The following is a 288,358-nucleotide window of genomic DNA, read 5'->3' as shown; positions in this document are numbered from 1 at the left end:
CTAAACAGAGCTGATAAAGCTAAAGCCTGGATTTTAACAAATGCGTTTTTAGATGAGAAGTAATATGTTTCCCCTGATTTATTTGGCAACATAACACTTAGGTCAGGTGCATAACCACAACAGACATCGAGAAGGACACATTTTCAAATGAATTTCCGTTTTTGTGTCAATCTGTATCTGCTGTTCTGTGACAGAACCTTATGTTTGATCCTTACTTTTTTGAATAAACCTTGACTTGGGTAACCAGATGTGATGTGAATATGCAACATGGGCTCATTAGAAAAATGTGTATTTACCTACAATTCACTAGCCTGATGTCGTCATACTCATATTCTAGTCAGAATATGAGTCTGATACTGCTCCACTGGGCTGTGATTAAGGGCCGTGTTTCAACCGAACCAGAAAAGAAAAAGCCTCTGCACTCAATTGGATAGACCTACAACCAATCAGAGCAACAGAGTAAGTGACGTATATTCTTCATTCATCTTTCCGGTCGACAAATGCCTTGATCGCGGTTCGCTGTTCCTCTTTTAAAATTAATGCGTTGTTGATATTTTCTATAAATATATTCTATAGTGCATCATATGTAAACTAATACATTTGACGTTTTCATCACATAACCAGCTCCATATCTATAGCTTTTCTGACATAGTAAACTTGCTCGATAGTTCAACTGGTACAGCACTGCACTTGCAATGCGAAGCACCCGTGTACAAATCCTATGAAACACGAGTCATAATAAAAGAAACTTGTAAAAGCAAGCTAATATGGCACGGCTGCATCAGCAAATGCGTTTTTATCAACACTACTGGTTAGGTTTCGTGTAGGGTTTAGTGTAGTTGGTATGTTTTGTTTTTTTTTCAAACACGTTAGAAAATGAACCTTTTACCACCACATCCCATACATCTCAACTGCCGCAGTACGTACAACAACCAATGTAATAAAACTTTGAAACACGTTATTGCACATTTAACGCACATTTAGCACCAGTCGTGCAGATTTCACTTTCAAATTGTCGAGAAACATGAAGCAACGTAATATCATTTTGCAGAAATGTCCTCACATGTACAGTTTCCAGTTAGCCTGGATTGTAATTGCAAAGAGTGAGATTTATCACAAATAAATTTCCTCCTTGAATTACAATAAAACATTCATTAATTTACTATTGATCTGAAGTTCTCACATATGGTGCTGTTCTTTGCACGCCTGAACTCGATGCTGTTTGCTAGGTTCTCACAAACATCAGAGACATCCAGCTGGACATGACAGCTCCTGTTCCATTCACAGATTTAAGATTGCCTTCCTTTGAAAACACCAATCGGCTTTAAAACCCATTCAAAAATGGTGCAGTACACTCAAGCTATAAAACACATCCACTTTCTTCAGCCGAAGCAAACTGAACAAATTTTCTCAACTAAATCGTATCTGATATTTAGTAGACCCAGTGTGTGGTTGATTCCATTGACAAACATTCTCAGGGGTATAATGAAAAACTTTTTTGTAATCCATGTAACCAACATCCACTGTAATCATAGGTATTTGCATCTAACGTGTGATTCTACCATACATTTTTGTACATTTGCATTGACATTGAAACATACATAATCAACGTATTGGCAGCATATATAGCACGTCTTTTACACTTTAAGCAGTTCAGAGAAGAAAAATTGTTTATTTTTTGAATATATGAATAATAGTAAAATGGAAATAAACAAATATAACATTGAAATTTTACAGAAAGTAAAAACCAAGTAGAAACATCCTAAACAAAGTTCATTTTTGAAATGCAAGTCACTGTGCCCTCTGAATGATACAATTTTCAACTTCTCGGAGGAATATTTATGTCAGACTATTTTGTTGATTCATATTTTAGCCGTTAACTTATTTCAGGTAACAGCTTGGATAAAAACAGATGAAAGGCATCTATCATAAGCATCATGTTCCCTGGTGCAGTAGGTAAAATCCACGATGAAATCCACCTCTTTGTATGTGAGCCTGGTATGCCATAGTGCTGATCCCTGGAGAGGTAGCTCTTTTGAATACATATTGATATGACTGAGCTCCTAAGACACAGCGGGACAGCCTAAGGCCACTTCCTGTTTATTACACATGTACTCTGTGCGTGAGCCGGGGGTGTGGAGCCGTAGAGCCTCGGGAGGGGGCAAAGACTCGACACTTTATCTCCTGCTGTGCCAGGCTAAAGCAGCATGTACTGCCACGTGGGGCAAGCACTTTTCTGAGCCCACTGAACATGCTCTGAAAGCGCTTGCATAAGAAAAGAGCGAAGCCATTTGAAAAAGCAATCAGGGATAAAGATGAATCATCTTCTGAAGGTTTCTTAGATCACTTAGAGTTCATAACAATTCAATGTTCACTCTACAACCACAGCGTTTGTGTGCAAACGAGAGGAAATCAGGGTGACCAGGTGGCACGGATAATGTGCGCATGCTTAAGTGTGTGCGAGAAGTCATCGAATGCATCCGTGATCATTGTGAAAGTCCTTCAGAATTAATGCAAACGAGCTTTCGAGAGACTGAAGGGAAGTCGGAAAAGAAAAGGGGGAGGGGGGCAATTAAAGAATGCCCAAAGCAACAATATCGAGGACAAAGCTTTTCTTCTATCTAATTATAATCTACGGCAGACACCTGCCCTTTCACCCTGTGTTCTCCACCTCCTGGTACTCAAGCGAGGCAGTGAAACGCTCTTGGCCGTTTTGCCCACTGAGACGACTTCACAGATGGAGTCAAACTGCAGCTCAGGAGGCAGAGGAAGGCAGTACTTCATCTGAAAGGAGGACAGTGAAACCCCGGCCAGTTTTAATGTTGGTCTGTATTTGAATGGTGGCACGATTGTGACGCTGAACTCATAAAATCAGCTATAAAAAGCAGACCAGTTGATATATCAGTTAAAGAGATGCTCCAGCCAAAAATGAAAATTCTCTCATCATTTACTCACCATCAAGCCAACCAAGATGCACATGACTTACTTTCTGGAGAACACAAATAGACATTTTTAGAAAAATATTCTATATATCTCTCTGACTCCATATAATGCAATAATGTGCAAAACTACATATTTTAAAAAATTAACTAGTTTTAGGTTGCCTATAAATACTAGTCGACATCCATCTGTATGTATGGCTATTTTTGCATTGAAATACTTTTTTAATATATACCGTTTAGTGTATGCATGTTAGCTTTAGTTTTAATTTAGACAGTTTGTTTAGTTAAAACCTGTTGAAAAAAGGCTCCTAATGCAGATGCAACTTTCTTCCTGAGAGACTTTTACAGTACCATGCAAACAGACTAAAAGCTAAAACTAGTTAAAAAAATAAAATAAAATAAAAAGCATAATTAAAATATCTATAACCCTTGAGAAAAATGATTTAGCATACTTTTAAACAGAGTACTTTCTATGGAAATAATATACTTGAAAAGAATGTTTTTAAACAGCTATTTAAATGAAAATTAATTTAGTTTCAATGTGTATTAAAATGCAATTAGTTTAACTTTATAATAAATTACTTTTCATGTGCTTTAATATGTTAGTCAACACTTCTTTTTAAAGCATAAAAACAGATTATTTAAACAATGATATAACTTTTAATTTTACATTATAATGTGCACTTTTTAAAAGTATCCCCAAGTGTATTAAGAAACATAGTCATGAAAGTGTACTCTCTTTAAGTCTCCATGAAATCAAAATGATTTTTTTTATTATGTTTTTGCCTTTTAGCATGAATACGTTAGCCATACTGTTATCTAATTATCTAATTCTGCACAGAATGCTATTTTTCAAAGCGGTATGGAGGAGATTAAGAAGAGAAACGGTTAGAGATTAGGAGGAAACTGCGGCTTTACCGAGCTCATCGGCTCTGGCCAAGCTGTGATATAAACTAAACGCTACTGGCTATTTTCAAAAAGGGGAGGAGCCATTCGATATGTCCTGCCCTGTCTTCCTGTTTCAGTGGAAAATTTTGTCAACAATTTCAAGGTGTGTTTCAAGGCTCTTCAGTGTGCCTTTAATATTATATCATCAGCAAGTACAGTTTTTTAAATATACTTTTAATATTTGAAGTACACATTCAATACAATTAAGCAAACCTCTTTTTATTTTAAAATTTTAAGTATAACATAAAGAAAAGAGGAAACGGTGCATCTCATAACTTTCACAAACATAGAAATATCCAATCAAACTTAGCTTAGAAAAGTACATTTGACTCACGGAGCCCTGACTCAGAGTTCATTAAACGAGAGATGATCTCCCTCTACCTCACTCCAGAGGAATTCTTATAGGTGGAACACTGTGGAGGAGTCGGTGGTAATGGCACGGAAGTTCATAAAAGAGAGGCCAGGTACTGGAGATTGGTTTTAAATCACTGGCCAAGTTGCTCAGCTCCGAAGGGAGACAAGTTTAGCTAATGAAGCCTGACAGCCCATTCCAGAGCAGCTCCGCACAGGAGAAGATTCCGCCCGGATGCGGATGCAGTCGCCAACGCCCCCGGCTCGGCTTCGCTCAACGAGCACAGGGAATGGAAGAACTTTAGAGAAACTAACTGCTGCCCATTTCCTGCTTATTTAACACCCAATCTCAATTCAAAGCCTGTAATAGCAACACGACTCTGAAACATCAAACACACTCGCTTCCCGATCTTCCTCTCCCCACTTTCACTCATTCAATAACTGCCTCTCGCTCTAATTCAATCCTGCTCTCAGGTGGCACAATTAGTTCCTACAACCAGGGCTTGAGGCTTCATCCCTGCAATGAAAATTCAGCACTAACAACCCATCACTTGTACCAGGGGCACAGAGTGATACCGTACATGCTGGCATTAGCATACTGACTAATAGCTGTTCTTAGGGAGATTAGGATAGGGAGGGGAACGTTACACTGTACATATGGAAACGTACTGGCCTGAGTGAAAGCAAATGGATTAATCAACGCACTACAGACTCTAGAGATAGCAGAGTATTTTCAACATAACCTTTCTATAGTTGTAATTTGTAGAGGATTAACACTAAAGACTAGTTAATCTTTGATACTAATGAATGGCGCCTTTAAGGTTAATTGTGTGGATCATTGTGCGACTCCTCTAGTTTTACACGCAACAATGAAATCTCACAAGGGAGGAGAAAGTACTAACGGAGCAAGATTTACGGATTCCTTTTCACAACCTCTGGGAGAATCACGCCAGCAGGACATTTTAGACAGAGGAACCAAGCGGAAAATGCTTGTGAACCTGGCCCTTAAACATATTTCACTGCCTTACTAAAATGAAGAGAGAAAGTGGTGGACTTTGAGTTGAAGGGTGCTGTTAATTTACAGCACATGGCAAAAACAGAGAAGTGAGGATGGAAAGAAGGCAAGAGAGAAAGGCAAAGCTCTGAGTTTAATACGATTCCCAGCTCCCTAATAATCCCCGGCCTCCCCCCTGGAGTGGACTTCCACTAACCCCTCCACTGCTCTCCTCTGTTTCATATTCTTCCAAGATGATCTGGAACTAATGTGCTGTTTATTTTTCCCAGAAGATAGCGTCTGGGCTGCTCAGCTCACGCAACCTGTCTTTATCCACCCACAGGTGGATGGAGAGAGAGAAAATGACATGGGGAGATGGAAAAGGAATAGGATTTAGATGGATACTTGTGTTGCTTGTTGGATTTAAATATTTTTAGATCATCGCTGTCCCCTATAAAGTTATATGTGAGTGAAGGTGCTGAAATCAGTGTCTTGCAAAAGTTAATGATGATAATACGTCAGTTTCTGATGACACCTTTTGCTCGGCCAGTTTTTGAGCTGAAAGAAAATATCTAGTGTACGTGATTGAATTTGCAGAATGTTTAAGCAATACATTTCCTCAGAGATCAGCCTCAAACAAATCTTATGCAAAACCTTTCTGAATTCAAAATGCTGAATTTCTGAATATATATATTATAGAAATTCTATATAAGCAGAAACTAATATAGGGCTTTCTTGAGTTTTTCTAAATGTATTCTTTGTATTCATGTTGGTTTCATACAGTTTTGAAAACTCATACCATTTTTAAGAAGTTTCAATATAATAATGAATGTCATGTGGTATACATTTTCCTTACAACCTGAATACATGCATGTACATCTTAATCATTATTTGGAAACTTTTTCAAATATATTTTCCAGGTGCATTTTATTTATTTTTTACAAATATCATGAATAAATAAACATCATAAAAAGACCAGATTATCTCATGTTTAAAGAGGCCTACTGACATTGACATGGTCTGCAGAGGTCATCTTAATGATATCATGATTTCCTGTGTTATGTTTTTTGGTTGCACCGTTCAGACATGAAACCCTAGATGTCTCAGGCTGATATATAGCAATCATTTACTACATAGCACAAGCTGATTGGCCTCTGCTGAATCTGTTGCCAATTAGATTTCTAGCTCAACATTTAATAGTCCGGTTCAGTGTTCGCTGTAAGCTGGACGTGCAGTGCGCTATAAGAGTTCATCTAAACCCTCCACCTCCCCCAGCTCCACCCGTCTAGATCTGCTATGGGAAGTATGTATGCCTATTGATGCAGCAGCATCACATCTTACATGCTCACAGCAGTGTGTCTGTGTATCTACTGGCATTTAGTCTACCAAGACAAGATACATTAACAGTGTCATATCCATTAACATGGTAAAAATATTCAGAGTGTTGTCGTGATTTCATTTTTTCTAAGAAATAATAAGTAGTTATGGCTATCTACTCAATAAACTTTACTTTTCAAGAATGTCATTATATGAGGACAGTTGTATAACCCTGACATTTTTGGCTCCCCAGGAAAAATATCAAAACCAATTTTAATTCAGAAATTAAAATGCTTATCATAGCAGTGGAGTTTTCAAGCATTGCATGTATGAATGTCTTTTATTTTAAATGAATAGATTCTGACAGAAAAATGCATCATGGCATTGACCCACACACTCATAAAACGCACAAGCTATTTTAGCTCTGGTTCACTTTCGTTACACACGTTCCTTATACGTGGCGAGTGATAAAATGAGTCCCAAAATCAATATGAAAGACTTGTCATCTGACAGGAAACAATAATAAAACCTGCACAGAGAATATGCAAAACGACAGGTGACAGGACAGTCAGACCTACTGTGTCATCTGTGTCAACGCCATGTTACTTCCAGTCTTCTATCGAATGAATAGATGATGGGTACACATGATGATTTGAGCTCCGACACAAACCCCTTTACTGTTGTTGGACAAAAAGACAAGCCAAGATGATTTCCAACAGGCCGGCCCAGTCAGTTCCAATAAAGCCTGACAGCAGCTGTCAGACACTCTAATGCATGCTCTTTCAACACTCTCCTAGTGATAAAACATCGCCTCAGATTGTGTACCCTGATAAAAGTTCCCTCCGCTCACCCTGTAGGAACACAAGGAGATCTTTGATGTAGAGACACCAGGGATGCTGCGTTCCCAAGTTACTATGGGCGTCTGAGAAAGCAATGTACTGGCCTTTTCTCTCCTTGAAGATTTGTAAATAAAATATCAAGGCATGGAGAATCCTGAAACAATCCCTCTTCAACTGCAGCGGCGTGCACCGGGGTGTACGGCACAGCTCGGGAAAGGGAGGTGGGCAGCAGACGCGTGATTGAACTCCAGAGGTGCTGGGCATGGATGTTAATAAGATGGGAGTGGGAGCGTTTTCTTCTCTGCCCTCCGCACGGCAGCCTTGATACCGGCCCCGACCGGGCCCCGTTCGCGCTGGGGAAAGGTACTCGGACTAATCTGCTTCATTTTCTGCCTCTTTAACCGAGACCAATGTATTTAAACGGTTGCTCCTTTGACAGATGCTCAGTTCAAATTATTCCTAACTGGAAATTTGCTGGAGCAAAATTAAATATCCTTCAGGCCAGGCCGCCTTAAGAGAACGCTCAACATCAAAAGGGCGAACACTTCAAAAACTAAAACTAATGACCCCAGCCCACCTCCAGGGAGTGTCGTTCCAGCCTCAGATCCTGGCCAGCTAAGATTTCAGTCTTTAAATGAAGATTTTAACTGTTCCCTTGACTCTGGTCTTTAACACAGAATACAGAATAAGAAACTGACACGACATTTTACCACTTTCTTTCAGTCCCAGAACAGAAACAAGGTTCTAATCTGATGCATCTATTCATGACTGATTTTCACTATGTCAATCCAATCATTATCACCTCTGCACACCCAAGGTGTGGAATCGCACCGGCAGGGCAAAGCTCTAGGTTTGCCATGGGTGACAACCATCCCAAAGCACGTTAAACTTTCGAAACCCCTCTAAAAATGAGGCTCCATCTCCACCGTGAGGCCAGAAAAAGCAGAGCAGAGAGAGAGGGTGCACGTGAGAAGCGGAAAGAAGGGTTACAACAGCTGGCAACATTCATCTCAGCTCCCTGATCAGAGCCGACAGGAGTCATTAAGTCATAAAAACTACAGAAACTCCCACTCTCCAGATGAGCAAAAGGAGAAGAGAACAGCCACTCGGAGAAGAGAGGGAGGTCCATGTCGACCCCTCTTTTCCCAGCGAGACTGAGGGAGAGCCTTGTACTGGAGGTTCAGGGTATTGAGGATGACATATCGAAAGCACAGGTGAATTATGCATCTGGACAAAGCTGAAAAATACAAAACATCAAGTATCATAACAGCCGTCATGGTCTTAGGATGGACGGGCTGTTTTGAAAGAAACAAAATCTTTGTTCTTAGATAATCAGCATAACACGGGCTGGAGCCGGTTGCACCAGTTCTGCGTAAGTTACAACTCAGCCTAGTTTTGACATAAAGGAGCATTACAGCAAGTTTATGCGCTACACATTTTTGCAGCCCTTTAACTTAGTTAACTTGACTCTACATATAAACAAAATATTTACAGAAGGGTGGAATAAAATTAGCAGACTGACTGAATTGCATCAATAAACTATTGTTTAAACAAACAGACTTTAATCCTTTAGACATACTGTACAGTATATGTTGTTGACATTTACACTCGATTACATTTTAAGAGAGAGAACATTGTGAATAAATTATTTTCCCTGTTCACAAGGATCCGAGAAAACGACTAAAAATGCTGTATTATGCATACTAGGCCAGTTGTTGGCGATGTAACTATAAAGAAACACTACGTGCATTTAGACTGAACACGTATATGCATGCGCATGACATCACCGTTTTTCACTAATTCACATTTTTGTAGTTTACACAGTGCCGATAACAGTATCGGTTTCAAAAACTTGCACTTTGAAACCAGTTTTCAAAAGTTTGCATTTTCAGGCCCCCAAAACGCCATTGTCGTGTAAATGAACGGCCGAAACGCATACATAGTTTTTCGTTTTAAGGTGAAAACGGTGTCATGCATTGCAAACCGCCCGTTAGTTAGAAACTAGCTAGTTATTAAGCTTCTAGTGTAACTTTACGTTAAACTCTACCTTGGAGACGAGCGATTTCTAACCATATTGTTTTAAAATGTTAATTTATAAGACAAAAAAAAGTTAAAAGGCTACATTTTCTGCGGTCCTTGAAAAACAGTGATTAATCACATCAGATATTCAGAAAAGCTCCAAAATGCCTTTCACATTCGCTTGAATGATAATAATCCATAAATATTTCAAAGTATGAATCCAAGGCAAGCATTAAGATAACATGTGTGGCACAGCACGCCAGAACCGCCTCTGAACTCGCTATAAAGACCGACGTATGCATATTAGTAAGATGTTGAAATATTGAGAGTGAAATGAACCGACAGTGAATGGTGTGCCATGCTTTTTTAAAATCTGATCAACGAGGTGTTTCGGTCTCTTGTGAAAGGCAGTATTTCGTTTCTTCAGGCAGTGGGGTTAAACAAAAAGCAAATGTTAAGCCCCGATCCTCTGAAGTTGTTCCTGGCTTTGAAAACCAATACCCAACTCCTCTCACCCAGACTAACCCACCATTTTACAAGTCAAATCAAATGCCTTCTCAAATCAGAACACATCATTTGTGACATTTATGCCAGTTTTTTCTTGTTGTAGCATCATGGATAAAGACAGTTCATGAAGACAAAATAGTTCATCCACTGAAAATCTAATTCCACACCTTGTGTCTTTTGAGTAAATGGGCAAAAAACACCAAATGTTAAGCTTTCCAAGTGCTAGTGCCCTAGGAACATGGTGAGAAACAGACAAAGCGTGCCAGGAACTGCTTCTGACCGTTCAAACCCTCACTGTGAATTTTCCACATGTGTCATCCACATACCACTCTTCTTTGTGCAAGGCGATGTCAGGCATGAAAGAGCTTTGATAGATTTAAGACTTACTCACTGCTTAAACAGGGCATGAGCCACAGTTCTAACCAGGATTTAGACAGCAAACTTCTGCCTCTTAAAATCTTACTTTGAGCCAGCAATTCACATGAAATATTGTCCTCAAAAATGTTGGGGGGAAAATTTCAAGAGACACATTTAAAATATTAATAATAATAATAAAAAACTGACTTTAAAATGAAATAATTCAGAGTATGTTATGCTTCAAAGCTACATTTTAAATTTATATTATTACTTAATATTAATTCATTTATACTATTATATATTAATACTGTCTCTCTCTATATATATATATATATTGACTTCTAAAACCACTTTTTGACTATTCAATGATATTCTCGCCTGGCACAATAATGTAATAATTTAATTATCTTTCTTGAATAATATATTCAAAACATATTTGGGGCTTTTCTCACCAAATGCAAATATGTGTGATTAATTGCAAGCAATTTGATTACTTAATCAGCATGTGATTAATTAGATAAAATATGTTAATCTTGTAAATAATAAACTGTTTTAAATATTCATTATTTATCTTATGTATATATAGTTTAAGTGCAAATTTGATATTGTCAAAATATATAACAAATATAATTCATACACAAGTTCAAAATTCAGTGACACAAATAAAATATATCAATATTATGTTTTTTGCTATAATACGCTTATGTACGTCTACAGAGGCGAGCAAGAATTTTTTTTCTTCCCTGGTGGAATGTGAAGAGAACAGCGGAAAGGATGGATGTAAACCTGTGAGTGTTGACCCGGAACGGTCTTCTCTTGCCCTGAAAGCACGGCAAAGGTCCACCGTCAGAAGAATAAACTCTCAGTCCTGTTAGCCGCTCCGCTGCATGGATTTAATTTTCACCATCTGTTGCCTTCATGCCTCCATGCTTTCCATTTCTGCCGCACATTCTTCACAAATTCAGTAGCTTCCTTCTTCTACATTTGTAAATGTTGTTGACTGTGGAAAAGGTCCATGTTTACTTTGAATCCCTGGCCATTTCAAGGCCTCCTCTAATCACCCACAGCTGTTCACTTCTCCTTTGCTTTCCTTGGCCCATCTCTTCAAACACAGACTATATTTTCAATGTAAATTATAGATTTGTGACAGACTAAATAAAAAGTCAGATTGTTATTGGAAGCAACATGTCCTACAGTAATAATGATATTTCATGTTTTTCGGGACATTTTTTTCCCTGGCATCTGTCCAAAATACAATGGCAGCTTTATTTGAATGTTGTGCACCGCTCTGAGAAGTATTGTGGTGAACACTCAGGGCAGATAGCAAAGATGTTATCTCTCTCTCTCACTCTCTCTACTATAAAGCTATTGACCTCTGTAGCCCCGCCCCTTTTCAGTGCTGCGCTCGTTGTGTTCCATCTTCCAGTTTGTGTTTCCACAGCATGAAGATAAGATCTTATGGATTTATGAATTAACTGCTCATTTTAAAATTTGTTATGACATCTGCTTCAAACATTACAATGCGCGCGCGTGATTAAATCCATTTTCATTAAATCCACTTCACAAGCTAATTACTCTTCGACAGCGATGACATAAATATACAGAGCTACCGCAAAAACGGTGACTATAAACGGAGATATTAAACAGTTACAGTGTCTTTTTCATAATTCAAAATGAGTTAATTATCTGTTCAACAATACACAATAGGCCTATATGAAACGCTTTCCGGAGATTATGGCAACCGACTAAAAAAAATGTATGGGTAAATGGTAACATAAATTTCTGACTTCACTTATAAAATGACAAAGTTTTTTTTCATAGTAAATTCCAAATAAAATTAGAGACCAGGCAAATGTATGAAGAACTTTCCTGTGTTTCCACAAAAACAGTTGATCACAATCGTGATTAATCGAATAATCACGATTGTGTATATATATGTGTATATGTATATATATATATATATATATATATATATATATATATATATATATATATATATATATATATATATATATGTGTGTGTATGTATATATATATATATATATATTATACACACATATATACACATATATACAGTGAGGAAAATAAGTATTTGAACACCCTGCTATTTTGCAAGTTCTCCCACTTGGAAATCATGGAGGGGTCTGAAATTGTCATTGTAGGTGCAACTATTTATTTGTATGATACAGCTGCAAATAAGTATTTGAACACCTGTCTATCAGCTAGAATTCTGACCCTCAAAGACCTGTTAGTCTGCCTTTAAAATGTCCACCTCCACTCCATTTATTATCCTAAATTAGATGCACCTGTTTGAGGTCGTTAGCTGCATAAAGACACCTGTCCACCCCATACAATCAGTAAGAATCCAACTACTAACATGGCCAAGACCAAAGAGCTGTCCAAAGACACTAGAGACAAAATTGTATACCTCTACAAGGCTGGAAAGGGCTACGGGGAAATTGCCAAGCAGCTTGGTGAAAAAAGGTCCACTGTTGGAGCAATCATTAGAAAATGGAAGAAGCTAAACATGACTGTCAATCTCCATCGGACTGGGGCTCCATGCAAGATCTCACCTCGTGGGGTCTCAATGATCCTAAGAAAGGTGAGAAATCAGCCCAGAACTACACGAGAGGAGCTGGTCAATGACCTGAAAAGAGCTGGGACCACCGTTTCCAAGGTTACTGTTGGTAATACACTAAGACGTCATGGTTTGAAATCATGCATGGCACGGAAGGTTCCCCTGCTTAAACCAGCACATGTCAAGGCCCGTCTTAAGTTTGCCAATGACCATTTGGATGATCCAGAGGAGTCATGGGAGAAAGTCATGTGGTCAGATGAGACCAAAATAGAACTTTTTGGTCATAATTCCACTAAACGTGTTTGGAGGAAGAAGAATGATGAGTACCATCCCAAGAACACCATCCCTACTGTGAAGCATGGGGGTGGTAGTATCATGCTTTGGGGGTGTTTTTCTGCACATGGGACAGGGCGACTGCACTGTATTAAGGAGAGGATGACCGGGGCCATGTATTGCGAGATTGTGGGGAACAACCTCCTTCCCTCAGTTAGAGCATTGAAGATGGGTCGAGGCTGGGTCTTCCAACATGACAATGACCCGAAGCACACAGCCAGGATAACCAAGGAGTGGCTCTGTAAGAAGCATATCAAGGTTCTGGCGTGGCCTAGCCAGTCTCCAGACCTAAACCCAATAGAGAATCTTTGGAGGGAGCTCAAACTCCGTGTTTCTCAGCGACAGCCCAGAAACCTGACTGATCTAGAGAAGATCTGTGTGGAGGAGTGGGCCAAAATCCCTCCTGCAGTGTGTGCAAACCTGGTGAAAAACTACGAGAAACGTTTGACCTCTGTAATTGCAAACAAAGGCTACTGTACCAAATATTAACATTGATTTTATCAGGTGTTCAAATACTTATTTGCAGCTGTATCATACAAATAAATAGTTAAAAAATCATACATTGTGATTTCTGGATTTTTTTTTTTTAGATTATGTCTCTCACAGTGGACATGCACCTACGATGACAATTTCAGACCCCTCCATGGTTTCTAAGTGGGAGAACTTGCAAAATAGCAGGGTGTTCAAATACTTATTTTCCTCACTGTACATATATATATACATACATGCATACATACATACATACATATATATTATACATACATACATGTATATATTATACATACATACACATATATATATATATATATATATATATATACATATATATTTATTAACTTAGGTTAGATTCGATTAATCTCGATTAATCGATTTGATAGCACTAATACTTTTTTTAATCAAATCTGCAGTATTCTGTTTTTGCTTGATTTGTATTTTAGACTTCTGCATAAGTTTAACCTTTCATATGTAGAAAGTTGTTAGAGAAGGACAGAGCAAACAGACCAAAGAAATGAGTAAGAGAGAGAGAGACAGAGATTGAAAGAACGAGAGTAAAACGTGTAAAGAATCGTCTGTTCTTCTTCCTGCCTGAGGACCTCATCTGCTCTCACCTGCTCTGTTTGGCAGCAAGTGGAAAAGCAAATTTTACACAGTCTGGGACACAAATTGGCATTCTGAACCACAGTGATTCCTTGAGTGTAATCTAATTAAAGCACACAGCCAGTGGGGTAGTGGCGAGAAAAAAATATCAGTGCATTAAAAAGTTCAATGGATAGAGAGACATAAAAGTGTCTGGCACTCTTCTCCAAAGCCATCATCAAGTTCACTATCTGTAACTTTACAGCTCTTACCAGGAATGACAAGCAGTGGATAGTCAGGTACATCAAGGCAACAAGAAACTCAGACCAAAAATCGTCAAGAATATAGAGGGTCTGTACAGTTATTGCATTGCGATTTCTGTAACCGTACACCCATTTACAGCACTGCTGGTTACAAATTCATCCAACATGAAACTTCCAGTGTTATTTAATTGCCTTTAAAAGTCACATAACACTTTAAACAAGCACAGGGTGGTTTTCCATCATTCAAGAAAAAGGGATGCATAAAATCCTTTCTCCAGCTTTGAGAGCCATTGAAACTCTATAACTTGATGCAACATCTTGAGTTGAGGGAGGATCAGTTGAGTTTCACGCTAATCCATGACATTATCCTCAGAGATCTGAAATATGAGCGTAACGTGTCTTTTTGAGAGAGGGGGAAGATGATCTCAGCTGCGCTAAGGTTTAATGTTATTACACTTAAAATACTTTAGTTCATCCAGTGATAACATTTACCACAGAAACAGATGAACAAAACACCCTCAGGTTGATTCATCCAAACCTGGGGACACTGAGCTGTGCAAAGAATACTTTAGCATAATGTACTGAAGGTTAGTCAGGCAACATGATTAAAGTTGATTTAATTATTTTTAAATTTTCACAGTGCATGACATTATGGTTAGTTAAAAAAGAATAAAAGCCTAATTCATTCTGTTCATCATATAAATCGATCGAGTCTCTTCAGGAAAATTTGGACTAAACCACTCAATTCATATGGATTATTTTTACAATTTCTTTATTAATTTTTTGAAGCGTGAAAGTGGTAGTTGCTTAGCGGTCAACGGAGGGACAGAAATCTCTCAGATTTCATCAAAAAGATCTTCATTTGTGTTCCGAAGATGAACGAAAGTCTCACAGATTTGGAACGACATGAGTTTGAGTAACTAATGACAGAATTTTCATTTTTGGGTGAACTATCCCTTTAAAGGAGTTCATAAAACATAATTTTTAAAAAGACCTTATGTTCTGCAATGATCATCTAGTGCCTGTTTTTCCTCAATTGAATCTGTTTTAATTGCAGTTTCTGTAGTTAGGGCAAGACAGACCATGTATGAAACACACAGCCCAAGAACCACTAGTAGCCTATTATAGCCATTAGCCATGCTTAATTATTTACTGCTCTGGAAGGTTTAAATGTGCCTTTCAACCTGAGATAGCCTGAGAGGGCCTTCAGGCCAGGTACTACACATCACAGCGGGGTGCTCTTAATTTTATACCGCCTGTAAGCTAATTCAAAACAAAATCCCACTGCAGCCCATATCCCAGTGAGTGAGAAATTGAGAACCAGTTGGCACACATCGTAAGCACACAGATGCCAGCCACATCCATTTGTGTGTGTAACGTGTAACGCATTGGCCTTCCAGCCCTAATCACCAGGGATGATGTGATCATGGGCAATAACACAAGATCCCCACAACATAATCAAAGCCCCCTCTTGGGTTTTTCACTATTTCTCACCCATATAAGTTTCATCTAGGGGCATTAAATTTAACAATGCCCAGTTCTTGAAGCCCTATAGAATAGAATTCAACCAATGTCACATAGAGCTGCATGATTAATCGTTAAAAGATTGCGATCTCGATTCAAACACCCACGCAATCTCATTCTCCCTCTCCTTCCGCTGAGCCAGAGAGAGCAGTCGTCATGTCACAGTAGGGTTTGCACGACTTCTGTTTTAACTAGCAAGTCATCTAGAAAAATAATGGAATGTGGAATGTTTTCCTCAAAAACCTTCATTTCTTTTTGACTGAAGAAAGAAAGACATGGGGGGTGAGTAAATTAAGTGAACTAATCCTTTAAACGTGGTTGTTGGTATCTAATGGATGAACTCGTTTATTTTATTACGTGCTGTCAATCGTGGTAAAACTTCACAGTTTTATGGATAACGCCATGCTCATAATTAAGCAGAGCTTTAATCTTCTGACTGAACAAAACATTTCAGGATTCACTCTTGTAAGCAGTTGCTGCTGTAAATCCCAAAATGTGACTGTGAACACTCAACGCAGCCATAATAAACACCTTTCCTAATTAGACCTACACTGCATAAACCTAATTTAGTGATAAATAACATCATTGGGAAAAAGTTCATACATAGTTACGTTTATTATTAATTGGTAAATTCTTGGTTATTTATCGGTAAATTAATCAAAGGATTAATTAACCATTCAGAAATAAAAGCACTAAATTAATGGGGAAGGGGGAAAAAAATCTTGAATTATTCGATTAATCGGAAAATAATCTATAGATTAATCGATTGAATCATTTGTTCCAGTCCTAGTTTGAACAGGACAATTCGAGACTCACACCTGTAATAAATGCAGTTGTCAATCCCAAAAACTGACAGTGTGAACGTCGCTCTAGTTGTCCAGTCCAGGTCCGTTAACACAGCGCGTGTTTTCCAAGAATGTGATTGTGAGTCCTGAAAATTTACGGGTGTGAGTTTGGTTATGGAATGCGGTGTCACTCCCGTAAATGACCGAACTGTCTGTGAACGTAACCATATTTAATAACTTAACCATATTAAGGACTCAAATACAGGACTGGCAACCGTATTATGTTGCTGTGGCCTATGTCAGAAAAGCCACACATATAGAGCTGGTTATGTGATGCAAACATCAAAATGTATTAGTATAGAAATCACACTTTATGGTAATACCGAATTGAAGTCATAACACACTATTATGCAAAGAATTGTGCTGTAATAATAATTTCATAAATCATAACATTTGTGTGAAAAGGAATAATTGTTGGTGTTTTGCTGCCACTAGTCTGTGTTTAAACCGAACTGTATAGGGACGTTTTTGGTGTGGTAGAGGCACGTTTTTCCAATGAGCCTGTTTCCTAATGAAATTAAATTCAGGTTCACTATATGTTTTCAGGATTTACTTTATTTTTAGTTATGTTTCAGGTTCTTGAATTTAATATTTTTATTATTATTATTAGGCCTACATCACTTACATGAAGGACAGGATCTCACTAAGGTAAAAAAAAATAAAAAATGCTTGCTTCATAAAGCGAGGCAAGGCCAATCTACTGCCATGCCAAAGAGGACAAAAAGAGGGCCTGTGGGACTTTTATAACAATAGCAATACATCACTGCTCCAATTAGCCCTATTACATGCTCAATTAAGCTGTTCACATGCATCATCTGTGCCAAATATCCGTCAACACATGTACTTTGATAAAACAGCACATAATGACTTTTAAAACATTACATTAGTGCACATTATGGCAGCATTCAGTACGACAATATTTATGGCAGTGTCACGGTGCTTTTCAGTGACAATAAAAAGATCCAGAATTCTCTGCTTTGTTTTGCCTCAAGGCAACATTACAGGTCTTTGACATAAGTATACAATAATCAAGACTTTGAAAAATAAGATTGATAACCATTTAACATCCACCCAAGGATATGATTCACGATGGAATCTTAGATATCAATACATCAGCCTTCCATTTGCATACTGTATAAAATCTAACCCTGATTTGCATAGGCGTACACATCGCTCACTCTTATGATGGAAAAAGTGACATATTCTTAATTCAAGAAGCATCCCCCACTCTGCTAATATGTCATGGTGCATTCCCAAGGACCCGAACGAGACAGAATGGATCTGAGCGTAGATATGGCCGCTGGGTTTCCCTCCTTCCCATTCTTTTTACTTCCCACTCGGCTTTGGGTTTTTATTAATTTTATTTAATTATCCTAAAAAAGCCCTTTTTACACCATAGCAGCGCCGCCGCCACTCCACTCCCCAAGTATGAGCTATGTAATTTAATAAAGCTCCATTAAAGCGAGGATTTGATTAAAAAATTAAGCTGCCACGATCACCCCTTCCCCCCACCCCAACTTAGGATGAGATCCAATATTTCACATTATGAATATGTCGAGCAGAAATTATCACCGCAGGACAAATTAATAAATTTCACGGGACCTCAGCGATGACACGCGTCCCCATGCGGAGGAGACGAATGTATAGAAAGTTAAAGAAAAGGAAATCTAAGTGTGAACTTCTTCCTTTATCTCAGGTGTTCCGCCTTTTTTCCGCTCTTGTCTTTCCCATCATGCTCCATGTTCAAATCTCCTCTCATAATTCCCCATTTTCCACTTCCTCCCTCACCATGGGACGACTGACTGAGTCCGAATCAAATTACTCAAATGGAAGTCAATTTTTACCTATTTGCCATGTATGACGACACTGCCCTGCAATTTCACGAGGACCTGAGTAAAGTCCGTGCTGCAACTTTTCCGGCTTAGCTTTGGAAAAGCGTTCCTGTTGCCTATTGTATATACATAGTGTAGCGACCCTTTGAAATCTCATCTGCCCCGCTGTCCAGGCAGAACAAGCACGCTGTGTGTACGCACAAAGACTCGCTGATAAAGAAAACGTGCGAGCTGTCAATTGCCATCGGTCACGAGCGAGACGGTGGGATTTTGTAAGAGAGAAGAAAAAAGAAAAAAAAGCATAAACACAGTGCAGTTTAAAGTTAAATGCCATTTTTGGCATTACAGTTTTGGAGGAGAAACATAATCTGAGCAATTAATGCCTGAAAATTATAGCCTGGATCTAGTAGTGGTTTGAAGCATAAGTTATTGATTTTGAAATGAAAACCTGTACTCTTCAAGGTTAAATCCAGTCTACCCTCATTACGGCTCTGTCCTTGAGAGGGCCCACATTAGGGGCCGCAGCGAGGAGGAGAGAGGGGCTGCTTTAATGAAGGTGAATTTAATGGGATTTAATGTAGCTGGGGGCAATGGAGCAGTAGAGATAGGGTTTTAACAAAGAGCCGGGGAGCAGGGGTACAACCCAGAGAGCAGCCATTTTCCATTCTTTTTATTTATTTCGCCATTCAGCCAGATGGGATGAAAGCACACCATGTCTTAGTTGTAAGTGGGTCCCGCGAGTCAGCACTTACTCTTTGCTCTGGAGTCAAGCCGGTAAAAAAGAAACCCGGCTTTTCCACCCCTGTCATCTACACAGCCTATTGTACAGACCAATATAACATGATACGATTTTTTTTATTTTTTTTAAAGGATCCGAATCTGTTCCACACACCTAACCCCTTTACCCTGAGCCGAGTATCTAATGATACATTCCAAAATTCTTCTTGAAGAATGCATTTAAATAATTTACGAGTCACTGATGTGAATAGACACACTCATTTTGCAAACGCTCAGCACGCCTTGGCTCCGTAAGAGCTGTGGAATAATTGTTTTTATTGTACGACCAAGTTTACTTTTCATTCCAGACGATCCATTGTCTGCTGCAGCATGGCGTAACCACTGCCTTCTTTTTTTTTCTTTTTATGTCAGACAGTGGTTATGTCGCTCATACAGAATCAACCAGTGTTGTTTTAGTATCATTGAAATATTATAGTTTCTTAATATTTTGAATTAGACATTATTTTTATATTTTCATTTTCATACAAGTTAAAGTTTTTATAATTTTGAGAGTTTTTTCTATTTTTTTTTATTTTGTATTTTTAGTTTTTTTAAATATGTGTATATAGTTTTTATTAACTTTTAGTTTTAGTTGAATTAGCTTTACTTATTTTAGTACTTCAACAAAATAAATAAATAAATTAATTATTGCTTTGGCAACTAGTTGAAATAAAATAAGCATTATTATTATTATTATTATTATATTTCAGTTTATTTTTATATAAAAATAAATAAATAAAGTTTCCAAAAGTGTTCTTTTGTAGCGATGCCATAGAAGAACCTTTTTAGTTCCCCCAAGAACCTTTCAGTCAACAATTCTTAAAAGAACCATTTTTTCTTATAAAGAACATCTTTATTGCTTTATAGTTGATTTATTAAATTAAGAACCTTTTGTGCATTAGAAAGATTCCATGAATGTTAAAAGTTTTTCTCATGGAACCATTGATGCCAATAAAGAACCTTTATTTGAAAGAGTTTTTTTTTTTTTTTATGGTTTCAGTTTTAGTTAACGATAATAACCCTGGATTGTACTCGTGCCTCCGGCTGCCTTTCGCAAAAGAGACTCCAGACAAGCGGCGATTCAAGGAGTTGTCAACTTTCAAACCTGCTTCCATTATTAATTATGTGTAGCTTGCATAACAACTGTTGAGGCCCCATCGGATGAGTCAAGCTGCACACTATATCGCTGAGGTCACATCTCTCTCGGCCGTGCCCTCCGCTTCTCATGTGCTTGATGAAAACAATGTGTGCTCTCTGCAAATAACTTTAAACAGCCCGCTTCTACGGTAATGCCCCATAAATATGCCCAAATCTCGAAAAGCAAAAATAATTACTTTCATACCTTGTTCTGAGGCCGTTGCACAGATTCATTTCTCTTCCCAACAGCACACACTTTTCTTTTCTAGCCTCACAAATCAGCCTCCTCCGAATGCAGGGTTGGGGTGCTTTAAAGAGCACAAACAACACATTAATTAGAACTGTCAGCGCAATGAAATTGCTCATAGATTTCTCTGTAAGGTTTCTGTAAAGTTTCATAATAATAATAATAATAATACCAGGCTTACAAGTAACCCATTACACATCACTTGGATTTTTACTCGTATGCCTGGCAGACAGTCTAGTCTAAAAATGAATTACAGCTCATCGCCAACTTATTTTACTCACTTTCCCTTTGAGGAAAAACTCCTGAGATGAGTTCATCCAACGTGCTTATGTTGAATAATACCTCTCCGCATTTTAATCAGCAAAACACGCTGTTGATGCATCACTTCACGTGCGTTCTATGAATCTCAGAGGAGCCGCTCAAAAATTTTGAAGAAAACAAGTACTCTGTTGCTAAGAGGTCAAACTCCGGGTATATAATTAAAGACATACACCTAGCGCAGTGGTGGGTACGTGAAAGGCATAATTAATGTACAGGCATGCGCTTCCAACTCACTGATCCTCTGCCAAGTTCAGCATGTGTGGACATGATGCTCCAGCCAAGGGCACTGGCATAATGATGGACGGAGCAAAGACATCCTCCAAGACTCACCTTGCCCTTTAAACATTTGCCGAGCAACAGGGATCTCCGCACGACAGGGAAACCCCAAGTGTCAAAGGTCACCAAGCATCTCAAATGTGAATAGAGTAGGAATGGAATTCGAGCCCCTGCGCAATTCAAAACCATTTACCTTCACTCTTAAAAATAAAGGTTCTTTATTGGCATCTACGGTTCCATGAAGAACCTTTACCATCCATGGAAGCTTTCCGATATTAGAGGTTCTTTATAGTGGGGAAAAAGTTATTTTGTTTATTAAAATGCTAGAGATTCTTCTATAGCATCACTGCAAAAAAAGAAAGAAAAGAAAACACACAGACACCTTTGGAATCTTTTTTTTATTTTATTTTTTTTATTAATAATTTATAAAATAATAGTTCAATTTAATTAAAAACTGGAACACAAATTCTAACATAAAACAAGATAGAAGAACTTTGTCTTACAAATAAAAAATTTAATTTCAGTTAAAATCACAGCTATTAAGTTAAAACAGGCCTATAAAATAACTGAATATATAAAATAAAGAGAAATAAGACAATGAAACTTTCATTACATGAAAGTACTTTTGACCCCGAGCCCCCTTCTCGCAAACCTGAGCAATCCCCTCAAAAAGCAAAGTCAACATTAATTGTAAGGAAATTAGGAAACCTTGTCAAACCCGGTTAATCTTTTATCCTTACTAAACGACGGTGATCACAATAAAACAAGCTGCATTGTTCGCACATCTGCATTTTCCATTTAATCCTTGACTTTCATTGGAGCTGTCTGTAATCCCTCAAACATGACTAATGGGAAACATTAAGTACAAGTTCAGGAACAAGTGGTTTTAATTAAAAGCTGCTTCATAGAGGCCTTGAATGGCTGGAGTTTTTTTTTTTTTATAATTCTTCAGAGGGGCCAGCATGTGTTTTCCCTTTTATTAGCAGTTATGGACATACTCGGTCCACACAAGGTTTTGCACATTGTCTGCAGAAACTTAAAAGCCAAGCATTGCTATCTAAACCATATTTCCTTAGCGACTAAAAAGTGAAGAATGACTGAAGGGGAAAGTTGATGTAAATGCTGGTGCAAATGGAATGAAGATGGAGCCGAGTTCAAATAGCCATATTTAGAAAAGAGAACATCTTGTGGGTGAAGACTAAACAAATGGTTAAAACATGCTGAGTGGCACATCGGATGGATATGGGAGTAAAAAAGAAATAAAACAACAAAAAAAAAAATTATTTTACTGCTTCCGACAGAGGGAATAGTTAGATCTCTGCTGGAATCTTCATGGGAAACATTCATGACCTTGTGCTGACAGCAGTTTGTTCCACCCACATGTAGTGAACTCAAGTTTATAAGAGTTAATGAACACTACTGCCATAGCAGTTTTCAGTGTGAGTGTGTGACACTTTGACCCCACATTATAAAAGCATGGTAGTCTGCATATGGGTGTAATCACACAACCAGATCATGGCCTATACTACGTGTCATGGCCTTAAAATCCCACAGATTGCATATGAAAGAGGATCGCCTTTAACTTTAATCACTGGGGATGCCGTTTGATTGGACTGGATTTGGCTATGAAACTATTTTAGTGGATAACAGCATTATATTTTGTGTTGCAACTGTGATTCTACAGGCCATTTTTATTGTAAATACTTTATACATATACTTTAAGTAAGGAGATTTTGAATAGTAAAACAAAACATAGGCTAAATAAAACGGGTAACATAATCAGTTACGTAATCAGATTACTTTTTTTCCCAAGTAACGACATCATATCTGAGTTACTGTTTTAAATAAGTAATGCAAGTTTCTTTGTTTTCCCATTTATTGACTGACAGTTCTCTTGTCCCCATATTGAGAGAAATCGTGAGTAAGTTCAGAAGCGTTGTGTGCTGTGTGAACATGACGGTTATTGTAGTTCTAGACTAAGGTGGGCCAGATTTACTAACAACTTTTGGCGTTAAAAAACTACTGTCAGGATTTACTAAAGACACGCAGTGAAAAATTAGAGCTGAACAGGTGTGGACAGTTATTTTTGCGGCTGACCTTATTGCATATGCAGTTGTGAGAGTTGCCCTTTCAGACGCAAAACTTATGGGAGGAGAGTATTTAAAAGAATCACACGAGGTGATTTACTTAGGTTTGCGCCAGTCAATTTACCAGTATTTGCACCATTATTTAACGCCCATTTTATTATTCAAAGTTATTTTAAAAAAGCCTGTCTTAAACCACACAGTAATTTGCGCTGCTCTTGGTAGATTGCGTTGGTCATTATGGAAATGATCCGGCTGCGTCTGTGTTCATTAATGTGCGCGTCTTCAGTAGATCAAGACTTGCGCTCTCACGCTAATTTGCCGTTTAGTAAATCTGGCCCTAAATGTGAGCACAAAAACAGATTCAGTTCAGTATTCCTCAAAATGAAAAAAAAAAAGAAAAAAAAAACTGTGAAATGCAAACTCAGAATATTATGCAAATCTGCAATAATTATATATGTTGAATAAAACAAATAAATTTATGAACCAATGTTTTTTTTCAACCATACTAATGAGCAAAAATTACTTTAGATAAACATCACATTTGTTCAATTATTATTTTTATTGCTAAGTAAGAGTCTAGAACTTTTTTTCCACATCTTCCTATTCCAGATTGGCAGCACAACTGTAAGCTTGGTTTGAGCTGCGCCCTCTACTGTACAGGCGTGAATTCGCATGTCCTTCAGCCTGAGGCTTATTCATTTAACTTTTGGAGGAAAATTTTCATTTTCCAAAAATTGAACTTTTTTCATTTGTCATAAATTTTCCTAACAAGAAAGCCCAGTCCAGGTGAGAAAAAGTAACGAAAAAGTAACGTAGCGGATTACTTTCTAGTGGGGCTGCACGATTAATATTTGGCAAAGGCTGTGATTATTTTATGCGCAGCTTCTCAGTGAAGTATGGCTCTGTGATCAGTAGTAAATGCTGCTCCATCTGAAAGCCAGAGGACACTCTCACGCAGAAACTCCAAATATGTCACACAAGTCATTCCAGGAAATCCCTATGGGCATCATACTATTGCTGTAGCTGAACAAACAGAACGTTTTGATTGATTAAACATGACTAATAAACACACAACTGCGACAATATATGGTTTATCCAACCCGATCTCAAGGCAATTCGTACGTATTTTACGAGGTGGCTAATTCGTATGAATTCATACGACCGTACTCCAACGAATTCATAAGATTTTTTCTAAATCGTACATATTTTACGAGTTGCCCAATTTGTATGAATTCGCAAGAATGACCTACCCCTGACCCCGCCCCTAAACCTACCCATCACTGGGGTTTAGACAAATCAAATTCGTACGAATTAGCCACCTCGTACTCACCCGTACGAATTTGTACGAATTGGTCGTGATAGCGTTGGTTTATCTGAGTTGTTCAAGCCTTCTAGGGTATTTTCATGATAATAAAGAATATTTAGACTTCAATGCTAAGCGACATAGCCTTTTTCACAGTATTGAATACTATTCTGTGTAAGAAGCCACATCATCTCACAGACGGATGTTTTCAGTTTGGAGTAAAAACATGTTATTAAATGTTGTCTTTTGTTGGACAAGAGGTTTCAAATTTTTTTCAAATGCACATAAGCGACTCAAACTCGCAATGCTTTCAGATGGAGCACAGAGCCGTGCTTCACTGACAAGCTGCGCATTAAAAAAAATACAAAAAAATCGCAGCTTTTGCGATTTCATAATCGCACTAAGCCAAATTTGTTTAAGTGCGATTTCATGTTAACTGCGATTTATCGTGCAGCCCTACTTTTTATAAAAAGCAGTAATGCAATTAGTTATTTTTAGGGAGTAACGAAATACTGTAACACATTACTTTTAAAAGTAACTTTCCCCAACACTGAATATTATAATAACATATTTTTGTTATTTTAATTATATTAGATACAATCAGTGTTTTAATACATTTATTTAATTGATTTTTATTACTATCTTTTGCAGTGAAAGAAGTGTAGAGAGAACAGAGCGGATATTTTCTTTCTCCATTTTCAGCAATTTAAAAACTAGATCCATGAACCTTCACTTTGCACTATCCATCAAATCATCTATGGCTGTACTTGTGGCTAATTCTACAAAATCACTTCTGAAAGTCTCACGTAATCAAATGTAATCACTTTGATCACATGTTATTTCTTAAAATTTCCAGTCATCATATCAATCCATTGATGTACGCAGGGCCTTTTCTTCATGCAGGTCATGGCTTTGCACTGGAATACTGTCCATACTATGCTTTTGTCCATCTGCCCGGAATCTTCCCCTTGTGTCTGCTTAGAAATGGCGGACAGCGCTGAGCGCTCAGCATGCTCGTCTGCATCTGAAGATGTCTGGAAAAGCCATTGGTCCGAGCCCATTTTTGGAGTGTGCGCTCTGAACTGCCTCCCGGACTTGGCGGTGTCCGTGACAGGTCCTCTCCTGGTGAGCTTGCTCCCATGATGAATGGCCACCTTTCTATTCTTTATTGCTCCACTAAATCATACAACTGCCATGTGTTTATAACCCATTTTTGCTGCTTTTTTTATCCCTCCTCCATTTTTTGGAATTAAACTACAGACGTCTCGTTTTTTTTCTAACGAGGAACATGCATACTTTTTGCATGAAGTTTGCAGTCTTCTAATGCACTTATGCAGATTCTCTTCTACAAACATCCAATAAGTACGTGCCCACATTCACTTTCATGGTAAGGTGCGGTCGGAATTGTCTGTGGATATTAGTGGGCCTCAAAACACGATCCGTCTGAAAAATCTGCAACTTCATTACTGAAATGGTAGCAAATGGAAGTCACAAAAACCATTAAGTCCCTTCAACTAAAAGTCTTGATGCTCTAACTAATAAAGTGAATATTTGGAGTGGTTCAATTTTGTTGATAATTCAATTGTGCAGAGCTTAATGACTAGATGGTGCAATGCATCATCGTCCTGTATACCACAAAGTAATTCACATTCTACACCTCCTGGTCATGTATTTTTATGCTCAGATTTTTTCCCATTAGCAAACTGCCTCAGTAATGATACAGTGCATTATTTCAGCTATTGCTTTTGCAGAATTAACTGAGGTCTGTATAAAATATGTAGCATGGATATGATGCATCTCCATAGAGGATGTAATCATACTCTCTACTGCCTTATTACCTCAAGTTCTGCTCATTCCAATTGTTTGCATGAACCTGAGCTTTGTGAATAGTACGTATACATAAATATGTTACTTTCATTTTTGCAGAATTCTATAGAATTCTAAGCCTGTATTTACCTAAAAGCATAACTTCATTTGACTCCACCAAACAAACGATTTGAAAAAGTAAGAGTTTTCAAATGCTAGGCTGCTATATTAAGCACCAGAGATATAATTTATGTTTGGTTAATAGCCCTAGCCGCATTACAGGCAAGGTTGTGACAGCACTGAGCAACAGCCAAGTCCGATTTTGCTGCTCTCTACACTTTACCTTTCCAAACTGCACAGGCACTGACTCTGAAATACAGCTGCTCTCGCACATCAATCATTCTTCAGTCCACACATGCAGACAGGTAGAGCTGCCTCGAGTGCACCTGTGAGGAGTAAATTCTGGTGCACTGACAGAGCCTTACACTGGCTGGACGCATTCAGATTTAAGACAGGTGAGCCACTTATTTTAGTCACTTAATGCATAGAAGAGAGCACTGCAATCTGAACCTTTTCTTGTAATGGTAAGACATGCTTTCATGCTGTTCCTTCATAAGAAGGTGCATGTGGTTTTAGGTCTGGCATTTGGTCTGTGAATGCTCTTCAAAAATCTAAGTGAGGTATTGATGAATGCTCTGTACTTTGTCTCCACCTAGCGATGAAATGCACAAACAATTTCTGGTCAGGGTTCATTACTTTTAAAAATTAAAATTAAAATAAAATGCATGATTATTCAGGATTAAATAAATAAATAGCATAAATAAATTAAAATTTCAAGCCAATATCCTAGAATTCAAACTGTTCTGAAATAATTTAAGTGCGAAGCAGCGATAACTTGGGGACTATGGCACACTCCTCAGCTGTGCTGTGACTGACAGGTTTTTATGAGCTATCAATCATCTAAAGCGTGGTCTGTGTGTGTTGTTGTGTGCTGAGGGAGGTCTGACCCACGGCCTAGCGTGACATTTAGAGAAGGAGCGATGCTCACCATGGAAATCCTATTACGGCAAAGCATGATGGATCTTTCTATTTTATTTTATTTTCTAAAAATGTAATGTGCAGCCTGACATATAATTTGTAATAATTTGTCAAAATAAAATGACTACGTTCTATCCTACTCCAATTTATTTTTATTTTATAATCTTTTCCGTTTTAAATGGCTCTTTTTGGTTATTGAGCTGAACAGTGTACTATTGTAGTGTAATATTGTACACATTTCAGTAATAAATTATCTGTAAGCTATCATCAAATGAGAATTATTATCATTTTGCAAAGGGATTTAATAGAAATATTGTTATTAAAAATATATATTATATAGAGCACAATATTTAAAACACACAATTAAGGAAATTTAATAAGAATGTCTTGCAATTTTGGATAGCACAGACCACCACACCTTTCAGAAATCACTGCTTTATAACTCAAGAAAATTACCCATGGGACCTGCATTTTACTATGGTCATTAAGCCTTGACCCAAATTTTTTGAAATTTGAACCAAGCTCGTTTATTTTTCAAAAATATTTCACACACACACACACTCACATGCACACAAGTACCTTCCCTCTTTACTTAATATAGACATAAATTGTATATTATTAATATTATAAAAAATTTTTTACTTAATATAGTAATAAAAAGATTATTACTAACACTGATGAATAAACAGTAGGCCTATAAGGTAAGGCAGTCCCAAACTAGTTAGGACATTTAAGTAGCTTTTTTAAGCGTGCCTTATAAAAAAAAAAACATTACTGGTGTGCATCCTGAGACAAAACATTGACAACAACATATTTTAAGATATGTCAGTACAAGTTGCTAACAGCTCAAACATGCATTTTAGTCTGGGACTAGCTTAAGTCTTGTCTGTGAAACCGGAGGATAGAGAATTGGTGTACGTCTGACAGGGCAGGAAAGTTTGTTTTTTCTGAGGTGAGAGACTTTTATTTCGTAATAATCTACAAAAATAATGTTATAATAATGTCAATGATGACATAGCCTGACAAAATCTAATTTGACAGCAGATACTGAATCAGGACTACACTTAAACTGCGTCTGACAGAAGAGTCAACAGCGTTCACGCACGTCTTTCAAAAGATTCGCATCAGAAAAACATTTAGAATCACATTTGTTGTTGTTGTTTCTTTGACTGCACACTGATATAACTACTTTCTCTTTCTGGTTGTCAAATGTCTGTGATACATATTCATAATTAATGTGATGAACTACACCTCTGCTCTGACACTTCACATATATGGGCATGTGATCTACCAGCGTCAGCTGTGCCACTTCACTGCCATTCACAAGAAGAAGAAGAAAAGAACCAAACAATATAACAAGCAAACATAATACTACAAACTTAATGATGCAACATATCACGGAGCATGTACATTCGATGACCAATCATTCGACAGCTGCTTCATATTGATGAGATATGATCCAACATTAATATGGACATGTGTAGCATTAGATGGGGAAAAAATAAAACAAATAAAACAAAAGATTAACAAACCGTTTCGATGTGAAGTGGCAGCAACCAGTGTCTGCTTATTATTAGTGATTTTGTGCTTGTTTTTTTAATTATTATTCTTTTTTCAAGAAGTCACTAAAAATTGCTGAAAATAAAGTGGCTAAATTTATGTCTTAAGAGTTTTGAGGACAATAAATTCACCATTTTTAATCCAGTGCATTTGTCATGATGAGATGGTCGCTTGGTTCTGAAATAACTTGCATTATGGTGTTGGAGGACTTTTTTGAAAGGAACAAAAACAATGTTTTTGGCAGAACATAGAAAACTGGAACACAATTCCTTTCAAAAGGGTGTGTATGGATTCCCTACACTCTTAAACATGTTTTTATATACAGTACTGTGCAGAAGTCTTAGGCATGTTAATATCCCCCCACCCCACCCCCCACCCCCAAAAAAAAAAGTTTTACAATCTTTCTAAAGTCAGTTATTTATATCTTTTGCTGTAGTGTGTCAGTAGGAAATATCAGTTTACATTTCCAAACATTCTTTTTGCCATTAATTGTAATAATCCAGTGAGATTTGTGTATGCACAAAGAATCTGACAACAGCCTGGATGATCTGATCTCACCATCATCGAGTCCATCTGTGATTACATGAAGAAACAGAAAAAACTGAGACAAACTAAATCCAGAAGAACTGCGGGAACGTCTCCGAGACGCTTGAAGAAACCATTTTTTTTTGTGTGTGTGGGGGGGGACTGTATATGGTTACACATAGAATATCCATGGAATCCACCACAAGAGGTTTTACACACAAAGAAAAAATGGTTCTTTTAAGAGCTGTTTACTGAAAGGTTGGTCTGGGAACTAAAAATTGTACATCACAGCGAAAACCCCTTTTGGAACCTTTTTTTTTTTTTTTAATAGTGTAGACTATGTTATGTGTGTATGCCACAAACTTCCAAAACCAGGGGTTGCTTATTTGGGGCTTCTTTTTTTTTTTTTTTTCTCAGATCAGTTCACTTATTTTCTAGCAAAACCTGGCAACACCAGCAGCAACTATTAAACAAGACCAATATGTGTCAGAATAAATCCAAAACCAATGGTCCCATTTAGAAGAATGATAAATATAAACAAAAACTTACTGCACATTTAAATATCCAAATACTTTTGAGGGGCACTGCATAGTTTTCTTATTGATTTAGTTGATAGCTAGGCCTAATACAATTATGGTGAAAGAGCTCAAGTTGATCTTATTTTATCACCAGCAATGTGATCCAATTTTAATGTGGCACAAGAGAAGGAATGTAACTCAATAACATGTTATCATGCTGCCTTTGATCAATAGCACCATTGACCTGATAGCAAATGTACCAAAAGGGCAAAGTTTGAAAATAAAAGCTACTGGCTTCTTTTCTCTTGAAGAAAGAAGATGGGCATCGGGCCACCAAAACACTATGCGCACTTAACAAGTTCACACTACGCCTGCGATCCTGCTGTCGGCCTCTGTTCTACTCATGGTAAGGTGCGTCTTTTAAACTCAAAGCAAATAAACCAACAACACTATGCTGATACATATGAGCTTGATATTATTTCCCACTGAAAAGTGAGTCATGTTTACCTGATCCAGAACCCTCCCCTTTATGATTCCCTCTACACTGATAAGAGAACAGCAAACACATAGACATTTGGCAAAATCTCAGCCTGTCTATCAGTATAGCTCTGATGAGTCTTGGACATTAATTACTGTTTCCTCAGTAAATCAAAGCGCTCCACTTCAGTCCCGGATGCGGGCGACGTATGGCTGAACAACGATCTCTGGGAGACATCTATGCGATTCCAACATTTGAAGTCCATTTACAAGGAAGGGCAAAGTAATAGATCCAAGAGCACTATGATATGCTGAGGCTGAAGTGCTTACAAGCTCGGATGGACTCTAAAAACCGCTGAGTGAAACGCTAGTGAGCTTTACAGTGTGCTGTTGATTCTCAGATACAGGCCGAGTCCAGACTTTACCATGAAGATCTCTGGGACTTCACTCGACCTGAGCGTAACCGACTATGGAATAACCCTGGACCCTACATTCACCATGCTAGAGTTTGACGGTCTTCGTGTTCTCCCTGTACAAACAGGTACGTCTAACCTTTGGTCTGCTGACTCGTTACCCAGTTATTGACGCAAAATAACAGTGTCATGAATTTCTGAAGACAAGCCTTGTTCTATGCTTGGAGACCCTGTTGAAAAGGCCAGCTGTGCTAGTTAATGCTGGTTAGTGCTGGTGAACCAGTTTAACCATGTAAACCTGCATGGTCTTTCTAATGAATCAAGGAAGTCTAGCTGGTTTAGTTAGTTGGGTCCATGATAAAGTAAAGGAAATATCTTTAGAAAAGTCTTTAGAAATGTAATTTTTGTATTCCTGTTGGTTTCATATGGTCTTGAAAAACCTTTGTACCAATTTTAATGTATTTTGAATTACATTTTTTCAAGGTAAAATGTATCTATTATATAAATATCATGGATTATTAATGAATATCATATCAATAAAGCTTTTGGCCATCACGTGACATTTTCATACCTGAACTAATCTTGCCTTGACATGTTAAAAAGTTCAAATATTGTATTCATATTTTATTAAAAGGAGTATTGACCTTGACATACAGTCATGAGGGTCTTCAAGGGTTCTCTCTAGGATTCATCATTTTATGTACCACATGACTTTGAATTTTTTGAAATAATAATATAAAAAAAACTAGAATATAATTATTTTAATGAGGCATTTTCTTCATTATGATATCAGGACATTTGCCCTGACATTCTTGAAATTAAATGTAAAAAAAATAATAAAAAAAACATAAGTGTCCTGTCATTGACCTATCCTGGTGCACCGTATCCCATTCTCGCGACCATCTTCCAAAACACAATTTATCCTGTTGACCAGCAAAGTTGGCCTTTTCAGCAGGGGAGACTTGTTTGAATATGATTGATATTGCATTTGAGTTGCATATACACTACATGCACGGCTGACTTAAAACATAAACACAAAGATAAATGTTTAAAAGCGGTCTGTCAGCAGTTTGTATGCATGTCTGCTGCCAATGAACATGGAGAACTGTAATGCAAGCCAAGTAGAGCATGTGTTTAACCATTCTCATTTTTAAACTCTTCCATACTTGAGTGTTTAGGCCATTTGCTCACAGAGCAGGGCACTAAAAGTAACTTCACAATGACATTAGGTCCTATAGCATGAGATGCTGCTATTTCAATTACTATCTGGCCATAAGAGGACTTTTCAAAAGCCTGTACACACACCACTTCAACCTGTTCCTGCTTTCCATTATAATCTCATTTTCTATAATCATTAGAAGCGCTGCTGATTCAGATATACTGGATCCATCTTACCAAAGCACACATGCGTGGGTGCCAGAAGCGTTGCAGACTCTTAATATAATATAACTGGCCTTTGAACCCAGAGGCGTTCTGTATGTTAGAGGATATTACCTCTCTGAGTGGGTTTAAAGTGCAGGTTATTATTTGCATACATTAGGCTTTATTCCTGCATCGCCTAAGTGAAGATGTGACGTTCACTGGCTTGGGATGCAAACTGGTGGCAATCAAATACAGAGCCCGATTTAATGCAACACATGAGGGAATTGAATTAAATTTTAGCTAACACTGCGAAATTACCTAGGAAATAGATGTAGACGGAGTCTTTTCACTGACCCGTTTAATTAAATGGAGTTTCTCTTTCGCAAAGTAATAAGTACAGACACTCTGACTCGGAGCGGATGACCCACTGGGTTATTGGACACATTTCCTCCGCTGATTAAAAATTGCAATCATTTACATCAGGTGTCTGTACAAGGGGACTGCCAATTATCTCAATCTCAGTCTCAAATGTGGAAAAAAACTAAATGCAATATTGTTAACTTCAACCAAAAATATAGTTATGAAGCTAAAGTTCAGTGTTATTGTCACTATGAAAATCACACAGTTTTTTTTTTTTTTTATCTCTTCTCTGATTATGTGTTTAATAGCACGAGTGCGGGACAACGTCACTCACATGAGATCCACCAATAGCAAACCACAAGCATCCAATCAATTTCCCATGGACCCACACATTTTTTCATGTTTGAGAAGCAATTTATCTCAGATATATGTCACAATACATACAATACGCAAGACAATCGCAACTTTGGTTTCATCAACTTTAAGTAAAATTAAAATGAAATGTACATCAATAATGAATATTTCATTTGCATAAAAAAAAGGTTAAAGACCCCTGCGTTACATGAAGAAATACACAGACAAGATTAATCTGTATAGATTTGCCTTTGAGTAAAGAGCTCTAGGTGATAATTACTGATAATACACAGACAAACTCGATTAGACGGTCAAATTTAGACCACTGGATCCATTCAGTTTTCCACTTCACAGAAATTGCTACAGAAAGCCTCCAACAACCAGAATACACTATTTAGCCATTTAGCTGATAGAAAATGTGTGCAAAGTGTTTAAAAGTATTAAATATATTAAAGGGATAGTTTTCCCCAAAATGAAAATTCTGTCATTAATTACTCTCCCTCATGTCATTCCAAACCCTGTTCTAAAGACTGTTGTTCATCTTCGAAGCACAAATGAAGAAGACTTTCTGTCCCTCCGTTGACAGCTGTGCAACTACCACTTCAAAAAGTTCATAAAGAGATTGTAAAACTAATCCATGTGAATGGAGTTCAGTCCACATTTTCTGAAGAGACTCAGTCGCTTACAATGAACAGCTTTAATTCAGATTTAATTGAACTTTTATTCAAACATAAACATTGATCAGCGAACATAAGCAGAAGCTCAACTGAACCTGCTTGACGTTTGAGAACAAACCTCATTGGTTCTTGCTGAAGCTCAAACGTGCTGCATAACACGAGAACAAACCTCATTGGTTCTCGCGTGTCAAGCGAACATGCTTGAGCTTCGTTTATTACAACTGATGTTTGACTTGATGAATGTTTATATGTGAATAAAAGCCAATCTGTTCATCATATAAAGCGAAAATTCAGCTTTACCATCACATTTTTAAATATATTAAAACAGAAAACAGTTATTTTCAATTGTTATAATATTTCATAGTATTACTGTTTTTACAAACAAATGCAGCCTCGGTAAGCTTCGACTTCTTTCAAAAAATGTACAGAACCCAAACTTTTGAATGGTACATGTAGTTAAGATGATATTTCATACATCAAAATCTGTTTTCTCCACTCTTTTTCCAACTAAGATCCACTAATACCAGGCCATGCAGCTCCATCAGTCGCAGTGCCTGCACCGCAGCAGAGCAGCATGAATCTCTGTGCTATCTGTGCAGACAGAGCAACAGGAAAACATTATGGTGCTTCCAGCTGTGATGGCTGCAAGGGCTTCTTTAGAAGGAGTGTGCGCAAGAACCATGCCTACACATGCAGGTGAGAATTCACCTTCAGATTCATAACTGTCCGCTTTACACACTCACCATTCATTTTTAATTCATCTCTAAACCTGCTAGTGTAGTAACCGATAGAAGGGTTAAAAAATTCACTTTTGAGGTGAATTAAGATTTCAGATACTGTTTGTTATCTGTAACTTATTGAGAGCACAATGAAAGCCAGTGTGGATCACATAGACATTGGCTGTGACCCAGGCATTCACTGAATTTAAAGGGGTGGTTGAATATGATTTCACTTTTCTAACTCAAGTTAGTGTGTAATGTTCGGCAAAGTTACAACGCTCAAAGTTCAAAACAAAGGCAGATATTTTATTTTAAAGAAATTGCTTTTTAAGGACTACAACAAACTGCTGGTAGGGACTACACAACATTCCTCCCGGGTTAGTTACATCATGAACCCTAAAATTTACATAAACCCCACCCCCGGGAACGCAATTTGTAGATTATCAAGACAGAATATGCTAATCAATGACTAGAAGATAACTACACATAAGCTACCTAAATTCACCAACTAACCATTCAGAAATGTTGTCTACATGTTGTCACTTCTTCTTGAGTCTCTCCATCTTTCTGACTTCGGTTTGAACATAAAAGGCTAAAAGTTTTTCACTGCATGTCTATGTGAGGTAAAAGTACACAAGCTGCTGTTGTTCCGCCCTCTGTGCTGGGAGCAGCAGCTCATTTGCATTTAAAGAGACAGACACAAAAACGGTGCGTTTTTGACTTTAAAATGCTATATAAAAATATCTGTGGGGTATTTTGAGCTAAAACTTCACACACACACTCTGAGGACATCAAAGAGTTATTTTACATCTTGTGAAAAGGGCATTATACCACCCCTTTAAAGGTACACTATGGCCCTCCTACTGCTCATTTTCATTAAACTTTTACTAGTCCTAGGTTTAAGAGAACCAGTTTAGATGGAAAGGATCTCAAGCTGACTAGCTGAAGATGTTACTGTACCATTAATAAACAACAAGGTACTTCCTTAAAAAAAATACCAACAACCTAGAATCATAATGAAATGACCCTTCACAATGATGCTTTACAACAAACTCTGTTAGAGAATATGGCAATTTATCAGTTTGAGAAAATGCCGTACAGTACTAACCTGTTGAGTAATAGAAATGTCATCTCCTCGTCGCTTTTACAACATTTCAAATCCCTCAGTTCTCGCCGAGCCATTGTTGATTCTCGTTTTATTTCGAGCTCTGTCATTCTCTCTTTGCCAGCAGACTCTCCTCTGTTCGGCGTTTGTTTAAAACAGGTGATTTCCCGAAGGTTTAAGAATTAGCGTGCTTCATCATGTCAACCTTTCTCGCTGGTTGTGACAACTATGCAACTCCCACACCATACAAGCGTCAAAGTAGCCTGAGCAACTTCTTTCCGAGGAGACACATACGCGAGTGACGCATGTACGCAATTTCCCCACGAAAACCATCCCGTGAGGTCGATAAAATAAACAATTATAATAGGCTTAGCATAGTGAATCAGAAAACACAATTAAAAAAAAATACTGATGATGTATTGACTCCTTATTTAAATGTTGTTAATTTTGTAAATGTTACATGTTGTAGGCTAAACAAAAATGTTACATGTTGTAGGCTACCTTTATAAGGAACAGAATTCATAATTTAAGAAAGCAGAATTAAAATCAATCAATAAAAATATTATTAGCATTTTCTCATTCACAAAATATAATTTACAATAATACAGATAGCATTTTTGTAGTATTTTCAGAAACATTGTATTATACATAATATACATTAAATGAATATTGAAATACAACCAATACAAATGGGGGTAACACTTACAATAAGGTTTAATTTGTTATTTTTTGTTAACTCCATTAGTTAACATGTACTGAACAATCCTTCAACAACATATATTACTATTAGTTTATTTTAATTTAAACATGTGCTAATATATTTTTAATATGTAAAAAAAAAAAAAAAAACTGTGGCCCAGTTTCACAGACAGGGCTTAGATTGAGTTTCCAGGATTAGGCCTTAGGTCAATTTTTTGGACATTTAAGTAGCTTTTATAAACATTTCTTAGAAACATTACTGTTGTGCACCAAACAATAATTGTAATATTGTAATATTTACAATTGTAATTGTAATACTTTAATATTTTAAGATGTGTCAGTGCAAGTTGCTTTCAGTTAAACAGCTCAATAATGCATTTTAGTCTGAGACTATCTTAAGTCTCATCTGTGAAACTAGGGGATAATTTGTTAACATTGTGCACTACATGTACAAATGATCAATTGTATTTTTAACATTAACAAAGATTAATAAAAGTTGTTTTTGTTTTTGTTTTTTTTAAATACATTGCTCTCTGTTTAGCTCACAAATAAGACCTTATTTTAACGTTACTGAAGTGTATATTATATACATTTTCTCTATATATGCAATCCTATACAACAGAAGTTGATGTCAGAGCTTATAACGCAAATGTTATTTCACAACTCCACAGGAGTTGACTGACACATATTGTCTATGTCTTATATTAAAAAAACACCTTCATCAGAAGCTGGAAGAGCATGACCTGAAGTGTTTCATTGGATCTCTTCAAATGTGAGAATTATAGTAGTCTATGTATTTCTGTCTTTCTTTGTTTGAAGGTTCAGCAGGCAGTGTGTGGTGGACAAAGACAAAAGAAACCAATGTCGATATTGCAGACTTCGAAAGTGTTTCAGAGCCGGCATGAGGAAAGAAGGTAAAAGTATGAGAAAAGTCAATTTCATTTTAGTTTATGATGCAGAGTTTAAAGGCTTTCTTCAAGGTCACAGATCTGGACTAGGCCTACATATAAACTAATTGAGTTTTTGGACTTATCCCAATACTTATGAATGTCTGCATACCTCTGTGAATTCAAGATATTGAACAACTGGGTGAGCTCAAACTATTACAATAAGGCAATTCCCAAAACCATCATATAAATTTTAATATACTGTCAAGGTGAAAAGCAAAGAAACAATATAAAAGTATCTGGGCCACTGATTAAAATCTTTAGAAAGGTATTGTTCTGCTCCGTGCATGAGCCTAAGACATCTTGTTAAAGTTTCACAGTGATGGCTAATGTCCTTTGTCCTTTTCATTTATTGGAATAGAGAATGTACTGTCCGAAGGATGAAGCTGCATCCATTTAAAAAAAGTAACACAGCTCCAGAGATACAGTAACGTTGAGTGATCTACCTGATGGTATCTGAAAAGATCTAATAAATAGTACTTACTACTCTTTTTGTTTTGGGCAGGGCTGTTCTTCAGATTAATATTGAAAAAAGGTATATAGTTAACTGTATAAACACAATACCTGCCCTTGTAAAAAGTGCACTGTATCATAGTTTTAAAAAAGTAATTATTACAGAAATCACATGCTTTAAAATAATATATTTAAGTGCAATCTGAATGTAATGTTTTCATACACTCAATTGCATGTTAAGTGCAATAAAATGAAATGTATTCAATTATATTAAATGCGATTAAATAATATTAAATGCAAAGTTCTTTTCCGGTGTTACACTGTGACAGTAACTGTGACAGAACTGTGACAGAATAGTCAAAATTTAGCAAATGCTAATTTAAAAGTTCAACTTTTAAATTAGCATTTGCTAAATTTTGACTATTTCTATTTAAAGTGCATGGTCTGGCTCCATTGTTATCTGTTTTCTATAAGGAAACACTGGTAAATTGCTATCATCATTTTTCACTGATCTTGGCTTGTGTCTCTTAGCTGTTCAGAATGAGCGCGACCGTATCAGCTGTCGTAGAGAAGGCCAAGCCATGGGCACTCTCACCATTGATGTGCTGATGCAGGCAGAGGCTTTCACTCAGGTGAGCTTTCTGATCAACTTACTTTCAAAACATTCACATTTGTGAACAATATTCCTTTCTTTCAAAACACACTTTAATACCTTACAATACCTTATATGTATTGAATAAAATGATAAAACCTAACCACAATTTAAGAGAGACAACGAGCATGAAAATAAGCTAAAACTACTAAAAATCAAGATATTTCTTATTTGAATTCACTTCTCAACAACTGTCTTGATGTAACATTGGTTAAAAAGAGTATGAACACTGAAGACCATTCATCTCCTAAAACGTCTGGAAATCTGAAGTTTAATTTTGAATTTTTAAATTAATTTAATTTTAATTTACAGAAACGAGGAGTGTTCACAGATTAAAATAAGATTTGAAAACAAAACTAGAACTAGAGTGCCTGAGTTGAGGCAACTAGAGTTGAGTCAAAGGCCCTGTTTACACCTGGTATTAAGATGTGTTTTGGTCGATCAGATCACAAGTAGATGAAAAGACACATACCTGGTGTTTTAATCCATCTCTTTTATCCACTTTCAACCACTTCTGTCCTGATTTCTTTGAGGGGAGGGTCTATGTGCGGGTATGGGCTTTTTCAGATCTTTCGATCCAATGGACGAAATAAGCTCACGTAATTTACATATAAACACGACCAGACACAACAGAAAAACACACGGAGAGCATCAGCTTTCGTTTCTACTCTGACAGCCGTAAGACCACACTGCATACATTGAGTGTGTGTTAGAAGTGTGTGTTAGATGAGTGTGTGTTAGAAAGCAGGAATGGTGAGAGAACATTGTGCTTGATACGTTTTTCATCTTCAAACCAAACCAACAAAGTTTAAATCCCATCTGGCTAGAGCGCTTCCCATAAGGTTTATGCATTAGGTCAGTAGGCGGAGAGTAGACAGTCTTTTGTGGCTATTTAACACATTCGACCACATGTCTACACTACAAAAGCACTTCAGTTGAATGCGTTTTCCACTACCTCTGGGAGTGGTCGAAAGTGGACAAGCTCAAAACGTTTTAGACCCCGTTTACACCTGTATTTATTTATCGTCCACTTGTGATCCAATCGACCCAAACGCATCTTAATACCAGGTGTATACCAGGCCAAAAAGGTTGAGAACCACTTATTTACCTCATACATTTTGCTTCTTGAGTTGTTTCAGCTTCAGTTTATGGTTTTATCAACTAACTGTACTTATTCTGCTGTCTACAGAACCCCTCCCAGAATGTCATGAGGGACATCAACAGCAAGAAGATCGCCTGCGTGGGTGATGTGTGTGAGTCCATGAAACAGCAGCTCCTCCTCCTAGTGGAGTGGGCCAAGCGTATCCCTGAATTCTGTGAGCTATCGGTGGATGACAGGGTAGGCCTGTTCCCAACTTGTTTGATCATGAGCTATCACTTCTTGTATATGGCAGGCACCAAGTGTCTTGTATGTTGATGTGTGTGTGCAGGTGGCGCTGTTGAGGGCTCACTCTGCAGAGCACCTTATCTTAGGGGTGGCACGACGTTCACTTCCCTACAATGACATCATCCTGCTGGGTGAGTGTGTGTGTGTGTGTGTGTGTGTGTGTGTGTGTGTGTTTTTTAAGTGTTTTTTGCTAGTTTCAGCCCGATGCAGTTATCATTTTCACATCCTGCGCCATTGTTTAAATACCAAATGTATTTGCACCCATCTGTGCACCCATTGATGTGCTGGTCTGAAAACGAGGTGTGATCAGGCACATTGTTGGCGCGTTGCTATTTTGAGGCAACTGAAATAGACTGCGCAATTGACCAACAAAATCCTGGTCTAAAGTCAATGGCACAGTATTTTTTGGTGTATTTAAAGGGCGCGTTAGTAATATGCGCCTATAGGCGGGTCCACAATGCACGTACACTCTGCTTATTACACACACAGGGAGGCACAGCAGCATATAAACATGCCAAATATTAAAAATAAAAGTATTACAATGTAAAAGATTAATATTGTGTGCATAAAGATATGGTGGAATCCGGCTTGTCCCGTAGCTTTAACCTCGCGCACAAGCAGATCCATTTCCTCGCTAGAGAATCGTTCAGTTTTTCCACTTGCATTCCGCCATGTAAATAGCGAATCCGACAAAGCCGCGAGCGCAACTGGCTTTTAAAGGGAATTGGAGATGAGACTCTGATTGGTTTATTGCACGTTACACCCAAAACACACTCATTACTCATTAAGAGAATAGGGACAACCCTTTTAGACCATTTTTCCCATCCTTAAACTAGCAAAAGTGGATTTGGACACACCCTAAGTGCACTTGCGCCATGCACTTTATACCATACGCTTAGATCGTTAAAATAGGGCCCTGCATGTGTGTGTGTGTGTGTGTGTGTGTGTGTGTGTGTGTGTGGTCACTTGTAAATGTGCCATTCATACTGTGTATATTGGGAAAAGGGTTAGTTATAATCAATACATTTTCAGTACCAGAGCTATTTCTGAAATATACACCTATGTGCTTTAATGACAACATAGGAATATACATTTTTTAAAAGGTACAGAGCTCACAAGGTAATGCATTTGAATTACCCAAAAATGGCTAGCTTGTACATGAGCATGATTTGTCATTATACTGTGTTTGTACAGGAAACGACTTCATCATACCTTTTAGAGGCACCGAGCAGGAGATGTCCAAGGTAGCAGCTCGTATCTTGGAAGAGCTGGTGAGACCTCTGAAAGAGCTGAACATCACAGACACAGAATTTGTCTGTCTCAAAACCATTGTCTTCTTCGCCCCAGGTTAGTCAGGGATCATCGCTCTGTTCCCAGTCAAACACACTGTCTGTGCCAGGAGCTTCTGTGCTTGTTCCTGGCACTGATTTGTTGTACTGACATCTTTGGTTTCATGATGTTTTATGAGAATCTATTAATATCTGAGACATGCTGGTGTGGATTGTTGAGTTCTAGACTTTCCTGCCTGGAGGTCTGATTATAACAGTTGAGCCAGGTTGGTCAGTAAGAATTGCTTTGTTTAATTTACTTTGGTTTGAGCAGAGGTTGCCCATTTTTTATCTTCATGTGTTTAACATGAAAATCTAAAAACCTGCATTTTTAAAGTCCCCATGTAGTCAATCTTTTTACCCCTTAAAACTCATCTTTGATCACCAAAATGACATATTTAAGCATTTTTTCCTTGAAAACAAAATTCCTTTGTGCCTTAAAATAGCTTGAATGTAACTCTACACCCTTGCCTCATTTAGCATATGCGGTTCTATGAATATGCAAATTTGCCCCACCTCCACTCACTCACACCAGCTCAGAGATCCACTCGTTGAAGTTGATGTGATTGGTTACAAGGTAGTTTGTGATGTCAGAAACACCAGCGATTTCAAACCGCATTTTTTGCAGTTTTAAGGAGAAAATATTTAGCAATGGTATTGACTTTGCACATGGTCTGTCTTAAACCATATTAAAAACACCATATAAACAACATTAAAAACTTGATTTTCACCACAGGGGGACTTTAAAGATATACTGTATTACAGGTATTTTCTCTTCTTTTTCTGGTCACACTTTATATTACAGTAGGTTTCTTTACTCTGTACTTAAACATTTTTTTTAGATACAGTGAACTTATTGTGTTCTTGTTGTATTGCAAGGTTAGCGGTGGTATGGGTAGGTTTAAGAGTGGGTTATTGGGTAAGGGAAGGGTCAATAGTGTAATTATAGATTAACATACAGTAGATTATAGATGTAATTATGTGCAGGTATTTTTAAATATAAGTACAATGTAAAAACATGTACACAATAAGTACACTGTACCAAATGATTAATTTAAATGTTAGTACATAGTAGTTAAAGACACTTAATATAAAGTGGGGCCTGTTTTCCTTTCTCTACTCAAAAGTATTTTAAACAAAACACATTTTCTTAAAAAAAATATATATATTCTAATAGGGCGTCTGTTTGCACTAAATGCAAATATCCAGCAAAGGCTATTTACACTAGCTCTGCCCACCATAAGCATCCATTTATGATTTTAATAAATATAATCATATTCACTGAATATGTTGTTATTGCATACTCTTTCGCAGTGTACTACAATATGCTAAGGTGCAAATAGTATTTGCTACTGTATATAAATAGAATCTAACAATATTTACACTTGGTGCAAAGAAAATATTGCTATTTTGAACGATGTAAAGTTTTTGTGCCAACATTTTGAGAAGATTATTAAAGACCAGATAACTCTGAACGGATGTTCTATTAGCATTACTGGAAGAACATTTGTTCATAACTTTGAGAGAACCTTGCCAGATCATTCTGAGAACATTCCCTGTTAGCTAGGAAACAACTGCATAAAAGAGTTGGACAGAATTCAGAACAGAAGTTTTGGCTTCCTTTCAATTCATGAGTTGGAATGCATGATTTTTGCACCTTAAACCAGTTCCAGCCATTCGTCCAAAGGCTTTAACTATCTGTCTATATTTGTTGCTCATAACAAAAGACATTTTCACAGAAATACCAACACTGCACATAAAAAAATCTGTTATCCATTCCATGCTCTAAACATTTTGTTTAACACAAAACATCTCTCAATGAGCTTTGTTTTGCAACCGATCTGTGTTTCAGATTGCCCTGGACTGCAGTGCGCTCAGGCAGTGCGCAGACTGCGATTCCAGGCCCAGGTGCTGCTGGATGAGTCCACTAGTGAGCAGCGAGGGCGGTTTGGGGAGCTGTTGTTGTTGCTGACCACACTTCAGAGCGTGGCCTGGCAGATGGTGGAGCAGCTGCAGCTCATGCGTCTCTTGGGCAAAGCCAATGTGGACAGCCTGTTGATGGAGATGCTCCTGGGAGAAGAAGCAACCAGAGGACCTGAAGCACTGCCGGCCTCAGGTACAAAACCAATGGGCTTTGTCCCGAAGGAAAGAACAATCATAAGTGAGATCTCTTTAATATCTAAATTATATCTTCTAGCCAGCAGTGAGAATAAATGGAGAGCAAATTAAGACACTTGCTGAAGTCTCAAGCATCCCAGATCTGACAAAAGTACACCAGGAATCTCAGATTTGTCTCCATTGAGAGATTATCATGATATCAAAGACTGCAGTTACAAATCAAAGATCTCATTTCTCATCAAATTCTTGTGCTTAATTGTATTGAATGCACTGTATGTAGTGTACTTCAAATCTTAAATGTCTATTTTTTCAAACTTATTGTACATGCATATAATATAATATTAATGAAATAAAAGGCCACTTAAGTGTACTTAGAGTAAACCTGCCTGACTGTTTCTTAACACACTTATTCAATAGTACATTTAAAGTTAATATATTTAAAATGTACTAAGTTCATGATTGCAAATGTGTAAATACAAATATATTTAAAAAGTCACATACAAGTTTCAATGGAAATGACATTCAAGTATATTTTAGTTTTACTATAAATACATTGCACATTTCCAAGACAATATAATTATCAAATTCCATATAAAGATTTAGCACACTAAATTTCAGCTGATTGCATTTAATATAAATTTAAACTACTATAATACATGTTCTTTTGATTGCAATTAACATGCAATTAAGTGTCCGAAAACATTAGCCTGTTCACACTTAAATATATTCATTTAAGAATATGTATTATTTCCATATTAAGTACTCTTTTTGAAAATATGCCACTTCTAGCTCTATACTCATATTCTATGTCAAAAATGGTCTCTTCTATGTTTATTTCTCCCAAGGAATTTTAGGAGAAACATGAGACCAAAAAAATCAATCAAAAGTCTAAGATATCTGAGAATTTCATAAACTCAACTGAACAGTAAAGTGTTCCTCTAGGGTTGCCATACTGCTGATTTGGGATCTGTATATAATCTCTTGGATTTAGGTGAGCAGAGCTTGTCCTGAGACATTATGGAGAGAGTTACTGTAAACTTTTTCCAGCATAAACTTCATTGAACTCAGAGCTGGTTAAGATTCCATAGGAGATCTCAGTCCAGAGTCCATCTGTCTCAGTCTAAGCTCTCGGGCTAAAGATAAGACTCACCATTAGCGCTCTGAGGGAGTTGAGGCTCTTTCTGACTTACCTGCAGTTAAAGGCACAATATGTAACTTTTTTGCTTTAAAAATAGCAAAAATCACTATATCTATGTTATATATTTTTTTTAGTTGTGTACTTACATTATCCCGACTGTTTCCAACAACTTTCAAACCAGGAGAAATTTGTAATTTAATTTGAAGACACGTCCCGTTTCTTTATTTCCGTTTTGTCGCCGTCAATGGCGTCATATCCGCGTTGTCCCTGGTTTCCGCTCGTACTGCCATAGCAACCAGAGCTATGAACTAGAGCCCTCTGATAGTAACCAAAGCGACAGACGTGGACAAATGTGTAGTTCGCAATGTCCATTTGCACGCTGTTGTTGTTTCGTTCAAACATTATGGACCATGGGAAGCAGACTTTGGATAAAAAAGGAGAACTAAAACGAGAATCAATATCAGCGCGGTGTTTTCGAGATGCCGAGAGCTCCCATAGACAGTATATAAACGAGAGCTCCACGTCCGAGACTCGACCGCTTCTACATGTACTTTGTTAAAACAGGTGAGCACATTTACATAAAACTAATCAATGTTATATAGTTCAACAATGATGAAATGTTAGAATATGATCTGTATGTTATTCTAATGTTGATCTAGCTTACTGCTAGTCTCATACAGACAGACTAACACATACATTTCAACACATTTAAATGCAGTTTAGTGTGCTAGTGTAATGTTAGACGCTGCGTTACCTCACAAGTTTAATTTGTCTAATAAACTGACCTGTGAGTAGTAATTCTGCGTGTAGTTCGGTAGAATGAAATGTCCATATTCCTTTTATATCTGCGGGACTTGCGTCGCTTGTGGAGCTGATAGCTGTCTCTTAGCAATCCCGAACTGCTTTATATCACAGTCATGATAAAAACATCGATGTATTCAGTCATCCATAAACATTAGATCGGTCGGCTTGACGTTGACCACAAGATCCATAATTCTTAGCAAATGTTGCGTCATCAATCTACGCCTTTGTTATTGTAAATAGGTTAGCGACCCCTAGTGGCGAAAAATTCCATACTGTCCGTTTAAAGTATGAATGTGTTGGAAATGGAATAAAACAGTAACTTTTCTGTCTTTCTGTAGAGTCTAATCCTGAGCCACTTATATTCAGCACAGCTACAGAGTCTGTCCTCTCCAGAGGAATACTGACGGAGCATATCCCAATGCATAACTTCACATCGGTGATCCTTCCTGTACCCTCTTGTGAGTATAGCAAGCTCGGGTAGTCCAGCTGTCAATCTTATACAGTTTAAAGGGATAGTTCACCCTAAAATCTAAATTCTGAGATCATTTAGCATCTCAGCATCATGTCATTCCAAACCTGGATGGATTTTTGTACCTCTGGAACACAAAAGAACATATTTTGCACAATGTCCATGCTGCACTTTTCCATACAATAACAGCAGTGATCAGGAGCTGCTTACTGTTAAAAAAAAAATAATAATAATAATAATATATATATAATATATTTCGTTCTACTTTAAAAAATCATGTTTAATTCAATGTGTTTCAAGCTGGGTTTTTTTTTTTATTTATATATAATTGTGAAATTCACAAAGTTAGATTTATTTACTATATTTGCCAATATATGGGGCCAGTATACTGTTAATATGAAGGAATTATCCATATGGACTTTTTATAGGCGTTTTAGCTGTATTTTGATTGTGTTTTAGTTAAAGGAAATGTCTGTAAATCTAATGGATAATGTCCTAGCGGGAAATTACCAGTGCAGGGCCTAAAAGAAAAAAATAACTTTTTTGCCAAGAAAATTTACCGGCCATAAATATTTTTTACCGGTTTTGTTTTTGAAAAAACAGGTTGCAATAACACCAGAATTTTAATACTCTCTATTCCAATTGCCATACCACAGCTAAAACTACTAGCCTAAATAATATATAATTTAAAGACAAGTGAACAGTAATACAATAACAGAAAATCAAGTTACAAGCAATAGCAGAAGTAAATACAATAGAATACAAATTAAATGCAGTGCTTTATACTTTTTTTCAAGTACTGTAGGTCTAACAATAGTTTTCAGGTACAGAAATTAAATAAAGAAATCAAATGTAAAATAATACTGCATATGTCAGGAAGTAGAAGCGGATTCAGTAGCGAGTGAAAAGAAGTAGTGAATGAATGGGTCAGAATCCGAGGAGATGGAAGGTAACAGAGGCACAAGGCAGCGCAGGGACGCAATGGGCAAAACCGATCCTCCGTGGGTCACCGCAGGAACGACCAGGCAGTCAGGGACACAACTCCAAACAGAAGACCAGGACCAGGACCAGGACCAGGACCAGGACCAGGACCAGGACCAGGACCAGGACCAGGACCAGGACCAGGACCAGGACCAGGACCAGGACCAGGACCAGGACCAGGACCAGGACCAGGACCACAAGAGAAACCAAACAATCTGACAACACAGGACGGAATACACAGATATTAAATAGCTGAGCTGACGAGCCGCAGCTGGCGCTAATGAGCTGATCAGCACAATCAGCAGACACACCCACAAGGACACACACACACACACACACACACACACACACACACACACACACACACACACACACAGGGAGAGAGAATGAGTCAATGAATCCATGAACCATGACAGCAAAGTCTTCACTGTATAAATGAAACAATATACAATATTTCACATACATTTTAGGCCTTGTACCTTTTCCATTTTTCTACTGATTTTTTCTTACAGTGCATAAACTTAGTGAATATGACTTGTGAGCAACATTACAAGTATTTTGAAGTCATTCTGTATAATAGCTCTGTGCGATCACAGAATCTTTGTTTTCAGAAAAGTATAAGACTTGAACAGCTGGAATCTGGCACTATATATTTCCCATAAATAAATATAGTCTCTGATCAAAATAAGTGATGGAACGTTGATTTATAGGCATGATAGAAAATGCATGTTTTAATGTTACTTCATTACTTATGAATTGCATTATTAATGTGACTTTTGTCTGCAGCAGGTCTGTCTGAAGATCCCCTGATACCCACACACACTGGGCCTGAGGTCTTCACACATGGACAAGCAGCAGACATGCCAACTGTACACACATGCCTTTAACCACATGTATAAATCCAGACATGACTAACTTTATACACTTAAAGGGATAGTTCACCAAAAATGAAAATTCTGTCATCATTTACTCTCCCTCAAGTTGTTCCAAATCTGTATGAGTTTCTTTCTTCTGCTGAACACAAAATAAGATCTGTTGAAGAATATGGGTAACCAAACTATGGAAGTCAATGGGGACCAGAAACTGTAAATGATGACAAAATGTTAATTTTTGGGTGAACCATCCCTTTAAGACCTTTACCTCTGATACACATGTGCATTGCACACAGAAACTAAAATTGGGGACGGGGAGTCATTGTATTTTACATATAACGAGAACTGCTTAATAATTGTGTTAAAATCTAACAGTGTTAAATTTTTAATGTGAGTGAAAAATTAACAGACAATAAAAAGCCTCCAAGCTGTATTTTGTATTGAGATCACTGGTAAATGATTGTCTAATTTATTGGAAAGTGACATGGCAGGGCGCGTACATAAACATTACAATTCAACAACTCTCATGGGTTCATGGTTCAATCAGATAACAGATATCAAACACATGAGAGTTGGTCTGTCTGGTTGGTTTCCACTTCAAAATATAAGTTTTGTTTTTTGTTTTCTAGACCTAAACATCTATGTTGTGTTATAATATCATGTACATTTCTCTCACTTGTTTTAAAAGAAGAAAAAAAGTTTTTTCACTTTTGCTTAGACTTACGTTTAGTGAATATCAAGACTATTTTTATCATATAATTTACTATGTATAGTAATGAAACTGAATTGAAATTTGAATTTACATTTTTAAACATGAAATATAACGACGAAGTTAGAAAAACAGCAAGCTTAAAAATATCAGACCAATACTTGTACAAAAATATTCACCAGAGGGCGCCAAATGCTTACTATTTTCAAAAGCTTTTCCCATGACAGGATGGGTGATTGTTATGCTTTCATGTCTTATTATTTTTAAAATTGTATTATTTGTTATTTTTTTCCACGAATATACAATTAAAACAAGTAGTCACAATTTAACAAATTATGAAGTGAGTTTAACCCATACAAAAAAAAAACTTTACCTACAAAAACTGTACAAGGAGAATAAAACTAATCTGAACATGTGACTACCTTTAAGTAGTTTTAGATAAGTAATTTCAGATCATCACAGAGAAGGTGCATTTTACCATAATTTTTACCATCACTTCACTTCTTAAATTGCCTGTGTATGAAGTTACGGGTTATTTAAGAGCAAATCTCTGGATTTCTCCGTTCCTCAGTAGGTTAGAAACAAGTTAAAGTTGTGTTGGTCAGGATTTCAGGTGGGATAATCTGACTCATCAGCAGCTTAGTGGGCGGCTATACATCAATAAAGAGATGGAACAAGAAATATTTGGCAACCCCCTGGCAACAGTAGCCACAACGTAAGGATCTGTCCAAATAAGTAAGAACTACACTTGTTAACAGTTATTCAATAGGACCTTCTTTGTCAAACCAATGATTTCATAAACACACAGACACACACTTGCAAAACTAATCATAGCTAATGGATGAGTAATTCTTTCATTGTGCCAAGTTTAATAAAAAAAAGAATGTCCTTACCTTACCTCCCCATGCAGCTATAAAAAAAACTGCCACCATTTTACTATGGTGTTTCCATAGGCATTGTGAATTAGATGCATTTATGCAATAATAGAATGATAAATCATGACAGGAAAACACGTCCGTGAATTCCCTGAAAACACATTTTATCACAGCAGTAAGTAGGTCACATATTTTGTCAGTGAGCAGTAATAACCTGTTGAGAGCATGTTTGTAATCCAGTTCAGATTCAGATATAATTATTCATTTCATGCTTTTAAGAGCCCTCTAAAAAAATCAGATCTACAATAAGATAAAAAAATATTTGCTTTTAACATACAATAAATATAACGTAATTAGGTAGCACTTTAGAATACTGTCCAAGACAGCAACATAGTGTCGGACCAGATTCGGCCCACATCTGGAACGCGTGGAATCCTCATGTACCGGATGCGGCCTGGATCTGTCCCGACACTATGTTGCTGTCTGGGGTTCCATCATTAAAGGGGTCGTATAATGCCCCTTTTTACAATATGTAAAATAAGTCTCTGTTGTCCCCAGAGTGTGTATGCGAAGTTTTAGCTCAAAATACCCCACAGATAATTTTGTACAGCATGTTAAAGTTGTCCCTTTTTGAGTGTCAGTAAAAAGTGTCCCTTTAAATGCAAATGAGCTGCTGCTCCCGGCACAGAGGGCGGAGCTTGTGTGTTAGCAGCTCTGATTACTTCACGCAGACACACACTAAAATGTCAGAAACTGTTCTGCCTTTTATGTTTAAACTGGAGTCGGACAATGATGGAGAGACACAAGAAGAAGTGACAACATGTACTGTAGAATGCAACAGGATGTTTCTGAATGGTTAGTTGATAAATGTATGTTGCTGATGTGGAGTTAACTATCTTCAAGTCATTGATTAGCATATTCTGTCATAATAATCTATAAATCGCTCGTGTGGGAACTGTTGTAAGATCCATACAGAGTGACATGCTATTGCATTTGTGTTACGTACTGTATTGCATGTGAAAAGACGGATGCGACAGCTTGAGCAGACTCACAAATGTGCTCTACTACAACAACTCTTCCTCTTCTCAATATGGACTGCGTGTTCCCGGGGGTTTATGTAAATTTTAGGGTTGGTGATGTCACTAACCCGGGAGGAATGTCGGGGTAGTCCCTACCAGCTGTAGTCCTTAAAAACAATGTAAAACTATAGTGGATTTAACATTAAAATTTAACACCTAATGTTAAAATGTAACCTTCTTCCTTTAAATATTTAGAATTAAAAAAATTAAAAGAGCAGATTCATGTCTATCCTTAGCCTGGCAAGCCAGACCTACATCAAGATGTTAGGTCTGGCAACTCACCATTGTCAGGGCTCAATCCAAGGGGCGGGATAAACGGCTGTCTTTCAAATTCGCTCTGCATGCAGTAGGACAGCGCTACAACCAACCAGAGCATTTTCCCAACAGCGGAGCTAGTTGATAGATTAAAATTTCGCCGTATCCAGTTGGCAAAACTACGAACACATCTTCCTGTTTTAGGAATGACTTCAGTGCCGTGCTTTGTTCTTTTCTCAAAGAAAAGCTGAACTCCAAGTCCTCCAGAGTCACGGACAAAGCCAAAAATTTGGAATTCGGAAGACTGCTGTTTGCCAGCAGCAGCTCTTCTTTGTTTTCAAGTAGCAGGGAATTCATTCGTCATTATGTAAAGCCCGCCCACCGACTCTATACACGATTTGATTGGCCTGACTAGAGTTTGTTTTTTCCAGCTCGAAAGTCAACGGAGAGTTGCTAGACTACCCTGGCTGCAAAATAAATTTTGCTGCCGCTAGGGTGCATCTAGATTTCTAGGCTAGTCTATCCTTGTATTTTTGTTTAAACTGGTCGAGGTTGAAATGGGATTTAGAAAATAATTAGTAATGCAATACTTTTTAAATAGGGTAATTGGTACAGTATTGTAATTACACTTTTTTAGAGTAACTTACTTAACTTAAAGGTATAGCGGAGGATTTTTTTACTTCCGGGTGGAATGCCTATACTATTGGTCCTCCTAATTGTCAATCATTCTGGTGAATCAATCAAACTTTTCAAAAAGTGGAGAGGGCGGGTCTTATCTAAAATTCGGAAAGATCCTCCACTATACCTTTAACACTGGTCAGAATGCATGGCTGTGAAGACTCATTTTTAGGCCATGATTTTTCCATTGGCTTTTGGGTTACTGTAGAAAAGACTGTAGAACTGTGACAAACAAAAGTGTATGCTTCTCAAGTTTTGTTCACCATAAAAACATGTAACATTTAATCATCACAAACTTTTATGAATTTTGAAACCTAAATACAATTGCCAGAAATAAAAAGCTCAACAGTCTATAAATAAACTACACCGCACGGTCACATAACTTCAACGTCACTACCATTAAGCTTCTGACTACTCTAACAACCCTTACTTTCTGTGAAAGTTTGAGTTAGAATAGTTTGCAAGAGCACCATTATAAACTCAACAATGCTGTAAAAGCCGACTAGTGAGTGATGAGTTTAATGTCCCCGACAACCTCTGTAGTCCCATTTAGCCACTTGTTAGCAACAGACTTTTACAAGACAAGTAAAAGCTTTACATAACCACAATGGGGTATTACTAATAAATGTAATGTTTTAGAATAAAAAAGTGAAAATATCTCGAGCTTGTGTCAACCGCAGACCTTATTTCAGGCATTTAACCAAAAGCCCATTAAAAAAAAAAACATTGACTTGTTTCTGGGTTTTGACTTACAAATATATGTCATCTCTGCAGCGCTCAATGGAGAAAGAAGCTTTTTTAACCCAAGTGATGTAGTTACAGCATATATAAGCAGGGGATAACTTGACCATGCTTACCTGCCAAATCTTGACCCATTGGTTGTTACCAATTTCTTTCACAAATCAAGCCTGTCATGAGTAAATATTCCCTTTTTTGCTGTAACAATCCAAACTATCTAATATGACACCTTATATCACCCAGTATCACTCTCTGCACGCCCTGCCATCACTTTTGAGTACAACAGCAAAATAAAAAGTGTTTCTCCGTTTACTGTAAAGGTTTATTCTGTTTTTTGCTAAGGATGAACCACAGGTTTCATTCAAGGAGATAGAGACCTCTTTCTTCAAGGCTGTACAGGGCTGCTGACTGGTGTTGAAGAGACGTTCAACATTCTCCAAGAACTTTGGGAGCTCCACTTATTTCCAGCTGGCTGCCTTTCACATCCCTTTCTCTGGGCTTTTCCATGCTGCTTCAGTCCTGTCTTTGCTGTCGTCAGAAAACAGGGTGAATAAATGACAAACCGCACACTCCCCATTAGCACAGACCAGGTCTTTCAGCATGCTGTTGGACTTATTGACCCGAAGTCTTGCTTCTGTTAAACCTGTAAAACCAGGTTTCTTGTTTTTCGGATGTTGCTGTAACTATTGGCAGAGCCTGTGAGTTTTTACTGGAAGGATAACTTGATTTCGCCACTACATTTGGCAAGTCAGTGACATTATTTATTAGTTTTAATATTAATTTCATGTTGATATCTAAAAGTAAAAAAGAAGTACACTTTTCTTAAAACACACAGGTGCACTTTTAAAATGATGTTAAATGTCAACAATGTCTCCGTCAATGTTAAGGTGTGTTATGTCTGTTTACCAGTGGGTTTTGTAGATTAAAGACTGTTTCTGTGAATTACTCGTCTTTGTGCGCTTAATAACCACACATAACATTGATCTTTTTTGTCATGCTTTGAAGTACACTTATTTTTTCACTTACAAAATCTCAACAATGAGAAAAAACTGGCAATGACCATGATGATGATGACACAGTCAGAAATTGGTCATAGTGGGAACTGGTTTCAGTGCCTTAAAAAAGAGTCAGGTAAAGGGTGAATGGGTGAGTAGATTGATAAGAGTTTGAGTGGTTTCCCATTATATCAGCTAAGGTGTTTATGTTTTAATATTCCTTTTTCCTTTATTCCTATTCGGGGTGGTGGTCCCTCTTTTCAAGAAGGGGGACCGGAGGGTGTGCTCCAACTATAGGGGGATCACACTTCTCAGCCTCCCTGGGAAAGTCTATGCCAGGGTACTGGAGAGGAGAAACAGTGTGGTTTTCGTCCCGGTCGTGGAACACTGGACCAGCTCTATACCCTCTACAGCAGGGATGGGCAACTTCGGTCCTGGAGAGCCACTGTCCTACAGAGTTTAGCTCCAACCCTGAAAAAATCACCAGCCTGTAATTTTCTAGTAATCCTGAGGACCTTGATTAGCTTGTTCAGGTGTGTTTGATTAGGGTTGAAGCTAAACTCTGTAGGACAGTGGCCCTCCAGGACCGAAGTTGCCCATCCCTGCTCTACAGGGTGCTGGAGGGCTCATGGGAGTTTGCCCAACCAATCCACATGTGCTTTGTGGATTTGGAGAAGGCATTCGACTGTGTCCCTCGCGGCATCTTGTGGAGGGTGCTCTGGGAGTATGGGGTTCGGGGCCCTTTGCTAAGGGCTATCCGGTCCCTGTACGACCGGAGCAGGAGCTTGGTTCGCATTGCCGGCAGTAAGTCAGACTTGTTCCCGGTGCATGTTGGACTCCGGCAGGGCTGCCCTTTGTCGCCGGTTCTGTTCATAATTTTTATGGACAGAATTTCTAGGCGCAGCCAGGGGCCGGAGGGGGTCAGGTTTGGGGACCACACGATTTCATCTCTGCTCTTTGCGGATGATGTTGTCGTGCTGGCCTCATCAAACCAGGACCTCCAGCATGCACTGGGACGGTTTGCAGCCGAGTGTGAAATGGCTGGGATGAGAATCAGCACCTCCAAATCCGAGGCCATGGTTCTCAGTCGGAAAAGGGTGGTTTGCCCGCTTCAGGTTGGTGGAGAGCTCCTGCCTCAAGTGGAGGAGTTCAAGTATCTTGGGGTCTTGTTCACGAGTGAGGGAAGGATGGATCGGGAGATTGACAGGCGGATCGGTGCAGCTTCTGCAGTAATGCGGTCCCTGTACCGGTCTGTCGTGGTGAAGAAGGAGCTAAGCCGCAAGGCGAAGCTCTCGATTTACCGGTCAATCTACGTTCCTACTCTCACCTATGGTCATGAGCTGTGGGTCATGACCGAAAGGACAAGATCCCGGATACAAGCGGCCGAAATGAGCTTTCTCCGCAGGGTGGCTGGGCGATCCCTTAGAGATAGGGTGAGAAGCTCGGTCACTCGGGAGGAGCTCAGAGTAGAGCCGCTGCTCCTCCACATCGAGAGGGGTCAATTGAGGTGGCTCGGGCATCTTTTCCGGATGCCTCCTGGATGCCTTCCCGGGAAGGTGTTCCGGGCATGTCCCACCGGGAGGAGACCCCGGGGAAGACCTAGGACACGCTGGAGAGACTATGTCTCCCGGCTGGCCTGGGAACGCCTTGGTGTCCCCCCGGAAGAGCTGGAGGAAGTGTCTAGGGAGAGGGAAGTCTGGGCATCCCTGCTTAGACTGCTGCTCCCGCGACCCGGTCCCGGATAAGCGGTAGAAGATGGATGGATGGATGGATGGATGGATATTCCTTTTTAATTTACTGTAAAAAAAAAATATATATATATATATATATATATATATTTTCACTATAGCTTTAGGGAACATTCAGTAAATGAAATACTTCCTCATTCTGCTCCTATAACAGATTTTACAGCGATTGTGCAAATAACAGTTCGACTAACCCTGTGATTCATTACATTCCAGTCACTGTAGCTCAATCTGAGTGTATTAAAAGCCAGTTTCCATAAGTTTGTCTAAGCGTGCAATTCCAGCACAGTAGCCAAAAACTGTTGGAGAATAAATATGCTCATATGCTTCAGATAAACAAAAGGGCAGAAAACAGCTGTACACGTTTAAGAACAACAAGAGTGGCAATGATGAATCAAAATGAACAAAAGCAAACTGATGCATAGACTGTAATCCAAATTCTCTCATTTCTCAATAAATAAAGCATGTGGAAAACTGCAAACCACAACCCATCTTCAAAATCGTACTGCTATCCAGAACAGATGTTATCCATATCTGGTGTACTGCATATTTGCAGTACTGTACAGGTGTCTGCAGTTGGATCATGACATAAAGATTTACAGTAGCTTAAATCCAGTGACTGTTCAGAGATATCAGAATAAAAAAAAAGAAAAATCACTTTTGCCTCAAATCCCTCCTATAATCTTTTCCAGTGAAATGCAGCTGAATACATGTGGTGGTTCATGGGTAGTTGTTGAGTACATTGTTTTTACGTGTAATAGGTGTTTTATATATAGGCTATATATATATATATATATATATATATATATACATTCGGAAAAAATTGCAAACGATCCATGAATCGTGATGCATCGATATATTGTCCCAGCCCTATTAGAAACTATGACAACTAAGGAAACAGAAATTAAAAACCGGAAACAATGAAAAACAAACTAAACAACCATTGCTCCGTCTGAAATGGAATACTTACTATATATTATGAGAAAAACAGTATGCCAAAAGAATATGTCCGAATACACAGTATTTGAAAAACAGTAGGTGAAAATTCTGGGAATGACCTACTACTGCCACCAAGATTCTGAAGTGCGCTTTTGATGGACACTTTACTATCCCATGAGGCCACAGGAGAGGATTTGTGAATGGCAGTGAAGCGACGCAACTGACGCTGGAATGTGATAATGGCAAAATGGTGGATGTAGAATGTCCGGATTACATTCATACTACACATATTTATACTATATAATACATACTTTTTAATGGTCACAAAGTAAATTCAAATTCAAATTACCTACTCCGACAGTACAGACGCATATATTAAAACACTAAACTGAAACTAGACTACGTTACATTACATGTTACATGACTTCTGTTGAAAGATTAAAAGTGCTGACAGATATTGCAGTCATCTTGGACCTACCGACACCTAGTGTAATACTAGCAGTCTGTCATGATTCATTTATTGAAAGTGTCCAATAACAGGGTTACTGAGTTAAAAGTGAGAAGCAAAAGTACTATAAAAGTACTAAATATATTCAGCTGGTCAGGTGATCTCTACATGGCAGCCCCCATGAGGAGCTCAGAGATTCACTCTTTGACAATCACAAGTTGTCGTGATTGGTTAGGCCTACGAGGTAGTTTGTGATGTCCAAAAAGGTTCTATAAGCACCTGAAAGAACCCTTTAAGATTCTATTTAGAACTTTTGGGTGTATGATGCTACTTTTTTTTGAGTATGTGTGGTTTCAGTTGTTCCTACATTCTTTCTACAATGAATTTAGAATAAATGTTAGTAAGAAACTTATTGATGAATCATAATTTGTTCATGAAAATGTTCATACAAGAAAAAGTTGTGTGGGAAACGGAAACCCTTATATTGTTTGGGCGTGGTTTATGCAAATGATTAAGCTTTGGCATGCAGTCACTCATTTAGAATGAGTGTAACTTTTTACAACAACAATGAAACATCGCTGGACTGTGACACTATTTTTTTCTGGAAACAAACTTTGTTACATTATTTTCCTGTTATCTCAGTAAAGCTGCTTTGAAACAATCTGTATTGTAAAAAGCACTGTATAAATAAATGTGACTTGACATGACATGTGACTAGAATACTCTAAATTCATAACATTGGAATGAGGTTAAGAACAAATTCAGGTGCATACTATTATGTTGTGAAATAGGCTGAATGTTTTTCTCCCATACAAATATTAAATCATGCAATGATACGTGAACGAGACCCAATGTTTATTAGATTTTTCATCATGCATTACCTTTCTAAAATGTGACAAAATCCATATTGTTCTCCAAAATTGAGGTTTGGCCATATTTTTCTTCAGAAACGACTGCTGGCACTTGTGTTGTGTTTGCACTTACTTTAGCCAAAACCAAAAAGCTTAACATCACTACCCACTGCAAAGCCTGCTTTCGGTTGAATACGTCTAAGAATAGTGTTTTGGTGCTATACAGACTTTATGTGAGGGCATCAAAACTAGAGCCCAAATGTCAAGACAACACTGTGGTTGAGCACAGTGGGAAAATTATTGTGTCTCTGTCTGTAATTCTTTAATCAAAGAAAAGTTGTTGGTTAAAAGCTCAAAATATCAACGCAAATATGACGACACAACCATGAAAATATAGTGATCACAGATGGGAGGAGATGCTGATTTACTAGCCAAGAACGAGAGAAGTGGGGAGAAGTAAAGTGCAGGCCTGTCACTTGAAGCCAAGCATCTCAAAGCCTCAGAAGCCATGGTGGAATTGGCGCCTGTCATAAGCATTCCCAGGTGCCATGGAAAGACAAGGACCAGAGCACACAGACAAAGACAGAATGGTCAGCCTGTAGCCTGGCCTGATTTTCATTAAACTCTGCTGATCCATGTCATAAACAGCTCTGCTCTGGAGATATTCTCCACACAGACACTGTGCCCACAATAACACAACCATCACAAAGTCAGCTTCGAGTCTTCAAAAATAAAATACAGTTCCCTTTCTCCATCTAATTAATGTAGCTGCAATTACCCAACAGCAATGGTATGTGATGACAAGCAAAAGGACCAGCAGAGCAGTACATTTAAACCACACAGTTATTCCTAATTTTTTCGCCCACTTAAGATATGCCACTTTAAAAACAGCAGCGAGAGCACAAAACAAAAGCACCTCCCATCTGCCCATATGTTTATAATGGAGTTGCAGGCTGTCAGCTGTTTTTGCTCTGTCATAAATTACAGCAGCCTCCACTGTGCAAATTAATTTATGAATTTGTGACAGGAAACCAGGCTTATTTAATGAAGCATTTGCACAGACGCTAAAGCTAATATTGGCCTCAAACTTCTTAAAAGGTCATTGCTACTCTTAATAATAGATAAATAGGCCTAAATAACAATCAAGCCAAAAATGGGTTGAAATAAGGAAACATATTAGTACTAATTACTAACTCAGCCTATGCCGGTTTCTGTGATGTGTTTGCAGATTGATGTTGCATTCTGTAGATTTTAAGCAAGCATTAGCAACTTGGGCATCACTATTCTTTCAACAAATCTTTCCATCTTGTGTTCCCTTGTGAAAAAGAAGTACACTTTAGCATACTTTTAAAAAGAGCAGAACTTAAGTACATCTTTATATGTAATTTCATAAGTCTTTGAAATAAGGTTAAAGGGACATTGTGTAAGAATTTCTCCCATCTAGTGGTGATAATGTATTTTGCATTCAAAAAAATAGTGCTCTTCAGCGCCTCGCTTTTTCAAATGCGTGTTGCATCTACGGTAGCCGTTATGTACCAAAAAGCTATGACAGGATGTTCTAATAGCACTTCGAGTTTTCCTTCGGGTGAACAGGTTTGTTATTTCAAACAAACTGCAACTTGACACAACGACACAGTATGAACAGTATGAATTATTGACTGTGAAAAACGTCGTCACCACTTTTGAATAAGAAACAATAACAAGACTATAAAACTCGTCAAAACTCAGCGAATCACACAAGCGTAGCCTATCAGTGAGAACACTCGTTCAAACAGCGCGCACACTCACTTCACATCACATTTTTTGACTTTATTGATTCTGCTTTTATTCGTAATGCAATGGACCGGTCAACGGGACATAAATTAATCCTTTAGTTTAAAGAAAAGGGTTATTGGGCTGTTTACAGTGTCATATACAATAAAAGAGGCGGCACAGCGACAGGAAATAGAAATGAACACAAAAAAACTGCCTAGTGCTAACCTTACACAACGCTGGCAGTGGACTTGTGATCATAGCTCTGGGTTTTTTGGGGGGTTTTTAGCAGCTGCGGACAAATTCTTTCGACGCACACACAATATTACGTAACACTCTGCGCATATGTTTTAAAAACATAATCTAACATATAAATTCACACTTTTTAAATAGCCCACTTAAAGTGTTAATTACAAATAAATGACAAAATGCTAAAAATGAATAAATGTTAATGAACAAACATATGCGTTGCATTTACAATTCTGTGAAAACAGGGAGTGCTGCACCCCACTTCCCGCGGCCCTGTATTATATAATAAAGTACACAACCAAGCAATGAAAAAAAGCTTGTAATTAAGAACGTAACATTGACTTGCCTGTCGAGAAGAAAGCAGGCAACTTCAGCGTCTCTTTTGAAAGCTTTCTCCTGCATTAGCTCTGTCCACCTGGAAAAAGCTATTCCGACATTAACCCTTGTTTTTTTTTGTAATCTCCGTTCACGTTTCCTTTTACGGTCTATTTTGGACTTTTTCGACGACGAGGACTCCTTATCCTGTGACTCAGCATATGTATGGACTCCTCCATTATAAATAACCGTACAGTGCAGCCTTTTAAACTTGCCGGGGCAGTGACAAGTGCCTCTCACTGCTCTGCTCCTCTGCTTCTGCTGGTTTCAGTCATGTGACGCTGGCTCTGAATGAAAACACGTTGTGGAAACGCGTTGGGCTAGTACTTTTTGTCCCTCTCTGCTATTATAGTTTTTCAAGATGGCGGAACGCCTCGGTTACGACTGTAACCTCGGTTCCCTGAAGAGGGAACGAGCGTTGCGTCGAGAATGGCGCTATGGGGAACGCTTTGCGTGATGACGTCTTGAAGCACATGTAAAATCAGTCCAATGGTGTGGCGGAACGTCAGAGGCGGGGGACGTCACGTACCAGGAAGCTATAAAAGCCGGCCTGAAACAGAAAACGAAAGCTTCGTATAGTCTGAAGTCGGGCTGACAGGCATGAAGGAGATATGGCAGGGCGACGCAACGCTCGTTCCCTCTTCAGGGAACCGAGGTTACAGTCGTAACCGAGGCGTTCCCTGAAGAGGGAACGAGCGTTGCGTCGAGAATGACGCTATGGGGAACGTCTATACCAACGCCTCCATAGCTACAAGTGTCTGTCCCGTGTGAAATCTGGTGAGCAGCACTAGGAAGACAAAACATGAGACCCTGGAGCAGAGTCTAGATCCAGAGAGTAGAACCTGACGAAAGTGTGCGGTGAGGACCAGCCTGCCGCATCACAGACGTCCTGTAACGATACTCCTGATATAAGGGCCTTAGAGGCCGCCATACTCCTTGTAGAATGGGACCGGACAGCCATAGGAGAAGGCTGCCCAGCCGCCTCATAAGCAAGTGAGATAGCCTCGACCACCCACTTGCTCATCCTCTGCTTAGACACTGGACCTCCCTTGTTAGGAGACCCAAAGCACACAAATAATTGATCACTTTTACGCCACAGGGCAGCTCTGTGGACATACGCGTCTAACGCCCGCACAGGGCAAAGCAAATTATTAGCCTCCTGGTCAGCATTTTGAAAGGGAGGAGGACAGAAGGCCTGCAGAACAATAGGTCTGACCACATTAGTGGGGACCTTGGGGATATAACCCGGTCTTGGATGAAGAAACGCTTTAACCATACCCGGAGCAAACTCTAAGCATGACGGAGCAACCGACAATGCTTGAAGATCCCCTATCCTCTTGAGAGAAGAAATAGCGAGAAGGAAAAGAGCTTTCAGAGTTAAAAACTTCTCAGGAACCTCCTCAATGGGCTCAAAGGGGGCCAGGGAAAGGCCTTGCAGCGCAACGGACAAATCCCAAGGTGGCACCCTAGAGCGAACTGCAGGCCTCAGCCTCCAAGTGCCACGAAGGAAACGAGATACCAAGGGGTCTTTCCCCACAGACATTCCACCCAAAGGAATGTGGTAAGCACCTATGGCCGCCACATAAACCTTTAAGGTGGACGGGGTCAGACCTGCAGTGAACCGGTCCTGCAGGAACTCCAGAACTGTACCAATTGGGCAGTTGACTGGATCCAACCAACGGTCACTACACCAAGAAGTGAAGACTCTCCACTTCAGGGCATAAAGTTTCCTCGTGGAGGGAGCTCTGGACTGTAGAATGGTCTCAACAACCTCAGTTGAGAGACCTGACTCTATGAGCTGGGCCCCCTCAGAGGCCAAGCCCACAGGTACCACAGTTCTGGGCGGGGGTGAAATATCGAGCCCTCCGCCTGGGACAGAAGGTCCCTCCTGACGGGTAGCTCCAGAGGAGGCCCGTCGAGGAGCGACACAAGATCGGGAAACCATACTCTGCCCGGCCAGCGTGGGGCTATAAGAAGCAGGCAAACCCGGTCCCTGCGAACTCTCTCCAGAACTCCCGGGAGCAGAGCAACTGGGGGAAAAGCGTACAGACGTAGCCTCGGCCACGTCTGCACCATAGCATCCAGTCCCAGAGGAGCTGGATGCGTGAGGGAGAACCAAAGTGGACAGTGAGACGTCTCTCGAGACGCAAACAGATCCACTTGAGCTTGGCCAAACTCCCTCCATATCAGCTCCACCACCTCGGGGTGGAGCCTCCATTCCCCGGGCCTCGGCCCCTGTCTCGACAGAGTGTCTGCTCCTATATTCTGGACCCCGGGGATGTAAGCTGCCCTGAGTGACAGTAACTTCCCCTGGGACCACAAGAGGATATGGCGTGCCAAGTTGGATAACGGGCGCGAGCGCAAACCCCCTTGGTGGTTGATATAGGCGACTACCGACGTGTTGTCCGTGTGTACTAACACATGGTGTCCCCTGAGATCTGTGATAAAGCTCCTCAGAGCCCGGAAGACAGCTAACATCTCTAGGCGATTGATATGCCAGGAACGATGATGGTCTTCCCACAGACCTTGAGATGAGCGACCCTCCAGGATCGCTCCCCAACCCGTGAGGGAAGCATCCGTCGTTAGCAGTTTGCGACGACAAGGAGCTCCCAACACTGGGCCCTGGGACAGGAACCAAGGTTTCTTCCACATAACCAGGGCACGTAAGCATCGCCGCGTGACCTTGATTGTGCGAAATGGGTTGCCCCTCGGGGAAAACCCCCTGGTCCTGAGCCACCACTGCAGGGGCCTCATGTGCAGTAGTCCAAAAGGTATCACGTTGGAAGCTGCTGCCATGAGACCCAACAGTCTCTGGAACTGTTTGACAGTGAGTAGCTGGCCTAGCTTTACACTTTTCACAGCTGCAAGGATGGACTCTATACGTGGCGGTGACAGGCGCGCCTGCATCGACACTGAGTCCTAAACCACGCCTAAAAAAGTGGTCCTCTGGAGTGGAGAAAGCACACTCTTCTTGGCGTTCAGCCGTAACCCCAGCTCTTTCATGTGGGCGAGAACAACATCTCGATGTTGAACCGCCAACTGATGCGACTGAGCTAAAATCAACCAATCGTCGATGTAGTTCATGATGCGAATACCCTGGAGGCGCAGCGGCGCCAGAGCTGCATCCATGCATTTGGTGAAAGTGCGGGGTGATAAAGCTAGGCCGAATGGAAGAACACGATATTGGTATGCTTTGCCCCCGAAAGCAAACCTCAGGAACTTCCAATGACACGGACGGATGGAAATATGGAAATATGCGTCCTTGAGATCTATCGTGACAAACCAGTCCTCGGACCTGATCTGTGGCACGATCTGTCTCAATGTTAACATTTTGAACTTGAGCTGCATGACTGAATCGTTCAGAACTCGAAGATCTAAAATGGGACGCAATCCCCCGTCCTTTTTCGGAACAATGAAGTACCGGCTGTAAAACCCGGTTTCCCTGTCGGAGGGAGGTACATATTCTATGGCCCCTTTCTCTAACAGAGTGTTCACTTCCTGTTCCATGACCAGAACCTGCTCGGGGCCCACCACTGTGGGCAGGACCCCCATAAACCGAGGTGGGCGTTTTTTGAATTGTATCTGATACCCTTTTTCCACGGTCTGCAGGACCCAACGAGAAACATTTGACAGTAGCTTCCACGCTGTCAAAGATTCTACTAGAGGTACCAGCCTCTCGAGACTGGTTTCTGGATTTTGTTGTTGTTGAGCAGTCAATTCGTCGCCCTGTAACGGCGCACCGGCAGGGAACGATCGAACAGACTGCTCTAACACCCTCCTCGGAGGGGGCGGGCATCCCGAGGCCACTACGTTTCCGGGTGGTCCTTGAGATATGTGCTCGCCGGAGACCGCTGCGCCCTGTAACACCGGAGGCGGCAGGGTTAGCAGAATGGTCCCCTGAGGGTACCGAAGAGAGACGGGCACCGTAAAAAGAGGTGTTAACCGCTCTGCTTCGGGGGGGACTACCCTCATTAGTCCTGAGCCCTCGGACGTCAGGATTTCTTCCCAGCAGCCTTCTTGGCGGTAATAACGGTCCGCAGATCCGCTTTACCCCTCGAGGACTGCTGGGTTTGAGCGCGCCCTCCGTGTCCCCGAGATTTTTGTGGGGGAGCACGGGAGGACACGCTCTGTTTCTGAGTGGCACGGTGCTCAGCGCTCTTTCTAGAGGAGTGAGGCTGCTCCCGCTCAGCAGCCTCATAGAAAGAACGGCGGGGGAGAAGTTTCTGGAGAGCAGCAGCTTGCTTAGCGGCTTCTTGTGATTTTGCTACCGCAACACTAACTGCATCACCAAACAGACCAACAGTGGAGACCGGAGCATCTAAGAGAACATGCTTTTCTTTATCCTTGATATCACTTAGATTGAGCCACAGATGCCTCTCAGTGGCCACCAGGGCTGCCATAGACCGCCCGATAGATTTAGCGGTCTCCTTGGTGGCCCTGAGAGACAAATCTGTGGCTCTGCGAAGTTCGGCCACAGTGTCAGGTCCAATTCCCCCGCCCTCCTCCAAATCCCCCAATAATTCAGCCTGATAGGCTTGTAAAATGGACATCGTATGCAGACACGCTGCAGCTTGACCAGCGGCTGCATACGATTTATGAACCAGGGAAGATGTTACTTTAACTGGCTTAGAGGGAAGTGTAGGAGCTTTCAGAGAAGATGCCGTTGCTGGAGAGAGATAGCCCGCAAGCGTCTCTTCCACCTTCGGCATCTCCCCATAACCATACTCTTTATATTTAGATATTGCGGAGTAGTGAGATGTTTGTGGTGTATAAACTCTGTGAGACACTGGTTTCGCCCACGATCTCGACACCTCGGTGTGGAGATCGGGGAAAAACGGCAGGCTCCTGCGCTGGGGCTGCGCACGAGATGGCAGGAAGCGTTCGTCGAGCTTACTTTTCGAATGAACGTCCTGCCTATCTTCTGGCCACTCAATAGACAGTCTGTCAACAGCTCTAGTAATGACATCGAGCAGTTCCTCAAACGCATGAGACTGAGGTGGCGAATCCTCAGACTCAGCTTCAATACTCACAACATCCAACTCCTCAGAGCTGGATAGTTGCAGTACTGGTGCCTCTATCGGGGGGGAAGAAACCGCCGCGCGTGCTTCCACACCCTGATGAGAGGCACTGGATCTGTCAGTAAGAGGCTGAGATAAGGCAGAGCCCGTCTCAACATCCACTGACAGATCCATTTGCGAACCCCAGGTCTGAGATCGCCGCCGAGCCTCAGCCGCGGCGGGACCCGAGCCCTGGGGAACGTGGTCGGGATTGAACCGAGCCAAGCGGGATCGGAGCGTCCGCAATGGAAGCGCACAGCAATGCACACAGTCACCACCCTCGAGTGCTGACTGGGCATGCTCCTCTCCCAAACAAACAACACAAAGAGTGTGAGTATCACCTCCCGTTATATAACGCGGGCACGGATGAACACACACTCTAAACTGCTGCTTGCTCGTCATACTGAATATATATATATATAGACAGACAACACCAAATAACAAGGACAGATTTCAACACAGAGCGCGACTGAAGACTCAGAAAGCTTTCGTTTTCTGTTTCAGGCCGGCTTTTATAGCTTCCTGGTACGTGACGTCACCCGCCTCTGACGTTCCGCCACACCATTGGACTGATTTTACATGTGCTTCAAGACGTCATCACGCAAAGCGTTCCCCATAGCGTCATTCTCGACGCAACGCGAGTTCCCTTGAAAGGGAACTATATGTAAGCCTCCGTGGACCTACCCGTCCCATGTATAAAGATAATAAATTCTTCGTTTACGAGGATAAGTCCGTTAATTAGCAGAGGTATTTGTACTCCATTGAGGACATATTTATGAATAAAAATATTCATTTTAGATAATAAAATACCTACAAAGTTACACATTGTCCCTTTAAAGGTGACATATTATGCCCTTTTTCACAAGATGTATTATAAATCTTTGGTTTCCCCAGAATGTGTCTGTGAAATTTCAGCTCAAAATACTATCCAGATAATTTATTATAGATTGTCAAAGTTGCCCCTTTTTGGGTGTGAGCAAAAACGCGCCGTTTTTGTGTGTGTCCCTTTAAATGCAAATGAGCTGCTTTTCCCCACCTCAGTTCAGATGATGGCCGATCCTTTTACACGAGCTACGGATAATCCAGCAATTTCACTCATCTGAAATCTCACAAATAACCAGTAGCGGAGTGCAGGAGAGACTCAGGAAGAGGTTGCAACTTTTAGACACACCTGGACGTTTCTGAATGGTTAGTGGATACATTTATGTAGTTGTTGTGGAGTTACATTGATTCATTTCATTGACTTGCATGTAGGCTACCTCATGTTTAACTTTTACACAAGTTGACACAGTTCCCTGAGGTCTTTATAAGACAGCTGTGACATTTTTTGGTCAAATAGTGTTCAGTGCTCGTCTGTGCAGCCGACGACAGAGCAATTTGCATGCTTTGCTCGAACTTTTGCCATTGAGTTAGAACTGGTTACACTGTTGTTGCTTTTGAAAACCAAATGGCGGCTCCGTGGTGCAAATATAGGGGTGGTAATATTATAACAAGATCCGCTTCCTACTTCAGAACGGACCCAGACAGCAACATAGTGTCGGCCCAGATCCGGCCCACATCTGGACCGTGTGAAATCCACATGAACCAGATTTGGGCCAGATCTGGGCTGATACTATGTTGCTGTCTGGGGAGCGAAATATGATCGGCTTATTTTTTTAAATGATTGCAGAGAAAGTTACTGGGTTGTCACTTTTAATTTTTTCTGTGTTGGTAGATGCACTGGGAACCCAATTATAGCACTTAAAAACGGAAAAAGTAAGATTTTCATGATATGTCCCCTTTAAAGTCTTAATGTGACATATACGCATATATAATAATAATTTGATATAGGCTATCCTTTAATATAATACTTTAATATAATGGATCTACAAGTCATGTATTTAAATATATTTGTAATTGCACATTTGTCATGATAAAGTTAAAATATATGGACTTTAAATGTAAAAATAAAAACCGTTTACACAATACCGTTTTCAGCTAAAAACGGACATTTAAAATTTATTTGTATGTGTTATGACCATATTGGGGGCCTGAAAATGCATTTCAACGTTTTTGAAAATGATACTGTTATGGTCTCTGCGAATTTGTGAAAATGGTGACGTTACTGCGTAATGGTGGCCTGTTACTGTATGTGTTCAATCTATAGGTGCATAGATTTTCTTTACAGAGTAACATAGCCAACTACTGGCCTGGCACCATCATTTTTACTCGTTTTCACAGATTCGTGTGAACAGGAATCATTTTGAACTTTTCCATTTTTAGTACATCATTGTCGTGTAAACGTACACTGTCAACACATCAAAATTAGAGTTCTTCTTTAAGGCAGCGGCTGGCACAACAAAAGATTATTAAAAATACAAAGATTTAAAATGTACTCTGAAGTAAGGCCCACATTAAAACACTTTTTATAGAAAATAATAGTAGTTTTCATCTCATGTGAGTGTACACCATTCAGATGACTCTTCATAAAAAAACACAATTCATTTCTTAAATTGTAAAACTTTTTAAATTAGAACCAAACTGCTGAATGCACCTTTGAATTTGGTGATGAAAAGACGAGGCAGATTCATCAAAGCCTATGTTTAAAACTTCTGGATTTAAACAAAGCCCATTTCTGTTTGCAGTCTTTATAATAAGATGTTCAGCAACAAAGCACAATAGTATGCTGAGCCAGCGATTGGTCATAAAAACAAAGTCTGACATCTTGATGTACATTAGGCCTCTCAGTAGTGTTTCAACAGTAAAGTCTTAGAAGCCTTTGTATAATAACAATCTGTTGTTAACCAAATATGGTTATGACATTATGAATCAGAGACTGAAAGTCTGTGTGATTAACTTGTAATGCATAATGACTTTCAGTTGTGGTCACAGTTTATCATCTTAATTAAATCCCTTGTCATGCCATTCCCTTAATGTACAGTACATCACACATCATTATCAGTTCTTGTATATGATAGCTACAAGTGGCTTTATCTAATTATATAGGTGTGATATTCTTACTTTATTGTTTGCCTTCTATCCATACTATGAATCACCCTCAATTAAGGGTTCTTTATTGGTATCTGTAGGTCTATGAAGAATCTTTAAAGCGATCCTATTATGCTTTTTTACATGTTCAACTTTTATATGTTTAACGAGCTGGAAAAACCAAACTCTAGTCAGGCCAATCACATCGTGTATAGAGTCGGTGGGCGGGCTTAACATAATGACGGCAGAGTTGTGACGGTTCCACGTGAATTCCCTGCTACTTGAAAACAAAGAAGAGCTGCTGCTGGCAAACAGCGGTCTATCGAATCGGCTTTGGCCGCGACTCTGGAGGACTTGGAGTTCAGCTTTTCTTTGAGAAAAGAACAAAGAACGGCACTGAAGTCATTCTTAAAATAGGAAGACGTGTTCGGAGTTTTGCCGACCGGATACGGCAAAAGTTTAATCTATCAACTAGCTCCGCTGGTGGGAAAACGCTCTTGTTGTAGCGCTATCCTATTGAGTGCAGAGGGAATTTGAAAGACAACCGTTTATCCCGCCCCTCGGATTGAGCCCTACCAATGGTGTGTTCCCAGACGCAACATCTTGATGTGGGTGTGGCTTGTCAGGCTACATTCCTGCCCAAGGTATACGCAAAATAAATGGACGAGGTCTGATTGAGTTGCATTAGTAGTGTGTTGAAACGCGTGGTTATGGTAAGGGGTGTTACATTTCCCAAATGTTTAAAGTGGTTGACCAATCACAATGCACACTCGTCCAGCCGACCAATTGGAGCAGATTGTGCTTTTCGGAAAGATGGGCTACATAGAGATCTTCATAGAGTTTCTTCTTGAAACCATTGATGTCTTTATTTTTAATTGTTATTATATTATATATTATTATATTATAAAATGTTCTTCAAAATTGGTTCTTTTAAGAACTGTTTACTGAAAGGTTCTATAGGGAACCCAAAATGGTTCTTCTGTGGCATCACTGTAAAAACCTCTTTTAGAGAAGTGTTTTTGTGCAATGAAACTGGCAATACAGGCATTATAGCACATAACTCCAAATTTCACAGGGTCTGGGCAACTATCACAGCCTCCTCAGAATGCCTCGAGTTGTCATTGTCAATGTTGTTTTACAGGAGAAGCTCTTTGGACTTCCCTTTTGACTATGTTTATGGATGGCTCCCTGAATTAGTAGTATGTCTTTCTGCCGATGTTTGTCCAGAGGAAATCTAGGATCTGGGGCACTATAAATTACAAAAATGGAGCAGGGTTATTTAGGGCACATGTGCAGCTGTGTTTGATTTGACAGAGCCAGAATGTGTGTCCAGCCTTGTCTTTATTGTCTAACTAGATCATTCACAATACCAGTATTTGCATGGCATGAATCTCTCTTATAATGAACGATGGAGCATCCCAGTACAATGCCAAATCTGTGTAGCTTTCTCTCAAGCTTATTGTACAATTCGGACACTGATCTTTCAGTGTAGAAAATCTGAAGATGAATAACCTCCCTGCAACCCCCAGCTCACATTTTCACCCTGAACCGCACACTCACACATGGAGCCTGGCTCTCGACGCTGAGATTTGATTGAAAATAAGGAGCAAACGGGCAAGTCTTGGCAGCCCTTGTACTTTGGCTTGAATTGAGGCCTCTAGCGCACCTGATTACATACAGAGCGACCCCAGAGGGAGAAATGTGCACAAGCAGTGAGGCCACAGGCAGGAGAGTACTTTTCCACTCATCTGATATAACTGTGTCTGCTTGATTCTGAAAGACCACTTCTAATATTAAGCAATAACATTACATAATGTAGAATAATCCAGTTAAATACAGAAGCTTTTTTCTCCCAAATGGCATTTGCAAAGTACATCAAATCTGTCATTTCTTTCTCGTGTCACATTTGTATTGCTGCCTCTGCCCAGCAGCTCGTGAAAGCTTGTTTTAGAGCTCAAACAGTGAATTGTGAGCCAGTTTCGGAGGGTTACATTTTAGATGTATTCTAGTACAGAATTACCTGTTTCCATTATTTTTACATTATCCGGAACTGGAAAGAAAATCTGAAAGTCTTATTTAACATTATTATTGATATTAATAAATGCTCTAAAAATGTTGCTCATTGTAAGTCATAACAGACAGTATTGGCTGGCATCTGTGACAATACACAGATGAGCCAAAACACTGTGACCACCTGCCTAACATTCTGTTGGTCCTCCGCGTGCTGCCAAAACAGCACCGACCCGTCAATGCATGGACTCTACAAGACCCCTGAAGATGTCCTGTGGTCTCTGACACCAAGACAGCACATCCTTCAAGTCCTCTATGCTGCGAGATGGAGCCGCCGCAGATCAAACTTGCTGGTCCAGCACATCCCACAGATGCTCAATTGGATTGAGATCTGGGGAATTCGGAGGCCAGGCCAACACCTTGAACTCTTCATCATGTTCCTCAAACCATTCTTGAACAATGTGTGCAGTGTGGCAGGGTGCATTATCCTGCTTAAAGAGATCACTTTCACCAGGGAACATCATTGTCATGAAAGGGTGTACCTGGTCTGCATCAATGTTTAGATAGGGGCACGTGTCAAATTTACATCCACATGAATGGCCGGACCCAGGGTTTCCCAGCAGAACATTGCCCAGAGCATCACACTCCCTCCGCCGTCCCACAGTGCAACCTGGTGACTTCCCCAGGCAAATGGCACACATACATGGCCATCCACGTCATGTAAAAGAAAATGGGACTCATCAGACTAGGCATCCTTCTTCCTACGCAGCTACAGAGCAAAGTTTTGTGGCACATTCCTCCCATTGCCATTATTAAAAAAAAAATTGACATGTACCACAGTAACCTTCTGTTGGCTCGGACCAGATGGGATAGCCTTCATCGATGAGCCTTTGCTCCACAACGGAGACAGAAGATGGTGCCAGATGTGTTTATGCAACACTAGAGTCTTTGGTGTGTGATCCGAAAGTAGCACCGGTTCAATTACCCGGATGAACGGACTTATAAATGGCACTAATTGACCATTAAAAATAAAGTATTTCAGAGATCTGGGATCAGTGATAATAAGTGATGTAAACATATCCACCTTTTTTTTCTCATAATTAAGTTTATTTAACAAAGTTTGTGAGGAGCACGTTCAGGTCGACTCACTCTTGACTGGTTCCTATCCCAGTCAAAGGGGGGTAGTCAGGTACGGACTTTGGAGCCCTCCCCCGGACAGCATGCCAAATAAGCATAATTTACTATATCTGATTTAATGAACGTGTAAACTCGGGAACTATAAGAGCGGGTGCCTAGCCATTTGTAAATTTAATGTGTCTGGCTACAGGTGTCATTCGCCTCCTCGTTATGCTGCTTGATACTGCAAACTGGTATTTCTTACCATATTATTTGAATGTATTGTCTTAATTATAAACTCAATGTTAATAAAACTTTTAAAACAAGCAACTTAACACAGGAGGAATATACCTTACCTCATTATGGATTGATTTTAAATATTGTGTTGGACAATTGTGGCTCTTCAAGTCATAAAAGTTGTGAACCACTGGTTTAGAGGAAGAAAAGCTGCTGTGTAGCCTTGTGGTTAAAGCTCAATTTGTACTTTCTAAAGTACAGTTAATGTAAAGGAACCAATTTGTTCTTTATAAGTATACCCTAATGTTTTGTAGCGCACATGAGTTTTGAATTCTCATGTACTGGAGTGTGTTGGTACTCATTCAAGTTTCAGAAAAATACTTGTTGTTGAGCAAGAAGAAAAATCTCACAGCACTTTCTGAGACTGAACAAGAGTGACATCATCTGTCATCTAGCACAACAGCTCAGTGTGTAGCTGTCAATCTGAGTACAGAAGCTGTCGACCGATGATCCCTGTTCTGTAAATAACCATTAACAAATACTACAACTCACAGCAGCGCACATTTATTTATGTCTTCAATACTGTGCTGTGGTTTATATAGGCTAAGTCAGTAGCTAAAGTGACTAACAGCCACGGATTGGGACTTCCTTAGTCAATACTACAGTATAGCTGTGGTTCATTGTGTTTCAGTTAAGGGATTGCAAAGATTTGGCAGCATTTGTTGGAACTTCCTAAGAATGATTTTGATTTAAAAAAGGAAGAACAAAACACAGTTCAAAAAACAAAAAAGAGGAAGAACACGTCTTGTCTCTCCACACATGTCCTTCTCTCTTGTAGAGGAACGTGTTTACAACAGAACCTTGCCAGATGAGTCTGTACACACTGATGTGAAACCCAAAGTCCTTGATACTTTTGTGAACAGGTATTGGCTCTTTTACCAAAGGAGAAAAATGTACAATATGTGAAAAGTATATCTCTTTTGCTTTTGTCAGACCACGCAATACAATTTTTAACTCCAAACTTTCAAAATGACATTGAAAATATAGGAGCCATTACTCAAAGATTTTTAAATTACTCAAAGATGTTTAAACAAACAAACTGTAGGTCAGTATACTGCATGAAAAAAGTAAAAGACAACAGTAATGTGTCAGGATGCTATAAGATGCTCTGTACAAGAGCCAGAAAAAGGCTTAAACTGCAGGATTCTTCCAAGTACAATGCTCTCTTCAGAGGACCAGAGGAGATAACCATGACTTACTGTTGTCAGGGGAAACATGTGTAAATCAAAATAACTCTGTAAGAACAAAATGGTCAGGGTGATACAGGGGCAAAACTGTAGTTGAAAACATCCCCCCCCCCCCCCCCCCCCCCCCCATTTACTGTAGTTGAGCGCTTTCTTACCTATTTCAAACTAAAATCTTTATGAACGCACAAAATAGGCCCCTGCTTTATTTCTTATTCAGAAAATTATTTTTATAGATATTTTTATAGTTATTTTTTAATGTCCTTTGTTATAGGCATTGGTTCTGAAATAAAGTAACATCCAAATAATTCTAACATTAAAAAAAAAAAATTCATTCATTTTTAATTATAGACTAAAAGCTGGACTTAAATTGTTTACTGAAATGGAAATACTGATTTAGAATCTTTTTGTATTTTATTATATTATTTTTTTATTTTATTTTATTTTATTTTATTTTATTTATGAACAATAAATTGTTTCTCCTTACTAAACATGATGTTCTCTGTGTTTAAATTAATATTTCAAAGAGACAATGTTAAATTCATCATGAAAGGCGTAATTGATTTACACATGAGGGATTCATCAATATATTTGAAATAAATCAATAAAATAATACAAAATCTTTCTAAATTTTGGTTGTTTATCATTTTCTTAACTAACTTTTTTAAATTTATTTATTGATTTTTTTGCAAAAAGGTAAAACTAAGATTATAACTGTAAGTAGTAAAACACCAAAAGCAAGTTCAAACCTGCAACATTTTGGTGACCAGCTTGGGTTCATTTTCATCAAAATGAATATCAACACATAAAAAGTGTCAATAGAATAGAATAGAATAGAATAGAAGAGAATAGAATAGAAGCTTTTTTGGTCATGTGATATGACACTCATAGACTGACTTAAAATCAAGTGTAGCATCAGTTCTACCAGAAAGACTCGGGAGAATTAATACTGTAACAATGACATTTATTTAGGAGCTCAGCAAGCAATCAGGTTCTTTGGCGTAGGCCCCGTTCGTAACTCGCATTCAGAGGGTACTGAATCTGCGAGTCCCGCCTGAAGACGAAGGCGGGGGCGCCGCTCACCCCCCGGCGGAGTAGGGAAAGGGGCCATCTGGTGGTGGTGGGGTGGATGGAGGAAAAGACATCTGAAGTCTTCAGGATGGAAGGGATAGCCTGACTGATGGTGTTGAGGTTGATAGAGGGAGGACCCAGCTTGGTTGAGTAGAGGAGTTGGAGGAAAGATCCCATCTTGGTGGAGGCGGGGAGGATGGAGGTACTGGAGTGACAGCATCTGCAAACTCAGACATGTGTAAGCGCTGCCCTTTTAAGCTACAGTAAATGATATGATTGGATAGATGAGGAGGTAATTAATGACGCGAACGATTGAGTCTTCCTGGCAGAACTTGCGCTAGCTTCATTTCTGGCAGGTCACGTTAGTCAACTCGCATCAGCTGACTCTCAGCTGATCTACATCTACCTATAGGAATACGACGCCTATCACCGTATACATATATAAACTCCTTCAGTATTATCAGCAGCTGTCGCGTTTCTCAGGAGCTAATTACCCTCCTCCATCCCCAGCTCCTCCTCTCGTCCAGTCAGGATTTGGCATTCTGATTCCCCTTGAATCAGAATAAATTCTTGAATTATGTTGTACTTTAAAATCGTGATTAAAGATATCTGCAATACATTCATGTTGGTTCTGTTCTGTTTACCCTAAGGGGGGTTACTGCTGCTCGCCCTGCCCTTATACATGCTAGACTGCATGGATGCGCAGGGAGTTCTTGCCCAGAACAGAACAGAACCACACCGCCAATCCAAACGGTATGCTAATTGTCAATCATATTTGACGATAGTGGTCCTGACAGAAATGTAGATGGCAGCATTCAATATTTACATTTTGGGTGACAAACAACAAAGAAACCTCAGAGAAAAGTGACATCTATTGGAATGGATGCTGTGTCTAAACGAGTTAGAGAGACGTGAGGGATGTGGACTTCTGGAGAACTGTTTCTCTGTAAGTTGCTTCTTTGCAGCTGAAAATGGCAGTTCCAAGAATGGGGATTTTGGCTGGAACTGGAGCTGCTGCCCCCTCCTCTTTCAGCATACGTCAGCGGCTGGCCTCAATGACTCGCTGCCCATGTCAGACTGGTGTTTTTCCTCCTGGGAAATAAAAATATGAATCAACAAAGTTGGGGCACTTGAACTCTTTAAAGAGCCAGACCCTGCGACGACCAACATGTGTGCACAGACGTCACAACAAACCAGCTATATAGTTAATTTATAGTTCAGTGGAACAACAAACAGCTCAAGTTGTACCTCTTATAGTCATCTGTTTCTTGTAGTCTTCTAACTATATGCTGTTGAACAAATAAAGCATTCACATCCTACATGGTTAGAATAAGTCAATTATAGCTTAAGGGAATATAAAACCCTTTGACTGAATTTGATTAAAAACATTCCACGTATGGAGTTGAGTTAAACTGACATTGGGAGACAACTTGTTATAGTCTTTGTAAAAGCGGTGATGTTTTAGTCTCAGTAGGGGGAAAGCAAAGTGGAAACAAGCGAGTATCATGTCGTGGGCTTGTCTTTGTTCCTTAATTCCAGCACAAAAGGCCTGGAGAGACTGAGCCTCTTGTGGGGTGAGTAAACTCGCCTCACTACCAGTCTTGTCCTTTCAGTCTGGGAGAGAAACCTTTCCCAGAACCTTTCCGATCAGACTCAGGGGACACTGTAATACGCATGTGCTAAAGTTGTACAACTCAACCATACATTGTAAGCTTATCAAAAATATAACAGGGACTCATTACCTAAACCGACTGGCATTTGTGTTGGCAAGATTGGCCACCCTATACAAAGACTACGTCACAACTGCACAGTCAGTGTTATGAGAAAGTTTCCCTATGATTCCGTTTTAATGACGATCATAACTGTTCTTGGAATACAGTCCCTCTGATGATAAGAGGGTATTTCCAATGAGTCACACTTTGATGTGTACATAGAAGTGTTGTTGTAACATCATTTATTAAGGGTGAGAAATATTAGTAGACATGTTGTGGTTTCTGTCTGGGTTATGTATTAGTCAAGTGTCTTACCGTTTTTTTTTTTTTTTTTAGAAAATGTTTTTTTAATGTACTGTGCTGTGATAATGAGATATTTGACAAATGTTTGATCAATGTTTGAGATGTTTGACCAACCGATCAATCAACGAAACAATCGATCAGTGAATGAATAAATGAATTAATAAATTATTATTAAACAATGAAAATGCTAAAATGCTATTTATCCCTTCTAATATTTGATCAAAAACTAGTATTTTGAAAGTTCAAAATGTGTTGTGGAAAAATGCTTCCAAGCTCAAAGTTCAGAGAAAGAAGAAGCTGCTAAAATGTGCACGGGTGATTTTTCCCACCAGTTATTTTAACTTTAAATACAGTATGTGTCAATTGTGTTCAAATGTTTAATGTTCGTGCGAAGATTTTTATGAAGACAAAAAATGATGGTATAATGCATTGGATTTTTTTTAATAAATGTAGTAGTGTGTGTGTTTTTAGATGCTAATAATGGATCTTTTATGAGATTTGCAGTACTGCAGCAAATCAGACATTTTGCTCAAACCACACTTTTACCGTAAACATTTTAACAGTAAACATAACACAAAACACAAAGTTAAAACGGGTCCTGTTGGTACTGAGAACCATCTCCATCAAACAGTTCAGTGTTAACTCATCTCAAAGTCTTTCTGCAGAGTCGTTCTGGGTTATGCGATATCCATTAAATGAAATTTGTAAGGATGCGATGTTCTCTGAAAGGACATTTATATGGTTTTCTCTGTTTAATGGACGAACTTTATTTTGTACACTGACAGCAACGTTCCTTCAAACACTGCAGTGGGCCTGAAAAGAGGCTGTGCTCTGGAGGGACGAGGTGGTATCAGAGCCTTTCAGAGCCCATCCTGCAGACGCCAACATAATCTTCTGAGACTCTCATGAGCATATGGTGGCAATAAAAGACTTGACATCCATCAAACAGCACCTCACAAACAGCCACCACACCATCAATGGTCCAAAACGTCGCTGAGATTCAGCATGTTGTTTTAAAAATGTGTATATCAGCAGTACTGTGGGACTCTGTGCATTAGCAACGTGGTAAAATGCTAAACAGGAATAGAAATCTTAAACTGTAACATATGTCTTGTCTTCCCACCATGAAAGAGTGTCATTTTGGGGAGAAAATGAGCACATTAAACTGTAAACCAAAAAACAGCATTGTGGTTAAATTGGTCCTGAACCATCGGCTCGTATTCCATATCCATCAGTCTTTGCATCATAAACGGTTTCTCCTCACTAAACAATTAAAAGCATTAAATGCATAATTTATTTACACATGAGGAATTTGATATAACCATATTTATCTTAATTATCTTTTGATATTACTCATCTGGGAATAGGGAATAGAAACATGTTGTACATTTATTAGTTCGGTGTGTATTAATCTGAATGCAATCTTTGCATAGTTTGGGGAAATTACATTAAATTAGTTCAAAACATTGAATGTTGTGTTCATTAAAGCTATTTCATTCTATTCTAAAGATTCCAAAAAATCTCCTACAATAGGTTTACATGCATCCAACGTCAAAAATCACCTTAATTTTCTCATAATATACATTGCAGCAATACCTCTTTTCTCACAGTGTCTGAAACGGTTCGATAAAGGATTCAGTCTCTCTAAACCCTAAATCTAAACTCTAAATCCTACTCTCCAGTGATTGGTCAGATGGCTCAGTCTATTGTAATTGGTCTACCGCTTACAACGTGAGCCGTGAGCATACTGATTATATAATGTATCTGGAACATATGTGTGCATATTTTTGGTTTTATCAGTGTGAACAAATATGTGTATATTAGTGATGGTGTTCCCAGATCTCAGGTGATTTACTGCAGCTCTTCTACACACCAGATACACACCATTTCCTTTGCTTCTGTTATTGGAGGGCCCTGTGTGTCTCTTAAGGCCCCTCACCTTTGACCGCTGTTATAGCATGATCCTTAAATCCTGTCTGTATGACATGCAGAAATACAAGGATGTACCTTAACCTTTCTGTACTTTAGAAGTGGCATCTGGATATCATGATGGTTCAAAGACTGTAAATGACCACCAGGCCTAGGTAGTTTTTCTGCATCTTATTTTTAGGAAAAATCAGTGCAATTCTGTAAAACGTGTTAAGAAGAGCTGAAGTTCCCACACATTTCCCTGTGGAAATCAGAGACAAAGAACTGTGTATAGCTGATTTTTTTTTCTTTTTTTTCTTTATAGTCCTTGAGGAAACTGAATGTAACAGATAATATTGTATTATTTGGACTAGTTTACTGACTTTTATTTTTGGTCATGGAAAACCTGTAAATAAATAAAACTAATTTTTTTTCAAAATGATGTTTTATTAACAAAGTTCGGGAGGAGCACGTTCAGATAATTAAACCTAATTAAACTCATGTGGAGCACATTCAGACAATCAAACCTAATTAGACACGAGTGGACCACACTCTGTTAATCAACCCAATCAACGAGGTAAGAGGTGTATATATACTGCAAACTTACCTCCGTTCGTAGACAGTTTAACAGCATATTTGTTCACACTTTGTGCTATCATGTCGCAACTCCAGCTCTTCCCGTCTGATGACGAGTCTAACTTCTCCCCGGATCATCAGCCGCAATCTGCCGATCCTAGGACCACTCCTTCTCCGCCCAACATCACAACTGAGCCCCAGACTTCTTCGCGAGGCCTGCTCGAACAGCCACACACTCGCCGAGACGCCGAGGCCAGCCCTCGCCTCCACCAGCGAGACTTCAAAATTTCTCCCCGGCGTCTTCCTATCGTTCGGCCGTCCCAACAATTCCACCTATTAGGAAGTGGACAGTCATAGGATTGAGGCAAGCGCTGATAAATTCGGATGTTCAGTTCTCGCGAAGGATAAATAAAGTAGAACTGTATGCACTCTATGTATCCTTGCAATCAGCCAACCTCTCTCCAAAGTCCACGCTAGGGCTGTCACGGTGAAGGAATTTCCCTTGCGGTAATTTTGAGTGGCTCGATAGCGCGGTATGCGGTATTATCGCCATTTATTTATTTATTTAGATACATTTATATTTATTTGTTGCTATATAAATAGGTTTTACCATGTGGTCAGCATGCACAAAAAGGAGTAGCCTACATTTTCAGTAACCAATGTAACCGAAACTAAACAGCGTCTCTGCGCATTGAAAGGCTGTCAATCAGCGCGCATTACATTGTTACGGCAATGGACTGTCTTTGAGTGAATCATTAAACCGTTCATTCAACGAACACGTTCAAAAACGTTGATTCTTTAAAAAATAGTAATGAAACAAGTTGTTAAGCTCCCCTTTTCAAGGCTGAGCTGACCAGCAATGTGTCGCATGGGTAATGCTGAAGCTGACGCTTAAATGGCATTGATTCAATGCGTGACTCGCTGCTTTTTGATTCCCGCGGCTTCCTCGCGCTGTGGAATGCTGACCAGTGCTGTCGCTGATGCCATTCATGGTAAATCCCCTTAAACGTTAAGAAGATGACACGACAAATATTTCGCTTTCCTTTTGGACACGGAAAGCTTTTCACGCATATGACTTGACCTCAAAGACAGATGCAGGTAATCGCACGCGCTCAGTCGATCTCTCTCATTTACTGTCTGTAAGTCTTGAGAGCAAATCAATGAAGCCTCTGTACAAATCACCATGATAAAAACAGTCTTGTTATCATTATTAACTTATTTAACATTCAATACACAAGCACAAAGTTCAAAACAAGAAGGGTATAGCCTTATGAAAAAAGAAAACATGCGAATATCGCGGTTGCTACGGTTACTTGCATTCCTCTGCGGTTGGCGGTTTTACAATTTTGCGGTTATCGCGACAGCCCTAGTCCACGCCGGCCCCTAAAGCAGCCAATAGGCAAAGTAAAGCCTGCAAAACTCAGGATTCACCTTGCTCGACAACACCATCATCTCACCGCACCAAATCCAGCTCGCATCCAGCATCAGGCCACAGCGGCAGGCCTTCAGTGAGCTTGGGCCGCGCCCCAGTTTCCTCCACTGTCAGACCTCACCAGCAGGCTGCAGCGCTGGGTGCAGCCAGGCCCGCCAGCCCCCCCTCAGCATATCAGTCTGTTGCTCCCACTGCTTCTAATCCTTTTTCTTTTCAGTGGCCTTCAGCACCTGTTCCAGACGCTAGCGTGAGGCTGCCTCCGCTAGCAATGGAGGCCCAATCATTTCAACCTTTTTTCGCGACAGCTACTAACCTCTCCCCTTTTCAGTGGCCTGCAGCTCCAGCAGCTCAAGCAAGCGTGAGGCCGCCTCCGCTTGCAGCACAAGCCCTCTCTTCTCATTTTCAACCTTCTTTTCCTTCTCACGCTTCTTTTAATCTACCTCCCCAAGCCCCAGAGGCCGATTCAAGCGTGAGGCTGCCTCCGCTGTCATTCGCAGCCCCAGCTTTGGTCCCTTCCAGCTCTCTTCTCCAGGCAAAATCTCAGCACTCTCTCCTTACAGCAACTCAGATGCCCGTTCCATCGAATGCAGTCGCGGCAGAGCCGCCCCCAGTGTTTCAAAACATCCGAGCTCAGATTCCGTCAGGTGCGGACGTAGATCTTTCATCTCTTCTCTCTCTGCTACCCATATCCGAAGCAAACCGCCAAATAGACGTTGGGGATTTTTCTGTCACTTTAAAAAAAAACAAATTCACATTTATCACGTTTACTTTCTTTTTCAGAGTTTACAATTGCTCTCAGCCGTTTCTCAGAAGTAATCTGCTCAGCTCTCCCCCATAGGCGGCATGAATTGAACGATTATCTGTCAATTATAGACGAACTTGCGCTGTCCTATGGAGGAGGGCACTTCTACACCTACCACAAGCTCTTCTCTGCCAAGTGCTCTGTCCGGGTCGCCCAGTGGAACCAATGCCCTCACTGGGGGGCACTCGACCCAGATCTGCACAGCAGGGTTTTTCTAGGTTGCAGGAACATTTCATGCGCGGTATGCAGGTCGGTAGCACATTCAACCATGTCATGCCCTCCGCACAGGCTACCAGCCCCTCAATACAGCCCGCACACTCGACGCCATGTTTATTCTTGCCTTCGTTTTCTTAGATGCTCGGAACTCGCTATCACTTCCAAATTCGACCCAAGAGTCCACCCCACCATCTCAGACTTATCAGTACTGGATAGCGAAACCATCTCATATTTGATTTAAGCAAAGCAAAACAGACCAAACCAAAAAAGGCCATTTCATCTACATCTTCAACACTCTCATCGCCAATCCAACCATACCAATCCGTTCGGGCATTTCTTCAATGAAGAAGCTCTCAGGCTAAATCCCCTCTTGATCCCCTATTCATAGATGATTCCAACAAACCTGTGACACGCTTTTGGTTCCAGAAACACCTCAAATCCGTTCTCCAACAGTCAGGCATCCCAGCAAAAAAATTCTCCAGTCACTCTTTCCACATCGGGGCAGCAACCTCAGCAGCCCAAAAAGGCCTCTGCCAGCAGCAGATCCAAGCTCTCGGAAGATGGTCCTCAGATGCGTTCCAAAGCTACATCACGACCAACCGGTTCCACATTTAAAAAAAAAAAAAAAAAAAGCCCACCAAACTCTCGTCGATAAAAACCCTCCAGGTCGTCCACCTAAGTCTTTTTCTCCATCCAGCGAGCATTGATCTCCCAGCGGACTTAGCATGCATTTATGTTTCCTCTTTCTTCGTCCAGTAACCATTGGTCTCCCAGCGGATGCAGCAAGAACTCTTCTGTAGAGAACTTATGTTTCCTTTTTCTCCGTTCAGCGAACATTGGTCTCCCAGCGAACGTAGCATGTATTTAGGTCTCCTTCTCTGTCCAGCGAGCATTGGTCTCCCAGCGGACGTAGCATGCATCTAGGCTTCTCCTTTCTCTGTCCAGCGAGCATTGGTCTCCCAGCGGACGTAGCATGCATCCGCTTTCTCTTTCTCTGTCCATCGAGCATTGGTCTCCCAGCGGACGTAGCATGCATCTAGGCTTCTCCTTTCTCTGTCCAGCGAGCATTGGTCTCCCAGCGGACGTAGCATGCATTTAGGTCTCCTCTTTCTCTGTCCAGCGATCATTGGTCTCCCAGCGGACGTAGCATGCATCTAGGCTTCCCCTTTCTCCGTCCAGCAAGGATTGGTCTCCCAGCGGACATAGCATGCATCTAGGCTTCTCCTTTCTCTGTCCAGCGAGCATTGGTCTCCCAGCGGACGTAGCATGCATCTAGGCTTCTCCTTTCTCCGTCCAGCGAGCATTGGTCTCCCAGCGGACGTAGCATGCATCTAGGCTTCTCCTTTCTCTGTCCAGCGAGCATTGGTCTCCCAGCGGACGTAGCATGCATCTAGGCTTCTCCTTTCTCTGTCCAGCGAGCATTGGTCTCCCAGCGGACATAACATGCATCTATTTCTCTTTTTCCATCTAGTGAGCATTTGTCTCCCAGCGGATGTAGCATTAATCTATGTTTCCTCTCTCCCTTCCAGCAGATACATAGGACCCACCAGCCCGAAGCCGTGAGCTGCTCCTGTCGTTGTTCCAAATTACGTCTGTTCCCCACTCGTGAGCCAGCAGGCCCTCCAGGTCAAGCAACCAGGCTTATTCTCAAATCGCCAGCCCGCCAAATTTCTGCATTTTGGGGGGGCTCTTTAGTCTGGCGGCTGTCCTTTGCTCTTTTGCTTTTTTGGGGGAGTACTCTGGGTTCGGGCAAAATTTCCGAGCTCGGAGCCCTCCCCTGGACAGCACGCCAAATACGCATAATCTTTACTCTATTTAATTGACGTAAGGGTGAACTCGTGAAATTATGTTTTATTAACAAAGTTCGGGAGGAGCACGTTCAGATAATTAAACCTAATTAAACACATGTGGAGCACATTCAGACAATCAAACCTAATTAGACACTCTGTTAATCAACCCAATCAACGAGGTAAGAGGTGTATATATACTGCAAACTTACAAACTTAAAAAATACTGAATCAAATCATCTAATTTAAATGAATTGAATCGAAACTCATTCTGAATGTGCAAAAATCACTTCTGAATCGAATTTAAAATTGATTTGTGAATCAAATAGATTCACTGTTTACCCAAACACTCAATTTCTGCACATGCATGAATGCTTTCATCATGACTAACACAGTGCAAACACAATATAAAGAGATTCATTGTGGAGTGTAGACAGCACCCTTGATTACTTCATTACTTCAAGTAATTTTTTGTAACTTTCCGAATAGCGTGGCATTGTGCAATAACGCCATGGCCTAATTTTTACTAGACAGAATGATTCAGAAAGGAGGAAAGATTCTCAGTTTCCACAAACACTCCTCCAGTTGTCTGTTCTCCAGCATCACCAGACCTTATCCCCTCCTTTCTCTCATTCTCCAGTTCATTTTGATCAAAGAACTCATCATTTCTGTTGAGTTTTACTTAAATCCTGTGTCCTCCTCCATGACAGTCCTGGTCTATCCTACTTCTGCCAAATCATCAATCCAGCTTAAAATCGATTTTTAAAATCAGACCAAAACAAAGACCAGACTTCTGGGATAAATGAATATAGCAAACATAGTACTGCAGTTCCCCTCATAGTTTTGAAAGTATGCCTTGGCTTTGCTCATCCTATTTTCCCTTTCCAAGAATCCTCACAAATACTAATGCAAATCCTGCAATAATTCAATCTCTTTTGCATGCAGAACAACAAACTTCCATGGAGTTTTTGGGCTGTATATTCTCTTCATGTCAAATGTCTGTACTGAAATTAGTAACCCTGTGATGATCCTATAGTGACTGAGCTAAAAAGTTAGAAGTTGAAAACGGTTTTGTTCTATGATTCAGTCTGCCGTTTAAGGCTGCTGACTGCTGCCTTTGGCTAGATTGTTTCCATTATGCACAGCAGTGGCTTTATAACCAAAGCATGTGAATTAATGTCTCTGAGTCATCCCAAATGACATTTTCCAATGCTGAAGTGTCAAAAACTCAAGTCGCAAACTCAATCAAACAGTCTTAGAAGTAGGGCATTGCAGCTGCAGTAACACATTTGGAAAAATGTGGGACTGTTAAAGATTTTAATATATAATTTGATAACCTAACATAATAATCTCATGATCCTATAAATATATGGATATTTAAGTTTGCATTCACCATTAAAGATGATGTGCATCACACGAATCACCATTTTTGCATTTTCCATAGCAAAAAATGTCCCATTTCGAATTGCACACCGCCCCGGAACAGACTCATATTATTAACAAATGTCATGTCCTAGATCTTCTAGCTTTAAAACACGTGTTGATGAGGAAACACAACCGTGAAATGCCAGGGTAAGAACAGCTCTCTTTAATCATAGCTGAAAGATTTATGTTGTCCAAAGTAAAAGATTTCAGACCCTGATTATGACCCATTACAGGTAATCATTAAAGTCATTCAAAACAATAATACATTCCCCTTTATCCACAAGACATTGAAATGCGGTTTGACAGTAGATTAGCCCTGTAGACTCTGGCAGAGCTTGGGTGTCTTAGGACAAAACTTTAAAATAAAGATAATAATAATATTTGGTGGAACAAAATAGAGAAGTATAAATCTGAAAAGCAGGAAAATGTAGCAAATGTCTCAATTTGCTCTCATTGCTGTTTAGAAGGAGTTAAGACATTTAAGAGATCTCTTTTTTTTCTGTCCTATTAATGTCATCATAAAATCATCACCACAGCAGACATGAGGTTTCTATATACACCCAACACTGTTCTTGCGCTTGTCGGTTATGTTCCAGAGAGTATCAGACCCTTTAAACAGCAAGCACTTTCAACAACAGATGTTCAATAAACACAGGTCTGAAGTGTCAGCATGTTTAAGCATTCGGATATGCTATTATGGTAAACCTGGCAAATTCCTTCTTGTCTCCGTCATGAGGAAGACCAGATTAAAGGGTTGAACAGAATCATGTAACTAATGAAAACCCCTTGTCTACCATAATAAAAAGTTAACAAAATGTCCTCAAAACAATATATGCAGTTTTTCGTTTTGTTTTTTTACAGATGAGGGCATGCCATGCAAACTGTCCATGCCTAATATAAGCTTTCTTTCATCAAGTGGCAGAAGTTGTGTATAGATTTTGATTCTCATTTTAAGAGGTTGCTAAGCCAGTTTATTTTTGATAACTACCCTTGTGAAAAAGAATTGTATTAAATGTGCAGTTCAATTCTCCCAGCTAAACAAAAATATGTTCTTCGAATGTTTTGCTGACATTCCCATTATGTTATGAAAATGTTATTTCTGAATGTTTTTTAAACATTCAAAGTGTCCAGTTTTTTTATGTATTAGGAACTTTTTTCATGGTTAATGTGAATGTTTTCTGAACATTCAATTCTATCATTTTTGAAAATGTTATGAAAATGTTATTTCTGAATGTTTTCTGAACATTCAAAATGTCCAGTTTTTTAAATGATTTAAGAATGTTTTTTCTCAACATTAAGAAAACATATATTAACTATTAATAACATTATAAGAACGTTCCATAAACATTATTTTAAGAACGTTTTGTCCTTACATTTACATAACATTTAAAGAATGTTAGTGAAAGTTAACGTTCCCTGTTAGCTGTTAAAAGTACTCTTTTTAAAAAGTGCTTTTAAGTAAATTTGAAATCATTATGTTTTAATAACCTTTTATAATAAGATGTACACTTATTTTGAAGTCATGTCTAACATATTATTACAAATTGAACGTGTTATTTGATATTACATTTAAAGTTAATGTATTTTTAATATACTAAATTGCAGCTTTATAATTATAAATGTGTATAAACGGATATATATAAAAGTTTTCAAAGAGAATTTATTTTACTTTACCATAAATGCTTCAGTAGCATTCAGTTTAGTAGCCTAAACTTTAACAATATTTCAAACACAATAGAAGTATTATGAAATAACATAAATATATCCTTAAGTCCTACTTAAGTGGGTCAAAATATACCCTTAAATTCAACCAATTGCATTTAACATAAATTTTAACTATATTGTCATGGATTATCAAGAATTATCTGTTTGTTTCAGTTATGGATGGTTTTATCGCATGTCCTAGTTTTCAGTTACTCATCGTTTGATTATCTGTCACACATGATGTTAATTTAGTTAATTAGTCTGCTCTTGTGTTTAAGCCCTGTGTTTCTTTCAGTTCATTGCCTTTCCTCGTCAAGCTTTTGTTGGTTGTTCTGTTCGCGCTTCATCTAGTTCAAGTATCCAAACTCAAAAGAGTATTTTTTTTCTTTGAGTTTGTGTTTAATAAAAGTAGCTGCTTTTCTTTATTGCTGTAACCAGCACCTGAAAATTATAAATGCAGTTTATTATATATAGCCTACATATAGCATTGTTTTTGCATTGCCTGCTGTGACTCCATCATCGGACGTCCTAAATGATTTAGCAGAGTTAGACGTGTTCCTGGGTCAGCATATTTTGTTGATCCTGGAACAACATTCCTGTCTGAAAATTTAATCCTAACCATATCCCTATCTCTAAACCTAACCCGACCCTTAACTTATCCCTATGAGGGGAATGATAAGTGAATAACACTGATATAGAAGCTCTAACCCTGGTTGTAAGCCTAAACTTGACGTAAACTGTAGACTTGTCCCTCAAATCTGATTGGTTGATTATTGTTCCAGGATGAACAAAGATGTTGATCCAGGAACATGTTGCACTTCCTGCACCAGGCCGGAGCGTGACATAAAACATGCATCTCCATGCGCTTAGACAACCTGTTTTATAAACTGTTCAGTAAGAATGTGTTCTGGCAAAGAACCAAACTGCCACTCTCTCTGAGAACTGTTTGTCTCAGATTTTGGACAGGCCTCGTTCAGTCTTGCTCTCTTCCAACAAAGTACTTGCTTTCAAGTATTCGTACCAAGAATTCATTTTATAACATCGATCACCCCGACTGAAGTCTAAATCATTTATATCGAAATATCTGTGATGTGTAAACTCCCACTATTCTTTGTACACTTGAAAGAGACAGTATGAAGTGTCAATGGAGTATGAAGAGTCGACCAGTGCTTGTGTGGTCTAGGGGAGTTTTTGATGATTCTCAACATATCCTGTTTATTGGACAGTATTTAAAAAAAGTCCAGTGACCTAAATACATTTTTTTCTGAAGCAAAAGACAGACACAATCTTAGTATCATAGTTTTTTATAGCCTTATTTTCAATTTGTGCAAAAAACAATTATCTTCTAGCTTTAAAAAGAAACCGAGGACATACACTGTCATCCTCTTACAATACTGACAATACTGAAAACAAAGCACAAATCTGAATATTTACATGAACTATTTTTAAAGACTGTACAAACATCATACTCAAATATATTGCTGCACTGAGGTAACCAATTCAAGAAAGTGAAAAAAGTCAAATAAAAGTAGGTGAAAAGTACAAAAGTAATATGCTCCTCGGCCCATATTCCATATAAGAACATCTATATTTAGTCTGAATCCTGGACTCTGAACACTATACAACTAAGAAATATGCATTTAGATAAGACATACTGTAGACCGCAGTCTCTTTCCTCTCAGAGGTATGACTTTACATGCTTTCAGCGTAAGTACCTTTTTATAATGTTGCAGTATAAAAGTGGTTTAAACAAATCGATGTTCAGCCGCCACTGTTCACTTGAGAAATAAAAAATAAGTTAAACTTCCAATGAAATCGGACTCTGGGTTGACATTTGATTCTCAAGTGAGCACATATCATGTGTCACATTCATAAATATTTGGTTCTGTTCTACTTAATTTGCAGTTCTGAGCAGGGATTGAAGGACGCATAATAATAAATAACAAAAATTAAGGTGCCATAATGAAAGATGAGCCTAAACATGCACTCAGTGATGCTGAATTCTCCCAGGACTGCACACTGTTTCAATGTTTTTGCACCTTTACCATAATGACGAGTAGTGTTGACTCTGGAAGGCTCACATGCATTATGAAGGGAAGTTCTCTTTTGCTTGGAGTTCTGCCTCCTTTTCTTTCCCATTTCTCTGCATAGCATCTATTTGCCCAGTCCAGGTCCAACAGATCCACACTACTGTATTGTACACACTCAACTACTATCGCTATAGAGCGCAACAGTCAGGAAGTAAAATTCCCATTCATTTTCTTTACAGGGAAATTGATTTTAACAATAAGCCTTTGAGACATTTATATTTACGTATTTGTAATGTTGTGATTCATCTTGGAAATGGTTGGTTTGGTTCATGACTGAGGTTTTTTTCCCCTACTGATAAATTGAATTCGAAAAATAATTCTCAAAGCAAAACCGCAAAAAAAAAAGGTGTGTGGTGAATGTTGCACAATGTATTCCTGCTCTGTCTTCCAAAAAAACTGATTTGAAATAAAGCAAAACATTTTTTTAAAAACTGTACAGATTAAATACAGTGTAATCAATATTCATTTTGTATGGAAATGAGAGATTTTGCATGTATTCAAAACTAATAGAATATAATCCAAAAAATAAAACGGACTTATTTGATTAAAAAAAAAACAACGATTTAAACCAGCACTGCTGTTAAAATACCATTCCTACCACACTGCATTTTGTTAAGAGTTGCATGTGTGGTCAAAATATTATTCACAATTGTATATAAAACCTTTGGAAGCCCATCGATTGAAATAGTTTGAGAAGACTTTGGTTTTCTTTAAATGGCTCTTTCCTCCAAAAGTCAGAGAAAGATGGAAGGGGTTGTATTCCACTTCCGTCGTCTTTCGAGAGCAAATCTTTTGTGTCCCATCAGTGGCGTCTCACTCTCTAACAGCGAAGACACGGAACGAACCACCTTCTGTATTGGTTTTACTGCAAGACAGAGACAGAGAAAGAAACAGTTAACAAACTATTTTAAAAAAAACACAATACATGCTACTTTATGAATAGGCCCTTGTGCAACATATTTTTAAAAATATGCTTAAGTGCTAACTGAATGGACACTTAATTTGATAAAAATGTTAAGTGTTATTAAATGAAAAGTGTAGTTTAAGTTTATATTACTGTAAATGCAATTATCTGAATTTTAGAGGGATTTTTTGATCCCCAAAAGTAGGACTTAATGGGATAGTTCACCCAAAAATTTAAATTCTGTCATCATTTACTCACCCTCATGTTGTTCCAAACATGTATGACTTAATTTCTTCTGCTGAACACAAAAGAAGACATTTTGAAGAATGTTGGGAACCAATCAGTTGATGGGCCCCATTGACTTCCATAGTATTTTATTTCCATACTATAGAAGTCAATGGGAGCCGTACCGACATTCTTCAAAATGTCTTCTTTTGTGAAATAAATCCATACAGGTTTGCAACAACTTGAGGGAGAGTAAATAATGACAGAATTTTCATTTTTTTTCATTCTTTAAGTACATCTTTATATGTGAATTCATAAGTACTTCTATTGTCTTTGAAATATGATAAATTATAAAGTTGCAATTTAGTACCGTTAAAAATGTTTACTTCACATGTAATGTCTAATATTTCAAATGTATTTTAAAATAAAACCTTTCATTTGACATTATTACAAAGTGCACCTTTTGAAAGTGTGAGAAACAGTCATCTTTAAGTACACTTAAGTGGCGTTTTATTTCATTAATATTATCTGCAAGTACAGATTTTAAAAATGTACTTTTAAGATCTGAAGTGCACATTCATTGAAATGAAGCACACTTCTTTTTCACAAGGAAGGACAGTCAGAAAGCAAACGATAAGAATTCAGCTTGGTCTGATCATCATCTTAACTCTTGTAGATGTTCAATTCAAGAGTGTCAATGCCCTCTAATCGACTACAACGATTCGCGTACCCGCTAGATTCAGATTAGCTCTGGAAACCATGACATTAACACTGGCTCAGTGCTCGTCTCGTGCTGTGGTTCCATTCAGTTTTCTTCCAGCAGCCATTATTGACTACTGTTCTTGGCCTGGCCTGGCCTGGCCTTGGCCTTGGCCTTTTCATTTATTCATAAATGGATTGGCCTTCAGGTGCTGGTGTATTGGACATGTTGCTTCGTTGGCATCAGATGTGCTGTAATTATCCTTGACCGGGACCACTGAGTCAGACACCAACAACTTTTCCATCCAATGGTAATATGGAGAGCATGTGAATACTTCCCTGTTAATAAAGTTCTCACGACGGGCTGCCCCCCATTTCCCCTAGATTGCATCATATGAATCGCGTGCGGTGAGGAGAAAATCTATCCAAGCTGTCAGTGAATGGCTTTACTATGCTCAGTTTATAGGCCGGTCAAGGGCAACCGTTTAAGAGGCGAGGATCGATTCCTTCGATGATGGTGTTAGATTTCATTACACTGGAGCCGATTTTGTCGATTTAAGCACTTTGCGCGCAGCATTGGAGAATAAGCAAAGAGTCCCTGTGTGGTCCATCCTCGATGAGAAACCACACCATTACTCTTTAACCACTAACGTGCCACAGGCAGATTTGGCCCATCATGGCTTTTGACCGCTGAATTGAGTTACTGAGAGAAAGCAAAGGGAAGAAACCAGAGCAGAGGTGAAGCGAGATACAGGACGTGTACCTCTCGGACTGGATGCCATTCTTCATGGTCCCGGTGTAACTTTTCCTCTTATCCAGAGCCAGGAGGTCCACATATCCCCCGCCGGCTTTGATCACTCCAGCGTGGATAGCAGCTCGGCAGATACTGGAGCCCTGGACATGAAGAGACAAAAGCGTATTCTTTTAGTCGGCATGCTCTCCTGTGCCATTCTCTCACAGAGAGGCTTCATTATTAGTTCCGTTGATTGATATCATGCTTCCTCAAAGCACACACTTGCACGTGTTATATACTACATACACTGCCGGTCAAAGTTTGGAATTTTTGGAGTTTTTGATGTTTTTGAAAGACCAACAATGCGTGTTCTAAAATCAGCTCAGATAACAGGATTTCACAGAGAGTATGTGCCCATTATACACTACGCAACTTCTGTGAAATCTGTCAACACAAACTGCCAAAATCTTCAGATTGCTCAGACTTTTTTGCAACTGGTGTCAATACTTCTGTAAATCAAAGCAAAAAAACTGGACCAGAGTTGCAAGTACGAGCAACAGTAATAGTGATGCTTGCCATAGCACTGTGCAGCTATGTTTTTCACTCTCAATTCCACAGTCCTTGAGATGTAAACAGTCTAAAGGAGCCTAGACAAATGACATCACTTCGAGGTCTACAGTACACACACCAGCAAGGCCAGAGCTCAAGAGCTCCAGAAAAGGCAAGTTGGCCAGACGCCTAGCAGCTTCAGTGTGTGTATGAACTCTCTGGAACTTCATGTACCTACAGTTTTTATTCTTTTAACCTGGAACCGTAGGTTCAATTCTGTCTGCTTCTGTCCACTAAACACTTCAGTATGACCCTAGAGATTACCCCGGTTTAAAGTAATGAATGTGCACAGCTCATCGCACTTGTCTGGGTGGCATTATCTTATAATACTCATCCAATTGCTCATGCATTATAAGTGCACTTTCAATCAAAGGCTACCTTTACAAATGACCAAGTCCAAACCACTGTATAATGAGGGTTAATTAGTGCTTGCTGAAGAGCGTGCTCTGATCTGAGGCCAGCTCGACAAATGCTCAGCTTTTACAGAGGAATGTGGCCGCAACAAGGCCAAAAGGCAAGTTCATTTGAGTTCACACACCACTAAACAGCCAGGCCAGGTCTCTTCTCCGGTGAGAAAAAGACATGTGAGAGAAGCGAATTATCCAGATTGCAGAGAATCTTAAGTTTAAGTAAGAAATCACTGAATTGTTGCAAATGTAAATGTCATCTTTTCAATGAATCTAGCTGATCTATTTCACTTGTTCATTCACAAATTGGACAATTTTCAAGTTCATCTCACAGATTCAATGATCCGGTCACAGGGTTTTCTGAATGTTTGCTAGAGAGAAGCTGTTTGAAGTTATCAGTGAATAACTATATTTCAGTCAGGACCACTTTGAGAATGAAATTTATTGACAATCTTTGGATTTGGCGAGAGGCTTAAGGCCAATTTATACTTCTGCGTCGGACCTACGCCGGAGCCTCTACGCTGTAGGCAACGCGTTGGTTTTCATTGTTACTTCTGCGTCGTTGTACGCGTTCACGCGCGCAGAGGGAGCATGTGAAACCCGAGGGAGCGGTCCTAGCAGACCAATCACAGCGCTTGCGTCCGCGTAGAGTTGACGCGTTGTTACATTTTTGGAGAGGTGCACGTCAGGGTACGCGCGATACACACAGCCTACGACGTAGCTACGGCGTAAGTTCGACGCAGAAGTATAAATTGGGCTTTAGGCTCAAAGGTGCTCGAGCTGCCATACTAGACAGCTTGAGATACATCCTTGAGACACAAATCCCCCAAACCTTTTAATAACCAAATGTTTCTTAGCATATGTTTACAGAAGGAGATACAATGATTATGTACATAGAGTGAACTTACACTGTCTAAGCTGTTCCCTAAACAGTTAAGTGTTCCATAAGGCCAAGACCTGACCTCAGGCATGCATGAGTCAGTGTAAGAGAGCTGCTCTCCAGCTCCACTCTCACAGCTGCTGCTCTGTGGTCAGTCTGCACTCTGGGAGATAAATTAGTGGCGACAATGGAGCCCACCTCTACCAACAACTCCCTTAAGACTCACACAGACAATTCCCGCGGTCGACCCTCACCACAAGAGTAGCACGCTCACTTTAGCCCCATAAGTGCTTGACTACGAACGCCTGTTCTCCCTCATTTCCCATGTCTCAGCCCTGTAACGCTCACGGACAGAAGCGGGTACTCACATCAGCGTAGATGTTGCTGCCGACCACTGGAGCCCAATATGAAGGTTCGTTTATGCAGTTAGCTTGGCAGAACACTCTGATGAGATAGAGGTGAAACTGGTAAGGTGCATTAGAAAGTTCTTCCAGATGACCTATTATAGAGTGTAATCTATATGGTGAGTATAACAATTCTTTGAACTGTACCTTGGACAATGAGAGGTGGACGTCTTGAAGGGACAAATCTCTGCCACTGTCGTGTAGCAGTCTATTGTTTGCTCTAAAAAGGAGGAAAATACATCATTGGTGAACCAGACCTTCTCTCAAAGATAATGAAATGTTTATTATTATTAATAAAATAATATTAATATATGGATTACAATATACAGTATGTTATAAATATAATAATTACATTCATATAATACTATCAATCAATAGATCAATTATAATATTTGCCTTCACATAATAATACACTTTAGTATACTTTTAAGTCAAGTCACCTTTATGTATATTGCGCTTTATACAATACAGATTGTTTCAAATCAGCTTTACAGTGATAACAGGAAAATGATACATTTCAGCTGAAGTCATAATTGTTTAAATTTAAATTAAATGCAATTAGTTGAACTTAAAAGTGTTTTTGACCCACTTAAGTAGTACATCTTTATATGGAATTTCATAATTCTATTGACTTTGAAATATGGTCTACTGCTGAATGTACTGACAAGTATTTATGGTAAACTAAAATATACTTAAATGTAATTTCTATTAAAACTTGTATGTCATGTGTTTAAATTTACTAGTAATTACACATTTGTAGTTTGTAGATTGCATGCTGAAACAATTATAAGATCAATGAGAATATTTGCATTTACACAAGAATTATTAAGATAAAACAGTAAAATCCTCACCTTCCACTTTTGACACCATAAATGCATTGCCAGGTTTGTATTTACTACAAACAAACGAAAAAAATCACAGAACACAGATTAGATAACTATCAATGTGGATAATTAATTGTGGACAAACTTAATTGAAATGACTATATCATCATAACATTCAAACTACCTGAATGACTCTACGCCATTCTTGGTTGCCTTTACAAAGAACGGGAAGCTGTCTTTTCTTGTGACGTCAACAAGGCCTCCATTGTTGTCAATTACTCCATAGTGGATTGCAGCACGGCAAATACTTGATTGCTACAATAACAGGAAGAAAAAAAGAGTTATTAAAGAAATCGAACTTCATCATCAACAACAGGACCATGTGAAATCTCAGAGTAACACTTACAACATCATAGTACAGCGTTCCCCACACTTTCCCCTTCTTATTTACACAGTTGGCTGGGCAGTTGTACCTATGAAAGAAGAAAAAGACCACCAGTAAATTTTCAGAACTTATCATCTATTAAAATCTTCAAGAAACGTTTAATTCATTCAGACTGACCTATTGCAGGTTGCACCTTTACATTTGTCCCTCATTTTTGTCTCACACTTAATAATTTGGGCTGAAAGGCAAAAATGAATACTTTAGATAAATGTACATTATTACTAAAGTTATATTATTTGAATGGTTTTAAAATATAATAAATGCTAATAATTGTTAAATTATTATTATTATTAATTATTTAATAATTATTCAGTTGTTTTATAATTTCAAGTAATATTATTCACACTAACCTAGATAGGTATTTCTTGTAGTCTTGGGTGAGGAAGGATTGGCATTTACAGGTTTTTTAGGGGAGAAAGGCTTGGACTGAGGCTTAGTTGGCGTAGTTTGAGGCTGTATCGGCTCCTGAGGCTTCTCCACCTCATTCATATCTGGAGACTCGTGACGTTCAGGGACTCCTAAAAACAAAAAACTCAAAAATTAGATTTCAATCTTTACACCTGGTATTAAGATGCGTTTTGGTCGATCGGATCACAAGTGGACGACGCTAAATACAGGTGTAAACGAGGTCGAAAACGTTTTGAGCTTCTTCTCTCCGTATGTCTCTGGTGTTCATATGTAAATTGCCCATACATTTACCTGCCCATAGACCCCATCAGGACAGCAGTGGTTGAATGTGAGATGGATTTTAACAGGTGTAAACGGGAATGTGTCTCCCTCGCCTACTTGTAATCTGATCAAACAAAACGCATCTTAATACCAGGTGTAAACAGGGCCATAGACCCCTATATAAACTGAACCAATGATAAGTTGTAAATGTGTTCAGAAATCTCTAACAAATATGTTATTGCATAGACTATTTTAAGTCAAAAAGTGAGCAGGATATATATACAAATTTAAAGGAACACTCCACCCATTTGCATTAAGCTTTGCAATGTTAGAAACCAAGTCATACTATTGAATGGTCGTGCAACATTTTCTCATTTTCCCCTGAGACGAGAGAAATCTGTATTTACCTCTTTACACTTCCTCCTACAATGACGCAAAAATCGTCATTTTGCGTCATTGTAGGAGGAAGTGTAAGAGGGGGGGATTTCTGTTAAGACTACAAGCACTAGTTCCCACCCTTTCAAACCCGCCCATAGGGGGTTGGACCTAATGCGCTAACAGACCTATCACAGATCAGTGCCAGTGCGTTTGATTTCACCGGCAGAAACCTGCATGTCCGGCCGTCGAGATCGTCCAAAATGTCTGGGATTCGGCTTTGCTTTCTACGGTCGCCATTCATTGTTTACATGCACACCTTTTGTTTCAATCTAACTGAATTCATTCCGATTGGTGAATCTGAATGTAGTGTTTACATGAACGCTAAACAAGTGATCGGTTGATGTGCGTTTTACCATTGCTAAGAAAATACCCGCTCCTCAATGAGAGATAGCCCACGAGACTGGCGCGTCTCACAGGCGCCGCTCATCAGTAATCACACCACCGGCTTTTGCGTTCTACAGTCGCCATTCATCATGTTTACTATGGCGAGCAGGACGAGGCTAGGGCCGCGGGAGAAAGACGCGAGGCCGGTGGCGTGATCGGTTGATGTGCGTTTTACCATTGCTAAGAAAATACACGCTCCTCCGTGAGAGATACGAGACCAGTGCGTCTCACAGGTGTCGCTCATCAGTAATCACGCCACCGGCCTCGCGTCGTTCTCCCGCGGCCCTTGCCTCGTCCTGCTCGCCACAGTAAACACAATGAATGGCGACTGTAGAACGCAAAAGCCGAATCCCGGACATTTTGTGCGATATGTGATCTCAAAAACCCGGGCAGACTCATGGAGACTACTAGTAACTTAGCTTAGCTTTATTGTTTACAACTGCTCTCTAACCGGTAGGCGTGGCTTGGGAGTGGCCTCGTAGAGCAGCGAAGCAAGTGCATTCTGGGAGTTGTTGTCTTTCATCCACATGAGCCAAAAATAAATTTCCTGGCTTTTCTCAGTCTAGAAGGCTCCAAATTCAAAAATAATTTCACATTTCTTCTACATAAATGACCCAATTTAAATACACATTCATCTTTCCAGAGGTGGAGTGTGCCTTTAACGTATGTCTTCGGCAGGCATGTTGTATTATGAATGTATTATCAGGGCAGCGAGTGCCTGAGTCCTCCTCAGCTCTACAGCGCCCCACAATTTTCCAATGTAAATATGTGGTGAAAAATGGAACTGCAGCGGTCTCTCATAGAGAGCCATTGGGGCAGATTTCAGACTGCCCCGCTTATTTTACGTTATGTAAACCTCGCTCCAGACCAAGATGATATCAATTGGCTTCAGCTATGTGTATATTAGTCTGCATCAGGTCAGTAACTAGTTGGTATTGTCTGTTCTTCCAATGTAGAGTAGCGTTTCAAATTATTGAAAGTATAATATGCTCATGTAATATATATATATATATATATATATATATATATATATATATATATATATATATATATATATATATATATATATATATATATATATATATATATATATATATATATATTCTGTTTGTTTCATGTTTGAGGTTGAATAACGCAACCTCTGCCAAAAGTGTTCTGCTTGTGTTCAGCAATTACAATATAAAGCTTACAAAATGTTTATCATAAACTGCCACTAAGACCCAGAATCTGCCCTACCAAAATATATGGTCAGGAGCTGTTACTGGTTACACCTTTGTAATCATTCTTCTATCCTCATTCATCATCCTCACCTTTGTAACAGAGGTTGTCTCTGCAGCCTCCTCCATAGCTTGGTGGACACTGGGAGCAGGGGCGGCCATGTTGGTACGGGGCTTCCCCGATCCAGTTTCCCCTAGAAGAGGGCACAGGTTCAGCATGAGTTTGGAAATTACTGCAAAATCTGCACATTTGACTGAGCACTCAAAACACATTATCACACACTCTCACGGATCTCAGGACTGATTTAGGAAAACAAACCCCAGCTGCCAAATTAAATCATTAGCTTGGAAAAGAATAGCATATTCTGTCAATGTTTTCCTTTCCAAAAATCCTTCATTTACCTTTCCATTTTCCAAAGGATAAAACTTTGCTTATAGCCTCTATGTTTTGAAGGATGGAATATTTGCTTAAAAAAAGTTTTGTTCCATACAGGATAATCATCAGGAATAGTGATTAGCCATCTGGTGTTAAGTGAATAAACGTCAGCAGAAACAGCACAGTTACTGGTCTTACTTTGGCGAGTAGTTGCAGACGAGATAGATAGAGTTCTCCCAGAGCTCTCCCCACACGTCCATACGTGGACACATGTGTACAGCACAGCCAACACGATTGGTTGTGGCCCAGACCAGCTGCAAACAAAGAAAAATACAGTAGTATTAGTGATGTTTGTATTCAATATTCCTAATATTGAACCTTGAAATGTAAGTTGAAGCAATGATGGCCTCAAATAATCTGGCTTGTTGAAGAGAACTGTGTTATTTATTTTGTAAGCGATCTTGTAATTCCAATTTTCATCAGTAAAAAAAAAAAAAAAAAAAAAAATCCAATAGACTTACACTGAGGATGGACCCAAGCCAAGTCTAGAGCTCTTTTGACTTCAGCTAGTAAGCAACCATATACAACATGTTTATATTAAGTGTCTTTAACTACTATAACATTTAAACTAATCATTTGATACCATGCACTTTTGTACATACATTTGTACATAGTACTTATGGGTAACAATTTATTTTACAGTGTCATTGTTACATGCTACATGTAGTTACTGTAGTAATAACTATAAATTATGCATAATTACATGCAATTAACCCTAAATCAAACACTCATCCTAAACCTACCCCTATAGTAAGTACATGTAGTTAATTATTATTACTCAGTACTTGAGTGTATAATAAAATTGTAACACAGACACCTTAAAATAGTGTAACCTACTTATTTTTTACAAATACCTCCAGGTAATTACATCTGTAATTAATATTTGTAGATATTACACACCTACCCCTACCCATTAACCCACTCTTAAACCTACCCATACCAGTGAACCAGTCCCTAACCTTACCCGTATCCCACCTCAATAGCAGCAAATGTGTTTTGCAATACAACAAGAACACAATAAGTTCTTTGTACCAAACAATTGTTATTATTGTCGTAATTACATAGTAGTTAAAGAAACCTAATATAAAGTGGGCCCAAAAAAAAAGGTTAAGTATGCACAAAAGATGCAGATCTCTTTGCTGTTGTTGGTGTTGAAAGAATAAAAAAGACATCCATATCAGCTCCCCCCAGACCAGAGGAGGAAGTGTTCCCTAACAGGAATCGGTCTCCGTTCTGGGGCAGCAGTAGAAGATTGATGGGGCCACAGGGGCCATGAATAGAGACTGCCCTCTTTCATTCTGCACTGAAGGGCGGAAGGAGAAGCACCTCAAGTGTGACCGGGCCAGTTTCCTGAAAAACGTGTGTGATCCTTCCCTTCATCCACTCTTATCCACACAAACAAAGTAATGCCTGCGTGCAGCCCATTGAGTTGTGGTCAAGGCCCAAGCTGATTCGCTTAAACACAATAGAGTTCACCGGGTACAGTCCTGCAGCACGAGCCAAACCATTTGGCTGTGAAATGAAAGGGAAGTGCTTAGTCAGGCCTTTTTTTTTATACATACAGTTAAACCGTAGTGGGGCTGCATCCAACCCCGTCGAGCATAACCCGAGGGAACACGTCTCAATGCTCCCTCGGGAATGCACTTCCTGTACGGGGGCAAAAAAGAGGCCACAGACGGTGTCGGCCATGGGACAATGATACAGCAAACTAATCAGTCTCAAAAAACACAAACTCAGGTTTATCCCTGATGGATCGTTTGGCAGAGAGAAGATTGAGGGGCCCTTGCACAGCACGTGAGAGAGGAGCAGAAAACAAGGAGAATTGCTGCGTGGATTTGGCACGGATCCCCTACGACTCTGCATCTTCAAAAGAATTCAGGTCAAACAGGAAAATGATTCAGGAGTCAAGGAACGCTTTCCAGATGCTGGTGACCTGCTTTTTGAGGGCCAGCAAGCTGAGAGAATGTGGGACAAACTCATTCCAGTGAAGTAAAGTCTGAGAGGACATGAGACCATTGCCCAACCCCTCTCTCTTTCTTGTTTTATTTTTTTATCATTATTTTCATTCTCAATTTTCTCTGTTATTCTCTCTCAGACTTTGGTTTGCCTCTCTTTCCTACTTTTCTTTTCTTTGTGCATTTTATCTGCTTGATCTGGCATGTTCAATATGTTTTGACAGTATCAACATTCTTTTTCAAATGCCATCATTTAAAGAAAAAGGGATAATAAGCTGTTAAGAAGTGTAGAATGAAACAGAATGAGGGCTGCAGCAAACCACTGGTTACTTATAAGTACCTACAGTGAGTCTAAATAGTATTTGGACACTACAAGGGATAATTCCCAAAAAATTCACCCCAAAATGAAAAATTTGTCAAGTGCCCTCATGTCGTCCAAACTCAGACTTTCATGCATCTTCGAAATGCAAATGAAGATATTTTTAATGAAACCTGAGAGATTTCTGTCCCTCCAATGAAAATCAAAAATTTGGCAATAAGAAATCGTATATGAATTGAGCGGTTTAATCCAAGTCTGAAGAGATGCAATCACTTTATATGATGGACAGATATAATTAACGTATAAGCATTGATCAACAAATATACATAGAGCATCAGAATCTCATACATTACATGCTTGGTGCATGAGAAATAACCTCAATGGACTGTCAATGGATGGACAAAACTTATTCATGTTTCATTTTCGGGTGTAATTGTCCTTTTAAGATTAATTTACAAAAGCATTTTTAGGACTCGCTTAGGTGTCCAAATACATTTTGGGGCCATTATATATTACATGTGTGATACAAGACACTGTTCTGTGCCAGGTTAATGAACACCAGTGGTCAAGGCTGCACTCCATATGCTGTTTTCAATGGTACTTCTATTTTAATGCAGGTCACACATGCTACTTATTAGACACCGCTGGTGAGGAGTAAACTCAAGCTAGCAAGTGCACACCTTCGCACGCGAGTTTTAAAATCATAAACAAGGTCATGTTGTTTAGTCCCACTGGGATAATTGTCAGCTAACTAATCTTTCTCACTCACTTGTGTGTAGTGGGTGCACATGGGTCCAGAGCAGCGCTCAGGGCACCACGGGTTGCACTCATGCGGGTAAGGGTAGGTGTAGTCCTTCACCTCATCGTACCAGGCCTGCACATGGTAGGCAGGAGAGCGGTACCTATCAGGAAAGAGACACAATTATTTCATATGATTATGAGTATCACACCACTACTTAAACAAGGGGCAGTCGTGGCCTAATAGCAGGGGCGCAACTACCCAGTGTCAGAGGGGTATGCAGCAACAATTTTGGCAAAATGTTGAAAATAAAGTATGTCCCCAGATCTGAATGAACAATTTCAATCTCTAGAGACTTTTTCAGGCCTGAAATCACAATTTTAAAATTCAAATATTCTAATATATCCATGTTTTACATGACTGTGGCCATTAGTAGCACCTTGCACAACCGGTTATGATACAGGAACAGACTAATACGATCTTTGTAAATGTGTGTGTACTCATACCTTCCCCAGTGCACTGCAAGGTTCTGCCCGATGGACTTCAGAAGGTCTTGAGGTCCATGTTCCCACTGGCATTGTTCCGCCCAGTAGGTTGCCGACTTCTCCAGTTCATCATCCCAAACCTGGTCATACACACACAAGCTAAATCAAACTCCCAGCAGAACACAACAGATTCATAATTCTCATATGTTTGCACTGAGACTTTAACAAAATACTGAACATGCTGAGTTTTATTCCAAGATAATTCCCTTTGCCTTCCTCTCACTCTTCATCTTCAATATAGGACTGGGAATCAGGCCCAATACAACTAAAATATTGGTTACATGCACGCACATCAGAGCTTGGCTCACATCCATTGTAAATCCCCAGCAATCAGGGTTAAATGAGACAAATTTCCCCAGCTTATTTCTCCACCTGTAGGGAAAGAGGACTCACTTCGCCCCACAGAACAGGGTTCTTCACCTCTGAGGAACTCTCAGTAAATTTCCAACTGCATTATGGGCACAAACACTCACACATTCTGTAACCTCAGTTCTAAAGGTGCTGTTTGGGACTAAGCCACATTTCTGAAACCCTTACTTGTTCGCTGAGGCTTGGCAGCGGTTCTGAAACCCCTGCTTGTGGTAGACTCCTGTCTTTCTCAAAGGCATCAACCCAACTACATTAACCATAAGGCCTTTCTCTTTGTATCTTTACCTTAAAAACTCACTACATCAACATTACATTCACTTTCAATGTGCCATATGCAAAGGTACACAGGGCAGAGTAATAAAGCAAGGCTGTGCTCTCAGTAGGTCCCCAGAACACCTATGATTAAAGCGTTTCCTACGAAAAAGTTTTTAAAACTCAATTTCCTACAATACTTTGCAATGGCATACAATTAATGCTGCCATCTTGTGCTATCGAAATTATCGTAAACATGAGTTTCCTAGTTAAAAATTGGACATGAATGCCCTCTCAAGTCATATTTACCACGGGGAAGCTCTGGGATCATTTTAATACCCAAGTCCCCGAGAATAATCATAATCATGCATATTGTATGTTTTATACAGTGAAATTAACCTGTATTTTAAATTCTGACAATCTAGATAGCTCTGTGAATGTTTATATGGTTGTCAATGAATGGGACACTAAATATCATTTTGGCTATAATACGATTTTCCCAATAAATAGGCAATAATAAACCTGATGTCTTCCATGATTCCTGTTCTTTCCAACAACAAAGCACTTGATTGTGACGAGCTCGTACATAACTTCAGAAGTGAGAATTAGAACATTTCCGATTGCACATGAAGGCAGCATAAGGCCTTCAAACTGAGTCAGTCTTTGTCAGAATACAGCTAATGTAAAGCCAATGTCTCACCTTTGCAATTAGCTTTATGAAAAATATTATTCATTAAATAAATAAATGATATAGGTTGTGTAACAGTGTAGGAGTATCATCTACTGGTACAACATAACCAAGCTTTTGGTAGGTCAGCATTACTTCTAACTGGAACTTTAAAAAAAATTATTTTGTGTTCCACAGGAAGAATTGTACAGGCTTGGAACAACATGGCCGCGAGTAAATGGTGACAGAATTGTCATTTTTGGGTGAACTATAATTTGTGAAATAGAAGTGCACTTAAATGTATTGAATGTGCACTTGTAACGTACTTCAAATCTTAAAAGTGTATTATTTTTTAAACTATACCTGTAGATAATATAATATTAAATAAAAGGCCGCTTAAGTGTACTTAGAGTACATTTTCATGACTATGTTTCTTAACACACTTATTTTGATGTTTTGACAAAGATACTAAAGCACATGTAAAATATTTTATTATAATTTTAACTGTAGTGTGTTATATATATTTATAGTTAATACATTTGAAATTACACCATCATTACAGATGTGTTATTACAAATATATTTAAAGTAAATGACATTCAAATTGGCTTTAATAAGATTTTCCCAATAAATAAGCAAGAATAAACCAAGAATTCAAGGCAATGATTAACCATATTAGGCAAGAATTACCCATATTTCAAAGACAATAGAAGTAACAAATAAACTTGCATATAATGTTGTAGTCCTACTTAAGTGGGTCAAAAAACACTCTTAAGTTCAACTAACTGCATTTAATATAAATGAAAACCATAATACATTTTCATTTAATTGCATTTAAAATGCAGTTAAGTGTCCGAAAACGTAGGGACAAACAAAGGGAATCCCTTTGACACGTGCGATTTCAAGGCAGCATACAGTACCTGCCATTTTTGTCACATAACTGAAGCCTCATATCTGTTCCAGGAATGTCACTAATCTTTGGCTCTGTTTTCTACCTGTGTCGTGACTCCTGTCTCAGCCGGCGGCTATAAGCAGCAGTGCAATTGTCTCCACAGTAAAAAGGCACCACACCACGCTGACTGCTCTGCATCCCAGTGAGTTCATCTTTTCCAGACAAGATTACACTTGTAAAAGCAACGTCTCTCCCCATGAAGCCTGTATTTGGCCCCTAAGCAAACCTAAAGATATTTACTGCACCAGAAAAAAAGATGACTGATGCTAACACAAAACGCAATTAGTATAAACCAGGGTCATTAATGCAGAACCGAGTGTTGGTTTTGTACAGCTGTGTGGTCGACATAAAAATACCTTTGCTGAACTGTCTTGCTGTCTACATTGACAGTTATATTCTAAAGCAGCATACTAACTGAAATAGAACCTCATTAGTGACGGCTTTGATACACTCTTCATATGCACAGACAGCACTGGGAAACTAGACAAACTAATAGGATCTAATGTTAGCATGTTGCTAAGCTAACCCTGCTGAAAAATGTATGCTGGAATCAGCATGAGACGCTGGTTTGCTGGTCCCCAGTTTGCTGGACCAGCTATTCCAGCCCAATTTTGTTTGAGAACAGCATGACTATGCTGGTACACCAGCTACTATACCAGGGCTAATGAGCATAATACTGCTTGGACCAATATGGAATTCATGCTTGTTTATGCTGGATCTGTCAGCAGGGAACAGAGAATAAATAAGCGTAACAACCCTTGGGGAAAAAGAAGTGTGCTTAATTGCGCTTTGTATGCTTACATGTACTTCATTTTCACAAGGTAATACATAGCGCACACAGAAATGTTGGGTAAAATAATGCATTTTAAAATAGATTGAACTATTTTTAATTGATGGTATTTATTAATTAATGAATATCAAGAATAAATCTGCCATCGTTGGTAAAAATGTACAGCTTGTCACATTCTGAGGTTTTCATCTCAGTGTCTCTTTAGTCAAAATAAGGCACTTAGATGTCAGCATAATGTTATTGCCTACCTTTTGAAACAATCTTAGTGTCTGCCGCACACGTATGATGGCGTTAAAATGCTTTCTAGATAGGTAACTCCCTAGGTTTTGGAACAGAACCTTCTGAGTTTTCAGCTCAGTTAATTTTAGTGTCTCTGTACAGACCTTTGATGTTACAGTAAATCATAATAAAGTTGGATGTGAGTAAAATGACATTCTCACCATGTACTCCATGTTGGAGGAAGTCGGGTACACCTCTCCTCTCAGCTTGTTGTGCAGTTGCAGGATCTCCTCCCTGTCCGTCCACTTGATGGCTCTGCGAGTGCGCACAGGCACTTCAGCTTTTGTGCTGTTGGGTTCCAGCTCATCCTGGTAGCGTTGCATTAACTGCATCAGCTCCAGGGAGTCGGGAAGGAAGAGGGAAGCAGACAAGCTGGCACCCAGGAATATCAGGGCGATGGAAACGAGACTGTTCATGGCAGCGTTGATGCTTTCAGGGTCGGATCACAGTAGACTGCCTTGTGTGAGCTGGTCTTCAGTGCTCTGTTCTGGAAAATCTGGAAGGAAATATGGTTTCCATGAGGATAAGTGTTGGGAAAGTTGTTGGAGAAAACGATGGATAGTAAACACATGTCCATGTGTTTACTCAAAAACAGAAATTAGTGCTTCAAAGAGGAATTTGCAAAATTGGCTTCATTAGTCACTCTTATTGCATCCTGACTAAACATACACCACAAACAGATGAACCCAATAACAACATAATCTGAGTTGCTATTCTGGAACTACATATCCATCCATGTTTTGCAGTAACTGCTCCTTTGTTTAAACTCTGCTTATCCATTAGCTGAATCTAACAAAAACATGTCCAGGTTACATTTCACAACCAAATCAGTAAACAGGTAATTTAGCCTAAAGCAAGCACAATTTTAAGATAAATAAGATTCACTGTGATATTACTTCGAGAGGGCAAATTCTTGATTTAATTAAAGTAATAAGAATTGCACTTAAGAATATGAAAATAATGTCAAAATGCAAAACATCTTAATGGTCCTAAAAGAGACAATTCATTGTTGGTTTCTTATGATGGTGCTGTGAAATGAAAGCTTTAGCATAAGTTCTGCTGGGAAGACTCAATTGTTACGTCACTTATTACCTTCTCATCTATCCAATCGTGTTCTAATACTTGTAGTATAAAAGATCGGTTCTTCCACATGTCTGAGTTCGCAGATGCTGATGCCTACATTCACCTCCACCTTCCCCACCACCACCAGGATGGTCCCTTCCCATACCTCCCAGAGGGTCGGCTGCGCCCCTGCCTTCGTCTTCAGGGAGGAAATGCAGATTCCTCAGATTGCGAGCTACGCCAAAGAACTTTATATCATAATACTTGCTTGCTGGGCTGTTAATAAGTGCATACTTGTTATGTTATTTTGCCTCCCGGGTCTTTCTGGCAGAAATATGACAGACAGGAGTTTTTGATAAACAGAATTCAACCTTTTTCTTTCTGCTGAATTGCCATAACTTGCTCAGATGAAATTTGCCATCTATCCTCACTGGAGCAGCACTCACACGTGAGATAATGAAATGGCCCACATTGATCCACATTAAATGAATAGTTTTGCTCTAATTTGAAGAATGTTCATTGTTTGTCATAGTCAGTTCGCCTCAGTTTGGACATGTTAAGCCAAAGGTCTCATCATTACAGTGAAAACTATCAAAGCCCCTCCATAACAAAAACCCATTGTAATCTTTCATCACTACTCAAAAGACCAAACTACTAAGCCTGATCTCCTTTGATTAGATTTGTTAGTTGGATGGACCAGCAGGTCTGTTTGATCTATGCATGTTCAGCATCCATCCATACGCTGAACTTTGTTTATTAAACTCATTAATATCCTGAGGTGACAGTGGGACAAAGGATAATTCATTAGCAATAAGGAGAGGAATAAATCCACACTCAGCAGTGGTTTCACTCACACATTTATCAAAGCAGATTCTTCTCTATCCTAGACTGACTTTCTCTGGGAATGGAATTGTCCTCGATTGGACAGCGACTGGAGGAGGTGCAAGAATGGGAGCGAAGAGCAAGTGAATTAGGGTTATTTATTGGAGGAGATGGAAGAGAAAAGTGGCCACCTCCAGCCCCACACATCTAAATGCAGATGAGCCAAACACATGAAACACCAAGCCCCAGAATTGTCCTGCTTATCAGGATTTATAGAACGATCCAAATCTCTCTCATTTTTACTTCTCACACTTTCTCACTTTCTCTGCAGAGCCTTGACATCCAACACCAAGTCTGAGTAAACACAGGCACTGCTTCAGTTCCAGCTGCCTCCCTTTCTTTCTCTCTAGTTCACATTCAGTTCTGCTCATCCCTCTCCTGGATTTTTATACTACCATGACAGACAGAGCAGCCAGGAAAATGCCAACCGGGCACCTAGTCCACATAAACATTGGCAGGTGGTCCATCTGCACTTTATAAGGCAAAATGCTTTTCGGTTTGTGCACATTGCGCTTTGCACAAATATTAAAGTTTAAAATGGCAAGAGATTGTTATGACAGCATGACAGTCGAACCACATGCACATTTTCCAGTTTGGCAATGAGTGCAACTAATGTCCAAAATCATGCTCAAATTGCATTTTGATACTCATCACCTGAGCTCTTATCTATATGCTGATAAACACTGACTATCAATGGTTCATTACCAAAAAAGGAGAAAAAAGCTCCTCTCTTGATACTGAACTTTAATTCACTAAATGCACCTAAATGCAATTAATCAAGAATGCCTATGTAAATATAACTCTCTCTGTGATCTATCTTTTATATGATAAAAAGTAAAAAACATAGTTTACCTAGTCTGAATCTTCTCCACGAGCTACTCCAGAGGTTGCTGCAGCTCAGTGTTTTGCGGCTGGAGTATTTTCCTTGAAAGTCAAACAAGTGTGAGTAGTTGAGGCCGTTTGGCAGCTGTGGACTCTGACTGACTCTGTGGAAGCAGCTCAGCTCCTTTTATAGAGGAGGAGAGGAGGGGGAGGCTGAAGAAGGCTGTGTTCTTGGCGAAACTCCATCGCTCTGACGAACGATGTCGAGATGAAAACGCAAAGAACATAAATCATCTCAAACTACCTCCAGAGACACAGAGGATTACTCAACACCACACGACAGCAGAATGTTTGTCGACGAGTTATCGTTTTGTAATTTGTCATTAGTTCTGTCAATACATTAATGGTTTTATAAATGCTTACAAATATTTATCAAATATTATTTTGCTCCAGCTTTTATTTTTTTATACTTTGCACTATTATGTGTGGTAACCTGCTGTTAATTAATATTTTAATTCCCTTATATATATATAAGATAATAAATACAGGTGTAATATAAATACAGGCTTTATATAAATACATATTTAAAGAAATTAATACTTTTTATTTTAGGGACATGGGCAGCGCTAGTAAGTAAGTAAGTAAAATTTATTTGTATAGCACCTTTCACAGACAGAAGAGTCACAAAGTGCTGCACAGTAATGAAAACAAACAAAACATCAAAACAACACAAGTAAAACCAAGTACAACTCCACAACAGTCCTAGGGAGGGGCTAGCAGGTGCTTCAGCACCCCCAAGAAAGAACAAAGCTCCCCAATAGCACCCCCAAAAATAATTTCTGGAAACAATTACATTCAGGCTGTATTATATGGAAGCCCTGAACTGCAAGGTGAAGAAAAAAAGGAAAAAAAAGAAAACTTATCTTGTTATTTCGACATAATAAGTAATTATTTCGACATAATAAGTAATTATTTCGACATAATAAGTAATTATTTCGACATAATATCTAGTTAATTCGACATAATAAGTCGTTATTTTCGACATAATATCTGTTATTTCGACATAATAACTCGTTTTTGCGACATAATAGCTCGTTATTTCGACATAATAACTCGTTATTTCAACATAATAACTCGTTATTTCGACATAATATGACATAACAGTCTAATCTGCATTAAGCAACATGAAGTGTTCTTATGAGGGTTTTTTATGGGAGGAAAATGCTTAACGTGTAATTAAACACGTTGCGTTCATATTCTGGGCTCATCTAATTTTTTTGTACAAAGTATAGCCTACTTTATTATGATTTTAGTATCATGATTAATAAATGCACGCACAATTAACCGTGAACTTGATAAATGTTGCAGATATGTTTTACTATACACAAACAAATGGGATGTATTAAATTGATCAAAAGTGACATTAAAGGCATTTGTAATGTTAAGACTTCTGTTTCAAATAAATGCTATTGTTTTAAACATTCTTTTCATCTGTCACGATCACCATTTGGAGTGCCCTGCATATCCCCCAGAGGGCACTCCTCCCCAGACCACTGTCATTCTGTCCTGGACTACACTTCCCATTACTCTCTGCCTGGAGTCATCATGCCTGATTGTTTTACCAGAGTCTCCGGCCGTCATGGATGCCACATCAGAGTCTCCAGCCGTCATGAAAGTTGCATCTGCAACTACCAGGGCAGTCCCTCGTCGTTTGAGACTGGCTTAAAGTTTGGAGGACACACCACTGATATCGGTGAGAACTGCTGGCATCTCTGTGGTGGTATCTCATTTGAGGGTCCCAGAGGTTCTTCGACCGTCAATAGTACTCCCTGTAACGGCGATGGCCATCTTGTGTGTTTGGGCCACACACTGCTATCCAGCCCAGGAGTCCGCTCCAAAGCCCCCTCCGGCCCATGAGTCCGCTCCAGAACCTGCTTCAGCCCATGAGTCCCCTTCAGAACCTGCTTCAGTCCATAAGTCCACTCCAGAATCTGCTTCAGCCCATGAGTCTGCTCCAGAGCCCACTCCAGCCCATGAATCTGCTCCAAAGCCCACTCCAGCCCATGAGTCCACTCCAGAGCACGCCCCAGCCCATGAGTCCGCTCCAGAACATGCTTAAGCCCATGAGTCCCCTTCAGAGCCCTCTCCAGTCCATGAATCCGCTCCAGAACCTGCTTTAGACCATGAGTCTACTCCAGAACCAGCTTCAGCCCATGAGTCTGCTCCAGAACCTGCTTCAGCCCATGAGTCCATTCCAGAGCCAACTCCAGCCCATGAGTCTACTCCAGAACCTGCTTCAGCCAATGAGTCTACTCCAGAACCTGCTTCAGCCCATGAGTCCCATTCAGAGCCCACTTCAGCCCATGAGTTGGCTCCAGAACCTGCTTCAGCCCATGAGTCCACTCCAGAGCCCTCTCCAGCCCATGAGTCATCTCCAGAACCCGCTTCAGCCCATGAGTCTACTCCAGAGCCCACTCCAGCCCATGAGTCCACTCTAGAGCCCACTCCAGCCCTTGAATCTGCTCCAAAGCCCACTCCAGCCCATGAGTCCACTCCAGAACCTGCTTCAGCCCATGAGTCCACTCCAGAGCCCTCTCCAGCCCATGAGTCTGCTCCAGAACCTGCTTCAGCCCATGAGTCTACTCCAGAGCCCACTCCAGCCCATGAGTCTACTCCAGAGCCCACTCCAGCCCATGAGTCCACTCTAGAGCCCACTCCAGCTCTTGAATCCACTCCAAAGCCCACTCCAGCCCATGAGTCTACTCCAGAACCTGCTTCAGCCCATGAGTCCCATTCAGAGCCCACTTCAGCCCATGAGTTGGCTCCAGAACCTGCTTCAGCCCATGAGTCCACTCCAGAGCCCTCTCCAGCCCATGAGTCATCTCCAGAACCTGCTTCAACCCATGAGTCTACTCCAGAGCCCACTCCAGCCCATGAGTCCACTCTAGAGCCCACTCCAGCCATTGAATCTGCTCCAAAGCCCACTCCAGCCCATGAGTCCACTCCAGAACCTGCTTCAGCCCATGAGTCCACTCCAGAGCCCTCTCCAGCCCATGAGTCAGCTCCAGAACCTGCTTCAGCCCATGAGTCCACTCCAGAGCCAATTCCAGCCCATGAGTCTACTCCAGAACCTGATTCAGCCCATGAGTCCCATTCAGAGCCCACTTCAGCCCATGAGTTGGCTCCAGAACCTGCTTCAGCCCATGAGTCCACTCCAGAGCCCTCTCCAGCCCATGAGTCATCTCCAGAACCTGCTTCAGCCCATGAGTCTACTCCAGAGCCCACTCCAGCCCATGAGTCCACTCTAGAGCCCACTCCAGCCCTTGAATCTGCTCCAAAGCCCACTCCAGCCCATGAGTCCACTCCAGAACCTGCTTCAGCCCATGAGTCCACTCCAGAGCCCTCTCCAGCCCATGAGTCAGCTCCAGAACCTGCTTCAGCCCATGAGTCTACTCCAGAGCCCACTCCAGCCCATGAGTCCACTCTAGAGCCCACTCCAGCTCTTGAATCCACTCCAAAGCCCACTCCAGCCCATGAGTCTACTCCAGAACCTGCTTCAGCCCATGAGTCCCATTCAGAGCCCACTTCAGCCCATGAGTCCACTCCAGAGCCAATTCCAGCCCATGAGTCTACTCCAGAACCTGATTCAGTCCATGAGTCTACTCCAGAACCTGATTCAGCCCATGAGTCCCATTCAGAGCCCACTTCAGCCCATGAGTTGGCTCCAGAACCTGCTTCAGCCCATGAGTCCACTCCAGAGCCCTCTCCAGCCCATGAGTCATCTCCAGAACCTGCTTCAGCCCATGAGTCTACTCCAGAGCCCACTCCAGCCCATGAGTCCACTCTAGAACCCACTCCAGCCCTTGAATCTGCTCCAAAGTCCACTCCAGCCCATGAGTCCACTCCAGAACCTGCTTCAGCCCATGAGTCCACTCCAGAGCCCTCTCCAGCCCATGAGTCAGCTCCAGAACCTGCTTCAGCCCATGAGTCTACTCCAGAGCCCGCTCCAGCCCATGAGTCCACTCTAGAGCCCACTCCAGCCCTTGAATCCGCTCCAAAGCCCACTCCAGCCCATGAGTCCACTCCAGAACCTGCTTCAGCCCATGAGTCCACTCCAGAGCCCTCTCCAGCCCATGAGTCCGCTCCAGAACCTGCTTTAGACCATGAGTCTACTCCAGAACCAGCTTCAGCCCATGAGTCTGCTCCAGAACCTGCTTCAGCCCATGAGTCCATTCCAGAGCCAACTCCAGCCCATGAGTCTACTCCAGAACCTGCTTCAGCCCATGAGTCCCATTCAGAGCCCACTTCAGCCCATGAGTTGGCTCCAGAACCTGCTTCAGCCCATGAGTCCACTCCAGAGCCCTCTCCAGCCCATGAGTCATCTCCAGAACCTGCTTCAGCCCATGAGTCTACTCCAGAGCCCACTCCAGCCCATGAGTCCACTCCAGAGCCCTCTCCAGCCCATGAGTCAGCTCCAGAACCTGTTTCAGCCCATGAGTCTACTCCAGAGCCCACTCCATCCCATGAGTCCACTCTAGAGCCCACTCCAGCCCTTGAATCCGCTCCAAAGCCCACTCCAGCCCATGAGTCCACTCCAAAACCTGCTTCAGCCCATGAGTCCACTCCAGAGCCCTCTCCAGCCCATGAGTCAGCTCCAGAACCTGCTTCAGCCCATGAGTCCACTCCAGAGCCAATTCCAGCCCATGAGTCTACTCCAAAGCCCACTCCAGCCCATGAGTCCACTCCAAAACCTGCTTCAGCCCATGAGTCCACTCCAGAGCCCTCTCCAGCCCATGAGTCAGCTCCAGAACCTGCTTCAGCCCATGAGTCCACTCCAGAGCCAATTCCAGCCAATGAGTCTACTCCAGAACCTGCTTCAGCCCATGAGTCCACTCCAGAGCCAATTCCAGCCCATGAGTCTACTCCAGAACCTGATTCAGCCCATGAGTCTACTCCAGAACCTGATTCAGCCCATGAGTCCCATTCAGAGCCCACTTCAGCCCATGCGTTGGCTCCAGAACCTGCTTCAGCCCATGAGTCCACTCCAGAGCCCTCTCCAGCCCATGAGTCATCTCCAGAACCTGCTTCAGCCCATGAGTCTACTCCAGAGCCCACTCCAGCCCATGAGTCCACTCTAGAACCCACTCCAGCCCTTGAATCTGCTCCAAAGTCCACTCCAGCCCATGAGTCCACTCCAGAATCTGCTTCAGCCCATGAGTCCACTCCAGAGCCCTCTCCAGCCCATGAGTCATCTCCAGAACCTGCTTCAGCCCATGAGTCTACTCCAGAGCCCACTCCAGCCCATGAGTCCACTCTAGAACCCACTCCAGCCCTTGAATCTGCTCCAAAGTCCACTCCAGCCCATGAGTCCACTCCAGAATCTGCTTCAGCCCATGAGTCCACTCCAGAGCCCTCTCCAGCCCATGAGTCATCTCCAGAACCTGCTTCAGCCCATGAGTCTACTCCAGAGCCCACTCCAGCCCATGAGTCCACTCTAGAACCCACTCCAGCCCTTGAATCTGCTCCAAAGTCCACTCCAGCCCATGAGTCCACTCCAGAATCTGCTTCAGCCCATGAGTCCACTCCAGAGCCCTCTCCAGCCCATGAGTCAGCTCCAGAACCTGCTTCAGCCCATGAGTCTACTCCAGAGCCCACTCCAGCCCATGAGTCCACTCTAGAGCCCACTCCAGCCCTTGAATCCACTCCAAAGCCCACTCCAGCCCATGAGTCCACTCTAGAACCTGCTTCAGCCCATGAGTCTGCTCCAGAGCCCACTCCAGCCCATGAATCCGCTCCAAAGCCTACTCTAGCCCATGAGTCCACTCCAGAGCCCGCTCCAGCCCATGAGTCTGCTCCAGAACCTGCTTCAGCCCATGAGTCTGCTCCAGAACCTGCTTCAGCTCATGAGTCTGCTCCAGAACCTGCTTCAGCCCATGAGTCTGCTCCAGAACCTGCTTCAGCCCATGAGTCTACTCCAGAGCCCACTCCAGCCCATGAGTCCACTCTAGAACCCACTGCAGCCCTTTGGAGTGGATCCGCTCCAGAACCTGCTTTAGACCATGAGTCTACTCCAGAACCAGCTTCAGCCCATGAGTCTGCTCCAGAGCCCACTCCAGTCCATGAGTCCACTCTAGAACCCACTCCAGCCCTCTGGAGTGGATCCGCTCCAGAACCTGCTTTAGACCATGAGTCTACTCCAGAACCAGCTTCAGCCCATGAGTCTGCTCCAGAACCTGCTTCAGCCCATGAGTCCATTCCAGAGCCAACTCCAGCCCATGAGTCTACTCCAGAACCTGCTTCAGCCAATGAGTCTACTCCAGAACCTGCTTCAGCCCATGAGTCCCATTCAGAGCCCACTTCAGCCCATGAGTTGGCTCCAGAACCTGCTTCAGCCCATGAGTCCACTCCAGAGCCCTCTCCAGCCCATGAGTCATCTCCAGAACCTGCTTCAGCCCATGAGTCTACTCCAGAGCCCACTCCAGCCCATGAGTCCACTCCAGAGCCCTCTCCAGCCCATGAGTCAGCTCCAGAACCTGTTTCAGCCCATAAGTCTACTCCAGAGCCCACTCCATCCCATGAGTCCACTCTAGAGCCCACTCCAGCCCTTGAATCCGCTCCAAAGCCCACTCCAGCCCATGAGTCCACTCCAAAACCTGCTTCAGCCCATGAGTCCACTCCAGAGCCCTCTCCAGCCCATGAGTCAGCTCCAGAACCTACTTCAGCCCATGAGTCCACTCCAGAGCCAATTCCAGCCCATGAGTCTACTCCAAAGCCCACTCCAGCCCATGAGTCCACTCCAAAACCTGCTTCAGCCCATGAGTCCACTCCAGAGCCCTCTCCAGCCCATGAGTCAGCTCCAGAACCTGCTTCAGCCCATGAGTCCACTCCAGAGCCAATTCCAGCCCATGAGTCTACTCCAAAGCCCACTCCAGCCCATGAGTCCACTCCAAAACCTGCTTCAGCCCATGAGTCCACTCCAGAGCCCTCTCCAGCCCATGAGTCAGCTCCAGAACCTGCTTCAGCCCATGAGTCCACTCCAGAGCCAATTCCAGCCAATGAGTCTACTCCAGAACCTGCTTCAGCCCATGAGTCCACTCCAGAGCCAATTCCAGCCCATGAGTCTACTCCAGAACCTGCTTCAGCCCATGAGTCCCATTCAGAGCCCACTTCAGCCCATGAGTTGGCTCCAGAACCTGCTTCAGCCCATGAGTCCACTCCAGAGCCCTCTCCAGCCCATGAGTCATCTCCAGAACCTGCTTCAACCCATGAGTCTACTCCAGAGCCCACTCCAGCCCATGAGTCCACTCTAGAGCCCACTCCAGCCATTGAATCTGCTCCAAAGCCCACTCCAGCCCATGAGTCCACTCCAGAACCTGCTTCAGCCCATGAGTCCACTCCAGAGCCCTCTCCAGCCCATGAGTCAGCTCCAGAACCTGCTTCAGCCCATGAGTCCACTCCAGAGCCAATTCCAGCCCATGAGTCTACTCCAGAACCTGATTCAGCCCATGAGTCCCATTCAGAGCCCACTTCAGCCCATGAGTTGGCTCCAGAACCTGCTTCAGCCCATGAGTCCACTCCAGAGCCCTCTCCAGCCCATGAGTCATCTCCAGAACCTGCTTCAGCCCATGAGTCTACTCCAGAGCCCACTCCAGCCCATGAGTCCACTCTAGAGCCCACTCCAGCCCTTGAATCTGCTCCAAAGCCCACTCCAGCCCATGAGTCCACTCCAGAACCTGCTTCAGCCCATGAGTCCACTCCAGAGCCCTCTCCAGCCCATGAGTCAGCTCCAGAACCTGCTTCAGCCCATGAGTCTACTCCAGAGCCCACTCCAGCCCATGAGTCCACTCTAGAGCCCACTCCAGCTCTTGAATCCACTCCAAAGCCCACTCCAGCCCATGAGTCTACTCCAGAACCTGCTTCAGCCCATGAGTCCCATTCAGAGCCCACTTCAGCCCATGAGTCCACTCCAGAGCCAATTCCAGCCCATGAGTCTACTCCAGAACCTGATTCAGTCCATGAGTCTACTCCAGAACCTGATTCAGCCCATGAGTCCCATTCAGAGCCCACTTCAGCCCATGAGTTGGCTCCAGAACCTGCTTCAGCCCATGAGTCCACTCCAGAGCCCTCTCCAGCCCATGAGTCATCTCCAGAACCTGCTTCAGCCCATGAGTCTACTCCAGAGCCCACTCCAGCCCATGAGTCCACTCTAGAACCCACTCCAGCCCTTGAATCTGCTCCAAAGTCCACTCCAGCCCATGAGTCCACTCCAGAACCTGCTTCAGCCCATGAGTCCACTCCAGAGCCCTCTCCAGCCCATGAGTCAGCTCCAGAACCTGCTTCAGCCCATGAGTCTACTCCAGAGCCCGCTCCAGCCCATGAGTCCACTCTAGAACCCACTCCAGCCCTTGAATCTGCTCCAAAGTCCACTCCAGCCCATGAGTCCACTCCAGAACCTGCTTCAGCCCATGAGTCCACTCCAGAGCCCTCTCCAGCCCATGAGTCAGCTCCAGAACCTGCTTCAGCCCATGAGTCTACTCCAGAGCCCGCTCCAGCCCATGAGTCCACTCTAGAGCCCACTCCAGCCCTTGAATCCGCTCCAAAGCCCACTCCAGCCCATGAGTCCACTCCAGAACCTGCTTCAGCCCATGAGTCCACTCCAGAGCCCTCTCCAGCCCATGAGTCCGCTCCAGAACCAGCTTCAGCCCATGAGTCTGCTCCAGAACCTGCTTCAGCCCATGAGTCCATTCCAGAGCCAACTCCAGCCCATGAGTCTACTCCAGAACCTGCTTCAGCCCATGAGTCCCATTCAGAGCCCACTTCAGCCCATGAGTTGGCTCCAGAACCTGCTTCAGCCCATGAGTCCACTCCAGAGCCCTCTCCAGCCCATGAGTCATCTCCAGAACCTGCTTCAGCCCATGAGTCTACTCCAGAGCCCACTCCAGCCCATGAGTCCACTCCAGAGCCCTCTCCAGCCCATGAGTCAGCTCCAGAACCTGTTTCAGCCCATGAGTCTACTCCAGAACCAGCTTCAGCCCATGAGTCTGCTCCAGAACCTGCTTCAGCCCATGAGTCCATTCCAGAGCCAACTCCAGCCCATGAGTCTACTCCAGAACCTGCTTCAGCCAATGAGTCTACTCCAGAACCTGCTTCAGCCCATGAGTCCCATTCAGAGCCCACTTCAGCCCATGAGTTGGCTCCAGAACCTGCTTCAGCCCATGAGTCCACTCCAGAGCCCTCTCCAGCCCATGAGTCATCTCCAGAACCTGCTTCAGCCCATGAGTCTACTCCAGAGCCCACTCCAGCCCATGAGTCCACTCCAGAGCCCTCTCCAGCCCATGAGTCAGCTCCAGAACCTGTTTCAGCCCATAAGTCTACTCCAGAGCCCACTCCATCCCATGAGTCCACTCTAGAGCCCACTCCAGCCCTTGAATCCGCTCCAAAGCCCACTCCAGCCCATGAGTCCACTCCAAAACCTGCTTCAGCCCATGAGTCCACTCCAGAGCCCTCTCCAGCCCATGAGTCAGCTCCAGAACCTACTTCAGCCCATGAGTCCACTCCAGAGCCAATTCCAGCCCATGAGTCTACTCCAAAGCCCACTCCAGCCCATGAGTCCACTCCAAAACCTGCTTCAGCCCATGAGTCCACTCCAGAGCCCTCTCCAGCCCATGAGTCAGCTCCAGAACCTGCTTCAGCCCATGAGTCCACTCCAGAGCCAATTCCAGCCCATGAGTCTACTCCAAAGCCCACTCCAGCCCATGAGTCCACTCCAAAACCTGCTTCAGCCCATGAGTCCACTCCAGAGCCCTCTCCAGCCCATGAGTCAGCTCCAGAACCTGCTTCAGCCCATGAGTCCACTCCAGAGCCAATTCCAGCCAATGAGTCTACTCCAGAACCTGCTTCAGCCCATGAGTCCACTCCAGAGCCAATTCCAGCCCATGAGTCTACTCCAGAACCTGATTCAGCCCATGAGTCTACTCCAGAACCTGATTCAGCCCATGAGTCCCATTCAGAGCCCACTTCAGCCCATGCGTTGGCTCCAGAACCTGCTTCAGCCCATGAGTCCACTCCAGAGCCCTCTCCAGCCCATGAGTCATCTCCAGAACCTGCTTCAGCCCATGAGTCTACTCCAGAGCCCACTCCAGCCCATGAGTCCACTCTAGAACCCACTCCAGCCCTTGAATCTGCTCCAAAGTCCACTCCAGCCCATGAGTCCACTCCAGAATCTGCTTCAGCCCATGAGTCCACTCCAGAGCCCTCTCCAGCCCATGAGTCATCTCCAGAACCTGCTTCAGCCCATGAGTCTACTCCAGAGCCCACTCCAGCCCATGAGTCCACTCTAGAACCCACTCCAGCCCTTGAATCTGCTCCAAAGTCCACTCCAGCCCATGAGTCCACTCCAGAATCTGCTTCAGCCCATGAGTCCACTCCAGAGCCCTCTCCAGCCCATGAGTCAGCTCCAGAACCTGCTTCAGCCCATGAGTCTACTCCAGAGCCCACTCCAGCCCATGAGTCCACTCTAGAGCCCACTCCAGCCCTTGAATCCACTCCAAAGCCCACTCCAGCCCATGAGTCCACTCTAGAACCTGCTTCAGCCCATGAGTCTGCTCCAGAGCCCACTCCAGCCCATGAATCCGCTCCAAAGCCTACTCTAGCCCATGAGTCCACTCCAGAGCCCGCTCCAGCCCATGAGTCTGCTCCAGAACCTGCTTCAGCCCATGAGTCTGCTCCAGAACCTGCTTCAGCTCATGAGTCTGCTCCAGAACCTGCTTCAGCCCATGAGTCTGCTCCAGAACCTGCTTCAGCCCATGAGTCTACTCCAGAGCCCACTCCAGCCCATGAGTCCACTCTAGAACCCACTGCAGCCCTTTGGAGTGGATCCGCTCCAGAACCTGCTTTAGACCATGAGTCTACTCCAGAACCAGCTTCAGCCCATGAGTCTGCTCCAGAGCCCACTCCAGTCCATGAGTCCACTCTAGAACCCACTCCAGCCCTCTGGAGTGGATCCGCTCCAGAACCTGCTTTAGACCATGAGTCTACTCCAGAACCAGCTTCAGCCCATGAGTCTGCTCCAGAACCTGCTTCAGCCCATGAGTCCATTCCAGAGCCAACTCCAGCCCATGAGTCTACTCCAGAACCTGCTTCAGCCAATGAGTCTACTCCAGAACCTGCTTCAGCCCATGAGTCCCATTCAGAGCCCACTTCAGCCCATGAGTTGGCTCCAGAACCTGCTTCAGCCCATGAGTCCACTCCAGAGCCCTCTCCAGCCCATGAGTCATCTCCAGAACCTGCTTCAGCCCATGAGTCTACTCCAGAGCCCACTCCAGCCCATGAGTCCACTCCAGAGCCCTCTCCAGCCCATGAGTCAGCTCCAGAACCTGTTTCAGCCCATGAGTCTACTCCAGAGCCCACTCCATCCCATGAGTCCACTCTAGAGCCCACTCCAGCCCTTGAATCCGCTCCAAAGCCCACTCCAGCCCATGAGTCCACTCCAAAACCTGCTTCAGCCCATGAGTCCACTCCAGAGCCCTCTCCAGCCCATGAGTCAGCTCCAGAACCTGCTTCAGCCCATGAGTCCACTCCAGAGCCAATTCCAGCCCATGAGTCTACTCCAAAGCCCACTCCAGCCCATGAGTCCACTCCAAAACCTGCTTCAGCCCATGAGTCCACTCCAGAGCCCTCTCCAGCCCATGAGTCAGCTCCAGAACCTGCTTCAGCCCATGAGTCCACTCCAGAGCCAATTCCAGCCCATGAGTCTACTCCAGAACCTGCTTCAGCCCATGAGTCTACTCCAGAACCTGATTCAGCCCATGAGTCCCATTCAGAGCCCACTTCAGCCCATGAGTTGGCTCCAGAACCTGCTTCAGCCCATGAGTCCACTCCAGAGCCCTCTCCAGCCCATGAGTCATCTCCAGAACCTGCTTCAGCCCATGAGTCTACTCCAGAGCCCACTCCAGCCCATGAGTCCACTCTAGAACCCACTCCAGCCCTTGAATCTGCTCCAAAGTCCACTCCAGCCCATGAGTCCACTCCAGAATCTGCTTCAGCCCATGAGTCCACTCCAGAGCCCTCTCCAGCCCATGAGTCATCTCCAGAACCTGCTTCAGCCCATGAGTCTACTCCAGAGCCCACTCCAGCCCATGAGTCCACTCTAGAACCCACTCCAGCCCTTGAATCTGCTCCAAAGTCAACTCCAGCCCATGAGTCCACTCCAGAATCTGCTTCAGCCCATGAGTCCACTCCAGAGCCCTCTCCAGCCCATGAGTCAGCTCCAAAGCCTACTCTAGCCCATGAGTCCACTCCAGAGCCCGCTCCAGCCCATGAGTCTGCTCCAGAACCTGCTTCAGCCCATGAGTCTGCTCCAGAACCTGCTTCAGCTCATGAGTCTGCTCCAGAACCTGCTTCAGCCCATGAGTCTGCTCCAGAACCTGCTTCAGCCCATGAGTCCCCTCAGAGCCCACTCCAGCCCATGAGTCCACTCCAGAGCCCGCCCCAGCCCATGAGTCCGCTCCAGAACCTGCTTAAGCCCATGAGTCTACTCCAGAAACTACTTCAGTCCATAAGTCCACTCAAGAGCCCACTCCAGCCCATGAGTCCCCTCTAGAGCCCACTCCAGCCCATGAATCCACTCCAGAGCCGTTCCAGCCCATGAGTTTATTCCACAGTCCGCTCCAGCCCATGAATCCACTCCAGAGCCCGCTTCAGCCCATTAGTCTACTCCAAAGCCCGCTCCAGCCCACGAGTCCGCTCCAGAACCTGCTCCAGCCCTTGAGTCCACACCAGAGCCCGCTCCAGCCCATGAGTTCGCTCCAGGGCTCGCTCCAGCCCAAGAGTCCCCTTCAGAGCCCACTTCTGGCCCAGAACTCAATCCTGTGTTGGCTTCAGCCTTCATGGTTGGATGCCACACCAGAGTCTTTACTTAATTCAATCTGCTTGCAATGCTCTGTCAGCATTTGCTGTAGCAGTTGCAATGCGCTTTCAAAAAAACCCTCCACCCTCCCCAGCTCCATCTGTATAGATTTACTACAGGTAATTCATATACGCTATATCTTACAGCAGCAGCATGTCTTACTTGCTCACAGCAGCGTGTTGTGTATTTATTGGTAGTAGCAAGTCCTGTACTTGCTCAAAATTACATCTGGATAAATAATTGAACCATTAAATGCATGTACCATCACTGACTAATAAATTATAGTATGGCTATGTGTGTGTGTGATGAAAGCAAACCTGTGCTTCTGCTCTTATTTGGTCTTTAGAAATCATACAGAAGGGAATAAAACAGTATGTGATTTCACATCTTCAGACAATATAGTTTTATATTTTATTTGTTATATAACATATTTGCCTTAAGAAATAGGTCCAAGTGGGGCAACATATCACTGTTTCAATATGTCATTACATGTTACAGATCTGTCATTATTTTTATAACTCATTCAGCAAAAATCCCCTGAAGCAACAATAGTGCATTTTTGGCAACATCTATTTTCTTGTCTTTACTTGAAAGCTCTAGAGTGACATAAACATGTCAATAAAGGATATGATTGTGAAAGTCTAAAATGATACTCTGAAATGCTTTTGTCACAGAAGTCGACTACAAATTAGATGTGGCTATAAGCAAAGAAACCCGGCATGTTTGGAAAAAGCTGAGTCAGATGGATTTGCTTGATGTTTGCCCACCACCAAATATTTCACATCCTCAAATCAGGCAATATAGGGTTTAGATATTTGGCACAAGGGTGTGCAACTTTGGACCATATAAACCAGAATAGGATTAGTAACTGGCTGACAACTTCTAAATCCAAAGCATCATGAGGTTTGAAGACATCTTAACCCTATAAAGCCTTCTGTATCATATTTGATACACACATTTTTAAGGCTTTTAAAGTATCAACATGATCAAAACTTTGCTGAAAAAACTGTGCACAATCTACTACAGGGTACATGCCTTCTGCTGTCTGATTGATGATTTATCTTTTTTAGCAAGTGAAAGGCCTTTTATATCATTCTAAAATATCTTTTATATCATTCTAAAATGTCCACCATCAGGTCGTGGTACACGTTTTTTTGATGTGAAATCTTTACTGATTTTTTTACATTTTTTATATGGTTAGTAATATTTCAAGAAGAACACTTACTGCACTGAAGCAATTTAGGTTTACTTGATTATACATCAAACACATCAAAATCCTTTTAAAATGTATCAAATATGATACTTCAGGCTTATTTGTTCATCTCTCATTGGATTGCATTGCATTATATTTTTTAAAACTACAGAGCTTTGATCATAAAACTAAGCTTTTAAATATCGTCTTACTAAGATATATTATTGGGACATATAGAGTGACAACTGATATTTATATGCTGATTAACATTACAAGCTATCAGAACTTCTTGGACGTATAAATATCAGTAACTGCACCAAATTGTGTGTTTTTGTTCAGTTTGGGCCTCTAAATAAAATTAAGTTTTTTTTCCTCCATGAGTGAGAACTCCATATTCTCACTATATCAAACTTTAAGAGCCATAAAAGACTAGTGTATCAAATATGATATTCAACAAAAAAACACATCCATATTTTTGCCTAAATTCATTTTTTTTTAAAAAGAAAAGATTTTTCTGACTATTATTTTATATATCAGACTTTACAGGGTTAAGATGTTGCACTAGTATATATAAATATAGTAATATGCAATATGTATTGGGCATTTTATTGACATTGGCATAGCGGTATAGCAAAAGATCCTCATATATCAATACAGTACAGTCAATAACTGCATTTGGTCCATCAATGTCTTGTTAATATGAAATGTTAGGTCTGGCTCTAGTGATTGGTACAGTAATGCTGACCTAGCAGCCGCATACTACCTTTTTCCAAACCAGACTTATTCTCTACTTTGTGTATTTAAATCCTTTTTTCTTTTATGAGAAAACTGAGCTGTGACACTCTAAAGTCCAAGCACAACAATCCCAGAACTCAGTGGTGAGAGAGGAAGCCATAATCTCAGGCTTATATAGCCGAGTTTGACCTATTAAACATGATGTTTTTTAATGAGGGGGGAAATACGGGGACCAGCGCATCCCATTTTGCGTCACCAGAGAAACCTTCAGTAAAAGTCGACCGTTCAAACACATTGACTGTGCTTTTTTGGCGCTCAAACAGCAAAGAGTGTCCTTGGTGGTTCCTTTTCATTGTGTTTGCACTGGCTCCTTTAGATCAAGCTGTGATTCATGGACAGCCACATGGCAACATCACAATTGTGCATATAAAGATGTTTTATTGGCTTTCAGGAGCATAAAAACAATAACTGCGAATGATTGGTTTCTATTACGTTGACGTTTTATTCAGCAGTTTATATGTTCAGGCAAGATTTCAACAACTCCCCTAGTGAGAATTATGGTATGTTTACACGACAACGATGTATTAAAAACGGAAAAGTTTTTCCTTTATGTTTTCCACGTACAGATGACAGCGTTGTCAAAACGATCCCAGTTCACATGGATCCGTGAAAACGATTAAAATCACTGTATTCTGCTGTCAGGCCAGTAGTTGGCGATGTCACTTTGTAAAGAAACACTACACGCCTATAGACTGAACACGTAATACGCATGTGCATGACGTCATTGTTTTCACAAATTCATGTTTTTGTAGTTTACATGGAGCCGATAACGTTTTTGTTTCGTTTCGGTATAGTTTTCAAAAACGTGCACTTTTGAAGCCCGTTTTCAAAAGTTTGCGTTTTCAGGCCCACAAAATGCTGTTGTTGTGTAAACGAACAGCCAAAATGTTTTCTGGTTTCAGTTTCTGGTGTCATGTAAACGGCACCTTAGCTTTTAGAATAGCATACTAGCACTCTTGTACAGTATATTGTATTTAGTGAACATTGTAAATTTACATTTTCTGTTTGCATAGAATACGTGCATGACCTAATACATTTTGCAGATTACTGGCACATTACAGTACATTTCCTAAATGAACATACAAGAACATTCATGCAATGTAGCATATTACTGCTTGAAACATTTTAAGATGATTATGTTTAATGCTGTTATAACCTGCATTGTGGAAAAAGAACTTTAGCATATTTTTTACCCTTGTGCCGTGCTGAAAACCCTGACAGATGTTGTGTTCCCGTGTTGTGTATTGGATTTAATCTTTTTGCCAACTTGTTTTTTTTTTTCAATTAGGACAGGTTTTGTATTTCTTTTTGGATCTGTTTGATCATAGGCCTCCTTATCTGAGCTTATGCACCTCAATTTGTATGAGACTCTATATTATACAATTTTTGATAATATAGATTAATGATAGATTTATAAGCAATTCTTTGTAGGCCGGTCATTTTTGATCGGGAACACCACATTTGTTTAAAGGTCAAAAAAAGAATCACAAAAAATTACAAATATTCTAAAAAAAAAAATGGGGGGAAGTAGTTATACCCTGGGTGAGTAAAGTCGGTACATTTAGTGCGATAATGTTAACTAGCATTTTTGGGAAAAAGAAAATCCTCTCCGGGTCAAAATGAGGGTAAAAAAAAAAAAAAAGATTACTTATATTATACTTTTAAAGAATATACTTAAAAGTGTGAACTGAATGTGATGTTTTCGGACACTTAATTGCATGTTAATTGCAATTAAATGAAAATGTATTATAATTTATTGTTAAATTAACTGCAGTTAGCTGAATTTTTTTTAACCTATAAGCAGGACTTAATTACATCTTTATCTGCAATTTCATAATTATTTATATTGTCTTTTAAATATGGTTAAAGTCTGCCGAATGTAATGACAAGCATTTATGGCAAACTAAAATATACTTTAATGTAATTTCTATTGAAACTTGTATGTCATTTGTAATGATTGATAAAATTGTAATTTAGTACACTGAAAATAAATTAACTTTTTTATATTAAATGTATATAACACACTGCAGTTAAAATTATAATCAATTACTTTACATGTGGTTTAGTATGTTAGTCAACACATCAAAATAAGTGTACTTCTTTAAAAGTACTTCTGTGTAAGTGTACTTTAAAACTTCAATGTAAACATGTTAATTTGACATTATTACAAAGTGCACTTTTAATAGTTATATATATATATATATATATATATAGCCTATATATATATATATATATATATATATATATATATATAAACATAAACATTTAAGATTTGAAGTGCACAACAAGTGCAAATTAATTTCATTTCCACAGAGCATATTTCAGTAGGCAGTATTAGCAGTCAATTCTGAGCATATCTCCACTCTGGAGTATTTATTTTCTCATGTAACCACTAGATGGAGCTAACCTTGATTTCCACACGAAACTTAGGATTTTTGCAGGTTGTGTTGATTTATAATCCTCCTTTGAATGGCCCATGCTGATTCAATTCTGAATACCAATAATCCGTTCTGCACACAAACACTAAAGAAAAAAACTGCATTACACAAACATCCTCAGTCAGTTGTGCTGCAGGGCTGCATTAGACTACATGTAATCAGTGATGGTCTGAATGTAATTTCCAGTGTTTCCTCCGGCAAAGATCACAGATCGCAGCCATGACCTTGACGGAGAGAAGCTTTGGTCCAGATGGCGACCGGGAGTGTGTGGAGGTCACGCTTACCTCGGCCTCATGGTCAGTTGTTTATTTGGTGAGAGCTCTATGCCCTATAATGTTTATTAGCTTCCCTTGATTTAGTGGTGCTGTTTGGAGACTCTCTCAGTGAGTATGAGATGGGAAGAAAACCTGCATGATGTGAGAACACACGGCGACAGATAAATACGACCAAGGTCTCCATGAGGGCAGTGAAAATATCAAAACAGGAAGAACTACTACAGATGCATCGCACTACTAGTGGATTTAAAACTTTTTGAGCTTATTTTAATGCTTATTTTAAATCATTTTAAGTCATCTTGAGTTCCTTCTCATTTGAGAACCACTGCACTAGATAGCAAAGTGGCTAAAATAGAGGAGGAATAGGTGGCTGAAACCAAAGGGTTCAGTTAGCCCCTGCTGGGTAGAGGGTGTAACTACAACATTTTCATGTCGGCTACACTCAAAATTGACCATATATCCTTTAAAAATATTTTTTTGCAAGCAACACGTGATAGCAAATATTTCATTCTATTTAAATGGATCTTTATTTCTGGCTGCTTCTATTTTGGGGGCTCTTAAAGGAATAGTCCAACCAAAAATGTTGGTAACTATACAGTTTCGGTTACAATTGACTGATATTGTATGGACGAAAAGTAAAATGGAAGTCAATGGGAACCGAAACCGTTTTATCATCAACATTCTTTAAAATATATTTTATGTTCTGCAGAAGACAAACATACAGGTTTGGAATGACATCGAATTGTACCTTTAAAAGCATGAAATTGTCTCTTTTTATTTTTTACTCATGTTGCCTTTGATGATCTGGTGATTTATTTCTTTATTTGTGAAAACCATGACACTACCGTTCAAAGGTTTGGGGTAAGTAATAAATAAAAAATAATAATACTTTTATTCAGCAAGGATGCATTAAATCAACCAAAAGTGACAGTAAAGACATTTATCTTGATACATTTTTTTTTTTTTTTTTAAACAAATGCTGTTCTTTGAATTTTCTATTCATTAAAGAATATTGACAAAAATGTATCATGTTTCCACAAAAATATTAAGCAGCATAAAATGGTTTTCAACATTGATTAAAAGAAAAAAGAACCGTTATTAATAATTGAGCACCAATAATAATTCACAATAAATGAGCACAAAATCTGCATTTTACAATGATTTCTGAAGGTTCATGTGACATGGCCAGGTGATGAGCATTGCCTGGTTTCCTCCAGACATGATGCTCGCCATTCAGGCCAAAGATTTCAATCTTTATTTCATCAGACCAGATAATTTTGTTTCTCATGGTCTGAGAGTCCTTCAGGTGCCTTTTGGCAAACTCCAGACGGGCTGTCATGTGCCTTTTACTGAGGAGCGGCTTCCGTCTGGCCACCACCATACAGGCCTGATTGGTGGAGCGCTGCAGAGATGGTTGTTCTTCTGGAAGGTTCTTCTCTCTCCACAGAGAAACGCTGGAGCTCTGTCAGAGTGACCATCGGGTTCTTGGTCACCTCCTAGACTAAGGTCCGTCTCCCCGATCGCTCGGTTTGATCTCAGCTCTAGGAAGAGTCCTGATGGTTCCAAACTTCTTCCATTTCCGGATGATGGAGGTCACTGTGCTCATTGGGACCTTCAATGCTGTAGACATTTTTCTGTACCCTTCCACAGATCTGTGCCTAGATTAGGTCTACAGACAATTCCTTGGACTTCATGTTCTGACATGGACTGTTAAAGGGATGTTTCACCGCTGGAAAGATGAATGTATATTTAAATTGGGTCATTTATGTAGTAGAAATGTGAAATTATTTTAGAAGCTGGTGCCTTCTAGACTGAGAAAAGCCAGAAAATGTATTTTTGGCTCATGTGGATGAAAGACAACTCCCAGAATGCACTTGCTTCGCTGCCCTATGAGGCCACTCCCAAGCCACGCCTACCGGTTACAGAGGGCAGTATCTGAAGAAATGATACAACTAGGCTACTAGTCGACTCGAAACTGAAAAGATGGCGTTTTATCGTGAGATCCCCCTATGGGCGGGTTGAAGACATGCGGAACGAGCTCCTACTACTGGCTGTAGTCTCTCGCCTCTGGCCAAAACAGCCTCAGACGACGCAAAATGACAATTTTTGCGTCATCTGAGTTTTTTTCCAGACATACAATACAGAAATCTCTCGTCTCAGGGGGACATGAGGGAGGGGAAGCACGGTCATTCGAAAATACTACCGGGTTTCTACTGATACAAGGCTTAATGCTAATCGGTGAAGTATCCCGGCAAGAGTAGAAAATGATCAGCAACAAATAATTTCATGTCAGTTTTTATATCATCTGGACTTAAGTAAATCATATCCAAAAGAATTTTTGAAAAATGTTATGTATTTTGGATTTTATGAGTTGTGACTCCCAGATCACACTGCCTGTTTAGGGTATAAAAAAAGGACCAAATCTATAACTGTAACTGCCATTGCAAATTATATCCTATACTTCAACTCATATAATGTTGACATATTATATATCATTGGAAAGCTTACAAACTCAAGATTCAGCCTGTGAAAACTGTTTTGAAATCGGACCTTGCGTTACCATAAAAATGGTAAAAAATGTTGGATTTAGTTCAGGCTGACTAATTGATCACATATAACTTGAAGCAAATCATGTGACCAGCATACTCAAGACAGACAGGCTGTATCAGTTTAACCTGTAAATTTTATAATTTGTAAAAAAAATTTAAAAAACTCAGAATACAAAGATTGTTACAAAAATGAATACAGAGTTAATCCCTTTTTTATACCCAAAAGTGGCAATGTGACTCAGGTGTAACATATATTTAAGCACCTTATTTATAGCAATATTTATATTTTTTTCAAAAGAAAAGTAAGTTTAATATATATTTACTTATCTCAAAATCTGAATGTCCTGCACCACTGGCAGCCATGTTGGATTTAGGTCTGGCTGACTAATTAATCACAAATTTTTTTAAACAAATCATGTGACCAGCATACTCAAGACAGACCAGGCTGTGATAAATGATAAAAGGATTTGATGAAAAAAATCATTCTCATGCCCCAAAAAAGACGACAAAAACTATGTTACACCCAGATCACATTGCCAGTTTTAGGGTTAACTGTGGGACCTTATATAGACAGGTGTGTGCATTTTGGAATAAGGCTGTAACATAACAAAATGTGGAAAAAGTGAAGCGCACTCTCCAGATGCACTGTATGTTTGCGTGTATGTATCTCAAATTAAAAAGAAAACCGAAACGGAACTAAAAGGTAATTGAAAATATGAATAAATATAATAGTTCATACATAATAATAATAAAATAACACTGCATGGAACAAAATCCCACATGAAGGCAAGTAAAAGATGACAGGATTTTAATTTAATTAAATTATTCCTTTCAAGAGATTCCTCTTATGAACACCTAGAAAAAAAAAGTTATTCTTTCTTTGGCATTTCTCATAGCTCAGCAATAACTTGACCACGAAGAAAGAAGAAACCACTTAGAATAGTGTTTCCAGTGAAACAGTACATTAAATACATAATGTTCATTTCAAACCGGCGTCCCAACGCCTACTACCGGAGCACCGTGCCAGGATCCACACTGTAACACGGCCATTAGAAACAATTTGTCTGTTTTGAATATGCTGTTCTCCTTGGGCTGAGGCACATGTTTGAGATTCCTGCGCACTCCAGACTCAATGCCTGCAGTTTGTTTGAGTGAGCCGGATTCAGTGCCAGCGCTGGATGGGGAAAGAGGGAACTGCTCCATGTCAAATGCTAATTATGGGATGGACAGCAGCACCAAGACAATTTATTGATGTAAGAACATGTAAAAGATCTTTCCTCTTTACTAAACAGAATTCCTTTAAGGTCTGTTCAAGCAGCCAACACAATCATGAAGTAATACTACATCATTATAAGAGCCCGCAATCAGAGCCCAATGTATAACTGCGATGGTGGGTAGTCAAGTTACAAATCAGCAACAGCTTGGGTCTCCAGCCGACAAAGTTTAAATCACGTCCGACTAGCGCGCTTCCCATAACGTTTACGCGCTAAGTTCAGTAGACCGAGAGCTATCAGCTATAAAAAATCAGCTATACCATCACAGGAATAAATTACATTTTGAAATACACTCACCTAAAGGATTATTAGGAACACCATACTAATACTGTGTTTGACCCCCTTTCGCCTTCAGAACTGCCTTAATTCTACGTGGCATTGATTCAACAAGGTGCTGAAAGCATTCTTTAGAAATGTTGGCCCATATTGATAGGATAGCATCTTGCAGTTGATGGAGATTTGTGGGATGCACATCCAGGGCACGAAGCTCCCGTTCCACCACATCCCAAAGATGCTCTATTGGGTTGAGATCTGGTGACTGTGGGGGCCATTTTAGTACAGTGAACTCATTGTCATGTTCAAGAAACCAATTTGAAATGATTCGAGCTTTGTGACATGGTGCATTATCCTGCTGGAAGTAGCCATCAGAGGATGGGTACATGGTGGTCATAAAGGGATGGACATGGTCAGAAACAATGCTCAGGTAGGCCGTGGCATTTAAACGATGCCCAATTGGCACTAAGGGGCCTAAAGTGTGCCAAGAAAACATCCCCCACACCATTACACCACCACCACCAGCCTGCACAGTGGTAACAAGGCATGATGGATCCATGTTCTCATTCTGTTTACGCCAAATCCTGACTCTACCATCTGAATGTCTCAACAGAAATCGAGACTCATCAGACCAGGCAACATTTTTCCAGTCTTCAACTGTCCAATTTTGGTGAGCTCGTGCAAATTGTAGCCTCTTTTTCCTATTTGTAGTGGAGATGAGTGGTACTCGGTGGGGTCTTCTGCTGTTGTAGCCCATCCGCCTCAAGGTTGTGCGTGTTGTAGCTTCACAAATGCTTTGCTGCATACCTCGGTTGTAACGAGTGGTTATTTCAGTCAAAGTTGCTCTTCTATCAGCTTGAATCAGTCGGCCCATTCTCCTCTGACCTCTAGCATCAACAAGGCATTTTTGCCCACAGGACTGCCGCATACTGGATGTTTTTCCCTTTTCACACCATGCTTTGTAAACCCTAGAAATGGTTGTGCGTGAAAATCCCAGTAACTGAGCAGATTGTGAAATACTCAGACCGCCCGTCTGGCACCAACAACCATACCACGCTCAAAATTGCTTAAATCACCTTTCTTTCCCATTCTGACATTCAGTTTGGAGTTCAGGAGATTGTCTTGACCAGGACCACACCCCTAAATGCATTGAAGCAACTGCCATGTGATTGGTTGATTAGATAATTGCATTAATGAGAAATTGAACAGGTGTTCCTTATAATCCTTTAGGTGAGTGTATATTCAAATGAAAGACAACTACATCATATTGTAATTTCGCAATATTACCGTTTTTACTGTATATTTGATCAAATAAATGGAGCCTTGGTGAGAAAAAGAGATAAAACAAGTTTTTCAAAAACAATTACCAACCCGTAAGTTTTGAACAGGAGTGTGTTTGCATATTTTATTAAATATTTATAGAAAATAAAATATAAAATGTGTAATCTGTAATACTGAACTAGATACAAATCAGTTATTTTTAGGAAATGTATAATTAATTTAATAATAGATATAAATCATTTATTTTTAAGATGTTTTGCACAATTGTGTATGAGCCATAAAAGAATTTTCACTCCTACCTTCCTTCCTTATATTATGCGTGTATATACACACACGCGCACATTTATATACATATACACACACACCTCACAGCCCCGTACAGAATCTTAAACTGTATTATAACATTTACAAAAGAAAATAACATTTGATTGCATGTTTGTGAGCAACAACCAAACCTGTGTGGAGAACCATGGATGGGAAGCTCTTTCGGCCTCCTAAATGATGAGACAGCCTTTAAGTCAAACAGTGAGGCCACGTATCCCAGAAACCGCACACTGGACCCGCAGGCAGCCAACTGAGCCACAAGAGCATGCAGAACGGTCAGACTGAGAACATAACTATGGCAGAAATGTTGAACAACACACAAAGAAAAGAAATTTTGAAATTCAACCTACTTTGGTTAGTAGGTTAATGCATGCTAAGGAGAATAGCAAGGATCAGTTTCTCTTTATTTTTATTGTTTGCTTGTGGTTACTCTGTACATTCCTCAGGAAAGGGGTGACATGTCGTGGAAAAGACTGTTGTTTGAACTGCCCCATTCAAAAGGCTTCAGATATATCTGCTATAGAAATAAAGCTTTGCCACTATTTATTTTTTTATTTGAATGGTTGACCCAAAAAAAAAAAAAAAATCAAAGGCTGAAGGTCAAGGATGAGACAGCATATAGTTTGTATTTAGCTCAATTTGCCAATGCATCAAGATCTCAGAAGACACAAGGGTTAGGAAGCACAAACTGAAAAGACAAACATCATTTGAACTATACACTAGGACTTTCCCTGACCGACATACTGAAAGAAGAGAAAGAAACTATCTCAAGGCATGAACTTTTACATGAAACCAATTTCCACCTTGAAACAGACAAGAGAAACAAACAAGACACGATGAGTGAGTGAGTGAGTGCATCAAATATGACTAAATAGACTTCAACACATTTTAACCAACACTCACACCGTGTCTACACCGGACACGTGTCGCACTCCAACAGCTTGAGGCGGTCAGGATGCAACAAAGCGAACGATGCAAATTGATTTGTTCTTTGTGTCAAAAAGTAGCGCAAACACAGTACACCAGAAATGGAACGGGGCATCAGTTAACCGTCAGGAATTTGTCGTGTCACTTCGCGCCACATCCAGTACACAGCATCTCTGTTTATAATGGTTTCTATTTGCTTTTGCTGTGTCACTCGCATCTGGTGTAGACAGTGTGTCAGGAAAAGTGGTTTCCAAAAGCTCCTCCTGACGATGAGTCAGCTGAAATCAAGTCAAGTTCTTGAATGGTGCACAAGACGACATCCAAGTTTGGGAAGTTGGGGGAAAAAAAAACTTAAATTGTACATTTTTATCTTATAGCAATCATGAGGCAACAGTATCTGTTTATACAAGTTCTGTATCCTTTGGTTTTTCTTGGGGAACGCATTCCTTGTGTCCTTCTGCAGATTCAAATAAACCAAATTCAAGAAGTTCATAGGGACACATGGTAAAATATGACTTGGCAACTGTAATCACACAGTTGAAAAACGCCAACATCTTATGTACACAATTAAATCCAAAAAACTGTAAGTGAAATGACCAGAGACTGGGATTACATGCATTTGAAGGAAGATTCTGACTGCAGGGATAAAATAAGCTCATTCAGATGGATGTGAAATTCACACACTGCATTTCTAGAGTGGAAAGATGAGTTCACACCAGCCTAACCTGTGGTCAGAGGCAGGAGTGTGTGAAGAGCTCAACTCAAAGGATCTGTTCCTGGAAGCGACGTGTTCACTTTCAACAATCGCCAACAACAAAGTGCATTTGTGGGGGCTGTAATGCACCTGATCGCTTGTGTAAAAAGTTTGGATATAACAAGTGGTAAGCCTGAAACATTCCCAGAAAGTTTTTTTGTTATTTTTTGTTATTAGAGGTATATTCAGTAACAGGGTAATGAACAGGCCAACAAAGAATGTGTGCAGAGATTTCTTTAGATTTCAAACACTCATTCAAACCACTTTTATTTTACAATTTAACTCATTTGATGATCTTTCAGCGACCAACAAAAGTTTGTAGTACTCTCTGCTCAAATTACATCAGCTTTCCCTGCAAAAATCAGTGCAGAATATGCAAAAGGTCTGCATATGCTGTCTGGGACTAAGCAAATAGAGAAGTTTTACTAGTTATTAAATACATAAAAATGTTCATGTCAGTGGTACTTTTATTTTGTGGAGAACAGAATTTAAGTTGACCAAAAAAAAAAAAAGCAAAAAAGTCCAAATGAAATAAGGTCAAGCATAGTACTTGTATAACTTTATTCATTGTTGTGCTTTAACCTTGGGTAATTTCCTTTCAAAATATCAATTTAAATGGAACAGAAATTGTATGCAAATGGGGAATGAAGCAAAAAAAACAACTCAAAATTCAACTAAATACAATCAGGTATAATATTGATGATGCAAGGTCTCTGAAACAGACGCAAACATGATTTGTTGTTTGTGCACATCTACTGTTGCACTTCAGGCTTCATCAGGCAGAGCTGATCTCACCTCGTAGTAGCAACACAGCGAATTAACTGCAGTAAGAGACACTTCTTGCTACCCATTCTGAGATGATATCCTCAGAACTGCACACGGAGCCTCAACATGCATATCCCAGGCTGACTGCTCCGCGCGGGCTAACATACAGAATGAGATGCAAACCAGATGTATCTCAACACAGCTCCCTCTCAAACTTGGCAGGAGTGGCTCAGTACTTGCTGCTCTACTGACATCAAAAGGCAGTCAGTGGACAGTGGATACACTATTCATATGATACAGGAAAAGATCAAACAGAACTAATGAAGGATGCCGAGAGGGGACAAAAATAAATGCGAGTCAATGTTCATGATGGAGTCTCGGACATCATTTGTATCTCGCCAGCATGACTGTGTGAAACTACACAAAGCCTAAAGAACAAGAGCAATTCCCCCAGGGAGCTGATCAAGGTAACCGCCGCCCAGATTCAAATTTTTGCGTTTTTAATACTTTTAAAACTTAAATATCTGCAAGAAATGTGCAAACGATGCACATCCGCATTTTAATCGACCAGTTTTATATTTTAACGTGCACAAAGCTTTTGTAATCATTTATATCCTAAAGCGCATTAAAACTGTCATTCTAATCCTACACCCAAAAATCACACTGAAGGTCAAACAAAGCCAATTTTAGTTTTTTTTTCTTTTCTTGTTTTGCTTTTTACCATTTCAGCACACTGCAGCACCCTCCCGCTATCTTTTTTTTTTTTTTCTCCCCATGACTTGAGTGTAATCTGAAGCATCAGGATTGAGAGAGAAATGGGGGAGAGAAGAGGTTGTTGTGGTGGTGGTGGTGGTGGAGTTGAATGTCTTGCTTGTCGACAAACTCCTACATTGAGATCTACACAAATTTTGGTAGCTTGCTGGTGTAGGGCCACTTTGATGCTCTAGTCAAGAATTGAACAGGCTCCACTTAAACTGCTGCAAATTAGGCTGACAACTCTCCTTGCTAAAAGGCAAAACACTTCATATTTTTTTCTATGCCATTTTAAAAAAGTAGATTAAACAAAAGAAAAAGAAAAAAAAAGAACGATTTTCTCCAGCAGTCCATCAGCCTCGACTGGTTTGAGTTCTTTCCGCGGGGATCCACTCTGGCCAGACAAGATGAGGCTGTGAACATAAGCAGTGATTCAGGTCTGTTTCTCCGAACTGGAGCGCTCTGCAGTGCTAACATTTCTCCCCTCAACTTCTCCAGACCCAAGCAAGGCCGTGTGCAAAGGGGGAAAACACTATTACAGGAAAGTCTTTAGATACGTCTCATGTCTTTTCCTCTTCCAAAGAAGAAAAAGAAAAAGTTGGAAAAGCTGGCTCTCTGGAATAGCAGGGTTAAGGAAGGGTGGACAATCGTGAAGTTGGGCAGTGTTCCTGTCGAGACACATGGTTTTGTGTGTGTGTGTGTGTGTGTGTGTGTGTGTGTGTGTGTGATTGTGTGGATGTCTGCATGTAAACGTATGTTTGAATGTACGTGTGTGTGTGTGTGCGCATGTTTGTGTTGTACGAGTATGGTTTCTACAGCAGGTCCAGACGCCGGTAGTACAGCAGGTAGGCAGTGCGCTCTGCAGTCTGCTTCACCACCTGATGCTGATTGATGATCTTCACCGCCTGGTCATCAATGCGCAGCCAGCCGTTCAGACCGATGTGGAAGACATCTGTAGTGTAGTGGCCACCCGTGGCACTGTTCCCATGGTGATAGACGACTGCGGGAAGATACAAAGGATTTAGCATGTACAACATTAATTTCCATTCAAATTTCCAGGGCTGGGCAAAATGTGTCACACCTAAGACTTTGCTGCCCCTTTTATACCGTGGTAGACATTTTTGTGGAGCTAAGTGAAAATTCAGTGGTGGATGCGTCCAAAACATGAGGCAGAAATTTATGGAGTTTAACCATTTACAATAGTCAAACAATGTCATAACCTCCAGCATTTCAATTGGTGTGCACATATTGGCTTTTTTATAATAAAATCAGATTGAATTGCTTGCATTTGTGGCCACTCTTCTTCTGCAGATTATCAAGGGATTTGATGGGTTCTTAGAAACATTTGCTTTTACATAAATATATAACTACAAGAACCTGGAGTGCATGTTAAAACACGCTTCACAGGCCAAAATACTGTTAACAACCTTAAGACAGATTTAGATACTACATAGAAAGTATAAACTACAGCAAGAACTACATGGCATCACTGGCCCTTTAACATTCATCGTACAGTAAAAGCGGTAGAATACAGTCTTGATAGGACACATGCACTTTTTTTATTGCAGTAAAGGCTTGGCTGCCAGTAAAGTTTGGTAAACTGTAAGGAAAGGTGATATATATTGTGTGCTATATCAGTGGCAATTAAAAGAAAAGTTTAGAGACAATGTCTCCATTTTCCACCCATACCAGATGTTCAAACATGGGGAAAACAATCAAAATAGAGGCTTAAGGGAAATGTATTGGTATGGCAACTGATGCTAGGGGTTACTGGAGAGGCTTTAGAAAGGAAAATAAACGCCTGACAGCAATTCACTCTTGGAGGCGGGGGAAAAAGGTGAACATCTCCCACAAAGGAAGGCCATGTGTGTTTAAACAGGTCAGTGAGTCACGTGTGGTGGCAGTCAAAAGAGACAAGGCCTAACTAGTCAGCAATAGGAAGGTGCTAGAAGGACAGAGGTGTACGTCTTGACAGCTTGTTGGAAGCTAAAATAAGGGAAGCCTGTCATGTAAGCTCATATAAACAGGATTAGTATCAAACTGTGGAAATGGTCCAAATGACAAATCACTGGCAAGGAAATGTTACACAACGCTGTATTCCACCTTATTTTGCAATGCGGAAGCTAATTTCTGTGAATGTGGGATTCCCAATGCATTAGTGCCTATAGGTAGATAACTAGTAATAAGTGCAGCAAACAGTAAATCTACTTGCACTACAAACCAATTTGGTTTTTTTTATTATGACAATGCATTGATATATGAAAGATACCAGTTTGTATATAGACAAAGGAATAAAACACAAAACATACCTGCAAAGAGCCTGTAGGTTCTTTGGCCTTTAAAAGTTTTGCCCCGCACCCCCGGTGACAAGAGATCTGAAAATCATGAACCATTTTAATATGCAGCATATTTACAGAAGGCCAACTTCAAATATTAAGACGATCCATTTGCTAGTTCTGAGAACCAGCATTAAAAAAAAGAAACTCATTAAGAAAGTTAATATAAAATACTGATCTGAATAGCATCCAGATGGACTAACATGCAGACTGGCATTTAGTGACTGACATGTAGCCTACTTTCATAAGCAGTCTTTATGCTCGCTCTTGTTTATTTTGCTTCATATTTAGTGCGGGAACCTGGTCTCTTTGTCAGGAGCAGAATTGAGAGCGCATGCAGAGTATTGCTCAAATTTTTTCACTCTTACACTATTTTCACAGAAATGATTTACCAACTTGGAACAATCCATTAAAATAGAGGTTTGTGACTTGAAAATAAGGAAGAGAATAGACTAGACCTGCATAGTGCATGTGCACAAAATTATGAAAGTGTGTGGAGGATAGAGACTCAGACGGGACGCAGAGACGCAGCAGAAATACGAGCTGCTCTGAATGAACAAAGACCATTTCAGATGGGCAAGATAGCCTATAGCTTTGTAAACGATTTACGTTTGCTATATATATATATATATATATATATATATATATATATATATATATATATATATATATATATATATATATATATATATATATAGTTGAATACAGGTTACTAAACATAAAATGGCAGTTATAGTGAGATGCAGTTGGCAGAAAACAGGAATTTTCCTCCTGATGTCACCAGGTACAGAACAAGTGCAAATGAAATCATGCAATTCACAACTAACTGACTAGTTGGTAAAACCTCCTAAAAACAATGTGATATCAGCAGTGTGTTTCAGTGGATAAAAAGAAAAGTGAAATGAGCACCTTTACTGATCTCCAGATCAACAGGGTAATCAATATTCTTGACCAGTTTTTGACATCCACCAGTCTTCTCAAAGACAAATCTTTTGAGGTGAAGCACCAGCACTGGAGGAAGCTCTTCAAGAGTCACTCTCCGGCTGATCTCAATCTTAAAGCAGAAAAAGACAAAGAGGGCAAGAAATCAGAATTAAACATCAACACAAGTCAGTCAGAATCAAATTTAAAGCGTGTCATCTTAGATGTTTAAATACTTTCTCCTATCCCTTCAAAATAAGAAGAGTGGACCATAAGCAATTTGTACACTGTACATTTTGTAATTTCAACAAGAAATACAGTAAAAATGCTACGGTAAAAAACGGTTAATGGCAAATTTCCATACTATATATTGTGAACTAACATATCTAATAGGACATTTTTTCATTTTACAGTAAAATATTAAAAGTACAGACTGAACACAACTAATTACTTGTTTATTCTTTATACTTTTATTGTGACATTTACAACATAAGACAAAGTGATCAGTTTCGCAAGTTACAGACAAAAACGTGGCGCAGACAAAAACTGTGCATTTTCATTACAAATACTTGGTATACTTTGGTCTCTAACAAACAAATATGCTTGTATTCTGCTAGTTGAGACCCTTTCAACGATATGACAAGTCTATCCGTTATGTACGATGCTTTTACAGATCACAATTTCAAGTAAAGCAGTTATTTTTACTCTATGAAAATAGAGCACTTCTAGTTTGCACTTCATTCACTGTAAAAGTCAAGCTTCTAAGCTTTAAAATAACATCGATTTTGTGTTGGTTAAGCAAGTGGTTAAGTAACGTGATAGCTTGGAGGCTATTACATCAATAATGTACATTTGGGTTGTTGCATCTCATGATTTTAAATTAATGTTTATTACATTATTACTGTGTCACATGAGAAACTGCACAATAAAATCGAGGGACAGACAAACAAACAAAGATAAAACGAGACGACAGTTAAAGATTTGCTTACACCAGATATTAAAATCCTTCTCAGTTATGAGGGGGAGACATAGCAACAGTATAGGGTGCCAGATCAGCAGGGGCCTCATTTATAACCGTTGCGTACGCACAAAACAGGCCCTGAAAGAGGCGTACGCCACTTCCGACGCATGAGTTGTGATTTATAAAAACAAACTTGACGGGAAAATTTGCGCATCTGCACGCAAACTCTGACCCATGCGTACGAACGTTTTGGAGATGGAGCAGTTTGGCGACACCGATGGTGACAGGGTTCTTGCAGGTTTCAGTAAGTCAAATTTAAGACCTTTTTAAGACATTTTAAGACCATAAAGATTGAAATTTAAGACCTACACGACGCATTACCAAATAAATATTCAAATCAAAGAATTAATTTTATTTCAATGAATTCAGTAATTGAAAGCATTAATTTAATTTACAGAAATCACATTAGTAACCTTCCACACCCAACAACGCGTGTCAGAAAAGAACAGAATCAGATATCATTTTTTTATAGAAAATTGTACTTTGCATATTATACTGTAAAAAACACATAATTAGTTGATTTTAGTTGATCATAGTTGATCATAACTAGAGATGAAATGGCATGAACATTTAATTTCATGATTATAGTGACAAAAATGATCATGGTTTCAAGTTTTATGTCGAAAACCAGCAAATAACAAATAAATTTAGCATCAATATGCACTTTTTGTTTACATAAACCTTTATTTTCTTGTACATGTTAGTATATAACATGCAAGACACTTTAAAAATGTTCATTTTTAATGGTATTATTTTAATGTTTGACAAAAAAGGTTTTATAAAAAGATAAACCTCACATATTTCAGACTTTAAATAATTTTTTATAAAAAGAATGAGTCAAAAAAGATAAATTACTGACATTTACAATGCACTTTAGCTTATCTTTTATTAGTAAAATTCGGTCCGATTTTCCCGTGGCGTCTGTCGTTGCTATGCAACCATGCACTGCGCTCTCCACAATGACAAAGAAGTTTTAGTAGCTAATGGATTTCCACCACCGAAAAACGCTTGCTGTAGCTCTGCTACAAGATTTATTTACGGAGAAGAGAAAAACACCCGTAGTGTTTGGGTGCACTCCCATCCTTCCTGTTGACTGAGCTTTCAGACAGCGCCTGGAAAAAACGAGCGCGTCGCTTCAATTATGAGTATGGCAAGCCAAAGTATTCATAAACGCCTGGTCAGGCGTCTGATTGCACACTGACACGTCAAAAGCGTGCGATTTGCCATAAAAGCGCGCGTTCTTAACGTGCGCTTTGTGGTCACTGAAAACGCGTGTTTTTGACGCGCGTTTATAATAACAAAAATGGGCGTTGAAAAGCGTGCGTTTTGTCCTAGTCAAAACACACGTTTTCAACGCCAATTTTTGTTATTATAAACACGGTGACCCCATTTTCGGTGACCCCAAAGCGCACGTTGCAAACGTGCGTTTTAAATAGCAGATCACACGTCGAGGACGCGCGTTTGGGCCATTTAGTGAAATACCATGATAATACCAGATTGTCTGAGAAAATAGTTTTGTGCAAATAATGCCCAAGGCCTATCTGTTTCCATTAAAAATATAAATCAGTTAAAAATACAATTCGGCCAGTGGAAAAGATTGAGAAAAACTTTCTCTGAAATGTATTTTACACTATTTAATTTTGTTTAAAAAACAAGGCAAGGATAGGCAACTACATGATTTTTATTAATGTAATGTGTCTTGTACCGTTAAATGTTATCACGTGGATGAATAATCATATGCAAATGATATGCAGATTAGGATCTGCATAGTAAAACTAGGTGTTGTAAGCTCCATATATGGTTATTTCGGGGTGGAGACGCATGTGCGCACAATCTTCCGCTGACTGGGATTTATAAAGTGAATTCTGTGCAGGTTCTGGTGTACGTTTTATAAGTCTGAATATTTTTTGGCGTACGCCATTTTTGGCTTTCAGGCGCACTTTTAGTAAGGATCCTACTCACAGTTTTATAAATGACACCCCAGATCACTGAGTAACTAACATTGACATGTCTGTGGGAAGATGTTTACAGTTAATGATTCTCACCTCTTGCTTGCTCTTAGTGGTGTAGCCCTGAACGGACTCCCGCGCCACCAGTACCTCCAGGGCCTCCTGGACTGTGCGGATCTTCTCTGATTGGATGTCCAACTGCAGCGTGAAGAAAGGCTGCAAGGTGGCCGACTCTTTTGAGCTCTGCTGGTATACCACAGATCTAAAAAACAAGAAAATAAAATGGGTTTTAGAAAAGAGAAGAGTGTGACCAATTTTAGAGGTAATGAGTAAACCATTTACTCTGTTACAAGAACAAAATAAAAAGGTCAAAATTAATTTAAGAAATTGTTTTATCACATTGCCTAGGGCAATTGGAGAAGAGAATATGCTACTATGAATCTGAAAGCCCCAAAATGTATTTCTCACAGGAAAGCAAAAGGGCTAAGCTATGCAATTAAATTCTCCATCAGGCTACCAAAGACTCCACAGCCAAACCATAGACGCAAATGCTAAGAAAAAAAGCTTCATCTAATCCTTGACGCCCCCACACGTTAAGGCGTCTGCGTTTCTGCAGCCACCAAAATTAGCTGGGCTGTGGTGGTGAGCCACAAGGCTTGTTATTTTGCAGTGAATTGTTTGTAATGGCTGTAGCCACATAGCTTGGAGGAGCACCAGGACAGCAGGATGGGCTGAAGATAACACCAAACTTACCAAGCACTTGTGTCATACCACAAACAATGTGAGCCAATGAAAAGGCCAAGCCTGGTGCCATGGCTTTACTTTTCCACAAGTTTATTTTTCTTGCAGAAGAGCTGCACCTCTGTGGTTCACCTCTGTGGTTTGATGCGTCACAGAGGTCAGTGTCTCACACAGAAACTGTTAAGGCCCTGATATACTTCAAGCGGAATAATAGATTGAACCGGCGTGACGTCACATCGAACAAAATCAGGCCAAATCAAAGTTTGTGAGGAGTTAATTTTGAGAGTTCAAAACGGCTTGTCAAAGAACACTTTCCTGAAAAGTTTGCTCTGGCTGGAAACCAACTTCAAACTACATTAGGTAGATGTGCTCTGGGACTCCACCCACTTTGACATGGAAATCTTCATCGGTCTAATTTCCTCTGTTCAGTTTGTCGAGATCAGACTCGAGTAAAAACATGAACACACTGAAGATCTGCGTTATAATAGAAATTATAACACTGATTTTTCATGTTTAATACTGTAAAGCTGCTTGCATTTAAGCAATCTTTTGTATTAAAGTGCTACATAAACGTGAATAGACTGGACTTGGCCAAATTGCGAGATTATGCAAACATATCCACGTTGCTATGATCAGATGCTTTTTTAACTACTGTTTTCGCACCGCTGTCACTTTCATTGTGGGTTTATTTTGAGATGAAAGCACGTAGCACATATTCATATAAATGACGCACCCAGCATCATGGGCAGCGCCGGGATGTTCGATGAACTTCTTTTTACCCCTAAGCGAAGAACAAAAAAGAACTTTGTCATGAGTATATCAGGGCCTTTATGAGGACAATGACTCTACAGCAGTGGTTCTCAAGACTTTTCAGGTCAGGTTCCACGTTTGAAGTTATGAATACCACATTGGAGCTTTAACACTGGGGATAACACAGAGGACCAGCCTGAGAATCACTGCTCTACAGTATCTAGAAGTAGCTGACATGGAAACATGCATTCAAAGCCTACCTGATGTGGCCACCGAATATGTCGGTGATAGGTGTGCGGATGAAATCTGCCTGCCGGGTGATGGAGGTTTTGTTTCTGGGACCGACCTGTTCCCACTCATCATCACTACCTTCTTCCTTCTCAGCAGGGTCTTCCTCCACACCAGGCTGAGACTCAGGCCCATTTGGCGTGGGGGCTTCTACTCAAAGACAGAAACAAACATCCAGTTAATATGAAGCAATCAGAAACCTGACAAATCTAGTGGGAAGGACACCAGCTGAGAGACAATTCTCTTGCAAACACTGCAGAAATTAGAAAGGAACATACTTTCTTCTTGTGGAGAAATAAGCTTCTTCAGTGCCAGCATTTCCTCATGCAGTCCGTTTAAAATGAAACCAAGGTACTCCTCTGCATCCTCTTGGCGACCCTGAGAGAAAGACAGACTTTACTCATCCACCACACATCACGCTACACTTACTGGATTTCAAACCAAAAGCAGTTACCAGTCAGACAATGACTAAGCTTTTAAATTAAGGTAATACTTCCAGATATACTGGCATTCAAGGCACCATATGCCTAATAAGATGATAAAATTATTTCTTAATAAAACTGGAATAAGAATAAATTCTCTTATATTTTATCAACTGTTGAAATCATACACTTAAATATAAAAGGCATCCATGGAACCTTTCTATTGTACATTCTTTATAGTGGAAATCAAATTGCATTGTGGCAAAAACACCCTTTTGGAACCCTAATTTTTAAGAGTTAGGCAACAAGGGATATGCCCATCCTCCGTATACCGCCAGCTAAGCCAGCTTTGTTCAGACACGCTGTCGTTCTTCCACATCCGTAAGACTCTGTATCCACTGATTCAGCTCATTAATGGCTGAGGAATGCCATAACTGAGGGCTTTATCTTTCTGCTTTAATCTGTTCATTAGAGTTTCCTGACTCACTCATTCCTGAATGTTAGTGAATGTGCAGACATAAACAAACAGGGATGGAACAGGAAGGTCCTGTCCTCAGGTGTGCCAAGTACTGGTGTCTATCACTTTGACATCATTGTTCAGGTGCCAGAAATTGTGAAACTAAGTGACTAATGAATTGTTGGTGGCAATGACAGCCAATCATTACCTAAACTAGATTAGTAATTGTAGTTTTCCCTGTGTACCACTGGGAGCCCTCTAAAAACAGCGCTGGGGCCTTACTAAGTCCAATTAAACAATGGACTTTATTGTAAATCGTCCAGTCTTGATGCTGCTTACCTTCTCAGAAAGGCTTGATTTGATGAGGGTGAGGAGTTTATAGATGTAGGTGGGTTCAAAAGGAACACCCACTCTAAGGTCTTTCATTATCTTCTCTCCAGCAGCTACAAGAGAAGCAGAGGATAATATAATATATAAATACACAGGTGAAAAAAGGAATGTAAAGATGTTGTCCTTCAATATCTCTGGACAGACATTACCTTGCTGTTTAGCCTTGGAAGGGACAGGCATATTGCTGAACTCATTCACAAGCCGAACACTACAAGACAAAAGAGTATGGTCAAAACTATACATTTAAAAAATAAAAAAAAATAAACAAATTTCCCTGCATGCAGTAAGTGGAATGAAACAGCCTAACACTGTCTGTAAATAGGCTAATTCTTTGGAAAGCAGGATCTCTTTAGCTTTAAGGGCCACACTCCAAATGTTTATAGCAATTTATTAATGTGGCAGCAAGCATACAATACTATAAAAAAGTTAATTTGGTCCAAAAATATCACAAAAAATGACTGAATTTATCAAAACTATATGCATTTGTAGTGTTTTGCACAAACTTGATTAATTGAAGTCAACCAGAATTTTTAGTTGAGGTCAGGTCTGCACATTTCAAATGAAAGCAGCCACCCAGTTACTGCATCTGATTTGATTTATATTTTCATCTTAATTTAAAACTTTGACGCAATCTAAAATATATCATTAATTTATTATGGGCAATAAATCTGGCATCAGTGTACAAACAGATGCTTCCCATTATATAACACGACTTCAAAACAAAAAATTAAAAACCTGTAATGCTTTATTCTGATTTATCACACAACTGTTTCACTCTTGGCTCATCCAAGGTAGGCTATAGTTTTCTGTTTGGCATCTTGACAGTGTAGGTCACACCACCCACCCAACTTATTCAAAAGGAAAAAAAAATTAAAAATTATGGTTATTGTAGATGCAGTTGCCATGATGACATCAGTGGGCCGCAAAAACATGGCTCAAGGGCCGCATGTGGTCCACGTTTTGAGTAGTATCATATTAAGATTGATCACATTAGTGCCTCTAATGCCAATAAAGTCTTAGAATAGATGATATGCTTTGACATTCCACATCACGTTCATATAAACACACTGTGTAATAAAAATGACAGTAATATTTAGGACAGAAAAAAGCCTGAAACTTACAAGTTATCCATCATGGGAGTGGATGTGCAGGGTCTCTGAGTCTCACTGAAAAGGGGAATAGACTTCATCAGATGATACATGGGGGGACACGCAATCAGGGCCTGCAGGGTCTAAAGCTGAGAGTCAAGTGACAATAAACAAATAGGACAAGAAAGGCTTGACGATTCATTATTAAGCAGCTCAATAAGACTGGATGATCTGAGGCAAAGAAAAAGGATACAGCATTGATATAGCACCAGTTTCCCTTGTTTATCAGTCCTCTTGGTTGCAAAGACACTGGTTTGTGTATCAACTTCACATTCTCAATTAATTCTGATGGATGGAAAGAAAAATAAATCATGTTTGTGAATGAAACACTAGGGAGGTGCAAAACCACATTTTTAGGATTAACTAACAGGCGAGTTGCCCGAACAACTAGGCAGTCTTCACGAACGCCCCGTATAGCCGCGTTTCCACTGAAATTACCCGGAACAATTTGTACCAGGAACTTTATCCACCAGACCTGTTGCTGTCTGCATTTCCATTGCGGTCTAAAGTACTGTGAAGATTTGGCAAATTAGTCCGGTGACGTAAGACTACGTGCGACTTTTCAGCTCCCACTGGATTTCGTCCTCTACATTTAAGCTCACTAAAGCCTGTACCGTGTCGTTGGTCCGTCTGTTGCATTTTTTTTAACTCCATTGTTATTCGAATAGCTAACAACTCTTACTGCACGCACAGCAAAAGACTTAATGGGGGGGGGGGGGGGGGGGGGGGGGTTCATTTAGACCCTGAGGTCAAACATACCGAGTACCAGCCCAAAGTCCCTAGTTCCTGGGGAAAGTTCCTGTGGTGGAAACGCGGCTCATGACTAGTTTACCTGATTGTTTTTTGGGACACATTTACATGAGATCTTTCCATTCTAAAAGACATTAAACTAGAAACAGAATCTAAAGACACAAATCTAGACAAACATCATAATCACTAGAAGAAATGGAAAACTATGTGATGTTCATCACTCCAACGTTGCTGATGTGACTGATGCACATGAAGCTGATTGTGGAAAAATGATGAGATTTTTGTACCACGCCTAGGAAGGGAGGCTGAAATAATGCAACAGCTCCCATGGTAACGTGGAAATTTGAATTTAGCATTATATTTTAATAGAATTAAAGTAGCATGCATAGCTGAACTAAGAATAAAAAAATAAAAGCAATCCATTTATCTCTCTTTGGACAGTGGGGACATAAAAAAAAAAATGTTGTATGTTGACAAGTTACAGTAGCAAAAAAAAAAAGAAGAGAGAAAGAGACAGCTATGGTCATGTAAATCTAAATGTCACTAATTTAAGCTTGTATTCTTGCATGTCTGTGGCTGGATAGATTTAAAACAGGCCACATCTAACTGAAAAAAAAGCAGCTAGTACAGATAATCATCAAAATGCATAACGGCACTCTGTAGATTTATTCTGAAAACTAAAACATACGAGGGCAGCCAATGGTCAGGAAAAGAACAGATTGATCTCCACTTAGTGCCTGTCCAAGTGTCTTACATCAGGGGAGATTAGCGCATGACAAAAGGAATGCTGATGGAAAGACACTTGTTGCAGCTTTTTTTGCACAAGTATACATGTATAATAAAAAACAGATTCACATGTTAATAAATCCTATCATTAACTGCTTTGAAGAAAAACACATCTGAAATAGTGATATAAATGCCATCAATCAAGCAGATGCTCTTCCTGTTATGCAACAGAACGTGCATTTACCCAGGAGAAAAGTCTAGAATGTTTGAGTGCCACATAAGCCAATTCTGAGATCAATTGAATGTGTCCCATAATAATTTGGCAAGTCTACACGATACACCACACATCTGTTTTAAAAGTCAGATTTAGAAATTATCACCAAGTCTTTTTTTTCTTTTCTTTTTTTAAAGGTCTTGCGCAAGATTTCTCATATTTGATTGAGGAACAAGCAGGGGAAACCCAGAGAAAGATTTAATGCAGTGTAGAGTCCCAGTGATTGGTTCCAAGGTCAAGAAATCATTGTAGATGTGTGTTGAATGAACAGTAGCCATTGTAGCAAATCAACACTCAGGCTCTGGACAAGAAACCCCCCTGCTTTTGTTCTTCAGAAGGAGAAACAGTCTGAACATTGTTAACAATATGATAGGTAAACACAGCACCTTGGTGGGCCTTTTCTCAAAACCTGTCATGATTCATTTGAGCAACAAGTTGAGGAAATGTGGTTTTAAAAGAATTGTGAGCAAAAAGGCCTTGAAGTCATTGGGGCCCACAGAGGAGCTTATGGGTGCCGCCTACAGATCAGCAAAACAGGCTGCCGCCGCCATCTTGTGGACAGAAACATGAACCACACAGAATTAAAAAGGAATAGTTCACACTTAGATAAACATACCAGTACTTCCATTATTCACTCAATGTTCCAAACCCAAAAGCTGTTATTTTCTTCAAAGTAATACAAAAGGAAAATCTTAAGAACATTTATGCAGCTCTCTTCCATATAGCAACAGACGGAGTGACCATGTCTGTCCACCTCAAGAGGCACCAAATTCAATTTGAAAGCAATCGAACAAATGATGGCAACATTCTCAGTCTATTTATCATACACAGCTATTTTATGGCTTCAGAAGATCTGAAATATAGCACACAAGATGAATGGACCACTTTCATGGTGCTTTTTTAAGCTTGACAGACATGGTCCCAATGAAGGCAAAAGAGCAGCTTAGGGCTAGAAAAAAAAAAAAATGGATATTTCGATGAATCGTTGAAGGAACTGTCGGGACAATACTGCATAGTCACAAAAGTTTATACATTTTCACGTGTTTTTAAGCCTTTCCAATTTAAACATTCAAGCGCAAGAAGATGTGAAAGAACTCGCGTGCGATGCGTGAGAAGTTTTGTGTGTGCGCGCACAGAAAGCTGCGTCTCAGACAACGTACAAATAACAAGTTCTTTCATGCCTCCTTTGCACTTGAACGGACAAATTCACAAAAATGTATCTCAAAATGCCCGTTTTGGCGAGTATCCTAGTAAACAGTCGGTTATGTTTTAAGTGAACATACACAGTTAAGAAAGAATGTGTAACAGTATATTGTATCAGTGCATTAGTCTAAAAGTGACAGCAGCATAAAAAAATACTGTTAGACCTACCTGAAAAAACTGATGTTTTTTCATGTAAAATTTGTATTTGTATCTTTGTTCTACTGTACTTATTTGTCCTATTGCTTGTAGTTTGATTATTTGTTCTTTTTTTATTAATGACTGTTTACTTGTCTATAATAGTGTTAAAAATGTATATTAGTAGTTTTAGCTGTGGTATAGAAATTATCTGTGAATTGTGAAAGTTCACCTTATTACAATACAAGGATACATGGGTTTAAAAACAACAAAAACTCTGTGGTGGGGCCAGTGAAAATTTTTCAATGAATCGAAACGAGATCTTGCTAATCGGAATTGAATCAGGACATATGTATCAATTCACAGTCCTACTTCAAAGACAGTGAATTTTCAGAAGTTTTATTAAGATAAATGATTATTTTAACAGATTAAAACTGATAATTTAAATACTGAATAAGCTAATATGTTAGTTAACTGACATCAGCTGGCTAATAAATGGGAAATATCTACAGAGTGAGGCCTTGATCATGTGAACTAATGATACAAAAACACTCAAAGGGGTATATTAAGGGGAAGGGATTTGTTCTAGCGCATCAAAGTAGTATGGATGAGATTTTGTTTACCATATTTTATGTGCTTTGATCAATGTGAATAAAAGCCTAAATTAAAAGACTCTTCAGAAACCTTGGATTATATCACTTGATTCATATGGATTACATTTAACTTTTAGTGGAATGGACCTTCAATGGAGTGACAAATCTCAAAAACCGATTTCATTAAATATCTTCATTTGTGTTTTGAAGATGAACTAAAGTCTTATAGATCTGGCACAACATGAGGGCGAGTAAACGACAGTTTTCGTTTTTTGGGTGAACCATCACTTTAGACAAGCCAGCATTCGCTTAAAAACAGACTTGATTGGCATGTTTGTGCAAAACAACATTCTTTACAGTTCGGACTCGAAACCATTAACATTGTCATGTCATTTTACCTGCCAATTTTGGGGCCATAGGGTCTTCAGACACAGGGACAGGGCCCTCATGTACCTCATTGGCCTTTTCAGGCAACTCAGAGGCAGCTGGAGTGATCTCGACAACAGCAGGCACGCTCTTCACCTCAACATAAGCCTGAGGACCTCCAGGCAGAGGCTTGGAGTTGTGGAAGAGGCTGGCCCAGGATTTTGGAGGGTTGGCAACAGGTGCTGCAGGGGGAACAGGCGAGACTACCGGCTGAACTTCAGAGTCTAAGGAAAGAGGGGTAACCGAGGAAGAGGACTGCACCTCGCCCATTTCAGACGAGTCTTGGAGTTCGTCTGCGGCTCCAGCAGCCGAGACAGTCTCTTGCAGCCCGTTAGCCTCCCCCGAGCCCTCGGCCTCCCTCTGATCAGTAGTAGCAGGAATTGTGGTTGTGGGGGTGGCCAGAGCAGCAGCAGCAGGGGGAAGAGGAGATGGTGGAGAGGAGCTGTGTCCTCCATTACCCAGGAGTACTGGGCTCTCTAAAGCTGGGGGTTCTGCATGTTGCTCTGCAGTCCTGCCACCCTGTGCAACCCCACTGCTCTGAGAGGACGAAGAAGAGGAAGTAGACAAAGAAGCTGCCCCGTTTCTGTCTGACAAAGAGGCAGCTCCACTCGTCAAGTCCAATGTTGAATTGTCAGGGCTTTCACAAGTCCTCTGATGGGAAAGAGGGGCGGTTTGGGGTGTGGTGGATGTTACAGAATTTGGGGGGATGAGCTCAGCCTCAGCTAGCATGTCCCCCATCATGTCCTCTGAACCCAGGAGTGAAGCATTTAAAGTATGTCCGTTAACGAGGCCTGATGCCCCCACTCCATCTGTGGCCACGCCGGTGCTGTTGGAACCCTCCAGGTAGTTGTAGTATCCTGGCGGACGTTTTTTCTTTTTCTTCCGTTGTCCCAAGCCACCCGAACCCCCATCCATGTCTGAACAGCTCTGATGGACTGAGGTCTCGGAGTCGTCGCAGCATAGGGAGTTGAAGTCGGCACCATCTGGGATATCAGCGACCGGCGTGGCTGTGGGAAAGGCCTTCTGAGATGGTTGGCAGCCTAAGATGAACTCAGGGGCCTGAGGATTAAGAGTGCTGGAGACTTTGTACAGTGAGTCTCTCACTGCCACAGGCTCTGCATTTATTACCTCATCCACACCAAACTCGATATGCTGGTAGTCCTCTCCTGCAGATCAAAAACATCAGTTAGATTGATGCACATTATAAACAGGCTAAACCAAACTGGCATTTCTATAGTTAACTTCTCGATTTTAAAAAAAAAGATACAACTTAGTTTACAGTTAGAAATCTTACTCTGATCATTCAGTAAGCAATACTGAAGGCTAAAAACATGAACAATGATGATTTTTTTTTTTTTACACAATGCATCATGTAGTTATTAATCAAATACAAATCTGATTTAAAAGTGGCTGTGGTACTGAACTGTGCAGAGTAAGCAGTGAAGGATAGTTTGAAGTGAATGAAAGCAGCGTTAGTGAATGCAATTACTCTGAGACTTTGAGTCTCAAAATTAGCAAAAATCAATGAAACCAGAAGTCATCATGGGAACACAAGTTCCCAAGCAATGGATACATGAATAGATAAGACCACATCCTTTGTTAGTATTCATTTTAGATTTTATTTTAGGACAGCATGGAGGACGAACTCATAAGCAGGTTGTAGACTGTCAAGACTGCCACATTTTCAGGTGGAGTTCTGTTAGAGGTCCTGAAAGACGGTCCATGAAATCACATTCTTAGTCCACTCTTGAGATGTGATGGGCTTTGAGACAGAATTTCCAGAAAAGTAATATAAAAAAATAAATAAAAAAGTGTCAAAAGCCTCCCATCAACTCCACGCACTGCAGGTAGATGCATATATGCGCCAGAGAGACGCCTGGCACCTAGGCATGCAAAGCTCCAAAGATTAAATGGACAGGCAAGAATAAGTAAGGGTTTAAGGTAGATAAAGGGGAAGGTTTAGAAAGCTGTCAGTGTTTAAGACCTGAGTGTTGAGTTCTGCAACAAAAACAGAAGAGTAAGGCGCTGTGTAGTGGACCGAAAACTCACCGCAAACCTGCCGTCTCAATGATTCCGTTATGTAAGGCACAGCAGGAGTGCAGTAACCTCCTAAATAATTGATACAGATGAGGGTGAAGGTCACAACTACCTGAGAGGGCAATATGATACTGTCTCGGGAAAGATTATTAAGACTACAGAAATGGGCACGTAGCCTAAGGATGTTTATATTCAACTCAATGATGAATGAGGGCCATTCTACCAATTAATGATTAGGATGTGAATAGGACAGATGAATATTATGAATTCTGTATTTCATGTGTGAAGATGTAAGCTATGGTCAATGGATAATACATGAAAACCAATCTGTGTGATTATGTGGGCTTAATTATGCCAAGGATCTCATATCTGTATCTCATATTTTTATTTCTGTATCAGTATTTGTAGCAACATTCAGGTGAGGCTTTGATCTTACCTGAGGAATGGCTGATGCAGGAGACTTTATCATTGAAGGGGGGAAGCTGATAAGAAATTAGCATGAGATCACTCAATCACATGAAGTCAATACAAGTACATATACAAAAACATTTATTCCATAACCTATCCTATAAATTTAAATGCATGTTATCTAAACAAGTAAAATTTGAGGTGGAAGGTCAGAGTTTAATCTGCAATGGACCACTTGCAGTGGTTAGGAAATAGTACATCTCCCTTATTTCTGGTTATGTTTACTTTCAATGTACTGTGGTCAATGAGTTGAACAAACGCCACCTAAAATGAGTGTCCGCAATAAGATTGTAAAATTTGGCAATTTTTATTGACAGGAGAAGGGATATTCTGATGTTTACTGTGTGCAGAATTTTCCAAACTTATCGGAACATGAAGTTTTAATCCAACCCAAGCCGATCTGAGAAAGCAGCGGGTGTTAAAAATACGCCATTTTCACCACAGGGTGTCAGTGTTCATCTAAACTAGTGACCACGACGCTGAAGAGTATGAGAACAGATGAATAACATCAGTACAAACCACGAACATTTATTTATTTGGATTAAATATTTTAATTTAATTAATTTAAACATTTTTCAATGTCAGTCTTTTCACTACTTACATGTTTATGCCCAAAATGCTATAATATTCAAAGTATTTGACTGTCATTCTCCTCTACGCTGTGTACGTTATTGATTAAATAGCCTAGTCTATTTAACATCGTTACAGGCACCTCGCGAGCATTCATTCATTCAACTATTATAAAAGACTGGAATAAACACCAGCGCACACAAGCAATCCTTTTAATAGTCAATTTCATTTAAAAATGTAAACCCAACAGGTATGAAATGTCAGAAAGAGAAAAAAAACTGTTAATGAGAAGACAAGCATATAGGACTGCTACAGATTAGTGGATAAATATATTTAGCCTATTTATTATTCAGAATGCACAATTGGAAAGAAAATATATTTATAGGAAAATTTCAGCAGGCTCAAGATAATTAATACAGAGATCATTATCCATTGTTTTAATCAATTGGCAGCTATAAAACGGTGATAAGCTGCATTCTCATGCTGATCAGAAACTCCTGATATGTACTAAATAGAACGCAGAAGTAGTTGTGCAAGTAGTCCATTAGAATTGACAGCAAAGGATGTGCAATAAATAACGATGACTCGTGCATTTTTTGTACAGAAGAAAAGGAGGGGAAAAGGTGGATAAAGAGTATGATGGCATAACATGTAATAGGCAAGATGGCAGTGAATTTCAGTATTTGAAGTTACTTTTCCCATATTCCTATGTATCAAAAGGAAAATTAAATGTAAAATTAGGCCTACCACTTCCATTTCTTACACTAGTAGTAACAATAAATATTTAAAAGGCTCAAGAAAGATTACACTGAAAGATTAAAAGCACAGTGTTAATGAAAATTCAATTTCAGATGCAAATTGTGAGAAACACAAAACAAAAAATTACACATGATTTTCAAAATGTAATTTCCATTGCAAATTTCAAACATTCAAATTGTACAAATTATGCTAAACAGTTAAACTAGGATAGAAAAAGGCAAATGCAATAAAGCTTTAAGACTGCCTAACATTTCATGTGTTTTAGATGTGTTCACGTGTAATTATTTACCTCAACGTAACAGCGGGGAGTCACAAAGAACTGATTGAACTCATCTGGACTGAACTCCCCAAAGATGTACTGTAAAAAAAAAAGAAAAGAAAAAAGAAGTGCATAATGTTAGGTGACACTTAAAGATTGGTAAGCATTGATTTTAACTTGAACCTGTTGATTGCAAACACTTTGCAAAACCCCTTTCTAGCATTATGGCATCCTTGAAGACTGAGGTGGTCTTTTTGGCATGAGAATCAGCATTATAAATGTGTCCATAATTTAAATTCAGCCCACTTATTAAAACACAATCAAAGCTCTGTGTATGAGGGTAAATGGGGACGTGGCAGCCATTATTACTGCATGATTGCAACATCAGGTTGGGTGAAAGTAAAGAGCAAGTTGGAAAGTGATGAGTCATGCAGCATGGCAAAATGGCTCCCTCATGCCCCACTTTACAGGACAACGCATTGGCTGAGAGAGAGACCCTTCAAGCATTCACTTTGGACAATGTGTAACATTTTATGAGTGTGGAAAATTAAACATTACTGAATGTATTGTGAAGGTTTTTAAAATTGACAGTTACTTAGTGTGGTGTGATCAGCCTTTAGGACTAAAATACTTGGGATGAATTTAAAACGTGGATTCTAATTACAACAGTTGCACTTCATTTTACAGTGCGTGCACTTTCAATGCACTTACAGTGTCAGGGCTCCAGACTAACTAACTCTTAACTTTTTTCTCTATAATTCTTTGCAATTTGAAGTTTTTGTTTTTCATGAGACTGTGACTTTTCCTACGTCAATCTTCAGTACAAAAAGTGTTCAACTTTAACCAAAAAAAAAAAGAGAAAAAAAAAGATATAAACGAGTGCATGGTCTGATTTGACAGAACGAGGTTCTTATGTTACATCACTGCTGAAAAAAACCCTAGAAAAAGTGATGGCATTTATTTTTTTGTTGTTATTGATGATTGACGTGATGACTATTAAGAAAGTATATTGGAAGCTCATAAAATCAAGTTTGGACAACTGCATCTGGGCCTAATATTGTGTTGATATCTCAAAGCAATCAAAAGTTATTGTATTTGGAACAATGGTGACCTTTTTTAGCCTGACGTCAACATAATCAGATTCTAGTCAAAATGTGAGTCTGATACTGCTCCACTGAGCTTTGATTATGGGGCGTGTTTCAACCGAACCAGGAAAAAAAATGCCTCTGCACTCAATTGGATAGACCTACAACCAATCAGAGCAACGGAGTAAGTGACGTATGTTTTTCATTCATGTTTCCGATCGCGGTTCTCTGTTCCTCTTTTAAAATTAATGCGCTGTCGATATCTTCTATAACAGACGCGATGGCGGAATCTGATGTTTTATAAACAAAGTTCAGGAGGAGCACGTTCAAATAATCAATCCAATCAACCGTCTACGGTCTACACTATCAGCATGAGAGGAAGCATATATTTATTCACTCTGTCAACTCACCTAACATTCCTTGACAGTTTTCAGCATCCCTCCACTCACTCTCGGCTTGTTCTTCCACAGCCTGGAATACGGGGGGAGTACTTTGGGTTCGGGCCGAATACCGAGCCCTCTCCCTCTCCTCAGACAGCACGCCAAATATGCATTTATTCTATCTGACTTATTTGTAAGCGTGAACTCGTGAAATCTCAATTCTTCAGCGGCAGTCATTTGAATTCAACCCAAGCGCTCGTTGATGACGTGGATGATTACGTTACCGTTGCTCATCTATCCATCATCGTATAAAGCCCGCCTGACAATTTGATTGGTCCAAACAATTTTTGTTCGGGCATAATAGCTCCTCAATGGAACGAGTCCAGACCGAACTTCCCGACCTAAAAATTGTGTGGGCGGGGCTAAGTTCGGCTGGCATCCAGGCTAGACCTTTTTATCAAAAGTCAAAAAAATAAAGAGATCAACTAATACATTTTCCCGATATTCAAGCATTTTCCCATAACCGGGTGTCAGTTTTGAAATATCATATTCGCAGATAATGGCGCCATCTTGTGGCTGTTTTGAGAATTGCGTGAAAAACAGCATTTAAAGCACTACATATGGGGAGAGATGAGTCAACAACGGTGTTCAAGGGTAAAATAACTTGCATCCCTTAATAAACTTAACAGCCACTGATGCACAAATGAGATATGCACAAATAAAAAAATGTTACATAAATGCTTGTTTGTATTTTAAAATTGGTGCTAAAAAGAGAGACGAACTCACAGAGTTTTGTAATCCGTCAAGTCCTGTCCCAAAGACAAAACTTAACATGAATTAAACCAGCCATAAATGAGTGCATGTTTGAAATAAAAGCGCTGAATTTTATTCTCTCTCTGTTGTCTATGCTCATCATTAGTCTCGTGAAGTCGTGTTCATAGTGCCGTTCACTCACTGGTTTGATGATCAGATGCTTCAGCATTAGGGTTGGGAACCGAGAACTGGTACTGAACCGGTACTGTTTTTGAAAAAATACCGGAACCGTGTGAAATTCCTAAGTTTCGGTTCCGAAAACGGTTCTGTTGGGCGAAGTGCTGGAAGCTTATCCTTTAATAGTGACGTCTCACCTCATATTAAAATAGTAATGAATGCACTGAAAAGCCCTCGCGCTACTCAAATACGTTTTGCGTCAGATATCAACGCATAGAGAGAGAGAGAGAGAGAGAATTAAAGACAGTAGAGCTGCACGATTAATCTTTAAAAGATCTCGATTCAAACACCCACGCGATCTTATTCCTAAATTACAAAAATCTCACCCCTGAACATTCTAATCTGTTTGCGCTTTCGTTTACCGAGAGACAGCAGTTGTCAATATGAAACAGCTTTACAATCACACAGATATTTCTGTTACAAATATTCAAATGATCACAGAAGTACTGAGATAAAAGTTTATAATTCGAGTATAAACACTGATGTCTACGGTAGCAACCAAAATATCGTAAATCACCTTTTGAAAGTCGCTGCCTTCAGATAACGAGTATCGATTACATCTGATGCTTCAAAACATTCATAAAGACGCAGTCCGTAACTTCGTGTTCAGAATTTACAAAATGTATACAATGAGCGAGTGCATCATGAATGCCTTTTTTTTCAAACCCTGTTTTTGTCTTATCCTGAATTACTACGTTAAGCCTGCAATAAGCGTTTATACTCGGACTATACTTTAGACTGGCGGATCGCAGCCGCTGCGGAGTAGCCCAGTACCTGCGTGACTCGCCATAGACATAAATAGATAGAAGTAGCTCCGGCTACAATGTTCTTCCGCAAGACGCGTGCAGTTCTGTTTATTAACTGCTAGAGCGCTGATTTATCCACTAATGAAACAAGTAAAGTCTTTATGAATCAATCATTCAAAACGATTTTAAAAATAATCTGTTGTACACACATCTTACATGGATGTTCAAGCATATTCTACCCCTTATGAGAGTATTCTCCACTGCTGGAGATACAATAAGCTAGGAGAGGTCCCAAATTATTCTAGAGAATGCAGACATTTTTATTTTCCTTCAGAAAAAATAATATTTTTTTTGCAAAAATTGCTTAAATAATCAAATGTTGAATTTGTTGACATTACCAGTCTGTTAAACTCATTTGACAAGTATAAGAAATAAACACAAAGGATTGTGGATTTTTCCCTTACTACTATTTTTTATTAGTTGTTTTAATATTTTTTATTGAATGGGAACCGGAACCGGAATCGGAACCGGAAAATTTCTTACGATTCCCAACCCTATTCAGCATGGCCACCGTATCGTATGCAACTTAAGATGCACTCGTTTAAAACTCCTTAAATTATATTAATGTCTACTATATAACATTTATTTAGCTAATAAATGTCTAAATAATTACAGCTCTGTGGAAATTAATTATCTCCGCGAGAGACGTTGTGTAAACGCACAGATAAAAACAGCGCTCTGTCAGCAGGCATTTCATAATCTAGACTGGCAAAAACATTAATAATTCTGATAACATGCCAGATGAGAGTGACTCTCATCCATTTTTTTTCTGACAATGTTTACGTATTCCAGCGTGTTCCATTCTCTTCACTCCGTTTAAAACGAATGCTTATATTTATGAGGAGATGATAGACTCCCGTCATTCATGTTCTCCATTTGAAAACATTAGACTTTGTAAATTTATTTTTACTGTTGTTAATACGCCTTTACAAATAAAATAAAAATAAAAAATGCAACAGTGGTAATGTTTAATTCAGGCGGTTCAGAGTGTTTTATGCTTTTTTTAATTTGTTAGAATTATATATTCTATTACATAGAATATTTACATATATCCATTAACTGTTTGTTTACCTTATAAAGATTTTATTAAAGACACTTTAGTGACAGTACACTTTTTTGCACTCTTTAAGACTATTTATTGATTAGTGTGTTTTTTTTGTATGTAAGGAGGGAGTGAAATTACAGCATTTAAAAGGTGTTAAAGTAGTATTTCAAAGTAGTTTGTTCAGTTCAGTACTGTTGTTACTGTCAAAAACAGAAATAAAACAAATACATATCGGTTCTGCATATCGTTATTGGGCACATAAACATGCAAATAATTGGTACTGGTAAATAAATTTTTTTAAATAAAATTAAATATCGGTCGATATCTACAAAAAACCCTCTCCAAACAAGAGAGTTTTACTGAACTACTTGTGTAAATGCCACGGAGCATAAAAATATGTATAATTACATAGAATAAGTAACAAGAAATAAGATCGGGTTGATGAATGATGATCTTCCAGCGCTGATTCAGCTGTGCGCTCCTATTCTATAGTGCACGGTAAATCAAGACCTATCAATCAGGGCAATCGGCCCAATCCAAGCGCACTCCAGCTGTAAGAGTGTCGGATTGGTCTCCACACATTGTCCCAAACCACTATACCCACCCACCCTCACCCAAGATCCAGTTTCCACTGGTTGAAGTTTCAAACGATGCTGTGTCATAATTGTGATGCGTCGGATCTTGGAAGCAAGCATGTCTTGTCTCCAAATAAGCAAATGTCTCCCAAATGTCTTGTCTTTTCACTACGTTAGGATTTTCTCAAGATCTACGTGTTATGTTGGGGCTTGTTTGAATCGAGACGACCTGCTCTAAATAAAGACATGTTTTACAATGGTTTACTGATGTTTCGCAAATTTAAATGGCAAAACGTAACACAAAAGGCTAATCTGTGTACTGTTATGTGCATCAGCAGCAATTTTTCATACAAATACTTGGTATAGTTTGGTCACAACCTGAAACAAATATGCGTTTTGTATTCTGCTATGCGAGACCTTTTCAAAGAGATATAGATATAGATATACAGACACACAATATCAGTGTTTCCCCTAGGATTTTTTTCGGGGGGTGGTAGAAACTACTAGTGTCGCGCAGCGGGCGTTATGAATACATGGTGTTATCATAGCCTTCAGAAGTTGAGTAATAAAGCTCTCTGCCAGACCTGTTTTATACCATAAAATTAAAAAGCATGTCTAATTAATTTAAATCATGAAACTTATACAACATAAAAAAGAAAAAAAATTCTATGAATTTTTTTTTTTTTTTTTTACACAAATTCAGCGTTGTGTTTATTCTGGTAATCAAATGAAAAATAAAACAGGAATTTAATGTATTTTAATCATATGGAAAACTGTCAAACAAGCTTTACTGTTAAAATTAAAGCAAAAATTGTGATTATTCCTTACAAAAATAAAGTTGATCTTTTTTTTGTATTAGTGTATTATTACATTGAGACGCATCTAAACTCTACTGTACAACAGTAATACATTTGTCAAGTTAAACCAAACTTTTATTTTGACGGGTTGGCGTCTAGACATTTGTGTTTATGACATGAGACAGTTTTTCTCAAGTGAAGGGTTAGGGTTAGGGTGAGGGTGAGGGTTAGGGTTATCCCTTAACCCTAAACTCTCTTTAACATCTAGAGTCTGGAGCTGAAGTTCATGCATTCGTGTCCTCATATAGGCACAAAAAAAACAGCGCGAGCGTCACACGTGCTTCAGTGTGCGTGTGTGTCTCCAACGGCTCTGGTCTGCACCATTCATCCACATGCATGATTCTTATTTAAATAGTCTTTTTGAGGTTTAATATTCACACACACTAGTCTATTGCGATTTGATTACAAGTGTGCTGAACTGGTTTTTTTTTTTTATTCATCAAAAATTTACATTTTTTACATTTACGACGAGTATCCTTGCCTTGTGCAACCCATTTTTTGAGAGAGAGAGAGAGAGAGAGAGAGAGAGGAGAGAGAGAGAGAGAGAGAGAGAGGAGAGAGAGAGAGAGAGAGAGAGAGAGAGAGAGAGAGAGAGAGAGAGAGAGAGAGAGAGAGAGAGAGAGAGAGAGAGAGAGAGAGAGAGAGAGAACCACTGAATCACTCAGGCGATTTGTGAAATTACGTCAAAAAACAGCGCGAGTGTCACACGTGCTTCAGAGTGTGTGTGTGTGCCCAACGGCTCTGGTCTGCACCATTCATCCAAATGCAGGATTTCTTATTTAAATAGTCTTAAGGTTTAATATTCACACACACTAGTCTATTGCGATTTGATTACAAGTGTGCTGAACTGTTTTGTTTTTTTTTATTCATCAAAAATTAAAAAAATGTACATTTACGACGAGTATCCTTGCCTTGTGCAACCCATTTTTTGAGAGAGAGAGAACCACTGAATCACTCACGCGATTTGTGAAATTACGTCAAAAAACAGCGCGAGTGTCACACATGCTTCAGAGTGTGTGTGTGTGCCCAACGGCTCTGGTCTGCACCATTCATCCAAATGCAGGATTCTTATTTAAATAGTCTTTTTGAGGTTTAATATTCACACACACTAGTCTATTGCGATTTGATTTCAAGTGTGCTGAACTGTTTTTTTTTATTATTATTCATCAAAAAATAAAAAAAATTACATTTACGACGAGTATCCTTGCCTTGTGCAACCCATTTTGAGAGAGAGAGAGAGAGAACCGCTGAATCACTCACACTGTTTGTGAAATGACGTCAAAAAACAGCGCGAGCGTCACACGTGCTTCAGTGTGTGTGTGTGTGTGCCCAACGGCTCTGGTCTGCACCATTCATCCAAATGCAGGATTTAAATAGTCTTAAGGTTTAATATTCACACACACTAGTCTATTGCGATTTGATTTCAAGTGTGCTGAACTGTTTTTTTTATTATTCATCAAAAAATAGCAAAAATTACATTTACGACGAGTATCCTTGCCTTGTGCAACCCATTGTGTGTGAGAGAGAGAGAGAGAGAGAGAGAGAGAGAGAGAGAGAGAGAGAGAGAGAGAGAGAGAGAGAGAGAGAGAGAGAGAGAGAGAGAGAGAGAGAGAGAGAACCGCTGAATCACTCACGCTGTTTGTGAAATGACGTCAAAAAACAGCGCGAGCGTCACACGTGCTTCAGTGTGTGTGTGTGTCCAACGGCTCTGGTCTGCACCATTCATCCACATGCAGGATTCTTATTTAAATTGTCTGTTTTAGGTTTAATATTCACACACACTTGTCTATTGCGATTTGATTTCAAGTGTGCTGAACAGTTTTTGTATTTATTCATCACTCACGCTGTTTGTGAAATTACATCTCGCAGTTTTCTGTATAAAAAAAATCTGTATAGATTAATTTACTCATACAAACTACATGCTAAAGTGAATAAATGTTTGCTGGAATTTCCCACATTATAAGAGTGAGACCTGCCAGAGTGATTAAAATTATGGGCAATCCGCCGCCGAATTTCTAGCCCTGCTTAATGTATGGCGTCTGGTCATAATGGTCAGACCATCCAGTAGATAACCTGCTTCCTCTGTGAAGGCTATAATTACCTTAATCCTACAAGCACTAACAGTTTAACTAAAAGACTCTTGCACTTAGTTAAGACTAATCACTACACTGACTATTAACCAAATAAAAAATAATAAAAGCTTATCAGAAACTTCATTTTCATGCAGGTCTTTAGAGGAACTGAAAGCGTCAGTTGAAAACAAGGCACAGCAAACGTGCACATAATAGCCCATCACATTCACAACTAGCTGCATAAAAAGGGAGAGCAAGAAAAAAAAGAAACTGCAGTTCAAGCACATGTAACAGTTTGTAAATTAGCGACCTACACTGCTGAAACGGCACCACAAGGGACAAACAGCAAGCAGTAATCCAATGGCCTGTGGATGGCGAGTACAATCACAACAGAAAGAATGTGTCTTTGCCCATTTTCCACAGGCGTGCCACACGTACCACACTAAGCTCCCCATCGCTGTTCATTTGGACTGGGGATTACCACAAATTAGTCATCTCAACCCTGTACAATGAGAGTAAATCACTCGCATATGCGACTAAATCTATGATAAATAATGTCTATCATTAGCCATTGGCTAATAAATTCTTAGATTTTACTCACCTGTGTGTGTGTGTGTGTGTGTGTGTGTTAGAGGCTAAGAATAAGTTTAGCATAGATATATTTTCACTCGCTCTGAGCGCTTGAGAATTTTGCTCTCCGTCAAGCGATCTGTACTATTTCAATGCAGCTCAATGGACGTGCAGGGTACCTGTATTTTACGTACTGTAAACTAATGTGAAGGTACACGACTCGCCGGCGCTTTGCCTGTTCGTTGAACACTGAAGTTTAACAAGGTGCTTGTCAGAATATGCTAAATGTAAATACTCGCGGGACTTTCTAATATTTACAGATAAGGATATAGCCATTGACATGTTTTCCTCAGCGCATAACTTACATTCTGAGGCATTTAATAAATGAAGAAAAAAAAATCTGGAGAACATGGGGGAGGAGAACATTTTTCACCGATGTCTAGGGGCTGTTCACACCAGGCCACTTCATGCGTTTTCTCAGATCGGATTGCAACCTGATTTATCAAAACGATTCCATTTACACCTGGTTACATATACAAATGTGTGTGTTTTTTTTTTGCGGATATAAATCCGATCTTCAATTCCCGCTATATGCAGATTTAATGGAGTGCACGTCACCGAAAGCAACAGTTATGAGATACATTATTTTATTGATCATCAGCTAAAATTTCTGAATCAAAGCCCGCAATAAGAGAAAGCGGAAACAGCCCTGGTAAGATCATTTCATTTCTTTACATTTAATGAAGATGATTGTGTGTTAAGCGTCTGCAACTTACTTTCACTTTGATTTGCGATAGCACGTTGATGCTCAGCTTCTCATCTGCGGCGATGCGTGTTGCAGTAGCGTCGTCATATCTGACTAAAACATGACATATAGCCTATAACACGCTCTCATATGTTTATTTTTTAATAAACCATATTCAACAACATATAAAAATGAAATAATCTTTAGAGTAAAGCCGCAGCCATCATTACCAAGCGCGAACCATTGACAGTGAATGAAACGAAGCGAACTTAGCCTACAGGCCGTAGTGTGACATGCGTTAACCAATGGTGTAAACATAATCATAGATGACGCGCCACGGGTTTTTATTTAAAAGAAAGAACGTAGCTTATGTTTGTATGTAGGTCTAGGCAATTTATATTCACAATACTTAACTAATATTATTTTATTGCATTTGTATTAGTTGTTTGAAGAGTAAAAAAAAAAAAAAAAAAAAAAAAATCGATCAGTCTTAACGCATTTTACAACCGGCAAGTCGGTCGGACTAAAAGGGGAAAAAAATAAATAATTGGGTCGGTACTAAATTGACAGGGTCGGTCGGGTTACGGCAAACAAGAATATTTTTAAGGATGGCCTAACCTGTTCTGGTGAGAATGGTGACTTTCCCTGCTCCCCCCAGCGTTCCCAGGCGGAAAACCTTGCAACATGAGGACTGACGTCCCGGTAAGTTGGAAATGGGAAGTCTTGCGAGAAGCGAGAACGAGCGAGAAACACGAACTGCTTTACGGCAATTCAACATAAACACAATGTTCTATGATACTGTGTATGATGTATTACCCACCTCGGTAGACATGAAATATACGCCCCACAGCTGTAGGGGGAGCTCGTTGAGAAAACATGCGACAAAAAGTTAAGTGATCTTATCTTCAAGTACATTCAAGTGATAAACCACATTTATAAAGAAAGCAAGAGCTACAGAATGTGCACATTGGTTTTATGTAAAATGTGTCAAACAAACCCCACAGATAAGGACCAGCCAGGCGAGTAACTGGATTTTCTGGTTTCAGCCCTTAAGTGCATAACTAGTTCTGACATCACCATAAACGACCATTTCCACATTCAAATGCTTTTTGATATGGCCTCTCTTAGCATGGTATGGCGAGACCTTTATATTGCTCAGACCAGCAATATAATGAGAATGTCAAAGCAGGTCAAGCAACTAATCAAATCGGCTATACAACCACTTACTGAATCACCATATTTACATTTGCTTCAATGCTTCTTTAGAGCAACAAATCTTCAACCATACAAAACTTACATCATTTGAAACATACTTGCAGTGGTAGCCGGGCGGAAAATCCTCCTATTATCCATGGCACAAAAATGGTCTACTACATGTGACAAACAACAAATAAAGAGTGACTTTTAACAATGTTTTGATAATGAAATTCATTTTGATTACCGTATTTTCCGGACTATAAGTCGCACTTTTTTTCATAGTTTGGCTGGTCCTGCGACTTATATTCAGGTGCGACTTATATATCAAAATTAATTCAGACTGAGATGAACCAAGAGTAAACATTACCGTCTACAGCCGCGAGAGGGCGCTCTAGTTGGCGGAGTTATTCAGAAGAGACACCATATGAAGAAAATTCAATGGATTCAGTGATGTGGAATGAGATCGCGGGAGCTTGGTGAACTTGTTTACTGGTAACTTGCTTGTTGGACTCCCTGGCTTATGTTAATTTAGCCTATTCAGCCTCCCAGGTATATGTTCTTTATGCTATTGTGTAGCTAAATAACTGTTAATGTGTTGCGTTAACATACCGGACACCTATTCAGCCTGTTGTTCTGTGTAGTTGAATAACTTGCCTTTCCAGATTAAATGTCTGTTCTTGGTCTTGGATTTTGTGAAATAAATTTCTAAATAAATGCGACTTATACTCCAGTGCGACTTGTATATGTTTTTTTCCTCTTCATGACGCATTTTTTGACTGATGCGACTTATACTCCGGAGCGACTTATAGTCCGGAAAATACGGTACATATATTATGCATTGAAAATAAGGTTTTAAAATGTATTGATATTACAGCATTTAAATGGTAGAGTTCTCCTTGCTTTGTCTCTCTCTGTGAATGGGACACTTGGAACCATGCTTCTTTTAAACTTTGACCTGCCGCCGCCTCTCCCTCAGCACTTGCACTACTATGCCAACAGCATCACTGAACAACTGGAACCGAGAACAAGCTTGAATCTTAGTTTTGTCTCTGCATTTCGTTTCATTGTTGACCTGTATTGTAATTTCACGTCAAATTAAGTGAGACACATAATAAAGGCTGTTGCATTTATTCATTGCCATTTCAGGCTAAACACTAATGCTGGCTAAGTGCCATTTTCCCTTCCTCTTTTTTTTAAAAAGCATTTTCTTAAAATATCTTTGAAAACTCATATCTGCTGTGCAAATGCATGAAGAATTTGTACTCTAGCCTTAGCTACAGTTAGTAGGTCTTTGTCTTTCTAACTGCCATAGTTTTAGAAAATTATAATAACCTTGATACTAGTTAGGCTTGCTGCGATAGTCGGTGTTGAGCCACAACACTGGTTACACCACTTGCCCATCGCGGCACCACCCCCACCGTCGCTATTTTGTTTTATAGTAATAAAATAATTTAGTTCAGTTAGAGAACAGACACTAGAATTAAACACTGAACGTGTCTGTTTAATAAAGTGTGAGCCAAACGAGAAACGCAGCACAGATCAGCAGCAGGAGTCAGATTTCACCTGACTTCACCCATTTGGCCTCACTCTTGACTGACAAGATGACGGTGGAAGATTTGGTTTCAAAGCAAAACGTAAAAGCGCCTATTTAAGCGAGTTTGTCATTGTACTGTTTTGTTTTTCCATTTAGAATAATAGACAAATGAACCCACCATTCAAGCAATCCACACCTCGAATTGACGCTCAAAGAGAAACTAAAATGTGCATGGTCGCACAGGCATTAATAATTACAATAGTTTACTATGAATTAAACGGAAATTAACTTAAATTAAAAATAGTTTGTGTAACCAAAATACCAATAAAGGCCAGGAAAATAAATAAATAAAGCACACAGTGTGACAATTATAAACAAGCCCGAAATACTCCGGGACTCTTATTTTGAAATGTCTATACCATTGCGGGATGATCCTTCAAATGATCCTTTGCAGTCTGAAACGCTGTTGCACGAGCCTGTAGAACGCGCAACAACACTGCCTTTTGACATTGCAACATGCAGCGCTCTTTTTATGAAATCATAGCCTTTTGAAGTTTAATCATATTAGGTTGTATCGTGATTTATCCATCCCCCGAATATAGGACATCTTAAAATGATCATTAAGACTTTTTTTTTTTACCATTTCATCTATTGAAGACTTGACACAATTTAAGAAATCTTGAAAGAAACAAAAAAAATTATTCGCACACATGCTCCTAAATACATTTTAGTTCGCACACATGTAGGACCGAAGGCTGAAGTGAATTACAAGGACATTCGCGGGATTCATTGCACAGGATATGCGCTGTGAGAAATGCGCACTTTGCTCGTTGTTACGCTTGCAGTGTGTGGTCTTGCCCACCGGTATTTTCCTTACAAATGCTCTACGAAAGCATCATTTGTCGTTTGGAAATCAGTGGGCTTATGTATTAAATATGAAACTCACTGACAGAGGACTGCTTTCAATTTCAAATGCTGACATGCGCTTTGTGAAGAGTGCTCACGCATGCGGCTGTGTGTGACTCAGTAAGTGGGTAATTATACGTGCGTCTCAAAATACATTAATTTCACATCATTAAAAGCAAACAAAGTCAGTTATGTCTTAAGGGATTAAACAGACAGGACAAACCACATCTTATATTTCACAAGAGATCTGTGCATTAGTGTGAATGCAGCTTATCGGATCTCCCACCGTCTATGATGTCATCAGTAATAATAAAACAACAGTAAAGATGAGAAAGACAAAACCACTCACAGCTCTTGAAAACTTTCAGATACTGAAAGCACTCTGTTTAATGCTTGTAATGTTTTTTTGTTCCACTATATTATTTACTTGCTTTTATGTTTTGAAGCGACTACCAGAATTGTAATCGGATCGTGAGGTGCCTAAAGACTGCCACTCCTACTAAACAATGATTTATTGCTGGTCTTTGTTGAATAATACAGAAGATAAAGAGCTTTATTAAAAATAAAATAAAGATTTTTCAGAATCGTTCAACCCTAGAAACGTATAAAACGAGGCAAGATTTTCCACTAGTTAATCGACCAAAAAAATATTCACCAAAAATACCTGCGCTGTTTTACTTTTGTGCTCCCAGCCACATGTTCAGCCATGGCATTTCAACTGGGGTGCCATCATCCCAGATGCCAGCTCACTGAACTTCTAAAGCAGATGTCATCACACTTGGAGAGTGCCCATCAGCTGCCTGCATTTTCAATTTCATCTATAACAGGCTACAACTGAGGGATATGCTCTAAACTTGGCACATCATGAACTGCCCCACCCATAATTGCAATACATCCAACTTCTATTTTCAGGCGTTTCTTTCATTCTAGGAATAGTCTTCAAATTCTCCTCACATATTCAATACAACATGGCCCAATCCTTGTTGACAGTGTTTTGCATAGTCTGTCACTGAACATTAACAGACACATCGGCTCACCAAGCTTTGTAATGGCTGAAAGTGTGGCCAATGCCAAGGGAATCTGAGGCTAGCGAGCTGTATGCATGTCAAGCATGGACTTGAGTAAGTTGGAAACTATTGTTTACGTGATGTGGGATTCCAACAAGACTGTAAATTTATTTTAAATCACAGTTAACAACTTCTGTTTGACATTTGTGTATGCAGCCATGGCAGTTACAGTTAGGCGACATAAACCAGTCTGGTTAAAAATACTGCAGTGGTGCATATTAGTGGTAAAACGATATGAGATTTGGCTGATGGCGAGATCTCACGAGAGCAGGGGTGGCCGATGGCTGATATAAAGCCACACCATTTAATTTAATTTAGATAACATGCAGCAATTAAATTTGACACATTTACTAAATTATAAATAACTTAAATGAGTCAATAAGAAATATCAGCATGATAAACACTTAAACAACTTAATTCTGTAATCCTATTATAGTAGGTATTGCACAAATAAAAATTGCCCATGCGAATTGGGAATCCTTTTCTTGAATAAAGACTAAATAACGCTAATTTTACAAACACCACACATTGCATATTAATTTGACATAGCGGCAAATCATGCCCCGATCCAATTTGCAAGGACAAACTGCCATGCATTTTATACAGGCTACAAATACACACTTCAGATCTAATCGCTGGATTGGATTCACTAAAGTGAGGTTCTAGGAAGTAAATATTTATTAAATACTTAAAGACAAATTGTGTAAATGTATATTTGCTGAAGTATTGCTAGAGTATAGGGCCAGTCCGTGTCAAATGTGACCCTGGATCACAAAACCAGTCACAAGTCGCACAGGTATATATTTGTGGCAATAGCCAACATTGTATTGTTAAAAATTATCGATTTTTCTTTTATGCCAAAAATCTTTAGGATATTAAGCAAAGATCATGTTCCATGAAGATATTTAGTAAATTTCCTACCACAAATATATAAAACATTTATTTTTGTGAGTGAATGCAGCACAATCGCGAACATTAAAAAACAACTTTAAAGGCGATTTTCTCAATGTTTCGATTTTTTTTGCACCCTCAGATTCCAGATTTTCAAATAGTTGTATCACGGCCAAATATTGTCCTATCCTAACAAACAATACATCTATGGAAAGCTTATTTATTCAGCTCAAAAAAATTGACCCATGTGACTGGTTTTGTGGTCCAGGGTCACAAATCAACCAAATTTAAGGAACTTCCCCAGCTCAAATTGTTTTATTTTGTTCACATTTTTTCAGGTGAATGACAAACAAATAGTGATGCCAAAATATTGAATGTCAAAAGGCAAAAACATGGGTCACATTCCACATAGCTGAAACTTTTTCCTTTAAAGATGAATGTCTGAAGAACAAAATGTTGAAACTAGAAATGCATCTTTTGTCCCTCTATCAAAACAACTGCATAGAACATTCCTGTCCGAGTGCCATAAATATTTTTCCCTTAAGTTTGCGCGCCTGTAACTCAAGAAGTATTAAAGATATCTTAATATGATTTTACATTCTGGTTCTTAGCAAACTTTTCTTTTGCCATGTTTCAATAAACATCCAAGACTTTTTATTTTTTTGGCTTTCTTCAATTATGTTTTTCACCAGAAAGATTAACAAAATTAAATATTTGAGCCAGGGACCTCTGAGTTGACACGAGATGACCTTATAGAGAATGGGAACATGACATCAGCAGTGCAATGCATTCTGGGACTTAAGGACACAGACAATACAGTAGAGACAGTAGTAGTGGAGGTAGACATTAGTTTATATTATACGGTTGAAAAACACATAAGAATGGCGAATGCTTGCTATGTTAAGAACTGCCACATCCGCTTGGGAAATCCGATCCGACTCCAAAACTAATCTTGATCAACTTTTTTTTCTTATTTAATTTACCGTCTTGAAAATCTTAAAGGGATATTTCACCGCTGGAAAGATGAATGTGTATTTAAATTGGGTCATTTATGTAGTAGAAATGTGAAATTATTTTAGAAGTTGGTGCCTTCTAGACTGAGAAAAGCCAGAAAATGTATTTTTGGCTCATGTGGATGAAAGACAACAACTCCCAGAATGCACTTGCTTCGCTGCCCTATGAGGCCACTCCCAAGCCACGCCTACCGGTTACAGAAGGCAATATCGTAAGAAATGATACAACTAGGCTACTAGTCGACTCGAAACTGAAAAAACGGCGTTTTATCGTGAGATCCCCCTATGGGCGGGTTGAAGACATGCGGAACGAGCTCCTCCTACTGGCTGTAGTCTCTCGCCTCTGGCCAAAACAGCCTCAGATGACGCAAAATGACGATTTTTGCGTCATCTGAGGTTTTTTCTCCAGACACACAATACAGAAATCTCTCGTCTCAGGGGGACAAGAGGGAGGGAAGCACGGTCATTCGAAAATACTACCGGGTTTCTACTGATACAAAGCTTAATGCTAATCGGTGAAATATCCCTTTAACTTTTATTATTATTATTATTAGTATATGTAATTTTAAGTACTTTTTACAAATTAAAAATATAAAATAAAACAATTTTGTTAAGAATTTTAAACTAGTATAGCTTCAAAACATGTAGCCTAGTAAACAGTAGTAAACAGAGGAACAGAGACACACATTACAAGCAATTAACAGAGTGCTTTCAGTATTTATGAGTATCTTAACGTTTTCCATTCAAGAGCTGTGAGTGAGTTTTACTTGAACAGTTTTGTCTAATTAATTAGAACTGTTCAAGTAAATTAATGAAGACGAAGAATGGGAAGTCTGACATATGCGCTGTAAAAAAAAAAAAAAAAAATCCAGATACTGTCAAAACAAGACTTTTCTGCTTTAATTCCACAAATTTGCCAAATATCAGCCAACCACTAGTGAATATACTTAGCAAAAAATAACTTTGCTATGAACATAGCTGTAACAAAATACATGTGAATAATAAAATGTAACATTAGAATTATACAGAGCTATGAATAAACACTTTAGAAATGCCAAAGTTAATAGAAAATAACAAGATCCTTCATGTTTACATGAATACTGACAGGTAGCCTGACTAAGCAAAACACCTTGACAGGACCTCGTGCTTTATGCATCTAGATTGTCTATTACAACACAAGCATATTCCATTAACCAGAAATACCCATAAGTTGACATTAAGAAACCGACCATATTTCAACCCAATACAATGTAGCGCTACAAGCCATCCAACTTTATGAAAGTGGCAAACTTGAAGATCGCACATTGTTATTTACATATGACAGCCCGATTCAGAACATTAAACACAATTGGGATGCATTTTAATATGCAGGACTTTACATTAAGGACAGCACAGTATCGTGCAGCATGTGGCTAACAGTTGAGCTACAATGATGTACGTTAGCATCTACATCGTGCCTCGTTTAAAGTTAGCTGACTTCAAAACCAGTCTGAAGCGCCTGGAAATACAGTATAATGTTGACGAGCTGTCATCGAAAATGTAATGGATGCCATGTGCTCAATAAACAAGCGAAAAACTCAAACGCAAGAGTATGAATGAGGTTGAAGACAGGAAGCGATACCGCCCCCAATCAACAGGCCTATTTCACTACATTAGCCACACGACGCGACTATTTCAACTTGTTTCAACTCAAGACACTTAATGGAAGCAATTCATACCCTCTTACTGTATTTAGTGGAGTGTGATAGACATGCAATATCCGACAGAAATGTCGCCATAAGCGCGGTATGTTCACAGTGAGGGAAGACGTTCGTCGGCTAATGACCGTTATTAAATGAGCACGCGCGCGTGGCCAGGCCGCTGCAGCAGCGCGAGCGAGTGGGCCACACACAAACTCATGGCCGAAAACCTCACACTCAGCGCAAAGTCATACACGCGGCCCTCGTGACAGCTTAATATCGTTCGTAAAGCGTGCTTGTGGAGCTCGCCTGAGTGTGAGCTAGCTGACAGAAAGTGAGTGGTTCTGAATAAGCGCGTGAGGCCTGCAGCCATGCTGCTGATTCAATGAGCTCGCGCGCGCGCACACCTCACACTCCGACAGAAAGTGCAGCACAGGACAAAACACCCAGTCTGAATGATATTATGATCTAAAATGCAACATTAAAAGAGGCAGAAGTGTTTTCCTACCTGGTTACTGTGCGAGGCCATGCTCCCGGTGAGATTTCTCCACAATCACAAGATGAATGTTCTCTCGGGGGGAAAAGGGGTGAGGTGAGTTTGTAGTACTTGGTATTACCAATAAACGCCTACTGTGACATGGTTTCCATTTTGCTATGGTTTGTCATTCAGTGGTTTTACTCAGGTTCAGTGCCACTACTCCAGCATATCACGCCGTTTCCCCCACCGTCGCCGCCATCTTTATCTCGCGCCTGTGTGTGTGCTGCCAGTGGCTCGCTCGCGCGCGCACCCTTCTCAACGAGCTCGTGTGCGTGTGCGTGCGCCGTGCGTTGACGTCCAACCATGCGTCCAACCAGGAGGGTGGGCGCGCCAAAATGACGTACAAATTCAAACTTGCACTAGTTTACTGTAACCATTTTTTTAATATATATAATCTGTTACTATAAAGGTACAGCTAATACTTAAATGAATTAGAATCGCAGCCTACTTTTCCACATTTCTTTAATGATGCATTTCTCAAATCTCTTAGGTTCAATAAAAAAAAGTTTTCTCAATAAAGAAAAGTAACAGATTCTTGAAATATTATGATGATTTATTTGGTAATGCCACTGATGCATAATGTTTCCTCTGTATGTGTTTATTCATGTTATTTTTTTTATTTTTTTTTCTCTCTTTTTTTAATTTTGTTTGTGAAACTTTACATATATTTGATGTAATTTCATTCCTGTAGAGGTTCTAAATGTCATTTATGTCTGCTTACTGTTTGATACATTGAAAAATATATATAAAAAAATAAAATTAAATAAATCTGTAAACATTTTTTATAATATGGGAACAATGAAGAAAAGCATTTTAACCCCTTCCCCCTATGTAGTCTTTAAGAACTATTTGGTAAAATATCTAAAAGTTAAAAAATAATAATTAATAATAATAATTAATAAACATAAAAAAGCAAGGATTTTGCTGGACTTATTGATAACTATAATTTATTATAATATTTTGTTAATTATTATAATATTTTGTTTTTTTTATATTTATTTATTTAAACTTCTCTTTTTAATTTATTTTTGTAACTGAGCCCTTGTTATATTGTTGAGTAAGTTGATTGTAAATTAAATGCCATCTTGTTTTAATTTTTTTTTCTGGTTTTCTTATTTATAAAAAAAATACTGTACGCCTTTTTATTTATTTTCATAAACAACATTAAATCGCCAGAGGCAATCATAAAAAATAAAAATAAAAATAAAGAAAAAGAGTCTTTACTGTCAATACCCATGCTGGTTTCACACAGTAAGAGCATACGAGTTACTGAGAATGGAGCTGTGTAGTTTGTAGTCCTAAAATCTTGGTTGTTTTTGACATGAATAAAATAAGGTCTGTGGTTAATATGTTGCTAACCATTTTCTACATGAGGACTACATCTACGCAAGAATGTAAGTTTACATGCATGATAAATTGGACAACAGGTGTTCTTATGTAATTTGTTAGCAACTTACAGATTTAAATGAAGGTTTGAACCATTATTGAGTGTGTATTTTCATCTGCCAGACCTGGCATATTAGTATTACATAGTGACATAATTTTGTGATGATGTAAACAAATGGTGAATCGTTTTGAATCTGTGTGTGTGTGTGTGTGTGTGTAGTCCTGGTATTCCCTACGTTATAGGGACCAAATGTCCCCACAAGTATAGTAATACCAGTTAAATTTGACCTTGTGGGGACATTTTTTTTGGTCCCCATAAGGAAACAAGCTTATAAATCATACAGAATTATCTTTTTTGAAAATCTAAAATACCAAAAAGTTTTCTGTGATAGGTTCAGTGTTAATATGGGAATAGAATATACAGTTTGTACAATATAAAAGACATTACACCAAGTCCCCGTAAAACATGGAAACTGGTGTGTGTGTGAGTGAGTGTGTGTGTGTTTGTGTGTGTGTGTGTGTTTGTGTGTGTGTGTGTTTAATCGGTTGATTGAAACGAACTGTCATAACAGTTTTACCGAAAATAATCTGATATCCCATTACTATTTGTATAATGTTTTTTTTTTTTTTTTTTTAATTAATGATAAATGCATACATAATAAAGAAGAAAGAAGAAAAAATTACATTTTACAAAAATAAATATTAAAAAGTTAAGAAAATATCATAAAGATGACACAGTGAGGTTTTTAAGGGCTCTGGGGTTGTCCAGCTGGGATTTAAGAAATTATTTACAGAAAATTAAAAGGCTTAGCACCATTTGTTCAACTCATTAAATTAAACAACACAAATCTTCCAGGTTGGCCTAAAAAATGTCACACTCTTCTTTGAAGATAAAGCTAAATACATAATAATAGTAATAATAGTAATAGTAATTGAAATAGCTCAGCGCAACAAATGTTTCAAGTGGTTTTCCCAAATTCAACTGAAAATGCAACTTTTAATGACTTTTGCAGTCTCAAAATTATTCAACCCCTTCATGGCAAGCATCTTTAGTATTTAGTAGAACACACTTTTGCTGTTATGACCAGCTGCAAACGAGATGTATAACCAGACACCAGCTTCTGGCAGCGTTTCTGAGGAATCTGAGCCCGTTCCTCATGAGCAATGGCCTCCAGGTCAGTAATATTGTTGGGTTTGCGTGCTGCAACCGCCTTCTTCAAATCCCACCAGAGATTTACTATGAGGTTCAAGTCAGGTGACTGATGACATGACGTTTTCTCCTAGGGTTTTTTAGGATACTTCAATGAATCCATCTTGCCTTCCACACACTGCAGGTTTCAAGTTCCAGAGGATACAAAGCAGCCCCAGAGCATCACCAAGCCTATGGTGCCTTCCTCCAGACATACCGCTGATCCATAGGGCCGAAAAGTTCCAGTTTTTGTTAATTGCTCCACAGAACAGAATCCCACAACTTCTGTGGCTTATTTATATGATTTTGAGCACTTTTCTTGTGCTTTTGGGTCAGTTGTGGTGTACGTCTTGGTGTACGAGTTCTGGCATGTGTTTATTACGTGCCTTACTGTGCAAGCTGAAACCTGATGGCCTGTTCTTTTGCAGTCAATCAAGGGTTTTTCTGAGCCTTCTCAGAAATCTGGTTGCAGCTGTTGATATCCTTTTTCTGCCCCGTACAGTTAGTGGAACCACTGTTCCTTGAACTTTGAACTTGCAAATTATGCTTCCAGTGATGATATCTTCTCTTAACATTTTTGGCCATTCTTTTGACTTTCCCATATTTCTAACATGCAGTCAAACGTGACACTCAACAAGCCTATAGCCAGGGGTGCGTTTCCCAAAAGCATCGTTAGCCAAATGCCGCAAGTTCCGTATTATATATTTTATAAGTTCAGCATAGTTCAACGAGTCAGTGTTTCCCAAAAACATAGTTCTAACGAACATTCGCAAACAGCATTGCAAAGTTGTGTGGTTGGAACCACAGCTCTCGAGCTGTGGTTAGAAGCATAGTTTCTTGTTTGCATGACATGTGGACTCAGTAAATCATTACCTTGAGCAAAATAAGCAAGCCGACATTCAGTATAATCAGTATCTTTTATTCAGATTTAAAGCACTGTTTATGAAGAGTGCGCATGTGCGAACGTGAGAAATAACTGAGAAAAATATGAGATAGTCCTCAGATGCCATATCTGTAATTTATAGCAAAACATCTAGCGTTAATTAAATCTCAAACAGATTCATTAAAAGAGGTTATTACTCCACCACCTGCGTGACATCATTAACCAACGTGGTTGAACTACCGATTTGCGACAATACGGTTTTGGGAAACAGTCGTGACTAGCAAGTTGATTTCTTCAACGATGCATCGTACTATGGTAGTTAAGCAGCGAGTTACGCCATTGTATGGGAAACGCACCCCAGTTCAGATATTTCATGTGTTCTTGCTCAAGCACACCTGTCATTAAAAGTTGCACTTTCAGTTGAATTTGGGGAAACCACTTCGGCAAACAGCCGAAAGTCTTTAAATGTTGCCAACAAACCTGATTTGCAATGGGGGTTGAAAAATTTGGATTACAACATTAGATATTCATTATCATCTATCTATCTATAGTTTTGTTGTATTATTATATTGTGCGCAGAACCTTTGGATATTTTAAAATTGTATGGATTCACTGATCTTTAATAGAGATCAGTGTATGGATTCCCTATGGATACTGTTGTATTTAAACTTTACCCTGACTATGTACATTTAGACCTAGTTTCAAAGACAGGGCTTAGACTAAACCAGGATTAGGCCTTAGTTTAATTAGGGAATTTAAGTTGCTTTTATTAACGTGCCGTAGAAAAAAAACATTACTGGTCTGCATCTTGAGACAAAACAGTGGCACTGACATATTTTAAGATATGTCAGTGCAAGTTGCTTTCAGTTAAAACAGCTCAATAATGCATTTTAGTCTGGGACTAGATTTACAGTAAGCCTTGTCTGTGAAACCGGAGGATAGCCTAGTTTGAATTTGCGAGTTGTTAACGATTAAATTACTGATTTGCATATTCCTTCTCACTGAAAGACATAAGGCTTGTTTGACTTGAACCGGTATGCTTTTGAATCGCTCTGGCGGTACTTTGATGTCATAAACCGATCGGTCTGTGCAGCGCCGGTTCAAGTCGATCAAGCCTATTGGCTATATCAAGCACGTGTTGCTTTAATAAAATATAGGCTAAAACTAATCGCCATTCAAAACCCGAGGCCGAGGGTCAACCATGTCGGATAGTAAAGCGATCACCAACAGACTCATTTTGGGCAGGGATTTATGTAATACTTCTTTTGTCACTCTTTTTCACCTAATATAGTAATGCAATTTCAGATGGAGCCATATTTCAGCACACCGTTTCAAGTTGAACACAGTGACGTCATGATGACGCATCTGTGAGGGCGGATTCAGAGTCAGACAGGTTTCACAGGTGTGCAGCACCGCAACAATAACACCAGAGAACTGAACGAAACTCAGACAAATCACTGCTTATTTCGTTCATTTCTTTGTAAAAGGTAGGCTCCGGGTTCATTAATTGCTTTGTTACTGAGTTACATGTAAGATTTTCGTTACCTAGTACGGTTTATTTTGGTGATTTGATTCAGGAAATTAGACCATCTTGTTCCCTATACGGATAGACTAGGTAAAACGTTTACTTTACTTTTAATTAAACTGAACAATATTTTTAGATCAGACTTTGAATAAATATATAAAACCACCACAACTAGCTCATCAACATCAGTTAATTTATAATGTAACACCGATGTCTTGTGTGTTGGTTTCATTATCCGGGGACTTTATACTCACGTGAACGTGCATCAAGTTTAAAACACATGTGAACTTGTGAAATAGGCTACTAACAGGAAACGTTCCCACAACTTTCACTGTTTTGTAAAGATTATATAAATGTTAAGATAAAACGTTCTTTGTATAGGCTAATATTTATAGAACGTTCATGTATTAATAACTTATGCGTTCTCATGATGTTGAGAGAAACGTTCTTAGAACAACGTTATTGGAACATCTTTATTATGTTTGTACTTGATTTACCTAACATCCTAACAGAACATTTTGGAACATCCTCATGATGTTATTTGTACTTATGACTATATGAATGTATATGTTAAACTTCTTGAAATGTTACAAATAGATGTTTAGAGAATGTTTTATTGTAAGTAAAAAGTGAGGTTATGAGAATGTTGTACTAACATCATAACCTTTGAAATAACGTTCTAATCATGACATGGACATTTTAGCATTTTAGAAACATTGCAAATCACTGTTCCCACATCATAAATTTGTTAGCTGGGTTCTCGTTTCTTAGGCAATGCCAAAATCAAACCGGCATCATCACACAAGGGACAAAGACTACTCTGGTCGAGACAGGAATGATGAAGGGGGATGCGAGCACAGACAGGACAGGAGATACAGAGAGGACAGAAGAACACCTGATGGAGACGACAGATCACGAAGCCACCGGGAGAAAAGAGATGCTGACACACAGAGGGACCCTCGCGTGTACGAGGCCACCCGGCATCATAGTCAGGGAGTGTAAGGACTGATTTTGATGTGCTCTTTCTCACCCGCAAAAATAGTTCTGTTCTAAAACATGCAAAACTGTGCATGCGTTCTGTGACTTTCTGCCCTGATGTTTTAATATTTTCTACAGGCCCAGTTACACTGAGACTTTACCTTCATACTATGAAGACAGTCAATCATATCATCATACAGGGGCACTTTACACCCTAAAATACATTACAACAAGCAGAGGTAAATTCATTTTTGAACTAATTATGTTTGCTTCAACCTGCTTTGGGTTTTTTTTCTAACCAGTTAGTGTCCCAGAATGGCTTTTGCCTGTCACTTTTATAATAGTGTAAAATTGTGATTTTTAGAGTTTTGTTTTAATGGATTAAAATGAAATGACTAAAATGTTAGTATGTTTTTATTTACACATTGGGGTGGTTAAGATTTGTGTTAATGTTTTTGAAAGAATTGTAAAAATACAGTAAAATAAGTAATATTGAACATGTCTAAAATGTCATTTATTCCTTTGATGACAAAGCTGAATTTTCAGCATCATTACTCATTACCTAAAAAAATACTTTTTTGTGTTAATTTTTCTCACCTGGGCTGGGCATGCTTGTTTGTTTTATAATAACAAAACAAAAAAATATATATTTTTGGCAAATGTCAAGGTCCTTTCAAACCAAAGGTGAAACGACTCAGGAGAAGAAAGTTCAACACTCTTACTTGAGCAATAAAAACAAACGCAAATGTTATATTTAACCAGTCATTTTTGCTTATGGTTGAATTGGGTCATCGAAGGTCAGCAGAAAAGACATTGGTTAATAAAGTACGATTAAATGATGTATTATTTAACATTTTAATTATTGCAGTTTTGCTAAATTTCACTGTTTTTATTCATATTGAGGAATACTGAATCTGTTTTGTGCAAGTGAGATGAGTAAATGCTCACATTTAGTCTAGAACCACAAGAACCATCATGTTCACACAATGCCTACTTGTAATGTGTTACCCCCAACACTGATTATAAATGTCTTTAATGTCACATTTGTTGAATACAACTATTCATTTCTTTATTGACCCTAAACAGTATTCATGAAATACATTTTAATGTGCATATGTTCATGTCCTGTAGGCATCTGTCAGGCCATGGAATTCTTCTTAAGCTTGTTGATCGTCATCTGTGCCGGAGTGAACCATAGTAACTCGGGCCGGTATCGGGATATCGCCAGCTTAGGCGGTCTGTACCAGTACTATTACGGAGGAGCCAACGCATTCACTGGAGCAGAGGCGCAGAAGGTCCAGCAGCTCGACGACCAGTTCTACCAACTCAAACTGCCCCCTTACGTCTACAGCATGGCATGCGGCGGGGCGTTGATGCTTTATGCTGGTGCCATGCTGGCCCTCGGCGTGTTTCGCATGCCCTACCGTTTCCCCCCTCTGCTGCTGGCTGAAGCCCTGTTGGATGCGCTCATAGGTCTTGGTTTCATTCCCGCTATCGCTTTCTACTTCATAAAGCTGCAGGAGATCTACAACAACTCCATCTGTAAAGAGAGGGAAGCGATGTACAGCAGCAAAGGTCACCGAGGATTTGAGTGCAATCTCAACGGGGCAGACATTGCAGGAGGGTTGTTTGGCGTTCTGGGGATTATTATTTTCCCCATCAGTGCAGTGTTGGCCATCAGAGGCTTCAGAAGTGTGCTGAAGATGAAGCGGAGGCCGGCTGAAGACAACAACCTCTGAGTGTTACGCCAGTTCATGAATGTGGGAATCACAGATCTCACACCCATGTAAATGCTTTGGTTAGTATTTTTACAACGTCTGAAGGATATATATTTTTTTCATTTTTTTTTGCTTTACATTTTATTATAAAAGGACTTTTGCACATTTTTATACTTTTATTAAAAAAAACTTTTGGTAGCAATTTGCTGAAAGCCATTTTAATGCATTAATTATGCATTGTAATGCACCTATTGTGCATTACAATGCATTACTCATGAATAGTTGCGACTACAGTTATAATACATTATAATACTCATCCGTTTATTGAACACACATTTAGAAAGTATAATGCATTAAAGCATGTGAAAAACAATCAATTTCAGATGCCACAAGGAATCTGCTAATATTATATTTAGTGCAGTCAAATCAATTACTTAAGATTAATTGCATTAACATAAGTTTGTTTATACAATGTGTGTGTGTATATATATAATATTTGTGTGTCTGTGTACACAAACACACACATATTACATAAACTTATGTTAGATGCAATTAATTGATCCGACAGCACTAATTATAATGCATTTTAACTTTGGTTACAATTATTTATGAAAAGATATAATGCACATTGTGAATGCCTTTATAATGCATTATGCATAAAAGCTTTAATTAAAATGTTACCATACTTTTTTCCCCCTTCATATAATCATCAAAGACTCATCTCATTTGATTAATCAATTAGAAATAAACAATGTTACATTAAATTACACAAAATGAATTCTACGTTATATGCTGCATATTCATTGGTGAATTGTCTACCTTTGGTGCCACAGTTTGTAATTGAACCTAAAGCTGAATCATTTGTTTTTCTTTTTATATGTGCATCTATTATAAGGAATATTAAAGTATTTTAAAACAAATGTGCAAATACATCTGATAAAGAACTTCTGTGAGATCAAAGACGCATGTTTCACAGTAAAAATTTTATTGCTACTTGGCTGAAAAGTCAATTAAAAATACAGCTTTCTGCTCAAAACTAAGCATAGCAGCATCTGAAATGAAACGATGAGCCAGAACCCACTCTAAAAGTCCCAAGAAGTACAGTCCTAGCTGACAGACAGCAAAAGTGCTCGCGTTTAGTCCTTTTACGAAATCAGTAAAACAACTCGAATGCTCTCCTAAACTAAAAACAATGAAATAATTTAACACAATGAAAATAGTCAGCAGTGTACTGCATGTTAAAATAGAAACTTAAAAATATAATATACATTATGCTTCAGATATTAAAACAATTTTGTTATAAACAAAAGTTAATATAGTTTTATACAAATAATCACATGATAATATATTCTTTATATTATATATTTATAGTCATTTATATAGGGCATGCTTCTCACATTAAATACATGAATAATTAGTCTCTTCAAAGATAGTACCTTGATGGGTGACGGTGTACCATAGAACCCTTAAATCCTAGATTCTGCACTGGAGGACCTATAAATTTGCATGAACGATGAAGTACAAAAATAAACCTCAGCTTCTTGGCATTGAGAGGAAATATTAAAGCATCTCTTAAAAACAAAATGTACATAAATTATGACAAGATCAAGCTTTGGTCACATGTCAAACAACAGGAACTTCATCTTAAATCTCGTATGTCCAGAACGAACCATGATTATGTGCAAAAAGGTCAATGAATACGCCAGATAAAGATGCGTTGTTGCATTAGAAAGAAAATATTGTCTCTGTCGGGGTAAAACCGCAATCACACGTTTCATGCACCAACAGAAACTCGCACACCGCGCACATTTGCAAACTGATTTGAGACAAATGCTTTCTTTGTTGAAAATACAGAGGATGAAGCACGTTTCGTCGAGTCACAAAGCAGAGACATGCTGTATTGTTGAATTAGGTCAAGACTTTTCCAAATTGAAGTGCAAATATGATCACTGTTTCAGTCAAGTTTCTTGAACGCAGACAAACAGATAGCCACACCCCCAAGCTCACGCCATTGGTTGAGACTGGTTTCAGTGTCAGGCAAAAGCACAAAGCACACACTAGAATCCAGAATGTTTACACTTTTTGTGGGAATCAAGCTTTAAATGGATTGTTTATACAGTAATTCAGCTGGGATAGGAGGAAGCATCTTAAAAAGAAAACATCCAAAATTGCTTAATTGTGTGATCATATTTTTAATTTCTAAATCACGGCGGTGTTGTAAAATGTTCTTTTTGTTCTGCATGAGTGTTCCTAGAAAAGTTATAAAATCAGTTCAATAATGTGCTGAACCTGAAAAAAAAAAAAAAAACGCTTTCTCTAACTTTTATGTTCAGTTTGAATATAAACATGATCGAGATGATGTTCTAGTGCAATATCCAACTAAGACACCACTAACACACTGGCATACAAATCATTCTAATCACATAAAAAAAAGAATACTTCGTGCTCCATAATAGAGCATTAGAACCCCCAAATGTCCTATAAAGTTAAAAAATAACAACAAAAAATCCCAATATTTAATGTGAGCGGGGATGTTCTGTGCTTTGTGTTCTTCCTGTAAAGGAACAGTTCACCCTACAATGGAAATTATGCCATAATTTACTAATGTTGTTCCAAACTTGTATGACGTTCTTTCTTCTGTTGAACATAGAAGATATTTTGAGAAAAGTCCATACAATGGAAGTCAATGGTAACCAAAACTGTTTGGTTACCAACAAGAAAGTCATGCATAGGTTTGTAACGACATGATGAGGGTGAGTATTGTAATGATTGCAGAATTTTTATTTTTGGATGAACTATAGGAAGAATAACCTATGCCCTTCCATCTAACTGATGAATATAAACCTTATGGCTATTTGAATATAACGCATAGGAAAACTGCATTTGGCTAACTCAGAGTTTCACCTCAGCATGTTTTGGCCAGGAGAACAGATCACAAATGTTTAGGGGATCTAAAATATAACATTTTTCCATGTGGCAAAGCAACTAGCTTAGTTGCCTAGGCTGAAGAAACAATAGAAACAATATATTCTATTCATCAACAGAGCACTGCACTTGACACCCACAGACTTACACAAATTTATGGATTTTTTTCCCGTTTTAATAATTTTCAGATTGATAATCTAATTATCTAATTAGACATGTATGATTGTTGCATATATCACTTTTAATGATGCAGATATGCATCATGTCGTAGGGCTATAGAGGGTCTAAGGTGCTCATAAGCAGCATGATTTGCTGTATCCATGACATTTGTTTGAAAAATTACTTGCCATTTCTGTTTCCTTAAAAGAATAAAGCACTGCAGGGGATGAAGCGGTTCTATAGCTAATAACAGAGTTAGACTACATCTTTCTAACATAGCAAGCCGTCAAATGCTTGAACTCTGCCTCTTAGCACGGTATGAATCAGCATGTTGTGCCTCAATAACCTCATCTCTCCTCACAAACAAACAAAAGAAATGACATTTTAGGGGTTGTAACAGAAAGAATACCTACTTTCCGAAAGAGGCTATAAATCACAGCCTGGCATTGATTTTATATGCATTTCAACAAATAGCTAAAATGCTATTCTTAAATATGTCTATGTATATAGATTCTCTGAGCTATGTACAAAGTGCTTATACAGTGTAAAACTCTTTTACTTTATATGATTGTACAACAATACTTGATGCACTTAAGCATACAGCTCTAAATTATTTAGGGAGTCTAGGTATCAATTTCCAGCAAAATGTACTTGACATTTTTGAACGCGAAAAAAAAAGGGGATCGAAATATAAACACTAAAGAAATTTGAGGGAAAACCTGCTTTATGACCATTAAAGGAAAAAAAAAAGGAAAAAAACATGAGTCATCCACGCCACTGGCTTCAGCTCTTTAGCACCCGAGGGACGGATGAAATACTCAAAATAACTTACCTACCTTCAAATACCACTACTACATCTTTTGGCACAAGAGCTACAGTTTTATTCCTGTAGGCAATTAAAATTAACACCAGAAATGACTCTCTAATGCTTGCAGAAAAGTTAATGGCAGTAAAAGGTTGATTCAAAATCTTCTTGGATGTTAAATACCGGGATCCAGATTAGTTACATGGTGGCCTTTTCTCACAGCATACAGCAAACACAAATCGGTATGCAAGTTTGGCACAAAGAGCATTTACCAGCTGACCATGAAGAATATTAATTTAAAAAAAAAAGAAAAACACTCAAAATGTCTGCCATAATGAAAATAATTGACAAAAAGAATATTTTGAATCTCAAGATGAAAAGGCTTAAACATAATATCTGAGCATACAAATGTACTTGAGCTCATTTTCAAGTTGAACGTTTCATGGATGATCAAATTCAAGTACTGGATTTTTTAATATCATGCCAATGCTGACATTTTCTTTTCTTTTTTTTACGAGATGCGATTTATACATTTTAATTGTTGTTTCCCTTGCACACCTGTGTAAAGACAGTTTCTAATGAATTATGAGAGTGCACCTAATAAATTATAAACAATTTAATAAAACTGAGTGGGCTTTAGATAACATCACTAAATTTAATATCTTAAAATTAACAGTGGGATTTGCACTTCATTTTCCCTCATTTTAATTCCCTAATTCTTTATTAATATATTTATTTTAAAAAGGTTTGAAATGTATTAATGAATTGCAAAAAAGAAAAAAGAAAAAGTACTTGCAGGGAAAATCCTGAAAAAAACGTTGTTGTTTCCAATAAACACCACTAGATGTCTCCTCAAACCACAGGCACAGTGTTTTACTGCACAGAATTCCTTGATACTGTGATTGTGGCAATTACAAACTCAAATGACCCCATATGCAATAATACTTCTTTTTCCTCTGGTCCCCTTATTAAAATAAAACAAAACTCTAACCAGCATGTTTCCTTATACGTACCATGCATGGCTAAAATAGAGCACACACACACACACACACCGCACAATACGTGATATCATAAGCCCTGTGCCTCTCATACAAAAAAATGTCAGCTGTTCACTTTTTTCCTTGATAATGAGATGAGAAAATATCCCCAAACTCACTCAGAACAGCAAAACCACACTACTACAAAGACCCAATGATATTTTCATGGCTTGAGACTTTATAGTATGAGCTCTGTCGTGTAGTCATGGCACACTCGAAACTTCAAGTACAACCCGAGACAGCTCAAGTTATGATTTCAGACAGAGTTATGAGGTCTTTCTGCTCCCCAATTGACCGTAGCCATAAAGGTGTGACAATGCTTCCACTGAGTATTGGATGTACTAAGGAGTAGAGGTTTTTGTCTCCATCTCACTCTGACCTCCATCACTAGGCTGATTCCCTCTCCAGGTAAATCTGTCAGGGCTTGAACGTTACGTCGGGTGCATTGAACTCTTTGATCGCGCAGAGTGTTCCAGAGACCCCCATGGCTTTGTCTGGGAGATCCCGTATGCATACAAGTGAGGAGATCAGGGGAGGTGGCGAAAGCTCTGGTCAACAATACATCTTTTCACAACAAGTATTCTTTTTCCATGAAATGGAGCGGGATGTTACCAGCAGGTCAGATGGGGAAGAGATCCTTTTGACCCTCAGAAATATTCCTCACGGACTTCAAAAGTGCAGATTACTGACTAGTTTCCACTATGGGAAGGTAGAAGAACAAAACTGCACGTACACCAGAACAGTAAAGGCTCTCAGAACCTCAACCATGGTCAAGAGGCACTTTTCTCATCTTTTGGTCTCAGTTTAGCTGATAGTATCTTTCCACCAGAAGGCAAATGTGATCATTGAAGCCTACTTAAGCCTGTGACCTTTGATATAAAGGGCGAATGTCGAAATTAACTCGCGCATGGTGATGAATGAGGTACTCTAGCTCCATGCTGTGGTTTTTGGTCAGGAATAGCCCATGTATTTCCTCAATCAAAGACCTCAATCTTCATGATTTCATCGGTCCTGACATTTGCACCCATTTCCACCCTTCGGAGGTGGCTACGCCACCGCAGATCAGCTCAGGAATGCACATGCAGGGACCCACACGTGATGACGGTGCTAAATAAGAACTGGAATATCTCGAAGGCAGGAAGTGCGTGCTAGCCTCTTTGATGTGGCACTATGATGCGGAGATGCTCCGACGGTGCGGCCCGCTTGCACCCACTATAGAGCCGTGTCATAGACATCCTGTTGCAGGACGGTGGTGGGGTGGAGACCGGGGACGGTGGGGTGAGGATGTTCCCAGTTGGGGTCTCTTGCTGAGGGCGGTGTTGAAGGAGGCGGTGGCCCGGGAACCACAGGACTCTGGCCTCTCAGCTGCTCCCGCACATCCTGCTCCAGACTAGGCGGTATAATTAACTGGTCTTCTGGGTCTTGCTGGGCTGGTGCGGCAAAATATCCCGATTTCTTTTTAGGGGCCTCGAGTGCTACTTCAATGATGTTGTGGCTATCCTCCAGAGCCACTACCGAGCCATTGGAGAGCTTCTTCCCGAAGAGGCTGGAGGTGGACGGAGACTTCTTCAGATCCGAGATCTCTCGCCCACATACAGCCAGTAGGCAGCCGTTGGTGGCAGAAACCACAACACTGTTTTGCCGACGCATTTTGCTGTTGGGATAGTCCGAGCCCCTCAAATCGTGGCGGCCGTCCAGGTCCTTGGGACTTTCGGGTGGTCCAGAGCGCAGCTGAAAAGCACAGCAGTGAATGTCCACCTCCACCTCTAGCTTACTCCCGTTTGAGATGACGCCTTCTAAAGGAGCCTCATCGTCGCTGTCGAGCCCATTGTCTGAATGGTTGCTGGAGAAAGTGGCGCTGGAAGGTTGGCGCTGGAACAGAGCCGGGTGCGCCCCTGGCCCCAGACTGGCCAGCGGCCCCGTGTTACACAAGGTGGCAGCAGGATGAAGACTACAGCGACGCTCGGGACGAGCTGTTGGTCCTGAAGAGGGGTGCTCGTCCGAGGCAGTGGACCCAGCCTCGCTGCCCACTTCGGAGGCTGACATCTCGCTGTTGAACTCCGAGGCAATGCCGCTGCTAGATGATGGTGTGGCTGGGTCACCAGGGGAGACAGAGATCGGTAAAGGTGTCGGGGCAGGTGGTCCTCGGGCTTCTGCGGTCAAGAGAGGAGGCTCGCACGTACAGCTGTCTTCTCCGATATGCAAAGCCACCACTACTGCTCCAACATTATCCCGGCACCCATAGCTCTGTGCCAGCGTGCAGAGCTTTTTGGCAGCAGCGCGAGGGTCTCTGACAGCTAACACAGTGCTCACTGCCTCCTGGTATGAAACCTTCTGGAAGAGTGCTTTGTTTCCTAGGATCAGGAACTCATCCTGGGAACACAAAGGCTCTGTGTGCACCCAGGGTTTGGGAAGGACCCAAGGAAACAGGTAGGAACAGCCAAGTAACCGTGAGCAGCATGTCACCCCACTCACCTTGTTATCCTAAAGCACAAAAGAGCCAAATGATTAAAGACACAAATAAGCTTTTACTTCTCACTCATGGACATCTAGACGAAATTAAGCATCAGCCAGTTAACCTGCAGGTATGAACTGAGAAAGAGTCAATACCTCAGTGATAATAGCTTTAGCCAGTTTGACACGCTCCATCTCCTCAGCGCTCTGTTCTAGGCTGAAAACTTTCGAGAGTGCAAGAGGTTGCCCACCACGACACAGTACAGCCTGGCAGGTGCCTACGTTGGCCACAGTGAGGCTAAAGTAGCTGCCAGGCTCGGAGGACTCATGATGGATGTAACAAAGTAGAGCAGAGGCACCTAGCTTCTGGCCTGCCATGCCAAGTTTCCTGCAAAAATGCACAACAGCAACAAGAGGATTGCATTTATTATTCATATAACCAAAAATCGAAGGCTGTTTGTGAACAATGGTGTGTTCAAGTCGTATTTACAAGTTCAGAGTCCAGAGTTTCCAAGTTGGAGACGTGAGACTAAATATGGCAGATGCAGTATTTGTGTTGGCTGCAATTTGCTCATTTTCAATCAAATTAAGTAGCTAAGTCACATGTACAAAATACAATAGTATTGTACAATTACAATATATACATATTACATGTTATATATCATAAAATTATTCAGTTTACAGGACTTTCATGAGTTGAATTAAAAAAGGAAAAATACACCTGATGTGCATTCTTCATCGTTTTGTAGACGTAGAGTTAAAAAAATGTGCTGTATTTTTGTAGAAAAGGTACATTGCCATTTGCTCCAACCAAAGTCATTTGAACGCACCTGACATTGTAATTACAACTTCCCAAATCGTAAATATGATCTTACCAGGACGACTTAAGTCTTCAATCTTGAAATGTGAAACTATGTCAATCCCGTATCAATCATGTGAATCATATTTTCATATATATTATTCATTTGAATGTTCATTACCTACTTTCTGGAAAGCTTTACAAAAATAAGGGATACTGTAAAGTCAGACATTAATGCAAAGTGGACCCTGACGCAAAGTGGTGGGGTCTTGTATGACTCTACATTATCCCACCATTACATGACTACTTACCAAATAAATAAATGGACATGAAACTAAAATTACTTATGCAAGAAGAAAGAGATCACAGAGTAACACAAGAAAGTAGCACAGTGTAAGCACAATGGTCGATTATATAGTTAATATAATGTAATAATATAATGTTTGTTCATCACTTAGAAATTCATACTAAGTGACAAGCTATCAGGTGTATCAATTATTGTACAAGCAAGGTGAAGCATACAAAATGTTTTAATGAAGAAAAGAAAGCTTAATCAAATCATGCTTAATCAAAAAAATGTGTGTGCAAAACACACCTATGAGAGGTAAGGAAAGTGTTGCACATGTATACACTATCCACACTGGAGTGCTGTATCTCCTCTGCCAATACATCTCCCATGGTGCACTGCAGTAACCTGGAAACTTCCTCATTACGGTCACCATCAAAAATCCCATAAGCAGCCTCTGGACTGTCCCCGAAGCGATCCACAGCCAGCACAGACACACACAACCTGAAGGTAAAACACAAGATTTCAGTGGAACAAATTCTCTTCATGACAACAACACCCATCACATTACAAACACATTTCATTGACTGGTAATGGATACACCTATATAGGTACATACACAAACTCACTCTACCTGACAAACACACAAAAGTGGCCCCCCTTGGTGGATATAGAGTACAGAAAGAGGATTCGATATTTGAGACTGACTGCTTTGAAACTGGGGAGGTAATGCCCTTCGCAGGGGGAGCCAAGCACACTGATGTCACATTAAACATGTAGAAACAAGATCTTTAAGCCTATGGGAAGCATTCTGCATTTAAACCAGCCCCCTGCTGCGTCTTGCCCCCTGGTAACGAAATCTTCTGCGAAAACCAACGCTATGATTATTCTGAGAATGCCAGCTATTTTATGCCATCCAAGTATTTATTTGTACGTTAATTAGTTGTCTCAAAGCCACATTTCTGATATGGCAAAATATCTGGGGCCAGATTCCTGAAAAAATTAAAAAATCCTGGAGCTGGATTCGTGCAAATTACCATAATAATTATAAGCATGCACACTATTTTTGTTGAGACTGGTTTGACGGAAGTTCAACACACTGCGTCCCTATTTAAAGGGATAGTTCACGCAAAAATGAAAATTCTGTCATCATTTACTCACCCTAGAGTTGTTCCAAACCTGTATGAGTTTCTTTCTTCTGTTGAACACAAAATATATTTTAAAGAATGTTAGCATTCAAACAGTTGACGGTTGCCATTGATTTCCATAGTAGGAAAAAAATACAAAGGAAGTCAATGGGTGCCATCAACTGTGTGGTTACCAACATTCTTTAAAATATCTTCTTTTGTGTTCAACAGAAGAAAGAAACTCATACAGGTTTGGAACAAATTGAGGGTGAGTAAATTATGACAGAATTAAAAATTTTGGGTGAACTATCCCTTCAACTCATTTTAGAATTCCGAAAAAATGTATGTCTTGCAAAATCTTGCTTAATCGTGCACATCCATAGTAATATGTATTATATATGTAGCTAGACTTATGTTATAAAGCTTCACATTTGAAATAACCCAATAATTCATTAAACATCTTACCTCTGGTGTGAGTGAGTGGAGGCAGGGCTAATTTGTATATTCATAGAACCGCATATACTAAATGAGGCAAGGGTGTAGAGTTACGTGCTATTTTAAGGCATGAAAAAAAATCAAGGAAAAAACATTTAAATATGTCATTTTGGTGATCAAAGATGAGTTTTAATGGATAAAATTATTGACTACAGGGGTACTTTAAGAATATTTCGGCCCCTGATTCACTCTGGCCAAAAAAAAACGCCCACTTGGACAGGAAAGGTTTGTCTGAATGGCACACAAAACAACCAACCTAATTTTTTGTTTTGTTTTTCCGCAACATTTAGGGACTAGATAATAAGTATTTGATTAGACCGCAATGAACAAAAAAATTAAATGTCAATCTCTCATGTCTCCAGATATTGCTCACTTGTTTCTTTGACCACACATTTCCGCGTAACCATGATCCCAAAGGTTGGACGTGCCCTGTGCGTCTCCGGTTGTCATGGCTGGCTTCTGGTCCAGCTTCAATGTACTTATGTGACTGGAAGAGAGAAGGACACAGACAAGTGGGAGTGATAAAGACATAGAACAATTATCCACCTGGGTCAGAGTTCATCAGCTGCATAATGAGTGTTTGTAGCACCTCACCTGAAGAGGTTGAGCGTTTTATGCTCCAACATGAGGCTACTGTTGCCGGTCAGGTCCAGCTCTTGCAGTGTGGAAGGCATGGAGTCTGACAACAGGATTTCCGTCTGCTCATTACAGCTCACATCTACCAGCTACACAAAGAGCAGCATACTTCATGTGAAACGTTAAATATAACATAATCCGTGTAACAAACGACAGCCCAAAACAAAGAATATTTGGTTGGATTTGGGGACAAAAACAATTACATTTTGCCAGACTTAACCAAGTAAGTTTTTTAAATAGTGCCATTTTCACAATTATATATTATAAATATTGGGGGGAAAAAACAATTTATAATATAATATAATATAAAATAATATAAAAATATAATATAAAAAACAATTTATAAAAGTATAAATCACAATAAATATCAAAATGATACATGTAAACCTTAGAAACATTAAATCTAAATCAATTTAGAGAAATTTAAGTTTAGAAGTTCCGTGAAGCATCACTATTTTCCATGTTTTTACCATTTCTATGTAGATTTAGCATTTAATTTTAAAAATATATTACAATAGAAAACAGTTCTTTCAAATTGTAATAATATTTCACGGTTACACTTTATTTTAAGGTGTCATTGTTACAATGTAACTATACATTTAAGTACTGAGTAATAATAATTGACAACATGTACTTACTATAGGATTAGGATTTGGTTGAGGGTTAGTTGCATGTAATTATGCATAATTTACTGTTATTACTATATGTAACATATGTAACAAGGACACTGTAAAATAAAGTGTAACCTATTTCACAATCAACTAAATGCAGCCTTGGGTAGCATATGAGACTTCTTTCAAAAACATTTAAAAAAAAACTTAATTATTCCATACTTTTGACCGGTAGTGTATGTAAATGTCCATTTAAGACCTGCATTTAAAACTTGGATTTTAATATTTTTAAATGTATGTAGTTTTATTCAAACATTTGCATATCAACCATAATTGATCTCTATAAACATTGATGATACCTAATAAACTATTTTTTTTTGTGACCTAAATTGCAGCAATTGTCTATCCATACATTTAAAATCGGATCTTTTTTCTGCTTTCCATTTGTTCCTGCCGCCTGTTGACACTGTGGTTGACCCTTTAGATCCTTTACAATATTTATGGCCAGGCTTTCACATGCCCTGGTCATCATATGTCACCCAAACGCACACTGACCTTGATCTCGGGGAGGCTGAGGACCTCTGGGAACACGCTGATATGGTTGGAGTGGGCGATGAGGGTGTGCAGTCTCTTGCAGCTGGACACAGTGGAGGGGATCGTTTTCAGCTTGTTCCCACTCAGATTCAACTCCTCCAGTACCTCCAGTTTACTGAGTTTGCTGAAAACAGAACAAAGGGTGATTTATACAGATATAACCATTGATCTTTCTTGAATGATGTAGATGGAAGTATACTAGTAGTGAAGTATAGGTACCTAGCAGGGAAGGACAGCAGTTGGTTATAAGCCATATGCAAGACCCGCAGGTTCTGATGTCCCACCAGTAGAGCAGCGCAGTTCTCATTGAGGTTGTTTCCTGTGAGATAGAGTTCCTGCAGGGTGCTGAGGCTCTCCTCTGATTGGCTGCTCGGCGGGATTGTCTCCAGTGCATTAGCAGACACATTCAGATACTTTAAACTAGTAGACGAGAAGAAAAAGGAAAGGCAATTTGGTGAATATTGCTTTTTGTTTCATTTAAACAGCAATGTTGATAAAACAAAACATCATCTTGGATATAACCAAAGCCTCTGAGCTGCAGTACATCTTTCAGCATTAGAGATGCTTAATGGCTGACAAGTAAATTAACCCACAGGAAATGGAAGAGCTGCGAGCGCTTCTGGCTCATATTACTGTGTCTCATTGAGCCATATCTTCCTTTACACATCCAGTCTTTGTAGAAGCATGTCACTTTATGCACTTATACTGTGTATATACAGTGTTGGGCTCGTTACTAAAGTAATATTAACTTCCTGGCAACGGAAATTTGTTACACTACTAGTTATATTAGTTTTCCATTACACCCTACAGAAGTGGAAATTGCGTATTTTCTCCTCAAAATTTTGACTTTGCATATGCACCTCTTTGTGAATGTTAGGGTAACCTATATTTAAATTATATTTATAGACTATATTTAAATATCCCGCCTTCCTGGCAGAGGCTATTTACACTAACTCCGCCCACTGACACCTGGTTGGGCCAAATAAAATGACGGAAGACGCTGCATTGCCAACAGTAGCAATAGTGTAGGGGTAAGGCGGTGGGGCAGAACATTTTTACGCAAATTGCCCCGAGTTCAAATGCGTCTTTTGCCGAACTCGCTCTACTCCTTCTTCCCCCCATCACATCTCAGATCGGAAAGGTATTTATTTTCCAAAAAATTAAGAAAATATTCGAAAAGTGGAAATAAAGTGTCTAACGTGTGTTTAATAATAAAATATTTATTGGTTATGGTTAAGAGTGGGTCTAGGGAGGGCTTTACTGTCCCAATAAGACGGCATCCATTTAATAATTTTATTAAATATAATCATTTACACTATGTTATTATTGCACACCGTTTAATGTACAACAACACTGTGGTGCTAATTAAATCTGCCACTATATTTATCAGTATAAATAGCATCTAACTACTATTTAAACTTGTTGCAAAGAAAATACTCCTATTTTTACATAGTGTAAATACAATCTATCGCTATTAGCACTTAATGCAAATAGCCGCTGCCTTAAATTACTTATATCGTATTACTTAAGACAGAATCATAATTTCTATTCATATAATTATGCAATCTGTTGAGCATATTAGCTTCCAGCACTGTCTTCCCTGTGTTTTCACTTCCGCGATTGCTGTAATGATTCAAGAGGAAAACCAAATAATTCATAACCCGCCTGTCTCTTCCGATGACAAACTTCCACTACACTTACGCATTCTGTTCCACACATACCAAAGGAACCTTTCTACACATTAAAAAACATGAAGCTAATAAACATAAAATTACGACAGCATATGATTTGTATGTGATTTTCATGTGATTTGGGCTATTTTTATAAGAAGAAAACATGTTTACATGAGAAATGCTATGCAGGTGTAACGATTAGCTTAATCTTAAATGCTACAAATAACATATTTTTGCCTCCTCATATGACCAAAATCCACATTAGATTGCAATCAGAAGTTATTACAAGCACTCGATGATGGTTTACAGTGAGTTTTTGGTAAAAGCGTAGTATTAATCTCATAAATTGTTGTGTGTAGCTTGATGCTAATTGTAGCAATAATTCACCTGTTACCCAGATACAATTATATTTCATGATGTATTTTGACAAAATAATTCATGTATGGTCGTAAGAAAAAAATTTCCTGAAAGATTTTTGATAATAGGTGGGCATGATGTATATCTTATAAAAAATATAAATCAAAATATTAAATATATTTATGGCAGAGTGAGCAGAAACAAAAATTAAATATGTTCATGCATCTTTTTTAAATTGAAATATTTAGTTAAACACTACTCTACTTAGGTCTACTTAGGTCTACTTACTTATTATGTTTACAACCAATGTGATGTATATATATATATATATATATTCATTTTTGGGAACTATTCCTTTAATTCTATATTTTCCACGAGTCTGATAAACACTGCTCTGATTAAATTATAAATTACATAATCTGATATTAAATTAAAAAGATCTTGCCCAATTGAATAACTTTTTGTTAGTAGCTTGGCTCTAGTTTAACTACTTTGAAACTGTAGCTACAAGTTATTTAAAGTAGCTTCTGCAACTCTGAGTATATATCTGTAATATCTTCTGCAGATAATATATAGCGAAAGAGAAGTTTCCAGAGAATTCCCTGGTTTGATAAGTTCCAGTAAAAGGCTAGGAGGTCTAATGAAGAGCTCAAGCAGAAGGGCTAAAGGTCCACAGAGCAGAGAGAGACACAGCTGCAGCTAGCACTGCACCTGTCACATGAAGAAATTGCAATAAAAAGAGGAAAAACATTAGGAAAACGGGTGGAGCTAGAGAGAGAGAGAGAGAGAGAGAGAGAGAGAGAGAGAGAGAGAGAGAGAGAGAGAGAGAGAGAGAGAGAGAGAGAGAGAGAGAGAAAGAAAGCACAGCCCAGAGAGTAAGAGGAACAGAGAGAGGACAGAAGGAGGGAGTGACCTACTTTAAGGCCTTGTAGAAGAAGCTCTCTGGCAGTTCTCGCAGCTTGTTGTGCTGCAGGTCGAGTGTTTCCAGTGGGATGTGGTCAAGCAGGTCAGCCAGTCTCTCCAACCTATTGTTTCCAGCCAGCAGTTTACGCAGACTCAGACTGCTAAGAAGTCTGAAAGCAAGGAGGGATAGAGAAAAAAAACACTGTGACACTGTTAACATATTCAGTCTTAAATGAGGGTAGAAACTCAAAAAAACATCAATGCCTAGACACCTTCAAAGGAAAATTTTGTCCAATAATTAAAATTCTAACTATTTATTCATCATCATTTAATTCCAAACTCTTTTTGCTGTATTTTATTTCTGCGGAATAAAAAAGGAGAGGTTTTTTAAAAAATGCAAGAAAAAAACGGTGGGGGGTTGGATCAATTTGCGTTTTTTTTTTTTTTCTGATATAAATTGTGATTGTACGGAGCCCCTGAGGGGACCTGTGAAAAAAAAAAAAAAATAGGACTTTCGCGTGCGCATGAGAAACTTTCGGTTTGCGTTATAGCGTCATTAATACAAATGTGGAAATATGGATGATGTATAACTGCAGCAGAGGATGACTATTTTATTCTGCAGTGCGGAACTGAGGAAGAGCTGATGACGGAACAGTTTGATCAAGATAAATAGCAATCGTGTGAACTTTACTTCTTTAAAAAAATGTTTCCTTCATCTCAATAGCAGAAGATTATTAGCCTGTTGTTTATTTTTTATCAATACACATACAAATACAAAGTTTATTAAAAGTAGGCCTATATTCAAAGTTAATAAAATGATTTGAATTGTGACTAAAATATGCCTCTAAGTCTTGTCTTTAATAGCACCTTGCTTGAGATTTTTGCTAAAATATACACTTCAAAACATGTCAAACAACAACATAAATGATATATACATCATCCATATTTCCACATTTGTATTAATGAGGCTATAACACAAACCGAAAGTTTCTCGTGCGCACGCGAAAGTTTCTCGTGCGCACGCGATAGTTTCTCGTGCCCACGCGAAAGTTTCCCGTGCGCACGCGAAAGTTTCTCGTGCGCACGCGAAAGTCCTATTTTTTTTTTTTTTTTCACAGGTCCCCTCAGGGGCTCCGTATGATTGAGATGTAATATGCAATTTTTATAAATAAATAAAATGTTACTGGAGGTTTGCTGCGCTTGTTTGCAGGGCTGTAGAATTTGTCCAAAACTTTTGTGAATATATCAATATGTACTAATAAAAATTGTACTGTAAAATAAAATGAATATTACTACATTAAAATATTAAACAAAAAAATATATTTTAAAGAAATATTTCTATTGTAATAATTCAGTGTGAAATAAAGTAAAAAAAAAATCATTTTGTTTTACAATACAACTGTAAAAATCTTAATTTCTTCATTTTCAAACGATAATTATTATTTATTTTTTTCGAAATAAAATCTTTTATTTCGGCAAAAGACCACACGGAGCTCTTCAATCTTCTCTTTTGGTCCGACAACAAATGTTTGACTCGCATTTAAAAAGAACACAATGCCTCGCTGCATTTGAGAGTTGCACCAAGCCATATCACAATTTTGGTTTCATTTCGATTAATCATGCAGCCCTAATATACATGTACAACTAAAAGTCTTCTGAAGACAAACAATAGTATTGTGTGAGCAACAGACACAAAATTAAGAAATTATTCACTTAAATATAATTTTAAATATTATTTACACCTATAATTTGACCAGGTTTGACATTAAGTTCTTGTATTTGTTGTAACCAAAAACTGGCAAGCTAGATCGATTTTGCAATGAAGAATGATATTTGACAGCTGTAACTAAAGATTTTCAGTAAACATGTTTTTGTTTACTCACGATATAAGGAAAATACAACCACAGTACGAATTTGCAATGACACGAGGCTGAGTACATAACAACCGAATTCTCCTTAAAGATGAACTATTTCTTTAAAACCCCAACACAGCATTTTCCTGCGAGGCAAAGAGTGCAACACTCACAGCCTCAAATGGGACACAAACTTCAAGCCGCATATTATCTCATTTGTGCACGGCTTTTAGCTCTTTCAGATGCAAATGCCGGAATGTTAATGTGGAATTAGCTGTGAAATGGTGCTTTCATCTGCTTGGCGTTTACATCACTCTGCTTTGAGACAGCAGAGTGGCCACATCAAGCGTCTGCTGATGAACGCTGTCCCATTTCTATTCAGATCCACCGTCTGGCCAGAGAGTCGCTTAACCGACATCATTCAAATCAAACGGGCAATTTTTGTTGAATAAATAAGTACAAAATGCTGACATTAAGATTCTGAGATGGGGGAGCAGTAGGACATTTTCTTTTTAGAGGGAAAATGCAAATGCAGTTTATGAGGGTCTGAACACACACACACACACACACACACACACACACACACATACATACACACATACATACATGCATACACACAAATGCGCGCACCTGGCTGGGAGCTCAGACAGCAGATTATGGGAGACGTCCAGCACCTCAATCTTCCGGCTGTCACACACCCAGTCTGGCAGGTATTCCAGGAGATTCCTGCAGGAGGGAAGTGAATTAACTCCAGGCTAATTACATGAGAGCATTAGCATTGTACAAGAATGTGCGAGGTAAAGGACGTGACTGCTGCGCATTGAGCCTCTTGTAAATGAGCTGATGAACATTTGGTACCATTTGCATTACAATGTTGTAGTGCAAGTACACTAATAAGTACAGAGCAGCGTTATTTTAGCATTATTTATCTCATTATAGTATTTCATATTATTTGAATTAGCATTTATTTTAATTTTTTAAGTTATGTTTTAGTAATTGTGTTATGCACTTCTAGCCTGGGAAAACCAAATTTAGATTTGCTCTGCAAGTAGTCTGGCAAAGAGCTCATTCAAGCCCATTTCTAATCCGTCGAAATCGCGGCACCAATCAGAAACGTTGGGGCGGGCTTTACACGATGACGATCGCTCTGATTGGTTTTAGGTCTATCCAATTGCGCCCAGAGGCATTTGAGCGACGTCCATTCAACTTTTAAATGCATTATTATATTCAAATTGCAAACACATGAGGACAGTCTCCATGAAAGACCCACTGGCAGATGAACGTGCTACTACATTTCTCTCCGAAACGGTAGGAAATTAAATTAGATTTAATAGAGGATTTTAACTGTGACAAGATGATTGACAGGGCAGTTTACGTGACAGGATGGACGCGACAGATCCGTCCGATAAAGATGACGAAGTAGCCTAGTATGTCCCAAAGCTTGCCTACTTTTTTGCTACACATTCAAAAGTAAATACCTTTTCTTCACAAAAAGAGTACATACTTTTATGGCGTCGTGTAACTTAGGCGAATTGGGACGCAGCATATGGCTTTACACGATGACGATCGCTCTGATTGGTTTTAGGTCTATCCAATTGCGCCCAGAGGCATTTGAGCGACGTCCGTTGGTGACACCCCTTTGGAAATGAGTTATTAATGAAGCTTTGCCAGACCATAACTCAGTTACTACTGAGAATGGTCTGGTTTTAACCAGGCTAATGCACTTCTGGACCAATGGTCCAAAATGCTGCTGTTTAGTTTGTGCAGCATTTTTCAATTTAGTCTGGGCAGAAAAAATTACTTGGCGCAGGAAATTGTCGCAACTGATTAGGATACGGTATGCACAAATTACAGAATGAATATGTCAGTTCATTATATGCTTACCTTGATAGGTCCATATGTGTTAGTTGGTTGGGAACAGGGTAGATGTTCACCGTGGTCAGACCTAAGAAAAATAATACAGTGATTATGATAATAATATAATGAAAATGTCTGTAAATCTTTTGGCGTCGAACATTTCTATTTGCACTCACGGTTGTTATTGGCGTGGAGTGTGCGCAGAGTGAAGCCGCTGAGTGTCAGGGATCCCAGCTGGTTTCGCTGACACTGCAGCATCTCCAGACTACAGAACGCGCTCAGGTCTAGAGAGGTCAACTGGTTGTCTCTCAGGTCAAGCTGGGTGAGATGTTTTACAGGCTCCAGAGTTTCACTTTTAACACAGCGGAGGCCATTTAACCTACAAACAAAAAGACAGTCAGCTGCAAAGAATCCAAACAGCAAAAAGAAGTGAAGAATATAAACAGCAAAAATGCTGTATGTTGGTGGACAAAGAAATAAACATAATATCAGATGGAAGAGTGGAGATCCAAGACACTGAACATTGAGAATATGTGCATGTTATCTTATATGAATAAATACACTTACATTTTAAGGTCAGTAAAAATGTTTGTACTGTACAGTATCTTTTACTTGTGCAAACAAAAAAGTGACATTGCTTATGCAATAATGCAAATAATTCAATATTATTTAATATTATTATAATAACAATCATTCGAATGATACGTACAAATGAACTAGTTAAAAAAAACATTCACTAATTAATTTGAGTCATGAAGGTCAAATGAGAACGCTTTAGATTCTAGAGAGCATTTGATTGGATTGAAAATCTGATGAGAAGCTAAAGTGCAGAGTGATGTCATCAAAATCATTTATCCATATTGGTGGAAACGTGAGAATGTAAGTTTTGAATGCTTATATCTTCTAAATGTGAATTTTGTCATTGTTTTGGAGCACACTAGCTTATACACTGAACAAAATTATAAACGCAACACTTTTGTTCCTGCCCCCATTTTTCATGAGCTGAACTCAAAGATCTAAGACTTTTTCTATGTACACAAAAGGCCTATTTCTCTCAAATAATGTTCACAAATCTGTCTAAATCTGTGTTAGTGAGCACTTCTCCTTTGCCGAGATAATCCATCCACCTCACAGGTGTGGCATTTCAAGATGCTGATTAGACAGAATGATTATTGCACAGGTGTGTCTTAGGCTGGCCACAATAAAAGGCCACTTGTTTGATTTGTAAACAATATTTCAGAGAAATAGGCCTTTTGTGTACATAGAAAAAGTCTTAGAAAAAGGCAAAAACAAAAGTGTTGCGTTTATAATTTTGTTCAGTATAGATAACAGTAAGGCTAACATATTCATACTAAAAGCCCAAAAAAACTTTCGTTTAACCGAACGGCTACCCGTTACGAGAGACGCCACACAGTTCGCTAATGACTATCACATCCAAATGATAAGGGCATTAAACCTTTCTGTTTCTCGCAGCCCCCCATGAACTCAAATTCCCACTCACATCTGCTGTTTGCACACTTTCTGCCCATGAGATCGGTGTATGTGAGGAATCTGAGTGGTGACTCGTGTCAAGTGCAGTGGGATAATCCATCAGAAAAACTCTGAGCTTGTTCAGGTGACAGACGCCTCCCCTCTTTCCCGTTTCAGACGCCGCGTGAGTTCCCACCACAGCTCAGCTCTGGCTGGATTTCTAATCCACAGCAGGTGCAGTCAGGACCCAGAAAATCCACAAACCTCAGTCTGTTTCACTCAGGTGAGTCACAGACTGTGAGCTGTGATCAAAACCACAGGCTGTTTAAAAATGACTTTATGAGAAGAGCAAATGTGACTTTGTTAGCGACAGGGCAGTCTAAACCTCAGACGACCGGTCCACAGACCACCCACAGTCCGTTTACTAACCGTCTGATGCATTTTGCACTCAAAAAAGGCAAACGCAGACCAAAATCAACATTTCCAACCTTTTATGAAATTGAAAGCAAGGGCACACAGATTATGATTTATGTTATGATAAGTTATGTTAACAAGGGTTGATACAATAACGCTTTTGAAGATAAAATAAGATGAAATAAATCACTAGATTTGTCAGTTTTCCAGATTAGTGACATCAAATATTTGTTTCTCTCAAATAATGTTCACAAATCTGTCTAAATCTGTGTTAGTGAGCACTTCTCCTTTTCCGAGATAATCCATCCACCTCACAGGTGTGGCATATCAAGATGCTGATTAGACAGAATGATTATTTTGAAGATAAAATAAATCACTAGATTTGTCAGTTTTCCAGATTAGTGACATCAAATATTTGTTGTTGGAAGAACTTGCACTACTGTTCAAAAGTTTGGGGTTGATTCAATTTTTTTCCAAAATATTTTTTTTTAAAGAAGTCTCTTATGCTCATCAAGGCATTTATTTGATCACAAATACAATAAAAAGTAATATTAATATGAAATATTATTGCAGTTTAAAATAACTGTATTCAAATATATTTAAAACATTTCAGCATCATTACTCCAGTCTTCAGTGTCACATGATCCTTCAGAAATCATTTTAATATGCTGATTTGCTGCTCAAGGAACATTTCATATTGTTATAAATGTTGAACACAGTTGTGCTACTTAATATTTAATATTCTTAATTTGTTTTGAAAGAACGTTCAAAAGAATAGCGTTTATTTGAAATAGATTTTTTAAAATAAAATTATAAATGTCTTTACTGTCACTTTTGATCAATTGAATGCATCCTTGTTTAATAAGCTTAATTTAATATATGAAAAAACCTTCTTGACTCCAAACTTTTGAACTGTAGTGTAGAAGCAGGTAAACTCTAAAGGCCCTTGCACACTGAGTCCGAAATTCGGATCCGAAATTTTCGCACGTTAAAAAATAAATACGACCTCACGTTATGTCAATCACGCTTGCACACTGCCTTCGAAACTTTCGTCCGTCATAAAAAAATTCGGATCAGGTTCGATTTTCTGCGTTTTCGCATCCGTAGCAAGCATTTTGAATGGTGTTTTGACAGTTCAGAGCCACCAAATCACGAATACGAAAAAACGCATACGAAAATTTCAGACTCAGTGTACAAGGGCCTTAACTCTAATTTCCACATTTCGTTATCAGTGGAGAATGCCAGGTCATTCTTTTTTTTCTTTTTTTTAGCACCTATTATCTATTTTTGTGGTGTGATACAAAAACAGCAAACCGTGGCTGGATGCTTTATGTGTCAGACAGATGGGCATTTTCAAAATGGGCTTTTTTTTTTTTTTTTTGGCCAGAATAATCTACAAAGAGGCCCAGATTTGAATGCTGAAGTCTGGCTGCGTGAGACTAGCGACAGGGCCACCTGTGAGAACAAATAGAGCTGTGCTGCTGTCAACTCCGTGATTTACTGATAGGTGATCTTATTACATTACTATTGTATATTGATCCTGCATTATGCATAAAGTCTGAGCTGAGAGTAATAACACACTGACAGGTGACAGACAGAAGAGAGAGAGAACGGATGAACAGAAGGAGCCCGACAGTATGACGCACAAAGATAGATAGATGGAGAGAGAGAAAGAGGAAGATGTTTCTAATAGCTCACCGTAAATCAATACTCTTAATGTGACTCATTCGTAGCAGACTGCACAGATTCAGAGTCTCCACCCTGTTCCCAGCCATCGCCAGCTTGTCCAGGGCACAGAGCCGCTCCACCACGACGGGGATGTGAGGAAAAACGTTGAAGGAAAGTCCCAAGCTGCAGAGCTGCACGAGGCTGCCCAGCTCCTCTGGAAGAGAATCCAAGCGATTCCCATCCAAACACAGTGTCTGTAAGCTGAAGAGATAATAGTCTATGAATTCACAGCCAGACAGACTCACTTTTAAGATATGGGAAATGATATGGGATGTGGTTACTATTAAAAATGCTGGTTTGTCAATACTGTTTATTTGTTAATATTTATAGCTGTGGGGGTTTAATAGTAAATAGCCTATTAGTAAATAAAATAAAATAAAAAAACGTATTTTTTATTACATAGATGGAAAGCTTTACCATCTTTTTAATTGCTTTGCTCTTTGCCCCAGATCCCAACCTTTTGTCCACAATAGTGGACTAAAATACCACTTACAGTTATGCTATATTATAACTATATTTCTTATGCGAACCATATTTCTTCTGTGCATATATGCTATTATTAATAAATGTAATTGTTTATTGAACACTGGTGTCTTTTTTGTTCATATTTCTATGCCTAAAAACATCTCCCCCTTAACTGTGGTAAAATTATATTTATATATAAGAATTCATGGCCTCTCGTATAATGTTGCTTTAATAAATGAACCATTATATTATATTATTATGCAGAATGCATGGCCTCACATAGAATGTTGCTTTAATAAATGAACATATATGAATGACAATATAATATAATATGATGTAATATAATGTAATGTAACTGTAACGTATATGTTCTGGGGTTTTTTTCACTCTGTTCCTGTTTTTCTGAGTTCCTAGTTAGCTTCCCCATTTGTTAATTTGTTTCCTTAGTCCCTAATTTCCACACACCTGTTCTGTTTCTATTTGATTATGTTCTCTGTGTACTTAAACCCTGAGTTCTGTCTGTTCATTGTTTCATCAGTTTAACGTGGTTGTGTCAATTTATTTGCTCCTACAATCTCCTGTGTATTCCCAGTTCAGATTTATTAAAGATGATTTTTGTTCCTGAATTCCTGCCTTATGCGCTTCAGTACAATCACAGCCGTTAGTTATTTCCCCATTCGCCTGCATGTTTGAGTTCTCATTAGTCTCCTAAGTTACTGATTAATTAGTTATTCTGTTTTTGCTGTGTCCTGATTACTTCCCTTTGTTTGCCTCATGCATTTATATCCTGAGTTTCTGACTGTTCCTTTGTCCGTTCTCGTTTATTCAAGTGGCCACAGCTACCTGTTACAGAAGGACGGACCCTGATATTGAGTTATTGATTTAATCAAAATGGACTTACCAGTGGTGAACCTCCTCCACCTCCCCGAAACGAGGAATTTGATGGAGTATTTGGGCTGGATACTCCAGCACGAAGGACTTCCCCTTACAGCCCACGACCCAGAGCCCAACCAGCAATCACCCTGCCGCGATCCAAGAGCCATCGCTCCTGAGCCTCAAAACGCGTCTGACCAGGTGCGAGTGCCGGCAACGTCGCCCGTCCTCTATAATTCTCCTGTGATTCCTGTATGCCCTCCCAGCCTTCCTCTCCCGCCTCCTCTTCAGACCTTAGCCTGTCCCACTGATCAGTTTCCGATGTCCCCCTTCAGCCCCTCTGCCTCTCCACTACCTCCTCTCTGTGGTGTGGATCCAACTCAGGACAGCCGTTGACCAGTGCCGCCTGAATGTATGGATCCCCTGGCTCCGCCTCCAGCCGTCGTTCCTGCCGCTCTACCCCGTCCTGTCGTCCAGGCTCCTCTGCTCCTCCCTTCCTCAGCTCCACCAGGGACTATCAACCTTTTGGCTCCACCGGGTTCCCTCGATCCTCTGGCTCCACCTTGGTCGGATGTCGCCACTACAACGCCAAGGACTTACGAGTCATCTGCTATGCTCTGCCTCTCCACCCCCACGGCTCCGTCTGGCTCCACCCTACCGCTGGTTCCGCATCGGCCCTCAGTCGCCTCGTCTCCGCCTCAGTCCTCCGGTACCCTGGCTCCCCCTCAGGGGGTCATTGCTGCTGCTCCATCGCGGCCTCCGAAGCCTGCGATCTTTCTCTGGACCCTCTGCTCTTCGTCTGCACGTTGGGCTCCTCCACCATTGGCTCCGTCATCATCCATCATCCGTATGGGGTCAAGGCTCCTCCCTCCTTCGACTCCTCCAGGCTGAGCTCTGGGCTCACGTTGGCCTGCGTCTGATCCTGAATCCTCCTTTGCTCCTCCTACCACCTGTGGCTGTTTCTGCATCATTGGTCAGCCCTTCACCTGCTCCTTATCCTTCTACAGAGCTCCCGCCCTCCCTCCTCAGTTGGACCCTACGCTGCAAAGACACGCCTCTCCATAAGGGGGCGTTGTCACATTCACGTTCAGTTTCTGTTGGTTATTTCCCTGTTTGCTTGCCTTCATTAGTCTCAGTTACTGATTGATTAGTTATTCTGTTCAGCTGTGTCCCGATTAATTCCCTTTTTTGCCTCATGCATTTAAACCCTGAGTTTCTGTCTGTTCCTTTGTCCGTTCTCATTTATACAAGTGTCTGTGTATTCTGATTCTCCTGAGTTTTCCTAAGTGTTATATTAAAAGATAATATAATATAATATAGATGCTGATCATTTTAAGGACACTAATATTGACAGATATGGTCAGCACTATCCAGTAAGATTCCACTGCAGGCTTCCTGCATGCTCAGAGCACCTCATATAAGCTGAGCAGAGAGCAGTAAAACTAGGCTGATTTTTATGCTTGATTTAATCTGGTAGCGTAATATGCACGGCTGAACTTCATGCATTTTACTGGCTCATTTTGAGGGGGAAAAAGAACTTCGCTTGACAGGCTCTTTGGTACCACACTGACTGTAATTGCAGGAGCAGTGGTGCTATAAAGCACTGAATAATTTAAATACAATCATGCAAATCAAAGGATTATTTAGATTATAACCCATAATCACACTCATTATGTTGTGCAATGTTTTTCAAATGACCTACAAGGTCCTACATTTGTGCACTTACAAAAGTTGAGCTGATTACAAAAAGAGAAGCCATTTTGGCAATAACAAAAAGGATCAGTGACTTCAGAAATGTAACTAAACAAGCACATATTTTCTCTTTTAGATCAGCTACAAAAATAGCAACAAACAAACAACAGCATATTATTTGCAGGTTAAAATCTGCCCAAAAGAGCAGCCGCAGATGGTGTGTTGTGCACAGTAAAGTCGTGTAATGTGCGCTGACCTCTGGAGGTTGTCGATGTGGGCCGGGATCGCACTGAGACCATTGCAGGACAGATAGAGCTCTGTCAGTGTCAGGATCTCACACACCGACTCCGGGAATACGCCCAGGCCATTGTGAGAAAGGTTCAAGCTCTTCAGCTGGGCAAATCTGCGGAAATATTCAGTGCTCTTAATGGACAAGGTTATTTCCTGATGATAAGACTCTATCATAAGACATGAGAAACACTTATGCATAATGGACTTACAACAAATGCATTTAGAGAGCAAGCCGTTAGAAGAAGCCTGCCTAACTGTTTCTCTAAATGTACAGTATCTCACAAAAGTGAGTACAGCCCTCACATTTCAGCAAACATTTTAGTATATCTTCTCAAGGGAACATACTATAGAAATGAAACTTGGATATACTTTAGAGTAGTCAATGTGCTGCTTGTATAGCAGTATATATTTACTGTCCTCTGAAAATAACTCAACATACAGCCATTATTGTCAAAATAGCTGGCAACAAAAGTGAGTGCACGCTAAGTGATAATAGCTGTATGTTGTTTAACCATGCAAAGCCACATGTCCTATTTATCATTTTCATGTTTTTGGCTGCTTGACAGGACCATACAAATTTATGTATCTTGTATTAGAGCAGTTAAAATTTGTGCTTTGAGTACAATTTTCTCATACTGACCACTGGATGTTCAACATGGCACCTCATGGCAAAGAACTCTCTAAGGATTTGAGAATTAGAATTGTTGCTCTCCACAAAGATGGCCTTAGGCTATAAGAAGATTAGTAACACCCTGAAACTGAGTTACAGTACAGGCCAGGGTCATACAGAGGTTTTCCAAGACGGGTTCCACTTGGAACAGGTCTCGCGAGGGTCAATCAAAGAAGTTGAGTCCTCGTGCTGTGCGTCAGGTGCAGAAGCTGGCTTCAAAAAACAGACACATGATCGTGCCAGCATTGCTTTAGAGGTTGCAGAAGCGGAAGGCTCAGACCATACACCACACACTGCAACAAGTCGGTTTGCATGGCTGTCGTCCCAGAATGAAGCCTCTTCTGAAGCTGGCTCACAAGAAAGCCCACAAACAGTTTGCTGAAAGCAACCTGTCCAAGAGCATGAATTACTGGAACCATGTCCTGTGGCCTGATGAGACCAATATAAACTTGTGTGGTTCAGATGGTGTCCAGAATGTGTGGCGACGCCCTGGTGAGGAGTACCAAGAAAATTGTGTCTTGCCTACAGTCAGGCATGGTGGTGGTAGCATCATGGTCTGGGGCTGCATGAGTGCTGCTGGTACTGGGGAGCTGCGCTTCATTGAGGGAAACATGGATTCCAACATGTACTGTGACATTCTGAAGTAGAACATGATGCCCTCCCTTCAGAAACTGGGCCGAACGCCATGATAACGACCCCCAAACACACCGCCAAGATGACATCTGTCTTGCTGAGGAAGCTGAAGGTGAAGGTGATGGAGTAGCCAAGTATTTCTCCAGACCTGAACCCTATTGAGCACCTGTGGTGATCCTCAAGCAGAAGGTGGAGAAGCACCATGTGTCTAACATCCATCAGCTACATGATGTCATTATGGAGGAGTGGAAGAGGATCCCAGCAACAACCTGTGCAGCTCTGGTCAACTCCATGGCCAGGAGGATTAAGGCAGTGCTAGATAACAATGGTGCTCACAAAAAATATTGACACTTTTGACACAGTTCTGAGATGTTCACTTAGGGTGTGCTCACTTTTGTTGCCAGCTATTTTGACAATAATGGCTGTATGTTGAGTTATTTTCAGAGGACAGTAAATATATACTGCTATACAAGCAGCACATTGACTACTCTAAAATATATCCAAGTTTCATTTCTATAGTATTGTCCCTTGAGAAGATATACTAAAATGTTTGCTGAAATGTGAGGGGTGTACTCACTTTTGTGAGATACTGTATATAAGGCCAGCAACTGTTAAAAATCACCATTGTAACCATACAGCCAACACATAACCATACGAGGTGTCAATCAGTGAATCCTCAAATGTGGTATTTGAGCAGAAACTATGGTTCCCATGGTAAATTTCTATAAAGGAGCTCCCTGGAGACAAATTAAGTAAAGAGACATGTGCAATGGAGATGTCCGACAGTTTTGATCCAAATGTAGACAATATGTGTTCTGGAAGACCAATTTAGTAGTCATCTTTATTATCCCATGGGGAGACTTTCAGTGAATTTTGCAGGCATGACAAAAGGACAAGAAAAACCATCAAACACCTTCTATAAATATTAAAAATCAAAATAAGTAATCTGCCATATAAAATTAATCTCTTCATTATTACATGTTCAAGTCATAAAATCATAAAAATGTAAGTTAGATATCAGAAAAATGTCAGTTAAAAAGAATAAAAAATTAATACTTTTATTCAGCAAGGACACTTTAAATTCACAATGTTACAAAATATTTTTATTTCAAATAAATTAAATAAAGTTTATTAAAGAATCCTAAAGAAAAAGTACATCACAATTTCCACAAAAATATTAGGCAGCATGACTAAAATAAATTAAATATTGATTATAATAATAAGAATTTGAGCATCAATATATTACAATGATTTCTGAAGGATCATGTGACACTGAAGACTGGAGTAATGATGCTGAAAATTCAGCTTTGCATCATAAGAATAAATTACATTTTAATATATATTAAAATAGAAAACAGTTATTTTAAATTGTAATCATATTTAACAATATTGCTGTTTTTATGTTGTTTCTATTTTTGATCAAATAAATGAAGCCTTGGTGAGCATAAGAGACTGCTTTCAAAAACATAAAATCTTACAAACTTCCCATTTCTTTTTTATTATCAATGTTGTAAACAGTTGTGCTGCTTAATATTTTTGTGGAAAACACGATACATTTTACAGGATTCTCTGATGAATAGAAAGTTGAAAAGAACAGCATTTATTTGAAAAATAAATCTTTTTGTCACATTATAAATGTCTTTACTGTCACTCTTGATCAATCCATTATGTCCTTGCTGAATAAAAGTATTAATTTCTCTCTTTCAAAAAAAAAAAAACGTACTACCTAATAAAATAACCACTCGCTGTATAAATGACTTTTACTCCCAAAGTATCTTTCCAACATTGTTTTATTGGCGTACGTGTGTGTGTGTGTGCGTTTTTGCTGCTATAACAGTTTAATTTCCCTTTGAGGATTAATAAAGTAGTATGATATCATATTGTATCGTATTGTATCGTATCGTTTCAAACTAAATGACATCATTGCATGCTCTTCCTGGTCTCTCCTGCCCAGTTTCCCACACTCCTGTTTCCTTTAACTGGCTCAATGGCTTTTGTATCCTTGTTACCACAGGCAAATGATGCTGTCAGACGGGGCTCTTCATGGACGAATGACTGCCAAAGAGCGCTCATCCAGCCCAGAGCAACCGCCTGGCACGACAAACACCCCTGAGCGAGGCATCTTGCAGCGACACAAAAATGTCTATAGCACGAAACCTAAATATCAGAGGCTGTGGCTATACGTGGTCCGATGTGCATGTTAAGAATGAGCCAGTCAATGACTGTTGTGGTTGGGAGGTAAAGCAATGACACAGCCGTGAAGGTGGCAGCCTGAATCAGAACATACGCTGAGCTCTCGCCTCTGACACACAAACACACACACACACACACACACACACACACACACACATCACCCCACCACCACCATCATCCTACGCATCCTGCACCACCCACCACACACAGTTACTAAATATATGTCACAGCTGAGCTGAGATGAGCAGAGAGAGAGAGAGAGAGAGAGAGAGAGAGAGAGAAAAGACCAGAAAGGAGAGGCATAATGGAGCAAGCATGTGTGAAAGCTCTCTGTGAAAGTAGTAACATGGCAGAGAAGCTTCTTACATGAGGCAAAGATGTCTGGGTTATATATATATATTTCCCTCCAAAATCACCAAGAAATAAGAAGCTTAACCTTAGAAATTTGTTTATCAAATATGATACAGTAGGCTTTATAAGGCCTCTAAATTATCAACATGATCAATACCTGTTGTACACAATCTGCTACATGCCTTCTGTTGTCTGATCGGTAGTTTATACTTTTTTAGCAAGTTAAAGCCCTTTAGTATAATTCTAAAAATGTCTACCTTTATATAATCTGTACTGTTTTTATATTTTGTTCATTCACAGTGCATTAACTAATGTTAACAAACATTTTGTAATAGCAAATGTTGAAATGAAAATTGGATAGAAGTATTCCTTCTTAATTCATGTCAACCTTAATACATAGATATATAAACAACATTAAAAGCTTGATTTTCACCACAGGGGGACTTTAAGAGTTAACTAATGTTAACTAATGAAACTAATGTAAAGTTTTACCGTAATATTTCAAGATAAACACTTAATGGACTGAAAAAACTTTAAAATACTTGATTATACAGCATTTTTTTGAAAAATCATGTTAAAATGTGAGTATCAAATAGGGTACACCAACGTTTATTTGTTCACCTCTTGTATTGCACTGCATTATATGGTTTGCTTCCTACAATAAAAACTACAGAGCCTTGATCAGAAACTATACGCATTTAAGTATTATCTTAAGACAGATATAAAGTGACAACTGATATTTGTAAAGCTTTATAACAGTAAAACAGACTACTGACATAAAATGCATATATTACAATTGATCAAAATCTCATCTTATTTTTTGGCCATATAAATATCAGCACCAATTTGCATATTTTTGCCAAATTTGGGTATCTGAATAATCTTAAGCTACGCATATGCACATTTAAAAAAAAAAAATTATAGGTTTAATAAACTAAAAAAAAATCCACAGAAATATCCTTAAAATTATTGTTCTCTTGATTTTGGGGTGAAATATGACCATGAACAGAGTATTTTGCATGAAGAAATACACATGGTCCATTTACTGCTGTGTCCAATGGCCCATCTAATGATAACCGTACCGATTTAAACACCACTAATCATAGTTACTGATTAACATGCGATAGCAACATCCCCTCTGTAAGTTCCCATTTCGTGATGCTCTCATTGCTTGTATTTGCGCAGAAGCGGCTGTCATTGACATAAGTGCATGTACAGAATAAATAGCTCTTCTCCGTGTGCATGGCAGCGCAACAAGAGACCGCATCCCAACGGAAACAACAGCCTAAATTTATGCACAAGTTTGTAATTATGTAAATAGCATTGAAGAAAGGTATTTTTCTGAAGTACATCTGGCAGGAAAACAGAAATTATAGCTCTGTTGCTTTTCTGTCCACAATCTACATACAGCAGCCAAACCATCTAAAGCTGAATGCTGTAAATTCACCTGTTGAAGTTGATGAGTCCTCCAGGGCCATCCAGCCTCACGAAGTTGTGCCGTAGGTTGAGGTGTGTGACGTCCTGGCAGTAGAAGAGATACTCGGGCACTTCCTCCAGACTGTAGCAGGATAAATCCACCAGACTTATAGTCTGAGACACCACCTACATGACAATGTGGAAATACACGCCTCATCAACATGATCAGCATTCGGCTGCAGCCTATACAAATCCAATGATCTCATAATGGTAATATCAAAATAAGGTTAGGCATGACATAAAACCTTAGGAAAATCAATGTATTTGCAAGGCGTTTGGCTAGAATGGTTCATTGCTTGAATAAAATGGTGGAACAATGATGAAAGACAACCAATGTTACGCACCAAAATAGTTAATGATATACATTAAATATGAGTACAAATTTATTAATAGAAATTAATATAACCAGTAAATTAAAAAATAACAATTTAATAAACATAATAACATAATATGTGTGTGTGTGTGTGTGTATATATCTATATCTGTATCTGTATCTATATCTATATCTATATCTATATCTATATATCTATATCTATATCTATATCTATATCTATATATATATATATATATATATATATATATATATATCTATCTCTATCTCTATCTATATATATATATATATATATATATATATCTTTATATCTTTATATCTATATCTATATCTATAGATATAGATATAGATATAGATATATATATATATAGATATAGATATATATATATATATATATATGCACACACATAAGATTTTTAATGTTTTTAAAAGAAGTCTCTTATGCTCACCAAGGCTGCATTTATTTGATTAAAAATACAAATAAATTTCTTTTTTGAATTTTTGTAAAAAATATATATTTAAAAAAATCAGCCTTGGTGAGCAGAAGAGTCTTCTTTTAAAAACATAAAAAATCTTACCGATCCCAAACTTTCGTACGGCAGCGTATATAAATATATATTGTCTAAGGGTTCCTGTTCCTTTCTATTAAGATATTTTTTACTTTTAGTTTATATGTCAGACTTTACAGGGTTAATAATAAGAATTTCAATAATTTGTTCGTCAAGAAATATTTTATTAGCCTAAATGTAGGCTGTTTACAGTCGCCAATCTATATAGCAATTACTTTATAACTTGTTTTAGCATTTCAGTTAAAACATGGCTTATTCAATCAGATTTTAAAAGTGCAAAAACACTGCTTGAGAACGGCTGAAGAGCTCAGTGGTGACATCATTCAGCCACTGCCGCATGAGCCAAACTCGCATCAGTGAAATGAAGCACACTGTCATTACGTCACTGGAACAGAATCTGAGCGTGCTGGTTCATTCACCGTGGGACGGACTAATGTGAAGGGTCAATGACGTCATGCTCAGATTTGTGTGTCTACATCTATTAATTCATTTTTAAAAACATATTAATAAAATGCAATTCATACAGACATTTACCAGATTCATTCACATTTCATTCAATCATTCATTTACCAGAATACAGGTCTTATGATGAACATGTTTTCAATTTCTAAACTAAAATTAGTTGCCAGGCATCTAGTCAAAACAAGAAAAAAAAAGGAGTCAATAATAGTGTTGTTTTTGGCGGCCTGTTTTAATTTGAGTTTTAGTCTAGTCTTTGTGTCAAGCTGTCCTTTTAGTTTTTATTAGTTTTAGTCACGTTCATACTCTTTTTAGTCTAGTCAAGTTTTAGTCAACGAAAACTGATGACATTTTAGTCTAGTTTTAGTCAATGAAAATTGTATTTTAGTCTCTTTTTAGTAATGCAATTATATTTAACCCAGTCAATATAGAATTTCAAACAAGGTTATCTTATTATATTTAGTCTATATTTAGGGCTGTGACGGTGGCAGTTTTTTTTTTTACCACCGCGGTAATGGACCAATTACGGCGGTGGTTGGGGGGTTATTTAAAAAAATAAAAAAATAAAAACTCATTTTATATTTCCACACAAAGACGCGTGATACTCTGCGCTCTGAGAGGGATGTGGGACATGAGCAGGAAAGAGACCATCGATCTCTTTATGATATCTTCGTGTTTTCTACTTGATGTAAATTGGTCTGAAGAGCGAATTTTATCCTCCACAAGGGCGAGATATTTAGGCTATGTTTGAGATTGCGCTGCCAGAGAAAGTGAAACTAAAAATCACCCGCGCGTGTGAAACGCGCTTTACAACTAAACTTGACGCGCCCTATGTCTAATATAACAAGCACAAACTGTGTAAAAAAGAATTTGACATGCAAGTACAAATGTAGGCTATCTGTCCTACAGCGTTTTTCTACTTTACCACAGTAAAGAATACGAATGTAATAGGTCTAATTAAAAGCGAACCAATTAAGAAACGTTTATAATCCCTTTAGAAAATGGGTGAGACGTGAGTGAAGATTTGGGAAAAGAAACAAGAGATTCCATGCAGGGATGAGTCACGATTTTTGGATATTCGATTAGTTTATTTAATTATAGAATATCGAATAGGTTGTGCGATTATTCTCTAAAATAAAATCTCCATGTTCTGGTGCTGATGCGGTGACGCGTTCATGTAACCAGAGACGCTGCCAATAACGCACATAACAGCTGTCACAAAGAACCGGCAAAAGTAATGATTATGAATGTGTCAAATATATCAATGAGACATTTTAATAGAATAACTAATGGAGTAATATTATTAAATTCGCTGATAATCGGGTGACCAGATCGCAAACCAGAATTTAAAGCCGACAAAGCTATGGGTTCACGCACAACTCTCTCATTCGTCGTGACATTTCGTCTCGTCTCGTTTTGGTCAACGAAAATGAAGAGACATTTTAGCATAGTTTTTATTTTGTAAACCACATTTAGTCTCGTTTTTATTCGTCAACGATATTGCATTATACATGTATTTTAGTCATCGTCACATGACCAGCATTTACGTCTCGTCTCGTTTTCGTCAGGTGATAACGGTTCGTTGACGACAATATTTCGTCATAATTTTCGTTGACGAAAGCAACACTAGTCAATAAGAAGCTGAAAAAGACAGTAGCATGTGAAACAGATATAGTTTGGTGTAATCTTTATAATTATTATTATTATTGTTTCTAAAAAAGAAAAATAAATATTCAATGTAGTAAAGGATTTATGGTTTAAAATATTACTAATGTTACCACAAATACATGTGGTAAATTATTTTTTGCATATATTATGAATCTTCAAAGCATTTTGCTTCAAAATATTACTAACATTACCAAAAAACAAACTCTAAAAATGAATAATGATATTTGAAGAAAAAAGAAAATTACTTTCAGAAGTGTATTCAAGGTGTAAGGAAAATATGTTTTTGCTGTTTTACTTAATAGTCAAAGTTATTGCATATTTGCAAATGATTTTTAAATATTTAAATTTTATATAATATTTAAAAATCATTTGCAAATGTGTAATAACTTTGAAAATGTCAAGTGGTACATTTTTCAAGATTTCATCAGGAAATATTTATATTTATAAATATTTATTTATATATATATATATATAATATAATAATATATAATTTTTTTTTTTTTTTTACAATTTAATAATTGTAAAAAGAATACTTAAGCTTAAACTTCAACTTCAGCTTTATTTCAGTTAATTGCCAAGGCAACATTTTCCATCTAATATTAGTATTTAATTTCAGCTTTATTCAGTTCATGAAAATGATTGTTAGGAAATTTAGCTTTAGTCAACAATGATTTGGACTGGATTGAAAGGCTCTTTTATTACTGAGCCAGTCAGACCTCACAGCACAGCGGCTGTAGTGATGCACATTAAGCACACACACACACACACACACACACACACAATAACATACCACCCACACACACACAAAACACACAAACGCTCTGTTTCTCATCTATCATGCCACCTCAAACAGCCTGTTACCTCAGGATCACCCTCACACACAATCGTTCAGAGCGCGTTTTGCATAATTCAGGAAGTTTCTGGTGTAGGGGAGTTAGCTGTGATCTCCAGAGATGGTCAGACCTCATTAGACTCCAGACACGCAGCCAGAGTTTGGAATGCCAATTAATTGGTGATTAAGACAAACGAGAACTAACAGAACACAGGGAAGGCGAAACAAAAAAGAAACACAAAGAAAACAAACAAGTTCGGGACAATAAACGTGTGTGTTTAAAACACAAAACAGCTGTTTCAGCTGTTCACTGCAGGCGGTCGGTACGGTGTGTCCCTCCGTACCCAAAATACAAACACGTACAATCTGTGAGGGGGATTTATTGGAAAAGCGATAGAAGAGAAAACTCTGATCCGCTGCTGAATCACTGTGGGTTTCCTAATGAAATCTTAATGCATGTCTAGATTAGATAAAGCACATCACTCACTTTAGAAGCCTGCCGATGCCAGCGCTGGTAGTCGGCCAGCGTGTCGAAGTTAACGTAGTAGGTCTGGGCCTGCGGGCCGGCGGAGCTGAACATCAGACAGTGCTGTCTCCTCTTCACCTCTTCCACCTGAGCCAAGAAACGAGCATGTCAACTCTGTGGGTTATGAAGACACTGTGTGCTTTGAAAAAAACAAAAACACTTATGAACCTTGGCAAAAGGCTAACCTATCAGTAAATCCAGCACTCACTCTATCAACCTAAATATTTATTGTCTCAGATATTACATTTTATATCATTTACATTTCTATTATTTTAGTTTGCCATAAATGCTTGTCAATACATTGGGCAGTACACTTTAACCATATTTAAAAGACAACAGAAGTAATTACGAAATTAAATAAAGATGTGCTTAAGTCCTACTTGGTTTCCTGTCTGGTTTCCAATATTCTTCAAAATATCTTCTTTTGTGTTCAACAGAAGAAAGAAACTCATACAGGTTGGGAACAACATGAAGGTGAGTAAATGATGACAGAATTTTCATTTTTGGGTGAACTATCACATTAAGTGCGAACTCAATGTTTCAAATGTATTATAGTTTAAATGTATATTAAATGCAATTAGTTGAACGTTTTGTGACCACTTAAGTAGGACTTAAGCACATCTTTATTTAATTTCGTAATTACTTCTATTGTCTTTTAAATATGGTTAAAGTGTAGGCCTACTGCCGAATGTATTGACAAGCATTTATGGCAAACTAAAATATACTTTAATGTAATTTTTATTGAAACTAGGTCACATATTTGAATATGCAAGTAATTATGAAGTTGCAATTTAGTACATTTAGTCCGAAACAAAAACAAAAAAACCGTTTAGTCCTGGTCCGCTTAGCACTCACGTTAGCATTTGAACCCCGACCTAAAGGCATAGGGATATGTTCACAACCTGATTGGCCGGCTTTTACTACACATATTTTGCAACGGAACTTACCAAATGTCCAAAACAATGCTGTGTTCTGGGCTAAATAATGCCTACATATGATGGAATTTTGACCAGATGAGAACCCGTGAGTTCATCCTCTCAGTTCTCACGCACGCGTCGTGGCGCCCTCGTGAACTCACGTCAGAGGCCCACACACAAGAAAATTAATAGTTGAAAGTCGTTATTTTTTTTATTCTCGTCGCTTGATAAACTAAAGGTTGTGCTACTGTAGTCACTTGGACTATTTTAACAATGTTTTTACTAACTTTTCTGGATCGGCAGAATGAAATTGCCAAGAAGACTTTGAAGGAGTGAGAGTCGAGACAGCTCTCAGATTTCATCAAAAATATCTTAATTTGTGTTTTTAAGTTTTTACGGGTTTGGAACAACATGAGGGTGAGTATTTACTGACAGAATTTTCATTTTTGGGTGAACTTACCCTTTAAGTGCACTTTTGTTTCATTATTATCAAGTCCAGTTTTTTGTAAATATTAATTTAAGATTTGAAGTACACTATCAGTGCATACTCAATACTATTAGCACACTTCTCTTCCACAAGAGTAACACATAACTAGAAGTTTCTCCACCAGTTCTGCTTCCAAAAGATGATTTTGAAATTCACAACTCCAGTAACAAACATTAATTTTGACAGAAGAATTCATGTAAAGTCTGATTGTCATTTGTCCTTCTCTCTCCCTTCCCTCCTCATCCTCATTCATTCACAGCTGTGTTGATGCATCTGCTCTCTGTTATCTGTTCTCAGATCCTGATGTGTGTGTGTGGGTGTCTGTGAACCCCTACCTTTCCCCCGACCAGGGGTAGGATGTGCATCTTGCCAGTCAGGCTGTCCTTGACAGAGGCCACGATAAGACAGGTCCCGCAGAGGATGACCTGCCGCTCGGCCCATTTATGGAGCTGTGTCTTCCCCTTCCTGACGCTGAACACGCCCTTCAGAAGAGTCCGCTCCTGCTGGTCTGCGTTCACCGGTTTCTCTGTACAGACACACACACAAACACACAGCAATCAACCCACTGCCACTCACAGTACAGATTGCACTTCTCAAACTAAACGGGTATATTTTTTACCATGCAGAAGTCGATGCCACAATGCAAAGGTGATCTGTGTGGTTGTCAGCATGATTCTTTCTGTGCGTTTGCTGGGTTGATTTGTGTTTTGGGTCAATGATGTGATGTTTGTTTGAGCGCTCTCTCAGCCTCAAAGGTTTCTATGTATGTTCTAGGTTTCTTGTGAATGGCAGCCAATCACAATCATATCTGTTGAGCGCGTGAATGCAATTACCTATCAGAGGTGTTAGTCAGTAAGTTAGTCAGAATCCGCTGAAAACCCCACTTAAAGGTAGGGTTGAAACTTTATTCACATACTGATAGCAATCAATAATTGAAGTGGTCTACATATTAAAACATGTAGATATATCTCATGTAGAAGTCTCAGGACGAAAAAGGTTAGAATGAAATTATACAATGTCCTATCCGCCTGTCAACATATGTATTTCCATACCTCCACGCACCTGCTCACGCAGACATCACACGTCATCAGCACGTTCTGTAAGGCTATGCAGAGTTGTAGACAGACAGTCACCGAGCTGACGATCTTGTGCTGCGTTCATGTCATGTCGTAACAGTAATTAAGCAATGGCAACGTTCTACGTTCTCAGCATGACGTTCTACCCGGAGCTGTTCACGTCCTCAGACTTGGATTTATGCATTTCTATGTCAACACTATCAATGCCAAAATGAATCTGCAGCAGTCAGGTGGTACAAGTAAGAGCACTTTAAGTTGTTTACATTTATTATTATTGTAATGTTATGTGCTTTGAGACATGAGGTAATTTAATTACATCTCTCGTCTCTTAACGCTTTGAAGACTCTGCCGTTCATGTGTTTTAAAGGAGGCGTGGCTTTGGAGACGCTCTGAAGGGAGGGTGGGATCTCACGCTATCAAAGCTAGCTTGCTATTGCTAGCCTCTCCGAAATTGCCTACCCTACCTTTAACAATTGACAGGACAAAATGAGGATTTTTTTTTAAAGTACTTAATTCAACAGTTTTTGCATTGGTACAGAAATTGGTACGCAGATCCATGAAATTGTACTGGCATTGGTACCAACTACTGAAATTTTTATACCGTGACAACACTAGTCTGAAGTAATTTTGCATACTAGTGTATGCACATGACAGAACTTCCTAAGGAGCAACTGTCTGAACATCCCACACACATAAACACCCACCCACACACACACACACGTGCACATTCATTCATGTGCTAATGAAGACCATATGTAGTGTGAAGTGCGAGCTCGCTGTGGGACGTGGAAACAGGGTTAATAGGGCTGGCGGTAAACCATGTCACATGTATTGGTCAGCTCATAGTCATACACGTACACACATACCGGTACACTCTCCATGGGCAGCAGCAAGTATGGAGTAGAAAAAGATAGTAATATCTTACATGCAGACAGGCCATTAATCATTAACCAGTATAACTTGTAATTGTAGAACATCTCGATGGTGATAGAATGTTTCTGAGCATTAGAAACAAGACATTTTGCAATCGTAATGCAGTTGTTGTTAACCAATCACATAAGATCTAAAATTGAGTGTAAACTTCACTTCAACTTGTTAATTTCGGAGTGAATTAACATCAATAGCACAATCTCATTCCTCTTAATGGTGAAGTATGTAACATTCTGGATATTAAAATACTGTCTCCTATTCCAGCTTAATATGCTTAAGACCCGCTCTAAGCAAACCATGCGTAGGTTGACCTCCTGAAGACTGTCAACCCTGTGACACTGTGATGCTTTTAAAACATTGTTCTGTTTGAGTTGCCCGACATATCTACTTCTGACTCGAGCGCTAGCGTGAGTTTGGCTGGAAATGCCTGTAATAAGTTGTTTAAAGGAACTAGCCATGCTTAATGAATACTGTGCACATTATGCAGTATATACTGTGTACTTCCTACTATGTTTTGTAAAAATTGTATGTGACAGTATTCTACTGTCAATTTCAGTAATCTTTATTTCAATTAAAACGATTTTAATAGTTTTAGTTAACAATGACAACATTGACTAAAGAAGAAAGCAGTGCTTTATGTTTTTTCAGGTAAATCTAACTGTATTCAGGTACAGACATTAAATAATCAAATGTAAAATAACACCGTATTCATGGTATAAATTAAATATAATTAATTGTTAAATTGTTCAAATTAATAACTAATCTTTGTTAAAGATCTTTTAGTGCTGTCACTTTAAGACGACTGCACGGATCCAATATAATGATACGCATCCGTTTCTCAGTTGTTTACAACACATAACTGACTGTGTTTACGAGTATACTCGCCAAGATGGGCTTTTTGACTTGATTGTGCATGCACGTGTTCGTGACGGACTTAAAAACACATGCAAATGATAAACTTTAACTCTATGATGGTTAAACTTTGCAATTAATCCATGCGTTTCAAACCGGAACCGATCAACTACGATCTCTGCACATCCTGCAATGTGGCTATCGCGGATGTGCACATCGCGTTATCGATGCTAAAACAATATATTGTGCAGCCCTACTTGCCAATATTTAGAAACCCACACAAATAAACAATGAAATTGGGCAGAAATGCTTTAGAAATACAGCTCAAACTATAGCTGAACACCTCAAAAGACTGTGCTCCAGATGTTCCAGTTAGCCTGATGATTTAGTCAGGCTTTTGTCACATTAAACTTGCTTTGCTCCATCTAATTACATAACATACTCCTCTTCAGCTCCTCTGAAGGGCGCATCAAAAACGAGGACCCGGCTCGGATATGGGCAATACTCTCAGGTTTATTGCCGGTCAGACTAGCAAAGGGTAGACGACGACTCTTCTTCCTTTACATCCTTCTATAACCTATAACTTCACGAGGAGCAGTGCGAGCGCTAATACAGAGAGAGAGTCTCAAGAGACTAACCACTCGCTGATGGCTCTTTGTTGAAGCTCTTTTGAGATGAGGGTCAGCGGATCAGACTCGGTGAGGGGATATGCTGTCTGGAAAGATGTTGAGGAACAACAGACAGAGCTGACAGCCTGAGTGAGGCAGCACTCACTGTCTGATCACTGACAGCTCCAGCTCTGCTGAAGGACCATGGAGGGGCATTTCTGTGTGGGCACCAGAGGCCAAATCCAGAATGAAAGCTCTATGAGAAAATATATATATATATAGAATATTTGTGATATATTTGCAATGAGTTTTAGTAACAATACAAGTGATGGTTTTAGGGATGCACCATATATTGCCACCATTTCAGTTATTGGGCTGAATTTGGCAATTTTATTTCTGAATTTATAAAATCATAATATTAATGGTAAAAGACTGTAAAAATACTACAGTAAAAACCTGTTAATTGATTAACAGTAAGTTCTATTTATACAGTGGAAAACTGTAATAGATCAAATGGGACATTTCAATTTAAAGTAAAATACTGTTCAATGTACAGTTTTTAGAAAAGATAAAATACAAGTCAAGTCTTATACTTTACAGTGAAAAACGTAAATTGACAGAAATGAAGAATTCTCTGTGTAACAGCTGACATTTGATAGTTTTTCATTTACATAACTATGTTTATTTTTTCTTATCAGTTATGCACATTAGGATTTTGTGTTATCTTATGTTGTTAAATGGATGCTTATTGCATTATTTTAGTGCTATGTTGCCACAGTGTTTTGTATTTGTGCGCACTGTCTATATTTTAGTATTAACCTCAGCTTTTCGAAAAGCTACTTGTGATGAACCTTGATTCATCATGGGGCTTTATCTTTATCACCTGTGTTTTTAAGGTGGTTGTCAGTATAAAAAACTATTAAAGTCCCCCTGTAGTCAATTTTATTCCTTAAAACTCATCTTTGATCACCAAAATTACAAAAATTCCTGTGAAAAAAAAAAAATGTCTTCATGCCTTAAAATAGCTTGAATGCAACTCTACACCCTTGCTAATTATCCACGCCTCCATTCACGCAGCTCACAGATTCATTTTTTATTTTACATTATTTCAGTTAATGAAATATACATTTTACTGTAAATGTTGCTCCCGTATTTTATACAGTTAAGCACTTCTTACAGTTTATAATTAAAGTTTTTTTACTGTAAATTTCAGTACTTTTTTCAGTGGTTATTTATATTTTGATTACCTTTGCTGTCATCTAACGGTCAATTAAAGTTGATGTAAACACTCAATTTTATAACTATGTAAAATGTCATCTTTAAACGAATTTCTAAATGAATATACATTTTTCATATCTCATTAAATTCTGTGATGCCTAAAATCACTCGTAACATTTAAAATGACTGATTTGAGTTTTTTTTTTAATTTATAATTCATTCAGATAAGATAATATGGAATTGCTGATAAATTAAAATTATAGTTGGCTGAATATCCCTGCTTCCCTATTTAAAATGCTTTAGCAAAAATGCAAAAAAACAAAACAAAAGAAAGTATTTATATATGCTACTTTTTTTCGTATTTATATTTTTAACTAAATTTCTTGTTCATTTTAGTGAAAAACATGCCCTTTTTATTTTACACTAGATTTTGACTGCATTTTCTATCTTGCTTTAAACATTTTAAACATGCTTTAAAATCTATCTAATTACAATTCCTTATGCCATTTCAAAGCAAATGCATAAATAAACAGATATGAAATTTCATTAAAAAAAAAGATAGATAACTTCCAAAATCACCACCCTGCTGTCACATGCACAGACACAGAAACGTGCAATGACACTAAATCTACATCAACAAACCCATTTCCATCCAACATCTAAGAAAAGTAAAAGCCAGCAGACTTCTGACCGCACATCTCTGCTCATTCTGCTGGATGACCACCTCCATGAGTCATAGGAATCAGTGACACGAGAGCTAATCACACACCAATGCCAAAGTGCTGACGCCAAATGAAACACCACCACAAAACACACACCACACAAACTAACCAATAACCTTCAGGCCAGTGGGAGAAGGCACTGGGATGGTTCCAGGATGGCCAACACAAGATCCAGCCCAAAAGAGAGACAGAGTAAACTCACAAAGGACTAATTCAGCAAAAGGGTCATTGCTGAAACGGCTCACTTCAAATACATCAGTATTAAGAGAAAAGACTGCAGATTGTGCCTGGGATGAATCCAGACTTTAAAGTGCCCCATTATGCTTTTTATCGAATATTACCTTTCATGCAGTGTGTAATATAAATGTTTGTGAATGTAAAAGTTCTGCAAAGTTTCAAAGATCAAATGTTATTGTCTTAAAAGTTAAAAGTCTTAATGGTCCTAAAATTCTATTCATATCATTTCTTTTTTTAGGACCTGAATCATAAGATTCGTAGCAAGTCGGTTCAAAACAGAATATCAAATCAAACATATTGTCAGTGTTTCTACACCAGAAACTAAAGCAGACGGGTGAACATGGACACATTTCTTGATTAACCTGAAACAAATGTCACGCCATATGATCGCACTCCCGTCATTCAACCGGAGGTGCTAGTAAATCACATGACCCATGACATACGAGTACTGTACAATCATCAAACACAGATGAGTCTATTCTAGCATGCTAAATCCCAGTGAGCTCAGCTGTCTGACATCATAGTCAGTCGAGTGAGCTGGAAAAACACGGAAAGAGAGTCTGCAACTGTACAACCCACAAGACCACAGATATGAAATAGACTTTCCTCCTGAATCTCCACTAATAGAACAACAGTGTGACTGAGTGATAATGCACTGAGATACATTAGAGGCCAACATGATATGCTTTCGATGTGGTGCACAAGCGCTCAATTACATGGAGGAATCCTCTGTAATTGTAGGAGAACAGTCTGTCTGAGAGCAGATGAAAGCCTTCGGTTGTGGAAGCAGGACCCCTAAAAGTCCTCCAATCAGGCCTTGCAAGCAAGTCTTCAGCACTAAAGTGGCTGCCAAACAGCAAAGATGTGGCTCGCCCACACTGGAAAAGCCTCCAGTAAAGCGATTCATCCTAGTCTCTGGCCTCCATGCCTCCAGCTGATATTACACTTGATGATGCTGTTACTAGTCCTGCCAGAGAAAGAGTGACAGAGACTCATGAAACCCCTCATTTTTGCACGGTCAGTAAAAGGAGGAGGTTTGAAACGCTCCGCCAAGTGTAAATGCATCTGGATGTTCAGGCCACATTCATAAGCTTCAGTCCTCCCAAACGGAAACTTCAGTCCAAAAGAAAAAAAGTACAATGAAAAAAAAGTAGGCCTAAATTTTAGATGTATGTATTTGAATTACACAGTTTAAACAAACTAAACTACCATTAATGTGATGCATATTTGTCAGTCATACATACATGAAACAGGTTCTGATATAGTACTAAATAAACATAATCCGTTTTAAAGTGCCCCACTATTAGGGTGACCATACCTCCTCTTTTTCCAGGACATGTCCGGCCGGGATTTCGAGATCGCCCAAAATATCCGGGATTCGGATTTTGCTTTCTATCGTCGCCATTCATTTTGTTTACATGCACACCTTTTGATTCAATAGGACTGAATTAATTCCGATTGGTGAATCTGAATGTAGTGTTTACATGAACGCTAAACAACTGATCGGTTGATGTGCGTTTTAGCATTGCTAAGAAAATTCCTGTGTTTTCGTCTCGGTCGGGATCCGTGTGAAGCAGAATGCATGACCTGCAAAGCTGGCACGTACGTGTCAGTGTCAAATAATGTAATAATGTAAACATAATGAATGGTGACTGTAGAAAGCAAAAGCCGAATCCCGGACATTTTGGGCGATCTCGAAATCCTGGCCAGCCATGTCCTGGTTAAAGAGGACGTATGGTCACCCTACCCACTATGCCTTTTTAAATATTACCTTTCATGCAGTGTGTAATAAAGCTGTTTGTGCATGTAAAAGGTCTGCAAAGTTTCAAAGATCAAAGTGCATGTCAAATAAGGTTATTGTCTGCTAAAAGAAAGAAGCGATTGTGAAACGAATCGTCTCATTTCCTATTACTAACCTACGTAACAATTTAACAAATTTGCATAATGCCAGCCTATGGTCTCATTGGCTGCCTAAGAACGACGTTTACTTTGCCCCTCAAACACTGTAGTTGTAGCTGAAGACTGGAAGGGTTTGGTTCATGTTGTCGACATGTCGAGAACATGCTGTTTTCTGCGCTACGAAAGCAAATCCACTTTGCATGCACTTCAAAAGCATGAGGACTCATTGATACGGAAAAACGACGTCATAGTATCACTTTTATCACCGTTTATCAAGCACTGAGGAAGATCCAGAGCTGAAATTCAGATATCATCATAGGGGTTCCGTTTCTGACACGCACTGTAAGCGTTAGACCAATCACAACAGACTGGGCCATCTGACCAATCAGAGCAGAGTAGGCTCTTGGGAAGGAGGGGTTTAGAGAGACCGAATCATCGAACGTTTCAGACAGAGAAATGAGGTGATGTGCAATGTATATTAGGCATTCAAAACAAAAACTTTAAAATAACATAGGGGCACTTTGTTTATCATCAATAAATTAAATTTGTTTCAATCTCTACTAAACTAATTGAATATTGCTTGTTCTACATCATATTCATACTTTTAAACTTAAAAAATATTTTTTCCACAATTAACAGATTTGTGCTGATTCGAAGCAATTTGAATAAATGCATTTTGAAAATATGATTATTTACATAAAATTAAATATATGCAAATAAAAGACAAAAGACGCAACTTTCAGACGCCATTTTTATTTTTTAGCTCAGCTGTTACGGAATTGAACGCACAGGATTGTGGGATATCAAAAGCAGCGAAGTATGCATCTATGCTGCCTTCAAAAATCAATCAGATAAAGGCATCTCTGTTGACAGGATGTGACACTAGAATCATTAGCATGCAAGCATGACACCAGGAGACAAATGCAACAGCTACTTTCAAACCATGAAAATTATTATTCGCAAACCAATACTTCTGATTGTCTGGAAAAGCATCTGTCTCATGAATATTAGTAAGAGTTCCTGCTGACATACAGTATGTGTTGAAATCTAGTGTGAATACATCACATTCACTTGATTTCAAACCCATAAAATATAGTCTTAACACAAAATAAGCTAAAAAATAAAAATACAATATAAAATCACATGCACCTTAAAATGAAAACTACCTTGATTTCCATTAAGTACAACAAGACCATATGCATCACCTCAAAAAAATGTGCTTTAGTGCTTTATGAGTCTTTAAAGAAACAAATGAACCTTTAAAATTACATTCTCTTTACAAAATTCTGACAAAAACATTTTATTTCTTCAATGAGTTTCAGCATGGACTGGCTTCAAAGAGTTTGGCCTCCATCAAAGAACAAAGTCTCGAAATGATCTGACTCCTGCAGAGTTCAGAAATAACATCCCCCGTATAGACCAAAGATGAATAGGTCCGCTTGTTTAAACGATATAACATAGCATAGATTAAGCCTGCTCGCGGGGGGGGGGACCAGTAGGGGCGGAAATACAGGTTTACTCAGGGCTCAGCTAAGAGCAGCATGAAGCCCCGCTAATAACAAACATATAACAAAAGTGATGGACTTTGACTGAGAAATCTGTTAGTGGCATTTTCATCAGGAGTCTTTATGTAAGAGGAAAATGAATACTGACCCTGTTTAACCCTCTGAGTCTGGTGCTGTTTTTGACCGAAATATCTTACGTTTCGTTTTGAATTTTTTACTTCATCGGAATGGTACGAAACTTGGCAAAAGGTTTCAGCACTTGCTATGTGAACACTCATCATGGACATGATTCGAAAAGGTTAAATGGCCCTGAAAAAAAAAAGTCACACTTGTACTGTGTGCGATAAAAAATTACCGCTTTGGAACGAATTGGAAGCGAAATTCATCTAGTGGAAACGTGTGGTACTGCGCCCAAACAAGCTAATTTTTTGAGATATCAATCTCAAATTTGGAACAACTTGTTTAGACTTATGGTTTTAGAGTGGAACATGTTTTGGAAAATATAGAGGCTATTTCATATAAAATTAAAAAATTGATATTTATATTTCATAATAAATTTAAACTTTTATACAGTTTTTCAGTTTCACTTTTTTCACTTCAGCAATAATCTTCCAACTATCTTCTTTAAAATAGACCAAACTTAAGTCTTTGATCCAAAGCATTCAAGATTCATGACAGTTTAAGTTGTAAATTAAATTTTCAGGTCTATGTTAAAAAAGTGATTAACAAGTAATAAATGGATCATAACTATTCCATAAATATAATTTTTGTACCATAAAATCCTCTAAAAATACAAAAAACATTATCGAACTAAAATAGTAAAAAAATGAAATTGAAATAAAAAAAAATCTGCTACATGAGTAGCACTATATGACAAATATAGTAGATATAGACATATCACATTAATGTCACATGTTAAAAATACACATGCTGACACTAATATCTGTTAGTGTTACTTCCTATTTCCTGCAACTGCATTCAAATGAATGTATTAGTTCATCACAAAAGACTGATCTCAATAACGAAGACATACCAAATACATTATTAACAAGCTACACATTTGTTTCCAAATGGATTGTATGCCCTCTCTGATTTGTCTCAATTCATTCACCAGACCACAGATTCAACAATGCACACTGACAAAAAGAGCCAAAAAGTATCATAATACTATCATAATAGGTTTTTGAACATACAGTATATCATGTAAATATGAATATAATTCAGATTCCCAAAACAGGAAGAAATAAAAATGAGCAAAACATGGTCTGAATACGTCTGCATGTGCTCTAGACAGGTCTCAGCTGGTCTCAGCCCACGATTCTCCGTCTACTTCCTGAACATTACCCCCGAAAGTTAAGGCTCCTCGCAGATCAATACCTTATTAGTGGCTAAATCCAGCAGCACAGATGATTTATTTTTGTTAAGCCACAGCAACAGCCAGCAGATCCCATTTCAAGAGGAAATTTGGTGCAGAAGAAGTAGACCTGGACGATTAACCGGGAAAAGATCGAGATCTCGATTCAAACACCCACACAATCTTATTCCTAAATGCCAAAGATTCGGCTATGCCTATAAAACCTTTAAAAAGTATGATCACAGCGAACATTCAAATTTGCATTTTTGCTGTCACTGACATAAGTATTATGTCACTATGTACTTTAAAGTAGTACATGTAGTTATGTAGGCTAATGGGAATGAATCAGCTTCGCAGTCTTTTCAAACACACAGTATCATTATTTATGTGTTACAATAATTCTAATTATCACAGAAGTACTGGGATGAACGTTTATAGTTCAGATATAAACACTGATGTCTATGATAGCAATTGAAAGTAACTTGACACGTCAAACGAAGATCGTATCAATTACATCGTTACACCAGTAGGTGGCGACAAGTGACTGTTAAATTTATTAGTCATCGAATCATTCGTTCAAGAGATTCATTCAAAAATGCTGATTCATCCAGTAATGAATCAAGTGAAGTCTTTATGAGTGAATCATTCATTCATTCAATGACTGTAGTAACCTCTAGTAAATTACGTTATTTTGTTTAGTTGTCTATTTAGAATCATGATCTCTATTTTTACCAAAACATTGTGATTCTCATTTTATCCAGAATCGTGCAGCTCTAAAAAAAGGAGGAGTAAGGACTACAAAGAAACACCCAACCATGCAGGACCAGTCCAGTACTCAGGGTCAGTTTTTGCCTTACAGTGTCTCTTGAGTCAGCATTTAGCGATGTTCACTCCCTCAGATTGTTCCATGACCACAGCAGGATTTTTTTAAAGAGGGAGAGGACTGAGGAAACTGACTAATGTGTTTTCAGAAAAAACTATCTGTAATCAAACACTCTATAAATAAGCTCTTCGGAATTTTAAGAACATCCGTGCACAAGAATACAACATTTAAAGAGGCCATATGGTGAAAAACTCTTTGTGTTCTTATTAATCTTTGCATTTGATGTCAATGAAAGAACATTGAAACTCTTGTCAACTCAAAACTGAAACAGAAAACCAACTGCAGTAACAACTTATCAACTTTCTGATATCAGAAACCCTGAGCGTTAACATGTGACTTCATTTGCAGGCTAGTGGTGTTCAGCAACGTGGCAGTCCACTCAGTGACATAAAGAGGTAGTACAGTATCTAATGAGCATGGCCTGGTACAGATTTCACAATTTGATTTGATTTACAAGCTCTCAATTTGATTTTGATCTTGATTTGATTTGATACAATATTGATTCATTTAAAAATATTTCAACTAGACTCTCTTACACTGCAAATGAAGGTTCCAAAAGGGGGTTTTCGTAGCGATGCCATAGAAGAACCATTTTGGTTCCCCAAAGAACTTTCATTGAACAGTTCTTAAAATAACCTTTTTTTTGTCTTAGCGTGAACTGAAGAACATTTTAATCATCTTAAGAAATGTTTTTCACCATAAAGAAGCTTTTGTGGAATGGAAAGGTTCCCCATGGATGTTGAAGCGAACCACAGATGCCAATAATAAGCTTTATTTTTAAGAGTGTAAACAAATCTTTCTCAACTAATGCTGAAAATAGGGAACCCTGTCCGCTAATATTCAAGGTTAAAATTAACAACAGAGCTCAAACTATTAAATTCTGCTGCGGATAATAAATACTCATATAAACTAATATTGTAACCATGCACATTTATTTGATCTTTCCAATGATATCTTTATGATTCTACTTCCAATATTTTGTTAAAAATAACGCTGGCTGTTATAAATACTTTATGACAAATTTATTGAAATGTATTCAATTAAGACCTTGCTAACAGGTAAAAAACAAAGAATATGTAATATCTTTTTAGCTAAATTCTCTCCTCTAAGAGTTTTTTTTTTTTTTTTTTGTTAACTATCAAGCTATCCACATTGAATGGCTTTCCTGAGGTAAATGTAGCATTTCGTGACATACCTTCTGATATTAATTTATGTTTATTTTGTAGGCTACTAAAAATAGTAGTAAAGAGGAAGATATTAAGGAGGAAGTGCCATTTGAACTAATCTGTCACAGCATGTTAAAGAGCGTCAAAGAGACATTTATCGTTTAAATTTCATGAAACAATTGACAGAATTTGAAAGCTGAGACTTTGTTTTATAACAAAGTAATATGGGGTTAGAATTGTTGCATTATTCCAAATAAATAGTCCAATTATTTGCAGATTTGTCTGTACGTCTTGACGCTAGAAGTGTTTCAAAATCCACAAATGCGTGCGGGGATCTACAAATGCACAGGAAGAGATTCACAAATGTCAGGCAGAGTTGTGTTTGTGACAAATCAAATTTTTGGAAATATTTTTTTATTTGCAAACCTCATTTTTATTTATTTGTGAATTTTATTAATTTCTGTGAATCACTTTACATTTATTTATGAATTCAATCTATTTATTTTGAATAATGCAACAATTCTAACCCCATAAAGTAAACCTAAAGGTTTTAGCAATTATTGGTTGGGAGAGCTTTATTTGCACATCAACTGAAAACAGAATAGACTAAAAGACTGATCTTGCAGGTCAAATTATGATTATGTCAAAACATAACCAACACCACCTGATCAACTTTTCTCTTTGTTCATCTGAGATTTACAAATCAGATACAACAGCCAAACAAAATCTAAAGTTAATGATTTAAGGGTCAAGAGCCCAGCTAAAGCAAACACTGATCACCATAACGGTGTCTTACAAAATGATCTGTCTTCAATAATGATCAATCATCACTCAATGAATCACTTAATTAGCTCATTAACTTTAACACTCCTGAGTGTTAATTTAACACTCATATTTTAACACTTTAACACTCTTGAGTCTGGAGCCATATAAACTCCCAGGAGAGTTCATTTAACACTGGAGTTTTTGCTGTGTGGGATTAAAGAATCAATAGGTTCGTTAAAATGAATATCAATTCAAATCAAGAATTCACTCTGCAATTCATAACTAATTTACGTTTTGGCGAATTGGTGGCTATCTGCATGCTTGCTTTTTTCTAAAGAAAAAAAAAAAGAAAGAATCCATACGAATCACATTGTATGGATTCATACGGAATGGTTTTCTCATGAGATGAGTGTTTGTCTGTAACGAACGATAACCATAATGATAATTATGTGGCATTCACACAAACGCGCACTTAAGTTCTGTCTGTCGTTTTAAATGCTCAAGCTCTTTAAAGCAGGATTCTGATTGGCTGTCAATGTTTTTATCGTTCATCAGATGAAAAAATTAATTGTGAACGTGTTTCGTTTCTCTGTGCCATTATCATTATAGTTGTGGCGTGGACTCTGCTATTCTTTTAAATTTAGAGCGATTTTTAAAACTATTGCCCTGTACAAGGCTTAAGTCTAGTTTCAGACTAAAATGCATGTTTAAGATGTTTTAACTGAAAGCTACATGCAATTACATATCTTAAAATATGTCAGTGCCACTGTTTTGTCTCAGGATGCACACCAATGCGTTTTTTCTAAGGCAGGTTTAACAAAAAATACTTAAATGTCCCAAGGGCCTTAATCCTGGCTTAATCTAAGCCCTGTCTGTGAATCCAGGCCTATATCTTTATTGTTAGTTAATGTCTTTGGTGTGAACGGGCCTTCACTCAGGTCAGGAGTTTTTACCACAAAACGAGTGGCCAAATCAAGCCAGCACCTAAGCCACCAGCCTGAACTCACTGTGAAGACAGTAATCTCTCTCTCTTTCTCTCTTCCTTGATTTATCTAGGCATTTGAAGAGCTCCAATGAAGAGTCCAAAAGTCCAGCTGCCACTCAACTGCGATTTCCACCAACTGGCCAACAAACACCTTTGCTGAAATGAGATATTCCTGAGATACTGAGGCACAACTGTAAAATTTATGACATCATTTAAGACATTTTACAACATCACAGATAGGATTTGAGATGATCAGGACTGGAACGGTTTACAACTAAGAGCTGATACTACTATTAACTTGTATAATTTCTCTCCAATAATTAGTATTGTATCACTCTTTCATTGCACAGTAGTTCAATATGACACTGATTCAGTGATACGGACGGACATGCTCACTCATCCTCAAAATATGCATTCATACTGTATTTAACACATCACTATCACTGAATCTCTCGCGTATTAGTGGAAATCACAATGGATCACATGATACATTATTACCACAATACCGTGTTGATATTTTTATTGCAAGGAGCTTTCTGATTTTTAGCAGCTTCGCTGTACCTTGAACCTCTGCTGCGAACAATTACACAATGATACACCTTACAAAGATAAAGGCAATTTCATCACTGACACCTCAAATTCACTCTGCTCTACATCTGTGATTGTCTACGCACTATTTATTCTGCTACATAACATGTAAATCATATTCATCACACTGGCTGCTTCAGTGTAGAAATATATAGGATATTGTATTAATTCAACACAAGAGAGATTTCTTTCACACAGATGAGTTGCAGTCTGACACGTTTCTTGAAAATAATGAATTATTTCTATGAAAATAATTTCTTTAATTGGCCGATACATTGGTGCATCCCTAGTTTAAATTTATATTTGCAATTAACTGAACTTTAAAGAGATTTTGATCCATTTAAGTAGGACTTAAGTCAACTTTATATGTAATTTCATAATTGCTTCCATTTTCTTTGAAATATGGTTAAAATGTATTTATGGTAAACTAAAATATACTTTAATGTAATTTCTATTGAAACTTTTATGTCATGTATTTAAATATATTTGTAACTACACATTTGGAAGGATGAAGATGCAATTTAGTACATTTAAAATCTATTAAAAGTAATATCGAAAAAAGGTCCTTACACACAGAGTCCGAAATTTTCGTATGCGTTTTTTCGTATTCGTCATTCGGTGGCTCTGAATTGTCAAAACACCATTCGAAATGCTTGCTACGGATGTGAAAAACGCAGAAAATCAAACCAGATCCGATTTTTTTTTATGACGGACGAAAGTTTCGGTTTTAAAGTTTAAACATTTATTTTTAACATGCGAAAATTTCGGACGCGCATTTCAGACTCAGAAGTGTGCAAGGACCATAACACTTTAAAAAAAGTATTTAAATGTGTTAAGAAACAGTCATGAAAGTCTTAGTTCTAATTATTATTTAAATATCTAATTTTTATTAAGTTTTAATATTATATTATCTGCAAGTAGTTTTTTTTAATTTACTTAAGATTTGAAGTACACTACAAGTGCACAATCAATACACTTAAACACAAAGAATATCATATCCACATAATTGTTTTACACCTAAAGAAATAAAGTACTTTTCATAAAAATGCTGTAAACTCACATTTGTTCTATTTGTTATATCATGGAGGCCGCCATGTTGAGATCAAATAACCAGCGTCTGTCATAACCTGACCTTCGCATGGTTGTTTGTAAAATATTTTAGTTAATTTCATAATGCTTTAGCCATCAATAACACTGAAATACTCTTAGCTGTATTTATTTACCACATTTAACAATGTTTAAATCTAAACTGCACCACATTTCCACAGATTTTCAACCTAATCAGCGCATAAAACGCATCCATAAAATCCATCTGGGCCTGATCATGGGTAACAATAATAGGGTCTGTGAATTATGAAGCTCTAAATATTTGTATTAAATAATAATAATAATAATAATTTTACTGAATGAGACACAATGTGAGTGGATGCTAACATGATCATGATCACAAATAGATTTTCATTTATTCTCACATGAGAACAAAAAACGTCATTTCAAACGCAGTGCAATTTGTTATACCCATGAAACTGTAAAGCCTTGCCATGTAAAATAAACAAGTAAAAATCAATATGTGGCATCAGTAGACAATGCAACATTGTGATAAAGTACTATTATAAAACTATACGATATTGATCATCCTCCTCACCTCTGAGATGTAGGGAAGGTTGTTTGGAGGGTTTAGGACAGTGAACACACAGAACTCTATTCCGCTAGTCTCACCTGTCCCCGGAGTCACAGTGTACAAATGAGGAGGATGCAGGTCATCTGTTCAGTCTCCGTGGCTATATATCAGGCGGACGTGCAGGACTGTACCTCACCACTACGGCCCTGACAGGACCTGAGGATGAGAAATGGTATGTCTCCGTTCCTCGGCGGCCCTGACAGATGGGCATTTACTCACTGCCCCAGACCAAGGGGAGCCGTGGGTTACTCAGGCCCAGAGAGAGTCTGCGTCTAACAGCCCCTGCTTAAATACACTCAGGAAGGACATTATGGAGGACACATTCCATATGCAAGGAATTTTCATTTCGATTTTTATAACGCTTTCCATTATGTAATGCACATAATAATACGCACGATTATTATTACAGCTCATGCGCAAGGTTAGGTACAGTATCTGAACCAATGTTATTTACTGTATATATGAAGGTAAGGAGTAGGTGTGAGAGAGAGGAGGGGAGCGGTCATAACCAGGACCGGCAGCGTGTGATGAGGCACACCTGAATCTAATGGAGCCTCCTCATCGCCGCTGTTAAATATCAAGCGTAGCGTCAGTTCTGGCAGGTCCCGTTAGTCAAGCTCGCATCAGATGACTCTCAGCTGATCCACATCTATCTATAGGAATATGACACCTATCAGAGCATCCATACATATAAACTCCTTCAGTATTATCAGCAACTATCACGTTTCTCAGGAGCTAATTCCCTCCTCCATCCCCAGCTCCTCCTCTCGTCCAGTCAGGATATGGCATTCTGATTCCCCTTGAATCAGACTAAATTCTCGAAATATGTTCTACATTAAAATATTTAATTAATGATATCTGCAATACATTTATGTTGTTCTGTTCTGTTTACCCTAAGGGGGGTTATTGCTGCTCTTCCTGCTCTTATCCATGCCAGGCTTGCCCTGAACAGAACCACATCACCAATCCAAACTGTATGCTAATTGTCAATCGTATTTGACGATAGTGTTCCTGACAGAAACGGAGTGTGCCGCTCCTCGAGAGACCGGTCTCTTTTCCCAGTGCATGCATGCTGGTGTCCTCGAGGGTCCAGGAAGGGAAGCATGGAGGGATTCCCTTATGGGAAGACCGCCTTATGGACTGAGTCGCCGGACACGTGGTCCAGATGGGAAGCACAGGTTTTGGCCAACAGGTTAGGATGCCGGGTCACCACTCCTTCTCGTCGCGGCCTCAGGCAAGATGAGCTGCGGAGGACAAGCCACTACCCCTCGTGCCCAGGACCAGAGAGGGGAGCGCGTGTGGCCACCGGACCCCAACCCCTTACCTAGACCCATCCGTACTGAACACTGCCCCTCCTTCACGATACCCCGGCACGACAAAGGCAACACATCCCCTGTTTATTTGGACACTTCATTCCCTTTTTGGACATTACGTTTTATTTTTGTTAAAGTCCCCCAGTAGTCAATAGTTGTATCCCTTAAAACTCATCTTTGATCACCAAAATGATATATATTTAAAAGTTTTTTACAATTCCTATCCTAAAATTCTACATGCCTTAAAATAGCTTGAATGTAACTCTACACCCTTGCCTCATTTAATATACGCGGTTCAATGAATATGGAAATGAGCCCCGCCTCCACTCACTCACACCAGCTCAGAGATCCACTCGTGGTTACAAGGTAGTTTGTGACGTCAGAAACACCAGCGATTTCAAACCGCGTTTTTGAGACCGTCTTTGGTTCACTGCAGTTTTAAGAAGAAAATACTCAGCAATTGTTTTGACTTGTGCATTTGTACATGGTTTGTCTTAAAGCATATTAACACCACATAGACATATAAACAGAATTAAAAACTTTTCCGAAGCCTATCCGAGGCTTGACGCCACACCCATTGTGTCTGTCTTTGCTCCTCTTGTCATATAAATACAAACACACACATACATATACACTGCCCAGCCAAAAAAAAAGGTTGCCGTTTGGATTTAAATAGCCAAATGCTTAAGAGTCTGCGATTGGATCATTATTGCAGTGATTATTATGTTTCTAGCATGTTAAATGTGTTAAGTCACATCATGGTCATACTCCAGTCAAGGATGACAATGTCAAGATTTATCAGGCTCAAATTGTGAAAAAATGGTTGGGAGGGAGCATAAAGAATCATATTCACACATGAATTGGCCCCTCTAGACCTTAAATTCATTGAAAGTCTTTGGGATGTGCTGAAGGAGACTTTACAGAGTGCTGGACTCTTGCATTGTCAATACAAGATCTTGATCAAAAATGTATGCACCTTTGATGGAAATAACATACCATTTATTTCCATCAAGAGGTGCATCAATATTTGGTATTGATATACATTGACATAAACGCGTGTAATTATGGTGTGTGTGTGTAATTATAGAGAAAAATAATAGAGGTAAATAAATATAGAGGTAAACTGCAACAGTAGTTTTGTATTTGTATTGAGTTGTTACTCAGGTTTTCATTCTTGACAGAGATTGGCAGTAAAAAAAAAAAAAGTAAAAAAAAGTATGATGGTATTACAATGGACTGTTATATATATATATCTGGACTGTTTTGGACATGCCATGGTGCGTGTTGTTATGATTTCATGCCAAAGCTACTGCATTGTGTACACAGTACTTTTTTTTATAAGAACTAGAAGGAGGAAAAACACATTTTGCTGATGCTTTTTTCAATCTTGCTCTGCAACCTCAAACAACCTATCACATCATCAGAAATAGGTTTGTACATGATGGATACTGGAACAAAAGCATAATTGGCATCCTTTGTGTGACTGTAGAGAAAGAGCTAGAATCCCCTCAGCACTGATGTTGACACACACTGATGCCTAACATGAGAAAACAGCCCATTATTCATTTCAAAGCTGTCAAACCAAAGAGAGAATAGGGAAAAGGGTTGTATATGAAAACACAGATTTGAGCCCTTAGAGTAGTATTCGCACTGAGAATGGCAGGCAGAAACGGTACACGAGCATCCCTCTCACGCGGATACGACGGCTAAAAAAAAAACACGACGGCTCGGGTGGACTTAAAGAGTTTGCTCTGTAAAGCCAGCAAACTGTTCACATAGCTTTGGGATTTTGGCCCGGTCAACAGAGCTAGCAGTGCCAGTGTTCAGGCTGAAACCGGCCCACAACTCACCACTGTAGAAGCGGATCATGCAGCTGAGGTCCGAGTTGGCGGCTTCCTGCTGGACACGGAGCGGGTCTTCATAGCCCATAGCAGTCAGGTATTCATAGACCATCTGAAGAGGACGCTCGGAGGGGTCCAGCCTCCTGCAAACAGGAGGAGATGCTAGTCAGACATGAGAACACACTAAAATACAGTGTTCGAAAACATAAAGTGGCATAAACTCAAATAAACTTCAGACATACATACACTACCGTTCAGAAGTTTGGTGTCAGTACGTTTATTATTTTTTTAAAGAATATTAATACTTTTATTCAGCAAGGACGCATTAAATTGATCACAAGTGAAAAGAAAGCTCAATTAAAATTAAAATCTGAATTAAATTAAAAGACTAAACCACTCAATTCATATGGACTAGTTTTACGATCTCTTTATGAACTTTTTTAAGTGTCAAAGTGGTAGTTGCATAGCTGTCAATGGAGGGACAGAAAGATCTCAGATTTCATCAGAAAGATCTTGATTTGTGTTCTGAAGATTAACGGAAGTCTTACGGGTTTGGAACGGCATGAGGGTGAGTAATTAATGACAGAATTTTCATTTTTGGGTGAACTATCCCTTTAAAGCCACAAAACCCCATCTTTGCTGAGGTTTCCAAATATGGACAGACTGGTACACATTATATGTAAATGGTTTCACAGGTGGTATATAATGTTTATGGCACAATATTCACTAAGTAGTACGCAAGTATTGAATATCGGTGATGAGAAAAAAAAGTGTGCAAAATCCATGTGGGCCAACACACGACCCAGTGCAAGTATCCTAGCTCTTAACAAGCGTGATAACACACAGGTGTTTCGATTTAAGATCAGACTCTATCCTAACATCCTCCAGCAGTGACTCTCCCTCAGAGCTGGGTGTTTTCCCAGCCCGGCAGACAGATAATATATCCCAATCCAGAGGGATCACGTCTAGTCCAACTCAATATCTCAACATTCATTAAAGCGCTGAAGTGAAAGAACACCAAGCTCATGGCGTCTGACAATATTCCCTTTAAACAAAGCAAACAATCAGTCTGCTGATCTGTTTCGATGATCTGTTCGTGATGTGACGGCATCCTGCTTTTTATTAAAACTGTCTGGCCTCATATTCGTCCACCTTTCGCAGCGCCGCCGCCTTTCTCTCCCTGATTAAATCGTCATCTCATTCCAACGCTCTGATCCTGTTAAATAAAATGGTTTCACTTAACAATAAGGTCTCATTATTTAACATTAGGGTATGTTTACATGACAACGACGTACTAAAAATGGAAGTTTTTCCTTTGCGTTTTTGAAAAGTTTCTTGTATAGACGACAACGTTGTCAAAACGATCCCCCGCTGAGAAAACGACTAAAAATGCTGTATTCTGCTGCCAGGCCAGTAGATGGCGATGTCACTTTGTAAAGAAACTACGCATATATAGACTCAACACGTAATACGCATGCGCATGATGTTACGATTTCACAAATTACCGTTTTTGTAGTTTACCGTGAGACGATAACGGTATCTTTTTCAAAAACATACACTTCGAAACCCATTTTCAAAAGTTTGCGTTTTCAGACCCCTGAAACGGCGCTGTCGTGTAAACGAACGGCCAAAACACATAAAAAGTTTTCAGTGTTTGGTTGAAAATGGTGTTGCGTAAACACCCCCTTAGTTAAAGGAACCGTATGTAAGAAATGTATTTCAATTAATCATAAAATGGCCCTGATATGTCACTAGACATTAAGAAATCATGTTCAATTCAAATACTTATATCACTGACAACAGTAGTCCGGCCAGGATATTGTCATTTAAAAGTGAAGTTGCAGCCCTCAACTGATGTTGATGTTGTCATGTTGTGTTTTGGCCTGATGCCCCACCCTCCACCTATCTACCAATCACGAAGTCAGTAGTGTTTCGGCATCCGGGTTGCCAGCTCTGCTCTAGTTGAAAGCTCCTTGTAGCAGCCTACGTTCCTGCTGGATCCTGCAGCCTATCTGGCAACCTAGAGTCAGGGGGGAGGGGATACACCGCTACACAGTAATTTGAAAGTGATTGCAGTACCAGTTTTGGCCACAATCTTACATACGGTTCCTTTAATGCATTAACTCACATTACAAATTGCGCAGCCCTACAAACAAGTACAGTGAAACTGGAGCTTAAAAAAAAATAAAAAAATTGAAAATTGAAAATATAATCAGGAATTTGCAGTCCAAGCCAATAATGTTTTGTACACAACCAATAAGTCTTCAATATTTTTTGGTCAATTTTCCTGGAAGAGAAGGTGTGATTTTAAATGAAATAAAAGAAGTATAATTGCATGTAGATGACCTTAAAGCCACAACACCCCATTTTTAATGAGGTTTCCAATAACAGTAATTCACTGTCCAAGCCCCATAATCGTCCAATTGCGCAGCGCCGCCACCTTTCTCTCCCTGATTAAATCGTCATCTCATTCCACCGTTCTAATCCAGTTAACGGCTCCTCGTTGCTCCGAAGCAGACAAACCAGCGGACAGTGCAAATCCGCGACCCATAGCCTGGCACTACCAGAATGCAGCTGCTCTGACCCACATGCTTGCCAACAGACCTATCAGATGTCCTCGTGTTAAAGCAGAGCAGGGGTCCGTCTGAGGCCCCGCACCTTCACGCTGAAGTCCGATTCACCTTTGCTCTTTGCTTTTAGAGGCAGAGTGCAGCTGACAAGGACACTTTAGAGATTTAATGCTTTCTTGCTGCTTACCTGAAGTGAAATAAATAGCAGACCTGAGTAGAAAGCACACACACACACACACACACACATCAGCAGATGTCCCTGTGAGCTGCCCTAATGTGCAGCCTCCTCACAGCTAATTCAGCTTAGCTGCCTGGCTTTACCTCGGCTCAGGGCTGGACTGCTTCCTGCGAAATGATGTGATTTCAGTCATCTCAGCCGTAGCCCAGTCATTCTCAGGAGGGCAGAGAGAGGGGAAAGCATGACTTGCTTCTCTCTCTTTGTCAGGCACACCTTAAAAACCACCAGAGACACTACAGACGACACGCACTCTGAGGAAAGCACAAACCCGCCTCGAGAGCGCGGGGAGTGTTGCAAACGCATGTATATTCCTTTGTTTTGCTGTTATCTTGCAAAACCGCTATTGCTAATGTTCATAATTTCGGGTTAAAGGTCCTTGCACACTGAGTCCGAAATTTTCGTGTGCGCTTTTCTGTATTCATCATTCAGTGGCTCTGAATTGTCAAAACACCTCTCAAAAAGCTTGCTACGGATGCGAAAAACGCAGAAAGAGATCGAGCACAGATATCGTTGTAGTTATTATTCTTGGTGTGAACAGGCCTTTAGGGGGGGGGTTTCAAAATTTGGAAATCCAGATTTTAGTTCATTAGGGATAGTTCACACTAAAATGAAAACTTTTAACCCTGTATGACGTTCTTTGTTCTGTGGATGTGGAAAAATGTCTGTTGTTTTGTCCATAAGGGAAGTCAGTGGTCACCAAAACTGTTTGGTTACCAACATTCTTCAATATCTTCACTCGTATTGTGCACAAGAAAGTAAATTATGTCGAGAATGTTCATTTTTGGGTGAACGGTCCCTTTGAAAATCTCTGCTTTTTCTAGGAACGGGAAAACATGACTTGCTAATAGCTATTGGTTTCGAGGAGATTGTTTATATTCATGAGGGCAGAATATAAACAAATAAATCCGTCTAAAAGATCCACATTTAAAACTTTCAGGAGTACACATATCCACCTCATGTTTCAACGTGGAAGTTTTTCTGAAAGTATTTTCTGTGAATGTGCGATACGACTGAATTATTAGCAGCATAGTACAGTAAAACTATCGGAACTACAAACAAGCGTGTTTTTGGTTACAATCATAATTAATGAAATAAATTAAAAGGGCTATATGTAGAATACAGAAACCCTTGTTTTTAGCGACACCGGTGGCCGTTAAGTGAACTGCAGCCAGAAACGTACCGCTCGTGCACACATATAACATAGTAGAGAGTTTGTTCGCGATTCAATTACCTGATATACTCATGGCAAAGTTATTTTTCGTTTTCCGCTTAGAAGTAAAAAGAAGTTGCAAATACCTTTGCAGCGACACACTATTAACGAACATCCTGACGCCGTCCACGCTACTGAGAGCAACGTTTAGATGAATATGTAAATATGTGCTGCTCGCTTTCCTCTCAAGAAAAAAAAGAAAAAAGTGGTGAGAAAGCAGCAGTTAAGAAAGCATCTGATCGTAGCGATGTGGATGTGTTTGCACCAGCTCTACAATTCACCGGCATCATGTCGACAGACAAGGTTATTAACATTACACTGTTATGATAATTTAATTATAAAGTATACTTGAGACTATAGACTATATAGATCTGGCTATGTGAGACAAACAATTATGTTGATATAAAAACGCTAGTTACGCATGTAACTGTGGTTCTGTGAATTCTGGATGACCGCCAGAGGCAGTGTAAACACTATGGATTATCGCAGCGCCAGCTAGATAGGTCGAGAGAATATACCAACAAAGTCACGTGGCGTGACGTATGCTGAGCCCTGGAGGTTTATAGGCTACAGTAGCTCAGCACTCTACCTCGGTACGCCTTTCTCGCGCATTCCGAGTGACTGAGAACTCTGGCGGTCATCCAGAATTCACAGAACCACAGTTACATGCGTAACTAGCGTTCTGTTTCATTCTTACTGACCGCCAGAGGCAGTGTAAACACTATGGATGACACATACCAACATAGTCATGAGGAATGCCATCCACCTGATGAAATTAAGGCTGCTCCAGAAGAACCGCAGAACTAACGGCATGATGAGCAGCAACGTTGACCTTATAAAACCGGGCAAACGTGCATGGAGAAGTCCAGGTAGCAGCAGTGCAGATATCCACCAGGGAAACTCCTCTAAAAACAGCCCATGAAGATGGGCTCCAGTTCGACAACCTCTGCTTCGACACTGGAGCAACTTTCTTCACACCACCATAGCAGACAAACAATTGGTCTGACTGTCTAAATTGAACAGTAGAGTTCACATAACACTTCAAGGCACGAACAGGACACAAAAGTTGGGCACTTGAATCAGACCCTGAAGAAGTCTGAAAAGAGGCCAGTTCAATGTGCTGATTTATGAACTGAGGAAGAAGGACCTTCGGAAGAAAAGAAGGTTTGGGTCGTAGAACCACCCCGGAGTCATCCGGTAACCAGCACAAGCACAGTTCGCTAACAGACAGCGCGTGCAACTCACTGACTCGTTTCGTACACTTTCAACGTGGAAGCTGCTTTTCCTTCCTCCAGTAAACGTTGAAGAAAGCTTAAGATACTTGGAATGTCACATGTTGCAGGATCGAGCCCCTGTTCCTCACACCATGCAGAAAAAAGCTTCCAACGGGAAGCGTAAATCTGTCGTGTGGAAGGAGCCCTAGCATTAGAGATGGTGTGAATAACAGCAGGGTCACAACGCTCCAGGGAAGGATTTAGCCCAATGGCCAGACCCAAAGCTGCAGACGAGCCGGGTCCGGGTGCCAGACACTGGCCTCCAGCTGGGAGAGGAGGTCCTTCCTGGGGGGAAGCTTCCATGGATTTCCTGTCAGAAGTCTCAGCAACAAAGGAAACCATGGTCTGGCTGGCCACCGTGGTGCCACAAGTAACACTCTGTGCTTGCGCAGGGAGATCCTGTGCAACGTCTCCCATAACAGAGGGATAGGTGGAAACGCATATAGCAGGCAGTTCGGCCATTCGTGAGACAACGTATCCTGGCCCAGGGGGCTGGACACTTCTGTCCTTGCGAACCATAATCGGCAGTGGGTGGTCATCTCTGAAGCAAAAAGATCCACCTCTGCTCTTCCAAATCGTAGCCAGATCTCCTGCACTACATCTGGATGAAGCCTCCATTCCCCTGGATGTACCTGATCCCTGGAAAGAGCATCCGCTGTCTGGTTGCACGCTCCTGGAATATGAGCTGCCCTCAGTGAAGCGAGTTGTGGCTGACACCATGTCAGGATCTCGTGAGTCAGCCGTAGAGACCTGCGGGATCTCGTGCCGCCCTGGTGGTTCAGATGGAACACTGTTGAGGTATTGTCAGACCGAACGAGAACATGGCGGCCTGCCAGAACCGGCATGAAGTACTTTAGAGCCAAGAACACTGCTCTTAGTTCCAGCAGGTTGATATGTTCTGTGGCCTGGATCGGTGTCCAGCGCCCGCAAATACCCCTCCGATTCCACGTTGCCCCCCATCCTGTGAGGGAAGCGTCTGTTGTGACCAACTCCCGACGAGAGGGAACAACACCCAGAGGCACTCCTGCCTTCAGAAACTCTAACTGTCTCCACCGCCTCAACGCACATATGCAACGGTGAGAAATTATAACCAGTCGATGGCGATGCCTGGTGGGATCTAGCCGCAAACTGTTGTTCCATAACTGGAGTGGTCTGAGGTGGAGTAAACCCAGGGGGATCACCACTGTAGTCGCTGTTAACATCCCTATCAGTCGTAGGACCACCTCGTACTGCAAAGACACCCCCGGGCGAAAGCGAGCCAAAAGTTGCAGAATGTTCATCACACGTTCCTGAGACAGGGAGGCAGACATTAAACAGGAATTCAGGGTCATTCCTATGAACGTAGTGGTCTGTGATGGAATCAGACGGCTCTTTTTCTCGCTCACAGAAAACCCCAGCTTCTGCACGTCTCAAAAGCAGTCTGGAGTCTTGTACAGCCTGCTGCTCTGTTGGGGCACAGAGAAGCCAGTCGTCCAAATAAGGAAGAATACGCATACCTCTCATCCAAAGAGGAGACAGAGCTGCGCTCACACACCTTGTGAAGACGCGAGGAGCAAGGGAAAGGCCGAAGGGTAGCACTTTGAACTGGTAAGCTTGATTCAGGAAACTGAAACGCAGAAACTTTCTGTGATGTACAGCAATTGGGACGTGAAAGTATGCATCTTTCAGGTTGACACTTACAAACCAATCGTCTGCAGTCACAGACCGAAGAACATCGGCTGTGCGCAGCATTCGAAAAGGAAGGACCTTCAGGAACAAATTCAGAAGCCTCAAATCGAGAATTGGGCGGAAACCACCGTCCTTCTTCGGAACAAGAAAATATGTTGAATAGAACCCGTCTCCCTGAACGAGGGGATGAACTTTTTCTATGGCTCCCTTCTCTAACAGTGAACAAATTTCCAGAGAGAGAGCCACTGCGCGAACCGTGTCTCTGACAATCGTAGGAACAATTCTTGAAAATCTGGGAGGCCGGCGTCAAAACTGTAGAGTATATCCCCTGCTCAGAGTCGCCAACACCCAGGGGTCCGCTGTGTTGGATCTCCAGTACTCCAGCTGTTCTATTGAAAAACGATCGACCGCCGGCCTGACTGTCTCAGGCTTTATGTGTGCGATTTTTAGTGTTCGCGGGGGGACGCTGACGGGGTCCTCCTGGAAACCGTCGATGAGGTGGGCGAAAAACTCTTGCATCTTCAGGAACACAAGGTCTTTGAGGGGGCTGTGACTGAGGTGTAGCGTGTCGGCGGAAACGTTGCTCCGATGTAGCATAGTGATGTCGGGCCTGAACCGCTGGCATCCTAAAGGTAGGGTTGCGCTGCACCTGTGTCAGTTGACGAGTGGCTTCAGACAGCTTTACCCTCTTTTCCAATAGTTCCGGAACATTTGGACCAAAAAGATGCCCGGGAACAAATGGAAGATCTCTCAAGGTTTTCTTACAGTCCTCCGGTAGTCGTGCTTGGGCAAGCCACACTTGGCGGCGGCCTGCCAGAAGCGTGGCTGTAAGACTACCCAGCTCGCGGGTCACATGGCCTGTTGCCAACAGAGCAGTTTGCAGAAATTGTGAAATAGAGGGATCCGCATTTGCAGGTTCCAGCGTACTGGTGGCAGCAAGAAGTAACTGGCAGATTGTGTTTTCTGCTCGAGTAATGTAGGCAACAGATTCATATGCCTTTTTTAGCAAGGAATCTGTACGACCGCATTGCGCACTGGGACATTGCACATTCCCTCGTAGAACCTCATCAGGAGACACCACCAAAGCTGCCACAGGCTGCTCTATTTCCGGAGCAAGACCCACCCCGATAGAATCTGCTTCAGCCATAGATGCTAGCGTTCGAGCAATCTTTGAGCGCCGCTTAGGCGGACCAGAACCAGTGAGAGCATTTGAGAATTCAGCCACAAAATCCTTACATGGTGGCATGGCAAAAGAAGTTGCAGCTGTGGTCTGTCTGAAAAACACATTTGTTTGGGCAGATTGGACAGGTGACTCATCAAGTCCTAGACGGGCAACTGCCATTCGAAGCACAGCCAAAGTATCATCGGAGGAGGACCGGGCTTGTCCAGACGACTGAACTGACCCCCCACTAGACCCCTCCGCTGCTGGGTAACCAGTGAAAACAGCCTGAGGTGATGGTTGTGCAGCAACATCCATAGTAACCCCATGATCGTGAAAAAAGGAATCTGAAGCACTTGTAGAAAGCACATCAAACTCTGAACGATGAGAAAAACAAGGCGAATCAAGAGACTCTTCCCCAGCTCCCTGATTCTGAAAATTCTCATCCTCCTGTGTCATCTTCACAGGTGTAGCAGATGTGACAGGCTGAAGCGAGTGAAGCAGGCGTTTCAGCTCTGCCATCTCTGAAGAAAGCGACGACACCGTCACAGAAAGTGAACTTTTCTCAACATGTGACTGTTCATCACCTCGCGATTTGGCCTTCTTAGATGGGAGGGGAGCACCAGCCGCCGCCGACGCCCTGCGCTTCCGAGTGCGCGGAGGGGCTACATATAACTGCCCAAGTTTCACTGTTGAATTAGGGTCTAATTCGGCAAGACGGAGCCGTCGTTCCGACATAGGCAAAAGGCTGCAGTGCATGCACGGGTCCGTGAGAGCCTCTCGCAGATGTTGAACACCCAAACACGACGGGCAGATGTCATGACCGTCATCCGGGAGAAGATTATTAGGGCACAGCTTACAAGTCAGTGGGAAACCAGTGGCGATCGAGCTGTGAGCCATAGTTACTCGCTAATAACACCCTCGGATAGCACCGTAAGGTTAAGTTAAGCGGGATGAAAAAACAATAATAATAAAATAAAACTATTACCTCGGGTGAACCGACAGGTAATACCAACAAATATCTCACGAAAAAGAGAAAGTGTCTAAAATGGCCAGCGGATTGAACCGAGGAACAAAAAATATGAGTAGATCTGTCAACGGGAGACCGTTAACTCATAGGCGCGGAAAACACAAGCCACCGGATTGCACCGAGAGGCACAGTGTTACCGACAAAGCAATATAAACTCAAATAGAAAACAAAACTCACCAAGCGCTGTTAATTTAATCCAAATCCTTGAAATGGCGTAGACGCGCGCTGTCACAGCTTGTGAGGACGAATCTCGCTGCTCTTATAAGCTGCACTTGACAGCGCGAATAATCACTCAACCAATACAACCTATCTCAACCAGGCGAGAAAGCGAAAGAGGTAGAGTGCTGAGCTACTGTAGCCTATAAACCTCCAGGGCTCAGCATACGTCACGCCACGTGACTTTCTTGGTATATTCTCTCGACCTATCTAGCTGGCGCTGCGATAATCCATAGTGTTTACACTGCCTCTGGCGGTCAGTAAGAATGAAACAGAACTGCCTTCTGTGCAACTTAAATGTTTGTACTACTCAGTTTTAGCTATTTGAGTGTTGATGATTAAATAAGTTTAATTAATTAATGAATTAATTATTAATTGATTATTTCTTTTGGGTTTCGTTTTCGGCCAAGCGCATTCTTAATTTTTGGTTTTTGTTTCGACCCAGAATTTTTATTTCAGTGCATCCCTAATATTTTCACTGTTACTATTCCATAAACACAGAGGTGAGTCAGGCTTCAAAAATAAACCATCAGCAAGACATAAATAGAAAGTAAAACATCATGCTGTACTTTCTATTTATGTCTCTTGTGAATCAATGTAAAAAATAAAGTAAATTGCCATTTTTAAAAACTGACAGAGCACATCCTTTAAAACCAGACACTGAACATCAAATGTCACAGATCTTCCTCTTCCTGTCAATATGTCATGACCTTTTCATTACATCAGTTGGCTTATTGATATTTTCACTGAAAAATGTACATTTTTAAAATGTTATTTAAATTCTTTATCTTTACAAAAAAAATCAAACAACTTATTAGGATTTCAATCTGAAATGCAGTTATGATGTCACCCCATGATAGCTATAAATTCTCACTCACACTTAACTATGACATAATGGTCATTTGTTTATAATTTTTAATTATAATTTCCATGTTCTAACGTCTTTTTTCCACAAACCTCATCTGTGTTAGTCAGCTAGATCTATTAACAACAACATCGTCACAGGAAATTAAATCGTCACAGGAAACCAAATGTTTAAGTCTGCAATGTATGGCACAAAAACAAATATTTATGAACAATGAAGACATAACCTTGTGGAAGGTGAAAAGTACAATTTTAAAAAGAGCACTTATGATGGGTATACTTTAAAAGAATATACAGTACTAAAGTAAGAATGAAACGTTTGTGGACACTTAAAGGTATAGCGGAGGATTTTTTTACTTCCGGGTGGAATGCCTATACTATTGGTCCTCCTAATTGTCAATCATTCTGGTGACTCAATCAAACTTTTCAAAAAGTGGAGAGGGCGGGTCTTATCTAAAATTCGGAAAGATCCTCCGCTATACCTTTAATTGTTGATTTCATTTAAATGAATAGTATTATAGTTTAAATTTATATGAAATTTAGGCCTGGTAGACAGGGTTTATATTAAACCTTAGTTCAATTAGGACATTTAAGTAGCTTTCATATACATGCCTTTTTTGGCATGAGTTTTTTGACCCACTTAAGTAGGACTTCAGTGCATCTATATATGTAATTACATAATTATTTAATAATATACATTATTATTTAATTCATTGTCTTTGAAATATGGTTAAAGTTCACTGCTGAATGTACTGACAAGCATTTATAGTGAACTAAACATATACTTGAAAATCATTTCTATTAGAACTTGTATGTCATGTATTTAAATATATTTGTAATTACAGAGAAAATTATATCGTTGGAATCACTTTCAGAGCGATTTTTATCCAGCTGATCAACAATAAAAACATTGACAGCCAATTAAAGAGTTTAAATCGGGCATTTAAAGCGAATAAACAGAACAATATTGTGAGTTAGTTATCGTCTTGGTGTGAAAGGGCCTTAATGGGATAGTTCACCCAAAAATAAAAATGCTATCATCATTTACTCATCCTCAAGTTGTTCTAAACCTGTATAAATTACATTCTTCTGTTGAAGAATGCAACCCATCTGACTAACATGTAAAGCAACCAATCACAGTTCGTTTTGTTCCTCGTAATGTTTAGAGGTGTGAAAATGTAACGTTGATGTCCCTACAAATAACAGACCGGTGTGTAAAACTCTTGGACGTATTTTAAAGAGTATGCCGCGAACATTATCTCACTCACAGAATGTACAAACAGTGTCAGCCATCTTTTATTGGAAGCTAAGCTAACAGGCTCTTGTTCTGTGGAGAAAGCTGAGTAGTGGGGGTTACCATACATCCTCTTTTTCCCGGACATGTCCGGCCGTCGAGATCGTCCAAAATGTCCGGGATTCGGCTTTTGCTTTCTGCGGTCGCCATTCATTGTTTACACGCACACCTTTTGTTTCAATCTAACTGAATTCATTCCGATTGGTGAATCTGAATGTAGTGTTTACATGAACGCTAAACAAGTGATCGGTTGATGTGCGTTTCAACATTGCTAAGAAAATTCCCGCTCCTCCGTGAGAGATACGAGACCGGTCTCAGTAATCACGCCACCGGCCTTGCACCGTTCTCCCGCGGCCCTAGCCTCGTCCTGCTCGCCACAGTAAACATAATGAATGGCGACTGTACAACGCAAAAGCTGAATCCCGGACATTTTGGCCGATCTCGAAATCCCGGGCAGACTCATCACGGAGACTCACTAGTAGCCTAGTCTTGTTGTTTAACTGCGCGCTCTCTAACCGGTAGGCGTGGCTTGGGAGTGGCCTCCTAGGGCAGCGAAGCAAGTGCATTCTAGTTGTTGTCTTTCATCCACATGAGACAAAAATAAATTTTCTGGCTTTTCTCAGTCTAGAAGGCTCCAAATTCAAAAATAATTTCACATTTCTACTACATAAATGACCCATTTTAAATACACATTCATCTTTCCACAGGTGAAGTATCCCTTTAAGTGCATCAGACATTCAGCCAGCGGTCCATGAGCATGACGTCTGAGGCTGAGACTAGTCCCCGTTGACTTCCATAGTATGAAAAAAAAAAAAAATACTATGGAAGAAAATGGAGACCAGAAACTGTCTGGTAACCAACATTCTTCAAAATATCTTCTTTTAAGTTCCACAGAACACAGATTTTTAAATTTTGGGTGAGCTATCCCTTTAAGACCCTAGCTCTCTCATCCTTCCATTATCCTTAATGTTGAACCCTGAGATAAGACAAACAGGTTCATCATAACGACGTTATTTTGGAGGATCATTAACATTTATAATATCAAGAGGAGCAAATAAATTACTAATCCTACAACTCATGTCGCCAGTGATTTGTAAACAATGAGCCTGTGATATTCACATTGTCATTTCAGATAAAGCCCCTGAACTCTGTGTCTGGCCTGACTGTTCCACAGCGCGAGCCTGATAAGGATCATTATCGAGATGAGACCACGTCTAGCCAGAAAATGACCGTGTGTGTGTTACCTGATTAAGTCCCCGTGCAGCTGCAGGTAGAGACCCTGCACGTCTCTCTGAGCACACAGCTCTTCAGCGGTGGTGTTGGTGGAGCACAGCACCAGCTTCAGGTCTGGCTGAGGGGTGGTGGAGGTCTGGGGGCCCGACGGTGGAGGCTGAGGCTCCGAGGCCCCGTAGAGGCACACACACCCTCGATGAGCGTCACCCTTCAGCCAGTCCCGCTCGCGAGAGCCGAACCGCGTCTTCCGGGTCACGCAGCCTCGACTGCCATTCCTCTTCATGTTACGCTGTGGAAGAGAGTCTTGATTAGATGCTGCTTGTGTCTATGAAATTACGCCCTTCTAGAAATAAGGCCAAATAAAGTGTTTTAGAGCACAAATCAGTCATTGGAAACCATCCCTTGGTAACCACAAGTTGGTGGCTGTCGGGACTCCACCCTGTAACACAGAGCCTGTCTGAGAGACATCAGGTTTTGTTTTCAGTTGCAGAGAACTACGGCAGCCCAAATATTTACCCAGGGCACAAACGCCCTGGAGGGATGTGCGAGTCGAGATTATTTCGGAGACGCCGTGCCATTAGTCAGCCTGGTGAAATCATTTTCACTTAATTTAAGTGAGCACTAACTTTAGCAGCACAGGGTGTGCAAAACAACACTGAACCTTTCAATGCAAGGACAAAACAAAACTGTGTTCTGTGTTCCACAGAAGAAAGAAAGTCATACAGGTTTGGAGCAACCGGTTAAAATAATAATGATAATAATACATAGAAGAAGATGATGAAATTATGTTATGTTTATTGATTTTTATTGATTTCTTTGTAATAATAATAATAATTATTATTATTATTATTATTATTTTATTATTGAGTAACATAATAACAATTATATTTTTTGTTTATTTATTTGTATTGATTTATTTGTAATGATTATTATAATTAATAATAAGAATAATTACTATTATTATTATTATTATTATTTAACCAGTTGTTCTAAACCTGTATGACTTTCTTCTGTCAAATGTAATAATAATAATAACAATAATTATACATTTTTATTGATTTATTTGTAATGATTATTAAAATAATTTATTATTATAATTATAATAATGTATAATAATTATTATTATTGATAATAATAAAACTATGTTGTTTATTTATTGATTTATGTGCAATAATAATAATAATAATAATAATAACCACCATTATTATTATTATTATTATTATTATTTATTATTTAATACCAGTTATTCCAAACCTGTAAGACATTATCTCTTCTGTCAAACATAGGAATAATAATAATAAATAGTGTTTTGATATTTAATTAAAATAACTGTCTATTTAATGTGTTTTTTTTTATCACTGCTAAGTAATCCAATAGCCTAGTGATTAATATTTTAGGTTACACTTTATTTTATGGTGTCATTGTTACAGTGTAATTATATATTTAAGTACTGAGTTACAATAATTAACTACATGTACTTGCATTGGGTTAGGGTAGGATTAGGATTTGGTTGAGGGTTATTGCATAATTATGCATAATTTATTTTTATTACTATGGTAAGTACATGTAATGTAACAAGGACACTGTAAAATAAAGTGGTAACATATATATATATATATATATATATATATATATATATATATATATATATTAAGTTTTCAGGTGATCAGCTGTTATTTAAAAAATAAAAAAATAAAATCGATTTAACCCCAAAATCATACTGGGATAAGGATTATTTTGTCCTACATCGTTATACTTAATAATAATAATAATAAACATCTTTACAAAAAATCTCTCTCCACTTCAGTAATTATTAAAGTTTTTTTATTCTATTAAACTATAAGACTTAAAATGATACCATTAAAATATATCAATTAGGGATGTTCATTTTGCATTTCTTTCCTGACTGTTAACTGCTTGTTAACCGACAATATTATGTTAAATTAGAATGAAATTAAATTAGAATGGATGAGTGTCAGTAGTTTACATGGACCCTAATAATCCGATAGTAATCGGACTATCACAGTCAGAATAAAAAAGGTCACATGTAACCACGTCAATCGTAATTAATGACCAAATCTGATTCAAATTTCATTCCAATTGTAAGTGGTGGTTTAAACCTTTTCTAATTCGATCGAGAAACTCTTGATTGGATTGAAACTGCCCGAAATGCATTTTCTGTGCATGTGAAGGATGGTGTTTTCCGTCGATACTGGAACGCGAGTGAAGTAGCCAACAAAGCCTATACATAATAAATAATAATTTATTATCCAAATACATCGCGAATATGGAAAAATGCTGAATGAGAGAGGCTTTGTGAGCCCAACGCCGGTTTCTGTTTCGCTAAAATTAATTCGTTTTGGCTTGACATAGCTAACGTTACTTATATTTTTCATTCTTGTTCTGTTCTGAGTAACTTACCGTTAAATTTAAAGGATTTGTTGTGGAGTGAGGGAAACTAAAATAGCTTTTTATAGTGTTTATAATATTTGTAAACGTTTAGCCTTTTTCTGATTGTAACAAAATGAGACATTGCCTCTTTTTTTTTAATCACTTTTCGCCATTTATTGGAAAATTCCGTCATTTATGAGACATACACTTTTAATAGTTACTAAAAAACATAGTCATGAAAGTGCACTCTATTAAAGTAGCCTACACTTAAGTGGTCTTTTATTTCATCAATATTATTTGCAATAACAGTTCATTTTTAAGTACACATTCAATTCATTTACGCACACTTATTTCTCAAAAGGGCAGTAGGCTGATGGTCAATCAACAAAATCTTCACTGAGTCAATCAGAGTTTTGTCAGATAGGCTAGTTTTAAGAAATGCATGATAAACCAGCTTGCCATACTCAATACGCGTTTAGGTTAAGTAGAACTAGACTAGTTTTCAGTTGACATTTGTCAACGCAACAGTCAGGGCGCGATTTGCTGAAAAACAGACCAAACTCTTCCATCTGACGCAGGTGTATATACACCGAGATAGTAGCAATTACAAAAAGCGCCCTGTGTGTGTGTGTGTGTGTGTCTGTGAACGCCCCCTAACAGGTTACAGGCGTTATACAGAAACTATTCTGATACAGCCAATAAAACATCAAGTGATAACGTTCTCTATAAACCGACATGGCATTACTAATCCAGAACATCTATTATCACAGGCTGTCCCACAAAACCTAGTGAACCGCCTAGATAGACAGCAACACTGGGCATCATAGGATGCCCGCTCAGCTCACAGATAACGCGCCTATGATGCTGTCTAGGCAGGGAGCTCGCTAGGTTTTGAGCCACGGCGGCGTGTGAAAGTGTTATAGAGATAATTGCTGATGCAGTTCACGGATTCACGCGTACTTTGGCCCTGGTGCCTAACAGCAATAATGCTGCGACCTAAATAGAGCTGGAGCTGGTACCTTTAAAACGCGTATTCCTGTCCCTGCTCGGGCTGTCGGTGCGGTGGCTCGGTCATGCAGCGCCGGGTTCAGCGCTGCTCCTCTGCCCGCCCGGCCATCCTCCACATCAGCTGCATTTCTCCGCTCCGTGTCGGCACTCTGGAGGAGCGACCGCGCTGTGCTTTTCTCGTCCTTCATTTCGCCTACATTTGACGTTTTTCAGCACATAAATCCAGATGTAGAAAAGCCACTGGCGAGTGATAAATTCCAGTACAGGAGGCGGTAGAAAAAGCCCATCCTGATTTGATGAGACGCCATAGTGGGACTGAAGCTCACGGCTGTCAAATAAACCCAATCAATAAACATAAGGGGGCGGCGCTACTTATTATTCATAGACACCTCTCGTCCTGTACTTCCGGTACTGAATTATTCATGAGGACACTTAAAGTCCCCATCAAAATGGAAGTTTTTTGGCTTTTAGTGTGAATATTTTAGCCTTACTGTTATCTGCAAGATAGTTTGCTCCAAAACAATGACAAAATTCGCATTTAGAAGATTTTGATCACTCTGCACTTCAGCTTCTCATCAGATTTTCTGTCCAATCAAAAGCTCTCTAGAGTGTAAAGCGTCCCGCCTCCTACATTATAAATAGATTCTAAAGCTGGGGCTAAAATCGGTCACTTGTTCACACATTTACTATTCTCTATATGGTGAATGACACTTAGTGCACTATATGGGATTCAGACAGTGTAAATATGCTTTCCATTGGGGCAATGTCTGGTTTAATGTTAGTGTCACGTGAACAGCGCACACGGTTTGCTCCGGTCCAGAGACACGATAGCACAGAGCGCATCATATGCATATATCATAAGTGGCTATTGGCTAATAAACTTCTCCTTAATAAATCAAAGTCCTACTCTTTATTGTTCCATAGAAAAGCCTTGGATATAGGTGAAAACAACCTTAAACTTTGTTTTCTCGACTCCTCTCCTTTAGAGTCAACTGAGACCTTTAAATATCTTGGTGCTTGGCTGGAAACTGATTTATCTTTTAAAACTCATGTACAAGCAATGACAAACAAACTCAACTCTCGTCTTAAAATACTTTATCAATCTGTTAACTGTTTTAATTTTCTGGTCAGGAAAAGAATAGTCTTACAGCTGCTCCTGCCTATTTTGGACTATGCCGATATTATTTATCAGAACACTACTGCTTCTTGTTTGCATTCCATTGATGTGGTCTACAACAGTCTTTGCCGTTTTGTTCTCCGCTGTCCCTTTAGGACACACCGCTGTGTGTTGTACAGACGGTTGTCCTGGTTTGCACCTTCTGCCAGGAGACAGTATCACTGGCTACAGTTTATTTTTAAAAGTTTTTACTTTAATTATCCAGTTTATCTCAAGCAACACTTAGTGCTTTATAATTCGCTATACAGCCTGCGACACAATGATCAGATCTTTTTTGTTGTTCCTAGAGTTAAAAGACAGGTAGGGAAATACGCATTTTGTTTTAAGGCTCCATATGATTGGAATAATCTTCCATTTTCTATCCGTTCTTTAACTTCACTTACAGCGTTTCGAAGGGGTCTCGGGGAACATCTTAGGAACATTTGTCTTTGTTTCTAGTTTTGTTTGTTTGACCTTGGACTTCATTGGTCATGTGTTTACTATTTCTCATTTTTATGTCCTCATTTTTTTTTTTTTTATTATTGTTATTTGTGTTCCTCTTAGTCCTTGACCTTGTGCAATGCTAGTCATGTGGTTGTTTTTCTGTCATGTCACTTGTGGGGTTCGTGTTGGGTGGGGTGGGGTTGAGCATTGTGAGCTGGTGTGTGTGTGTTGTTCTTTTTTGCTTTGATGTACTGGAGGACCCCCTCGAAAACGAGATGTTTCATCTCAAGGGGTTAATCCTCGCAATAAAGATATGTTAATAAATAAATAAATAAATATGCGTGAGTCTACGCTTACCAGAAAATGTATCAGACCCATTTGAATTCTGCACTGAATGGTATATTTTAAAGCAATATTGAAGAGATTAGGAGGAAACTGCGACTTAAACGAACTTAACGGCTCTGGCCGAGCTGTGATCTAAACTAAACGCTATTGGCTATTAAAAAAAGGGGAGGAGCTGTTCAATATGTCCTGCCCTGTCTTCCTGTTTCAGTGGAAATTACGTCAACATATTAAATAATGCTGTGTGTTTCAAGGCACAGTGGGCCTGTAAGCTAAAACTGGTTATTTTAAATGGATCGTATTAAAGGGGTCGATTAGCCACAGTTTCTTATCAGTCGCATTTTATTCAGAATTCAGCACAGGTTGAACTGAATACGCAGATAAGCCAGAAGATGAAAAACAAACAAAAAACGATGATTGTAGACCATAATCAATATCTATTTAGTTCCTATTGTAAGAGTTTCTGATAAATATTAAAATTACACTTCCTTCATCAGTTTGTATTGTTAAAAGATTATCAGGTGTGTAAATCTGAGATTTGGAGTCATACTCTCTTATCGAGAATCACTGAACTGAACTCTGCTACCCATGCTGGAATGATTAGCTCTTCTTGTGAAATGCGTTTTGGTTAAACTTTAAACTCAACATGTAGCACGCTATAAATCACAGTCATATTGAGATACATTTTTACGTTAAGTCTGTGATGGTAAAAACTAAGTTGGGGTCACATGAGGAAGACCAGGAAGAAATGAGAATTGACGCTTACCAGGAGTTTGATAATAAATGACATAAAACATGAGTTGAGGAATTTATGGGTGTTTCTTCAACTGTTAGCACTTTAAAGGTATAGTTCACCCAAAAATGTACAGTCTGTCATCATTTACTCACCCTCGAGTTATGCAAAACCTGTATTTTGAAGGATTTTGGTAACCAAACAGTTGCTGGTCCCCATTGACTTCCATAGTATTTCCATAATCAAGTAAATTGGGCCCATCAACTGTACCAATTTTCTTCAAAATATTCTCAAAAAGAAATTCATACAGGTTTGGAACAGCTGGACCTGGTACCCAAAGAGCCTGAAACGACACATGCGACATGTAATGAGTGAAAGAAAGAATGCAAAATTAAGGTAAATGTGAGCAGAACATTTTTATTGTGCATAATTTCCAGTCAAGCTGTAATTCTGTTGTCCGTATGTTGGACATTGGAGGACAAACTTAGTTGTTAATGAAATGTTTCTGTAACTTGAGTCAAGGGCGTAGATTTGGTTTGAACATTGGGGGGGTTGAAGTTAGGGTATGCCTCCTGATGCCTCCTTTTCATGTGATCATGGTATAAATATTGGGGGTTTGTAATGCATAGATTTAAATATTGGGGGGGTTATCTCCCCCCCAACCCCCCCACAAATTACGCCCCTGACTTGAGTACAGATGGAGACAGACATGTGATCACATAACTATATTAAAATTATAGCCTAAATATTTAATAATTATGATAAAACGTTTTCTGATCTCATCCCTGCAGATAAGGCTTCTAATCCATGAAGTGTCAAGGGTAATTTGTATTAACCTTTATGTTTTGTTTGAGGTAGGCCTATGAGAGAATTGAATAGGTTAAATCAGTAGTGCTCAACTGGTTGATCCAATTTTATGTACCGTCTACCTTTACTTAACATACACATTGTAAGAATACGCTATTACTGATGAATAAACAATATAAGGTAAGGCTTTTAAATAAAATTCCAAACTATTTTTGTTAAATTTAGTAAGTTGGTATGAGCCACCACAGTCATTTAAAAAATAACACAAAATAAAAATAAAGTGGCATTTTGGGATTACGGGAACAACAGCTGCATGGTAAATGCACAATAAAATGAACTGTAATAAATCATATGGACATTGATCTTGATGAACATAATGAACATCATAGCTAGCAAATCCTTCCCAGCTGACACGCGCAGTACCGGCTACGCAATTTATTGGTACTTTTCGGTAATTTAATGATTAATTAACTAACTACGTAGGCGGCAGGCCTAACTACAACATTGCATCCTCGTAGTTTCTTTTGCGCTTTATTTATAATGAAGTGACGTACAGCGCGCGCCGCCGCATTTGCGCGCGGAATTGAAGAATGCGCGCGCTACGGCTGACAGGACAGGAAAGTTCGTAATTCTGAGGCGAGAGACTTTTTATTACGAAATTAACGTTAGAATCATGACACTGACAACATCTCAACTGACTGCAGCTACTTAATGAGGACAACGCATTTTTCCTCAGGCACTCTGAATGGAAAATAATACGTTGCTTTTTAATTTATTTATTTTTTAAAATAAGATGAAACAATAGAATATGAAAGGTTATTGTATAACTCAGTCTCCGTTTGACAGGACATCAGGAATAATTGTTTTGCCTCGGCTTCCATGACATGAGCTATTGCAGTTTTAAAGTTGAACACAAGAGGGTGACAGCAGATCCCGTTTCCAAGCTCAAACTAGATCATCCAGAACGGTGCTTCCCAGATTCTGTTCAGTTACAACTGAAGAAAAACATTTATTTCCAAAGCACAACAACAGACATCAAGTTTGACTGTTTTATTATTTCATTTGATCATTTCTCCAACCCAAAGACATTAATACACAGCATAAGTCTAAAATATCCCATGTCATTTTCATCCATCACAAATTCTTTTCAGTCCCAACACTCATTCCTCGAGGACATGGGACTGTGATTCAGTTCAGCATGTCAGACTCATTGGGGTCATCCAGCCATCCCGCACAAGGTCAGATGTGGTTGAATAGCAAGTGTAAAATATCTGAGAAGGGCATGTATAGATACACTTCAAAAACAACCGATACCTTTACAGATTACAAAGGGATTCTGATGGAGAAGGCAATCGTCCAAGCATGTGATACAGTGTCCACCTGGTCAAACGGTTACACCCAAACAAATGATGCTCAATTCCCCCTGACCACTTCCAGCACACAGAAAATCTGCTTCTCAATGAAGATTAATGGAGAATCAACAGCATATTTCCAAATCTACAAAGGTCTGTGCATGTATCGCAAGATATAGTGAATAGTGGTGACTTAAGAATTGAAACTTAGCTTGCATTACCTCAGGAAGTTTACATAAAGAGTAGAAATGACAATATTTACATGTTTTTTTCACATGCGGCTGAAAAAAAAAATCATTGTTTGGTGTTGGGAAACTTGCCGAGAGACTTGGCAAGTTTAAAGATGGATATTTCACCCTCTTCAACACACAATCACCTTTGCCTGACAAAGTAGTGTAAGAAGCAGCATGACTGGGAAAAAGTTGTATTTTGAAACTTCTTGCGCAGTGCAATTTCATAGCTATTTACTATTGTTATGCACCTCACGACTGCAGGCCGCCGTTTAATGTACCACCCCCGCATTAAGTTCACTCAAGAGTCATCGAAACACTCAGGGATTTGGCCATGATTTCACACCAGGGCATTTTATCTGAAGCCGTGCCTCAACTCCATGTGCTTCAAAAAGATTGTTTGGGAGTATTGGTCAGATGTGCAAGTCTAAAACCCATGGAAATACCGGTAATGTGGTTTCTGGGAAGTCTTTAACTATAAACTTTGGATTTAAGCTTACCTCCACATACAGTGAGGAAAATAAGTATTTGAACACCCTGCTATTTTGCAAGTTCTCCCACTTGGAAATCATGGAGGGGTCTGAAATTGTCATCGTAGGTGCATGTCCACTGTGAGAGACATAATCTAAAAAAAAAAAATCCAGAAATCACAATATATGATTTTTTACCTATTTATTTGTATGATACAGCTGCAAATAAGTATTTGAACACCTGTCTATCAGCTAGAATTCTGACCCTCAAAGACCTGTTAGTCTGCCTTTAAAATGTCCACCTCCACTCCATTTATTATCCTAAATTAGATGCACCTGTTTGAGGTCATTAGCTGCATAAAGACACCTGTCCACCCCATACAATCAGTAAGAATCCAACTACTAACATGGCCAAGACCAAAGAGCTGTCCAAAGACACTAGAGACAAAATTGTACACCTCCACAAGGCTGGAAAGGGCTACGGGGAAATTGCCAAGCAGCTTGGTGAAAAAAGGTCCACTGTTGAAGCAATCATTAGAAAATGGAAGAAGCTAAACATGACTGTCAATCTCCCTCGGACTGGGGCTCCATGCAAGATCTCACCTCGTGGGGTCTCAATGATCCTAAGAAAGGTGAGAAATCAGCCCAGAACTACACGGGAGGAGCTGGTCAATGACCTGAAAAGAGCTGGAACCACCGTTTCCAAGGTTACTGTTGGTAATACACTAAGACGTCATGGTTTGAAATCATGCATGGCACGGAAGGTTCCCCTGCTTAAACCAGCACATGTCAAGGCCCGTCTTAAGTTTGCCAATGACCACCTACGATGACAATTTCAGACCCCTCCATGATTTCTAAGTGGGAGAACTTGCAAAATAGCAGGGTGTTCAAATACTTATTTTCCTCACTGTATCAATGTTACTATAAAGAGGTCTGAAGGTAGTTCACGTTATTCAAAACCTGTATGACTTTCTACTGTGGAAAAGAAAGTTGAAAAACACCTCCATACAATGAAAATCAATAGGGTTCAATCTGGTTTTGGACTCAATCTTCAAAACATCTCACGTACCACACAAGTCAGTCAGTCATACAGGTTTGGAACAACATGAGGGTGAGCAAATAATGACAATTTTTATTTTTTGAGGTGAACTACCCCTTTAAATCACATTATTATATCTGAATAACTGGGAAGAACATGAGAAAGAAATCATCTCCAGGCCACCATATCGAGAGGAGAAATTACATCCGTGTCTATATGCAGCATTTCATTCTTTCAGTAGTACATGACTGCGATACACATCTACCGTCTCCAGATCGTGTGCACATTACACCCCCCTAACTTGAACGTCATAGGTCTTCAAATGGGATTTTTATTTGATTTGATCTTTTTTTATGCGTTTTACAATTATATACAATATACAGGCAGCACATAGTACATTTTCTTTCCAATAAACAATCAATCAATCAAACAGGTAAGTTGTTAAATTAGACTATTTTCTGAAGGAGAGCTTCAAACATTATACACTGTGCAGTACTGAAAGGAAGTCTCAGAAAATGGGATCTTAAAAAGGGATGAAAAGAACAAGCCGATGCATCTTAAAAGCCCTCAGTACTGTATGTACAGAAAAAGCCAGGAAAATCGAAAGAGTCGCAACAAAAGACAGACAAAGCAGCTAATAGAATCAAGTCGTTTTTCTCCATATACATAACATTGCTAAAAATATATTTCCCCAGCCCAAAAGAACACCTTGATTTGGTCACCAGACTTGGCGAATGTAATTACGCAAAGTGATGAAGATAAAAAAAAAAAAAATTGAAGAGCAGCGAGAGATGACGTGAGGGTGCAGACGCTAAGGGTTTCCACCAAGCGTTTCAATGACTTGAAGCGGTAAGTACTCTTTCAAGTTGACAAAGACAACAAAAAAAAGAAGACAATGTGAGGTATATTCAGGTTAATGTTGCGAACTGCCTTTGGAAGCTGCGAGAAGAGACAGCCTGCACACGAACTAACACACGCTGACAGTACGCACTTGATATTTGAGTTAAGACGCCCTCTGAATGAGAACTCGAATGAAATGACAGCAAAACAAAAAAAGTCCTCTACTCTTCAAACATCACGTTCTTGCTCTTCCTGTAACGACAACCGCTCATCTCGCAGACGTCTGAGGGTTTTCTTTTAACCGTTTATGACAAAGGCACATTGCTTCAAATCAGGCAATAATTCTGAACTTCAAATCACTGCAGAAAGTCAAGACAACAAAAGAAAACAAACAAAAAGTCCATTCAGTGCATATAACTACATTCAGGAAGGCCTTATATTCATAGTCTATATTTACAGCATCTATGCTGACCATAACTTTCTTATACGTCGCAGGGCCTCTATTTGTGTTAATTTACTGAAGAAAAAAAATCAAATCGAATTTTAAGATCACGCTGTCCAACTACATTTTTAATAGGATCCAATCTTTAAGGATTGTGCTAAAATCAAACTTCTTTAGTGTAGGCTATTTTCAATCTATATAAATGCATTTCAATATATTAAAAAACAAAAACGATTCAAGAACACACCATCTGTGATGAGTAGAGGCAAACAAACTAACTATATGCCAAATTAAGGGTTTTGGGGGAAATGAGTCCAGCTTTGATGATGCATAACTACTGGGTGATGTAATGCATACAGACAGTCAAACTCCCATCTTCTCATCCACTAAACACAACTCCAGTTTACCTCGAATGGAAACGCTCCAGTTTCATTGTCAAAGACAAAAAGCTGTCCTGCTTAAAAAGAATAACTCACGACTCGAGTGATGATTCACGTGATGGAGGTTAAGCACTTCTGGACAGATCTGTTAGTGTGAACGTTGTTTCCAGAGCATTCATCTGGTATACTTTATTATAGGACATTAGATCAACCTTACATGAAAATTAAGAAATGCCATGTACAATGAACGATAATTTAAGGCGCCATCACAACCCATTTTCCTCTTGATTCTGAAATGCTTAAGGTGCAAATGTTCAGACTCTGCAATTTATTCAGTATGTTTTTTTTTTCTCCTTAAAATAAACCAAACCCATTAACAAGATTAAAAACATGGAAAATTCAAACAAAACAGACAAATCAAACAAGCAGCTCCTTTGTATAGTGGCCACGAGTGACGTTTTTTTTCCCAGTGTACGGGCCCTGGGCGGCAGGGTGAGCCGGAGTGTGGGACGAGTGCACTACAGTGAGAGGATAAGTGAGTGTGCACAACGTTAAGTGCAAGTGTGAGAATGGACATTTTGCACTAATCCCGAAGCAGAGAGAAAGGACAGGCGGGCAAAAAAACAAATGAAAAGATATGCATTCAGATATTTGTGATTTTTCTTCATCATTGTCGCTGTAATCGTCATCATCATTAGTCTTCATACCATCAACTCTTGACTGTGTCAGGAAGATTCCACTGCTTCCCATGCAACCCCAGGGCAGCGATCTGTGGTGATGTCACGGGGGATCATTTGGGAATGGGGAGGGGACATCTTTCCCATAGTTCCCTTGCTGGGGGGGGGGGGTCTTTAAGATTGAGAAGGGTAGCAAATCACTGCCAGGACTGAGGGGGGAAATTGTTGACCTCGGCCAGGTCTTGTACAGGAGAGCCTTTGTGAGTGTATGTCAGCTTGATCCGCATTCGCAACTGTTGCTAAAACAAAAGAGGAAGTCAGGCACATGCGGAAGCAGATGAGTGCAATTCTATAACATGTAAATATCAGTCACAGAGATACGGGCTGGGATCTAATTTATTTTTCTGATAAAAATTGAGACCTTCAGGTTTGCTGTGCTTGTTTGTATTACATATGACTATATAATAATAGCCTGATAATAATAAAAATGGTTTATTACTAAATAAAAACAATTAAAGGAACTGTATGTAAGATTGTGGCCAAAACTGGTACTGCAATCACTTTCAAATTACTGTAGAGCGGTGTATCCTTCACTTCAGCACAACTAGCCTGATCAGATTGTTCTCACACATTTGATTTCAAACCAACGTCTCACTGGCTGATTTTTCATTATTAACCTTCATTTACATTGTTGCTGGACAGAGGGAGGCCGTTAACATTGATCGAAACTTTCTCTGTAAATGCAAAACCACATGTGCTGTTGTGGTGGTTGTGTTGCAGTGTTTTTCTAGGGTGCTCCTAGACTTATGACACAGCCTAGAAGGAACAATTACATATTCACAGGGTAAAGTCACTCCATGAATTTGAATTCAATTTTGATTGTTTGCACAGAACTCGTAATCTTATGGCGCTTTTCCATTGCATGGTACGGTACGGCTCAGTTCGGTACGGCATGCTTTGGCGCTTTTCCACTGCATTGTACAGTACGGCTCGGCTCGGTACGGCTCACTTTTGGCGCATTTCCACTGCATGGTACGGTACGGTACGGCTCGCTTTAAATGGTACCACCTCTGTTGAGGTTCCAAGCGTACCGTACCGATACTAAAATGTGACGTGAAAACATAAAAACGTATAAACTTCAAAAAAAGAAATGGCTGAATCGTGGTCAGTGGACGAGGTGCAGACGTTCCTCTCGTTGGTTGCCGAGGAGTGGATGGGGAAACACGGAATGAAAAATTCGCATTTAATATGATGATGTCATGGCAGTAGAGACGGCAACTATAACGATCAGTCCCACCCACTTTGAAGCGGTACTAACTGCAGTGGAAAAGCAACCAAGCTAAAGCGAACCGAACCGTGCCGTACCGAGTCGAGTCGTACCACGCAGTGGAAAAGCGAAGCGAGCCGAACCGTTCCGCGCCGAGTCGAACCGTACCGAGCCGTACCATGCAGTGGAAAAGCGCCATTATATGGCCAATTCATGACAGGGAATCTGAGAAAAATGACTAATCAAGGGTGAGATTTCAGAAAAACAATTGGTAGGTGTGACACCCTTGACCTGACTTGAATCAGCTAGTGAGACGCCACCTTAAACCATAAAAGTCACTGAGATGTGACATTTCCTCCTATTCTTAGGCCAAGATAAATAATGGCTGCCACAGGCTTTTTAAAGGCTTTTTAAAGCAAACTTTCAACTTCAGGGTACAATTATTTACTCAACACTCAACACTGATCAGACTTCTGAAGCTGTTTCAGGACAAATGACTGATCTCTGAAGGTCTACTGCAATAGGAAGCAAAGCGTGGCCTGGGCTCACAGCAATGATTTACCTTTTGTGGGTTGAGAACCCTGATGACCTGCGTGACGCTTCCCTGGTTGACTGCAGGAACTACATTACTGCTGGGGGACAGAAGCTGCAGCTGGAATGTCTAAAAATACAAACAAACGTTTAAGTATTTGGCTGAAGCAAAAATTACCAACATATGCTTGCACAACTATATTCCAATATTAAAAGTAATTTTATATTCTGACTGAATGCATCACTTTCAAGCATTAACCTGACTGCAGGGCATATGCAGAGTTTTAAAATCAAATTTAAGACTTTTTTTGCTTTGGTCAGACTTTTTTCCGTCCCCATGCTTGGGACGGCCATACGTATAATCATACATATAACAATAACCCATACAATCCCAACAGGGCTTTTCACACTGCGCTTAACCCGGTGTCATTCTAAGCCCTGCTTTTAACCCCAGGAAAGTTACGTAAAAGTATTTTGTGAATATTTGCTAGATCTTTGTTTTGTGTGCTAGCTGTATAAATAGGAGAAACCCCCCCCGAAGTGGATCGACAGTAGAGGGCGTGCGTACTCATAATGGGGAAAGAGAGTGTGTGAGTGAGTGGGACATTTGTAGAAAGAGATGGCTAAAACATTACCAAAGAAGAAAAGGTCAGAGGACTATAACTGGAAGGGTTACAATCAGACAAGAGAGATGCAGGATGGCCTGAAAACAGACGACGAGGTTTCTTTGTTTCTGCTCTATCCGTGAGTAACATTGTTTTTTGCCATGTTTCACAGAACAAAGATATGCTGTTGCATCAAAGCTGATTTATCCATACTTGTGTGCGCTAGGGTTGCGCGATATGCTCCATTTTCATATCGTCCTATCGTCAGCCTGTGAGATCGGCGATACACGATATTATCGTGAGGGGGCGGGGCTTACTTATTTGATTATTAACTTGCTTATTTACTCATCAATTTGCTTGTTTTATTACTTCGTTTTAAATGAGAATCTTTTTTCTATTTTGCTAGCAAAGGTGGAGTGTTTATTAATAGGCTAAATCAGGTTATTTCCTGGTATAGTGAGGTAAAAAAAAGATCCTAATCATTCTTGTATCTGACTCGGAGTATTTCAACATGTCAGCGGGAAATTTACGGACACACATTATCCTCTCATGCCGTTACAGATCTGCAGCATTTTGACTGTTTGACGAGATGTGAACACGTTTTAATTTCTTGATTCAAGAAAGAGTCGGAGTCTGCGATATATGTCCTCCTACCAGTGCTCTCTCTGTCTGGATGCACTTCACATGCGCACCGCACTTCAATAACGCAGGTGTTTTAAATGCCAGGAGAAATCAGAGGCAAAAATCTAAAAGTCGATCGGTTATACGCCGACTTAAACTTATGACTTGACTCTGATAAAGGAAAACGGGTTAATCCATTTACATGACCACATGCATTGTCAGTTTATTCAGCATAATCGAGTTAATAACGTGCATGTAAACGCGCTCAATCCCTGAAAACGAAAGCAGAAACGGACTGAGCTTTCGCTGCATTAACAGCACGTTCTCTCAGAGTCGACGGTGGATAACGGTAGGCTACAGCAACTATCTTAATTACTGGCTGAATATTTCTCTTGTGGACTTACATTATTGACAGCGAAAAAATTAGAAGAATATTTCTTGTTAAACAAGTTTGAAGTTGCTTGTGATTTTCACAGATGGCAGAGTTTCACAGATGCTTCGTGAACTAAAGACTTTTATTAGGCCTAGGCGGCCTATATCATTTTATTGATATTATTATTATAATTAATATTTTGTAATTGTATTGTTTTTAGTGTTATTCGTGTCATTAAATATTTTGTTAATGTGCTATGGAAACAAAATACTGACGAACAACGATGCCGCGTCTTCATCTAGGCTCTGTATAAAAATTATGCGTCTGTTAAAGCACTCTTGACAATTTGTGAATGGATCACCTTGCAATGAAATTTCGTTTTGGGATGTAGTTTTTGTTTTGTCTGTTTTAAAAACATTTTCTTTGAGGAGTCCTCATACGCGCGTGATATGGCGCAAGTGTGGTTATGTGGTGATGTCGTTATGAATTTAGGCAAGGCAAATATAATTGTAGTTCCAAATTAATTTAATAACTATACTAGCTTCATAATAATAATAATGATTTAATACATTAATGGAAAAACGAGCCAATTATCGTATTGATATCGTCAAAGGCATCTGCCATCGGCGATATCTCTGTCTATCGTCGATACACGATACTATCGTCTATCGGCACAACCCTAGTGTGCGCTATCTGATGCGGAAGCTGTTAGTGTTTGCCTGTGTTGCATAGCATGTTCACTATTTTTAGGATTTTGAATAATTATCTGGGTTACCCAACTAGGGTTCTCTATAAACAGTACAACTAGAGGGGAAAAAACGAACAAACCTTTGGTACTGCAGCCTGGAACACAAAGTCTGTCATGTCAGCCTCGGTGGAGTTGGTGGCGTGGATGGTGATAACTGCAATATTGGGATTGGGGTTGGCCCTCTCGAATGTGAACTCAATTTTCAGACCATTTTTGTTGTACGCCGTCATTGGCGGAATGCCTGCAAGAGAGAAACGGATATGATAATTGCATTGCCCTATTTTGCATTAATAATTATGATGAAATTGAATGTAAGCTCACCCGCTGCAATGTCATTGAAAAGGGGCTGCGAAGAGAGACCATCCAAAAGGAAAGGGGGCTGGGACATGGGTACAGAGGGAGCAGGGGTGGGGGTTGGACCACCTAAGGAGTGAGAAGGAACACAAAAGGTGAGTTTCACCCAAAAATAAAAATTACTGGTGAAGGAAAGTCATTTGGGTCTGGACCAAATTGAGGATGAGTAAATTACTAGGGCAGATACAGTACAATTATTATTATTTTTGTTGTTGTTGTAAAATCTCAAATAAATCTACACAGAGAACCCTGACAGTTGGTATAAAATAATATTAAAGGTTAAAATGAACAACTGATTTGTATACACATTTAAATAGCAAAAAAAGGCAGTTTTTCTAATAATAGGTTTATAATAAAATAGTTTTATTACTTTTTTGAAATATAAACATTTAAACAGTGGCTCCAAAAAATATTTCATGACAGATTAATTCAAACATACATTAAATATTAAAGAAAATGAATATGTAATACAGTGTAAATATTTAGCACAACACTCCTCTCTGGAGTTTGTTTTTCTGCAGTTGAAACACGGATTGAGGCATGATACATTTCGATGTTTCACTGTATCTTTCAACACACCTTCTGATGTTCATTCATGTTTATTTCATGCTATAACTAGTAGTAGAGAGGAAGAGATGATCGGTTCACATTATTGTTTGAATTTCGTACTATAATTGACAGAATTTGTAAGCTGAGAATCTGTTTTATATAAAAAGTAACAAAGCTTATTGTGCTTAATTGGATGGGAGGCGCGCTACAAATAAAGTTTAGAAAAGTTTTGTTCACACATCAACTGAAAACAGCACAGACTAAAATATCAATGCTTGGAAAATTAAGAATTGATATCAGTTCATCAAACTGAGAATAGAGCCCTATAAATAAGAAATGTTTATTTTTGGGTGAACTGCTACTTTAAGGACTAAATGACAACACTGTAAAGTCAGTGCTCTAAACATGGAGAAACAGGAATGGCAGGATGTGAAATTGGTAGAGAACAGCAGAAGTGTACCTGTCAGAGAAAGGTCGCCCAGCAGATCCAGCAGTTCTCCTCCAGCTGATGCAGGCTTTGTGGGAACAGTTGTTTGGATAACAGGTACCACATCATTACCTCCGAGTAGATCTAATAAATCATTTGCCTGAAAAACAGGAAACGGACCATTAGCTTAAATATTTCACAATGGCTACATATCCCTCTTTATCTGCTCAAACATACCGGAGAGATTTTTTTTATTATTCTAGTACAGAGGTTCTCAACCCGTTGCTAATGGCTCCACCAGGCTACACATTTTGGATATCTCTCTTATCTAGCACATGATTCATCTCATCAGATCGTTACTGGAGCACTCAGTGAACTAAACTGCCCCTGTGTTTGAATTGCCAAACAGCAGCATGAGGAATGAATTAAAATGAAGAATGTACTTATTACCCGTAGATGAGGTAAACTATATGGACAAAAGTACTGGGACACCTGACCATTACACCAACAGGGACTTTAATGACATCGCATTCTAAATACATAGACATTAATTTGGAGTCTGTCCAAAAAAAAAAGTGTCTAATCTGACAACCCCTCATCTCCCAAGGCATAATGAAATAGCCAATAAATTGTGTGCCATGTATACTGGGTTTTCAGTATCTACTCGTTTTGACATTGTTTTTGCTTGTGCATGAGGTAAGTACACAGATTCAGAGGCAGAGTACGCTGTCAGATTATTGAGTGGCCTAAAATGTGCATTGGGTTGGATTGAGAAACCTTGCTCTAGAAAACTCACCTGACTGGCTGGTTGAGTGATGCTGGGCAGGTGTTTTGTGTCCAGTATGGTTGATTCTGTTTCCCCATTGGTCTGCACAATCTCTGCTGGGCCATTAGAGGCCGTTTTCTCCATGATAGGCATTCGCTCTAGTAATGCAGGTCTTCATGGGAAAGATAAAGAGATAGGGTGAGGACAAGAAACAAGAGCTAGGGGTGAACCATCAAATTTAAAAAGTGACTGGCTGTTGAAATTGAGACAAACATGAGTCTGGAACTGTCAGTGATCTTTTACCTCATGTGATCATATTTTTTGAAAAGTGCATTATATTCCACAGCTCTCTGCTGCAGCTCCACGTCTATGCTGCTGCCATATATTGACACCACTTTTTTGATTCGACTGCAGGGCAAAATGAAAATAAATGGAAGATCATTGCCTCATCCGTTTGGGGACACAAACTCATTTCAAGAAAATATATCCCTGTATCAAAAGTCTGAGTCTGAGAACAAGTATGCTTACTTCACACTGCTGAAACGGGTGGATAGCTTCATGATAGCAGTCAGGGAATAACCTCTCGTTACAGGGGTGGACAAGTTAGAAACGAGGAGACCTTCTAAAACATCCAGGACCTCATCTTCAGAAACCTTTCAGATGAAATCAGAATGATACAATTGTTCTGCCGTTAAAATAACTGCATGTGTAGTTTGAAGTGCCCATGGAGGCATTTACCTGAATAGGTTCCTCTTCCTCACACTGGCCTGAGACCAAAAGGTCTCCATATTCTCCTATGCACCAAGATGCCACCTGTACTAGAGGTTGCTATAGGAAGAAAAGTTTGAGTTAGTTCACACAGACATAATTCTGTTGTCATTTAATCATAAAATTGTCATTCCAAACCCGCATGACTTAAATTCTGTGTAAACTTTTTTTCACAGAAGTAACACCAAAGATCCACGTATGTACAGCTGGCTAATTAGAGTTCTGTAAACCAAGTCTGTATAAAAGGTGTTTATTGTGTTTCAACTAGTTTGGAGGACGGCATTGAAGATCAAGGCATTGCTGCAAGTAATCTAAGGCGAGAGTGCGTCTTTAGAGAGCATCATATTTTTGCTGAGATTGATGAAAGGCTGTGCAGAAAGCCCTTATATTAAGAAGATGGTTTGGCCATGTTTTATGAAAATGACTACATGTTGTGAATTAGGCAAAAAAAAAAATCACTCCTATGCGTAAAAACACAAAATGGTCCATAGTGAATGAGGCTCAAAGTCAAAATGGGGCCTGATGCTTTAAAGCTTAAAAATGGTTTACATTTCACTCTGTTGTTCATACAAAGCTACTGTATGACTTAAGAATAATTTAGGCACACAAGTTGCATAATTTTTTTTTAATAGTTCTGTCATTATATTCACTTTGAAATTACCAATTAAAAGTCAAATGAAGAAAACAGTGTTAAGATGATTCTAACCTGAGAGATGTCATCCAGGAGGGCTTTGTAGAGTCTCTGTACAGTGTAGGCATGCATCTCTACACTATTTGTAATGAGCTGAATGAGGTTAGGCACAGAGTCATCCCGGACGTAACTCCCTGCCTATAAAAGCAGACACAACAAGGGTATCAATTCACTTTGCCACCAAAAGGGAGCTGTTTCATACATTTCCACCTCAGAAAATGTGGTTCTGGACCTGAACAAATGGCCCTGGTTTTGAACCAGGAACTGCTAACTTCAGGCCAGAGGGCAGGATAATTTCTGTAACAAATAACTGCAACTCAATCAGGAAAGACTGCTGCAAAACTAGACCGAATTAAATTATAGTGGATGTTAAAATGTCCTCAAAGATATTGTGTGCCTTTACTTGTGGGCAGGTTATGTCACAATTTTTCTCAAGTAAAACTGATTCTGAAAGAGGTCTGCAGATTCCCCGGCCAAGCACTGGCTTCAGCATGAGTATCGAAATCATTTTGGTGGAACAAGGGTATCACACGACACACACACACACAAGTCAAAAACACATTACCAAGGCTAAGATTAAGTATAGTAACCAAGGCTATTCAGCGATAACAGGATTATTCTTTACAGTCAATATCATCAGCAGCACTGTTAAAAATATATTGTCTATTCAACAGCATACTTTAAAGTCGGCAATAAATGACAATTCACCATATTTTCTAAATGCGTGTTATAGATGTTATTTGAATGATTCCTCCGTTCATGTTTGTTTATTTTTTTACCATCATTTTTTGTAAAAATGTCATCTTACTGTCATTGCGACAGACTTCTTTCTGGTGATGTATTCAAGACTTCTCCAATCATTTAGTCTTCTTAAACCCCAAACTTACCCACATATTAAAATCCAATCAACAAACGATGCATAGAACCAAGACCCCATTCTGCAGTTTTACTTTTTTATAATAATCTATTTCGCTTGGGTGTACATCACAATAAAGGAAAAAAGGCCTATCGATATTTCCATTACGTCGCAACTTTAAATTTACATCAAGTGGTAAACTGAAATATTCATGAATGTGATCTAGTTTAATAATACGAGTAAATTCATAGTGTACAAAAATGAGAGATATTTACCGTTGTCAAAACCCTCATAATGGTGTCTATGTGCCATCTTTTGGAGGGCGCATACCTGCAACAAACAAGTGTTAGTTATTTCTGCAAGCCAGTAGACTAAAGCTCACAGACTAAAATATTAAATCAAATCACTAAAAGCAAAAAAGCATAAGTAAAACCCTTTAAACACTCTTAACTAAACTCCTTTTAGTACTGTCAGATAAAAAGTGTCAACAGAGTCAACTTCTGCCGATGGATCACTCATTTTATCATCACACAGTCATGAGTCACTCCGCAAGTCACTTGAACAACTCAAGAAAACCTCTTTGCTTTTCAAGGGCTTGGTTATTGAATTTGATTGGATCCACTTGACTAAGCTTTTATAATATTTAAAAAACCTCTAACAACGGTCTTCAGAATTTTAAAAGAGCTACAAGGACATGCAACACGACTACTGCGAATCCACTCTCTCAATATGGGAAATGATGGCACTTCCTCTCAAATGATTTGTGCTTAACATGATTTACGTTTTCACAATAAACAGTCTTACTTCTCAGCAGCCAGAAAGATCCCTGATGCGCAGTCTGCTTTGAAATCAGGGTCACAGGAGTCCAAGAAATACAGAAGTTCTTTCATCATGCCCCGGATGTTGTTGCCGTTGACCAGGGCAAAGCTCAGCTCCATTGCACGCCTGTGGAAGGACAAGTGTAAGCAGCAGGACTCATCCTCTTAAGCCATAACTGATATAAAATCCATACAGCCTGCACATAATTTACCGTTTAATGGACACATCAAGGTCTTTCAAGCAGTCCACAATAGTGCTTCGATGTCTCTGCACAGCATTGTGATCAGTCTGCACGGTCTTCAGTAGAGATGTCAATGCCACATATCTGATCAGGGAGAGTAATAATGTCAAAGCCCTATCATTTTGACAATCAAGTCTAGTGAGGACAGCACATGAAATTAGCTTTTTCAGTCCACAATAAAGCTGTAGTCAGAGACAATGAGATCATCAATGCAACACTCAGACGATGGATCACTCAATATCTTCATCACGGAACAGCAATTTTGGAATATAACACTTTGGTCAAAAGTCACAGACAAAACAAAACATACCTGATGTTTTTGTCATTGTTGAGAAGAAAACGTCCCAGAATGTTAATTGCTAAAACCTGTAATAAAATAAACAAAAGAATTTAATAATTTTCTGCAGAAACCAGGGCTCCAGACTGCATTTTGTGACCCCTTTTCTTGCTGGTGCGAGTACATTTTGTTAGAGTCCGCACTGGTGCAACTACTACGTTGCCCAACTGATAAGAGCTGCCATTTCTGTTGCATATGGAAAAACATCAAACGAAACAAAAAGCGGAACGAAACCGCGCTTCTCGTTCGAGATGTGTAGCACGGACAATTTATCAGCTCGGACCAATATTAGACAGCGCAGAACTGATGGGAAGTTCAGATCATTTTACTGTCTCTTTGAGTCTCGTTCAGCAAAATGAACAAATCTTTTTTTCAAGTGATTTCGTTCATTTCAGCAGAATATAATAGAAATGTAACATGTTCATAGCCAAATTCCACCAACAGATCACCTTTAGAATAAGAAAATTCTATAATGCAGCCAAGGCCAAATTATGAGAAACAATAATTCATTGCTTAGCTGGGGCCGATCTTGATCACGCAACACCGTTACACAGCGCTGGGAGATCCAGTGAGAAAGCATTTGAATGACATCACTGCAAGATTTAGTGAGAAGCACTTGAATTCGGCGCAGAATTCTCTGTTATAAACCATATCAGATCAAATAGTGTTGACGTGGAGACCAGGAGAAACATTGTGCCATGAACAAACAAGTTATAGAAGGCTTTTCAGTCCACAAATCACCAATTGTTCACCAAGGGTTTAATGTAGTAACTAACTGTAAACATGGTATTGTGGCCGAAATAGTCTAATGTTTTTATATTATTCATTTAAAGGTTTGTACAACCTTTTGAAGGTGATATTCAAGCATTTTTCAAGGACTGTCAAGTGCTTCACACTTTTCCAGTAATTTTGAATGCGATAACCCAATGTTTTTTAATATTTCTCTAAAAATTAGTTGTTAATAAAAGCTTTTTTTTTGCATCTCAACTCAAGCACATTGCTTTACTGTCAAAAATGCATTTCCAAGAAGTAAACGCAATATTATTAGTTACTACAAAACAATAGTCATTTTATGAATAATTTACCTTTATGATTAAAAATCCCCCCACCCACCCAGACGCTACCGAACAGGCTATCTGCACAATTTTTAAAGTCAAATTTAAGGCTTTTTAAGACCTTTTTAAGACCTGAAGAAATCAAAATTAATACCGTACATTAGGGGTGCGCAATATTGACAAAAATATGTCTAGATATTTTCAAAGTTTTGTTGATAATAATTAAATGATATTTTACTGATTGTGTTTTTGTACTGGTACCCTGGCTGGTTTAGACCTGTTGTTGACAGAAGACTCACGAAGATATTCATATTTTTTATATTCTATGCAGTGGTCACAGTTCACAGTAGTGACCGAAATTAAAATTTTTATTAAGGGACAATATTTGCCACCTTAAATTGATTTCCAGGGGCATTTTCACCTATATATGGATATTGTTTCTAAACGTATTTAGAGGTATGCATCACCTTTTATGTCAAATTCTAACATTCAAATTAAATTATATTAGAATAACACAGTATCAATGTCAAATTAAATCATTAAATTACAATCCATCCTTGCAGTGCAGGGGTGAGACAGAAGCGGCATCAAAACTGGCATTACTATATTTACACTTCATTTACAATTGCATAAATAAAGCTATTCAATATTTAAATATGAAATGATTGATAATTTTAACGTTTTAATTAAAGGATACTTTAAATATGAAACTGAAACCACCAGTAGGTGGCGGCAAGTCACTGTCTTAATAAGCGAGTTGTTGGAGTCAACCGATTTGTTCAAACGGCTGATTCATTCAGAAAAACAAGTGATTGTTCATTGAATCGTTAAAATGATTCGTTCAAAACGTGGATTTCAGTAAAAAAAAAAAAAAAAAAAAAAAAATATAATAATAATAATAATAATAATAATAATAATAATATCATCGCTGTCTGTTGGACCACGGCTTCATTATAAAATTCTCGTCGGCAATATAAAGTGAAAATTGACTATTTTGTCCAAAAAGTAACTCACAATGTTAACTTTATTGTTAATTTAACTGTTGTATAAAATAAATAGCACATTTGCAATTGTGCACAGGAAAACGGCACTCTTGCTCATGTGATATTCTAATATAACAACATATAATATAAATATAAGACAAAAACTCATTTGGGGACATCTATAAACTGACACATCACGCAGTGAAAGCAAGCATGAGAGAAACGCGATGTCAGCTCGCACTCGCAGTGCCTCGTACATAGTTAAAACAATGATTACAATATCATCATAGTTCATAGACAATATCGCACACTCCTAAGCACATAAAGAATGAACTTACAACTGAACTGACATTTACTCGTTTTCTTCTCTCCTCTCGCGTGCAGGAGACAGACGTAGGCTAATATACTGGGTAATATACTGCCGTAAGTGACGCGAATTGTCACGTGAACAAGCAAATCCACCAAGATAGAATTAAAAAAAAAAATAAGAGCAGCTAATTAGATAGTTTTAATTTCGAAAGCATTTAGATAAGTCTAAGTCAAAGTGTCATCTAAAATTTAAGACCTTTCATAAATAAAAATAAGACATTTTTTTTTTTTTTATTATAATTTTTAAGACTTTTTATGGCCTTAAATTTAACAAATCTAATTTAAGACCTTTTAAGACTTTTTAAGGATCCGCGGGGACCCTGCCGAATCAGGAGCTGGTGCCACCGTCTGTAGAACTTAGTGGCACCGGTGACACTGCTCTGAAAAGTTAGTCTGGAGCCCTGAGACACCCTTTGAATATCAAGACATTTTGACAATCCACTCAGATTTCTGAGCAACACTCACCCTTAGTCCACTCTCTGATTTGATGTCCATAATAGTAAGAACCGTTTCGTAGAGGATAGCATTGCCTACATTTTTACTTGTCTCTGTGTTCGTTGCAACCTATTAAAAGATAATTTGATGGGAAATCTTTAGAAGGTAGAAAGGAAAAGGTATGTGGTTATACAGTGGATCTAAACATACTGCTTACCTGTGCAAGAATGTCATTCATAGCTTCACTAGAATCATCATCACCCTTCCCCAGAATTCTCAGTAGCCTCAATATCCGCACCTTAAAAATGCCAAGAGACACAAGGTCAACCATTGCTTTAGCGTATAAAGAACAGATATCACCTCAATTGTAAAAACTTACTAAAGGACCACTCTAAAAATCAATTTTGTGGATCTGACCAAACAAAGGACTTGAGATACATTACAGACTGTAATTCACATCAAAGGCAACGTTAAAGGAGCTGCAAGAGATTTTATGAAATGGCACTCAGGAAATATTCCTATTACATGACATCTGTCATGTCTCGGTGACTACCCTAGGTTCTGTAAATGGGGTTCAGCTAATCAGAAAACGTACAGGCACTTTCTTCCAGTCAATTATTCTGCATGTTCATAGATCAGTCCATATAAAGGGAAGCAGGCAGTTGAGAGCCAAGTCATGGGAGTGTGCAATTTCCTCTAAACTGTCTTTGCAGGGTGGGGTTTTAGAACGAGGGGGGCGTGTCAAATTGTAATTCTGCCAGAAGTTCCAGAACAGCCGATGTCACTTACGGCACTTTTAAACACAGCAACATAGACAGGAGATGATGTGTCTTTACCTGCAGGAAAGGGTCACTGATGCCGGACACATCATGCTCAGGGGAGTAGCCTGACATGATCAGATTCTTCAGGATTCTTACAAGTTGTGGAACCAGCTAGAAAAAAAAAAAAAACAGTGGGAGAAAAAAGGGTCACAGCAGCAGATTTTAAAACAGGACAGCACATAGTAAGTGTCAATACAAGTAGGCACCCTGAGTTGATCATCTTCCAATAGATTGGTTTCACTATGCATTTAATTAAGATGTTTAAGACATGGATACCATGTCAGTGTTTTTTGCAATTGTTTGGCACTTTTCCTGTTTATTAATATAATCCTCATTAATTTTGGAATGTCTCCATTTTACTTGTGCCCCCACTATAATGTACATATTGGAAAAACCACAACCCAATAGTGACCGTATGAAAGAGAACCATTAAAATTAATTAAAGGTAAACGCAGGACAAGTGAAAATGTATATGAGGTCTACGTAATCCTGCATAAAAACAAAAGATAACACTTAAATGACGACAATTGCAAAATAAACAGTACATCAAAACCAAAAATAGGACTACATCTACAGTGACCATGAAGATGAGTCTGTTTTGTTTTCTTTAAGAGCATGCACCAGCTATGAAACCAGAATGTCCTCTTACCTTTTCATTCTAATACAATGCAGGAATTGTAACAAAGACAAATGACAGAAAAAATATGAAGTAGATGTTAGGGGGGAATTGGAAAAAAGAGTCACTTTCAGAGAAGAGCTTAACATAATGCTACAGTTATGAGCATGAGAGGTGGGCGTGCTGGCACAGTAGATCTGGCTAGGGGTGGGAAGAGTAGAAGCAGATATACAGAGGAACAACCCTTTTTTCATCATCTCCCAGTGAGATAAACACACCTGCAGCTAAATCTAGGACAAGCATCCAGATTTCAGTCAAAGGACTACAGTCTCATTTTAGTAGTCATGTCAACGCTATCAGCAACAGATAAGAGTGTTTGTCTCAGAGTGGCTGATGTGGTGCATAAACAGTTTTAGAGGTGACTGGTGAAGGTCAAGGCATGAACGCTTGCTATGTACCTTCCTGAAGTGAGAGAGCATGTCAGGACTTCGCTCACACATTTCAGTGAGCAGAACAACAGATGTGTGGAGAACTCCTGCAGAAAACACAGAACAATACATTGATTTCTTCTATGTAACTCATAAGCAACCCAAAAACAGTTCGTTTACATTATGAAAATGAACAACAAACTGACATTCTGCTGTTGTTGTTTAATGTGAAAGAATGATTTAAATCTGAATGTAAATTAACTAGTTTCTTAACAATAAAAAGCTAGTTTGCCATTTCTGAACTGGGGACTGATAGTAATTTTACACGAGGGTGTCAATTTAGGAGTTATATTTTAAATAAAAAATACTCCTGTAATTTTGTTTGATTCTGTTCATTGAGGACGATGGTGGAGTTTGATTATTAAAGTAAGAGATGGACAAGCAATGGAAAATTATATTGAGGACAGAGTAAATAACTAAATACTAAACTAAAAACTAAATTGATAAGATAACCAATTTAAACAAAGTAAGCTTCAAACATTTTAATTAGAAAAAAACACCCGGAAAGAAATTGCTATTTTTTACATTTAACAAATTGGCAGCATCCACTCAAAGTTCACCCCTCCATATTCACTAAATTGTAATTTCGCAATTAAAGAAAAGAAACAGTAATTTTAATTCAACAAGCATTGATGTATCCAATATATTAATGCATAGATGATGAAAATGTATTGCTTAGTAGGAATGATCTATCTGTTTATTCATTTTTATGACTATAAAATGAGACCTATGGGAAAGTTTAAGGAGCAGAGCTCTCACCATGATTTTTCTCGCTGAGCAGGTTTTTTGTTGCTGGCAGGAACATCTCCATCAGCTCTGGGACTTTGCGGATGACGTGAACCGCACACAGTGCTGCCTGAGGGCAAAGAGATCATGTCAAAACCGTTCACACATTCAGAGCTCGACATCCAACTGGACATGAAGTCCACGTTCAGCTGTGAAGGAGTGTGAAATACCTTTTTCCTCAGATAGGAGTTTGACGTTTTGAGGAGTTTCTCCACTTCTCCAGCTAAGTCACGGCACATTTCAGATGAGCCCATGCAGCCCAGGGTGCACAAGGCCAGTCCCTGCACATACTGTGTACTGTGGTTCAAGTCACTGCAGAGAGAACATAAGGAATGTATAAAATCATTAAGTCAGTGATTATTAACCAATGGGCAATTAAAAAATGGGTCAAAGGTGGCAAGAAATAAAAACAAACAACGCAAATAAATCAATATGGCCATAGTTAGGACAGCAAAATGATTCAAATTTTAAAATGGAGGGAAAACGCTTCCCATATCTTGATGTCAAATGCTACGGATCCAATCAAATTATTTTTTTGGGTGGAAATTCATCTGGTAAAAAAATGACAGCATCTAAGCAACCAAAGTCATTCATTTTAAATGAGATTAAATAGGCAACATGATTAAAAAAAAAACTATTCAAGGTTTATAAAAAAAAAAAAATGTCCTGTAGTTCAAACAATAGAGCATGGTGTTAGCAACCATGGTCATGGGTTTAATTCCCAGGCATTGTAGAAACTGATCAAAATGTATAACTGGAATGCAATGCAAGTCTCTGTGGATAAAAGCCAAAAGCATAAAACATTTTTCATGCTACAAACTACAATGTGAATTATTGGCTGCTGAGAGCATTAAAGTACCAGATTCAAGAAGTGTTTAGAAACCAAAATTTTACATTTTCCTATTCAGCCTCAGTTGTGGCATCACGTTGGGTTGCCACTTGATGTTTAATGTAAAATCTGATTTCTGAAGAAAGAGATAATGATAATAACTTAGGGTGCTGGTTTGTATTTAATTTTTTTTTTTAGAACTGATATAATACTAAATGGAAAAGAAAGAGATGCCATTTAAAAAAGCCATCAAACTCAGGAAGCAGCTTCCAATCACCCAGCACTTTACGCTCTCCACCTACAACGGTCATATTAAACTCCCACCCATCACACAGCCAGTTGTGATTGATGGAAGTGTTGAGACAAGATGAGATCCTCTGCTCACTCACTTCTTGATGCAGTTTGTCATTAAGAGATGGACGTCCTGCCTCTCATCCAGAAGCAGCATGGCTCCTAGGTATCCTATTCGTTTGTCTGTGAACTTCTGTGATGCAATCAGTTTCAGGCACTCCAGCTGAAAATGAGATTTTGCCCATCAAACACTGCAAAATTCTGTCTGGTTAAAGTGGGTTAAAGATTCCAATGATGACCCTGTAATTTCTGAAACACCGTTTTCTCACCTGGCCAAAGTGTGCTGGGTAGCCCAACATGTGCATATAAAGCAGCTTGGCCACATTTCTACAGCGGTATGTGTTGTCCTCTTCTCTAAAGGAGGACCTAATGGCAGCACACTCTTTCTGGATCATCTCTCGCTCCTCCGCCTGGGTTCGGGCCGTCCGGATTGTCCGGATCAGCTCCCGCAGTCTGATCGGAGCTGGCATCCTCTGTAATGAAAGCACAACGTCAGCCAATGTCACAGTAGCTCCTATATGTGCCACAAAGACAAATGAAGATTTACACCATTTTTACATTTGCCAGAGCAACATGAAATCTTATGATCATAAGATTTTGACAGCAAGCAACACAATTTCACACTAAACCCCTCTCTGAAAAGTTGCACCATTAAATTCCCTCTTAAAGAAGGGGTGTCGAAATTAATCGTTTCTACGATGCATCGCGATGCAGACGAGGACGATTCGCTATCAGTTCAGTAATAGACCATAACCGATTATAATGTACTGATGCTTTTCTGATGTCATTTGTCGCGTATGTGCTTTGTTGCGGTAGCATACATTGGCAGAGGGAGGCGAGACGCGAGTGCGAGAAAATTAAAAATGCTCCAACTACTTTAAAAGCCTACATCTGGGCACATTTCGGCTTTTATGAACAACCTGGTAAGCACGATCTGCAGAAGACACGCGCTGTGTGCGCTCATGTCACGCACAAATAGAATATGCAGGAGGTAATGCCACTAACCTGATAAACCACGTTAGCCGTTTTCACCCCGAGCTGTTAACGCCTGGCAGAGTCTGACTGCTTTAGAGTAAGCGGATGAGCTCCAACGCCGAATCCGCAGCCAAAAATAAATCATCCACCCGCCCCAATAATTTTCTCTGATTTAAGTATCCACACCCGATGGTCAAATTACAATTATTCTGTGTTGTTACGCGTGATTATAAATGGATGATCGTCACATTCAACAGCGGACTCGGCGACGGTTGATGCGCGCATCTTTAATGGTAACATAATACACTGATTAATGAGCGCTGCTTTTAAAGTAACATTTCTTTAAACAAAATTTATTTGACAGATTTTCCTTTTCTTAATGGCATAAACAAGCTTTACTCCCTTGAAACTTAAACTGTCTGGAATGTCACTGTTTCTGTCACTGTGACTTCCCGAACAGGCGAGCACACTCACGCACACACATCACTTTTGAAGTAAAATTGAAAATTGAGGATGCAGTGCATCGTGATATCGAATTGAACTGAATCGATGACATGATAATCGTAATCGAACCATGAGACCAGTGTAGGTTTACACCCCTACTTTAAAGCATCACTTCTACAGATCTACTCATTCAGGCCGACTTTTTTTTAGCGAATGTGTTGGATCTGTTGTCGGTCTGCTTTGTTTTAAAATGTTGTTACAATAACACAACTTGAAAATGTATCTAGAGTTCCCAGCATTTGGTTTCATTCCTTTTAGTTAGTCTTATATAAAAGCTCCCTAAGAAATGAGTCCAGATGAATCTAAAACAAGCCTAATTATACAGGGTGTTGTTCTTAAGTCATTCAGGCAATCCACTAGTTGATTTTTAAAATATGCACTTTTGTACATCTCCATTTAATACATAAAAAAACCAGACTCAGACACCAAGCTTAATATATAATGTTTCCGCTTATATAACTCATGCTTTTCTCATGATATTAACCAGTAAATTAGCTTTAATAGATTTTTTAATAGTGCAATCGGTTGTCTAAATGAAGCGTTACCATGATAATGATGTAAATAGGGAAATCGCTCCTGCACTGCAAGATGAATTAAGCACAACACCCTAGAGCACTCTCTTGATCAGTCGTTCTGCAGAGCTCTAAGAATCCCAAAAGACGCCAGGCATCTCATTATTGACTAGCACATGAGGTGAGCTTTTCTATGGGAACAGTCAGTCTGGAAAAGGCAGACATCAGAGTATGGCCATAATCAGCTTCATCAGCCAATGAGACACAAGCAGGTGGAATCACATGTGAAATTCCATTCCTTCAACAGAATCAGGTTTCAATCCACTGGAGGGCAGGCTGATTAAAAATTAAAAGCGAGCACAAACAAAACTGGTAAGATTACATGACTGCCTATGCAGGAGCCTATTTCTACAGCATTCAACAGTAATCCAGCTCTAACACAAACATCTGGAGCGAACAAAACAAAAAAAAGGCTGATGGAAAGAAGCTTTGACTTCACAGGAAAGGGGATATTATGCAATTGACTGTTCGCAAAGAGTTACCGTTGCTATGTCTGACAAGCCATGCCGCTCTCATGCCACACATGTTCTCACACAGAGTGAAAAATACATCGCGTAGGAAAGAGGACACTGACAACGCACCGACAAACCAGGTTTCTTTTGACATGAAAAAGTCTCAACTTTGGTCATTTTTTAAAGAAAAAAAATACTGTTTTGTGGCTCTTTAATGTGTCATGACAGATCGCTGTAGAGCCTCAGTTACATCTGCTCGTGAACCGATCATCTCTTCCTTCTAGTTAATTTATAGCATCAAATAAACATGAATGAACATCAGAAGGAATGTTGTTTCAACCGCTGAAAGACGTCAGTACACACCGTTTTTCCAAGTTCAAATCCTCCAACGTTAACCTACTAACTCTCCTGACTGCTTTGACAAAATGGAGGATTCGGCAGATTATGATTGGTCAGATCGCCTGTCAATCAAACTCCCTGCGAAGGGTCACATTTACACCTACCACACACAGGAGAAAACTGATGTTCAGCTCATAAACAGTGAGAAGTAGAGGGATATTAGCATGGAGGGAGTGAAATTGGGCTGCTAATAGAAAGAGAAGGCTCATTTTTCAGAAAACCTCTCTGGATTGTTGTAGGAAGGCGTCATAGGATCTGCAGTGACAGCTTTGTGGCAAAAAGAGCAGTTAAATATATGAACGTGGATCATATAAACAGACATCATGACTCATGCTGCAGACTGAGGTTGAATGGACATGGCGTTACAGTACTTTCACCTCACACACAACGAGCAGTGCCTTTCAACACAGTGATGGAGTGTATGCATAGCGTAAGGTCACCTTGTAATTACATGTAAGTTGCAAAAGTAAGTAATCAGTGGCACCAGAAAGACAGAGCACTTCAAGTGGTTTACTGCTCTGATAATGCACATTAATCACACCAGGAGATCCATCTCACACACACACACACACACACACACACAGTTAATATTCCTCCCTTCCTCCATGCAGAGATGAGAGCTGCTTTTGGCTCTCCATCACAGAGAAACCCCGCACTTGAATCTGTTAGCATGTAGCACCTAATTAAGCTGCTCGAGCCAGAAAGGAACTACAGTAATTACTTGCTAAACAATGACATTCTCAGCATCTCCCCGCAGAAAAACAGAAGTTATGTTCGTGAATGGATGGACAGTGCAAAGAAGTGCATTTAATGACAAATGCACAATGTCATTGTCCAATTAAGCACGAAATGATAAAAGCAAAGTGTTTTTTCAAGGAATAAAACATGCAGTGGCCCTTATCTTAAGTTCACCGTTTAGCTAAAAACACTGATATTTTTGTTCTGGTTTTCAAAAGAGAAATTTCAAAGAAAGAATTGTATTTCTACAAATGACGCAACAAATCAATATTCTTGCCATCATTTTTATTTCCCTTATCATCATCATTGGTTGGTTGGTTGGTATTTTAACGCCATGCCAGTTTATTTGGCAATTTCCATGGCAAGTAACAAGTTCAAATACTATAAAAGAGCTTATTTAAGGTTTTTAAGATTTGCCTTGGATAAAAATTCTAAAAAGGATTCAGGATTGCTTTTACTGTTATGATGAATGTAAAACTACTCTATAAAAATTAATGAGATGACACAATGTGCCCCCCTAATCGTATGGTCATTCAGCAAACTTACTATTGAAATCAAAAAATAAAAACAAACATATTTCTGTGGATCTAGCCATTCACATATTCCATAACGAAATGTCTTCAGAAGCATTTAGCTCACAGGAACACTAATCTCTACAACGTTAACTTTAAATAACTATCTTCAGAAATATGAATCAGAAATTAGAAAGTGTATGTAAGGCTGAGCAAGGCTTACCTTCCCTGCAAAACAGTTTTTTTTGCGCTCTGAAGAACGTCACAGGTTTCTGTTTACAATGTGTTTTTGCAGGGTTGAGCAATGTAGCCAATCACAAACATATCTGTTGATTTCTTGAACGCAATGGCCAATCAGGTGTTTAAGTTAGCACTGAAAAAAAAATCTGGCATTGAGTGGTGAGTGGATTCAGAGTGCAAATATCCTCTCATTAAAACAAACAAGTCAGTTTCATTTATTGTAACAGAATTTTGAGATTGCGATGAACAATGACGAGTGAGCTTTTTAGAGAAAAGGGAGCGTTCGTTGCACGCTCTCTGCCATGCCAAATCCCACGTACAGTATGTAATGTTAAAATAAACAGTGCTTTGTGAATGTAGATGCTTTAACAAAATGTAGTGGCAGAGTTTATGCTGGGATGTGTAGGTTGTGCATTTATAAACGGCTATATTTAGGCTATATTTATAAATGACTATCACCCCGAGATCCATCGCCTTCAACTATTTTTAATTGTGAATATGCTCAAAGTCTTTGTTACACTTTAAATATGCTACATATGTACATACTGAAGTTGCTATTTGGTATATCATTTTTATTATTATTAATATTGTGTTGTTGGAGGAAATGAAAAGCTTTCATGACTCGTGTTTACAAAGTATATAGCCAAATGGGTTTTGGTGTATTGTAAAATGGACTATCTTGTGTTTTGGTGTGGTTTTTATGATAGATCTTAGTGTATTTCAGTAATAATAAATCCAGGATGTTGTTGTTTTGGTGAATGTCTGTTTCTCAGATTTCAACGTTTATGTGACATTTTAAAAAATGAAATGAAGGGTAAGTATATATATATATATATATATATATATATATATATATATATATATATATATATATATATATATATATATATATATATATATATATATATATATATATATATATATATATATATATATATATATATATATATCTCCCTGGTCCTGTGACCATTTCACCATTTTTAAACACCTTTGTCTTCACTAGTTAATTTTAAATGGCCTTGCGGTGTGGTAAATTAGTTTTTTAAAGTAAAAATACTCCATATTGTTTCTCAATTAATATGAGGTCATAAAAGCAAAATGCATAATTATATATAAAAAAAAAAAATAGCATTAAGGTATGAGTGGGGTTAATGTAATTTGATCTAAGAACATTAAAAAGGCTTTCAAATTTGGAGTGACAACTTGCTGACAAGACTTTCAGGTTGTTAAAATGAGCACTGACAGGCATGTGTTCATTTAAATATTAGTCAAAACAGGCATGAATGGGTGTATTTGTGTAAACACTAAGTAAATAGAGCCAAAACGCCTCAAAATGACTGTTTTTAACAAAAAATAATCAAACCAGCGTCCCAGCTATCAATTTTTTTCCCCACTTCAATAAGCTCAAGAAATACGTAACTAGCCTCTTGTATTATGTCAGATGCCTTCACACAGTTCTTGGTCTTCTGCCAGTTTGATGAAAGCCAAGTCTTTTTTTCTTTGAGGAAGGGATGCTTCAATTCTAAGTGCCTCTTCAGCTTACTTGGCACTATGTTAGCATTAGCAAACTTCTCTATGCAGATGACATGCAGGCTAAGGGCAATTAGCAGCCTCGGCTTAACTAAAGCTGCAAACACGTCTGGTTGGGGTGGATCTCTGCATAGGCAATTTGCCTATTTAAATCAAATCAAATTAATGAACTGCATCAAAATGATAAAGTGTGCATGTATTATTTATCATTTTAAGTGCCAATGCAATACAATGAGTTTCAAAGAAATGCAAAAATTGCATTTTGAAAATTGATACATCCACTGCTTTAAATGTGTAGTGAATGTTTTCACTATTTAAGCAGATGAATTGTGCAAGTAAAGTTCATTGTATGTACAGGTTTCATACCAACACAAGGCATCATAGGTTGTTATACCGTTAATATAAGCACAGCTAAAGGGTGTGATTAGGCATGACATGTAGGCTAGTGGATGTGGAACGCTGCATTTAACAATCAGAAGTCAAGACTGGAACTACACCATTATATAACAGGTAGTGAATGTAAATGTTTCATTTCGAGTACTGATAGGTCTCAAAAATGAGTAGTCGGGGCGGGGTGTGTCTGAAAAATATTTTCAAAACACTCTTACAAAAATGAATGTTGAAAAATAAAAATATGGCATGAAACAAGTCTATCAAAATGTGAAAATATGATTAGAAATATAAAACAAGTAGATTATGAATAATGCATCAATGTTTTTGAAAAAGAAAAGTCGGGAATAACAGGGATAGCTGTGAGGTGAAGCTGAAGAATGAATGAACACCAGAACTCATTGCCCATTCTATATGACACACCCTATGAGTAATCAAATATCCCTGATAACCACTTTCAAATCCATGGTTTCACTTTATTTTGCCCGTCTGGGCAGCTTACGGTACTAACGCGAACCAATCAGACTTCGGGTACTGTCCAAAATGCTAGCAATAACCAATCAGAAAAAAAATATATATATTTTTTAAAAAGCCACAGAGATGATCGATCATGAAAGCGATGATCACTGTCATGTCCAAGTACTTGTGCTCATCCCTAATGAGTAAATTACAGAATTTTCAATTTTGGCTGAATTAACACTATGGCTATGTAGTAGATTGAGGTTGCAGTAAGAGGTTTCAGAACTAGAGTTACTCAGAAAACTCAACTGCTTTGTGCACTGAACAGCACATAAGGACATATTGCTGCTAGTGGACTGTGGAAATGGTGGAATTATTGCTGCTTTGGATTAAAAAGTGAACTGTAGTGATGAAGATAAAAGTAGTAGAACAAACAATCCAAGTTACATAAATCTGTCTAGTGTTGCAGAGAACTATGATGGACCAACATCAAAAGATTTGGCTGTCTTTTCGCTCCTAAGCCCTGTTCTGCCCCTGTACATAGTTTGCACAGTGAAGATGAGTTAGTCCTACTCCTGAAAATGATGCCGTTTAGGCAGATCAATCAAGGGGAAAAGTGCGAGACAAAAACAAAAATTGCTTCTGCTTTCTATTCCCAGTACAGCTCCTGCCATTGAGCTACGCTGGTTTCAAAATGTAATGGCAGTCTGCGTTCAAGAGAGAGAGAAACATGATGGGTTTTCCTCATCTAAAGAGCTGGCACACAAACATGGTGAATCATTGCAGTGTTATGCCTTAACGCTACAGATCCTCAGCTTCATCACGACAACTAATGATTCAGCATTCAGTATTGTGACATCAGTACTGCCATAACCTGAACAGATGAATGGATGAAGAATTTCCCTTTATGGGGAATAAGAAAGCATGACTACACACACCTAGCCACTTAATCATGTGATGCCTTATGATCCACCTTGACAGAGAGAGGAAGAACGCCATTCAAAGAAACTGTTCAAAATAATGCAGGATTGCTTTTTAAGCAACCTTTCTTTGTACAGGGGAACCGCTTATAGCTCCAGGTTGAACTCGCTGTTTAGAAGCCAAACTCGGTACAATAGAGGGCTTAAGGTGACCCTAGGTGGGGAAGCTTTATACTTCAAGAGCAAAATACTTTCTCTGTGGTCAGCCTTACGTGACCATACGTCCCAGTCCTGGGATAAAAAGAGTATTGTTCCACTGTGGGTCTCCTGCCAAAGCCATATAACTGCAAACTTGGGGAGACTCTGGTAAACTGGTGATGTGAAGAGTGGGGAAGCCTTTCAGCTTTGAATAGACAGTTTAAGGGTCCTTTTACACCTATCTTGTTTGGTCCAGATTTTCTGACTTGTCAAAATTACAGGTGTGAAACCTCCCCCGGACCAAACAGACGAAATTTGGTCAGACGAAAAGAGGTAGTCCCGGTCCGGATCAAACTGAACAAAGGTTTGGTTCGTTTCTAGTGTGAAAGCATTTTCTGTATGGTTCTGACTTTCAGACCATTTACAGGAAGTTACAGTGGTTCTCGCAGGATTGCTTGCAGTCTTCTGCAGGTGCTGCAGGGAGTAATGCTGTAATAATAACAGTATAGTGGCAACGATATGCATCTGTTCATTCATTCTTGTCAAAGTTACCCACCGAAATAACAACACGCTGACGTCAGACGCACGTCCATTCATACAAACCAATCAATGTCATGATGCAGCCCACATAGATGATAACGACAGGACGCAAGTATGTCATGTAAAGTTCTTTAGTGCGCTCGCATAATTGCAATGTGAAACCAAACCAAATGTATAAAATGTATCAAAACATGAACTTTGGTTCGGACCTTGTTGCGGACTTTCAGGTGTGCTGATAAAATCTGACTCTAGAATTCAATCTGTTTAGCTGAATGTCAAGAATCAGCCAAAACCACAAAAGCGGCTATATTCCAGTACGTGTTACAGTAATATTTTACCATATGTCCTAATCTGGGGCAATAACATGATGATAATCCAAAAACCTAAAGGTATATGTAGCTATATGGTAATATTGTGCCAGATTATGATAATGGCAACGTGAACAATTTTTCTAAATCATTTAAACTGTGAGCCTAAGAGAGCTGAATTCAGGTAACAAGACCAAATATAATGATCTCAGTTTCAACATAGAGTCTAGCTAGGTTTTATCTCACACCTGCCTCCAGAGAGTCACGTCTGATCACATGGAAGCTGTGCTTAGCAACCAGGAGAAGAGCAAAAAAAAAAGGCAATCCCCAAAGGAGACGACCTGGAGAACAAGTTTCAATAAGCAGTGATTTAAACCAAATAGAAATGGCATCACCAAATCAGTTTAAGGAAGAAGATATATAGCAAGCAGACTTTCAGAACAGTTTTAAACAGTGACAGAAAAGTTCATTTCACAAAAATAAAGTTTCAGTAACTACATTTGGGTAAATTAACTCTGCTGGTCAAGGTGTTGCATTCTCAGGTGATAAACCAGTGGTATTAAAGTTATTTTGCAACGAGCTTCAGCTTCATTTTTGGTCATGGCGAAGTGCGCCCACACTGCTGATATGTCTACATGAAATCCACATGGTGAGCACAAAATAGACATTGACGGAGTCAAAATGCATCAACGGAGAAGCACTGACTGTTAAAATCAATGATTTCAGCCCTTCAAAACTATTTTGGCTGAAACCAAAAAACAAAAAAATTATATATATTTTCAGATGCAGAAATTTGAGTGCATCACTAGTTACTAGTAATTAAGTAGCAAAGCATAACCAGACTGAATTGATGCTAGTTACTAATGGAATAAGTACAAGTATCAGATAAATAATTGCACATGCAATTGAAAAAGATACCAGTAAATTATTTGGTAGTAATAATAAATAAATAAAAATACTAGTAGCGTCAATACTGGTGACCTGCCCCAGTAAACTAGTGCTGCTTTGGATAAATGTCTACAGTAAAGCTATGAAGATAAAAGTATGAGAACAAACAAACCAATGTTTAAGTGTGGGACTCTTATCAACATTTGAAAAGGATACTAATTCAATGTAAAGAATGGTAAAAACGGCTTGCGTTGTCCATTATTTACAGTATAAAAAAACAACAAAAAGAACCTGTCAACTCCACGGATGACAATCTCATCTTATGATGAGTTGCGCTCATCCGAAGATCTGGTACTCTCTGCACTTTTTAAAGCAGTTGTTATTTAAAACATCTGATGAATAAACTTGTGATTGGACACATTTATTGAATAACGTCCAGTCAAATGTAAACAAACTTCCTGGTGTTATGGACACCACTATCTTTGATACGGTCTCTGTATGGTTACCCAATTTACAATACAGTTTGACTATCATTCATTCATTCATTCATTCATTTATATATATATATATATATATATATATATATATATATATATATATATATATATATTCAAGCAACCACTTTAATCTGCTGAATGAACATTTCAAGACTCACACACCTGTAAGCAAATGGTGTTGTTAATTGAAAATAGTGACCGTGAACAGCAATCATGGACATTTGTATTTCTGACGGATGTCTTTTAATTCTTAGCACTTTATTTATGTTGGGCTTTTTTTCATTTGTAAATTAAGTATTTTTAAAAATGGAAAATGTTTGAATGCAACGTTTTGAAAGATTCATGAAGAAGTTGTGGCTATTACTAAGTATAAATAAACTTATAATTATTAAAGGTTGTATCAGTGATTTCAGGCCCCCCCCAAAAAATGATCACATTCATCTATTAATTTCCTTCACATTCCTATCGATCCGCTAGCTGCCCGCCCAATAAGCACGCAGTCAAAAAAACGCATCTCTGTAGGCAGCCTAGGCAACCGACAGGGGGAGGGTGTTGTGAGGTTTTGAGCCAGCTTCTTCTTCAGCTCCGACTTCGCGTGCAGCCGTACATGAGCACAAAACCTCACAACACCCTCCCCCTGTCGGTGATTGGTTGGAACACTATTTGTTTTGGTTTTGAGTGGTTGGTGAAACCAATTGTTTTTGTGTGCAGATCTCAGAGCCTAGGCTGCCTACAGAGATGCGTTTTTTGACGGCATGCTTATGGGGCGGGCAGCTAGCGGATCGTTAGGAAAGATTAGATGAAAGTGATAAATTTTTTGGGGGGCCTGAAATCACTGATACAAACTTTAAGTATATATAAAATTTAATCACTGGCTTCCAGAGTTCCGGATGAAAATTGAACTCGGCCAATGACGTATTGACGACTGCAGAAGCGCAGAGGATAGAGCAAAACAAAACACCAGTCAAAAATTTGTCTAAAGTCTAAAAAGAGAATTTTTGAAAAGAAATGTCGAAGGAGTTTAAGTTAGTCGGAAATGTCGCAGTAGCTTGAGTTTGTTGCCCTGCTGAAGCGCAAAAGGAGTCTACTCTCACCTAAGCTTACGCTACTCCTACATCCTGTGTCACACGTCAGGTCAAAGGTCACTCTTCCGCCAGAAATTGACTTGGGTACGGCTGAAACCGAAAGCTAGTGATTATAGTTTATAAAGTTATTTATGGATATGTTTCTTACAAAAAGGCATCGCTACGCTTCAAAAGGCCTTTAATAACCCCCTGGAGCCGTATGGCTTACTTTTACGAGGGGTGGAGGCTTTTTTGGTATTCAAAATATGTGGTAGTACCATTCACTCCCATTATAAAGCTGGGAAGAACCAGGATATTTTTTGGCTGAAAGAGGCAAGTCATACACACCTAGGATGGCTTGAGGGTGAGTAAATTGTGGGATATTTTTTGGGTGAACTAAACCTTTAAGAGTCTAATAACACATTGATGAATTCTTAGTTGCAACCTTTAAATTATTCATTATCCAAAAAAGAAAAAAAACGGACAAAAGAAAACTCTTGGCGTGGACAGAGAATGCAAATCTAAGCTAGGAATCATGCAAACTGCAGCAGTGACTGGGAGGACACGTTTACAGACGATCACTTCCTTTATATCTGTAACCTTAACGTTACTTCACAATCACAATGAAGAGATGCCAACACGTCATTCATATGCACCACAAGCAAAAGGGTGTAAAGATATGACAGAGACCACACTTTAAACAGCATTAACAACATACTATAGACTAGAGTAACTTAACGTACAACATCAAGAACGATTTACATCTCTCTCAAAGCCACCTGGTGACTAAACAAGTCTAAAACACACACAAGTGGCATCATACACCTCGTATTCTTGACCTGTACCACTACTTCATTTCCACCATGACTGTTTTATTTGTCGTATTCAGAGAGATTGTTTAAGGTTATGTTTCTAGACCCATCCCCTTGCGCTATATAACGTCAAGCCATTAGTGCTAAGCTAAATGATAAACACTGAGATGAGACGACATTACGCTATGGTTAAAAAACGGGTACATTTCAGTGCTTTTGACGAATATTATCACTCCTTACTAAGTATTAAGTACCGCTGTTATACCTTCGTAATGTCGGTGAATGAAGTGCTGCGTGTCCGTTGCTAACTGACTGACTGGAATCTCGTCAGGCCTCAAATTGAGCGTCGGTTTGACGGAGGATTAAACACACACCTCTACTTTAAACCAACTGAAACGTTCATAAACTACAGTGTAATTGGAATTTCACGCCCGGTAGCGAAACGTCGTTGTGGAAATACAGCGAGAATGATAGTTTAGCGAGCGGCGACCGTTAGCGCTCGAGCGTATGACAGCGTCCCGGTGCACGCGCAGAGCGCCGCCACCGAGCGAGAGGCTCGCGAGCTGCTTTAGCTTTAGCCTGTGCGCTCCACTTCCTATGCAGAACAGAGTCAAAACTAGCTAACCCTAATAAAACCGAGCGGCTTGCCAGCTCAGAACGTACAAGTCGTAAATGAAATCGTTTAAACTGTTAAAATAAGGTTCGACTCACCAGCCGTTACGATACCTGAAAACAAGTGCAATCTTCTCAATCGACGGAAGGAGGAACGGACCAGACATTCAAAATGGCGGCGGTCCCAGCCTCAGCACTTCTACCGCAGGCGGAAGGTTACATGACTGATGTTCAGAACTTCAAATGCGGATGTAAGAAGGCGCGACCTGCTCTCGTAGTAAATCTATTATTATGGGGACAGAAATTCTTTGAAATGTCAAAAAATACTCCCAACGTTAAATCTCATATATATGCTTTTCTATGGCTTTTAGTTTTTATTATATTGTTATTTTTATTTATAAATAAGCTCTGTTAGTAAAGGATGCTGTGAACTAGGGTTTGTGAGTATTGACAACATTTATTAGCGTTTTCAAGTAGCCTATTATAAAGAGAATAGAAATAAAGAATGCGTTTTGCATAGACGTGGTTTATTATCAAGTAATATAACAATATATAGGCTACCCGACGATATAAATCCCAAGCTGTGCTCACTGAAAAACTCGTGATACTTTGCCCGTTTTCACTCATATTATGTCAAACGAGTACAGTTGTATTTTAACGCTGATCTACGTGTCAGCTCGGCGGATGACTTGCCGTGAAAGAGCCGTGCTGCGGTCTCACCTCACCTCGTGGCAGTCAGTGATGACGTCAGCGTGCAATGTTGTGGCACTTCCTTTGGGAGTCACTGAACTGGTTCTCTTTAGTAAGCCAGGGGTCGTTTGGTCGACCTGACGAGGAATTTTGTGGTGAAGTATTGCAGCATGTCATTTCCAAAGTCAAATAACTGGCTTTTATATTGTTACGGCACAAAAGCCAAAGCAAATTATCCAAATATCTGGAATATTGACTTTCTAGTAAAGTCACCATGAAATCAAAATGTATATATATATATATATATATATATATATATATATATATATATATATATAGCCTATATATATATATATATATATATATATATATATATATATATAAATATATATATATATATATATATATATATATTATGGA

General features: G+C 39.3%; 6 protein-coding genes across 11 annotated transcripts; 2 read left to right on the top strand and 4 right to left on the bottom strand.

Moving 5' to 3' along the window:
• The first annotated feature begins 30,616 nt into the window (after positions 1 to 30,616).
• On the top strand, positions 30,617 to 48,067 carry hnf4b (hepatic nuclear factor 4, beta). 3 transcript variants are annotated; one of them, XM_084110182.1, is made up of 10 exons: positions 30,617 to 31,339; positions 34,477 to 34,660; positions 37,307 to 37,401; positions 38,419 to 38,519; positions 39,729 to 39,878; positions 39,970 to 40,057; positions 41,121 to 41,273; positions 43,107 to 43,370; positions 45,653 to 45,772; positions 47,554 to 48,067. In XM_084110182.1, the coding sequence occupies exons 1-10, from the start codon at positions 31,225 to 31,227 to the stop codon at positions 47,649 to 47,651; spliced, it is 1,368 nt and encodes a 455-aa protein (XP_083966308.1). In that variant the 5' UTR covers positions 30,617 to 31,224; the 3' UTR covers positions 47,652 to 48,067. The 3 variants fall into 3 exon arrangements, with proteins under 3 accessions (XP_083966308.1, XP_083966307.1, XP_083966309.1); XM_084110181.1 differs by having other exon boundaries at positions 47,551 to 48,067; XM_084110183.1 differs by lacking the exons at positions 45,653 to 45,772; positions 47,554 to 48,067 and adding an exon at positions 43,452 to 43,750.
• A 38,112-nt stretch (positions 48,068 to 86,179) lies between these two features.
• On the bottom strand, positions 86,180 to 106,051 carry crispld2 (cysteine-rich secretory protein LCCL domain containing 2). The gene is made up of 15 exons (XM_084110439.1): positions 105,918 to 106,051; positions 103,283 to 103,617; positions 99,775 to 99,893; positions 99,299 to 99,431; positions 96,394 to 96,509; positions 95,913 to 96,013; positions 93,462 to 93,629; positions 93,229 to 93,289; positions 93,073 to 93,139; positions 92,851 to 92,981; positions 92,694 to 92,737; positions 91,990 to 92,062; positions 91,807 to 91,882; positions 89,573 to 89,703; positions 86,180 to 87,846 (listed from the first exon to the last, which is right to left on the bottom strand). The coding sequence occupies exons 2-15, from the start codon at positions 103,535 to 103,537 to the stop codon at positions 87,795 to 87,797; spliced, it is 1,527 nt and encodes a 508-aa protein (XP_083966565.1). The 5' UTR covers positions 103,538 to 103,617; positions 105,918 to 106,051; the 3' UTR covers positions 86,180 to 87,794.
• Positions 106,052 to 131,413: 25,362 nt separating this feature from the next.
• usp10 (ubiquitin specific peptidase 10) lies at positions 131,414 to 169,245 on the bottom strand. Its single transcript, XM_084109745.1, has 15 exons — positions 168,938 to 169,245; positions 151,048 to 151,116; positions 149,398 to 149,443; positions 148,974 to 149,033; positions 146,897 to 148,090; positions 143,011 to 143,102; positions 142,791 to 142,900; positions 141,819 to 141,877; positions 141,619 to 141,722; positions 140,679 to 140,778; positions 140,373 to 140,550; positions 138,718 to 138,883; positions 135,640 to 135,784; positions 134,704 to 134,769; positions 131,414 to 133,394 (listed from the first exon to the last, which is right to left on the bottom strand). The coding sequence occupies exons 1-15, from the start codon at positions 168,956 to 168,958 to the stop codon at positions 133,207 to 133,209; spliced, it is 2,598 nt and encodes an 865-aa protein (XP_083965871.1). The 5' UTR covers positions 168,959 to 169,245; the 3' UTR covers positions 131,414 to 133,206.
• A 4,541-nt stretch (positions 169,246 to 173,786) lies between these two features.
• Positions 173,787 to 177,603, top strand: marveld3 (MARVEL domain containing 3). 2 transcript variants are annotated; one of them, XM_084109200.1, is made up of 4 exons: positions 173,787 to 173,912; positions 174,722 to 174,948; positions 175,067 to 175,167; positions 176,060 to 177,603. In XM_084109200.1, exons 2-4 carry the CDS (start codon positions 174,725 to 174,727, stop codon positions 176,665 to 176,667), a joined length of 933 nt encoding a protein of 310 aa, XP_083965326.1. In that variant the 5' UTR covers positions 173,787 to 173,912; positions 174,722 to 174,724; the 3' UTR covers positions 176,668 to 177,603. The 2 variants fall into 2 exon arrangements, with proteins under 2 accessions (XP_083965326.1, XP_083965327.1); XM_084109201.1 differs by having other exon boundaries at positions 173,798 to 173,912; positions 174,703 to 174,948.
• A 7-nt stretch (positions 177,604 to 177,610) lies between these two features.
• phlpp2 (PH domain and leucine rich repeat protein phosphatase 2) lies at positions 177,611 to 251,995 on the bottom strand. Its single transcript, XM_084109199.1, has 20 exons — positions 251,871 to 251,995; positions 249,052 to 249,368; positions 245,653 to 245,930; positions 232,895 to 233,028; positions 213,598 to 213,788; positions 211,820 to 211,945; positions 207,445 to 207,599; positions 202,116 to 202,262; positions 198,800 to 199,030; positions 195,394 to 195,596; positions 195,245 to 195,305; positions 193,991 to 194,086; positions 191,522 to 191,677; positions 188,794 to 188,994; positions 188,536 to 188,698; positions 187,328 to 187,458; positions 187,107 to 187,220; positions 185,421 to 185,615; positions 184,183 to 184,414; positions 177,611 to 184,056 (listed from the first exon to the last, which is right to left on the bottom strand). Exons 2-20 carry the CDS (start codon positions 249,226 to 249,228, stop codon positions 182,785 to 182,787), a joined length of 4,263 nt encoding a protein of 1,420 aa, XP_083965325.1. The 5' UTR covers positions 249,229 to 249,368; positions 251,871 to 251,995; the 3' UTR covers positions 177,611 to 182,784.
• Positions 251,996 to 253,557: 1,562 nt separating this feature from the next.
• On the bottom strand, positions 253,558 to 287,470 carry ap1g1 (adaptor related protein complex 1 subunit gamma 1). 3 transcript variants are annotated; one of them, XM_084107600.1, is made up of 23 exons: positions 287,348 to 287,470; positions 274,908 to 275,111; positions 274,677 to 274,801; positions 273,629 to 273,770; positions 273,432 to 273,528; positions 272,643 to 272,719; positions 271,584 to 271,679; positions 270,965 to 271,045; positions 270,778 to 270,876; positions 267,879 to 267,934; positions 267,539 to 267,652; positions 267,313 to 267,453; positions 266,784 to 266,838; positions 265,668 to 265,790; positions 264,932 to 265,021; positions 264,722 to 264,846; positions 264,497 to 264,601; positions 264,224 to 264,365; positions 263,461 to 263,587; positions 262,419 to 262,520; positions 262,178 to 262,338; positions 259,782 to 259,880; positions 253,558 to 258,251 (listed from the first exon to the last, which is right to left on the bottom strand). In XM_084107600.1, exons 2-23 carry the CDS (start codon positions 275,106 to 275,108, stop codon positions 258,150 to 258,152), a joined length of 2,460 nt encoding a protein of 819 aa, XP_083963726.1. In that variant the 5' UTR covers positions 275,109 to 275,111; positions 287,348 to 287,470; the 3' UTR covers positions 253,558 to 258,149. The 3 variants fall into 3 exon arrangements, with proteins under 3 accessions (XP_083963726.1, XP_083963728.1, XP_083963727.1); XM_084107602.1 differs by having other exon boundaries at positions 253,558 to 258,245; XM_084107601.1 differs by having other exon boundaries at positions 287,363 to 287,421.
• Between the last annotated feature and the right edge of the window lie 888 nt (positions 287,471 to 288,358).

The sequence above is a fragment of the Abramis brama genome (genome assembly GCF_963993115.1).
Source record: "Abramis brama genome assembly, chromosome: 3".
Classification (NCBI taxonomy): Eukaryota; Metazoa; Chordata; class Actinopteri; order Cypriniformes; family Leuciscidae; genus Abramis; species Abramis brama.
The sequence above is the reverse complement of the archived record's forward strand: the minus strand, read 5'-3'. Positions and strand labels throughout refer to the sequence as shown.

Bases quoted from the DNA above. Each gene is read 5' to 3' on its own strand.
- crispld2 (XM_084110439.1), bottom strand. From the start codon at position 103,537: ATGAACAGTCTCGTTTCCATCGCCCTGATATTCCTGGGTGCCAGCTTG. The intron at 96,014-96,393 runs GTAAGACCAGTA...GCCCTCTTCTAG, and splicing joins GTCTGCAACTACTCGCCAAA to GGGAAACTGGATCGGGGAAG. The intron at 93,630-95,912 runs GTGAGGATGATG...TTTTGTTTTTAG, and splicing joins AGACAACCTCTGTTACAAAG to GAGTCCCTGAACGTCACGAG.
- hnf4b (XM_084110181.1), top strand. From the start codon at position 31,225: ATGAAGATCTCTGGGACTTCACTCGACCTGAGCGTAACCGACTATGGA. The intron at 31,340-34,476 runs GTACGTCTAACC...TTTCCAACTAAG, and splicing joins TGTTCTCCCTGTACAAACAG to ATCCACTAATACCAGGCCAT. The intron at 41,274-43,106 runs GTTAGTCAGGGA...TCTGTGTTTCAG, and splicing joins CATTGTCTTCTTCGCCCCAG to ATTGCCCTGGACTGCAGTGC.
- marveld3 (XM_084109200.1), top strand. From the start codon at position 174,725: ATGCCAAAATCAAACCGGCATCATCACACAAGGGACAAAGACTACTCT. The intron at 174,949-175,066 runs GTAAGGACTGAT...TATTTTCTACAG, and splicing joins CGGCATCATAGTCAGGGAGT to GCCCAGTTACACTGAGACTT. The intron at 175,168-176,059 runs GTAAATTCATTT...CATGTCCTGTAG, and splicing joins ATACATTACAACAAGCAGAG to GCATCTGTCAGGCCATGGAA.
- usp10 (XM_084109745.1), bottom strand. From the start codon at position 168,958: ATGGCCTCGCACAGTAACCAG. The intron at 143,103-146,896 runs GTAAAATGACAT...TCCATCCATCAG, and splicing joins TATGGCCCCAAAATTGGCAG to AATTAATTGAGAATGTGAAG. The intron at 141,878-142,790 runs GTAAGTTTCAGG...TTTGTCTTGTAG, and splicing joins ACTCCCATGATGGATAACTT to TGTTCGGCTTGTGAATGAGT.
- phlpp2 (XM_084109199.1), bottom strand. From the start codon at position 249,228: ATGAAGGACGAGAAAAGCACAGCGCGGTCGCTCCTCCAGAGTGCCGAC. The intron at 199,031-202,115 runs GTCAGCGCACAT...TTATCTCTTCAG, and splicing joins CACATCGACAACCTCCAGAG to CTTACAGACACTGTGTTTGG. The intron at 187,459-188,535 runs GTCAGTGTGCGT...CTCTTTGTGTAG, and splicing joins TCAGCCTCCCCGAGATCAAG to CTGGTAGATGTGAGCTGTAA.
- ap1g1 (XM_084107600.1), bottom strand. From the start codon at position 275,108: ATGCCAGCTCCGATCAGACTGCGGGAGCTGATCCGGACAATCCGGACG. The intron at 271,680-272,642 runs GTACATAGCAAG...TTTTTTTTCTAG, and splicing joins TGCTCTCTCACTTCAGGAAG to CTGGTTCCACAACTTGTAAG. The intron at 262,521-263,460 runs GTACACTTCTGC...CTCACTCCTTAG, and splicing joins GGGCGACCTTTCTCTGACAG to GTGGTCCAACCCCCACCCCT.